Source organism: Lissotriton vulgaris, chromosome 9, assembly GCF_964263255.1.
Source record: "Lissotriton vulgaris chromosome 9, aLisVul1.2, whole genome shotgun sequence".
In the NCBI taxonomy this organism is placed as follows: Eukaryota; Metazoa; Chordata; class Amphibia; order Caudata; family Salamandridae; genus Lissotriton; species Lissotriton vulgaris.
This window is the reverse complement of record NC_141697.1, coordinates 681,612,850-681,901,207: the sequence shown is the minus strand read 5'-3', so window position 1 is coordinate 681,901,207 and position 288,358 is coordinate 681,612,850. Positions and strand designations below refer to the sequence as shown.

General features: G+C 44.0%; 1 protein-coding gene and 1 pseudogene across 1 annotated transcript; both read right to left on the bottom strand.

Moving 5' to 3' along the window:
• Window positions 1–29,253: 29,253 nt before the first annotated feature.
• Window positions 29,254–30,482, bottom strand: LOC147692102 (putative G protein-coupled receptor 132 pseudogene; annotated as a pseudogene).
• Window positions 30,483–130,004: 99,522 nt separating this feature from the next.
• On the bottom strand, window positions 130,005–288,043 carry LOC147692101 (putative G protein-coupled receptor 132). Its single transcript, XM_086938404.1, has 3 exons — window positions 287,664–288,043; window positions 211,859–211,952; window positions 130,005–132,369 (listed from the first exon to the last, which is right to left on the bottom strand). The coding sequence occupies exons 2-3, from the start codon at window positions 211,921–211,923 to the stop codon at window positions 131,256–131,258; spliced, it is 1,179 nt and encodes a 392-aa protein (XP_086794530.1). The 5' UTR covers window positions 211,924–211,952; window positions 287,664–288,043; the 3' UTR covers window positions 130,005–131,255.
• Window positions 288,044–288,358: the final 315 nt, after the last annotated feature.

Here is a 288,358-nt window from a genome sequence, read left to right as displayed (position 1 = left end):
AAAGTTACCAATGCAATTTTGCAAGCCAGCATCCTTGTCACCACACTGACCAGTTTGTTAAGCTACTTTTTCACCTTTGGAATGTAAATAGCTTTAATGTTTGTATATAAATGATTAGATGTTAGCAACACTTAGTGGAAATATATGTTAATTTTATTACTTTCTTCATAGGGGTCATCCACATTGCATTAAATTCACTGTCCTGATGATGGTCTTTGGATATTACCTGTGAGACCGAAACGTTGACATACCAGTCCAAGTCTACATTCCACTTTTTAACTTTCTATTTATTATTACTAAAAGAAGTCAATTTTATATATATTTTTGTTAGACTGCATTGTTTTCTTATGTACCAATGGATCGTTTTGTCACTTCCTTGTACCTAAGACTTATATGCAATTAGTTTTGATTATGTACCCTTGTAAATTTGACAAATTGAATGCAAAAATATAAATAATAATTTTCTCTGAAGAACATACTTGTCCGTGTTGCTTTACATCGTTTTTGAAAGTTCATTTGTTGAGCAAAACCACATTAAGTGTTGACAACTGTTTCAATTGTTTGACCTTCATAGGGCTAGTGTGGTAGTTTCTATGGAGTCTGGAAACAGACAATAACACAAAAAGCAGTGACTGCTTCATTCAGTTGCCAAGTCTTAATAATATAGACTGCATCACACTGCATAACTTTAGCTTTTGAACGAATCCCTTGCTGGCACTTTCCTCTTCAAGCACTACGATTGCCCAAGCCCGCAAGGGTTTTTTGGGTCACCCACCCCCACAACTAGTTTCATAAAAGGAAGCAACTTCCAGATGAAACCATTAAAGAATATGTCGCTGCACTTCGAGTTTTAGCTGCAAATTGTGAGTATGGAGCAACTGTTTACTATTTTAGAAGAGATCAATTTATCTTTAACTGTGTCAAAAAAAATACAAGAGAGACTTCTTGCCTGTCGCAATCCTACTTTAAGTGAAGTATTAGATCTTGCTAAGGGAATAGAGTGATCCATTATTTCTTCGAAGGTTATTTCTGCAGAACTCAAAAAACTTCATCTTCTCCTATTTGTGCTATACAGTCTTTCAATAAGGGTGTTGTCAAACAAAATAGCAAACTAAGTTGTTTCAGATGTGGTGCAAAAACACATTTGGGGAACTTTTTGGACTGTCCTGCTTTAAAGAGAAAATGCATAAAATGTGGAAAAGTTGGTCATTTTTCGGCGGTGTGTCAACTGTTAATAGTATATCTAATGTTGAACATGATGAGCAAAATGTATTACTTACTCTCTATGATGATGATGATTTTGTAAACAATGTGACCATTCCTTTTAAGGCACCTTTAGGTAAAGTATTAGTAGGCAATGTGGCATTCAAAGCAATGGCTGATTCAGGGTCACCTATTACCATCCTTTCTGATTTATTTTTTAAGGAAAACTGGAAGGAGGTTGAATTTAAGAAAACTGATGCGAACCCCAAGGCGTTTGGTAATTTTGATATTTCTGTTAGGATTCTTTGAAGACACGTTAGAATTTGAAGGGCGGAAAATGTTTACAAAAATATATGTGGCCATTGATGGCAAGAACATTGTAGGATGGTTTGATCTAGGAAGGTTGGGTATTAACTTATGTCCTGGTTCAGATCGTCCCATTGACTTAGATGTTAAAATGTATCCATGGATACATTTTATTTGGAAAGGATTCTGGAAAAACAGTAATGTTTTTCAAAAATGAGGTTGGACAAGTTAAAGGTTTCTTGAATAAAATCAAATTAAAAAAAGGAGCAGTGCCTATTCAGCACAAAGTATGTATGGTTCCTCTGGGCATACGACAAAAATTGAAATCTCATTTGGATACTTTGTGCTTGGAAGGTATTATTGAATCCACAGACAGTACAGAATGGGTTTCCGCAATTGTTATAGCACTAAAAATAAAAAAACAGGATTTGAGATTATGAGTGGATCTCTGGTCTCTTAATAAGAATATTGTTGTTGACACTTATCCGTTACCCCGTATTCAGGAAATGTTAGCAGTTATTAATGGGGCAAAAATGTTCTCGGTTATTGACCTTAAACCTGCGTACCATCAGGTACTTCTTGAGGAGTCTTCTAAAGACCTCAAAACCTTTATCGCTCCATTTGGTCTCTATAGATTTTTGAGGATGCCTTTCGGCTTGGCCTCAGCGGCCAGTGTTTTTCAAAAGCTTATAGAGAATTTATTTCAAGGAATAAATGGTGTACAGTCATTTCAGGATGACATTTGAATTTTTGCAGAAAATGGTGAGCACCACAATATGATCCTTGACAAAGTATTAACTATTTTAGGTAACAAAGGAATGACAGTAAGTAAAGAAAAGTGTAAGTTTCTTGTTGAGGGGATTAATTACTTGGGACACAAGATCACTCCTGATGGCATTTTTTCCAAAGAAAGTTCTTGTTAATACTTTGGAAAGGGCTAGTAGACCACTAGATAACGATTCTTTGCGTTCCTTTTTAGGGTTAGGAGAATACTATTCTAGATTGGGTAATGGTTATGCTTGTTGTTCAACCTCTCAGACAACTTTTGAAAAAAGGGTCTCAGTTCAATTGGACAAATATTCATGATGAGGCTTTTATTAATGTGAAGAAACTTATTGCTAAAGCGACAGGTCTGAATACGTTTGATCCTAAAGGGAAATCTTGTCACAGTGGATGTGAGTGCCATTGGGCTTGGTGCTGTGTTTACTCAAATTGTAGATGGCAAAGAAAGATTCATTTCAAGAGGGATTCGAGGAGCAAAGAGGCACTATAGCACCATCGAAAAAGAGGCTTTGGCTGTGAATGGGCAGAAGAAAAACTTGAACGTTTTTTGTGGGGAAGACCTTTTGTTCTGGTTACAGATCATAAGCCTCTGGTTTTTATGAAGGATGGTGTTAGACGTGGTAAGGCTTCTTTCAGACTTGTAAGGTTTATTGCAAGGTTGCAGGAGTTTAATTTTGAAATACAACATATCCCTGGAGGAAACATTTGTACTGCAGATTGCTTATCTAGACTTCCTCCTCTAGATAGGTTTGACAACGAAATGATTGATCAATATGAATGTTTTGTGGCATTGGTGGATTCAGTGGATTCATGTAATGATGCTGTTTCAGAGAAAGAATGGTTTGATGCCATGACAAATTATACTATTTTGACAAAAGTAAAGCATTTTGTTGATAATGGATGGCCACCTTGTAAAAGTTTGGATGTACATTGTAGAAGTATTGCTCAGATTGCGGAGGAGCTTAGTATTGAAAATGACATACTTTTAAGACAGGATTTGTTTGTTCCACCTGCAGGTGTCAGAAATAAACTTATTCAGTTGGCTCATTCAGGAGTATCTGGTACTAAAAAATTGCTTAAAGCACATTATTGGTGGCCTGGCATGGATGCCAGTGTAGAAAGAATGGTGGACAATTGTTCTGTGTCTGTTAAATCGGATAAGCATTGGAAAGTTTCTACACAACCTTTATCTATTCAAGAAGTTCCTGTTGGACCTTGGAAAATAAATTCTATTGATTTTTCTAGTCCGTATGAATGTTTAGGTGGGGAAAAGATTTTCTATTGTTGTAATTGATGATTTTTCAAAGTGGATTTATTACACTTTTGTAGAGCATCCAGTAACTGATGAAGTTATTGATTTTTTGGACAACATTTTTAGAATTGAAGGTGCACCTAATATCATTTTATCTGATAACGGGGTGCAATTTATCTCAAACAAAATGAAGTCATTTTTGAACAAATTTGGTGTGCTGTCTGAAAGAGCGACTTTATATTGTCCTTGTGCTAATGGTCAGGTTGAGAGGGCAAATAGATTTATAAAAGAAGGAATTCAAGCAGCATTAGAAAGTGATATAGATGTTTTTGAAAGAAAAGGTGTGGAGTTATCATTTGACTCCAAATGCTTGTACCAGAGTTTCTCCGTATTTTTTAATGAGGGGGCGACAAACAAAATCTTTGAGTACACCTTTGTTTGAAATAAAAAAAATCTAGAAAGGAAGATTTGGCATTATCCATCAACAGAGCCAGAAAGAATATTGCTGATTCTCGCATTTCTGGGAAAGGTTATCAGGATTCATTTCATAAAGGGAAATGTAAAAATATTGAAATTGGCGATTGGGTTTGATGATGCATACCCACATTGAACAGCAAGGGTTCTTCAAAGTTTACTAATCCTTTCAAGGTTGAAAGGGTGACGGATACCACTGTTTTACTAAAGGACAATGGTTGGTGGAGTAAGAGTTCTGTTGTGGTTCTTAAACCAGGGCAAGAACAATTTTTTGCTAAAGAAGGAGAAGGTGGCTTGGTATGGTTTAATGGTGAGGATAATGTGGGGGACGGTACCTGTGCTAATGTTCCTCGTTCTAATTTGTCTGAATTAAATGAAGTAGTAGTTATGGATTCAGGTTCTTCTGTTCAAGAAACTTCTGTGTTACAAAAGAGAAACTCTAGAATGCCCAAAAAGTTTGATGATTGTATTTTAGATGTTTGAGAAGAAAAAAAATTGACGATTATAGTTTAGATGTTTTAAAATATTCTTTATTGCAATCTTTTAGTTTTGATTTATTTTGTTTTGTTTAAAAATGATACATGTGGTAATTGTGTCTTCTTATTTTTATTATAGAATTTAGATTGGTACCTAGGTCATATAGAATGTATTGATGTAACTTTGGAATCTTTAGGAGTTGAGATTGTGGGGAGAAACGGTTGGAGATCTGATTAAACTGGATGTGTTTTCTATGCACCAGTGGGTCTTACTACAGCACTTAATAAATAATCCTATTTTATATCATTTGTGTCTCCCTCTCGTCTTTACAAGATGGTAGGGTTGTCCTTTCACTGTATTGTTGGCAAGTTTTGTAGAGAATTTCAGGATTTTCAGACCAGACTGTTCCACGCAGCCAGAAACTCCCTCATGTGTTAGCCTTCCCAGGCCAAACAGGAACTGAAAGGAAAACAATCCAATCTCTATGAAAATGCTTAAAAGTGTATCAACATTGTTAATATGGTATTGCTCCCTCTCTTTCACTCAAGCCTGCCTAGTGAAGTCACCTCACCCCATGTCGTCATGGACACCATGGTAACAGTTCTGGGCTATTCGTGTGACAACCTAAAACTTTCTGGGTGTTGTAGTCTTTGCTTTCTTCCACTGAACTAATTAGAAAGGTCCAAGGAGTCAGAGTATATCAATGCTTTGAGACAGCAGCAATTGATACAAGGGGAGAGACTATGAGTTTTCTAGCAGTACCAAGGTAGGCCATGGTGAATGGACATTTTCTAAGCGATAGTCCAGCTAAATCCAATAGGACAGGGATGAATACTCCTTCAGCAGCCACACTCTCCGGGTGAAAGTAAATCAGTGTGTGGGGTTTCCAGGATCTCAAAATTCCGATGGGTTTGGAAGCTACCAAACTAAACAGAATTAAATGGCTACTTGTAATGAGGGCCAAAGAGTCCATGACTGTTTACTCAAAACCGTGCCCATATAGTTGAACTTGGTTTAACCTTTAGATGCATGTAGAAAGAATTCTTATGTGATAACTTAAGATACCATGGCCGTAGCAGTGTGGTTAAGTCCGGTAATGCACTTGCAGATAGGCACATGGGGTTAAAGCAAGGCCACCCCATGGTGCCAACCCTGTTTAATTTGTTTATCACTAGGGCCCCTATGTGTCTTCAAATAATTACATTTACTTTTCCACCTATGATGGTGTCTAAGATATATATACAGTATAATATGAAGTTAATGCCGTCTTATTGGATAAAACCCAGGATTGTGTCTAGTGGCAATTCACTGGATTATGCAGTTTTATTAAATTAAATAATTTAGCATTAAAAAAACGAAGATACAAATAAGGTAATTGCTTTTAGAGAAATGAAATCAGTCTCTGTCTAAAGCAGGATTCCTTTTAATTGAAAGCGGTATCAGAAACTGTCTGATTATATTTCCAGCTACAATATTTCAGTAAGCCACAGTAGCAAGGTGAGTGACTCTGTCAATGTTCTGAGTGAAAGTGTTTTTAATGTTAAATTCAGGATCAAAAAATAATTAATAGTTGTTGCCTGGCACCCCTTCTTCAGCAATATAGTGATCTTCGTTTGCTTTCCGATAGGTATGAAAGCTGAATCGCATTAAATTTTATATTTCAATAAAGAAGGTGAATGGGCCATAATGTGAATCTGTCACTTTGTCTACAATGGAGAAGGGAGCTAGTTATCCAAAAACCAAGGGACATAACTTTGAAGCCCCTTAGACGATAATGACCAAAAACTACCTTGCTCAACCCAGGGATAGCATTGTGCAATATCGGAAAAAATCTGTAATAAAATAATATAGGGAAACTTATGGGTTCTCTTTTTTTTTTTTTAAATATATATTTTATTCAGTGCAAAGGGAAAAAGACAAGCATATGTCATACAAAGTCTTAATGCATTAAGGCTCAATAGTAAAAGAAATGCATACATGGATCGTGGAGCGGATCGCAAAGTACATTGCAGCAGTGCGTAGATAATATCAACATATAAACATTGCGTGATCATGCTGTCTCCGTTGTTGTAGCTTGTTTAGTGAGCAAAATCAATAAAAGCGTAAGGGGAAAAGGATATCAAACCTGGGGTCATATGGCGTGTGGTGTGACGGGCAGTGGGAACTGCAGTGGGGGGGGTGGGGGCAAGGAAGGGGAGGGGGGTCCAGTGGTAGTGCTTCGGTCGGTTCGTGTCTGCTCATACAAATTCGGGAGCTGTGATGGCGATGTGGGAGGGTGGCCGCGATCTTGGCGTGCTGGCGGGGCAGGGGGGGGAAGAGGGGGGATCTAGGTGTCAGGTGTGTGGGCGTTATGCCTGTTGTCTGCTGCGTCTGGAGTGTGGTGGCCATCTCTGTGTTCCCCGTCCGGAGGTGTCTGTCTCTCTGGAGTCTCTGGCGTCTGGATTCCACTATGGAAGGAACGGACCATGTCGTCCCAGAGTGTCGCTATGGGGTATTTACGCAGTCCCGCCGTCTCCTCAGTATGTAGGGATATACTCTCCGCTTTCGCCCAGTTGTCTAGTGAAGCGTGCCAGTGCTCCATCGCAGGCGGTGCCGCCCGCTTCCAGTGCTTTGTGATGAGTCTTTTTGCTGTGATGAGGCCAAGATCCCAGAAGCGGGAAGGCACCCTGTTTAGTTTGGTCCTATGGAAGAGGCCCAGCAGGCATGCTTCCCACGAGAATGGGATTGGCATCGCTGTACAGCGCTTCAGCAGAGTCAGTATCGATTGCCAGTATGCTTGAAGCCGGGGACATTGCCACAGCATATGGAGGAGGTCTGCTCCCTCCGTATCGCATCTCGGGCATTTGGCTTCTGTGCCCGGGAAATATGAGTTTATCTTGTCCGGGGAGAGATATGCGCGATGTAGGACATAAAATTGGATCTGTTTGAAGCGTGCATTAGGGGGAATGTTGCGGGGGCCTGAAAGTATCACCGCCCATTCCTTGTCCGTCCATGCCTTCCCTCTGTCTGCCGCCCATTTATCCCGTAGGGGTTGCAATGTGGCTTGTGTGTGCGAGAGCAGCGCCTGTGTCAGCCAGTGCACCACATGCGTCCCTTTGCCCATCACGTGCATGCACTGGACTAGCTGGTGCGTGGGCGGTTCGTCGGCGATGTTCCCCCATTTCTGCGTGAGTGTCCGCAGTATTGAGGCATGTTGCAGGAATTGTCCCGCGGGTAGCCCAGTGTCAGCAGTCAGCGTCTCGAAGGAGAGTAGAGCGCCATCTGCGTATAGATCCGTCATTGTTTCTATGCCTGCGCGATCCATTGCTCCAGTGCCGCCTCTGTCACGACTGACGTGGCCTTGGGGGTACCCAGGAGTGGCAACGCTGGTGCGTATGGTATGGTGGTTCTAGTGAGACGTAAGCATCTATCATAGCATTTTGCAGCCACAGTTTCATGCAGTTGCGAGTGTTTCCTAGGGCTCGTCAGTGGGTGGAAAAGGGTATGGATCTGCAGTGGGGAGAGGATGTCTGTGGCCGTAGCCGTGTCCTCGAGGTTCCTGCCTGAGATCCAGGCCACTGCCCATTGCACCTGTGCTGCAAGATAATAGAGCTCCAGGTTCGGGACTGCCAAGCCGCCTTCAGTGACCGGGTTGTATAGTTTCGTCAATGCTACCCTTGGCCTGCCTGTGTTCCAGATCAGATCTCTGAGCATGGACTCCAGTTCTCTGAATATACGGACAGGGATGTAAAGTGGGAGGTTGGCGAAGTAGTACAGGAGCCTGGGGAGTATTATCATTTTCGTTAAGGTCACTCTGCTTGGCACATTGATGGGGAGGGTTTTCCAGAAGGCGATCTGTGTTCTGACAGAGGTTATGGCCCGTGTCAGATTGCCGTCCAAGATATCTGGGGGGGTCCTATATACGTGTATACCCAGGTACTTGAACGTGGTTTGATACCACGGTAGTCGTTCATTATTGATGTAGAGTAAAGGGTCCGGGGCATCAGGAGTGAACGAGTATGCCCCCGATTTGGCCCAGTTGACTTTGAGGCCTGACATTAATTCGAACGTGCGGAATATGTCCAACAGTTCCAGCGGCACATTATCTAGGTCTTTGATGTACAAAAGCAAATCGTCCGCATATAGCGACACGACATGTGTGCCGTCTGCTAGCGGGATGCCCCAACGTGCTCCACTGATGCGCAGGCGTTCAGCCAGGGGTTCGATCGCCAGAGAAAACAATAATGGGGAAAGTGGGCAGCCTTGTCTGGTGCCTCTTCTGACAGAGATGGACTCGGATATCAGTTTCCCAGTGCGTACTCTTACCTCAGGCTTCCTATATAGCAAGCCCACCAGTTCTATAAAGTCATCGCCCAGGTCAAACTTACGCAGCACTGCCAATAGACAGGGCCATTCGACGGAGTCGAACGCCTTCTCCAGGTCCAGCACTAGGCAACCCGATCTTGGCCACGTCCGGACTGCAGACTCCTGCACTCGGAACAGCCTCCGAATATTGTGGGAGGTGCATCTCGTTGGGACAAACCCATTCTGGTCTTTGTGTACTAGGGCCGGCACCAGGGCTGCCAGTCTGCGGGCCAGTGTTGATGCCAGGATCTTGTAGTCCGTGTTGAGTAGGGCTAGCGGCCTATATGACCCGAGGAGCGTCTCTTCCCTACTTGGTTTGAGAAGCGATACCAACATTGCTTCGTTCATGGATGCCGGTAAGGATGAGCTGTATAGAGCTGCCGAATACGTTCTGAGCAGTTCAGGGATGAGGATGTCTGAGTATGCTTTGTAATATTCTGCGGGCAGCCCGTCCGGGCCAGGGGATTTCCCATTAGAGAGGGCAAATATGGCATCACGTAGTTCCTCCGCCACCAACGGTGATACGAGATCGTCTCGTTGGTTGTCGGTTGGGGTGGGGAGTGTGATTTCCTCTAGGTGTGCTTGAATGTCTGGCTGTGGGTTGCCCATTTGTGACCGGTATAATGTCTTATAGTGTGCCACGAAGGCAGCATGTATGCCCGCCTGGGTGTACACCACTGTGTCTGCAGTCGGGCTTATGGCCGTCACTGGGGTAGAGCGGTCATCTCGTCGTATCAGCCAGGCCAATAATTTTCCTGGCTTGTCGCCGTAGCGGTGTGTGCGTGCCGAGTGTGCAGTGAAGTTGACCTGTTTCAGTCTGCCTATCAGTCTGTCATGTTCCGTCCTCGCCTCAAGCAGCCCTGCGCTATCCCCTCCTGCCGCCTCTTGTTCTTTTTGCAGCAGATCCCCTTCCACCCGTTTCAGGTCTGCCTCCAGCTGTCGGCGGGTGTGTGCCTGGGTGCCGAGGCATAGCCCCCTTAGTACTACTTTGAACGCGTCCCACTCTAGCTGGGGTGTGGAAGCAGTGTTGTTGTTATCTTCGAAGTGCTGTGCTGTTTGCGCCCGCCCCTATCGAGTTTCTGAATGCGCCGTCAAGCAAGAGGTCTGGTTGTAGTCTCCAGGTGGGGATTGGCGGTCTCGGCTGCTCCCAGGCGATTGTCATGAGGTGTGGGTTATGGTCTGAATGTGTGCGGCCCATGTATTGTGTGTCTCTGATCGCCGGCAGTAGGTCTCTAGAGACCATGTACCTATCTAGGCGTACATGTAAGTTGTGTGCCCCTGAGTGGAAGGAGTAGGTCCTGGTGTCTGGGTTGTGGCTGCGCCACGCGTCTTGCAGGTCCCATTGCATGGACCAGTCCAGGAGGGCTCGCGCTGCGTGATGAGCAGGGGAATTGGGCAGTGGGGGACGGGAGCGATCCAGGGAAGGGTCCAGTGTGCAGTTATAGTCCCCGCCCAGTATCCACTGTATGCCATGCCATGGCGCCAGGGTGTTGGATAGCTGTGCTAAGAAATCCTGTGTCCCTGTATTGGGTGCATAGATCGAGGCTAACACTATTGGGTTCCCGTCGATCCTGCCTTTGACTGCTACATGCCTCCCCCCGGGGTCCACCAAGGTGTCCTGTGCTATCCATGGGGTGCCCGGCCGTATCCACACCAGTGCCCCCCTTGCATAGGGGGAGTGATGTGTGGCATAAAGGTGACCTCTCCATCTGCGGCGTAAGGTGGTGACTTCTGTTTCGCCGAGGTGCGTCTCCTGTAAGAGGGCAATCTGCACGTTGTGGCGCTTGAGGTATGAATATATTTGGTACCGTCTGGACGGTGTGTGCATCCCTCTCACATTCCAGGTGCATATATTGATCACAGACATTGCATTATATTAACGGTCTCCCCAGAGTGGCCCCCCCGCCCCACCCCCAGCCCGCCCACTGTTTGTAAGTAATATTGTCTGTCCCGTACGCCATTGCAATATTGTGAAGGGGGAAAATAGGCAATTAACATGGCCAATAAAACAGTTAGCCAATGAACACCGCAAACATGCGTAATACCAAAAGGTCGGTGGGCAAACGTGCTCCGGTCCATGCTCTCAAGGAGAGTAACAAAGTTTAGGAAACGATCTGGTCGGCGGAGTGGTGGCCGAACTCGCTAGGCTTATGTCCCGAGCCCACCTCGTCAGCAAAAAACTTGGGAGTCATGATCGACCCCACCCTTAGTATGTGCCAACAGGTCAACAGGACTGTTTCGACCTGCTGGGGGATTATCCACATTCTAAGGAAAATCAGGCACTTTTTGTCACCCCAGGCAAGAAAGCAACTTGCTGTCGCTCTCCTGGGCTCGCGATTGGACTATTGCAATGCGCTGTATGCAGGACTGAACAAGAGTCATCTACAGCGCTTGCAGGTGGTCCAGAACGCGGCAGCGAGATTTGCTCTTGACCTACCGAAACGTGCCTCTGCCACCGAAGCTCGAAAACAACTTCACTGGCTCCCCGTTGAGTACCGGATCCTTTTCAAATCTATGTGCCTGGTGTATAAAGCCCTAGCTAAATCCAGCCCTACAGGCATGGGATCCATTCTTTCTCAGCATAACCCCAGTAGGAATCTTCGCTCCAGTCACAAACTTCTTCTCTCTGTACCTCGTGTCAGAAAAGCAAGATGGGGAGGCAAGGCCTTTTCCTACCTGGCACCTAAATGGTGGAATGCCCTCCCTCTGGAAGTAAGATCCCGCCCCTCCCTGCAAACCTTTAGATCCGCGCTAAAGACCCACCTTTTTACACGTGCATACCCTTAGTGGTGCTCTGCAAACTTTGTTGATTTGTTTTGATAGGCGCCTTGACACCTTCGGGTTTAGTTTGCGTGTTATAAGTTGCATAATAATAATAATAATAATAATAGTTCAGTTCTGGGGGCAGCTGTGCAGTGCTAGCAGCAGCGGCTGGTTAAGTGTTTTTAGAGTCATCATATAGGGGCCGCTCCCCTTCCCGGGGGGTATATGGAAGCCTAAGCCAGCCTCAATCTTAAGAGTCATGGATACAAAACAGACATTTAATGCCATACATTACGTGTCTTGATCAGCATGCCACAACAGTGAGTGCATGAATACAATATTTACATTTATACACAACTACCACTATACATTGTTTACATTATTTACAGATTGAAAAGCACACAATTCAAATGAGCACAATTGTGAAAGACACACCAAGAAAAACAATAACATTAATCAAATAACCAAACATAGATTGTGTTTATATACAGTGAAAAAGTTCCTACAAACAAAAATACAACCAGTCCATAAAGGTATGAAACCAAGGGACAGGCGGGAAGAGATGGAATAGTACGCCTGCCTGCCTAACAACCCTGTGGTTGCGATTTAGATTGGGTTACACAGCTAGGGTTCCAGGTGGTTTTTTATTTTCACTTCCTAGGTGCACCCTTTTTGAATGGCCACAAGGTAGGTTATGTCGACGCGTTTCGAACCGGATTTGTTGACGGTTCTCTTCAGGACGGGGACTGGGAACAAAACGTCTGCACGAGGCAGTGAGTATGCCTTGGTGACGGTAATTCGCCGGTGTAGAAATAATTTCTGTAATTAGCCGGTTGTGGTTCTTACAAGTCTAGTTGTCCGCCAAACATAGTAGCAGTGTTTCAATTCAGGCTGAAGGGGTGACTTCTGTAGCGCGTAGCTATAAATCTCAAAAATCACTTCAGAATCGGTGAAGGGTACGCCTGTATCTTGACTGACAGACCGCGCGTGTTCCTGCCAGAGAGACCTCGAGTGATTGAATCCTCCCGTCAAGATACAGGCGTACCCTTCACCGATTCTGAAGTGATTTTTGAGATTTATAGCTACGCGCTACAGAAGTCACCCCTTCAGCCTGAATTGAAACACTGCTACTATGTGAATATTCCTAACCCCGTGTGTGCACCGCTTGGCGGACAACTAGACTTGTAAGAACCACAACCGGCTAATTACAGAAATTATTTCTACACCGGCGAATTACCGTCACCAAGGCATACTCACTGCCTCGTGCAGACGTTTTGTTCCCAGTCCCCGTCCTGAAGAGAACCGTCAACAAATCCGGTTCGAAACGCGTCGACATAACCTACCTTGTGGCCATTCAAAAAGGGTGCACCTAGGAAGTGAAAATAAAAAACCACCTGGAACCCTAGCTGTGTAACCCAATCTAAATCGCAACCACAGGGTTGTTAGGCAGGCAGGCGTACTATTCCATCTCTTCCCGCCTGTCCCTTGGTTTCATACCTTTATGGACTGGTTGTATTTTTGTTTGTAGGAACTTTTTCACTGTATATAAACACAATCTATGTTTGGTTATTTGATTAATGTTATTGTTTTTCTTGGTGTGTCTTTCACAATTGTGCTCATTTGAATTGTGTGCTTTTCAATCTGTAAATAATGTAAACAATGTATAGTGGTAGTTGTGTATAAATGTAAATATTGTATTCATGCACTCACTGTCGTGACAGTCTTTTGGTTCGCCCATATGTTTTGATGAATTTAAAAAACCAAAAATTAAATAAATTTGCTTTTGGTACAAAAGGCCTTGGTTACGTAGTACATTTTGACTACGTCACTGTCATTAATGAAAATAACTTTGCCTATCCAGCCATCTTTGTTCTGTTGATTATATTGTTGAGATCCGGGCTGGGTAGACGTAGGATCCACAGCCTTCGTTGTTCTACAGTTTGATCAGCATGCGGCAGGACAGGTGGCCACAGGAGTAGGGGGTCGGCTGGTCCGTGTCCGTTGGAGCACCATCAGGGCAAAACGTAGATCACAGTTTTCCAGGGGTCTCGCCGAGCCAGGTTGATCCAGTCTGGATCTGCGAACTCCCCGCTGATGGCTTTTCGAGCGCTCGTGTGGGATTCACGGTGGATACGTCTTAGGAGCCAGTTAGCTGATGTATTCTGATGTTTGGGGTGTGATGTCCGGTCCAGGATCCGTCACAAGAGAGTCCGACATTCCATATATTGCTTCGTCGTCGCTTGGGGGGGTCTTGTGTACCGCTGCCAGTTGGTTCGCTGGGCGCTGGGGAGTGACTGAGTTCCCGCACAAGTCGGAGGGCTTCTTGCTTTTCTTGCTGTGCATCGTTCGCAGGGGGAGGCGTCTTCTGTGGCCTGTTCACGTGCTCCTGCGCCCGCTGCCTTGGGCGGCGTCTTCTCCTGTTCCCGCCAAGTTGGCGTCCGCTTGTGCGGTCCGCTGGAGTCCTGGGGGCTGAGTCTGTTCCGCTGTCCAGCCATGCCTCCACTTCGTCTGGGTCTGTGAAGAAATGGGTCCTCTCTCCTGCTATCACTCTCAGTTTCGCAGGGAATAGCAAGGAGTACTGAAGGCCCTGTTGGCATAGGCGCCTTTTCGCCGCTAAAAAGGATTGTCTCTGCCTCTGTACTTGTATGGTGTAGTCCGGGAAGAACATTACCTTGGTGTTTTCGATTCTTACATCATCAAGTTTGCGCGCTTCTCTTAGTATGGAGTCCCTGTCTCTAATTCAGAATGCGGAGAAGCATGGGTCTTGGATTGGAGCCCGCCGCCAGGGGTTTGGTCGGGACTCTATGGGCGCGTTCCACCACGAAATGAGGCGAGAGTGAGCCCTCAGGCAGGATGGATGTCAGCCATCTTTCCATGTGTTCCTCTGGCTTTCTCCCTTCCCATTTCTCCGGAACGCCGACCAGGCGTACATTATTCCTCCGCGCCCTGCCTTCCGCATCCTCAGCCCTGTCCTCTAGGAACTCCACTCGGTTCAGCAAGTCCTGTATGTGGGTATGCGTCTGGCTGGCTTGGGGTTGGAGCTCCTTCACAGTTCCCTCCAGTGACGTGGTGCGGTCAGCAAGTTTTTTGTGGTCTGCGCGGAGGTGTGTGAGGTTTATGGCCACACTGTCGATCTTGGTGGCCAGGGAGGTGCGCGTGAGTTGAATTGATTCTTCCAGTCGCTCCATGGCTGCGAGCATGGTATCTAGTTTCGCTGCTGTTTGGTCCTGGTCTGTGGTCTTGCCGGGTTTGTCCATTCTGCCTTTAGTCATCACGCCCCCAGTGCCGGTCCGTGCCCTGGTCCCGCCAGACATCGGTGTCCAAGGTGAAGTCCGCTCTGCTTGTAGAGGTCCGTGTTGGGGGGATGTTGGGTGGGTGGGCTAGGTGCCACAGTCAATCAGGGGGTGTGCGCCCAGGCGCGCGGCGTCAAGTGTTGGGGGCCGGGTCGGGTAAGTGTCCCCGTCGGCCCGTTCCCAGGCGTTTCCTGACCGGGTCGGCCGTCAGTGTCGTGCGCCGTGCCGTGTCTTTCCTCACAGGTGTTCCTGGCCGTAGGGGGTGTGGGGTGTCTTTCAGGCATGGCTTGGCCTCGATTAGCCTAGCCGATGGCGGGTGGGTGACCGTGGGCAGTCAGCGTCTGGTGGGAACCTGGCAATTGACGTCAATAGGCTCTGCTTGTGTGGTGATTGCGTGGCTCTTGTTTTCTCCTAGAAGGTAGGCAATTGTTAGGCGTTGTTCTCCTCGGTGCAGCTCAGTATGTCTGGGCGTCGCTGAGCTCGCGGCGTGGTTCCGTGGTTTTACCGGCAGGTTGCAAGCCTGTTCGCGGTAAGGGACTCAGGCTCCGCGTACGTTCATGTGTGATGTGTGCTGCGCCGCGTGGCACAGTCCGGGTGCCCACTGCTGTCGGCCGGTAGTGGTCTCAGTTTGCGACCCAGCTTCCGCAGGTGCCGAGGGCCCAGTTGCTCACCGTTCCCCCCCTCCGTGTGTGTGGGCCTACACGATGTTCGTCGCAGGGGATTTGCGTACAGGTCCAGCGGTTGTTCCCAGCCTCGGGGCGTGCCCTTCAATCAGCTCCGGTGATTGCGTGGGGTTACCGGCTGAGCCGGTGTGGTCGAGTCACCTCAGTGTCCCATCAACGTGTGTTGCGGGCGATCTCTGGCACACCGACGCGTGGGTTGTAAGATGTTGGTGTGGGCTGCGTTTTTGGGCCTTCCGACCTGCACAAATCCTCAGCGTTTCCTGCATTTACGCCGGGACTGGAGGCAGTGCTCGCGGCTGTAGGCGGCGTTTCCCCTGGTCTGGTCCGGAGTGTCTGGGTATCGCCTCTCCTGCTGTGGATTTTTAATGTGAGTGCCGTCTGCAAGTTGGGGGTCGTATCACCGCGGGGAGTCAGGGCTCTGCGTGCAGCTGCGGGTATTCGGCTCTGTGTTGGTGTTGCTGGTGACCAGGGTTGCGCGTGTCCTGCTCGTCCGCCGCCTCCTGCCTGCGGTCGCCGTGCTGCGTGCCTCTACCGCCGCTGCCCGTTGGGCCCCCAGGAATCCAAGGTCGGACCGCTCACCTCTGTGTTCCGCTGTGCGGTTGATGCGTGTGCTGTCTGTCGCAGGAGGGTCGTGTCCAGTCCCGGCTGCTGCCTCCAGCCCCGGGGCCCGTCTGCCAGCACTATTCCGTTGTTGCAGGAGGGTTCCGGGTGGGCTGGTGTGGTCGTCTCTCCCCGGCGCTGTCTCGGCTTCAGTGATGGGCGACCGCCGGTGCGCCGACGCGCAGGCCGCACGGACTGAAGGTGGGCCTCGTGTTCGGGCCTTTCGCCTCGTCCGGATCCCCGGTGTTTCCTAGGTTCACGCCGGGACCAGAGGCAATGTTCGCGGCCGCGGGCATCCGGTGTTCCCCGGTGCAGCGTTGTGGGTCCGATCCGTGCCAAAGTCGGACAGGTGCCGCGTCGGGACTACCGGAGCAGTCGCCGGTGGTTTTCGGCTGGCTTTGCCGAGGATAATCCCGGATAAAAGCGTCGGGAAGGGGAGCTCGGCACGGAGCTCTACCCACAGGCGTCCATTCACTTCGCGTGCTAAGCCACGCCCCCCGAAACTTATGGGTTCTCTTAGTTACTCGTGATCAACAGGAGCATGAACTTTTTAATTGTGTAAAATAGGCTTGAGCAGAAGTTAGAGATCCAATCCTATATGCTCTCTAATTGGATGTTTGGGGTTAGGATATAAATTCTAGCTATATGTATTGGGTCAAGTTCTACTGTTTAGGCTTTAATGGGGTTAGAAGATAGTGGATGTAAAAGCAAGCCTCTGTGATTGTGGACTGTGCTTGAAAATATAATTCACCTCATATGCTCTTTTATTGTCAAAAAGTATAGAGATCTCGATTCTGATTGCTCAAACCTCTAATTCGGATGCAATAGGTACAAGGCAGTGATAATGCTGATGGTCCAGAACTAATATAGATATATGTAACATGGCTGTTTGGTCTTTACATAAATGAATTGGGTGTTGACAGGGCAAGAACGTCTGTGCATAATCACAGGGATCATAAAACCATCTCCTGCAATTTTCCTCACACATTTCAAGAATCATTATTTACTGTGTGCGGTAGTTATTCTGAGAGTTTCGCCATACTCAGAATCCGGGCCTTGGTCTTTTGAAATTGAGAGAGAGCCAAAGCAACTATAAGATGCTCATGTAGAATTCTAAAATCTTTATTTCAGTAAATCTCAAAAAGTACAGTGGTATCTCCAGATATGCTCCAGATCAAGCCTTTGTGAGTACAGTTTATGTTGGCCACACTCCGTCTCAGATGGTCAGGAACGTCTCCAACCAAATCTATATAAAGTGGTTTCTAGTTCTCTATTTCGCGCTCTCTTTGCATACGTCCTGTGAGCGGACATATTTGTGAGGCAATTTCAGGTGTAAGAAAAATTCTTCTGTAAAACACTGCTTCATTTTCTTTATTGGAGCATCGCAAATATCAGCTTTTGTCTCATACTCAATTGCCAGATGTTTCTTTCCTTTCATATATTTCTACAGTCCATAGCATCTGGCTACAACATAAGTGGACCATAAAGAACAGCTCTGAAACAGTTAGAAAGATCATATTTGTCCTGAAAGATGGTCTTGTGGCCTACAGCACCAATCTACCACAACTATGTGGCCTAAGTGATGTCAGTCCAGGACACCCGCATGGCGCATCATAAAAACAGTAGCGTGAAATTACAAAATGTGTGTACCTCAGAGATCGCTTTGCTGCCTGAGGCATTGCCCTGCAAGAGGCAAAACCTTAGTGTCCTGAAGGACGGCTCTACTGGGCAACTTTTACCCCATGACCTCTTAGTAGCCCCCTGAGGTGTTAGCACAAAGGATAAGCATAACCCGCGAAAGAGTTCTTGACTCCGATGCTTGTAACATGTGCATGTGTGTCTACTATGAGATAACCCAGCTAATGAATTCCTGTGCCTGTAACATTTGTAGCAAAGTAGGCAATCATATTGTTCTGTGGCTGAGGACATAACCCAGTATGGTTGGCCACCTGAACTTGTGCAAGCTGTGTAAGTAGAAATCACCCTAAAGTAGGGTTCCCAAGTCTAAAACTTTGAATTTCAAATAATACCGTTGCTGTCAAACGTGAGAGCCCAGCACCTCAGTGTAACACTTGCACTTTCCTGCACTCTGGTGTGTGTTTGTGCCTGTACAAGGTGTGAGCCTGCACAACCAGTGGCAGACCAGCAGCCACTCAGGTCTAGTCATGTTTGCTGTGTGTAGTCTGTTCTCTAAACTCCTACAAAATAGTGATGTGATCAGTAGGGATCCTATTTACACCCAGCTGAGAATAAATACACTCTACATGGACAGGCTGCATCAAAAGGAACCAGCATGTTTTGTCTGAGGCTACAGGTGGGACTTTTCCAACACTGAACGTCCATGTGGTGTCTTTTGGGAAGCAGCATATAGACACACAGCTGTCAATGTTTACAGTCCTCTGGTTACAAGCAAAAGAAATGGTGGCAGTGTTTCCCTAACAAGAGAGAAAACGTCCGCACATAAAGTAATATTCTTCACAGTGTAATTAAGATGTTTAATTCAAAATGAGATAACTATTGAGTTGTCCGCAAACGGGTGCTCTTGTGGCCTGATACACACCCACCACCAGGGATGTCAACAAGGCATAAATGCCTAAATAACAAGAGAAAAGATAACAAGCCACTTCAGCACTCCACTTTATGTTCAATTAGTATGTAACATAGAAAAACATCGGGCTATGTTTAAAGCTCAAACCCGTTGTACTGTCTAGCATTAGTCCATAATCATAGTTCATATAGTGTCCAGTATTTGTACAACTCCAAATTCAGAGATCCAAGTCAGGTTGTATTCCTCCAAAGAAACTTTTATTAAATATCAAATTGTTTTATAACAACTTCACAGCGCACACCGCCGACACGTGTTTCGTCACAGAGACTTTTTCAAGGCTGGAAGCATTAAACAAATCAGCAATGAATACTAAATTTAACATTCAATACCCATTATGTACATCTAAAATACAGAGCGCCTATTTAGAGCATTTAACTGATGGCATGTTTGAGGACAAAGAAAAAAAAAAAAGAAAAAAAAATACAATTCATATTGATTTAATTAAAAACGGAAAATCCACACGCAAACATTATTATATACAAATTAAAAACAACACACAAACACAATCATTTCATTGTTGGATATCCTATATGTATACCCATTGATTAGGAGGATCCTAGGATCACACCAATTTTTAGTGCTAACATTATTATTACAACCCAAGGTCCACGACACCCATTGTAAGCAGTAACAAAATTATTATTGAGCTTATGATGCTGGGAGAGGCATCTATTGAGCATTTAAGTGGCTAGGTAGATACCAGTGACTAAAGTAGTGGAGAGATAAGTAATAAAAACGATAAGATAACTTGTACCTACCAAAAAAGAGAGATATGTGGACGACTGATGTAAAACGACCAGGGTATTGCGGCGAGATTATATCACCCAGAAGTGTCTCCTCAATAATGGTAGGGGGTAGGTTAAGAAAACCTTCCTTCCTATAAGTAAATGGAAGAGATACTAAGGTTATTACTAATTGAGTTTTGTATTCCTATAAGTTGATCATAGCCATAAACGTCCTAAAGTGTGTTATCTTAACTGATCATACCCCTGGGTGGTAGCCTGCATAGGACTTCTATGGAGATAAAACTATACAGTCAACAAAACTCACCTATTAGTATACGTATGGCTGAATGTCAGTTCTTCTAATATTCAATAAAGTTGCCGTTGGCGCAAAAGATCTAAAGGAAGACAACACAACGCAATAGTTGATTTCAGGACATCATATTTATGTATGAAAAAATTTACTTTAGAGCATCATATGAAGTAGTGTGGCTCACTGGTTAGAGGCGGCAGACCCGAGAGCAGAGGACGGCCCGGGACCAGGGTTCGATTCCCGGCGTGGCAGGTTTCTGGACCAGGGTCAGCGGACTCGATAATTCTCTCGCCTCGGTGCCCACTCTGATCAGCGATCACACTCGGCAACTCTGGGCATTAGCTTGCCTCATCTTCACTAACGGCCCCACCAGACCGCCGGGGATGCCTGGTCTCACCCTGGAGATACCCATTAAGGGACCATCTCTCAGGGAAGCCAGGAAGGGTTTCGCAGCGGTCGAAGCGCCTTGGGACCCTACGGGTAAGTAGTGCGCTATATAAATGCCTATACATTTACATTTACATTTACATATTTGTATTTTAATTAATACCGCTGCACTTTCAGTATTAGTGCGTCTAACGTCCTTTAATACACCTAATGTAACCTCCTAACCACCGCGTCATTCCCGCTGGCAATAAAAGGCTTTAAACATTCTTACTGGGTTGTTTATTGTGCTGAACAGTAACACATGGGTATAATGGAGCACATATCTATTAGTCACATTACAACTTTTTCCAAAAGATATCAATATTCAGTAACATAAGCAAAGATCCCCTATATTTAGAAGGATAAATCAATCATAGATGATGGAAGATGTTATCCTAAGAAGTGCATGCGCAAGCAAAATCAAAAATATTGGGGAAATTATTTAAAGCTAACAGCCTCAGCATTAAAATAATCGCCTACTGTATTCTGGTATCCTGTCAAATAAAAGACCAAATTCTTTACAGTAAGTTGTCTAGGTCTTAACATCATATTAACTTACCAAAGTTCAGTGTAAAGTGTATTCTGTACCTAACCGCCAGTCTTACTCAAAATGTATGAGCCAGTATCTACAGATAAAATAAAATAAAGAGGCACATATTCAAAAATCGTCATTCACTTTCCTTCAACAGTATATCGCTCAAACACAGGCAAGATAATAAATCCTTATCCACTCACATGTTGTGCAGAAAAACAAAACTTGGCGGGTAGTCTATCCTGGTAGTTACAACGAATTTGTGGTGAACAAGACCATGATAAGTCTATAAAGTGACCAACAAAATGGAAAAGATTTTGTTTATTAGATGCCCATAATAGTGGAGTAGTCACGTATACATTCACATCATGAACATTTCAAGATCGCATCCACTACATATTTAGGCCTGAACACTAGTCCCTTCATAATATACTAATCTGATGAGCTATCTGATATTTTAAGTACTATAGATCTTAAATGTCAAACGCACAAGCAACTAAGATATAGCCTGAACATTGGTCTCCTCCTGATGCATTCATCTGGTGTATTACCCACTTACCTCTAGCGAGTCGATAGTCTGCAGACTCCGTAACAGTTGCCAAAACGCCAAACGCTCAGCCGTATTTCCCGCGTGTTTTAAAGGCATAGTTAGTAAACGCCCATTACGTGCGCAGTCTCCGCCCATGAATAACGTACAACCTAATTGAAATACAATGTAGCCATCTTAAAGTGGTTTCCGACTACATAGAGCATCGCGTATTGTCAACATGCCAACACCACGTTAGTCCCTTTACTCAGCTCATTCATAACAACAAATAAATGCAGTATGTATATACAAAATGTAACAAACCGTAGCCCACGCGCGCAATGACGTAGAAATGCAAGCTACTGAGTATATGTTGTTACGATCACTAGCGGGATCTCGGTATATGGTTCCCCGTATGGTAGTGAAACAAGGGGTAATCAAGGCAGGAACGTAAGTCACCACAAACAGAATTCATATTTGCCAAATGCGCATTACCTAGGGCGGGTACATACTCATAGTAAAGTATGCATTATTGTGTTCACTGTTAGAATCTTAATATCGGGTAAAGCGTATACTTAACGAACAAGTTGTCATCAGGGCAACAACGTATGCCACCAGAATGACAATCCTCATGTACATACAAATAACAATTAGGGCAAAGAAATGACCCAAGCAGGATATATTATCCAGCGCCCTCGTGATAAACCCCAAAGTGAAGGAATGGCCCGAACAGTATACATTATCCAAAGCCCTCGTGAAAAACCCCAAAATGAAGGTGTAACACGTCATGCACGTATCAGGATGATGAGTCTCATTGCATCATAAGCAGTTATCCTTACATACAGTAAACTGCCATGTAATCACAACAGAAGTGTATCAAGTGTAGATAAACATGGTACACACTGTATTGTTTCTTATTACAATTGCCAAACCAAACATTAAAAAAGTACATGACCAAATTTTTTTCTTCTCTTTATACTGCACGGATTGTGACGCACATAGCTCTCGTACTCATTTATCATGCCAAGACCAGCCGGTCTATAGTTCACATACAGTGCAATATAAATCAACATTGAGAAGTATAAAGTTAGAAAACAGGTCATCTAAAGACAGTTTGTAGAAAGTTTAGATGACCCCATTAGTCCCTAAGAAATACATGTAGCTCCCTGTCTGTATTAAGTCCAGAATCCACTGCTCTAAGCTTAATGAGCCACTTGGTCTCCAATTTACGCAATGCCATCACATTATCCCCTCCTCTAGTGTCTGGTTTAATCATATCTATACCATGGAATTGTATTTTCAGAATTTCCAGGTCTGGGTGTTCTCTATTGTAATGTATTGCCAGTGGGTAACTGGTATTATTGTTGCGAATGGCTCTCACATGTTCTTATAATCTTTCTTTAAGAGGTCGTATCGTACTACCGACATATATGAGCCCACAATGACAGATAATACAATATACAACTAACTTAGAGTTGCAATTTATAAAGTGGTTAATATGGTGGGTTTGTTGTTGTAACAAAACAACTTTTTTGTCCATTGCAAATTGACACATATTGCATTGCGTGCACTTATAGAAGCCACATGGTTTGAGGGGCAACCATATCTGAGTATTTTGACATGGTGGATTTTTGACAATGGAAGGGCTCAGTATGTTCAAGGTTCTTCCCCTTTTGTAAACAATACGTGGTCGTTCCCCGACATATTTCCCTAGATCTTGATCTAACCTGAGAAGATGCCACTGTTTTTTTAATGTACCAAAGATTTGAGAGCTGTTGGCATTATATTGTGTTATAAATGCCAATTTGTTATTGATTTGTCTTAGTGCCCTTGCTTCTCCTTTTTAGTGTGGATTCTCTAGGTACTTTCTGTATCTTATTATGAGCTTTATCAAGTAATGCCTTGTCATATCCCCTTGTAAGGGATCTTTGTTTTAAGTTCCCAATCTCTTGTGCAAAATGCTCTTCCGTGCTGCAGTTACGCCTTAGTCTCACCATTTCCCCATAAGGTATAGCTACTATTTGTGATGTTGGATGTGCACTGCTCGCGTGTAGAACTGCATTGCACGACATGCTTTTTCTATATAGTTTAGATTCTAATTTTCCATTAGCAATGAATAAGGTAACATCCAGAAAGGCAATATTGTCTTTGCTGGATTCAGATGTAAAGCTCAGGTTATATTCATTGTTATTAAGATAAAATAGGAAATTGTTCAATTGTTCCTCATCCTCTCTCCAGATCATAAAAACAGTCTATAAAACAACGCCAATAGACTATCTGTTCAGTAAGTGAAGGTGGACCCTTTTTCCAGATGTGCTGATCTTCAAAAAAAAAACATATATATTGGCAAAAGGGGATAATGTTTCTCCCATAGCTACACCGGAGCGTTGCTGATACCAGTCTTCCAGATGTTTAAAACAATTGTTTTTAAGGGCAAATCTTGTAAGTTCAATTATCATCGATGTATGTTCATACAAAGTGGCGTCTCTCTTAGAGAGGTAGTAAGTTAAGGGAGCCATTCCCTTATCTATAGGAATACTCATATATAACAAGCACACATCCAGGGTCACTAATCTGAATTCAGGTGTCCATTCCAAGTCTTCGAGTTTACATAATAAATCTTTGGTGTCCTCTAAGAAAGAGGGGATGTGTAGGAAGGTACCTCCTGACTATGGTTGCCCCCAACTTTTTGCCCTGTGTTTTAGCTGGTTTTGGACATAGTCGACCTGGGACCCTGCCAATCAGGACCCCAGGCCTACTGCTCTCTCCTTAAAATGGATTCCATGTACCCTAGGTACATTTCCAATTGGTACTGGGCCACCTTATCAGACCCTGTAACTCAGGGCATAGGTGTACCCAGGGCCGCCAGGGGCTGCAGCATGTATTATGCCACCCCTGGCTGGCCTCCTAAATCTGACAACTGGCTGCATGACAGCTGGGGCGAAGTCGTGTAATCACACTTTGCTTTAGATATAGTAGCCCTATATCTAACCATACAATGGACACCCGAGTTCCTATCAGTCACTCCTATGGCAGGCCTTGGCAATCCTGAAGGCAGAGTGCGTGGGCTCGTGTGAACTGTGTTCTGGCCCGAGCCGAGCCCGGTTGCAGCTTGCGGAATCAAGACCCAATGGCTGTTCCATGATAACGCGTCCCACATCGGTAACTTCGGTGTCGCGTTATCAAGACATGTCGAGTAAGGTGTCATACGAATCGGGATGCTGCCCTCTCACCAACTCTGGCGACGAGGTTAGCATTCCGCCCTTCTAGAGGGACACGACATGTACGCAACTGTGAACCCCGGTTAAAGTTAACTAAAGCCTCAGCTCCACAAAATGGATGCTGCCACCACAGACACGAGTCTGACCTCCTGCTGCTGGGAGTCCTTCCAGCGAGGAGAGCTTGGACAAAGGGTTTCCTGTCGAGGGCGGTGTTCGCACCGTCCCAGACAGGGTTTGTGTATTCTGGGTAGGTAGGGCTTTTGCGAGAAGGTGACTGCGGAGTGGCACCCCGGTGCTCACTACGCATCTGCCGGTTAGAACCAGTTCCAGGGGCACCGGCCCTGGCCTGGGGAAAGTCCGGCAGGGGAGAGGGGTGTAACTACCCCCCTTCCTGGTCCCACCCTTAGGGCAGGACCTAGTCATGTACCCACCCCTTTCTTTAGGATAAAGGCCGGAGCGGGGACCCTTCCAAATTAGATCATCTTTGAATCAAGAACTACTTTCTACGAAAGGACACTCAAGACTCTTCTCAAGATTTCTCCCTTGTGACTAAGGAGTAGTCACCCTGCATCAGCGGGCACCATCTAAGAACTCTGCGGTTTGCTGCAAGTCCTTCCTCAAGGATCCGACGGCCCAGCTCGACGAGAACCGGCTTCCCTGGCACCTCTGACCTCTACCCACGTCACCAGCTCAGCTGTGATCTGTGGGTGCGACGAGACCTCGAGGGACCGGCCATCATCAAAACCTGCACGCTTTCTTAACCAGCACGACCATCGAAGTAATTCTCTGGTGAGTGCTCTGGGGTCCGAGAAGCCCCGACTCTGAGCCACTCCAGCACCGAAGTGCAGTCTCCCAGCATCTCCACGATCTGCGTGGGGCCCTTCTGCTCGCTGCTCAGCACGTTGTCTGGTCACTAGCCGCTGGCTTGTGCCCTTCTGTGACGACATCCGACAATCAACTCTGCTGGTCTGGTTGCTCCAGACTGGCCCTTGCTTCCATCTTTGCGAGAAGCACCCCGGGCCCTCCTGGTCCACTCAAGACGCCATCTTAGGCCCACCACGTGGCCCTGAGATCTGCCAAGGCTTGTTGCCCCATCCTGGGCCCAGCGACGCCGACAGCATCATCCTTCGTGGGACAGCTCGCACCTCCACCGTGGTCGCCGACAACGCCTCCTGGTCCGTGAGACTACAGAGCCTAGCGTCGCCCACTCACCTGGTCGAGGTGACGGCCAACCGGTGCCCTCCTGGTACCCTCTGACTACTGGCTAGTAGTACGAACTTGGTCCCCTCTGCTTTCAGGTATCAACGATCTCTGATCCAGGCTTAGATCTCCACGAACTATTCATCACTGGTCGCCGGCCAGCAACTCTTTTCTTCCGGCTCCTGGCTCGTCAGCGAAGACCCCGACGCCTGTAAGACTTGTGCAGCCGCAGCCCTCGTGGCTAGGTAACTCGGCATTTCGGTGCCTGCATAGCCTCTTTACTCTAGGGTCCTGAGTCCCTCGCTTCCGACTTGCCTTATCGGGTCCGCCCGAACCCTTAAACTTTCCGTGTCCTCGGACACTTGTTTTAAATTGTGCACTTGAAGTATTTTCCTAAGAGATTTGGTTTGTGCTTAGTACCCTGTCCTCATAAAGAGTACAGGGCTGTTGTGATTCTTAATAAATATCCTGTTTATTTTCATAACACTTGTGTGGTGTCCTTTCACTTGGTGTTCAAGGGGTACATGTGTGGTAAACAGCTGGCTTAACACGCCCTCTCGAGTCTTTAGCCTTAGACTGCTCGTATCCACGCTACTAGGATAGCTGGTCTTTAGGTTGACTTACAACCAATCATCATAAGGGTCGTTTGGAACGATACATAGCGGTCGCTAGAATAGCGAACGCTGCATATCGGGCCAACTTCTCACAGGATGTTGCATACAATCAGTTGTATAGTGATATCAATATATTCAGATACCCTTTCTATGGGTCCCCCAATCCCGGAAATAATCGGTCTTCCAGGGGGTGCTACCATACACTTATGGACTTTGGGTAGTATGTATATATAAGCTGCTTTAGCATTGGGAACAGTCAAGTATTTTAACTCCATATCAGATAGTAGCCCCGAATTATGCCAATATTTTAAAATTCTGTCTAGATTCGAGATTATGGATGTCATTGGATTAGAGGTTAATTTGGTATATGAGTTAGTATCAGATAATTGGCGATCAATTTCTTTGATAGTCATCACTATTCAGTATGACTATATTTACGCCCTTATCTGCTTCTTTTAACACAACATTGCTCCTTGTTTTAAGTGTTGTTAAAGCATCCCTCTCATCCTTACTCAGATTATCCCTCTTTCCCAGTCTGGTACCTAAGGTTCTATCCTCCAATTTGTATAGCTCATGAGTGACAGTTTTATAGAAGCAGTTTATCAAAGTATCTGCTGTTGTGATTGGTAAAAATGTGGATTTCACTCTAAGACCACTATCCGTATAGATACTACTTTCAATGCCCAAGTCAGTCATAATATTGTCTATAGTAGGTGTTTGTTCTAAATCATCATCCATTTCAAGGAGCATTTGAACCCCCATTATATCCTGGATTGTTTTCCCACTATCATTGACATTATATATCATGGTTTCTTTCGGTTTTTTATTGTTCAAATCAAAAAACTTTAATATAAGCTTCCTTACAAATTTATATAAGTCAATATGAACAGATGTAAAGTCAGCCTTATTCATTGGGCAAAGGTTTAGACCCTTTTTAAGCAATGACAATTCACCTTCCGATAGTTCTGCTTCTGATAAATTTATCACAGATACATCATTAGCTTCTGGTAATTTTCTCTCAGATAAATCATTATCAACATTAGAAATCCTGGAACTGGTATCTTTAGAAGTATTTACAGCTTTATTTACAATTACTTTCTCTGTTGACGTGAGGCTGACCTGGTGACCCTCTGAGTTTGTTTTTCTCCTGTTCTTCCTGCCCCCCTCCTTGTTATTTTCCTGGCTGGGGGTTTGCGGTTGAACCCTGACTGTATTCCCTTCCTGTATCTTTCCAGTTCTGTTAAAAAAGATGAACCAGGGATCGGGCTTCTAGATGGTCCTGCCACCATGGATGTTTCACTTAGTCGGTCACTCACTTCACTAATCTCACTGGTCACACTAGATATTTCTGATTCACTAACAGAAACTGTTTTGTCTGTTCTCGCTTCTTTTAATGAAGAAGTTCCTGTTCTCGGTTTGATTTCATCAAATCTTTTAGCTAACGTAAAGACTCTACCATTCTTATAATCCAGTTCATCGGGATTCAACTTCCTGATTTTTTTTGTCTCTTAAATAGCTTTGGTGTGAAGTTAATACATCTCTTAGTATTTTAAAGTTCTTGTCTGCTATATCACCCATGTTAAGGGCATTTATTTCTCCCTCTATCTTTTCAATGTCTTTCAAGATTTTGTCCCTCTTTCTTTCTGTGTGACGGATCAGAAGGTCCATCATTCCAAATGATGACACAGCTATGAGTTTCTCCCATTCGCCAAAAAAATCTGGGTCCAAATACTCAAACGTGGGGAATATAATCACCCTCAATCCTCTAGGGATTGGTTTGATTTCAATATATTTTTTGAGGGTGGTTAGATCCCACCATCGTGACAACTCTGCTTTACGCAGACGTTCTAATTTAATGAATAGCTGTTTTAAACCTTATGGTCTTTCCTCTGTGGTTACTTTTGTTACAGTTTGGATCCCTTGATTGGAGAAAATGTCATTGAACATTTTGTCTCGGTCATCGTCAAACCTGGCTATGTCAACCTATACTAAATAACAGAAACTGGAGGGGGGTTCCTACCAGCTCACGCCTACAGAGAAGGTATTACAGAAGTGCAAGGACTCACTTAACAAGATACAAGCAAAAGAAATGGTGGTAGTGTTTCGTTCGCACATAAAGTAATATTCTTCACAGTGTAATTAGGACGTATAATTCAAAATGAGATAAGTATTGAGTTGTCCGCAAACGGGTGCTCTTGTGGCCCGATACACACCCACCACCACGGATGTCAACACGGCATAAATGCCTAAATAACAACAGAAAAGATAAGTTCAGCACTCCACTTTATGTTCAATTAGTATGCAACATAGAAAAAAAAAAAAAAAAAAAAAAAAAAAAAATCGGGCTATGTTTAAAGCTCAAACCCGTTGTACTGTCTAGCATTAGTCAATAATCATAGTTCATGTAGTGTCCAGTATTTGTACAACTCCAAATTCAGAAATCCAAGTCAGGTTGTATTCCTCCAAAGAAACTTTTATTAAATATCAAATTGTTTTATAACAACTTCACAGCTCACACCGCCGACACGCGTTTCGTCTCACAGAGACTTTTTCAAGGCTGGAAGCAATAAACAAAGCAGCAATGAATACTAAATATAAAACATTCAATACCTATTATGTACATCTAAAATACATTTCATGTTTATTTCATTAAAAACGGAAAAACCACACGCAAATATTACATACAAATTAAAAACACACAAACACAAAATCATTTCATTGTTGGATATCCTATATGTATACCCATTCATTATGAGGATCCTAGGATCACACCATTTTTAGTGCGAACATTATTATTACAACCTAAGGTCCACGACACACATTGTAAGCAGTAACAAATGTATTATTGAGCTTATGATGCTTGTTACTGCCTTTCTGACCAAGACTATCTCATAGATTATGTGCAACATTTCTTATTCTGCAACACTGAACAGCAGCGCTGGGATGCACCTGAGGACTATGTTGATGGGCGGTCACTTTATGTGATCTGTGTTCCAGCATCTCCGATGTCCAATCCAAGATCTCCAATCTCTTTCAGATGTCCCCTCTCTCCATCATAGACGCTATGTTGTCAGGGCTATACATTTTCTCTACAAGAGTACTCTCAATACCAGAAGTCATTGTTGGTGCCTGGCCACTCTGGCACAGGTTGGCTTGGCACTGAAAAGCACGCTTCAGATCCTTCTTCACACTGTCACTGACCAGAACATACAGGATGGGATCCAGGGCACTGTTGAGGCTGGACATGGCAAGTGCTACAGAGAAATAGACATGAACCTTCCGCTCAAAAACACAACTGGCGTCAGGGTCGGCATAGGAGGAAAACACCGCAGTCCGCAGGAGGAGAAGGAGGTGGTATGGGGCAAAGCACAGTAGAAATATGACAATCACCCCTACGGACAGGTGCTTGACCTTGGCTTTCTTCTCTTGGCTCAAGGAACTGCTCTGCCTTACTCCCTGAAAGATTTTCAGGTAGGAGGTTGCTAGGACTGCCAGGGGCAGTAGGAAGCCAGAAACAAAGCGGAAGTAGTTAAACATGGCCACGCCAGACTGCAAGGGATAAGAGTCATAACAGGAGACGCCATCATGCTCATCAGACCCAATCGTGACACCCAGGTGGAAGGCAAAAACTACAATAGTGACTACGAAGCACGTGGCCCCCGCTGCCCTCTGGCTGCGGAACGCCAGGGAGTGGATGGGATACACCACTGCAAAATATCGGTCCAAGGAAATGCAGCAAAGGAGGCAGATACTGATGTACATGTTGGAGTAGAAAACAAAGGCCACCAGAGCGCAGGCTTCCTTGCCAAGGGTCCAGACCCTTCCACCAAAAACGTAGAGGACCCAGAGGGGGAGGGTCAGGATGTAGAGTAGATCAGATGTGACCAGGGTTAAAAGGTAGATGCCAAGCACATTCTTCTGCTGTTGCACCTGCTGGATTATGGGCCATAGGGTCAACAAGTTGGTCGTCAAGCCGAGCAGGAAGCCAGAACTGTAGACAGTCACCACGATTACCCTGCCAGCCCAGACGTCAATGCCGCAGCGGTGGGAATCCTTAGAGGGGCAGCATGTACTGTTGTTCATGACATCTTCTACTTGACGATACAGCAAGGTCTCTCCGACGTCCATCTGACGGGACCCTTACGTGTCTGCAAAAAGGAGAAAGAAAGGTAAAAGGAATTTTAGGGAGATACCAAAGCTACCATCCTCAGCGCTGAGAACGATGTTTCTAAGACATTGGATCAATGCAAAATGTGCAGGTGACAAAAAGAATAACTTTTCATTAATAATTTGCATTTACTTTATTATGTGAATGCACCTAAGTTACAAGTGTCCCAGTTTAATAGCAAGATTACTTGGGTGTAAAATAAACCAGATTAACTTCTTTCAAAACAAAACACTTGGTTTAAATACATGCATTTTTAAAATCTTTAAGAAAACATCACAATCGATCTATGTATGCGGTGCTTTTTTTTTTTTATAAAACATTTTATCAGTCTCTTTTAATCATAGTCTGCCAAACCTAGGAGAACTGGTGCCAGAGGTTTAATTCGCAGTCTCTATGCCTTTAAGAAACAAACATGATGTGAGCAAGTGCTTCTATGCTCGAGGCACAAAATAACATTGTCTCTTGGTGAGAGGTATCCGACGCCAGCTACTCTTCATCTGTTGACTGGAAAAAGTTTGAACTTCACCTGCACCTTTTTATCTACCAGGTGTTTAAGCTGATCCTCCATTACAAGCGGATGTGCCTCTTCCAACCGCAGCAATAATTCTTATATAATCTTTTATAGGGTAAACAACCCACATCTGATTGGCGAGATAATGTTTTGATTTACTTTGTAATTCATTGCTCTAAAAACGACATTGACAGCATCTTTTAGTCAAAAATCTGTCTTATAGTATCTAAGTAATGTGCACATATCAGTATATTATTGTTGGCTGTAGATGGACACATGCAGGTTAATTCTTAAAAAATCCAATTCCCTAGTGTTTCAGTCGAGGAGTGATACTAGAAGACTGTCTGTATTATCCACACTTTTGTGAAAGTCAAATGTAATTGGGTGTTCGGATCCAAGACCTGTTTGTAGTAAAAAACAAGTGTACATGTTTATTTTGTCCACTGGACAAGTAGGTCCAATCCCTGCAGCACAAACCCTTTGGTTGCTAGTTTACAGCAATACATTATGGATTTGTGATGGTCTGCAACTAAGGCAAGATTTGTTATCGAAAAAGAGAGCAAGATCCAGGAATCCTGGGACTGGACACATATCCCAAATGCTTCGTGAAGGAAAAGTTTGCTCAAGGCTCTGGACCTCCGCAGCCTCTAGAGAACAATAGTCACGGAAAGGTTGTGAGCATGTATTCCTCCTATACCAATATTTTCAAATCGCTCCCATCAATGGGTGAGTCACGTTTGATTATGAAAGATATAGCAAAACAGGTTAGCTTGAGTGAACGAGATTCCTTTTATTGGTAGTTTTCCACTGAGTTTCATCCATTTTTCAGATATTATACAGGTTTTTCGAGGCAAAAAACAGAACAGCCGAAACGTGTTTCGCCCTGTGTGGCGAGTAGAGCCAGGGCTTTCTCAAGGCTATTTTCGGTGTTTCAGGCAGCAAGAGTATCACGATTAATTATTTCATTATCACATTGTGGCAGACATCAGCAGTGGAGCAAATTTGAGAGGCAGTCCCCATCATCCTGCATGTCCCCGGGTAAATCTGCAGCAAGGCAAGATTTGTATTCATGTGTCCAAGTTCTTTAGATTTGCCTATATTGTTCATGATGCAAAATGTTTACTATAAGGGTGAGCACAGAGCAAGACACGCCATTTGTTCCACTTGGCATTTGGAGGCCGGTTTTGAAAGTCCAAGGCCAATCCTACTGTCTGTCACTTTTCCCATCGCCTTTCATCAAATGTGGGGCGGCTTCAAAAGAGAGAGAAAGAGACTGCGGGGAGTTGGGGGGTGGAGAGACAAATGGATCACAGACGGAGAATATAGATAGTACGGTAGAAGAAGAAAGCGGGCTGGTCGGAGCATTTTTACTAGGGCCGCTTTTGGTTCCTCAGTCCAGCCCTAGGTGAGCGCCCTAAGGAAATGCAGTGAACTTTGTGCTCAACTTACGTTACAATTAGTAGTCCAGCATAAAATGTGTGCACAAGATTTAACAAGCATTTGCAATGCAATAGGTCTCGCATAGGACAGTTTGAGCTATTGGTATTGTAAATGACAAATTATTTATTTATGTGTTGGTTTTGAAAATAGCGATATTAATCGCTTTGTTATTTAAAATGCCAATAGTTGTAACTTTCGCAAATGTGACACCTATAGCATTTGTAATGCAATAGGTGTTCTATTTACGTGACTTAGATGTATTGATATTACAAATAACAATGGCTTTTAATTTTTTTATAATTAATACTTAAATAAAAGTTAATGTAATTTAGAATGGCAATAGCTTAAACTTTTGTAAATAACTTTTGTGAAGATTATGTTCAGTGCATTTTATTGTGACAAAAATCCAAGAACAGAAGTGAAATATTAACATCGTTTTGTGACATTTGTAATAAAGCTTGAAATATTGAGAGAACATATTTGAACTAGTTGTTGAATGGTTGCACAGATTGATGCTGTGGTGGCGACGAGTGAGATAGATAGATAGATAGATAGATAGATAGATAGATAGATAGAGTAAGGGGGGTAGATTTGGGTAGGTGGAGATTCTTATCCCGAATAACGCCTCTAACCTGAAAGGAATGTCTGACAACAGAGTGCGTGTCTTAATTCAGAACAGCACCCCAGGAGGGATGAGGGCTGTTTCACAAGCCTGATGAGATAAAGAAATAACATCTTTCCTCGGTTATCAAAGTGTGTTTCGCTGAGTACTGGTACTGTGAGAAGACACCTGGATGCCACGCAGGCCGTTTTAATACAGTACTGATAGTTCCTGTTAGACTTCTAGTCCTATAAAGAAGAGCCACGTGAATCAAGCAAGACAAGGTTTGTGTGGGAAGGATGGGGGGCGAAATACATTATTTGTGGATGTAAGCCATGGCAGGGGGTGTCTTTGTCCTGCTACCGCAAATAAGGACTATAAAAATCAAGGAACAGCGAAGGCCACCAGCACCGACCAATTACGAAAAAGAAAGAAAACATGGCAAGTCATAAAAGTCACATTTGAAACATGCATAATGAAAATTAAATCTCACTCCCACTGCATGACAGTCCTTAACGTCATGTTGCTGGGTTACCTCAAAATGTGAGGGACAGACTTCCCAAATAAATACACGGACGATAGTGACCATTTAAACAGCCTGCACTATTTATAAGCACATTCAAGCGGACTTAGAGATGTCAAATATACCAAGCCTTCAACAAAAAACAGTTTCCATGTTTCAGGGAAAGGCACATGCAGTGGGGAACTCGTCAACGGTTTCTCACTGACCAGAGGTCAACATTTTGCCAGACAAACACCCCCAAGAAGTCCATTCTTCTGTGGTCTCCTTTCTACACATCCATTCTTCTGTTGTCTCCTTTCTACACATTTTAGTACTTTCCACAAGGTGGCGTTACTTCCACGTTGTAAATGCAAGATATTAAAGCTGTGAAAGAAAGTTGCTACCCCTCGTGATCGGTTTATTCCTATTTGTATCTGATGTGTTGTAGTTACAGATTCAAACTTCATACATAGCTAAGAATTTTGCTAAGTAGGAAGTCTGCAGTGGCGTGCAGACAGCTTCTTCCTTACATGATTTACGAATATACTGAAGCGTCATGTTTTTCTGGTCACAATAATAGAACATGATTCTATTTTATTAGCTTATTCATTTTGTGTAGCGTGAATATACCCGAAGGGACTTGAGTGCTGCATCATGAAAGCAGGATAGACACAAAAGGAAACGAACGTACAGCGAGAAAAAAGTAAAAAAATATACTGCCTGGCACTTTACCTTTGTATCACAAAATATTTGGAAAGGTAAGCAATATTGTTCCAGGTGGCGGTGTAAAGGGGCCGCGACTCACCGGGACTTGGGGCCGAGGAGCAGCTCTCGGAATCAAAAAGCCGAAGCTCAGCCTGCGGGGGAGGTAAGCGACCATGGTCTGAAAGCGAAGGGGCAGAGCCGGCGGGACTTATCCTACTGCCTGATTGCCAGGTGGCAACAGTATGAGGGGGGTCCGAGGACATAAGGACTGGGGGCGCACAGTGAGGCGAAGGAGGTAGCAGTAGGCTGGGAGGCGTTAATAATGGGCGAGGGAGAAATAACGGGTTGGGGGAACAAAAGTCAGTAACCACGGGGCAGAATGCCCAAATACAGAAGAGGGTCTTTGAAGTACGTCTGGAGCAACATCAGCGATTACTAAAACGATGTGGTTGATGTGGACCAGGGGCAGAGTGTTTTAACAGCTACGGGTGAGGGAAAGGACATAACCGAAAGCGAAAGCGCTCGCACACATTCACAGCAAACAGCCAGCAGCAAAAGCGCGCTCACAAGGACAAATCTGACACTGAAAAAGCACACGTCAGACTCGTGTCCACATTCAAGTAAGTATATACGAAAGTATATACAAGAGGTCTCGAATGCTCGACCTAAAAATGGGCATCCGAGCGTATTGACCTTTCAAGCATAGGACAGAGGTGATGATCCATCATGGTGGGGGAAGAGGTAAAAGAGGCAGAGGAGGTAGCCTGCTACTCAGGACTGCAGTTATCATTAGTGCAGCAAGTATAGTTGCATTGGGGTCAAAGAGTGTGAGGGGCTCACAACACCCCAATTATGGTGAGCAGTTTGTTTGGGATATCTGTTTTTGTTTGATGCATTTGCTGTTTTATAAGTTTCATATTTGGTGTGGTTCATAAGCTATAGAAAAAGTATTCCTGAAATCATCTCATAAGCCCGGCTCCCTGCACGCAGCCATGTCCATCCCCCTCCCCGAATCCTTGCCATAAAGTTTTGGAGGGGGGCCCGACCTCAAAACATTTTGCTTAGGGGGGCTCAGAGTAAAAAAGTTTGAAGACCTCTGCCCTATCGGGTGATTAGCCGCGCTTTATAAATCCTGGTTAATTGAACATTTAGCACAAGTGATAAGTAATTGCCAAGGAGTCCTGGGCAACATTTGGCACATGGGATAAGTAGTCCTCAAGGATTCTGGTTAACATCTGGCACAAGTGATAAGTAGTTGCCAAGGAGTCCTTGCCAAAGTCTGGCACAAGTAATCGGCACTAAACTTCAGGAGTTGTTTCAAAACAAGACATGTCAAGATGCGTACAGGTGTCGTTTCCACAGTTTCGCTACCCAAGAGTATTTATGATGAGTGCAATGCAAGTTTCTGTGCAATAGATCAAGAGCAGGGTATTCGGTGTTTGCCTCATGTAGCTAGTACTGTACAGATGGACAGTAGATGTACTGAAGTTGAGTGAAAGCACCTTTTGTAGGGCTGTACTAACTGACAATGAGTTTCTTCTGTGGAGCTATACTGGTAGAGAGTAGATGTACTGCATGTAATCCGTACTGATGCTGTACCGTACTCACAAAGTTTACCACATGCAATACCATAGGAACAGAGAGTGGCTACTCTTCAAAGAGTATTGTACTGCTATCAGATGCACCTCATGTAGTACTGTACTCCTGGATAATAGTAGTACTGTACTTCTGGGAAGTGGATACACCTTATGTAGACTAGATGTGCTTTATTCACTGCTGTGCTGGCAGAGAGTGAATGCTTGTGTAGTAGAATCCTGATGGCGGGAATGTACCTCATGTAGTACTGTACACATGGATAATGGTTGTACCGCGAGTAGTACTGTACTTCTCGGAAGTGGATACACCTTATGTAGAGTAGATGTGCTTTATTAAATGCTGTGCTGGCGGAGAGTGAATGCGTGCGTAGTAGCATCCTGATGGAGGGAATGCACCTCATGTAGTACCGTACTGGTGGTGGCTAGATGTACTACAATAAGTATTACACTGGGGAGAGTGGCTGCACCTCAAGTAGCACCTTGCTGAAAATGGAGGCACCTCATGTGGTACTGTACTGATAAAGAGTAGATTACCTTATGCAGTATCACACTGGTGGAGAGGGAATGTCCTTGTGTAGAAGGAGATCAGACACTATCATAGGGAAATCAAGATAGCCCAAGCCAGATAGTTCCAGGAAAAAATAAAGTCAGCCATCAACTCGTCTAGTGAACTTTTTGAGGTGGTTAAATCGCTCACATCAATAGCACCCGATGCCTCTCCACAATCCTCCTCTAAGGAGAGATGCAACAAACTGGCAGCCTTTTTAAAAAATAAGGTCGAAAACATTTACAACTTCATGACTGAGAGTGGTTACAGTACAGACCCTCAAAGCAATAAGTTAGTTACGGAACACACAGCAAGACCAACACTAAAGACATTCCCGGCAATAAATAAAGACACTACGAATAAAATTCTACAAGGCATCAAATCAGGGTCCCCTTTAGATCCAATTCACCCCACCCCACATCTTGTTACAGGAAGGAGACGATATCCTGGCAACCGCCACAGAATTACTCACCTTATCCCTCAGACCAGGGAAAGTACAGAAATCCTGGAAACACGCCATAGTATGTCCTCTGCTAGAAAAGCCACACCTAGCCCCAAAAGACCTGCATAATTTTCACCCCATTTAATTCCTACCTATCTTAGGAAAGATGTTGGAAAAACATGTCAATCACACACTGTCCCAGTTTCTAGAGAATGAGATACTACAATGAACCCAAATGGGCTTCAGACCAGCACATAGCACCGAATGATAGTGGCTGCAGAAAAACTGAAGGGAATCCTTGATTGAGGGGGTGCTGTCGCCATCCTGCTACTCGATTTGAGAGCAGCCTTTGACACAGTGGATCACAAAACACCCACTCATAGGCTAGAGAGAGCAGGGATCCAAGACCACACGTTAAGGTGGATAGTGACTTTCTTGAAAGACAGATCCTTTTAAACCACAGAATGCTGACATTTCTCGGACAGTCTAGAGGTCGCATGTGCTGTGCCACCGAGCGCCTCCCTTAGCCCCACGCTGTTCAACCTGTACATGCAACCTCTGGCCGAAATTGTCCAGGGATTTGGGCTGTCAATTGTAACATACACAGACCACACCCAACTGATAGTCTCTGTTACAGGGGACCCAACTCAAAACACAACTTGGTGTCCCCCTGCATGGAAAAAGGTAGCCAACTGGATGACAAGCAGCAAGCTAAAACTAAACGGGGACAAAACAGAACTCATGTTCCTAGGGAACAAGATGGCACCTCATAGTACCATGAATTGGCCAAAAGAACTAGGACTTCCACCGGTGCATAACAACTCCATAAAGAACCTAGGCGTGTGGCTAGATCACAACCTCACTATGGAAACACAAGCTAGGAAACTGTCAGCCACCAGCTTCGGAATTGTGTGGATGCTCCGAAAAGGTCTGGACCTCATTCCAGAGGAGGCCAAGAGAACCGTGATACAGGCCTTGGTGGTCTCACGCCTCAACTACAGGAACTCTCTCTTACTGGGGTCACCTAAATACATGCTGAAAAGATTACAGGTGGTGCAAAATGCTGCAGCCAGGCTACTCAGAAACATACCAAGACATGAATCAGCGGAAAAGGCTTTGAAAACACTCCACTGGCTGCCAGTGCAAGCAGGGACCAAGTTTAAAGCACTGTGCATAGCACACAGGGCCCTAAACCAGAGCAAACTCTACTAAGGTCTCTGATCTTACCCTATGCATCACAAAGAGCCCTATGGTCTGCCTCAGATCGCCTAGGCCAAAACCTCTAGGATTAGGCGTTCCAGATGGGTAAGAAGATCGTTCACGCACTTAGTACCAAAACTTTGGAACTCCATGCCCACAGAGCTAAGTGTCCTTACAGACGAGATGGCATTCAGAAAAAAAATGAAGACATGGTTATTCCCAGGCTGAATCATTGGATCATGCTCTTCTGCACCGTAGCGCTGGGTAGCCCCTGGGCAGCTATGCGCTCTATAAAACTCCCAAACATCATCATAATAATAATAATAATAATAATAATAATAATAATAATAAATAATAAGGGGTAAATCTAACTGATGGATCACAGTATTAATGGAAAGTGGATGTACATCATGTCATATGGTACTGACGGAGAGTAGGAGTACAGTGTACATTCCTGTTACCTTATGTAGGTACTATACTTGTGGAGCGGGAATGTACACGTGTAGTAGTGCACTAATGAAGAGCGGACCCACCTTATGTAGCACTATGCTGGTGAAGCGTGAATGTATTTGTGTAGTAGGGTATCAATGAAGAGCGGGCCCACCTTATGTAGCACTATGCTGGTGAAGCGTGAATGTATTTGTGTAGTAGGGTATCAATGAAGAGCAGATCCACCTATGTAGCACTATACCAGTGAAGCGTGAATGTGCTCATTTTGTAGTGTACTAATGAAGAGCAGACCCACCTTAAGTAGTACTATACTGGTTGAGATTGAATACACATGTGTTGTATTGTTCCAATGAAGATGGAACCCACCTTATGTGGTATTATACCACTGGAGAGTAAATGCAAACATTTAGTAGTATACTGATGGAGAGCGGACCCACCTTATGTATTACTATACTGGTGGAGCGTGAATGGCCCCCAGCGCCGAGTTGTAATTGGTGTGCTATACAAGTACTGGATTTACATTTACATTTACTAATGTACCGATAAAGAGCAAATCCACGTTATGTAGTACGATACTGGTGGAGAGTGAATATACTTGTGTAGTAGTGTACTGTGTGGACTATTCGTGTGGAGAGTAGATGTTCCCATGCAGCAGTGCCCAAATGGAGTGGATGCACCTCATGCAGTATTGTACTGGTGGACAGTGGATGAACTCGTGAAGTAGTGTACTGAGGAAGAGTGGATGCAACTTATGCAGTACTATATTGGAAGAGAGTGAATTTACTTGTTAGTAGTGTACCGATTAAAACTGGTGGAGAATTGATGTACTCAGGTAGCAGTGCAACGATGGAGTAGATGCACCTAATGCAGTACTGTACTGGTGGACAGTTGATGAACTTGGGTAGTAGTGTACTGAGGGAGAGTGGATGCAACTCATGCAGAACTATCCTATTGAAGAGTGGATGTAGTTGTGCAGTTGAGGTCAATGAACCTTATACACTGATGGGGTCAATAAACCACATTTAAGACTTTTTTTAGAGAGCGAATGTACTTGTGTGGTAGTGTACTGATGGTGTCAATAAACCTCCTGTAGGAGGGTGAATGTACTCGTGTAGTAGTGTACTGATGAAGTCAATAAACCTTGTGTGGTGCTATTCTGGTGGAGAGTGGACTTACTTGTGTAGTAGTGTACTGATGGAGTCAATAAATCTTGTGTAGTACTAATGTGGTGTAGAGTGGATTTACTTGTGTATCATTGTACTGATGGAATAAAAAAAACACAATTAGTACTGTTCTGGTGGGGAGTGCATGTACTGGTGTAGAAGTCTACCAATGAAATCAATGTACCTTACGTAACTCATGTTGTAATGTATGGAGATGGATTCAATACATCTCATGCTGTACTATTCTGGGTACAGAGTGAATGAACTCGTGTAGTAGTGTACCAAAGGGGAGTGCATGCACTTCATTTAGGGCTGTACTTATGGAGAGCAAATGCACTTATGGAGTAGTGTACCAATGAAACCAATGTGTTTATGTAACTCATGTAGTAATTTACTGATGGAGTCAATACATCTCATGTAGGAGTATACTGGTGGAAAATGGGCGCACCTCCTATCGGACTATTCTGGTGGAGAGTGGATGTACTTGTGTAGTAGTGCACCAATGGACAGCGGCAGTACCTGTGTAGTAGTGTACTGATGGAGTGGATGCACCTCATTTAGGGATGTACTTAAGGAGAGTGAATGTACTCATGGAGTAGTGTACCAATTAAATCCATGTGTTTATGTTATTCATGTAGTAATTTACTGATGACTCAAACCTTATGTAGTACTGTGATGTACCTGTGTTGTAGCACACTGATGGAGACTAGATGTACCTGTGTTGTAGTGCACGGATGGAGAGAGGATGCACTTGTGTAGAAGTGTACCGAAGGAGAGTGGATGTACCTGTGTAGTAGTCTACTGATGGAGTGGATGTACCTGTGTAGTAGTGCACGGATGGCGAGATGTACCCGTGTAGTAGTCTACTGATGGACGTGTAGTAGTGTACTGATAGAGAGTGGAAGTACCTGTGTAGTTGTGAATGGATGGAGAGTGAATGTACCCATGTAGTAGTGTACTGATAAAGAGAGGATGCACGGATGGCAAGAGGATGTTGCAGGTGTAGTAGTGTACCGATGGAGAGTGGATGTACCTTTGTAGTAGTGAAGGGATGGAGAGTGGATGTACCTGTGTAGTAGTGCACGGATGGAGAGTGGATGTAACCGTGTAGTAGTGTACCAATGGAGAGTGGAAATACCTGTGAGGAGTGCATGGATGGAGAGTAGATGTACCCGTGTAGTAGTGTACTGATGCAGAGAGGAGGTACCCGTGTAGTAGTGCACGGATGGAGAGTGGATGTACCCGTGTAGTAGTGCACGGATGGAGAGTGGATGTACCAGTGTAGTAGTGGACAGATGAACAGTGGATGTACCTATGTAGTAGTGCATGGATGGAGAGTGGATGAACACATGTAGTAGTGTACTGATGCAGAGAGGATGTACCCATGTAGTAGTGTACCGATGGAGTGGATGTACCTTTGTAGTAGTGCACCGATGGAGAGTGGATGTACCCATGTAGTAGTGTACAGATGAAGAGTGGATGTACCTATGTAGTAGTGCACAGACGGAGAGTGCATGTACCTGTGTAGTCGTGCATGGATGGAGAGTAGATGTAGCCATGTAGTAGTGTACTGATGCAGAGAGGATGTACCCATGTTGTAGTGCATGGATGGAGAGGGGATGAACACATGTAGTAGTGTACTGATGCAGACAGGATGTACCCATGTAGTAGTGTACCGATGGAGTGGATGTACCCATGTAGTAGAGTACGGATGAAGAGTGGATGTACCTGTGTAGTAGTGTACGGATGAAGAGTGGATGTACCTGTGTAGTAGTGTACGGATGAAGAGGGGATGTGCCTGTGTAGTAGTGCACGGATGGAGAGTGGATGTACCTGTGTAGTAGTGCACAGATGGAGAGTGGATCCTGTGTAGTAGTGCACTGATGGAGAGTGGATGTACCCGTGTAGTGTGCAAGGATGGAGAGTGGAATTACCTGTGTAGTAGTGAACCGATGGAGAGTGGATGTACCCGTGTAGTAGTGTACTGATGCAGAGAGGATGCACCTGTGTAGTCGTGCACGGATGGAGAGTGCTGTACCTGTGTAGTAGTGTACTGATGCAGAGAGGATGTACCCGTGTAGAAGTGCACAGATGGAGAGTGGATGTACCTGTGTAGTAGTGCACGGATGGAGAGTGAATGTACCTGTGTAGTAGTGCACGGATGGAGAGTGGATGTACCCATGTAGTAGTGTACTGATAAAGAGAGGATGTACGGATGGCGAGAGGATGTTGCAGGTGTAGTAGTGTACCGATGGAGAGTGGATGTACCTTTGTTGTAGTGCACGGATGGAGAGTGGATGTACCTGTGTAGTAGTGCACAGATGGAGAGTGGATGTACCTGTGTAGTAGTGCACGGATGGAGAGTGGATGTACCTGTGTAGTAGTGCAAGGATGGAGAGTGGAATTACCTGTGTAGTAGTGAACCGATGGAGAGTGGATGTACCCGTGTAGTAGTGTACTGATGCAGAGAGGATGCACCTGTGTAGTCGTGCACGGATGGAGAGTGGTGTACCTGTGTAGTAGTGTACCGATGGAGAGTGGATGTACCTTTGTTGTAGTGCACGGATGGAGAGTGGATGTACCTGTGTAGTAGTGCACAGATGGAGAGTGGATGTACCTGTGTAGTAGTGCACGGATGGAGAGTGGATGTACCCGTGTAGTGTGCAAGGATGGAGAGTGGAATTACCTGTGTAGTAGTGAACCAATGGAGAGTGGATGTACCTGTGTAGTAGTGTACTGATGCAGAGAGGATGCACCTGTGTAGTCGTGCACGGATGGAGAGTGGTGTACCTGTGTAGTAGTGTACTGATGCAGAGAGGATGTACCTGTGTAGTAGTGCACGGATGGAGAGTGGATGTACCTGTGTAGTAGTGCACGGATGGAGAGTGAATGTACCTGTGTAGTAGTGCACGGATGGAGAGTGGATGTACCAGTGTAGTAGTGTACTAATGCAGATGATGTACCCGTGTAGTAGTGCACGGATGGAGAGTGGATGTACCCATGTAGTAGTGTACTGATAAAGAGAGGATGCACCTGTGTAGTCGTGCACGGATGGAGAGTGCTGTACCGGTGTAGTAGTGTACTGATGCAGAGAGGATGTACCTGTGTAGTAGTGCACGGATGGAGAGTGGATGTACCTGTGTAGTAGTGCACGGATGGAGAGTGAATGTACCTGTGTAGTAGTGCACAGATGGAGAGTGGATGTACCAGTGTAGTAGTGCACGGATGGAGAGTGGATGTGCCAGTGTAGTAGTGGACGGATGAACAGTGGATGTACCCATGTAATAGTGCATGGATGGAGAGTGGATGAACACATGTGGTAGTGTACTGATGCAGAGAGGATGTACCCATGTAGTAGTGTACCGATGGAGTGGATGTACCTTTGTAGTAGTGCACCGATGGAGTGGATGTACCCATGTAGTAGTGTACGGATGAAGAGTGGATGTACCCATGTAGTAGTGTACGGATGAAGAGTGGATGTACCTGTGTAGTAGTGCACGGATGGAGTGGATGTAACCGTGTAGTAGTGTACCAATGGCGAGTGGATCCTGTGTAGTAGTGCACGGATGGAGAGTGGATGTACCCGTGTAGTGTGCAAGGATGGAGAGTGGAATTACCTGTGTAGTAGTGCACGGATGGAGAGTGGATGTACCGGTGTAGTAGTGTACCGATGCAGAGAGGATGCACCTGTGTAGTCGTGCACGGATGGAGAGTGCTGTACCTGTGTAGCAGTGTACTAATGCAGAGGATGTACCTATGTAGTAGTGCACGGATGGAGAGTGGATGTACCTGTGTAGTAGTGCACGGATGGAGAGTGGATGTACCTGTGTAGTAGTGCACGGATGGAGAGTGGATGTACCTGTGTAGTAGTGCACGGATGGAGAGTGAATGTACCTGTGTAGTAGTGCACGGATGTAGAGTGGATGTACCGGTGTAGTAATGCACGGATGGAGAGTGGATGTACCGGTGTAGTAGTGTACGGATGAAGTGTGGATGTACCAGAGTCGTAGTGTACGGATGAAGTGTGTATGTACCTGTGTAATAGTGAACCGATGAAGGGGGGGGGGGGATGTACCCGCATAGTAGTGTACGGATGAAGTGTGTATGTACCCGTGTAGTAGTGCGCTGATGGAGTGGATGTACCCGTGTAGTAGTGTACAGATGAAGAGTGGATGTACCTGTGTAGTAGTGCACTAATGGACAGTGGAAGTACCCGTGTAGTAGTGCACCAATGGAGAGTTGATGTACCCGTGTAGTAGTGAACCGATGGAGTGGAGTACCCTTGTAGTAGTGAACCGATGTAGGGTGGATGTACCCACATAGTAGTGTACGGGTGAAGAGTGGAAGTACCAGTGTAGTAGTGTACGGATGAAGAGTGGATGTACCCGTGCAGTAGTGTACAAATGAAGAGTGGATGTACCTGTGCAGTAGTGTACCGATGGAGAGTAGATGTGTCTGTGTAGTAGGTTCCCTATGGAGAGGGGATGTACCCGTGTCGTAGTGCAAGGATGGAGAGTGGATGTACCCGTGCAGCAGTGTACTAATGCAGAGGATGTACCCGTGTAGTAGTGAACTGATGGAGTGGAGTACCCAAGTAGTAGTGCCCAGATGGAGTGGATGTACCTGCGTAGTAGTGTACGGATGAAGAGTGGATGTACCTGTGTAGTAGTGTACGGATGAAGAGTGGATGTACCCGTGTAGTAGTGCACAGATGAAGAGTGGATGCACCCCTGTAGTAGTACATCTCTGGAGGCACGCACTCCCACCCTCATCTCCACTGGTCCATTGTCCTCTGTGCCACCCTGGGGAAGGGTGGGGGGGGGGGGGGGGGGGGGAGGGAGTCACACCTCTGGATGCACGCGCTCCCACCTTCCCCTCCACCGATCCTTCACCCACCCTGCGGGTGGATCACGCCTCTGGATGCACGCGCTCCCACCCTCCCCTCCACCGATCCTTCACCCACCCTGTGGGTGGATCACGCCTCTGGAGGCACGCGCTCCCACACTTCCCTCCACTGGTCCTTCACCCCTCCGCCCCACCCCGGGGGCTCCTCTCCTTTCTTCTCCGGCGAGTAGTCATCCGGCAGCAGGGCGTCCTGCCAGATCCCCAGCACGAAGGCCAGCACGGACCGCACCAGCGCGTCCACCATGCCCAGGATTGCCAGCGTGAAGCCCCAGTGCACCTCGCAGCTGGTAGCTGTCCGCCCGGCGCCCGCACAGGGGGCGCTCCTCGGGTGCCCCCCAGCCGTCCGGGAAGATGAGGCAGCCCAGGGCCTGGCAGGTGGCTGCAGGGGGAGGACAAGCGGGGGGACAGCATTAAATCACAGAGACGACAAACCATGTGTGCTGCGAGGGGGCCCTGGAGAGCATGGGACGAATGAGAGAACGAGAAGCAAGAGTGAGGAGAGAAAGGTAAAGATGGAGGGGAAGGAGACAGGATAAAGAAGCAAGCGAGAACTGGAGGGTAGAAGAAGCAGGTGGAGAGGAGGGGTTGGGAAGTAGAAACAGGCGAAAGAGATAGATCTGGAGAACTAGAGGACAGAAGAGAATGAGAGAAACGGAGAGAAGGGAAGAGTACTGTAGAAGGAAACCGTGTCTGGCAGAAAATAAAAAGGGAGAAGAGAAACAAAAGGGGAGAAAGGCGTTTGGAGAGAAGAGGCACAGTGAGAGAACAAGAAAGAACCAGGGTGCGGTGGCCCAGCCCTAAAGGGGCCGCGACTCACCGGGACTTGGGGCCGAGGAGCAGCTCTCGGAACCGGAAAGCTGGAGCTCAGCCTGCGGGGGAGGTAAGCGACCATGATCTGAAAGCGAAGGGGCAGAGCCGGCGGGACTTATCCCACTGCCTGATTGTCAGGTGGCAACAGTATGAGGGGGGTCCGAGGACATAAGGACTGGGGGCGCACAGTGAGGCGAAGGAGGTAGCAGTAGGCTGGGAGGCGTTAATAATAATGGGCGAGGGAGAAATAACAGGTTGGGGGGGGGGGGGGGGGAGAACAAGAGTCGGTAACCACGGGGAAGAATGCCCAAATACAGAAGAGGGTCTTTGAAGTAAGTCTGGAACAACATCAGCGATTATTAAAACGATGTGGTTGATGTGGGCCAGGGGCAGAGTGTTTTAACAGCTACAGGTGAGGGAAAGGTCATACCGGAAAGCGAAAGCGCTCGCACACATTCACAGCAAACAGCCAGCAGCAAAAGCACGCTCCCAAGGACAAATCTGACACTGAAAAAGCGCGCGTCTGACTCGTGTCCACATTCAAGTAAGTATATACTAAAGTATATACAAGAGGTCTTGAATGCTCGACCTAAAAATGTAACAATTTAAGGTTACTTATAATGCTTCCAGAACACTTCCTCATCTGTCAATGCATGCCAGACCCTATAAGCAAGATTGGTGATTGCTTTCAAAGTAAAATGTACACCAAAATATATGCAATTTGGAAAAAAAAAAAAACGAGTTGCTAAACTGTGGTGCAATTTCAGCGATCATTTATTTGAGGCATCATTTAGCAAAACATGATTGATGTATACCAATTATAATTGTTTTTAAACTATTATAAGAAAAAAAATCAGCATAAAACCAATATGGGCGACATGAAAATAAAGTAGGGGCTTAAATCCTAAAGAAAGTCACAAAAGTACACACATATTTGCTCATGTGAAAATCTACTGAGCAATTGCAAATCCACTTTCCCATCACTCCCTATAAACTCCCCTGGAAAACATTTTACTTCTGTCTTTGTCAGGAGTAAATTTCAAACTTTTCAAGTGTGGGAGGGGATTGAAAAGGAGATGCTGAAACTGTAAGTTTGTCGGTTTGTGTGGCCTATTAGGGGATTCCAGTCCTGCAGTAAGGACTTCATGTATACTTACACCTTGCATCAATAGGCAGCTCTATTGATTCCCTTTTAGAGAACAGTTCTAGGTATGTAGATCCATTTCAGCAACCATATGTAACCAGCTTGCCATCCTGTCTAAGACTCCCCTGACTTTTTATAAAAAAAGAAGGATGGTATACTCTGTAAACCAGAATATATCATGGTCACACTTGACGTCACACCATTGTATTCCTCAAACAACCATGATGACGGATTGCAATTTTGCAAATATTTCTTGAGGGATAGGCTCATCTGGAGCAAACACAAATGATGGACATGCTGTACTTTTGTCTTACTCCCAACGTGTTCATCTTTACCAATAGGATCTCCCTACCACATTAGTGTACCGCGATGGGTACCTCTATCGGCCACACCTATGCAAACTTTTACATTACATTACATGAAGAATTTTGTGTTATGGACATGCTTCATTGAGGATTTGTTTATTTTATGGGAAGGAGAGGAACTGAATAACTTCATACAGGACAGGAATTGAATTTCAACAATTTTAACGTCCAGTTCACTACAATGTACCACAAAAAACACTACATTTTTGGATTTTGAGTTAAGTGTCATTGATGGCAAATAAACAAGCACGATCCACAGAGAAGTCACAGTCATGAATTCACTTTTGCATGCAAATTGCAGTCATTCTACTGTGTTGAAACGGACGATACCCTCGACCCCTCACAGTCCGGCTTCCGAGCCAAACACAGCACGGAGACCGCCCTCATCGCAGCAACAGACGACATTCGAACTCTACTGGACAATGGAGACACAGTCACCCTCATCCTACTTGACCTCTCCGCAGCCTTCGACACAGTCTGCCATAGCACCCTTCTACAGCGCCTCAGAAACATCGGAATCCAAGGAAAAGCACTGGATTGGATCACCTCGTTCCTCACCGGAAGAACCCAGAGAGTCCGCCTCCCACCATTCAAGTCAGAGGCCACTGAAGTCATCTGCGGCGTACCACAAGGATCCTCACTCAGCCCCACCCTCTTCAACGTATACATGAGCCCCCTCGCCGACATCGTGCGCCAACACAACCTCAACATCATCTCCTACGCTGACGAATCAACTGATCCTCTCACTCACTAAAGACCCTAACACCGCCAAAACCAACCTACATGAAGGAATGAAAGAAGTAGCCGAGTGGATGAAGTACAGCCGTCTGAAACTGAACTCAGACAAAACTGAAGTCCTTATCTTAGGTACCTACCCCTCCGCCTGGGATGACTCTTGGTGGCCAGAGGCCCACCCATCCCGACGGACCACGCACGGAACCTGGGCGTCATCCTGGACTCCTCACTCTCTATGAACAGACAGGTCAGCACCGTTTCATCATCTTGCTTCAACATTCTTCGCATGCTCAAAAAAACATTTCGCTGGATCCCCACCGAAACTAGAAAAACGGTCACCCATGCACTGGTTACAAGCCGCCTGGACTACGGAAACACCCTATACGCCGGTACCACCGCTAAACTCCAGAAAAAACTCCAACGCATCCAGAATGCATCAGCCAGACTCATACGAGACATCCCGCGTAAAGACCATATCTCCAGACACCTGAAAAACCTCCACTGGCTCCCCGTCAATAAGAGAATTACTTTCCGCCTCCTGACCCACGCTCACAAAGCACTTTACGACTTTGGACCCGAATGCCTCAACACACGACTCTCCTTCTACACCCCCCCGCCAGCTGCGATCTTCCAACCTAGCCCTTGCCATCGTACCTCGCATCAACAAAACCACCATGGGAGGTAGATCCTTCTCCTACCTGGCAGCTAAGACCTCGAACTCACTTCCCACTCACCTTCGTCTCACTCAGAACCACCTAGCATTCAGAAAACAACTTAAAACTTGGATATTCGACAAGTAGTTCCCCACCCTTCTTCAAGCGCCTGAGACCCTCTGGGTATATAGCGCGCTATATAAATATTTTGACTTGACTTGACTGACTAGTCAGATGTTGAGAGTGAGGAGAATATGCTCATTAGAGGATGAGTTTGAGAGAGAGGTGATCAAGATGATGAGGTTTGCTCAACATGGATATCAATCAAGTATTCTGAAGGACGCTAAGGAAATGGCCAGCAAAAAGCAAAGGAGCCTTTTACTATACTAACTAAGTAGGAAGTTTACCCAAAAAGATGAAAAAGGCACAGAGACCTTTCTTGGAGCTTAATCTGGCTCAATCAAGCACTGAAGGGATCCTAAAAAACAAATGGCATATACTAGACAAAGACTAACATCTGAAAGAACCCATTGGCTCCGGTCCTCATATAACTTCTTGGGAAACAAGGTCATTGGATGACACCCTAACACAAAGTTTATTTGATCCAGGAGGGAGAAAGATTACCTATCTGAAAATATGAAGGGTTTTATTAAATGCATATCTTGTAAGGCCTGTCAATATGTACTAAATCAAAAATCATATAAAACATTTGAGGACGGCAATGTTGTGATTCAGGAAATAATGAACTGTAATACAGATCATGCTGTGAATGTGATCGAATGTGTATGCAACAAACTATGTGGGGAGCACAGTTAAAAAACTAAATATCAGGTTCCTCCAACATATGCTGCCATTACGAATGGGAACAGGAGTTATACCACGGCCTGTCATTTTGAACACCACCATGGATGATCCCTAGCAGGATTTAAGTACTATGGGATCAAACACGTTAAAAATCGATCCACATGCAGGTAACAGAGAAGGAACTAAGGAGAGAGGAGACCAGACTGATTATTACATTGGGCACGGAAGGTCCTAGGGGACATAACACGGATGCAAAGCTTCATGTACATCTGGAGTTTAAACATGAACCATGAATTATCAATGCTAATAGATGCTTTGATAAGGGCCATAGAACTCCTCCCTCCATGTCCCTCCCAAATTGCTTGATATCTTGATGAATTGTAGGTATATATATATATATATATATATATTACCTACTGGCGGTCGTCAGTAGGTATATATAGTTAGGATTTTTTCCCTATGGGATTTCTGAAAATTCTATGTCTAATAACTTTGGCGTTTGTGGACGGAATTGGCTGAAATTTTCAGGAAAATGGCACATTTTGTTTCTGAGCAGCTCCTGGAAATTTGGGGGGGGGGTCGTCAAGGGGGGGCCGAGAAAAAAGGGGGGTCCCAAAACGCGTTTTTCCCATGTTAATTTCCATAGGGCGGTTGGACTCACTTTTAGCCCGAACGGCTGAATGGATTTCCACGAAACTTGGCAAAATTGTAGGGACTGTTAGCCCGATGTGCCTTTGCTAGGTCTCAATATATGTGCTTCAGTGGATTTTGAGAAATTAACGTTTAAATCAAGATATATATCTGTAACAGCGGTCCGGGCAGCGATCCGGTTCGCGTACTTTTCGCGTAACGGAACTTTGCGCACGGAAAGCTGATTGGCTCTTCGGTGTCTGTCAACATTCTAAACAGTCCGGTGCAGCCGCCATCTTGTCTCTCGGTAGGATCGATAGACAAGAGGAGGCCAAAACAAAGGGGGAAATTTCCATAAGGGGGCATAGTAGATCCTCCCTGACCCCCTAGATTTTATGTGGAGGTTTTAAAAGGGCCCAGCAGGGTCAAATTTTTTTTTTTTTTTTTTTTTCGCGATGAGCGCCTAGTACGCGAACCAGAAAGCGTTCTGGGCAGCGTACTATAAGGATAATAGAATGATACACTTTTCAAAGACTGTATGTTAATTGTTTGTTGTTTTTGTAGTTTTTTTTTGTTTTCTTTATTTTTAAAGTTTTTTTTATTTTGATTGTTTTTCATAATTTATTAAACTTTCTAACATTTCAGTGTCTGAAATGTCATTATTTTCTTGAAATATTGTTTGCAATCTGTGAGGTTGTAAAATGTCCTCATTTGCAAGGAGGGCATCTACTGCTTGGACACATTGCAGCAGTTCATTATCCAAGCTTTCATCCATAAATTCCATGTCAATTTGTTCAATCAATTCCTGGCTGCTCTCTTGCAGGTCCATTTCAAAAGAAACTTGGTTTTCGCCTTCCATTTTGCCTGAAATTTGGATTAAAAAAATATATATTAGTAGAGATAGGGCACTGTTGGGATTAATTTTAGATAGGCAGTTTTTATCAGTGAATTTATCTTTTGGCAGTGTATAGTATCAGAGTGGAAATAGGACTATAAAAAAGTGTATGTGATTTAACCAAGACAAGCCTAACTCCATTCATAACTATAACAGAGAAGTCTATCTAAATACATTACTACTACAGAGGGATAGTGTATATCTAGCAGAAAAATTCTATTATATTAAGTTATAGTGCACAATATATTTCGTTTTTAAAAATAATAACTTACCTTCACAAAGAAGTTGAAGTTTTTGGAAGCTATTGAAATGTGATGTACAACAAGAAGTAGTAGTCAAAATGGCTGTGTTTTCTTCTCTTCCTTTATATATATTCAAGTATATAACCAATCAAATGTCAGGTAATAAAAGTAGAAAATGAAAGTAACATTTTCATTGGTTGTCAATTCCAACAGTTCAGATGTGTTTTGTGAAGTAATTTACCTCATGGTACTTGGAGAGGTCTAAAGGCTAAATGGCTAAATGAAATTTCAATCAAATTTGTGAGAATGAAAGGGATTGTTATGTAGTATGAGGTAATTTATATTTGGTGAGAGTGTCTGTAGTCGTTTTTCTGTAAATTACTTTCCCACCTTTTTTTTGGACCGCTTCCCGGAAAGCGATCCGGTCCGCGAACTAGGAGCGTAACGGGAGTCCACCATTTTGTGTTTCGGTCGAATCAAGGTATAAAATGGAGGGTAAATAATGTTCTGAATGGGTAGAAGGGGGCATGGTACAAGTATTTTGCCCCCCTACGTTTTCTGAGGGTGGCTGAGGAGGACTATATGTGCGAAGAAAAAACTTTTTTTTTTTTAATTTTGCGCGGTTAGCTTTCAGTTCGCGTACCGGATAGCGCTCTTTGAGCGTAGTTTGTTGAAAATTACAGAAAAAAGTTAGAAAAAAAATAATAAAAGTGTGTGATCAGATGAAGGGTAGCTCTGAGAAGAGCTTTTGGGTTTATGATACATTTAGGTACTTATAAGTAGGTACCAATGCACAGTCTTAAATTCAGAATGAAAATTCTGTTGCCCTCATCTGAGAAGTGAACTCCATCTCCTCTGTAGATATCTTGCATGTAGTAACGCAAGTTATTGTTGTACAGAGAGCCCATTCCATGGTCTCTCATGAAAGCTGACACAGATTTGTTTACATGCTTCCTCGCTTTCTCAATTTGTGGACAAAATTGGTTGGACCACCTCCATTTCTGTCTTTGGCATATATTGGAATATACCAAGGCAGTTTGAGGAAAAAGTGCCATTAATTGCTCAAAGGTGTCCTTTAAAAGCATTTCCAGACCTACCCCAGTCGAAGTGCCCAAATCATTACCTCCACAGTGCACTATTAACAGGTCAGGTTTTGGCAAATGCATAAAGGTTTTCACCAATGGTATCAATTGGTGACATTTTAATCCTCTTTGGCCCAACCACTTAATTTCCACATCCTGTAAATTGAGGTTAGGTAAATTTCTGTTCTCAGCATACCTTTGAGCCCAGTGGATGTAACTATGTCCAACAATCCAGACCTTAAACATGGTGGGAGAAGGTTGTTCTGCAGTCAGATGAAGTGTGGTAATGAAAGGGCAGTTGAAACAGTAGGAGTTTGTAAAGAAAAAAAACTGGATTTCCAATGCTAATGAATCATTAGCAGTGATTGGTGCATTTCCATTTCTGAAAACAGAAAGTTAGGGTGCATGGATGTGTTCTTTGAAAGATGTAATTTGAATGGTCAAGGAAGAAACATTTCATGAAAGATTGCACTGGATACGCAGGTGCACTGAGAGTTCAGAGTTCAATTGAAACATTGTTGTGTGAATTTGCAAACATGAGAGGTCTTCCAGGAGGTGGTTGCTATGGAAAAAAGGCAGAGAGGGCAGAGGGGGGGGAAGGGTTTTGATTTGAAAAAAGTGAGGGAAGAGTTATGATTGGCTAATATGAGAGATATGTGAAATGAATATCTGTATTTCTGTGCTTTCAATAGCTGCAGCCTCTGGAGTGCATCCTTTTTCTTCTGCTGAAGACAATTTGGTGTATTTCTGAGACTGTTTTCAAAACTCAAAAAATATTTGCTAAGGTGAGAAAAGATTTATTTAATTTAGATAGAGAATAGTATGATTTAAGGAGAAAATGATGAAGAAAGCTGTGTTTTTAAAATGTGGTTTTGTCTCTAGTGATATACAAATAGAATTAGTTTCTTTGAGAAATTGTAATTGCATATTCGGTGTAGCATTCTGGCATGCAGTAACACAAGTTATTGTGGTACATGGAGCCCATTCCATGGTCTGTTATGTAAGCTGAAACAGATATGTTGTTTTTAAAAACGATTTTAGAAATCAATTACATTTCTGGATATGTACTGGTAGAGCTTCATAGGTTGTTTTGGGCCATATTTATAAGGCATTTGAGTGTCTTTGATGTTATGTGTTCCTTTTAAAATGGAAAGCGTTCCTCATGGGGCAAGTGTCTTGTAAATACGCTCCCACTTGCGCTTGGCAAATTTAGATTTTGATTATGGGAGTTACCTAGCCATGTTAATACTGTCCCAAAAATGGTGCTAGGGCATTCCAGAAAACACTTTCATGTGTCTCAAGGACATTTTCAGTCATTTCCTCTTGAATGCAGGTATACAATTGATTTATATGCTGTGTTTAAAAACGAATTTTGAAATCAATTAAATTTCTGGATATGTGCTGTTAGAGCTTCATAGGTTGTTTGGGGTCATATTTAGAAGGCATTTTAGTGTCTTTGATGTTATGTTTACCTTTTTAAATGGAAAGCCTTCCTCATGGGGCCCTGAGCAGTTCTTAGCCATGTTATTTAATGGGAAGTGGATAACATGGCTAAGAGCATTTGCTGGAAAATGCATGAATATCGCTGACTTTTCAGCGATATTCATGCATTGCGGCCGTTTTTTTTCGCATTTGCGAGCAGTTCTTAGCCATGTTATCCAATGGGAGGTGGATAACATGGCTAAGAGCATTTGCTGGATAATGCATGAATATCGCTGACTTTTCAGCGATATTCATGCATTGCGGCCGTTTTTTATCGCATTTGCGATAAATCTTGCTAAGGAGAAAATGATGAAGAAAGCTGTGTTTTTAAACTGTGGCTTTGTCTGTAGTGATATAGAAATAGATTTTGTTTCTTTGAGAAATTGTAATTGCATATTCGGTGTACCATTCTGGCATGCAGTAACACAAGTTATTGTTGTATATGAAGCCCATTCCATGGTTTCTTATGTAAGCTGAAACAGATATGTTGTTTTTAAAAACCATTTTTGAAATCAATTACATTTCTGGATATGTACTGCTAGAGCTTCATAGGTTGTTTTGGGTCATATTTATAAGGCATTTGAGTGTCTTTGATGTTATTTTTCCTTTTTAAATGGCAAGCATTCCTCATGGGGCAAGTGTCTTGCAAATACGCTCTCACCAGCGCTTGGCAAATTTAGATTTTGATTATGGGAGTTACATAGCCATGTTAATAATGTCCAAAAAATGGTGCTAGGGCATTCCAGAAAACTCTTTCATGTGTCTCAAGGACATTTTCAGTCATTTCCTCTTGAATGCAGGTATACAATTGATTTATATGCTGTGTTTAAAAACGAATTTTGAAATCAATTAAATTTCTGAATATGTACTACTAGAGCTTCATAGGTTGTTTGGGGTCATACACCATTTTTGGGAAATTATTAACATGCCTATGTAACTCCCATAATCAAAATCTAAATTTGCCAACCGCAGGTGGGAGCGTATTTACAAGACATTTGCACCATGAAGAACGTAAAATAGCATAATAGACACTCAAATGCCTTATAAATATGACCCAAAACAACTTATGAAGCACTAGCAGTGCATATTTCCAGAAATGTAATGGTTTTCAAATAATGACTTACTTCATTGGTAGGTCTTTACATGTATTTTCTCCTTGGTTTTTTTCAGTGAAAATCTTATCTGCAACCATGTGTTGGCCTCACCTCAAATAAACAAAACAGGTGATGGACCGAATGTGGATCAATGACACACATTCACCCCAGTCCAAAGATCTGGGCCTAAATAAACCTTTAGATAGGCTACATCTTATCGTCATCCTGAATTAATCATTTAAAATATTAGGGAGTGATTTATGATTGTTCTATGCCTGTTTTGTACCATTGAGTGTCATTTTTGTGATGCAGTGCTGGTGCAAAAGATTTGCTATGTTAAATAATTAGTAGGGCATTAAGTTTTAGATGACTGTTATTCATTTACTGTTTGGTAATAGTGGTTAATAACATTTTTTATTATATTTTTCCACAGATTCAACTGCAGATTCTTTCATAGTTTGGAAAATGCCTACAAAAAATAGAATTAGAAAGGCTACAAAACGTCAAAGACAGCAGGATGATGTTTTATTGCAACAGTCCTCTTCCCCAAATACTTGTCAAAACACCAAGAAAGGTCCGGGTAAGAGCACGAAATCATTCTTAAGAAATATTTGTAGTAAAAAAAGTATTTCTCCAAAAAATGTTTCAGTCCACAAAAAGAAAAGAAATTTAAATGGAAAGGAGAGACCCATCAAAAATGTTACTGGTAGAGGAAGAGATAACTCTGTGCATGATAGTAGAAGGAAACAACAGTTTAGGGACATTTGAAATCGAATGTTCCGTAACAGAATAATAGTTAATTTATTGAAAAATATTTAAAAAAAAGGCCAACAGAAAGCGGCATTTTATAAGAAGAAGAAAAATGTAGAGAAAATTATTTATCATGCTTTTGAAATTAAGCGAAAGTTATTTATTTTGGTAATCAATAGAATTAGGAAACTAAGCAAGGTAATTTCTGATTTCAAAACAAAAAGTAGATGGAAGAGAGTAGTAAATCGTACTAACTTTTGTGAAGTTTTTTCCGGAGAATGGATGCATAGTTCAAGTTGTGAGGCATTTTTTAATGAGGAGAGTTATTTTCAGGATAATGATTTGGTGTTTGCAGTTGACACCAGTGGTCGAGCTTATGAAGTGAAGGATGGTTGTCCAGTTGAAAAAGAACAACTTGTGACAGAGACAGAAGAGGCGCTAAGTGATGAGGTTTTAGGAAGACGTCCTAAGGGTCCTGTGTACATTTGGAAGTGTAGTTCTATTTGCAGTGTGCGACAGGTTTCCATCAATTTGCTTTGTGATTTTATACGGACATTTAATAAGAAACGTTTGAAGCAGAAAATAAAGTTGTTGCAAGATTTAGATCCTTGCAGAGTGAGACAAATGACAGGTTTGCGTGGTCATTCACTGGCTTGTCTTTCCAGGAGAGTATGCCAGAGTGTTTTTCATCATTTCAGGATGCTAGCAGTGCATCATAATAAAGTGAGAAAATTAGTGAGAATGTTGTATTATGCTAAGAGTCCAGCAATTATGCTTAAACAATTATGTGCTGCTCTTTTGCATGGTTCTGAAATAGATGTGAAGAATATTTGTGAAGAAATTGAGTTTTGTTACTTTGGTAGTAGAGATGAGAATGTTCAAATTGACCCAGAAGTAGAGGGTTATGTTGAAGATAATATACAGGTTTCTAGCTCAGATAATTTTCAGAAGGAAATTGCCACGTTTCAGATGAAATCAAGTGAGAGGCCTAATTTCACGTGTGTATGTTGTCGACGCACTTATTATAAGAATCAGACTAAGTTAGTGGATTTATATGCAAAAACTGAAAGGGAAAATAATAGTGAATGGAAGGATTTTGCCACATACTTGATGGTAGAAAATTGTTTTGATTTGGGAGTGGACCAACGTGTGTGTACTTATTGTTGTAATAAATTAAATCAAAACCAGATGCCTGCTAGGGCAGTTCATAATAATCTGGAATTGGTTGAGATTCCTTCAGAATTGAAGGATTTAAATACTTATGAATCTATTTTGATTCAAAGTATCCATCCCTTTCAGGCTATTGTAAGAATGGAGCCAAAGACAGGGAAGTTGCCTCCATCCGATTTACAGAGAGGATTAAAGGGAAGAGTTGTTTATTTGCCTCTAGATTTAAACAAAAACATTAACACAATTGGAGTTGAGAAAGTGGAAGAGGAACCTCTGGTTATCTTGGTTAATGGGGTTCCGACAAAGAATAAGAAAATATGGCAAGATTTAGTGGATGTTAGGAAAGTGAAAAATGCAACTTTGTATTTGAAGAAAAATAATAAGTACTATAAGAATGTATATGTAGCAGAAGAGGAACTAAGTGATGAAGAGGATAGCGTTTTGTGTGCTGGCCAAATTGAGAAAGTAGAGGTGTCTAATAGTGAAGAAATATATGAACATTATAGTGTTCATCCTTTGGATTCCAAGGAAGTCATGGGGAATGCTATTGAGTTGTTTCAAATGAAACAAGCCAAAGGGAGTCCCATTAGTGTTTGGGAGGAAAGTTTGGAAGCTCGGTGTTTCCCACAGCTATTTCCCACAGGTCAAGGAGGAAGATATGATGAGCGACCTCATCAAATTCCTGCGTCTGAATACCGGACTTTACGATTGTATGCAGAAGATCCTAGGTTTCGTCAATGCATTCCCTATTTGTTTCATCTCCTGTTTGAAAGCGATCTGTCAGGACTGTCATATGCAGTGAACCACATTTTAAAAAGTGGTATACAGATGCGAAACATCTCGGCAAGTGATTTTATGCATAAAATCAATGTCCAAGACAGTATTTTGGATTCTCACTTAATTAATCTCATGGCGTGTCAGCGTGGTACTAATGAGTACTGGTACCGTCGTCATGGTGATTTAAAATGTATGCTGAGGAACTTAGGAACTCCGACATGGTTCCTCACTCTGAGCTGTGCCGAGTATGGCTGGGAAGACTTACTTGAATTTCTACGAGAGGCAAATGGAAATATTGAAAACATTGAATTTAAGACACCTGGAGAACTGTGTTCTTTGGATCCAGTGAATGTATGCAGGTACTTCAATCATAGATTTGAAGCTATGATGTCTTTCATCACAAATAAGAAGAATCCACCTCTTGGAGAGGTGTTGGATTTCTTCTGGAGAAAGGAGTACCAAGCAAGAGGTGCCCCTCATATACATATGTTGTTGTGGATCAAGGATGCACCTAAATTTGGAACAGATCCGGATGACTTAGTGATGAATTTCATAGAACAGTATTCTACGTGTACTGTTCCAAACGCAATGGAGAAGAAAAGCCTAAGAGAACAAGTTCTACGTTTCCAAAGCCATCGTTGTGGAAAGTACTGTCGTCGTAAATTCAGAAACAAGGACAAGTTCTACACCAAATGTCGTTTCAACTTTTCACGACCGGTGATTTCTAAAGGAAGAGTGAACAGTTTGATGTCTTCGCTGCGACATAATGTGACGAGGAAATCACCCAAGAATACATACAATTTGAAAAGGAACGAAGAGTCCAAGTACATCAATGACTACAACCCAGTGATTTTGTCCATGTGGAATGCTAACATGGATATACAGTTTGTGGCTGACATCTGTATGGCTGTGGCTCGGTATGTGACATCTTACATCACCAAAAAAGAAAAGACAGAACTGAAGGATATGTGGGAGGACATTTCCCATGAAAAGAGCCTCAGCAAGAAGTTGTACAGTTTCAGTCTGAAGATGTTGTCGCATCGAGAAATCGGAGCTTACGAATGTTGTGACCGGTTGTCTTCAGCAAGTCTCTATGCCAAATCCAGGAGAATCGTTTGGGCGAGTCTTGGTCTTGCTGCAACGCAAAATCGAGTTCTAAAACCTGACCGGGAAATTGAGTATTTGGCAGAAAAGGAACCAAACAGTACCGACATTTTGAAGACCAACATGTTGGATACATATTATCCAAATCGAAGCAGTCACCTTGAGAATGTTTGTCTATATGAGGTTCTCCAAAATTATATATTCAAGAGGAACATCAAAGAAGATATTGAGAAAGGAGTGTATGCTGTAATTGGAAGTGAGGGATGCCTGGTCAAGCAAAGAAAATGCCAATTAGTAAACCATCGAAAATTGAGTGGTGAATCTCCAGAAAAAAAGGAGTTTTTCTATTTAGCACTTTTGCAACTTTTCAAGCCTTGGCGTGCAGAAGAGGAACTGCTTGGAGATTTCCTCTGTTACGAAGACTCTTTCAATGCAGCCAAGGAGTCCATAGAATGTCCTGCTTTTCCTAAATATCAAGAAATGCTAACTTTGGAAATTGAGCAGGAAGCAACGATTGCAGCCGAGATTGCCAGAGACAGTTCTCAGGACAGTCAGAGTTCTGTTTCATTGAGTCAAGATCCACTTGGAGGACCTATTATCGAAAATGAAGCTGCCACTGCTATGAATGAAGTGGAAAGAGCCATGGCACATGCTCAGGAGGATTCAGTTAACTTAGAAGACTTGGAAAAACAACTCAACGTTGAGCAGAGGAAAATATATGATGAAGTTACCAAGGAAATTGAGCACGGATTAAGTCATGAGAAGAAAGAGTGCTCATGTACATCGTTGAAGCCTGTCCGACTGTACGTGAGTGGAGAAGCGGGAACTGGAAAAAGTTTCCTCATTAAAGCAATTTCTTGTTATTTGCAGGAAAGGACTGAGTCATCGCTGTCTTGTGTTGTCACCGCTCCTACTGGACTGGCAGCACATAACATTAAAGGTATTACTTTGCATCGTCTACTGATGCTGCCAGTGGAGCATGACAACAAATTACAATACCACAAGTTATCTGGGGATGCTTGCTGTGAAGTTTCAAGAGTTTTGAGGAAAATGAAACTACTTATCATTGACGAAGTAAGCATGGTTTCCAATGTCATGCTTGCCTTTGTGCATTTGAGAATGCAAGAAGTACTTAAAACTGAATATGATGTGTTATTTGGTGGCAAACACATGATTGTTTTTGGAGATCTTCTGCAGCTGACACCAGTAAAAGGTCAACCTGTGTTCAAAATACTCACGCATGAAGATACCAGGAAGTGCCTAGGGAGCATTGGCAACGTCAATATATGGTTAAACTTCAATTATGCTGAACTGCATGAAAATATGCGTCAGGCAAAGGATGAAGATTACAAGAATATTCTACAAGATATTAGAATTGGAAAAGTGACCGAACATGGGAAAGAAGCTTTAAATGCACGATTACTGTCAAATTTATATCCCAAACAAGAGATTGTGCCTGAGAATATTTTTCAGAAAATTACTGAGAAGAAATCCGGGATATGTTTGATGCCAACTCTTGCAGAATGTGCCATCTTCAACAACAAAATGTTGAATTTAGAAAAGCAAGAGATTGTGAAACTTGAAGCTATCGACAAAATAGAGCATATGGGATCAACAATTATTTTGTCAGACAATTTGAAATCAAAATTGGATTCATTAGAGAAGACTATATCTAAAACAGCGGGTTTTGAAAAGACTTTGAATGTGTGTTTAAATTGCCGAATCATTTTGAGAAGGAATTTACATGTAGAAAGAGGTCTGGTGAATGGATCAATGGGTAATGTTGTTGATTTTGAGAAATACAGAAATAGAGATGGAATTGAATTTTTAAGAATTAAATTTGATGGCATTGAGGAAGTACAGCTAATTGGTCGTTGTTCTGCTAGGTTTTTGCTTGTTAAAGACTTATATGTTCGCCGTAAACAGTTTCCTGTTTGCTTGGCATATGCGGTGACAATCCATAAATCGCAAGGTTTAAGTGTAGACAGTGCATTGGTGAATATTGGCAGTTCTGTGTTCAAGGAGGGTATGGCATATGTGGCATTGTCACGAGTTAGAACTTTATCGGGATTGTACTTGATTGACTGTGATGTCACAAACATTTGTGCGGATCTAGATTGTGTTAAGGAATACAATAGGTTAAGAAGAGAGTATGCGCCACATTTGCCTCAATATCCTTTGTTTGAGAAACGTGTGGTAGGCCGGAAACGTAGAAATATCAGTAATAGTAGGGAGGTTGTTGCAAAAAGACTAAAAGTCAATGAACCGAAAATTGTTAGCAGAAAGAAAGTGGATTCTGTTGAAGATGTTGTCGGTTTTCAATTTGAAAACGGTTCTGGTGTCAACTGCTATGCAAAGGTAGTGGTTAATGTTCTCTTTTCACTAGAGAGTTTAAAAGAACAGATTCTGTTGAATTCAGAACAAATTTTATGCTGTTTGTTGAATTCTGTTTGAGAAGTGTAGCACTGATCGAACAAAAGTAGAAAGTGTGTCTGAAGTTCGTTATCTGTTAGATGAATGTTCAGGTCAAACAGACTTCTCTGAAAATAATCAGCAAGATTGTCAGGAGTTTTTAATGTATATGCTTGATGTATTGCAAGATGAGGGTGTAGATGTAGATCACCTGTTTGGGCTTTCTTATCTATGGCAGCATGACTGCGAGAACAGTATGGTATCAAGTACTACTAGTGTAGACTCAGAAAGATTTATATATTTAACTTTGCCAGACAGTAAATCAGTGTCCTTTAATAAGCTAGTAAATGCAGCGGATCACAACATGGAGTGTAGCCAATGTAAATGTGATATGATGTCAACATTATTTATACGTAGATATGGCCAGTATGTCATTTTAATGATCCAACGATGTAGGCCTGATGGATCAAAATTGTCAACTTTAATAAAAAATTTTGTGGCATCTCAGCTGTCAATATCAGGGAGGACTTTTGTAACTGTAGCAATTATCTATCACAATGGTCCTTCAACAACATCAGGACATTATACAGCTTACTTAAAGTCTCGAAACGGCTGGTCATTCTGCAATGATTCTGTTGTAACTTTAAAAAAAAAATTGCCGTTTGACCTTAAAAATTCTCACCTGGTGTTTTTAAAACCCAAATTTTAAAGAAAGAATTTTGGGATTTCCTGTGAGGAATTGGAAATTGTTCATCAAGTAGAGGGAATGTAAGTCTGCAATGTTGTCTAGATTATTGGTCCAAAACTTTTAACTATAATGTCAATTTAAAATCTAACTATATAAACCTGATGCAAGTAAGTCTGTTTCATAGTAAGCAGTATCAGTGTCATAAGAAAAGGAGAACATGAGTGACAAAGAAGAGTTAGATATTAGTAGTCCAGGATTGTGAAAATAATCTCAAATGTTTTCTTTTTGAAAGATGCGAAAATAGAAAATGACGGGATTTGATTGGAAGAATTACAAGAGTTGCGAATCGCTGCAACATGATTTGGCCTAGTGGAAACATGTGATAGAATGTGAGAAGTCTTTTCTTGTATGTAACATTTTTCGAAATGGAGGTTTTCTTTCAGAAAGTGGCGGGCTGAAAATATTTATAGCACAACAGAGTGGATGCTGTTCATAGGAGATCCTTTGACGTCATTGAAAGTAAGTTAATTTTAAGGAGTTTTGAATTCAGATTTCTTAGGTTGTATGGGTTTTTTAAACACAATCATTTTGATTGTGTTTTTTTTTCCCCGCTGTTACATGATGAATACCTTCAAATCACTGATTTAAGTGAAATTTGATACATTCTGAGAACAGCAAAAATAAACCATTTAACATGTATAATTAATGTTCTGCTTTTTGTACTTATGATATACATTTAGAAATGTGAGGTAGATATGGAAAAACTAAGTCTTCTGTAAGTGTCAATTCTAATGCTTACAGTGCTGTACTTCTGGATACTGTTTTTTTTGAAAAAAAAGAAATAGGCCTCACCTCAAAGAAAGCTCTTGAAAGCACACATCTTATTTGCATCCTGAAACAATCATTTAAAATGTTAGACACAATTTTATGATGGCTTTACATCTCTTTTGCGCTGCTATTGCATCACTATTGTGAGACATAAGCAATGCAAAAGAAGCATTATGTTTCAAAATAGGCCTCATTTCATCAGCATGAAGATACTGTTTGTTTAAAATAAATATCTTTAGGATTGTGTACGGGTCGTAGAGAAGTAGAGGTTTCTGTAAGTGTCAAAGTTTTTTAAAAACTGTTTCTTCTTGAACCTTTTCCCTTCTTTTTTCTAATTTTTAAATACTTGTTTTAATATTTTTGGAAATGTTTGTTCTCTCTTTTACAGATTGAATGTATGAAAATTTTTCTTTAAAAGTTAACAAGAATTATAAGGTAAATGTTTTCTACTTTTTTAACCCGCATTCCACTGCTGATGATGTCACTGACTATGTTATGGATGATGTAATAAGTGGGCATGTTTTACTACAATGGTAGGTCTTCACATCTATTATCTCCTCTGTATTCTTCAACAAGCATAAATTTGATATGCAACCCAGAGTACGGTTCACCTTAAACAAACTTTTAGAGAGGACACACCTTATCGTCACCCTCAATCAATCATTTAATCTATCACATTTAACATCTATTAGTTCTACTGCTTCATTTCTTTAATCTTTACTTTCCTGTGTTTGCTACTTCTCTCATTCCTTTCTCTATTACTTAATATGTCTACTCCTTCCAGTATTTTTCTCACTCCCTCTCTTCTCATACTTCATTATTATTCACTAATTCTGTCTCTATTAATGTTACTGTTTCTGAATGATATCCAAAAATTTTAAAACAAGAACAGTAAGTATAAGGATAGGAAAAGACATTTATGTTACAAGAAAGACAGCTATAGGAAGTAAACAAAAAAAACTGTTACTCGCAATCCACTGCTGATGATGTCACTGACCATGTCAAAAATTATGTAATATATGACATGATCAGAAGTGAATTGCGGGTAACAGTATCTTTTCTTTACTCCCTATAGCTGTCTTTTTTGTAACATAACTGGCTGTTTCCTTTCCTTATACTTACTGTTCTTTTTTTTTAAAAAAAATTTTTGGTTCGCTCAAAGTTCGCGTACCGGAGTGCGAACTGGGAGCGAACTAATAGAAATAGAGCTTGGCAGAGTTCAAAGAATTCTACCAATTTTTTTTAATAATGGGGAGGTAGTTCTGAAAAGAACTTTTTTTTTGTTTTTGTTGTTTTAAATTTTTTTATTAGTTTTCTGAACATTTTTTATATTTTTTTGTTTTTTTCTGAACATTTTGTATTTTTTTTATTTTTTGGGGGGAGGGGGGAAACAAAAATGATTCATCGAAGAGGGCTCAACAGGAGCAACAAAAAAAAGAAGAATTTATTTTTGGGGGCGTTTTGGACATACATGATTTTTGATGGCTCTAATTATAAGAGTTATGCTACTTTCGCGGTAGCATAATATTTGATTGCACCACACACAAACTTGTTTCACTTCCCCCATGTCCATTTGAATATTTGGGATCAGCTCCCTTGCTTCAGGTCCCGTAACTTCTGGCACAACCGATCTTCTGGCTATTGCTGGTGAATTCTGTTGTTCGTCTCGAAGCTGAGCTGCACTGTAGTTATTTGGGTGCCACCTGCTCATGTGTGTGCATAGTGAAATTCCCATAACTATATTTTTTGTCCGTGCCTCTAGATAGACGATCATCACAGATTCGGCAAAAGACATACCTGGCGTTCACTTTCTTTTGCCCTGGTGGAAATTAAAAAAATTGCCAAATGAAATTTTCCTTCCTGTTGTACCTCCTGGGCTCCTCAGGCAAATATTCAGGCTCTTCCTCCTCTTCCTGCTCTTCCTCTTCTTGAAAGATTAGTTGAGTTGGTGGTCCTTTCTTTCCATGAGGAGGTGGAGGTGGTGGTGGGGGAACACTACCAGAAGCAACAACAGAAGCCATTTCTCTGGATTGTACAAAGGTCTTTCTCTCACCAAGATGAAAGTCAGAGTGAGGAAAGAAGGAGGGGTTTTCATCATTTGGGAAAAGCCAAAGTTCTAAACCAATGAAAAGTGTTAATTTTAGATCACATGACCTAGTATTACATCATTAGGAAACCAAAAGTGAAATGAACCAATGAAAAGTGTTATTACCGAGTCACATGACCTGCTGTGTTTACGTTTCGCGCTTTGCGCCGCTTTCAGTCCGCTTCCGGGTCCGCTAACTTGGCGCGTCCGATGACTTATTACGCGACAACGCAAAACGTCATTCTAACGTAACAGTTACGCTGAAAGAACGTTTACCGGTTCGCGGACTAGGAGCGGCTTTAAAATGAGCTAACGGAAAGCTGACCGGTTCGCGAACTGGGAGCGGAACAAAAAAATATTTTTTAAAAACATGTATTAAAAACATGTAAAATATATTTAAAGATTTAAAAAAGAATAGATTTTACAGCTACAGATATTAGCTTTCAAAAAACCATTGAAATTCAATGAAAAAACCATAGGTTATAGTCCATATATAGTTAGGAATTTGCATTTACAAAACCTTGAAAATTCAATGAAAAAACCATTGGCTATAGAACATATATAGTTAGGAATTTGCATTTACAAAACCTTATTTTACTCGCATAAAACCATTGAAATTCCATATATAGTTAGATGCGCTAACTATATATCGCGCACCCGCAATCCACTGCTGATGATGTCACATATTACATCATTCATGACATGGTCAGTGACATCACTGATGACATCACTGATGACATCTCAAATGACATCACTGATGACAACATCCAGTGACTGTATGTTTCTGTAAAGTTAAAATATGTCTTACATATTGAAGAATGAGTGGATGTATAAGTGTCTGGATGAAGGATTTAGTAGGTGCATGACTGACTGTATGAGTGAGTGATTAAATGTGTCTCACTGAGTGCATGGGTTAGTGACTAAACTGTCTTAATTTGTGCATCATTATGTCTGTTGTTCTGTAAACTGTTGCATGTGTTGATAAGTAGCTATATGAGTAACTATATGGATTATTGATTGGTTGCCCAAGTATTTGTATGGGAGACTGGGTGTGTGTGTGGGTGGCTGGGAGGTGTATGACTCTGTGCATAGATGTGTGAGCAGTTGATTCACTAGATGTATGGTTTCAAAAGTGCATGTGGAAACAGCTGTATGGGCGGTTGACTGTGCATGAGAGTATTAGTGAGTGAATGGATATCTCAGTGCTACATGTCAAAGTAAGTACATATGTAAAACACAGTACATGTGAGAGTTGACATATATAAATAACTGTACATAAGAGCCAGTGAATGTGTGAGTGGCTGTATGGATAATTGTGAATAAGTATCAGGGATTGTATAAGAGAGTAAATATGTGTTATTATATGTTTGAATTAGTAAGGTGTGTATAACTGTATAGTTGAGAAAATGGAGGTGTGATTGATTTTTTGCATAACTGACTAGGTGTGTGAGTAACTCCATGGATGAGTGACAGTCTGTGACTGTCTGTTTACACTGATTGTATCTAAGGTTATATTAGAGTCTGAAGAGGTTCGTGGTATCACATGAATGATATCATCAGAGATATGATCAGTCATGTCAAATGAGATGAGTGATGTCATCAGTGATGTCACTGACCATGTCATGAATGATGTAATATGTGACATCATCAGCAGTGGATTGCGGGTGCGCGATATATAGTTAGCGCATCTAACTATATATGGAATTTCAATGGTTTTATGAGAGTAAATAAACTATATATGTTCTATAACCAATGGTTTTTTCATTGAATTTTCAAGGTTTTGTAAATGCAAATTCCTAACTATATATGGACTATAACCTATGGTTTTTTCATTGAATATATATATATGATTCTGGCCGATATGCACCATAATTGAGCATATTGCACTTTTACTTTGAATGAGGAAATGTCACCTTAGTGAGTGCCCATTTAGGTCCTTCTCTAAATGTTTAACATCTTATTTAATCGTTACTTTGGTAACAATTCTATCTTATATAGAATCCTTAGTGACTATCTACCCCTCCTCTTCTCTACATTACACTTTCCTTGAGAGGTCATCATGGGAACTAATTGTACCTCAGTGGGGTTGCACCTTAAATCTTGCACTTCTTACTGAAGAGAACAAGCCATCTGCACAAGTAAATCAATTCCCTAGAGGAACACGTAATAATTGGATCCCTAAATTTAAAGCACCTATTGATCTCAGATTCTGCACTGCCTCACAGAGCAGGTTTTAATACAACGTTGTCCTAACATGCCCATAGTCCCTCTAAGGGTGGGCATATGAGGCACAATGAAAATTCTCTTTGGAGCACAAACAACTTTTAGCTAGCATAAAATGTAAACATAATATATGTGAAAATGATCTAGTCGTGAATAAGTATAAACATTTAAGCATGTTTGTTGGGGGGGGGGGGTCATTCCAGTGGTTCATTTGGACATGTGCAACATAGACCCCAACTCAGAAAAACACACATTACGATTCATATTCGTCCCAATATATGCAGGTCATGTCGGTCATATAACCATCTCATGAATATGTAAAATGTCAGGTAAAAGGATCGATTGTCCCCCAAAGGGGATGGTTATATGACCGGGTTGACCTGCACATATTGGGACATTTAGTCTGTACTGAAATTTGCTAGGATGCAGGTCTAGGCAGGAGAATACCTGATTCACATGGTGGTACAGGTATTACACTTTTGGGATAATGAACAGAGTTTCTGCTGGCATGCTGTAATTGAACTTTATGTTTACACAACATCAGGATTCCAAGTATTTCACATCACATGTTTCCCTAACTGACTTTTGTAATAGACTTTTGGGACTATGTCATTTATGTGCTCAGTACATCGGTTACTCCAAGATGGATGACATGTATCTAGACACAGAATATAATGTGTGACACGAATACATAGGCATGTTTACCTGTATTTAGTATGCACAATTCATTTACATTTCGTGGAGATTCGGCATTCCTGGTGCATCATTGTACTTTTATATGAGTCACAATCATATGTCAGTATTACAGATACTATGGGCTGTATCAACACATGCAGCAGTTTACAGAACAACAGACATAATGATGCACAAATTAAGACAGTTTAGTCACTAACCCATGCACTCAGTGAGACACATTTAATCACTCACTCATACAGTCAGTCATGCACCTACTAAATCCTTCATCCAGACACTTATACATCCACTCATTCTTCAATATGTAAGACATATTTTAACTTTACAGAAACATACAGTCACTGGATGTTGTCATCAGTGATGTCATCAGTGATGTCATTTGAGATGTCATCAGTGATGTCACTGACCAGGTCATGAATGATATAATATGTGACATCATCAGCAGTGGATTGCGGGTGCGCGATATATAGTTAGTGCAACTAACTATATATGGAATTTCAATGGTTTTGTGTGAGTAAAATAAGGTTTTGTAAATGCGAATTCCTAACTATATATGGTCTATAACCTATGGTTTTTTCAGTGAATTTCAATGGTTTTTTAATAGCAAATTCCTAACTATATATGGTCTATAACCTATGGTTTTTTCATTGAATTTCAATGTTTTTTTTAAAAGCTAATATCTGTAGCTGTAAAATGTATTCTTCTTTAAATCTTAAAATATATTTTACATGTTTTTTAGACAATTTTTTTTAAAAAAAATTTTTTGTTTCGCTCCCAGTCCGCGAACCGGTCAGCTTCCCGTTAGCTCAATTTAAAGCCGCGGCTCGGTCCGCGAACCGGTAAACGTTCCTTTAGCGTAACTGTTACGTTAGCATGACGTTTTGCGTTGTCGCGTAATAAGTCATTTGACGCGCCAAGTTAGCGGACCCGGAAGCGGACCGGAAAGCGGCGCAAAGCGCGAAACGTAAACACAGCAGGTCATGTGACTCGGTAATAACACTTTTCATTGGTTCATTTCACTTTTGGTTTCCTATTGATGTAATACTAGGTCATGTGATCTAAAATTAACACTTTTCATTGGTTTAGAACTTTTGCTTTTCCCAAATGATGAAAACCCCTCCTTCTTTCCTCACTCTGACTTTCATCTTGGTGAGAGAAAGACCCTTTTTCATTGTTGAACAATGGCTTCAATAGTTGCTTCAGCTAGTGTTCCCCCCACCACCACCTCCACCTCCTCATGGGAAGAAAGGACCACCTGCTCAAGCAATCATAGAAGAAGAGGAAGATCAAGAAGAGGAGGAAGAGCCTGAGTTTTTGCCAGAGGAGCCCAGGAGGTACAATAGAAAAGAAAACTACATCTGGCAATTTTTTTAATTTCCAGCAGGGCAAAAAAAAGTCAATGCCAGATATGTGTTTTGCCGTATTTGCAACGATCGACTTTCAAGGGGGACTGACAAGAAATACAGCTTCGGAAATTACACGATGCACAGGCATATGAGTAGGTGGCACCCAAACAATTAAGTAGTGTGGCTCACTGGTTAGAGGCGGCAGACCCGAGAGCAGAGGACGGCCCGGGACCAGGGTTCGAATCCCGGCGCGGCAGGTTTCTGGACCAGGGTCAGCGGACTCGATAATTCTCTCGCCTCGGTGCCCACTCTGATCAGCGATCACACTCGGCAACGCTGGGCATTAGCTTGCCTCATCTTCACTAATGGCCCCACCAGACCGCCGGGGATGCCTGGTCTCACCCTGGAGATACCCATTAAGGGACCATCTCTCAGGGAAGCCAGGAAGGGTTTCGCAGCGGTCGAAGCGCCTTGGGACCCTCCGGGTAAGTAGTGCGCTATATAAATGCCTATACATTTACATTTACATAGTGCTGCCCAGCTTCGTGATGAACAGCAAAATCCCCCGGCAATGGCGAGAAGATCTGTTGTCCAAGAAGTATCGGGACCAGAGGCGAGGGAGGTGGTCCCGAACATTCAAATGGACATGGGGGAAGTATAGCAAGTGTGCGTGCGGTGTAACCAATTAATATGCTACCGAGAAAGTAGCATTACTCTTATAGTGAAAGCTATCAATAATCATGTTTGCCCGAAACGCCCCAAAAAATAAATTCTTCTTTTTTTCGTTGCTCCTGTTGAGCCCTTTTCAATGAATCATTTTTGTTTCCCCCCTGCCCCCAAAAAACAAAAAAATTACAAAATGTTCAGAAAAATAATTAAAAAAATTTAAAACAAAAACCAAAAAAAAAAGTTCTTTTCAGAACTACCTCCCCATTATAAAAAAATTGGTAGAATTTTTGAAACTCTGCCAACCTCTATTTCTTTTAGTTCGCTCCCAGTTCGCACTCCGGTACGCGAACCAGGAGCGAACCAAAAATTTTTTTTTTTTTTTTAAAAAGAACAGTAAGTATAAGGGAAGGAAACAGACAGTTATGTTACAAGAAATACAGCTATAGGTAGTAAAGAAAAGATACTGTTACCCGCAATCCACTTGTGATCATGTCACATATTACATCATTCTTGACATGGTCAGTGACATCATCAGCAGTGGTTTGCGAGTAACAGTATCTTTTGTTTACTTCATATAGCGGTCTTTCTTGTAACATAACTGTTTCCTACCCTTATACTTACTGTTCTTGTTTTAAAAATTTTTTTGAGATCATTCAGAAACAGTAACATTAATAGAGACAGAATGAGTGAATAAGAATGAAGTATGAGAAGAGAGGGACTGAGGAAAATACTGGAAGGAGTAGAATAATTAAGTAATAGAGAAAGGAATGAGGGAAGTAGCAAACGCAGGAAAGTAAGGATTAAAGAAATGAAGCAGTAGAACTAATAGATGTTAAATGTGATAGATTAAATGATTGATTCAGGATGACGATAAGGTGTGTCCTCTCCAAAAGTTTAAGGTGAGGCCTACTCAGGGTTGCATATCAAATTTATGCTTGTTGAAGAATACAGAGGAGATAATACATGTGAAGGCCTACCATTGAAGTAAAACATGTCCACTTCACTCTTGAACAACGGCCAGACCTCTTCTGTGTCCATAGACAGACCTAAACTTCATCTGCACAATGTCATTCGTAAACTTAGAAAACACAAGTAATGTAATTGAAAAACGTGGAGTTTCTTTTGCTCATTTCACAATCACATCACCTGTGTTGCCTTTGCTTAGGTATCTCATAGTGCAGATGTAGTCCAGCATATGAAACAGTACGCAGAAGTGCAGCAGTGTATGAATTAATACATGTGAAGGCCTACCAATGAAGTAAGTCATGTCCACTTATTACATCATTCATGACAGTCAGTGACATCATCAGCAGTGGATTGTGGGTAAAAAGAGTAGAAAACATTTACCTTATAATTCTTGTTAACTTTTTCAAATATTTTTTCATACTTTCAATCTGTAAAAGAGAGAACAAACATTTCAAAAATATTAAAACATGTATTTAAAAATTTGAAAAGACAAGGGAAAAGGTTCAAGAAAAAACAGTTTTTCAACAACTTTGACATTTACAGAAGCCTCTGCTGCTCTACGTCCCCTACACAATCCTAAAGATATATATTTTAAACAAACAGTATCTTGATGCTGATGAAGTGAGGCCTATTTTGGAACATGGTGCATCTTTTGCACTGCTGATGTCTCACAATAGTGATGCCATAGCAGCGCAAAAAAGATGTAAAGCCATCATAAAATTGTGTCTAACATTTTAAATGATTGTTTCAGGATGCAAATAAGATGTGTCCTTTCAAGAGGTTTCTTTAAGGTGAGGCCTATTCAGTTTTCAAAAAAAAACAGTACCCAGAAGTGCAGCACTGTAAGCATTAACTTTGACACTTACAGAAGCCTCAGTTTCTCCATATCTACCTCACATTTCTAAATGTATATCATAAGTACAAAAAGTAGAACATTAATTATACATGTTAAATGGTTTATTTTTGCTGTTCTCAGAATGTATCAAATTTCACTTAAATCAGTGTCTTGAAGGTATTCATCATGTAACAGCGGGGAAAAAAAAAACACAATCAAAATGATTGTGTTTAAAAAACCCATACAACCTAAGAAATCTGAATTCAAAACTCCTTAAAATTAACTTACTTTCCATAACGTCGAAGGATGTCCTATGAACAGCGTACACTCTGTTGTGCTATAAATATTTTCAGCCCGCCACTTTCTGAAAGAAAATCTCCATCGTTTTGAAAAATATGTTACATACAATAAAAGACTTCACATTCTACCACACGTTTCCACTTGGCCAAATCATGTTGCAGCGTTTTTCAACTCTTGTAATTCTTATAATGAAATCCCGTCATTTTCTATTTTTGCAACTTTCAAAAAGAAAACATTTAAGATTACTTTCACAATCCTGGACTACTAATATCTTACCCTTCTTTCTCACTCACGTTCTCCTTTTCCTATGACACTGATACTGCTTACTATGAAGCAGACTTCCTTGCATCAGGTTTATATAGTTGGATTTTTAAATTGACATTATAATTAAAAGTTTTGGACCAATAATCTAGACAGCATTGCAGACTTACATTCCCTCTACTTCATGAACCTTTTGCAATTCCTCAGAGGAAATCCCGAGATTCTTTCCTTAAAATTTTGGTTTTAAAAACACCAGGTAAGAATTTTTAAGGTCAAACGGCAATTTTTTTTTTAAAGTTACAACAGAATCGTTGCAGAATGACGAGCCGTTTCGAGACTTTAAATAAGCTGTGTAATGTCCTGATGTTGTTGAAGGACCATCGTGATAGATAATTGCTACAGTTACAAAAGTCCTTCCTGATATTGACAGCTGAGAAGCAACAACATTTTTTATTAAAGTTGACAATTTTGATCCATCAGGCCTACATCGTTGGATCATTAAAATGACATACTGGCCATATCTTCGTATAAATAATGTTGACATCATTTCAGATTTACATTGGCTACACTCCATGTTGTGATCAGCTGCATTTACTAGCTTATTAAAGGAGACTGATTTACTGTCTGGCAAAGTTAAATATATAAATCTTTCTGAGTCTACACTAGTAGTACTTGATACCATACAGTTCTCGCAGTCATGCTGCCATTGATAAGAAAGCCCAAACAGGTGATCTACATCTACACCCTCATTTTGCAATACATCAAGCATATACATTAAAAACTCCTGACAATCCTGCTGATTATTTTCAGAGAAGTCTGTTTGACCTAAACATTCATCTAACAGATAACGAACTTCAGACACACTTTCTACTTTTGTTCGATCAGTGCTACATTTCTCTAACACAGAATTCAACAAACAGCATAAACTTTGTTCCGAATTGAACACAATCTGTTCTTTTAAAGTCTCTAGTAAAAAGAGAACATTAACCACTACATTTGCATAGCAGTTGACACCAGAACTGTTTTCAAATTGAAAACCGACAACATCTTCAACAGAATCCACTTTCTTTCTGCTTACAATTTTCGGTTCATCGACTTTTGGGCTTTTTGCTACAACCTCCCTACTATTACTGATATTTCTTCGTTTCCGGCCTACCACACGTTTCTCAAACAAAGGATATTGAGGCAAATGTGGTGCATACTCTTTTCTTAACCTATTGTATTCCTTAACACAATCTAGATCCGCACAAATGTTTGTGACATCACAATCAAGTACAATCCCGATAAAGTTCTAACTCGTGACAATGCCACATATGCCATACCCTCCTTGAACACAGAACTGCCAATATTCACCAATGCACTATCTACACTTAAACCTTGCGATTTATGGATGGTCACCGCATATGCCAAGCAAACAGGAAACTGTTTACGGCGAACATATAAGTCTTTAACAAGCAAAAACCTAGCAGAACAACGACCAATTAGCTGTACTTCCTCAATGCCATCAAATTTAATTTTTAAAAATTCAATTCCATCTCTATTTCTGTATTTCTCAAAATCAACAACATTACCCATTGATCCATTTACCAGACCTCTTTCAACATGTAAATTCCTTCTCAAAATGATTCGGCAATTTAAACACACATTCAAAGTCTTTTCAAAACCCGCTGTTTTAGATATAGTCTTCTCTAATTATTCCAATTTTGATTTCAAATTCTCAGACAAAATAATTGTTGATCCCATATGCTCTATTCTGTCAATAGCTTCAAGTTTCACAATCTCTTGCTTTTCTAAATTCAACATTTTGTTGTTGAAGATGGCACATTCTGCAAGAGTTGGCATCAAACATATTCCGGATTTCTTCTCAGTAATTTTCTGAAAAATGTTCTCAGGCACAATGTCTTGTTCGGGATATAAATTTGACAGTAATCGTGCATTTAAAGCTTCTTTCCCATGCTCGGTCACTTTTCCAATTCTAATATCTTGTAGAATATTCTTGTAATCTTCATCCTTCGCCTGACACATATTTTCATGCAGTTCAGCATAATTGAAATTTAACCATATATTGACGTTGCCAATGCTCCCTAGGCACTTCCTGGTATCTTCATGCGTGAGTATTTTGAACACAGGTTGTCCTTTTACTGGTGTCAGCTGCAGAAGATCTCCGAAAACAATGATGTGTTTGCCACCAAATAACACATCATACTCAGTTTTAAGAACTTCTTGCATTCTCAAATGCACAAAGGCAAGCATGACATTGGAAACCATGCTTACTTCGTCAATGATAAGAAGTTTCATTTTCCTCAAGACTCTTGAAACTTCACAACAAGCATCCCCAGTTAACTTGTGGTATTGTAATTTGTCGTCATGCTCCACTGGCAGCATCAGTAGACGATGCAAAGTAATACCTTTAATGTTATGTGCTGCCAGTCCAGTAGGAGCGGTAACAACACAAGACAACGATGTCTCAGTCCTTTCCTGCAAATAACATGAAATTGCTTTAATGAGGAAACTTTTTCCAGTTCCCGCTTCTCCACTCACGTACAGTCGGACAGGCTTCAACGATGTACATGAGCACTCTTTCTTCTCATGACTTAATCCATGCTCAATTTGTTTGGTAACTTCATCATATATTTTCCTCTGCTCAACGTGGAGTTGTTTTTCCAAGTCTTCTAAGTTAACTGCATCCTCCTGAGCATGTGCCATGGCTCTTTCCACTTCATTCATAGCAGTGGCAGCTTCATTTTCGATAATAGGTCCTCCTAGTGGATCCTGACTCAATGAAACAGAACTCTGACTGTCCTGAGAACTGTCTCTGGCAATCTCGGCTGCAATCGTTGCTTCCTGCTCAATTTCCAAAGTCAACATTTCTTGATATTTGGGAAAAGCAGGACATTCTATGGTCTCCTTGGCTGCATTGAAAGAGTCTTCGTAACAGAGGAAATCTCCAAGCAGTTCCTCTTCTGCACGCCAAGGCTTGAAAAGTTGCAAAAGTGCTAAATAGAAAAACTCCTTTTTTTCTGGAGATTCGCCACTCAATTTTCGATGGTTTACTAATTGGCATTTTCTTTGCTTGACTAGACATCCCTCACTTCCAATTACAGCATACACTCCTTTCTCAATATCTTTTTTGATGTTCCTCTTGAAGATATAATTTTGTAGAACCTCATATAGACAAACATTCTCAAGGTGACTGCTTCGATTTGGATAATATGTATCCAACATGTTGGTCTTCAAAATGTCGGTACTGTTTGGTTCCTTTTCTGCCAAATACTCAATTTCCCGGACAGGTTTTAGAACTCGATTTCGCGTTGCAGCAAGACCAAGACTCGCCCAAACGATACTCCTGGATTTGGCATAGAGACTTGCTGAAGACAACCGGTCAGAACATTCGTAAGCTCCGATTTCTCGATGCGACAACATCTTCAGACTGAAACTGTACAACTTCTTGCTGAGGCTCTTTTCACGGGAAATGTCCTCCCACATATCCTTCAATTCTGTCTTTTCTTTTTTGGTGATGTAAAATGTCACATACCGAGCCACAGCCATACAGTTGTCAGCCACAAACTGTATATCCATGTTAGCATTCCACATGGACAAAATCACTGGGTTGTAGTCGTTGATGTACTTGGACTCTTCGTTCCTTTTCAAATTATATGTATTTTTGGGTGATTTCCTCGTCACATTATGTCGCAGCGAAGACATCAAACTGTTCACTCTTCCTTTAGAAATCACCGGTCGTGGAAAGTTGAAACGACATTTGGTGTAGAACTTGTCCTTGTTTCTGAATTTACGATGACAGTACTTTTCACAACGATGGCTTTGGAAACGTAGAACTTGTTCTCTTAGGCTTTTCTTCTCCATTGCATTTGGAACAGCACACGTAGAATACTGTTCTATGAAATTCATCACTAAGTCATCCGGATCTGTTCCAAATTTAGGTGCATCCTTGATCCACAACAACATATGTATATGAGGAGCACCTCTTGCTTGGTACTCCTTTCTCCAGAAGAAATCCAACACCTCTCCAAGAGGTGGATTCTTCTTATTTGTGATGAAAGACATCATAGCTTCAAATCTATGATTGAAGTACCTGCATACATTCACTGGATCCAAAGAACACAGTTCTCCAGGTGTCTTGAATTCAATGTTTTCAATATTTCCATTTGCCTCTCGTAGAAATTCAAGTAAGTCTTCCCAGCCATACTCGGCACAGCTCAGAGTAAGGAACCATGTTGGAGTTCCTAAGTTCCTCAGCATACATTTTAAATCACCATGACGACGGTACCAGTACTCATTAGTACCACGCTGACACGCCATGAGATTAATTAGGTGAGAATCCAAAATACTGTCTTGGACATTGACTTTATGCATAAAGTCACTTGCCGAGATGTTTCGCATCTGTATACCACTTTTTAAGATGTGGTTCACTGCATATGACAGTCCAGACAGATCGCTTTCAAACAGGAGATGAAACAAATAGGGAATGCATTGACGAAACCTAGGATCTTCTGCATACAATCGTAAAGTCCAGTATTCAGACGCAGGAATTTGATGAGGTCGCTCATCATATCTTCCTCCTTGACAAGTTGGAAATAGCTGTGGGAAACACCGAGCTTCCAAACTTTCCTCCCAAACACTAATGGGACTCCCTTTGGCTTGTTTCATTTGAAACCACTCAATTGCATTCCCCATGACTTCCTTGGAATGCGAAGGATGAACACTATAATGTTCATATATTTCTTCACTTTTAGAGGCCTCTACTTTCTCAATTTGGCCAGCACACAAATCGCTATCCTCTTCATCACTTACTTCCTCTTCTGCAACATATACATTTATATAGTACTTATTATTTTTCTTCAAATACAATGTTGCCTTTTTGACTTTCCTAACATCCACTAAATCTTGCCATATTTTCTTATTCTTTGTCGGAACCCCATTAACCAAGATAACCAGAGGTTCCTCTTCCACTTTTTCTACTCCAATTGTGTTAATGTTTTTGTTCAAATCTAGAGGCAAATAAACAACTCTTCCCTTTAATCCTCTCTGTAAATCGGATGGAGGCAACTTCCCTGTCTTTGGCTCCATTCTTACAATAGCCTGAAAGGGATGGATACTTTGAATCAAAATAGATTCATAAGTATTTAAATCCTTCAATTCAGAAGGAACCTCAACCAATTCCAGATTATTATGAACCGCCCTAGCAGGCATCTGGTTTTGGTTTAATTTGTTACAACAATAAGTACATACACGTTGATCCGATCCCAAATCAAAATAATTTTCTACCATCAAGTATGTGGCAAAATCCTTCCATTCACTATTATTTTCCCTTTCACTTTTTGCATATAAATCCACTAACTTAGTCTGATTCTTATAATAAGTGCGTCGACAACACACACAAGTGAAATTAGGCCTCTCACTTGATTTCATCTGAAACGTGGCAATTTCCTTCTGAAATTTATCTGTACTAGAAACCTGTACATTATCTTCAACATTACCCTCTACTTCTGGGTCAATTTGAACATTCTCATCTTTACTACCAAAGTAACAAAACTCAATTTCTTCACAAATATTCTTGACATCAATTTCAGAACCATGCAAAAGAGCAGCACATAATTGTTTAAGCATAATTGCTGGACTCTTAGCAGAATACAACATTCTCACTTTATTATGATGCACTGCTAGCATCCTGAAATGATGAAAAACACTCTGGCATACTCTCCTGGAAAGACAAGCCAGTGAATGACCACGCAAACCTGTCATTTGTCTCACTCTGCAAGGATCTAAATCTTGCAACAACTTCATTTTCTGCTTCAAACTTTTCTTATTAAATGTCCGTATAAAATCACAAAGCAAATTGATGGAAACCTGTCGCACACTGCAAATAGAACTACACTTCCAAATGTACACAGGACCCTTAGGACGTCTTCCTAAAACCTCATTACCTAACACCTTGTCTGTCTCTGTTGTCACAAGTTTTTCTTTTTCAACTGGACAACCATCCTTCCCTTCATAAGCTCAACCACTGGTGTCAACTGCAAACACCAAATCATTATCCTGAAAATAACTCTCCTCATTAAAAAATGCCTCACAACTTGAACTATGCATCCATTCTCCGGAAAAAACTTCACAAAAGTTACTACGATTTACTACTCTCTTCCATCTACTATTTGATTTGAAATCAGAAATTACCTTGCTTAGTTTCCTAATTCTATTGATTACCAAAATAAACAACTTTCGCTTAATTTCAAAAGCATGATCAATAATTTCTCGACATTTTTCTTCTTCTTATAAAATGCCACTTTCTGTTGGCCTTTCTTAATATTTTTTAATAAATTAACTATTATCCTGTTGCGGAACATTCGTTTTCGAATGTCCCTAAACTGTTGTTTCCTTCTACTATCATGCACAGAGTTATCTCTTGCTCTACCAGTAACATTTTTGATTGGTCTTTCCTTTCCATTTAAATTGCTTTTCTTTTTCTGGACTGAAACATTTTTTGGAGAAATACTTTTTTTACTACAAATATTTCTTAAGAATGATTTCGTGCTCTTACCCGGAGCTTTCTTGGTGATTTCACAAGTATTTTGGGGAGAGGACTGCTGCAATAATAGATGATCTTGCCGTCTTTGACGTTTTCTAGCCTTTCTAATTCGATTCTTAGTTGGCATTTTTCAAATTTTGTAATGATCTGCAGTTGAATCTGTGGAAAAATATAATAAAAAATGTTATTAACCACTATTACCAAACAGTAAATGAATAACAGTCATCAAAAACTTAACACCCTACTTATTATTTAACATAGCAAATCTTTTGCACCAGCACTGCGTCACAAAAATGACACACAGTGGTACAAAACAGGCAGACAACAATCATAAATCTCTCCCTAACATTTTACATGATTGATTCAGGTTGGCGATAAGGTGTGGCCTATCTAAAGGTTTGTTTGGGCCCAGATCTTTGGACTGGGGTGAATGTGTGTCATTGATCCACATTCGGTCCATCACCTGTTTTGTTTGTTTGAGGTGAGGCCAACACATGGTTGCAGATGAGATTTTCACTTGTTGAAGAAAACAAAGGAGATAATACATGTGAAGGCCTAGCAATGAAGTAAGTCATGTCCACTTCACTCTTGAACAAAGGGCAGACCTCTTTTGAATCTGTGGTCACACCTAAACTTCATCTGCACAATGTCATTCATAAACTTAGGAAACACTAGTGATGTAATTGAAAAATGTGAAGTTTCTTTTCCTCATTTCAGAATTACATCACCTGTGTTTCCTCATTGACTTAAAATGTCCTTAATGCACATGAAAGCGTTTTTTTAGATTGCCCTTGCACCATTTTTGGGTCATTTTGAACATGGCTATGTTACTCCCATAATCAAAATCTAAATTTGCCAAGCACAGGTGGGAGCGTATTTACAAGAAACTTGCCCCATGAAGAACGCTTTCCATTTAAAAAGGGAAAAATAATATCATAGACACTCAAATGCCTTATAAATATGGCACAAACAACCTATGAAGCTCTAGCAGTACATATCCAGAAATGTAATTGATTTCAAAAATCGTTTTTAAACACAACATATAAATCAATTGTATACCTACATTCAGTTGGAAATGACTGTAAATGTCCTTGAGACACATGAAAGCGTTTTTTTGAATGCCCTGGCACCATTTTTGGGACATTTTTAACATGACTATGTAACTCCCATAATCAAAATCTAAATTTGCCAAGCACAGGTGGGAGCGTATTTACAAGAAACTTGCCCCATGAGGAACGCTTTCCATTTAAAAAGGGAAAAATAGCATCATAGACACTCAAATGCCTTATAAATATGACCCAAAACAACCTATGAAGCTCTAGCAGTACATATCCAGAAATGAAATTGATTTCAAAAAATCGTTTTTAAACACAGCATATAAATCAATTGTATACCTACATTCAAGAGGAAATAACTGAAAATGTCCTTGAGACACATGAAAGCGTTTTTTTGAATGCCCTTGCACCATTTTTGGGACATTATTAACATGGCTATGTAACTCCCATAATCAAAATCTAAATTTGCCAAGCACAGGTGGGAGCGTATTTACAAGAAACTTGCCCCATGAAGAACGCTTTCCATTTAAAAAGGGAAAAACAACATCAGAGACACTCAAATGCCTTATAAATATGACCCAAACAACCTATGAAGCTCTAGCAGTACATATCCAGAAATGTAATTGTTTTCAAAAATCTTTTTTAAAAACAACATATCTGTTTCAGCTTACATGAGAGACCATGGAATGGGCTCCATGTACAACAATAACTTGTGTTACTGCATGCCAGAATGCTACACCGAATATGCAATTACAATTTCTCCAAAAAAACAAAATCTATTTGTATATCACTTGAGACAAAGCCACATTTTAAAAACACAGCTTTCTTCATCATTTTCTCCTTAAATCATACTATTCTCTATCTAAATTAAATAAATCTTTTCTCACATTAGCAAATACTTTTTGAGTTTCAAAACAGTCTCAGAAATACTCCAAATTGTCTTCAGCAGAACAAAGAGGATGCACTCCAGAGGCTGCAGCTATTGAAAGCACAGAAATACAGATATTCATTACACATCTCTCATATTAGCCAATCATAACTCTTCCCTCACTTTTTTCAAATCAAAACCCTTCCCCCCTCTGCCCTCTCTGCCTTTTTTGCTTAGCAACTACCTCCTGAAAGACCTCTCATGTTTGCAAATTCACACAACAATGTTTCAATTGAACTCTGAACTCTCAGTGCACCTGCGTATCCAGTGCAATCTTTCATTAAATGTTTCTTCCTTGACCATTCAAATTACATCTTTCAAAGAACACAACCATGCACCCTAACTTTCTGTTTTCAGAAATGAAAATACACCAATCACTGCTAATGAATCATTAGGACTGGAAATCCACAGTTTTTTTTCTTTACAAACTCCTACTGTTTCAACTGCCCTTTCATTACCACACTTCATCTGACTGCAGCCCAACCTTCTCTCACCATGTTTAATGTCTGGATTGTTGGACATAGTTACATCTACTGGGCTCAAAGGTATGCTGAGAACAGAAATTTACCTAACCTCAATTTACAAGATGTGGAAATTAAGTGGTTGGGCCAAAGAGGATTAAAATGTCACCAATTGATACCATTGGTGAAAACCTTTATGCATTTGCCAAAACCTTACCTGTTAATAGTGCACTGTGGAGGTAATGATTTGGGCACTTTGACTGGGGTAGGTCTGGAAATGCTTTTAAAGGACACCTTTGAGCAATTAATGGCACTTTTTCCTCAAACTGCCTTGGTATATTCCAATATATGCCAAAGACAGAAATGGAGGTGGTCCAACCAATTTTGTCCACAAATTGAGAAAGCGAGGAAGCATGTAAACAAATCTGTTTCAGCTTACATGAGAGACCATGGAATGGGCTCCTTGTACAACAACAACTTGCGTTACTACATGCAAGATATCTACAGAGGAGATGGAGTTCACTTCTCAGATGAGGGCAACATAATTTTCATTTTGAATTTAAGACGGTGCATTGGTACCTACTTATAAGTACCAAAATGTACCATAAACCCAAAAGCTCTTCTCAGAGCTACCCTACATCTGATCACTCACAATTATTATTTTTCTCTAACTTTTTTCTGTAATTTTCAACAAACTACGCTCAAAGAGCGCTACCCGGTACGCGAACTGGAAGCTAACCGCGCAAAATTTAAAAAAAAATGTTTTCCCCGCACATATGGTCCTCCTCAGCCACCCTCAGAAAACCTAGGGGGTCAAAATACTTGTACCGTGCCCCCTTCTACCCATTCTGAACATTATTTGCCCTCCATTTTATATCTTAATTCGACCGAAACACAAAATGGTGGACTCCCGTTACGCTCCTAGTTCGCGGACCGGACCGCTTCCCGGGAAGCGGTCCAAAAAAAAAGGTGGGAAAGTAATTCACAGAAAAACGACTGGAGACACTCTCACCAAATATAGATTAGCTCATACTACATAACAATCCCTTTCATTTTCACAAATTTGATTGAAATTCCATTTAGCCATTAAGCCTGTAGACCTCTCTAAATACCGTGAGGTAAATTACTTCACAAAACACATCTGAAGTGTTGGAATTGACAACCAATGAAAATGTTACTTTCATTTTCTACTTATATTACCTGACATTTGATTGGTTATATACCTGAATATATAACTAAAGGAAGAGAAGAAAACACAGCCATTTTAACTGCTACTTCTTGTTGTACATCACATTTGAATAGCTACTAAACACTTCAACTTGTTTGTGAAGGTAAGTTGTTATTTTTAAAACTGAAGTATATTGTGCACTATAACTTAATATGGTAGACTTTTTCTGATAGATATATACTATCCCTCTGTAGTAGTTATGAATTTAGATAGACTTCTCTGTTATAGTTATGAATGGAGTTAGGCTTGTCTTGGTTAAATCACATACACTTTTTTATAGTCCTATTTCCACTCTGATACTATACACTGCCAAAAGATAAATTCACTGATAAAAACTGCCTATCTAAAATTAATCCCAACAGTGCCCTATCTCTACTAATATATATTTTTTTAATTCAAATTTCAGGCAAAATGGAAGGCGAGCAGCAAGTTCAATTTAAAATTGTACTGGAAGAGAGCAGCCAAGGAAACATTGATGAATTTATGGATCAAAGTAGAGACCAGGAACTACTACAATGTGTTGAAGCAGTGGATAACCTGCTTAAAAATGAGGACATGTTACACCCTCATAGAATACAAAATATATTCAATTTTGAAATTTCTGACAATGAAATGTTAGAAAGTTTAATGAATTATGAAACACAATCAAAATAAAAAAAAATACTTTAAAAATAAAGAAAACAAAAAAAAATCAACAAAAACAACAAACAATTAACATACAGTATTAGAAAACTCTATCATTCTTTTATCCTTATAGTACGCTGCCCAGAACGCTTTCCGGTTCGCGTACTAGGCGCTCACCACGCAAAAAAAAAAATATTTTTTTTTTTTTGCCCTGCAGGGACCTTTTAAAACCTCCACATAAAACCTAGGGGGTCAACGAGGATCTACTATGCCCCCTTATGGTAATTTCCCCCTTTGTTTTGGCCTCCTCTTGTCTCTCGATCCTACCGAGAGACAAGATGGCGGCCGCTCCGGACTGTTTAGAATGTTGACAGACACAGGAGAGCCAATCAGCTTCGCATCGCAAAGTTCCGTTACGCGAAAAGTACGCGAACCGGATCGCTACCCGGAGCGCTGTTACAGATATATATCTTACTTTGAACGTTAATTTCTCAAAATCCACTGGAGCACATATATTGAGACCTAACAAAGGCACATCGGGCTAACAGTCCCTACAATTTTGACAAGTTTCGTGCAAATCCATTCAGCCGTTCGGGCTAAAAGTGAGGCCAACCGCCCTATGGAAATTAACATGGGAAAAACGCGTTTTGGGACCCCCCTTTTTTCTCGGCCCCCCCTTGCCGAACACCCCCCAAATTGTCAGAAACAAAATGTGCCATTTTCCTGAAAATTTCAGCCAATTCCGTCCACAAACGCCAAAGTTATTAGACATAGAATTTTCAGAAATCCCATAGGGAAAAAATCCTAACTATATATACCTACTGGCGACCGCCAGTAGGATATATATATATATATATATATATATATATATTACCTACTGGCGGTCGCCAGTAGGTAGTTATAGTTAGGATAATTTTCAATGTTAAATCTCAACATTCTATTTTGAATAACTTTGGCGCCGGTTGACGAATCTGCCTGAAATTTTCAGGAAAATGGTCTCATGGCGGTCCGGTCTTTCCCTGAAAGTTTGGGGGGGATTCGTCAAGCGGGGGCCGAGATAAAAGGGGGGTCCCAAAACGCGTTTTCCCCATGTTAATTTCCATAGGGCGGTCGATTTCACTTTTAGCTCGAACGGCTGAATGGATTTCCACCAAACTTGGCAAAATTGTAGGGACTGGTAGCCCGATGTGCCTTTGCTATGTCTCAAGATATGTGCTCCAGTGGATTTTGAGTAATTTAGGTTCAAAAAAATATATATATCTATAGCCGCGCTCCGGTGCGCGCACCGGAGAGCGCTCGAGGCGCGACACGCGACTTGCGCGCAGGAAGCTGATTGGATCTCAGTTGTCTGTAAACATTCTAAACAGTCTGGAGCGGCCGCCATCTTGTGTCTCGGTAAAATCGAGACACAAGAGGTGGCTAAAAGAAAGGGGGAAATGACAATAAGGGGGAAGAGTACACCCCCTCTGACCCCCTAGTTTTGATGTGGGGGCCATTAAAGGGCCCCGCGGGGCCTCAAAAAAAAATTATTTTTTTTCGATTTCCGCGGGGGGCGCACCCGGTACGCGTACCGGGGAGCTTACTGAGGAGCGTACTAAGGAGAAAAAAAATGACAGATTTTTTTCACAAAAAAATGCATTTTTTTATAAATTAGAGGTAGTTCTGAAAAGAACTTTTTTTTTTCTTCTTTTTGTTGTTTTATATTTTTTTGTGTTTTTGAACTTTTTGAACTTTTTTTGGCTTTTTAAAACAATTTTATAATTTTTTTGGATTTTTGTCAAGGGAAAAACAAAAAACAGGAATTCAAAAACGGCTCAACAGGAGCAAAAAAATGTGAAAATTTAGGGACTGTCAGGGCAGCGGTGTTGCTGTTTCTTTAGGGCAATAAGTTCAACACTCTGCTCCCCATAGCAGAGCAGTTCGTTACACTCCGTGCACAGAAATTTGATGCCTGCAAACTCTGGCTGTATGTTAGGGACCATTCTTCTACGGGATGGTCCCGAAGGTGTTGCTCCACCAGTGGAGGTGCTGCCGCCATCTGTGGGTAATTTCCGTGCCAGGTCTCTGACACTCTCCCTCGCAAAGTTGTTTGGGTGTCTTCTTTTGACATGCCTGATTAAATTGGCATTACCAAAACTATATTTTTTCAGAGGATTGCCTCTGGATAAAGTACTCCCACATATTTTGCAGGTTACTTTTGGAGCGTTGACTTTTTTTTCACCTTCAGGGATGTTATAAAATTTCCAGATGAAATGGATTTTTTTCTTCTCCGTAGGAGGGTCCTCATCTACAAATGCATCTGAATCACTGCTGGATGACTCTCTTGCAGCCATTGCTGTAGATCAGGAAAGTAGGAGATGAAGATAGTACACAGAACAGCTCTTGCTCTCTCCAAGTACAAAGCAATAGTGAAGGAAATGGGTGGGGATTTCATTCTTTGTAAAAAAAACTGTTAGCAACCAATGAAAAGTGTTATTTTAGGGTCACATGACCCGACGCGCTTACGCTGCGCGCTTCGGAGCACTTCCGGTGCGTTTACGCGGCGCGAGCGGAGGCGCTTCCGGGGCGCAAACGTGGCGCGATCGTAGGCGCTTCCGGGTGCGTTTACGCGGCGCGATTTGAGGCGCTTCCGGGGCGCACATATGACGCGACCGTAGGCGCTTCTGCGTGCGTTTACGAGGCGCGAGCGTAGGCGCTTCCGAGGGCACTTACGTTGCGCGCCGAAGTGATGTCATCAAACTTTTACAGAAATGCATAATCATTTTCCTTATTAAAAAAAACTGATTTTATTTGTATAGTACGAAAAGTTTTGCATTATTATTATCTTTTCATTCATATTTTTTTTCACGAGCGACAATAGCGCTCCGGGTGCGCTTTCTGCTAAGCTCACCGGAAAGCTTACGGGAGCGCTTAGCTGAAAGCTTCTCGGAGCGCGCACCAAGAGCGCAAAAAAAAAAAATATATAAAAAAAAGAATACTTACAAAAAAACAGCAAATTGTAAAAAAAAAAAAGGATACAAACTCGATATAGAAAGGAATTAGCATTTAAAAAACCTATGAAATTCACTGAAAAAACCATAGGTTTCACACCAGTTATAGTTAGGAATTAGCATTTAAAAAACCTATTAAATTCACTGAAAAAACCATAGGTTTGACCCCAGTTATAGTTAGCTGGAAATTTTACTGATATAAAACCATTGAAATTCACACGTTATAGTTAGTCGGACTCACTATAACTTGCGCGTGCAATGCACTGCTGATGACATCACATATTACATCACTCATGACATGGTCAGTGACATCACTCATGACATCACTGATGACACCATCCAGTGAATATGTGCCTTTCTGAAAAAGTAAATATTAGTGAGTAATGTTTAAATATTTAAATATATATATTAGTGTTTTACTTTGTGTATAAGTGGCTACATGTGTTGGTAAGTAGCTACATGCGTATGTATATGGGTTATTAGATGTTTCTCTTAGTATCAGTATGAGTGTCTATATGGTTTGGTGGGGGTATTACTTAGCACATAGATGCATGAGTGACTGACTCTCTGTTTCTATGTGTTTTGAAGACAGCATATGTACAGGACTGTATGGGTGGATGAGTGTCTATATGTGTTTGTTAGTGAGTGAATGACTGTCTCACTAGTGTCTTTATCAGTAACTACATATGTTTTAATCTAGTATATATGAATATTGATGTATATAAGTGAGTATATGTGAGAGTAAGAGATTGTAAGAGTTCCTGTTTAAATAAGTATGTGTTTCTATAAGTGATTGTTTAAGAGAATAAATATGTGTAATTTTAAATAGAAGTAAGGTGGAAGTGTGTGTATAACTCTATATTCAAATAAATGGATGTCCAATAGTTTATTTGCACGTGTGAATATGTGTGTGAGTAACTTTTGGATGAATGTCGGTGTGTAACAGGATGTATAGGTGTATCACTTCATATGATGAGTGAGTATATGTATGAGTGACTATATAAAACTATTGGTGAATGAGTGGATGTGTATATAGATAGTGGAATTACTGAATTGCTTGTTGTAACTGATATAGGTATCTCCATTTTTTTAAAAATTTCAGTTTCTATTTTTGAATATGTGTCTCAAGGGTTACATTATAGTGAAAGGAGGTCTGTCACTATGTCACAAGGATGGTGTCATGAGTGATGTCACTGACCATGTCATGAGTGATGTAATATGTGATGTCATCAGCAGTGCATTGCACGCGCAAGTTATAGTGAGTCCGACTAACTATAACGTGTGAATTTCAATGGTTTTATATCAGTAAAATTTCCAGCTAACTATAACTGGGGTCAAACCTATGGTTTTTTCAGTGAATTTAATAGGTTTTTTAAATGCTAATTCCTAACTATAACTGGTGTGAAACCTATGGTTTTTTCAGTGAATATATATATATATATATATATATATATATATATATATATATATATATATATATATATATTGTACTCGTACCACTGCAACGGAATTTCCTTCCAAAGAGACGAAGCGAACCCAAATCAGTGCTGAATATTCATTTATTTGTCGCCCAGCACCGCCGCCATGACACGTTTCGGTAATCACTGGACCTTGATCACATGACACGTGGAGGCAATTATGTGTCACATTAAAAATATATAGTACTCCAACAAAGTAGGATTATAAAACTTTATTAACTTTATAAATATATCGAACGCAACAAAAACTGTAAATACATTTAAACATTTTTTGGCAAAAAGAAGCAACAATGGTCAGTAGCTGTCTTTTGTGCGAATAGTCCCAAGGCAGCACAACGTGCTGAGTTCTGGACGGCACCCAGGTGATGTTACCTGGGTGCCGCACTTGTTTTTGGTTTCCTACAATGCAGCTCAGAAAAACAGCGTGGGGCGTCCCGGGTGGTGCGGGGGGAGGCCTCGTCAGTAGCGGTCTGTTGTGCGAATAGTCCCAAGGCAGCAGAACGCGCTGAGATGTGGATGGCACCCAGGTGATGTCCAGTAACTTGCCGCACTGGTTTTGGTATCCTACAATGCTGCTCCGAAAAACGGCGTGGGGCTCCCCGGGGGGGGGGGGGGGGGAGAGGCGGTGTGAACGGGCCTCCCCAGGTGGAGGCTCGTCTGCTGTACTGGGGCGCCCCTTTACCGTTTCAGTTGCCATTCCGCCCGCTTTTGCTACACTGTGCCTCATCCTCCATTCAGCTGTTTATCGCCCGCTCTTGCGGCTACAGTGTCTCGCTCACCATGTAGTTGAGTTGCGCCCACTCTTGCGGTGCAGCGATAGGTGGCTGCCATTGGATTCTTAAAATGGCGGACGGCTCTTCGGATTTGGGCCTGGTCCACTAAAATGGCCCTGGGACACCTTGGAACTCGGACGCTTGCCTGCTAGGGCTTGGGCTCCATTCTCGAAAGCGTTCCCTCAGCCGTGAAGATTCTACAAAAGTCTTGGGGGCCCTCGACTCCTGCAGGCTTCCGGTGGGGAGCGGCTGCCATGATTGCTCGCGGAATGACCACGACGGAGCCACGAGATGGTGGTGCTCTCATGCTGACGCCAGCTTCAGTCTGAAACATCCAGAAACAAGGTGGGGCTTTCATCGTTTGGGAAAAAAAAATGTTCTAAACCAATGAAAAGTGTTATATTTAGGTCATATGACCAAGCCTTCCATCATTAGGAAACCAAAAGTAAAATGAACCAATGAAAAGTTTTATAAACAAGTCACATGACCTGTTATGCGGCATAGGTCTACAAAAAGCGTAGAAAATCCGTTGGCACGTGAGGCGGCGTCAGTAGCGGACCGATGTGCGAATAGGCCGAAGGCAGCACAACGCGCCGAGATCCGGATGGCACCGAGTTGTTGTCCAGCAAGTTGCTGCACTGGTGTGGCTATCCTACAATGCTGCGCCGAAAGTCGGCGTGGGGTGCCCCGTTGGCCTGTAAGGTCGCGTCAGTCAGTGGGGGCTGTGCGTCTCCCCCAAGATGGAGGCTCCTCGGCTGCAGTGCGGCGCCCCTTATCTTTTCACTCGCCGTCCAACTGAGTTGCGTCCGCACTTGCGGCTACAGTAGGTCGAAGGCAGCACAGCGCGCCGAGATCCGGATGGCACCGAGGTGGTGTCCAGCAAGGTGCCACACTGGTGTGGCCATCCTACAATGCTGCGCCGAAAGACGGCGTGTCCAGCTGAGTTCCGGTCACTCTTGCGGTACAGTGACTCGAACGCGCCGAGATCCGGATGGCACCGAGGTGGTGTCCAGCAAATTGCCGCACTGGTGTGGCCATCCTACAATGCTGCGCCGAAAGTCGGCGTGGGGTGCCCCGTTGGCTTATGAGGTGATGTTAGTAGTGGACCGATGTGTGAATAGGTCGGAACCAGCACAAGGCGCCAAGATCCGGATGGCAAGTCCTGGATGTTGAGTGCCATAGTTGAGAGTTCTGAGCAGTGCTTGTAAGACTGTCTGAAGCTTATTTGCACCTGCTGCAGCTTCACTATTGCCCTGGTGTGGCCAAAGATCGCCCATGACATAGGCGGCCGGCTCCCGAGGTCCGGCGGAACTTTTTTCCTTTTCCTTTCTGCATCTTGTCCCACAATCCGTTTGACCTGAAGACACGACCAGGTCCCTGAATGTGTGCAGGGGGACGTTATTGATTGAATCAAAATGGCGGCTTCACACAAAGCTGACTCAAGCGTTGCTGTTGATGCTATACAGACAAAAATTGGTTTTCAGTTTGTACATTCTTCAGGATTTTTTTTCCATCCAAGGCTGATTGAGAGTTTGTAGAAAAATGGCTTCAGATTTTCAACATACTACTCTTCAACATTCTTCCTAAATGTAACAATGTGAGACTCACTAGGAGAACGGCTGTTTATCTTTCCTTTCAAAATGCTGCCAACAATATTTTCTGAATGGAAGACACCATCTTGTAGCATAAAGGGCCGAAAGGGGTTCTGGTCTGGCCGATGGTTGGTGGAGACATTTTGACTATATCTTGGACCTGCCCGGCCTCGCCCAAAATGGAGCCGGTATAAATGGGACTCGTAACTCCTTGTTGTGTACTGGTTGAACAACCTTGATATCACGAGATATGAATGCAGTTTTGATGCTCATGGCGGGCGGGGACGAGAATTGATTGAATATTTCGACATCCCTATTGATATTAAGTTCTGATGTGTTATTGATTACTGTACTATTGAAAGTTCGAATTAACGTCACCCATGGTACTTGCCCACAAATGTATATCTAGATGATTTTTTTGTAAGTGGCTTTGTCGTATTTTAATTACAAAATGTACGTCCACCGATTCCGCAACTGTTAGACACCTTAGTTCTTGCAACCTAATGGCCCGCTCGTTACGTTCCTCTACAGTGTAAATGTCTCCTCATCATATACGTTTCCAGTTTGCTCTGTGGCCGGCCCACGTGGTTATAGGCCCGTATTTGTATACTGACATTTTCACAATAAAGGTTTTTAAAACAAAACATGGTAGTAGTATTTACATTGGTAAAGTTTTTACTTTTAGTCACTGTTTTCGAATCAGTAAAAGGCAAGTGAAATAAAGCAGTCCAATTACATGACGGATAAAAGGTATAATACGTAGGAACGCAGTAAAGATAAATGGTCAAGGGCTGTTGTGTTTTTTACTCCTGCAACATAAAGTGATCGATAAGAATCTGATAATCAGGCGTATCGGCGAGTAAGACAGCAGGCCGAGCCTCTTTTACTCAACGGCCCCGTCATGGGACGAAGAAACGCCCTTTTTCTCGAAAAAGGAATATATTTTACTTGCAGGACAGTTGTAAATTTTCCGGGAAAGTACATTAGCCTGGAACATTATAACATATATGTTTAAAAAAAAAAAATGTTCGAAATCAATAAAAAGTGTATTTTTAGGTCATATGACCAAGCTTTTCATTATTAAAATAACAAAAGTAAAATGAACCAATAAAAAGTTTTATTAACAAGTCACATGACCTGTTATGCTTACGTTACGCGCTGCGCGCCGCGCCCCGGATCACTTCCGGGTGCGCTAACGCGGCGTGTCATAACGCATTACGCGACAACGTAGGTCAAGAATATAGTCAAAATGTCTCCACCAACCAGCGTTCGGAACACAACCCCTTTCAGCAGTCCAAAAAGTTCTGTTAAATGACAACAGAGGGGACAGGCAACAAGAACCATCAGTCAAAGAGGGGAGGGCAAGTTCTTCTCTACCGGGTCATGTTGGGGCGCTACCGGAACTGATCGAATTGGTAGTCTACAGTGTTTCTGGATGTTTCAGACTAAAGCTGGCGTCAGCATGAGAGCACCACCATCTCGTAGCTCCGTCGTGGCCATTCCACGAGCAAACATGGCAGCCGCTCCCCACCAGAAGCCTGCGGGAGTCGGGGGCCCCCCAAGACTTTTGTAGAATCTTCACGGCTGAGGGGACGCTTTCGAGAATGGGACCCAAGCCCTATCAGGGAAGCGTCCGAGTTCCAAGGTGTCCCAGGGCCATTTTAGTGGACCACGCCCAAATCTGAAGAGCCGGCCGCCATTTTGAGAGTCCTGTGGCAGTCGCTTATCGTTGCATCGCAAGAGCGGGAGCAACTCAACTACATGGTGAGCGAGACGCTGTAGTCGCAAGAGCAGGCGGTAAACAGCTGAATGGCGGAAGAGGCACAGTGTAGCAAAAGCGGGCGGAATGGCAACTAAAACGGTAAAGGGGCGCCCCACTACAGCGTGTCTTCAGGTCAAACGGATTGTGGGACAAGGTCCATAATAGAAGAGTCATCAAAAGGCAAAAAGTTCCGCCGGACCCCGGGAGCCGGCCGCCTATGTCGGGGGCGATCTCAGGCTACACCAGTGCTATAAGACTTGGGGAGGGGGTCGGAGCCAAGCGTCTTCTCCGAGTCCGTGCCATCACATCGCCCCTCGGGGGCCTCCGTCAAGCGGTTTAGGGAGGTACCATATCACATTGTTTTCAAATGCAGTCAGGTCCACAAACGACCCTCACTTACTTTGAGAATAGTGAAGCTGCAGTAGGTGGAAATAAGCTTCAGACAGTGTTACAAGCGCTGCTCAGAACTCTGAACTATGGCACCCAACATCCAGAACTTATGCCATTTGAGAATGGCAGTGACATCGAAGCAACTCAGGGACCAAAACCATTAACGTACTTTCACGTATGAAAATCCTACTTGGGGAGGGGGCAGGAGCGAAGCGACCCCTCCCAGCCCGCGCCACCACACCGTATGTGGAAAATCTGAAGCCATCGTTCTACAAACTCAACCAACCTCGGATGGAAAAATCTAGAAAAATGTACAAACTGAAAACCAGTTTTGGTCTGCATAGCATCAGTAGCAACGCTTGCTATCAGAGTGCATGAGTTTCATGCTCGATCGATTGAGCTAGCCGGATCGGGCAACAAAAAGTATAAAATAGTTATGTAAATAGTTATTTAATAAAATGTTTTACCCTGTTACTTTGCTGGTGTGTTGTATATATTTTTAATATTTGCATAGGGTTTGTCGTTATTTTGGGCGGGGTGGGTGACGGAGGCGAGCTGTCTTGCAGCCCTCATGGTGTGGAGCTCAGTTCATCTCACTATTTTCGTATTTCTCATGAAGGGTTGTTCCTAATATTTCTATTTTAGCGAGGTCAAAAAGAGATCCAATTAGTGGCCTACTGATTTTGCTCGATTACTTTTATTTTTTTTTACACGATTTTTCACTATCTGCAAAGACTAAACAGAGTATTGCGACTTTGTGCTTGTTTGTAAATAGAGAATGAACCAAAGAGAATCAATTGTAAAACAGTAAATGCTTGGATAACAATCAATCAAATGGAGAGACAAGCAGGCATGACGGATTACAACGGGGGTAAAGGCCTGCGTTAACTACCCTTCACTATCTGCAAAGAGAGAGTACTACTAAGAGAAAAGAGGGGAGGGGGGGGCAGCGTTCAAAGCACATCAGCGTGCATAAACACGAAAAAGTTTTTACCTATCACGTACTTGACATTTGACAGCTTTTGATATTTGCTATTAAAAAACCATTGAAATTCACAGAACAAACCATAGGTTTTAGGCCATATATAGTTAGGAATTTGCATTTACAAAACCTTGAAAATTCACTGAAAAAACCATTGGTTATAGACCATATATAGTTAGGGATTAGCCTTTTCAAAACCTTATTTTACTCACACAAAACCATTGAAATTTCATATATAGTTAGTTGCACTAACTATATATCGCGCACCCGCAATCCACTGCTGATGATGTCACATATTACATTATTCATGACATGGTTAGTGACATCACTGATGACATCTTAAATGACATCACTGATGACATCTCAAATGACATCACTGATAAAATCACTGATAACATCTCATTTGACATTACTGATTACATCACTGATGATATCATTCATGTGATAATACCATGAACCTCTTCAGACTCTAATATAACCTTAGATACAATCAGTGTAAACAGACAGTCACAGACTGTCACTCATCCATGGAGTTACTCACACACCTAGTCAGTTATGCAAAAAATCAATCACACCTCCATTTTCTCAACTATACAGTTATACACACCTTACTTATTCAAACATATACTAACACATATTTACTCTCTTATACAATCCCTGATACATGTTCACAATGATCCATACAGCCACTCACACATTCACTGGCTCTTATGCACAGTTATTTATATATGTCAACTCTCACATGTACTGTGTTTTACATATGTACTTACTTTGACATGTAGCACTGAGATATCCATTCACTCACCAATACACTCATGCACAGTCAACCGCCCATACAGCTGTTTCCACATGCACTTTTGAACCCATACATATAGTGAATCAACTACTCACACATCTATGTACAGAGTCACACACCTCCCAGCCACCCATACACACACACTCAGTCTCCCATACAAATACTTGGGCAACCAATCAATAACCCATATAGTTACTCATATAGCTACTGATCAACACATGCAACAGTTTACAGAACTACGGACATAATGATGCACAAATTAAGACAGTTTAGTCACTAGCCCATGCACTCAGTGAGACACATTTAATCACTCTCTCATACAGTCAGTCATGCACCTACTAAATCCTTCATCCAGACACTTATACATCCACTCATTCTTCAATATGTAAGACATATTTTAACTTTACAGAAACATACAGTCACTGGATGTTGTCATTTGAGATGTCATCAGTGATGTCATTTGAGATGTCATCAGTGATGTCATTTGAGATGTCATCAGTGATGTCATTTGAGATGTCATCAGTGATGTCATCAGTGATGTCACTAACCATGTCATGAATGATGTAATATGTGACATCATCAGCAGTGGATTGCGGGTGCGCGATATATAGTTAGTGCAACTAACTATATATGAAATTTCAATGGTTTTGTGTGAGTAAAATAAGGTTTTGAAAAGGCTAATCCCTAACTATATATGGTCTATAACCAATGGTTTTTTCAGTGAATTTTCAAGGTTTTGTAAATGCAAATTCCTAACTATATATGGCCTAAAACCTATGGTTTTTTCTGTGAATATATATATATATATATATATATATATATATATATATATATATATCTTGTACTCGTACCACTGCAACGGAATTTCCTTCCAAAGAGACGAAGCGAACCCAAATCAGTGCTGAATATTCATTTATTTGTCGCCCAGCACCGCCGCCATGACACGTTTCGGTAATCACTGGACCTTGATCACATGACACGTGGAGGCAAATCATTTAAAGTGACAGTGCAACTCTACAAAGTATAACCATGGACAACAGACAACGTTCTCTGCATACTCCGTTTTCTCGTATAGATGTAAAATACATATCATTGTGCAAAATAACGCCAGCAATTACATACAATTTATACCAGTTTATCGATAAATATTGTTAATAAATATCCTCCATGAAAAAAACCAATAATTTTCAGTAAATTTCAAAAGAAATATTTTAAACACGACTCAGTAAAATCTGTGCTAAAAATTCAGAGGATAAAAACCAATTGTACCTCATAAAATTAAATGAGATCAAAAGATTAAATACAATTGTTAATAAAGTCACCGCCTATTCAATAAAAGAAATGTAAAACGATGTCCAAAATTGAGACACCTCCCAATTTACATTTCATTCACCATGGCAGTAAGCGATTTATAATATATTGCACAAAATTCCAAACTCATAAGAGTAGCAGCAATGACAATTGGACGCTTGGCTATAGCCCAAGTGGGCAATTATATATATAGACCATGGTTAAAGTGCTATATGCTTTTAAATATGTGCCTCTCCTAAAACAAAAATGTGCAAAATTGAAGTTAAAATACAATTACATTCTTTAAGCAGCGACAAGAAATGTTCAGTAACAGACACTATGCGAAGATACATATCTAAAAAACAAACTTCTTATACTTTTCATAAGTATGTATAAAAATCTTCGCTGGAATTCAAGCCATTGGGGCTTTTAGTGTCCATTTCTAAAATATATTTAGTTTCCAACTTTCTTAATCTCATGTCACGATCACCACCTCGTCTTAACGGAGGGATACAATCAACCACAAAATAACGCAACTCATTTGATTTCTTGACATGGACTGCATCAAAGTGACGGGTAACTGGATAGGACTCATCTCCATTATTGATAGTGCGTTTGTGCTGGAGTATCCACTTGTGGACCTGTAGTCTAGTACTTCCCATGTACCGCAGGCCACAGGGACATTCCAGCACATACATCGCAAACTCAGTCTTACAGGTTAATTTTTTGTCGATCTTAGTAGGCCTGTTTTTAAAAGGGGTATGAAACTGTTTTGTTCATACCATGCTTACATGCCTTGCAGGAAGCACATTTAATGAAACCCTTACTGCCTATAATCCATGAGGAAGTTGTATTGACCTCCGGACTACTGGAGACCAGCGTGTTGCTCATAGAGCTGGCCTTCCTAAAAGTTAGATTTGGCGAGCAAGTCTTCTCCCAGTGTAGGGTCATTCCTAATAAGAGCCCAATTTTTGTTGATGATTTTTCTAATAGCATGTTGTTGATTGCTATATGTTAGAATAAGCCGCAATGGTTGCTCTGTTTTAGGAATGTTACTACCTGTGCTCCTGTTAACCATTGCTTGAGCTCTGCCCTGCGCATTAGCTCCGATTGTGGCTTTGTCAATGACACCAGGACTGTACCCCCCCCCCCCCCCCTCAATGAATCTGGAACAACATTCGGACTGAGCCTTAAAACAGTCTAAATCTAGGCTGCAAACCCTTCTAATCCGCAACATCTCCCCATAGGGGATGCTGCGGATTAGATGTGCTGGGTGATTACTTTCCACATGTAGCAAGGAATTTCCAGCTGTACTTTTCTATGCAGCCTAGTATTTAACTGGTAATCAGAGATAAAAATCTCATCAAGAAAGAAGACAGAGGACTTGCTGATGTGGCTGGTAAATTTTAAATTGAGGTTGTTGATGTTCAAAGAATCAATATAGACCTGGGCCACGCTCTCAGTTCCCTTCCAAATGATTAATACATCATCAATGTACCTATTCCGGTGAATTATATGATTGTCCACGGTCCCATTACACGCCCCCATAAGGACCTGCCTCTTCCACAGCCCCATATGCAAAAAAGCATAGCTAGGGGAGAAGCAGGCCCCCCCCCCCCCAATCGCCACGCCCCTGATTTGTTGGTACACCGGTTTTGAAAACAAAAAATAATTATTCTCTAGGCACATAGTGATGATCGCCATCAACATTTTGTTATGCTCAGAGTAACATATCGGACGTATTTTTAGAAAATATTCTGCTGCTTTTAATCCATCTCTATGATGGATGCTGGTATACAATGAAGAGACGTCCAACGATATGAGGATAAAGTCATCTTGCCAAACCACACTCTAGTTTTCGCAGCAAGTCCCCTGTGTTCTAAACAAAGGAAGGTAAAGTTCATAGATTATCTATTTCTGGTCTGGCAGGGAACTGAAGCGGAAAGATTCATTGAACAATTTAACATCAATCAGCTAAATTTAGGCTTTACTGCTTGTATTAGTAAAACTAGAATACATTTTCTTGATGTTGAGGTGTATACTAACTAGGATAGGCTAGAGATAAAACTATACAGAAAACCAATGGCTGGCAATGCAATTTTGCATGCCAGCAGCTCACAACCAAGCCACTTGGTCCAAAGCATTCCATATGGGGAGCTACTACGGTTAAAGTGGATTTGTAGCAACAGCAAAAACCTTTAAGTTGCACAATTGGAATGCATATCTAGGTTTAAAGAAAGGGGCTACAGTAACAAATGTCTAGCGACAGCCGAAACTAAATTTAATTTTTTTTAAAAAAACAGAGAAGCCCTACTCAAACAGAAACCCAGTAGGGCCACTGTAGCCGATACACCCAATAACTTCAGATTTATCTTTGATTTTAAATCGGCAGGAAGCAGCAGTGAGAAACATTATTAACAAAAATTGGTATTTCATTCACCAAGATCCTATCATAGGAAAATCAGTCCCCAAGCGACCATCCATTACCTACAGTAGGAATACGTCCATGAAAGACACCCAGGTGGACAATGATCCCAGTGGCCCTCCAGCCAAGACTACATGGTTGAATCAAAGCGTGGGGTTCTACAAATGTAAATCTTACAAAGCATGTCAGCATGGGGTGTCAACGACTAGCTACACAGCCCCCTTTGGCGGCCCAGATAGAAAAGTAAATAAGCCCCTCACTTGCAAAACGGATCATGTGGTGTATGTGCTGGAGCTCCCTTGCAAATTGAAATATATTGGAAGTACCATCTTGCAAAAGCACAAAAGGGTGCTCCAGCACATACAAGCTATAAAAAACAATGATCAAGCCTATCCAGTTGCACGCCATTTTAATGAGAGGCATGATAGCAATCCTAGGGATCTTTAATATCTTATAGATTCTATTCCGACTAATAAAAGAGGTGGAGACCGGGAAAAGGCACTCCGGGTATTAGAGATGCATTACATCTTAAATCTTGATACCAAGCATCCTAACGGTTTAAATAGTTTGGAAGAATTACATTCCAGCTTGCACTCATAATGGCAAACAGCTTTGCAAGGTCAGCACACTTATGTCGTCAGTCAAAGTAGAACAAATACCATCCGAAATGAGAATTAGAGCATATATCTTTTGAATGAAAACGTTATTAACTAAATTAAGGAAGGCCCCCCACTGTAATTTTTACTTAATATCAAATGCACATTTCCTTTGTTTTCTATTCGCCACACTTTATAATTTTTGCACTATTCACTTTTCTTCTTGCACATTTGTACATTGTTAATAAAAACAACCGACAACTATACAGGGGTATGACTAAGGTTTGGCAAACAGCAAAGTCTAAGAGGAAAAATCCAATATGCATTTAAAAGGATAGTATTTACATCAGGGCAGCAACAGATCAAAAAACAGACATTTATGCACGGATTGTAAATAGTCAAAAAATCTATTTTATGGTATTTAAAATATATATTTATGTAGGTAATTTTGTATGTATTGAAACAATTATTTATATATTTAGATAATGAATTTGATTGACAGATTACAATGATTGTAGATCAAATGATTGTTGTGGTGCTGGTGTGTATATATTTATTAATGTGCATAGTCAAATGTCATAAGGAACTATTGTTGCGGGCTACTTGTTTATTGCTTAGAAAAAACAGGGCGTATTGTTTCAATAATGATAATATACCCATAGTGAGAACAAATTAGGTTATTTTTTTAATGCATCTCTAAACTGCTGGTTATTGGTTTTGAGCACAAGTCACTTTAAAAACGTTGTCACATGGTATTGATGAAAAAACCGGAATGAGAAAAAAGGAAAAAAAGTGTAACCTATAAAAGTAAACTGCTAAGGTTTGAAGCGCGTCATGTGATCAAGTCCCCTAGGAGGGACGAAACGCGTAATGGTTGCCGCTGTTTGTTTGCGAGTTTAATAAACATTGTGGTCGGACAATGGATTTAGTGTGGTCCGTGCTCTTCGCGCACGCAGAAACAAGGCGCTGTCCTGAAAAAGTGCTCTCCGATATATATATATATATATATATATATATATATATATATAAAAATAACCTACTGGCAGTAGCCAGTAGGTAGTTATAGTTAGGACCTAGTTTCCATAGGAAATCCGCAACATTCTATTGGGAATAACTTTGGCGCCGGTTGATGAATCTCCGCAAATTTCTCAAAGAAGATGGCTCGCTCCGCTCCGCTCCTTCCCTGGAAATCTCGGGAAGATTCGTCAAGCGGGGGCCGAGAAAAAAGGGGGGTCCAAAACGTGTTTTCCCCATGTTAATTTCCATAGGACCTTTAGACACGGCTACAGCCCGAACCGCTGAACGGAATTACACCAAACTTGGGAAAATGGTAGGGTCTGGTACACAGATCACGCTTTTGTTTAAATGGTGTAAATCCCTCCAGTAGTTGCTGAGAAAATTAAAGTTGAAATCAATTATATATCTATAAGCGCGCACGGGTGCGCGCACCGTGCGCGCACCTTGCCGTGCACGAGCTTCATGCTGATTGGCTGCCACTGTCAACACTCTGAAACAGAAATTGTTGGCAGCCATCTTGTGCCTCGGTAGACTGAGGCACAGGAAAGCAGAAAAACCAAGGTGTAGAACTCGAAAAGGGGGCAGGGTAGAAGCACCCTGACCCCCTAGGCCTGCTCAAGGGGTCCCACAGGGACCCCCAAGGCAAAAAAAAAACTCGGGGTGATTGTCATGAGTGATGTCACTGACCGGGTCATGGGTGATGTAATATGTGAAGTCATCAGCAGTGCATTGCGGGCGCGCGAGTTATAGTTAGCTGAAGTAACTATAACGGGGGAATTTCATTGGTTTTATATGAGTAAAATATCCAGCTAACTATAACATGTGTCAAACCTATGGTTTTTTCAGTGAATATATATATATATATATATATATATATATATACACATACATATATATACACACACACATATATATTCACTAACAAAAATAAAAAATACAAAGGTTACAGGGACACTATAGTTATCAAATAGAATTTTACAAACCTTAGAAATGCTCTGAAAAAAACACAAAGGTTACAGGGACGTTATAGTTGGACTGACATTTCACTCGTACAAATCCAGAGAAATTCAGCCGTTATAGTTACCAGAGTAAACTATAACTTGTGCCCCTGCAATGCACTGCTTAGGACCACACATTACATTACTCATGACATGGTCAGTGACATCACTAATGACATCATCCAGTGACTGAGTGTTTTTGAAAAGTTTATGAGTGTTAAATTTATATATTTATGTGTATTGGTGAGTCAGTGGGTGTATGAGTGACTCTTTGGATTACTGACTGACTGCATAAGTGAGTGATTAGGTGTCTCAGTGAATGTATGGATGAGTGACTGATGGTGTGAATGTATCTGTCAGACAGTTGATGTCTAAGTGGGTGCATGAGTGTGTTAGTGGGTATGTGAATGGCTATATGGGTGATTGACTATCTCTATGGTTGGCTGTGTGGGTGAGGAGGTGTGTGACTACCTTTATGGATGAGTGAGTGGATGAGTCAGTATCTGTATGGGGTAGCAAGTGTGTGTGTGTGAGAAGCTGAATGGGTGAGTGAGCGACTGTATGCCTGTGTCTGTATAGGTGAATGAGTATGTGTTACTATTTTTATAAGCAAGTAAGTATATTTATGTAACTGTTTGGGTTAGTATGTACCTGTATGATTGACTGTATGGGTAAGTGTGTAAATGGGCGAGTAGTTCTATGGGTGATTCACTCACTATGTGAGTGCCTGTATGGGTATATGAGTGAATATGTCAATGGCTGTATTGCTGACTGAGCGGGTGTATCAGTTGCTGTATGGAAGAGCTAGTGGATATGTGTGTAGATCTATGAAATAATGAGTGGCTGTGTAAGTACTGGTATGGCTCAGTCAATCGATTTGTGAATGGTTGTGTGGGAGTGCCAGTGGGTGGGTGCCAACTATGTCCGAAGTTAAAGAAATCATAGGCAAAAGGCGGCCCTTGCTTATGATCAGATCCCCCTAGATTAGAGGGCCAATATTCCTATTTAGCACACACAACATAGTGCAGCATAGATATATACTACTGAGATTTCATCTGAACCTCTTCCCTTTGATGTTAGGATACCCTGAGAGAAAATGTAAACACTCACTCTTGATGCTGTGCCCTTGGACAATCACTCTCCTCAATCTGACCCACACATCATATTGTTTTGTGAATTTTACAAGACAGAAAGAGAAGCCTTTATTTTTCCAATTCTAAGGTGCAACAATTTCAGTCAATGCCTGGTGGCACTCGATTTTCTAAAATCCCTACCTGACCCGTTTGTCTGTTTTTCAGTAGCTATCTTACTGTGGGCCTGTATGAAAAAGAGAAAGGCGTGAGGCTGACAGATGGTATAATCATTTTAAACAATTTTATTTATAATTGGACCTGCTCTATTGGGGCACATAAAGCTCCACATGTTTTAAATGATTGTAAATGTTTTTCGAAAAACTTTTATATGCTTGGTTAAATACTGATTGAATCTGTGCTTTTATTATCTGTTCTTACGGAGATCGGATAAAGATTTTATTGAATTGAGTTTTGGGGTATATGAGTGACTGTATGGGTGAGTGAGTGATTGTGAGAGGTGCCCTATGGGTGAGTGTGTGTATCTGTATGAGTGAGTGGATGGGTGAGTAAGTCAATGTGTGATTGACTATATGGGTGAGTAGCTCCATGGGTGACTGACTGTGTGTGTGTGTGTGTGTGTGTGTGTGTGTGTGTGTGTGTGTGTGTGTGTGTGTGTGTGTGTGTGTGTGTGTGTGTGTGTGTGTGTGTGTGTGTGTGTGTGTGTGTGTGTGTGTGGCTGTACAGGTGTATGAGTGGATATGTTAGTGGCTGTATTAGTGAGTGTATGCGAGGCTGTATGGGTGAGTGAGTGGATGTGTGTGTAGTCCTAAGAATCAGGAAGTGCCTGTGTAAGCACTGGTATGGGTATATGAATAAGTTTGAGAATGGTAGTGTGGAAGTTGGAGTGGGTGTATGAAAGGTTATATGGGGTGTGAGCGGGTGTGTTAGAGTTTCTGTGGATGATGTCATCAGTGCTGTCATTTGAGATGTCATGAGTGATGTCACTGATCATGTCATGAGTGATGTGATTGAAATAAAGGAAGGGAGGCCTCGTAGCCTTCCTTCCCTGAGCCATGGGGTTCCCAGGGTCCGGCCTTTTCTCCTTTAAAAAAAATGTATAGTTAAAAGGAGGGGGGCTTCTTTTAAAATATATATATATTTAGAGGGGTTTTTGGCCCCAGGTACCCCGTCCCCCAGGTCCTGGCCTTTTTTATATTTTTTTCCTAAGGGTGTGACCCTCTCCTGGGCCCATTTCATGCCCAGGGACCACATTCCCTGGGGCCCAGCCTGTAGTGTGGGTGCCCTGGTCCCACCCCACCCTGGTACCACCCAGGGCAAGAACTTTTTAAACATTGAGGACTGGAACCATCATTGCTTTGATAACTAGAGATGTGCTAACATACAACTCCCAGGATCACAAAGTAAATTGTTTCCCTTCTCACTTGACAGGGGTCAGGGAAACAGACATGTTGCACTTTCAGCTTTAAATTGTTTGCATTTGCTCGGGGAAGTGCTCCCGTATTAATACTATATTTAGCCCGAGCAAAGCATTAGTCCCCGGAGCTACGGAGAGGCCGCATGGGTACACCCACATTACTAAAAGAAAAAAAAACTTTCCCTGGGGAGATTGCGATCCCCAGGACGCGGGGTTTGCTAGGTCAACCCCCCGCATAAATAATTTAACATGCCCTGGGGTGGTGGTGGTGGTCCCCGGGGCTTTAGGAAGGGGAACCTTGCACCTCTCTTACATATTTACACATGCCCCCAAACCTGGCCCTCCCAGGGGCCGACATTAAATGAAGCACGGAAGCCAGCGCTTAGTTTAAAAATAAATAAATACAATTTTAAAAAACAGCTTGATCTGCAGAGCCCAACACATTTAAAACATAATGCTTTTTTGCCCCTGGGTTGGGTCCTATTGGGACCCCCCCACCCCCAACCCCCAAGTTGCCTACGGCATTAGGGTGTTTCTACCCTGCCCCCCCCCCCCCCCCCCCCCACAAGATGGCTGCCAACACTTTCTGGTTGAAGTGTTGGCATGGCTGGGTCCAAACTGCAGTGGCGTGGTGAACAAAAGAACGATAGATTAAACCCAGATCCTTGAAACTGGGGGGGAATGTTTGCATTGGTAAGCATTCCGTCCATCATTTGTTCCTTTTGCTTTTGTCACCCTAAGTGGGAAGGGTATGCCCAGATGTGGGTTGTGTGCTCATTACAACACTGGATTCAAGCCAGGCGGGCAATTAGAGACAAATTTCAGGGGGGGGGGGGGGGGCTGAAAAACATTTTGGCGGGGGGCTGAAAAACATTTCGCTGGGGGGCTAATTCTTCCGAATTTAGACAGTGGCTGTAAGAAGGGGTGAACATACAACAAAAGCCTCATTTACAACTAAAAGCCTCGTTTACAACTAAATGGTCTTTTAAAGACCTGTTAAGTACTCGGGTGCCGCTGCAATTAGAGGCTCGCCGGCCCGCGAAGCTGTCTCCGCCCTGGCTAACACACACGACGGGGGGCTGAAGCCCCGTGAGCCCAATGGGTGTTGGGCGCCTGATTCAAGCTAACCTGCCTGATGTCCCGAAACCAGTCCCAGGATTCTGTTTCTGGTTCATGGAGGACCTGGCTTGTCAGTTTGGGCTGGAAATGTTCCCATGATGAACAAGGTCAAAACTAATTTGCATATGGCTTGGTCCAAACTGGGGTGGCGTGATGAGCAAAATAACAATGGATTAAACCCAGATCCTTGTGACTGGGGGTAAATGTTTCCATTGTTCAGCATTCCGTCCATCATGTATTCCTTTTGCTTTTCAACCTAGATCTGTGACAGGGGTGAGTGTCTGAAAAGTTTCAGCTCTCTGTCCATCATCTCCTTGTGTTTGCTTTATTCATCCTAAGTTGGCAGGGTATGGCCAGACATGGGTCCCTTGCTCACTTTACCACTGAATTCACGCTAGCCTGACTTGTGAGGGGTGTTACCCCGATTCCGGTCCCAGGATGCTGGTTTCCGGTCCATTAAGGACCTGGCTTGGCAGTTCGGGCTTGCCTGTTCCCATGGGGAACAGTGTTAAGACTGCTTTGCACATGGCTGGGTCTCAACTGGGGTGGTGAGGTTAGCTAAAGAACGATGATGGATTCAAGCCAAATCTGTGACGGGGTGAGTGTTTGAAAGGTTTCCGTGCTCCCTCCATCATCTCCTTGTGTTTGCAAAGTTGCCATTGGAGCATAAAGCTGAACTGGATGGGATATATTTATATATGTACTCAAAAATCTTTTGCACCTCTAACTGAATGTACCATTACACAAACAGCATTGGAAAAGAAAGCCTTGGCATTTTAGTCACAAATGTTGAAGCATGCAGGCTAATTCTAAGTATCAAAACAAAAACAGGCTGAAAAATTATACCCATTTCTACAAATAGAAAAACGAAATCCAGCCACTTCCTCTTGGTATCACTGCCACATTCGATACTGGTTTTGATACTGTACATGTATGTTCCACAAGATCATTATTAAATGTAGAATAACAAATGGAGGTTTGAACAATTTCCTATTTTTGAAATCGTGTGAACTAATTCCTTCTGTGATATTTAATATGCTCATTCTCCGTGGGTATTCAGGAAGTTTAGTTCAGGAACTTATTTATCAGAAGATTGCCAATTAATTATCTGTGTATTTCTGCTTGGTGAGTGGATGAATGAAGGCGATATGGTCAGTGCGGAGGATTGCTGGTGTGGCTGGATCCTGTGCGAGTTGGAAACTGCCACTACATGGCGGCAGTTTCCACGCAAACCTTTACCATGCATGCATTACAACACATGCGGGGTTACCACGAAAGCCTTTACCACGCATACCTTTACTACGAGATACGTAGTGAAAGCATATGTGGTCTCCCCACCCCAAAAAAACGCACCTGATGTGACGAAGCGGAGGCAAGTGGAGTCGTTTGAGAGGAAACAGGAAAGAAACTTCTGCTTCCTCTTTACGACGTAACCAAAGAAAAATGAAGAGGAGACGACGTGAAGAGGTAAGGGGAATTTTAGTTTCAAAAAACAAAAAAAACGGGTTAAGGGCAGGGGTAAATATAAGGAGTTGGGCTGGGGTCACATAACGGTACAGGGGAGGGGTATAACCTTTACCAAGATTATGCCCTTACCATGCATACATTTACAACGAAAATCGTTGTAAATCTATGCATGGTAAAGGAATATTCGTGGTTAAGGTTATGGTTGGAAAAAGCATTCCGTTGTAATGCATGGTGGTAAAGCCATGTGTTGAAACGGAATGCGTTGTAACGACATACAACCATGTGAGTTCAGGTTTCAGAGGTCACAATGAAGGAATCGAAAGTAGTGAAAGAGTTCAGGTTTCAGAGGTCACAATGAAGGAATCGAAAGTAGTGAAAGTTTAAAAAGTTGGAAATGTTAGTGATGTGGCATGTGGCTCAGGCAAGCCATACCCCACAACAAAAAGGCTCGCTCTTGAAGGCTTTGGGTCCGCTGGATGTCAAGGGTAGACCAAGGTGAAAGATCCTTTACCCCATCATAATCTCATGTGATTGCTGGCATTTCAATTTACGACTGTCAGGCAGAATACACCATATTCCGTAATTGAGGCTTTGTATGGTTAAAACTCCTATTGAAGTAACAGGAAGAACTGCAAATGAACCAAACACACGCTGCTGCTGTTTTGTGTCATGTGCAAATATATCAGACAACTTTTTGCAATTTTTTTTCTATCACGAAATGCACCTTCACACCAAAAATGGACGCGGGGATGGATTTCACACTGTTGTATCTCTGAAAATAGCTATGCTGACACTTTCAGTTTCTGTATTGTCATACCTATTATTGTAATATGTGTTGACTTCCTTTTTAGGTTTCGCCTGGCGTTCGCTGCACAGCAGCGTTCGCGCAGGTGAAATCTAATGTTAGAACAGTACGGGGGCTTTGTCCCGCCTGCTCTTCCATTGGCTAGCTCCATAAATGGAGGCTAGCCATTGGAAGACATGGTTGTCCATCACGGTTTCCCCCGTCACGACACGATTCGGGGACGTTCCTGTGTCTTTTTTTAAGTCCCGCCCCCCACACCCTCCCTCTCGCCGTCCCGTTGTCCGTGCCTTCTCGAAGTTCTCCCTCCCGCCTGCCCACTGTCTGTGCCTCCTTCCTCCCGCCCGCCCACTGTCCGTGTTTGATGCTGTCCAACCTATCTATGAACTCTTAAGTTCATCCGAGCCTACCTCATCTTGTTTATCCCCGGCCCTCCCTCCCGTTGCCCGTGCCTTCTCTCTCCGCCCGCCCGCCCACTGTTCGTGCCTCCTCCCTCCCACCTGCCCACTGTCTGTGCCTCCTCCCTCCCACCCGCCCACTGTCCGTGCCTCCTCCCTCCCGCCGCGGTCTCACCACCGTCCACTATTAGCCAGAGCCCTCAGGGTCATATGATAGCAAGCGCTCCTCTCCGTGCTCCTCAGCTGTTGTCTTGAGAAGTGTTATGTTATGTTATTTAATCTTTTCTATAGCGCTCGGCTACTCAAAAAGAGTGTCCCGGCGCTTTATAGAAGAAAGAGAGGAAACTGCGACATACTAACATAACACCAGATAAAAAAGAAGAAGAATCAGCCAGAAAAATTACAAAAGACAGGCTACTGAGTGAACAGCCAAGTTTTAAGGCCCTTCCTAAAAGCCAGCAGGCTAGTGGCTCCCCGCAGAGCCAGCGGCAGAGAGTTCCACAGCTGTGGTGCCAGCAGTCCAAAAGAGCGGCCACCGAGGCGCGCTTTCTTAACCCGTGGGACAGCAGCCAAGTACAGGGATTCCGACCTCAGAGACCTGGTCGGTTGATAAAAGACCAGTCTCTTTTGGAGGTACTTAGCTCCCCCCTTGTGAAGAGCTTTGTAGGCCAGGGTCAATGCCTTAAAGGCGATCCGCTTGCGGATAGGAAGCCAGTGCAAAGTTGCCAACAGGCCCGAGGCACTGGAACGCCTATTAAGACCAAAAATTGCCCTGGCAGCGGCGTTCTGCACTACTTGAAGCCGCTGTAGCAAGTACTCTGGAAGGCCCAGGTAAAGAATGTTGGAATAATCCAACCTGGACCCAATCAGAGCCTGGACTGTCAGCGTCCTATGTTCCTCGGATAGCAGGGGAAGAAACCTCTGCAGCATCCTAAGGATGCCAAAGCAGGTGCCCGACACCCCCAGGATCTGGGATTTCAAGGTTAGCCTGTTATCCATCTTAACCCCCAGATTTTTAGCAACCTGAGAGGAACAGGATGGAGGGAACATATTCATTGGCCACCAGGTCTGCCAGTCTGGCTCTGTGTCACACCCAAAGAAAAGCACCTCGGACTTGTCGGAATTGCACTTGAGGCTGTTCAGATGGAACCAATGAAACACAGCCCCAAGGCAATCCCGAATACTCTCCCCATCAAAGTCACCTCCTCCTTTACAAGAAAAGAGGAGCTGGGTGTCATCCGCGTAGGATACGATCTGGGCGCCATGCGACTCCACCAACGCCGCCAATGGGGTCATAATGATGTTGAAGAGGGTCGGGCTCAGGATAGAGCCCTGAGGGACCCTGACTCCCAGAGGCGGCCGACTCCACTCTTGGTTGCTAGTGCAATCATACATGCACCATCAATTGTTGCCCCATTTACCCTTCAGGGCATACGTTATGGCGGGCCCGGCTAACGAGTGAAAGGCAGCTTGGGCCGAGCAAGAACAGTTCTCGCATTACCTGGCCTAGTCGATTGTCAGGCGCTGCATGTCTCTGTACTGCACAGGCAGGTACTAGGCCTATCTTCACTGTTGGGGAGGGGTCCGGCAGTCACAGCCCGAGCACCTCAGAACCAGATGCTGAGGCCTATGGTTGCGGCGTTTCAAGCCCCCTGTTCACTCTCGTAGTGGCCCATCTCCCCGCAGTTTCCGTGCAGCACCGGCACTCGGGTCAGGGCTCTGCAGGGGGCAGGCTCGGGACCGTAGCGACAGCCTCCAGGACGCTCTGGTTGGTAGGTACTCCACCTGGCAGTCGCCACAGGTACCGTAAGGATCGGAACTCCGCACCCATGGCGCCAAAGACTTAAGCGAGACCCGATTGTCTCCCTCTGGGTCGTCATACAGTGCAGGGGAGGATGAAGGGGGCATATAGTTGGCATCAGCAGCCCCCCCCCCCCTCCCCCCACAAAGCCTCTGTGTCTGCAGGATGGCAGTGGATGGGTAAGCTCGAGGGGGAGCTCCGAGGGAGTGCGGCTTACTCCAATGCCGCTTGGCCATGCCCCCTTCTATAGGTCCTTTATTTACCTAAAGGAAAGTAGGGAAGTTAAAATTAGGAACAAGACAAACAGAAGGTCCTAATATGATTAGGGGGGAAATTTGACCATAATACCGTGTTTGCACAGGAAGGAGCTACAATGCAAAATGTTATGTAGACCTTGTTGGTCATTACGGACAATGTCATATGGAGAAGGCTTCAGACACCCTTAGTTAATTTTAGAAATCCTGGAGGTCTCAAATCTTTTATGGTGGGCTATGTTTACAAGTTTTAGAGACTGTGGTAAAGATGCTAGGTATTTGGGGGGTGGGGGAGCTGTGTGTGTGCGAGGGGGGGGGCTGTGTGTGTGAGGGTGAGCTCTGTGTGTAGGGGGGCTCTGTGTGTAGGGGGGCTCTGTGTGTGGGGGGGGCTCTGTGTGTGGGGGGGGGGCTCTGTGTGTGGGGGGGCTCTGTGTGTGGGGGGGGCTCTGTGTGTGGGGGGGGCTCTGTGTGTGGGGGGGGCTCTGTGTGTGTGGGGGGCTCTGTGTGTGTGGGGGGGGCTCTGTGTGTGTGGGGGGGCTCTGTGTGTGTGGGGGGGCTCTGTGTGTGTGGGGGGGGCTCTGTGTGTGTGGGGGGGGCTCATGCAATAGGTCTCGCATTTGCGAGAGATTAAGCTATTGACATTGTAAAATGACAAAGCCATTTATTTATCTGTTTTCAAAACCAAACACAAATAAAAATGTTGTCATTTACAATGCCAATAGCTCTAACTTTGGCAAAGGCGAGACTGTTGCATTGTAAATGCTTCTTTATGTTTTGTAGATGGTCAGGATTTGTTTTACTTTATGATTTGTTTTATGTTTCGTTCTCACCTTCTTTCCCTTATACTTCATTAAGCGTTTTTGTTTAAGTAATTAATTCACTTTAACTGCCTTTTCCAACATGTGTTCTGCATTGCTGTATACTAGCGACTTTTTTTATTTTATTTATAAAATCCAATAAAGCACTTTGAAAGAAAAAAAAGGGCAAAATTCCAAAGTTGGCATTTTGAGTACTAGTGCGTATGTTTCTGTTTTTTGTGTGTGCATTTTACACCATTTCTGGAAAAGGAAATTTCGCAGTCACCCAGGCTCAGTCAACGTGCATGGTATACAAAGTGTGAGGAATATATTTGTTGGAGGGTTTGTTAAGTTTAGTTGAGGGGAGAAAGAATAGCCATTGCCATCGATGTGCTTGGTAGAGAAATGGGAGGTATTGAGAAATGGAAATGGAGAGGCAGGGGAGAGTAAGTGTAGTTGTGAGGTCGAACATGGTAAAAATTGGCCTTTAATCGCACCTTTCCCAGATGCGCTGTGTGGAAACCAAGCAGACAAAGCACATATGCCGACCCGAGGGTTTTAGAGCGCTTTACATGAGAACCGGTTACGATCCACATTTTTTTTTCTAGGCACCGGAGATTAATAAATTTGCCCGGAATACCAGGTTGTTGAGTTCAGCTGATGCCGATACTCCAACCTCGTTCACCAGTTTCTAAGTCGTGAGCTTTGGCGGTTATGGCGCACCCTCTCTGTACAAAGGAAACTCGCCTCTGTGGGCACTCAGACTTCGAGGGTGAATATTGCACAGTTCGGTGGGTGCGCTGGGGGCAGTCAATTGGGTGTAATGCTTTGAGCGCTAAGGGGCACAGTACACATTGTGCTTTTGACATGTGCTTAATTTGTAATACAAAGTTAAGTGCCGGGGCAAACCGCTTAATCGGCCTGCGCCTACCACGGCTGTTCAGGCTACAATCACTCTCCCCGCTGGGGGCCATGGAAAGCTCACATCACAGAGCGCTCTGATAAAGGCATTTATTGACGTCGGGGTAATAATATAAATCCTTTAGTCTTTAATGGAAAGAAAACATCAATTGCGGAATTGTATAATATTTCCCACACATAGCGTGTGGCTGACAAACTAACTTGTTATTCTGGGTGCGGAAGAAAATACTTCATGGCCGTGCGGGGTAGGGCCTTTAATTTAACTCCGGCCAGGTCCTATGGTGATATAATGTGAACGGGCAGCAGTGCACCATCGAATCTTGTGGAGCCGGAGCTACCACTGTGACCGTCATACCACCACGCTCACAAAAAAAAGCAACATTGGTCTGGAAATGGGCATGGACTGGCTACTTACTTAGTACTGTTTTACTTACGGTTGCTCGCGGTGAGCTGGGCGGCCGGGGAACTGCTTTAATTAACTGATGTAGGCCTGGTTCTGATGCTGCTGCCTGTCCTCAACGTCATCGGGCTGGTTTGAAAACTGACGACTCGTGGTGTGCGTGCGTTGAAAATCTGAAATATCTGCGCACGCTGCCTGACGCACAGCAGAACCAAATCCAGCCCAAACAGTGTCCCGCCCACTGGGCCGGCAACACTGAACTGAGGGCCGCCATCAATTCAAATTAATCTTGGCTCAGAATCTCAAAGCCGCAACACTTTTCATTGGGACTGCAGACCAGACTAACACTCTGCACCGAGGTAAATATACCCATATCATCAATGCCATATGTGACGTGCAGCAAACGCTTGTAGACCCTGCCTTGATAATTAAGTGCCGGTGCTAAGCACCGGCACAAATTAATCAGCAGTCAGCGAGGCACCGAGTTCAAGGGATCACTGGGGTCACAGGGTGAAGAAGTGCAGTTTATAAAATTGCTTATTATAAAGCAAAACTCATTAAACTTTTCAAAAGAAAACTGCAATGCAATTTACTATTATAAACTTTCCGCTCACAGGTATTATTTTCCTGTTTTATTACCAAAGTTCCATGAGATTCTCATCCCACCCGCACAGTTTTTAAAAATAGGTCTTCAATTTATAAGGAAGGCCCTTAATTTGTATTTGTATTTGTATCTGGGTTTTATATCGTGCCAAATCACCGACAGGTCTCAAGGCGCTTCTGACCAAGTACAGCAACAAGAAGAAGGGTGGATAGGATGCGGATTGCCGGCCTATCTTACAGGGATGTAAACGCGTCCCTGAAGAGCAAAGTCTTCAGGGATTTCCTAAAGCGGAGAAGATTAGATTCTCTACGAAGCACCTCCGGTAGCTTATTCCAAATGGTGGGGGCTTGGACTGAAAAGGATCTGCCATCTTTAGTTGCCATTTTAAAACGTGGACAAGATAGCAGAAGGGAGTTGGAGGATCGTAGAACTCGCTTGGGTTTATACACTTCAAGCCTCTCCTTTATGTAGGCCGGCGCCTGCCCATAAATTGCTTTATGGGCAATGCACAGGCTCTTGAATTCAACCCTTTGCTTTATAGGGAGCCAGTGTAACCTATAAAGTAGAGGGGAGGCATGGGTCCGTTTAGGTAATCCGAAAATTAGCCGTGCTGCGTCGTTCAGGATGACTTGTAGACGATTGATTGAGTTTTTTGGAAGACCTAGGTATAGTGCGTTCCCGTAATCGATTCTGGAAACCATTGTAGCTGAAACTATGGTTCGAAGCATGTTCGTCGAAAGCAGAGGGACAAGCTTTCGCAGCTGCCTAATCAGGTTGGTACATGATAAACGCACTTCTTGAAAAAATAAACTCAGAATGGCTTTAAGGCTTACAGGGTATTGTAAAAAGAAATGTTATGTTCTGCCTATCCTAAGATAGCAAGAACATCTATAGCTCAATGTAACAGCTGTCTGTTTCTGGTGCTGTAACCGCACTCTCCTGGAGCTCAGAAGGGTTTTCTGTAAAATTGGACAAGTCAGATGACAGATTAAATGATCCACCTCAGTGGTGGAGGCCTGTGCTTTACCCTCACTATACTGCATACATCAAATCACATGACAACAATACTGAATTCACTGCCCCTTACCTGCCACAACTGCACATGGTAAGGGTAGCTAAGTAGATAATGAGCTAAAAACACTAAATAAAAACCAATCACCAGATGTGGTGTTTAAGGCGATAGAGGGGATGCAAAATTAATGTAGGGAGATTTTATTGAGCTCAACATATTGTCATAGCGCCGGGCTTTTAGGAAAAGACTGTGAACAAGTTGACTATCAAAAAGACTTTAAAGGAGATTTAAGATGTATGCATTGCAAGGCAATGTCTAGAGCTACAGTGTTCCTACTGAACACGTGAAGAAGCCCCATTCATCAACACTAATGAATAAGACCATTCATCAGGGGAGATCAAAATGAACTAGCACCTCAGTGGCACTACCAGTGATGCTGCTTACATCATGGTGGCCATGCTCAAATAATGTGCAGCAGGACTTCACGAGCCAGACCAGGTTCTCCACGTCCAGGTACCCTGGCAAGGGGGTTATGGGGTCCTATCGTGAAGTGTCTGAGACGAGCAGCAGCGATGGGGCTCAAGTAATCACAAAGGCAAGAGAAACGGATGTAAGAAATGAGCAACAGAGATAACAAAGGCTTATTTTAATTAATTTAATATATTATGGGAACAATTATAAAGCACCATACCAGTCCTCTGGACAGTGGTGCACTTTACACTGGAAAGAGAATTACATGATGTTCTGGTTACAGATGCACCAGGGGCATTTATGAAAGTGAGCAGATAAACCAATGTAATGTTATCATTAGTAGGGTAGTCAAACCTTTCACCCCTTCGCTGCGGGGGGGGGGGGGGCGCACAGCGCCCGCATGCTGGTGACGAGCTCAGCTCGTCATGGAGTGCAGCGGAGCTGTTCATGACGAGCTCAGCTCGTAACGGCCGCACCCGTTTTTGGAACGTTCAGCACAGCGGGGAAATTAGCCCCCATGAGGTTAAAGGAACCGTGAAGAATTATATTTTGAAAGGAGGGTTTGAGATTTTTTTCCCATTTGTCAATTTTATCTCTGCAGATTGGCCGGTGTGTGCTATTCAGGCTGTTGAGAGGTGCATGGTGACTAGGATGGTGTTATGTTCTGTCACAAATACTAGACGTGAAAGGACCAATGCAAGAGATCATTTGTTAATGTGGGGGTAAAACCCAGCCAAAAAAAACGCAAAGTAGACTCTACACCAAAAGTCCAACAAGACCTATGGTAGAACCTAGAGTTGGCAGACGACATCCACAGGCCCTTCATCACATCCACAGGCCCTTCATCACCTCTCCTAACTCCTCAATATTAGCTACACCCTTCTACTTGGACATCGAAGTGGTCATCCCTATACTCAGAAAAACATTAGCAGACCTTCACCCTAATAAACGATTACTAAATATTCCTTCGAGCATTTTTCTCCAAGAAACGTGAAATGGACATCTACAAGTTACAGGCCACCTACCTTCCTACCTGCAACTTAGTCAATCTCTTCAGTTTAAATACCACAGGAGGCATATCACTAATACTGCCCAAAAGCATATCTCCTCTTCCATCACCACAACTCTTCACAGACACCTTTTCTCTATACTAATAATACTAGATCTTTCCTCTGACTTGGACGGTACAGACCAGCAGGGGCGGCTGGTGACATTTGAAATTGGTGAGGCGTAAAAGTTGAGGATAAGTGTTATGTCGATAGCAAACGAGCCGACTATCATAGGAGGGACTCGAGGGGACATGGACTTGCAAAGTGTGTGCAAATGGAGCATTTTACAAATTTGAGAGGGCAAAAATGTTTATAAAGCAATTCTGAAGGTGTACACTTGAAATATGCAAATACATTACAAAATACCCCATATCTTACAGTACTAAACGAGCCTCCTCTGCTCGAAGTGCCTCTTCTACCCTCCGTACTTCCCCGGCCCTCCCCGCCTCCTCCGCTTTCCGTGCCTCTTCTACCCTCCATGCTTCCTCGGCCCTCCGTGCTTTCTCTGCTTTCCGTGCCTCTTCTACCCTCCGTGCTTCCTCTGTCTTACGTACCTCCTCAGTTTTAAGTACCTCCTCAGCCCTCTGTCCTCTCTTGCCTTATGCTCCTCTTCTACACTCTGATGCACTCAGTCTACGCTCTGCCCCCTTCTGCCCTGTGATCTTCATCTGCCCTCTTCACCTCTTCTACCTCTTTCCCATCCTCCTCTCCCTGTGCCTCTCCCGTGGCCGCTTGTCTCCTCTCCCTGCGCCTCTCCCGTGGCCGCTTCGTCTGTCTTCTTCTCCTCCTCTTAACCACATGGCTGCTGGGCGTTTCCCCCCCTGTGCTGGAAAATGCCATTTTAGTGGCACCATGACGAGCTCAGCTCGTCATCAGCACACGACACCCGTGGGTGATGACGAGCTGAGCTCGTCATCAGCATCGAAAGGGTTAAATCCCTCACACTAACACGTGAAGCCCTGCCAGTGCTGAGAGATGGATATCAGTTAGTGCCCAACCGCTGGCCAGGAGCTTTGCTGCGATAACCACCGGCACCTGGAAACGATTAACATTCAGCAAGATGTGGATCTTGCGGCTGGTGGAAAGTTTGTCAGCATTCACCTGTCAATCATCATTTGTTTAGCAATGATTTCAGAGTCCCTAAACTGAGCAATTAATATATGAATTAGAGGCCTGGGTGCAGCAGCCACATAACGAGTGAACACATTCATTGAGAACTTTACAGCTGGGATTGGGAAGAAAGAAGCAGAATTTAACACTCCCGATTATTATACCCGGAAGCGCAGTAAACTCTGCTGTTTTCTTTTAGCAACATATATTTAGTTCCTGGCGAGAGAATTCATGTTACCTTCCGGATTTGTGATAAATGTCAAAAACCTCAAATAAAAAATTCCGAAGAGGAGAAAACGTTGAACCTGGTGAAAAAGAACACAAAGGTTATTTATAAAAAGAACCCTCACTCACCAACCTAGTGGTGACATGCTTCATCACTGGGTTCCCACTGGAAGGACCGAGTGTCCTCCCAGTGTGCTTCTACCCTGTTTACAGCGGAGCTGGTTCTTTTGTGTATTGATACAGTGAAAAACCTAATTGTGTGAAGTGTGTGCTTTTTTTTAAATGCGTAGTTGTGACTGTCAACTACTTTATTAATAGTCCAACCTGCATTGGTTAAAAACAGGTGATGTTGGGACTTAATTTCCCCATAACATGGGCAGACACGGCAGGGGTTTTCCAACATGGGCAGACACGGCAGGGGTTTTCTTCACGTCGCTCAGTATGAAATATAAAACTTACCGACTGGTCTGCGCCACTTCTGCTCTTCTTGCCGCCTTCCTGGACGGGGCTGGTGGGGACTGGGAGCCCCTCTCAGCCAATCCTGGCGATGTACATTTCCTATACACTGATTTACACACATATGATTGTCTCTGTGCAATATGTGTGTGATGTAAAGTGTACCTTACACCGGTATGAGTGGTGCTACAGAACTAAATTAATCTGAGAGACAGTGGTTTAAGAGACTAGCGGGGCACTGTTAAAGGGGGGCTAGTGAGGGAATCCGTGGCAGAGGTGGCCATTGGGGGAAGCATACGAACATTGTCGCACAGGGCGCCACCAGTGTTAAAGCCGGCCCTGAATGGACATTTTCTAAGCGACAGTCCAGCTAAATCTAATAGGACAGGGATGAATACTCCTTCAGCAGCCAGATTCTCTGGGTGAAAGTAAATCGGGGTGTGGGGTTTCCAGGATCTCAAAATTCCGATGGGGTTGGAAGCTACCAAACTAAACGGAATTAAATAGCTACCTGTAATGAGGGCAGAAGAGTCAAGGATTGTTCTAAGGTAAGCGTCGACGTCTCTAGCCGAGAGGAGACACTTTGCTCCACACGCCTCTTCACGGATCGTCCCTGATATCACTGGACGGATACGATAAGCCACTTGGCAGCAACTCATCAGGCAGAATATCCTCTTGATCCACACTTTCCACCATTCCACACCTGTCTTGATAAAGACCCGCAGCGACCACCGACTGGGGCGCATTAGGGTCAAAACGTCAACGCTTACCTTAGGTCCAGAAACTCCAGGATCCCTCAAAAATCATTAGGACTCCTTGGAGACCAATCAATCCCTGGCCTTTCAATTACTTTTGTATTTAGCTGTATTTATTTATTTCACTGTATATATCTTCATGCACTGAGCACTTTTTTCACCAATTGTCACTGAATTTTACTTGTGTTTGACGGTCATATCATGTATCAATTGTTTATCACTGAATGAGGTAATTCAGTACAAACGTGATTGAATTCTGATATAAAGTTACATGAATTCACCATTTGGCTACATGAATATTTTCCTATTGCTTGAGCATTTATTTATCATTTGCATACATGTATCAGAGAGTTCTCATTGATATTTTAATTGCATGTGCTAGCATTGTTAATATTGTGTCTTACCGGACAGAACCACTTGTTTGTTTAACTATCTTCTTGCCAAAGGTTCTTCAACACCCGCTCGTCCACAGGCACGCCGTGGAACTCTGGAACCTCCTCGACACAACATCACAAGACGTCGCTTTCTTCACGGAAACCTGGATGAATGCCTCCTCAGCCTCCGACATCGCCATAGCCATCCCGGATGGCTACAAGATCATCCGGAGGGACCGCGTCAACCAAACCGGAGGAGGCATCGCCATCCCACAGAATCACCATCCGCATCACGACCAACTCCGACAACACCCTCACCGCCACCAAACACCTTCACTTCCAGATCCACACAGACCCAAGACCACCCTCAGAGGCACCCTCATCTACAGACCCCCAGTACCACGCACGCAATTCAGCGAAGCCATCGCAGACTTCGTCAGTCCACACGCCATCACCTCCACAGACTACATCCTCCTAGGGGACCTCAACTTCCACCTGGAGAACAACAAGGACTGCAACACCGCCACCCTGCTGGACAACTTCACCAACCTGGGACTCAAGCAACTGGTGAACACCCCCACCCGCTACGCCGGCCACACGCTTGACCCCGTCTTCTTTTCTCCTCCAGCAAGCACATCTCCTTCAGCCACTCAACCGGACTACACTGGACAGACCACAGCTGCGTCCACTTAAACTTCAGGAGAAGCACGACCCACCACCACCCGCAACAGGTTCCCCGCAGAAGCTGGAGCAAGATCACCTCCGACCAGCTCGCCTCCTCCCTTAGCCAGAATCCGCCCACCAACACGACGGACCCCGACGAAGCAGCCCGCAACCTCACAGAGTGGCTCACCGAAGAACCCTACCAACAGACCCGGCAGCAGGAAAGCCTCTTGGTTTACCAACAACCTCAAAAACTCCAAGAAAACCTGCTGCTTCCTCGAGAAAGCCTGGCGCCACGACCAGACAGCAGAACACATGACCGCCCTCAAGAACACCACCCGCAAACACCACCAGCTGATCCACACCACCAAGAAGACAGCATTCAAAGAACGACTGGACAACAACACCCACAACAGCAAGGAGATCTTCAGCATCGTTAAAGAGCTCTCCAACCCCAGCGCCTGCAACACCAACATCACTCCCTCGCAAGACCTCTGCAAGATCGCCGACATACACAACAGCTTCGGCGCACAAACCACGCACCCAACCACCGAACCAACGCCCCTCACCACCACCCTCCGCACCTGGACCCTGGTCAGCACTGAAGACACCACCCGCCTGATGAACACCATCTACTCCGGCTCCCCCACCGACCCCTGCCCACACCATATCTTCAACAAGGCCGACGCCATCATCGCACCCCAACTCCATGAATGTTATCAACAGCTTCTTCGCATCCGCCACCTTCCTGGAGAGCTGGAAACATGCCGAGCTGAGCGCCCTCCTGAAGAGGCCCACCGCGGACCCCACGGACCTCAAGAACTTCCGCCCCATCTCGCTCCTCCCGTTTCCAGCCAAAGTCATCAAGAAGACCGTCAACAGACAACTCTCCGCCTTCCTCGAGACCAACGGTTCCCTCGACCCCTCACAGTCCGGCTTCCGAGCAAACCACAGCACCGAGACCGCCCTCATCGCAGCCACCGACGACATCAGGTCCCTGCTCGACAACGGGGAAACAGCCGCCCTCATCCTCCTAGACCTCTCAGCAGCCTTCGACACCGTATGCCACCGCACCCTGATACAACGCCTCAGCAACACCGGAATCCAAGGAGCGGCCCTGCAGTGGATCATATCGTTCTTCGACGGAAGAACCCAGAGAGTCCGCCTCCCCCCCATTCCGCTCCACGGCCACAGAAGTCATCTGCAGCGTCCCGCAAGGATCCTCTCTCAGCCCCACCCTCTTCAACGTCTACATGAGCCCCCTCACAGCCATCGCCCGCCAACACAACCTCAACATCATCTCCTACGCCGACAACACCCAGCTGATCCTCTCCCTCACCACTGACCCCGCCACCGCCAAAGCCAACCTCCAGGAAGGAATGAAAGACGTCGCAGAGTGGATGAAGATCAGCCGTCTGAAACTGAACTCAGACAAGACGGAAGTCCTCATCCTCGGACCATCACCCTCTGCCTGGGACGACTCCTGGTGGCCCCCTGCCCTGGGCATCGCACCCAAACCAACAGACCACACACGCAATCTGGGCTTCATCCTGGACTCCTCCCTCGCAATGACCAAGCAAGTGAATGCCGTCTCGTCATCCTGCTTCAACACCCTGCGCATGTTCAGTAAGATCTTCCGCTGGATCCCCAACGAAACCAGGAAGACGGTCACCCAGGCCCTCGTCACCAGCCTTCTGGACTACAGGAACACCCTCTACGCTGGAACCACAGCCAAACTCCAGAAAAGACTCCAGCGCATCCAGAACGCCTCAGCAAGACTCATCCTGGACATCCCTCGCCGCAGCCACATCTCTCCCCACCTGAAAGACCTGCACTGGCTCCCCGTCAACAAGAGGATCACGTTCAGACTCCTCACCCATGCACACAAGGCTCTCCACGGCATGGGCCCGAAGTACCTCAACAGCCGCCTCACATTCTACACACCCACCCGCCAGCTCCGATCCGCCAGCCTCGCACTCGCCTCCGTCCCACGTTTTCGAAAATCCACCATCGGAGGAAGGTCCTTCTCCTACCTGGCAGCCAAGACATGGAACTCCCTCCCCACTCCCCTACGGCTGACCCTGGACCATCTCTCCTTCAGGAAGCAACTCAAGACCAGGCTGTTCGAGCAGTAGCGACCCCCCCCCAGCGCCTTGAGACCCTTACGGGTGAGTAGCGCGCTTTACAAATTCCGCTGATTGATTGATTGAAACTCAAAAATAGAAACTGATTTTCATATTCAGCCCCACCTGTGGGAGTAGTATTTTAAAGAGTTATATGCAGGACAGGGTGCTGCCACTGATCTGGGCTTGCAACTCGAATTACCAAACACAGTTTTAACTGCGGAGACAGTCATCACTGTAGAGGAAACCATCACAGCTATAAATGCATTACAGAGAGGGCAAGCCCCTGGCCTAGACAAGCTTCCGGGAGACCTGTACAAGGCCGAACCCTTAATCTGGGGCCTCCTATTACAAGCAGTTTTTAACGCCATCTTTTCAGGTGGTAAAATCCCGGCAACCTGGGGGGGTGCCGAGATTATTCCCATTCACGAAAAGGGAGATAAAGGGTTGTCCTGCAACTATAGGCCGATCAGCCTTATAGATGTCTCTCAAAAAATTTCTGCAAAATAATCTTGACTAGGACCCAAAATTGGATTGAGGATAATAACATCTTGTCAGACCTTCAAGCGGGATTCAGGGCCACCACAAGTACCACTGATCAAGTTTTCAGATTTCTCCTGCTAATCTGGAAAGAAGTGGCCATAAGAGGTGGCCACTTGTATGTTGTATTTGTCGATTTTAAAACGTCCATTGACTCGATAGACCGCAACCAACTATGGCTTGCTCTGAGCGAACTGCGTTTCCCACCCTATTTACTCAACATTTTGATTTGTTTACATCTTAATACTTATGCAAAGGTTAGGTGGAACACTGAAGGCAGCCTGACAATAGACATATTAGTACAGAAAGGTGTGCGCCAAGGTTGAGTCCTCGCGCCAAAACTTTTCACCCTCTATATTAATGGTCTTATTGAAGAACTATATAATTGTGGTGGTGATCCCCCAAGATTAGCAGGCAGTTCTGTACCCTGTCTACTCTTTGCTGATGACACCCTCTTAATCTCTAGGACATCTTGTGGGATCCGGAACCTTTTAAATAAATTTTACAAAGTATGCAAGAAGAAGGGGTTAGAAATAAACTGCTCCAAAACAAAAGACATGACCTTTAATCCCTATAAATTAAATAAGGGCAAACTCATGCTGGGCTCGCAACCACTGGAGCAGGTCAAATATTTTGACTATTTGGGGTTCGTATTAGCGATAGGTCGGCCTGGACGCCCCAAATAGAGAAGATCATTGTGACCCTCCAGCATGATGATTGCGCTATAGCCGGGAGGGCCAGGGCGTCTCCTTATCGCTCAGTGTCGCCTTTTTTAGAACTCCATAGAGCTAAAGGTCTAGGAGCAGCCCTTTATGGTGCTGAGCTATGGGGATTGGAAATTTTAATGATCTAACTCTAGCTGAAAATAAATTCATCAGGGCGATCCTGAACCTACCTGCGAGCACCCCTTTATTTTCGTTAAGACTTGGTCTTGGCCTTAAACCCATAGACCACTTTGCTATCCTCCGGGCACTCTTGTTTTGGATCAGAATCTGGACCAGCAAAGCAAAGGTCCCGTTGAAGGTGGCTCTGGAAGAACTAATTGTTTTCCATAAACAATCAGGCCTTATAAAATGGTTCAATAAAATGAAGGACTGGCTTCTGGCACTGGGGTTAGGGTGCACATGGGAGGTTCCAGGCTCCATAGCAAAGTCAATGGTTCCTCTGCTCAAAAGAAGGTTTTGGGAGTATATGGATCACCAACATATAGAAGGTATTGCACATGGCACTTTAACTACTAGTTTTTCAAATTTTAAAGGAGCCTTCGGCTTTCAAATATTTATGGACGATATTGAACAACCACAGGCAAAAGCTTTGTATATTCATTTCAGATTTGGGACCTTACCTTTGAATCACAGAAGTAGCACGTGGAGAAATGCAGTTGTAACACCTCTGTGCCCCACGTGCCACACCAGTGAGGAAACCACTGATCATCTTCTTTTTTTATTGCCCCACTCATGCTGATTATAGGAAAATCTGGATAATTCCAGTATGCCGCCTTCTGTCGTTCAGATCTCCTAGCTAAGCTCTACGCATCTTTAGATCTGATACAACATGGTGGCTCGTATTTGCAACATCAAGATTTTTTCTGTACGCTTGGTGGAGAAGGTCCAAACTCCATAAAAGTGCCTCTGTAAATTTGACCGGATAATACCTACTTTTATATGTTTTTTGTGATGAAATCTTGTTTTTATGTATTCCCTTTAGTGCTGTTATTGTCTCACCTGATATAAGATTTTTATGAAATATAGATTTTTAACCTTTTATTGTTTTACATTTATGAAATGTTTTTATTATTGTAAATTATCATATTTTTGATCGAATAAAGAATATATATTTTTACTTTTCCACTTATGATTGTGTCTAAGATATATATACACACTATAATATGCAGATAATGCGGTCTTGCTGGATAAAACACAGAATTGTCTCTATAGGCAATTCACTGTATTATGCAGTTTTATTAAAGTAAATAATTTGGCATTAAAAAACGAAAAAACTACAAACAAGGTAATTGCTTTTAAAGTTTAAAAAATCGGTCTCTGTCTGCAGCATGATTCATTCTAATTGCAAGAGGTATCAGAAACTGGCTACTTAGGTATGACTCTCTAAGCAAAAGGCATACGGATTACATTTTCAGCAACAATATTTCAGAAAACTGTGTGCCTTACAGAGCAGTGGAGTTTGCTACAGTAGCAATGTGAGTGACTGTCAATGTTGAGAGTGAAAGTTTTTTTTAATGTTAAATTATCGTAAAAAAATTATTCAGGGCCAAGATGGCGGCGGAGTGAGACGCGTTTTGCGGTCCCTCCGGCGCCAAACCTCGCTAAGCTTCTTATAGCACCCGCGGAGCCGTGCTTTGCCTGAGGTACCGCCTGCGGTGCTGAGCCTGCACCCGAGGAGAGCTTCTGGGCGGCTTGACCCGATCCCCGGGGCCGTCCGGAGAGAGCGGGCCGCAGCGGAGGCGGCGGCGTAGAAAGGCCTGGTTGTCCCCACCCTGGAGTGAGGAAGGTCGCTGGAACGGGAGGGCAGGCCGGCGGCCGGAGAGAGGAGGTGAAGGCCGGGCCCCGCCGGCAGCAGTGGAGCCTGGGGAGAGTCGGCGGCACTGTCGAGGGGCGGACCCCCCTCCTCCCAGTCTACGTGGCGGAGCCCGTGGCATCGGGGTTCCGCCGGAGAGGGGACCTGGTGAGGCAGTGCGGAGGAGTTGGAACGTCCGCATCGGTGAGCGGCCTGGAGGGGTCTGAAGCGCGACCAGGCCTCGGCCTGGAGAGAGTAGGCTGCCCCTGATATCGACGTCCAGGGCACGGAGCTGGGGCCCGCGTTGGACCGCCGCACAGGAGCGGAACCTTCCCCCCGGATCTGCGGCGCAGCACAAGGCAAGGGGGGGGGGGGCGGAAACGCCCGGCTCACCCAGCGGAGCGGACTGTGCTGAGCAGTCCGAGCGATCTTCGACCCCTTGAGGGATTAGTGCACTAGCGGCCGGTGGAAGCTGGAGTTGCAGCCTTGGAGGGGCCGCCACACCGCCCCCTGTTACAGCCATTGTGGCCTGGTGCTTTGAAGCACGTGTAGCTCGGGGTGTAGCGCGCAATTGGCGCCAGCAACTGGGACGGGCAGCAGAGACCCTGGTCTGCCCGAGCATTGGGGACGTCCTTTACATCTACGGTGCCATCTACACTTTGGAGGATCGGAGGCTGGGGGTGGCGGCCGGAGGGCCTTGGACTACCGCGGAGAGAGGGGGATGGTGGCGGAGAAGGTCTCTGGGATTCACAGCCGTGCACGGGGACATCGGCCGGAGGGAAGCACTGTCGGTGGTCCGGCCCAGGGGTGCCGTCTGGTGGCTCAACGGCTGGCTGTGTTGGTCCTGTTAGCAGTTGGGGAGCCCGCACACAATCACTAGGGGTGCTGATCAACGCCTTGGAGGCCCAAGATGGCGGGCAACCCGCGGAGAGGGAAGAATGGCAAGGATGGCCTAACTAAAGGGTCCCAGCTACCACCGTCGCCCGGGGCGCGTGCTTTGTCTGCAGCGAGGGACGATGAGGCTCCGGCCACCAAGGCGTTCATGACGGAGCTTTTTGCATCCATCAAAGAAGACATCTCCGAACTGCGGACTCAGCTAGCGTCGGACCTTCGAGAGGTGACGAGGGACCTGGACGGCATCGGTGAGAGGGTGGCCACTCTGGAGGACCACGATCTGAATGTGGCGAATGATGTGCACCAATTGCAACAAGACGTGCTCCGCCTCAGGGAACAAAATCTGGACTTGCAATCGCACGCGGAAGATTTGGAGAATCGCTCAAGGAGGAACAACATCCGCATTCGATCGGTGCCATGGGACGGGGAGTCTGGCGACCTGAGGGGTTATGTCCTGGCGCTGTTCTTACAGATCCTGGGCGATGAAGACATTAGCGAGATCAAGATGGACCGGGCGCACAGGGTTGGGCTGCCAAGGCGTGGAGGGGGCCCTCCGCCGGACATCCTGGTCTGTGTCCACGATTTTCAGTTAAAGGAGCACATTCTGCGGAAGGCACGGGAGACGCCGTCTTTGCAGTTTCGGGGCCATCATCCTCAACTATATCAGGACCTGGCAGCTTCCACCCTGCGGAAGCGACGAGAGTTTCGGCCTGTGACTGCATTCTTGAGGGAACAAAACATCGCTTACTCCTGGGGTCATCCGTTCCGCATCATTTTCCGATGGCAAAACAGACTTGCGCAGATCAGGTCCCTCCAGGTGGCAAAGGATCTCCTGGACATCGATGACGCGGAATCCCCGGCTGGCAGTGGGAGTCCTTCTACGAGGGGACGGCGGAGGTCCCCCTCCTGGCATAGAGTGGGCGGAGAGGAGGATGCCGGATAGGGCTACCAGTCTTCAAGAGAGGGGGGAGGCGGTGGCTTTGGTTGCTTCCGCCACCCTGGCAGCCTCACAGCTTGGCTCCGGGGCGGTATGATTTCTGGAATGTGCTCTGAAAGGCGCCAGAGGGACATGACCGTGCAGGTACCGTGGGTTCATTTGTACTTTGTGGGAAGACGGTATGTGGTCTTTGGGAGGCACCGGCAGGTGTTTTCCTCTTGGCTCCTAGAGGACTTCATGGACTTTTTGGACTGCCTTCTCCACAGGAGGTTGGGTCCTTCCAATTTGCTGGGTTTGTCTGGTTTGAGTTTGTGTGGGGGTTCTTTTGGGGGTGGGGGGACTCTGAGGGGAGGGTTTGGGGAGTTGATGGGGGTGGGGAAGGGGGGTTCAATGCTGGTGACGAGGGTGTTCTGTGGAGTGTGTGGCTAGGATGTGTGAGGATGGTTGTGGCGTGCGTGGGGCGGGAGACGTTCTTGCCAAAGTTATTGAAGGCTTATTGTCAGGTTGGTGGTGTCCGGGGGGGGGAGTCTTGGGTCGCCCTTCAGCATTGCCTTTGACTGATGGTCTCTCGGGTGCGGGAGGGGAGATTTATGAGGTGGCTGTAGAGAGTTCTGGTCAGTCACTCCATTATGCCTGTTAGTATAGGGACTTGGAACGTTAAGGGCCTGAATTCACCGCAGAAGCAACATAAGGTATGGAAATATGTGACTGATCACCAGTTGGATGTTGTGGGGCTCCAAGAGACTCATTTAGCGCGCAAGGACGAGCTGCGCCTTCGGCATAGGGCGTATCCCCTTATATACAGGTCTTCTGCATCCACGAAACATAGAGGGGTGGCTCTCCTCTTCCGCGCTGCGCTGCACTTCCAACCTGTAGAGGTGCGCAATGATAAGGATGGCCGCTGGCTGATGGTGAAGGGGCTTGTTCAAAGGAGGTTGTGTACCTTTGTAGTAGTGTATCTCCCCAATGCTGATCAAAATAAGTTTCTGCAAAGCTTGCTGCAGAGAGTGGAAGACTTTGCTGAAGGGCACTTGTTCCTTTTGGGGGACTTTAACTTGGTGTGGGATAGGACAGTGGATAGCTCTGGTGCCCACAGGGCTGACACGGGTGTGTTTTCTGCCTCATCACAGCAGTTGGTAGGGGAGCTGGGGCTGGTTGATGGTTGGCGTTTTTTTCATCCTACATCCCGGGATTACACATTTTTCTCTCATGTACACCACTCCTACTCATGGTTGGACCACATTTTCCTCAGCCAGGCTCTTAGAGGAGATGTCCTTGACTCCACCATTCTTCCGCTTTCGGTCTCTGACCACAGTTTGCTGGTGCTTAGCCTACGTTGGTCATCGACCGGCGAAGGGCAGCGGAAATGGTACTTCCCAGCCTCGGTGGTCAGGGATGATACCTCTAATAAGGCGCTGCGGGAAGCCATTAGGGAGTTCTTTGAGCTTAATCCCGCGTCTGATACCTCGGTCTCCAACACTTGGGACGCCTTTAAAGCGTCCGTCAGGGGCACGTGCCTGGGCCTCAATGCTCATCTCAATAGGTTGCGGTAAAGGGACCGGGAGGAACTGGAGGCTGAGTTGGCAAACCTCGAACAGGCTCACAAGCTCAACCCCTCGAGAGTGACCCTCCGACCTCTGACAGCGGTACGGGGGAAATTGAGAGCCCACTATAATAACAGGGCCGAATTTACGCTATTGAGGTTGGGACGACAATCTTACTCTTGTGGGAACAAGGTGGGTAGGCACCTGGCGCGTCAACTGCGTGACAGGAGGGAACTTGAATGTATCGGAGGGATTCGAGATGCGGCGGGCGTGTTGCAACATCGGGACGAAGCGAAAGCGGCCATTTTTGGCCGCTTCTATGCGGACCTCTATGCGGGGGACAGGCTCGACGCGGGAGCCCAGAGGGAGTATTTGCGGCGCCTGCCCCTCCCCCAGATATCTAAAGAGTGGAATGAGTTGTTGGAGGCCCCGATTACCAGGGAGGAGGTGCTTGAGGCCATCAAGAATTTAAAACTACACAAGGCACCTGGGCCTGATGGCTATACCGCTGTTTTTAACAAATCATACGCCACCGAACTCTGTGATTTCTTAGTATCCCTTTTTAATGACATGGCCGTGTCCGGCTCTTCAGCCGGCTCCTTGGCGGAGGCGGTGATAACGGTTTTGCCGAAGCCAGGGAAGGACCTCGCCCAGTGTGCTTCATTCCGCCCCATAGCGCTACTCAACATAGACGCTAAACTATACTCGGCGATCCTGGCGCATAGGTTACAGGACTTGATGCCAGCGATCATACACCCTGACCAATCCGGATTTATCAAGGGGCGCCAGACTCACGATAACACGCGAAGAGTGGTTCACTTAATTGAAAAAGCAGACAGGTTCCGCATTCCGGTGGTCCTTGTGGGTCTGGATGCCGAAAAAGCTTTCGATCGTGTGGATTGGGGCTTCTTGTTTAATACGATGTCGGCCTTCGGTTTTTCGGAGAAGTTTATCACCATGGTGAGGGCAAATCTTTGCAGCCCCAGGTCTCGGGTAGCGGTAAATGGCCATATGTCAGCGTTCTTTCCGCACTCCAGAGGCACTAGGCAGGGATGCCCCCTCTCCCCCCTCCTGTTCGCGCTGAGCATCGAGCCCTTGGCGATGGCGGTGCGAGAGCATGAGGGGATCCAGGGCCTTCCGTTCACAGGAGAGCAACATAAAATCACGCTCTTCGCGGACGATATTTTATTCTCTGCAGCGGACCCGGAACACTCGCTCCCATGTATCAGGGAGGTCCTGCTGCGATATGAAGAGGTGGCCGGCTTCAAGGTCAACTATAGCAAGTCGTATATCCTGAATCTTACTCTTTCGCAGGCAGAGGTGGAACGGGTAAGGCCCTTGACGCCTTTAGCCTGGGCCACTGGTTCAATTGTCTATCTGGGGGTCCATCTGACTCCGACAGTGGGCAGACTGTTCTCGGCCAACTTCCCGCCCTTGTTAGCGAAGACCCGAGCTGAATTGGATAGGTGGAAATCTAAATTTTTGTCATGGCTGGGCAGAATCCATGCTATCAAGATGGTTCTCCTACCTAAATTTCTGTACTTATTTCAAGCACTGCCTATTCCTCTAGACAGCGATTATTTTCGGCGTCTCAAGACTCAGATATTGAGGTTTGTATGGCAAGGGGGCCGGGTGCGTTTTTCCTTTGCGGTCTTGCGTCGGCCGAAATCCGAGGGCGGAGTAGGACTTCCTGACTTGCAGCTCTATTATAAAGCGGCGCAACTGAGGGTGCTGGTGGAGTGGTCGCAGCAAACGTCAGAAAAACATTGACTGCATATGGACCGGAGCGTGGCTGGCAGATCGGTCTGGGACTTGGCTTGGAAGCCAAAGAAGGACCGCCCTCTGAACGCTTATATTAGTACCCCTACGAGTACCACGCTGAAGGTCTGGGACACATTGGCCACGGATGAACGTTGGACTACGTTCCCCTCGCCGTTCACGCCCTTGCACTTCAACCCGGCCTTTCCGCCGGTGCTTCAAGAGGGGGCCCTTGATGCCTGGAGGGAGGGAGGCTGCAGAGCCCTGACCCATCTGTTTCATGGACAGGATCCCCTCACCTTTGCTAACTGTATGAGGGACTACGGGGTCCCCCAGTCCGAACAATATCGTCATGTTCAGCTGCTTCATTGGGCCACGTCGCCTGGGATAATGGAGGCAGCTACGAGACCTCCGTCGCCATTTGAGGCCTTCATGCTGCGGACATCTGCCATGAAGGGAGTCATCTCCTTTCTATACCAGCTCTTGCTTAAATCGGCGGTGACGCCTAGGCCTCGCTACATGGAGCAGTGGGAAGAGATATTAGGGAGAGATATCTCCGATATAGAATGGTCGGCGCTATGGCGGGACCTGACAGCGTTTAACCATTCGCTGCATTTGAGGGAAGCCCATCTCAAGACGCTCATGCAATGGTATCTATGCCCAACCAGGCTCCACCGCATCTACCCGGCCACCTCTGACAAATGTTGGAGGGGATGTGGGTTCCTCGGGGACTTCCGTCACATCTGGTGGGACTGCCCGGTGATTTGGCCATACTGGGAGGAAATTCTCTCGCACATCAGGGACGTCCTTCACTATCCCATAGAGGATTCTATGGCTTATGTCTTTTTGGGCCTGCGTGAACCCGGCCTTGAGTATCAGACCCGGGCAGACAAAAAGATTTTGCGGCTTTGTCTAGGAGCTGCCAAGCTTACGTTGGCCGCTGATTGGAAAAAGAAAGAAGCACCGGCAATCTATTTGTGGCACGCACGACTGTGGAGGCTTCTAAGCTTGGAAAGAATGGCGGACACCTTCCTCGGCAATTTCAAGAACTTTCAGTTCCAGTGGGGACCCTTGGTTGCCTTCCTTTCTAAGGGGTTACCATCGGCTGTATGTCCTGCATCCTTGAGGTCACTACATCTTTTTCAAGTCTAGTCTGGATGATAGAACGTGTGTTGGTATGTATGGAGTCGCCACCTTGGGGGGGGGGGGAGTTTTACTTTCCTGGTTCTTGGGTTTGTTGAGGTGCATGTGGATGGGTCCATTGCCTGTTCGACTTGGATATGAAGGATCATGGGCCAGGCAGTTCTCATATTTAGCTTCTAGATCGTACACTGCCCGTTGACAGGCTCACCGGAATTATTGCTTTACTGATTTATGACTCTGATTACGTGATTTCGGACTCGATATGCTTCTTTTACCATGAGATATCAATGCTTCTTGATTCCTGATTGTGCCCCCTGCGTGGGGAAATGTGCGGCACCTCAGCAGCCTCTCTTATGTTTTCTTGTTTCTACTCAAAATAAAAATTTTACAAAAAAAAAAATATATTCAGAGTTGTTGCCAAGGAACCCCTTCTTCAGCAATATCGTGATCTTTGTTTGCTTTCTGATAAGTATGAAGCTGAATCGCATTAAATGCCTTATTTCAATACAGAAGGTGAATGGGCCCTAAAGTGCATCTGTCACTTTGTCTACAATGGAGAAGGGAGCTAGTGTTCCAAAACCAAGGGACAAAACTTTGATGCCCCTTAGACGATAATGACCAAAAACTACCTTGCTCAATCTAGGGATAGCATTGTGCAATATGGGGAAAATCTTTAACCACATCCATCACGGACGCTCTGTGCTGGTGACGGAGTGATTCCATCACGGCCCAGGCGCCGCACGTGCGTTGCAGTGATTTTGCGCCTACGCGACGCGTTCTATTGAGCGGGCGGGGCCGTGACGGAACTACTCCGTCACAAGCACAGCACGCCCGTGGCTCGGGACGGAGTGGTTCCGTCACGAGCATGGTGGCGCTGCACGGCCCCCCTCCCCCCTAGCGTCGCGGCGGAATTACCTCCGCGGCCAAGGGGTTAATAAAATAATATTGCAAAAATTAGGGGTTCTCTCAGTTACTCGTGACCAACAGGAGCATGAACTTTTTAACTGTGTACAATAGGCTTGAGGAGAAGGTAGAGATCCAATCCTATATGTCCCCTAATTGGATGGTTGGGGTTAGGATATAAATGCTAGCTATATGCATTGGGTCAAGTTGTACTGTTTAGGCTTTAAGGGGGTTAGAAGATAGCAGATGAAAAAGCAAGCCTCTGTGATTGTGGCCTGTGCTTGAAAATATAATTCACCTTATATGCTCTTTTATTGTCAAAAGTATAGGGATCTCAATTATGATCACTCAAGCATTTAATACTGACGCAATAGGTACAATGCGGTGATAATGCGGATGGTCCATAACTAATATAGATATATGTAACATGGTCGTTTGGTCTTTACATAAATGTATTGGGTGTTGACAGGGCAAGAACGTCTGTGCATAATCAAAGGGATCATAAAACCATCTCCTGCAATTTCCCTCTCACACATTTCAAGAATCAGTATTTACTGTGTGCGGTAATTATCCTGAGAGTTTCACCATTCTCTGAATCAGGGCCTTGGTCTTTTGAAATTGAGAGAGAGCCAAAGCAACTATAAGATGCTCATGTAGAAATCTAAAATCTTTATTTCAGTAAATCTCAAAAAGTACCGCAATATCTCCAGATCTACTCCAGAGCAAGCTTTTGTGAGTATAGTTGAGTTTATGATGGCCATGCTGAGTCTCAGATGGTCATGACCGCCCGACCGTCTCCGACCAAATCTATACAAATTTGTTTCTAGTTTTCTCTTTCGCTCTCTCTTCGCATACATCCTGTGAGCTGACATATTTGTGAGGCAGTTTCAGATGTAAGAAAAATTCTTCTGTAAAACACGGCTTCATTCTCTTTATTGGAGCATCGCAAATATCAGCTTTTGTCTAATACTCAATTGCCAGATGTGTATTTCCTTTTACGTATCTCTACAGTCCACAGCATCTGGCTACAACATCAGTGGACCATAATAAATAGCTTTCAAACAGCTAGAAATATCCATTTCCGTCCTGAGAGATTGTCTTGTGGCCTACAGCACCAATCTACCACCTATGTGGCCTAAGTGATGTCATTCCAGTCTAAGGCAGCCACATGGTGCATCCTAAAAACAATAGCATGACATTACAAAATGTGTGTACCTCAGAGATCGCTCTGCTGCCTGAGGCATTACCCTGCAAGAGGCAAAATCTTTGTGCCTGAAGGACGGCTCCACTAGCCAAAGTTTACCCCATGCCCTCTGAGTAGCCTCCTGAGGTGTTAGCACAAAGGATGAGCATAACCAGCGAAAGAGTTCTTGACTCTGATGCTTGTAACATGTGTGTGTGTGTCTACCACAAGATAACCCAGCTCATGGATTCATGTGCCTGTAATATTTTTAGCAAAAAGTAGGCAATCATATTGTTCTGTGACTGAGGACATAAACCTGTACGGTTGGCCACCTGAACTTGCGCAAGTTCTGTAAGCAGAAATCACCCTGAAGTAGGGTTCCCAAGTCTAGAACTTTGAATCTAAAATAATACTGTTGCTGTCAAACGTGAGAGCCTGGCACCTCAGTGTAACACTTGCACTTTCCTGCACTCTGAAGTGTGTTTGTGCCTGAACAAGGTGTGAGCCTGCACAATCAGTGGCAGACCAGCAGCCACTCATGCTTAGTCATGTTTGTTGTGTCTAGTCTGATTCCTAGAAAAAAGAGATGTTTTCAGTAGGGATCCTATTTACATACAGCTGTGAATAAATACATGGTACATGGACAGGCTACAACAAAAGGAACCAGCATTTTCTGTCTGCGGCTACAGGTGGGACCTTTCCAACACTGAACGTCCATGTTGTGTCTTTTGGGAAGCAGCATATAGACAAAACACACAGCTCTCAATGTTTACAGTCTTCTGGTCACACCCTTTCTGACCAAAACTCTGTCTTTCTCATGGATTTATGTTCAACATTTCTTATTCTGCCATCCTGAACAGCAGCTCTCGCTTGCACCTGAGGACCATGTTGTTTGGCGGTCACTTTATGTGATCTATGTTCCCAGTTACTTAGATCTGTGGTAACCACATGTCTCAGATGTCCAATCCCAGATCTCCAATCTCTTTCAGATGTCCCCTCTCTCCATCATAGACGCTATGTTGTCAGGGGTGTGCATTTTCCCTTCAAGAGTTCTCTTAATACCAGGATTCATTGTTGGTGCCTGGCCACTCTTGCACAGGTTAGCTTGGCACCGAAAAGCACGTTTCAGATCCTCCTTCACACTGTCACTGACCAGAATGTACAGGATGGGATCCAGGGCACTGTTGAGGCTGGACATGGCAAGTGCTATGGAGAAATAGACATGAACCTTCCGCTCAAAAACACAACTAGCGTCAGGGTCGGCGTAGGAGGAGAACACCGCAGTCCGCAGTAGGAGAAGGAGGTGGTATGGGGCAAAGCACAGCAGAAATATGACAATCACCCCTATGGACAGGTGCTTGACCTTGGCTTTCTTCTCCTGGCTCAAGGAGCTGCTCTGCCTTACCCCCTGAAAGATTTTCAGGTAGGAGGTTGCTAGGACTGCCAGGGGCAGTAGGAAGCCAGCAACAAAGCGGAAGTAGTTAAACTTGGCAACGCCCTTCTGCAAGGGGTAAGTGTCATAACAGGAGACGCCATCATGCTCATCCGACCCAATCGTGACACCCAGGTGGAAGGCAAAAACTACGATAGTGACTACGAAGCACGTGACCCCCGCTGCCCTCCGGCTGCGGAACGCCAGGGAGCGAATGGGATACACCACGGCCAAATATCGGTCCAAGGAAATGCAGCAGAGGAGGCAGACACTGATGTACATATTGGAGTAGAAAACGAAGGCCACCAGAGCGCAGGCTTCATTGCCAAGGGTCCAGACACTTCCACCAAAGACGTAGAGGACCCAGAGGGGGAGGGTCAGGATGTAGAGTAGATCAGATGTGACCAGGGTTAAAAGGTAGATGCCAAGCACGTTCTTCTGCTGTCGCACCTGCTGGATTATGGGCCATAGGGTCAACAAGTTGGTTGTCAAACCGAGCAGGAAGACAGAACTGTATACAGTCACCACGATTACCCTGCCAGCCCAGAAGTCAATGCCGCAGCGGGGGGAGTCCGTGGAGGGGCAGCAAGTACTGTTGTTCATGGCCTTTCTACTTGGCGATACAGCAAGGTCTCTTCGACGTCCATCTGACGAGACCCTGACGTGGCTGCAAAAAGAAGAGAAAAAATTGGAAAAATATCATTTTTAGGGAAATACCAAAGCTACCATCATCAGCGCTGAGAACGGTCTTTCCAATACATTGGATCAAAGCAAAATGTACAGGTGACAAAAAGAGAATAACTTTTCATTAATAATTAGCATTTATTTTATTATGTAAATGCATATAAGTTACAAGTATCACAGTTTAATAGCAAGTTTATTTGGGTGTAAAATAAACCAGATGAACTGCTTTAAAAAAAACAAAAAAACTTGGTTTAAATAAGAAACATCACAATTGATCTATGTATGCGTAGCTTTTTGGGGATTAATAAAAAATGTTATCAGTCTCTTTTCATCATAGTCTGCCAAACCTAGGAGAACTGGTTCCAGAGGTTTAATTTGCAGTCCCTATGCCTTTAAAAACGAACATGATGGGTGCAAGTGTTTCTATGCTCGAGGCACAAAATAACATTGGGACATTTTATCAAGAACGGCGTTAAAAATTATTGCCAGTTTAGTGGCAGGAAACTGCCGCTAAAGCGGCGATAATTGTCTTGGTAATATGCCCTTGAGAATTCCAATAGAAGGCTATGTTCTGGTGTGAACATGGGCTTCTATTGGAATTGTCCAGGGCATATTATCAAGCCCATTATCTCCGCTTTAGCTGCAGTTTTCTGTCGCTAAACCAGCAATAATTGTAATGCCGTTCTTGACAATATGCCCCCTTGTCTCTTGGTGAGAGGTATTTGACGCCAGCTACTCCTTATCTGTTGAACTGGGAACTATCTACCAGGTGTTTAAGCTGATCATCCATTACAAGCAGATGTGCCTCTTCCAACCGCAGCAATAATTCTTATACAATCTTTTATAGGGTAAACAACCCACATCTGATTGGCGAGATCATGTTTTGATTCACTTTGCAATTCATTGCTCTAAAAACGACATTGACAGCATCTTTTAGACAAAAATCAGTTTTCAACTTATAGTATCTAAGTACTGTGCACATATCGGTATATAATTGTTGGATGTAGATGTACACATGCAGATTACTTCTTTGAAAATCCAATTCCCAAGTGTTTCAGTCGAGGAGTGATACCAGAAGACTGTCTGTATTATCCACACTTTTGTGAAAGTCAATTTTAATTGGGTTTTCGTATCCAAGACCTGTTGTTTGCAGTTTAAAATAAGTGTTCATGTTTATTTTGTCCACTGGACAAGTAGGTCCAATCCCTGCAGCACAAACCCTTTGGTTGCTAGTTTACAGTAATAAATGATGGATTTGTGAAAGAGGACGGTCTGCAACTAAGGCAAGATTTGTATTCATGTGTCCTTGGGGCATATCAAAAGCGGCAGCAATATTTATCGCTGACCGCTTTTAGCATGACAAATCCTAACGCCATCTATCGCCGGATTCTATCGCCTGGTCAGCGCACTATTAACAGCGCATCGTCGAGGCGATAGAAATCTGGTGATAAGGGGCAATATCACTGGAATTCCAGAGATAGGGAACAGCGTTAGGGAAGAAAATTGTAAATAGGGAGATGTGGACTCAGGATGATAATCCACCTCCAATTATAGATATGGCATAGTCGGGGAAAAAAGCAGGTGTAAGAAAACAGCGATAAACCTGGTTAGCGCAACTTTTTATGTCGCTTGTCAGGTTAACGATACCCTTGTAAATACGGAAAAGCTGTGTTAGCAGAGATTTTCACAGTATTTCAGGGGGGCACGCCTACCTCGCATCTCATTAGCGATGTGAGGCGCAAAGGAAATGGGCGAAGAAGCATGGATTCACGCGTTAGCTTGTCTTTGCTAATAGTGCATTAAAATTAATGCCGCTTTTCATCAGAGAATGGACACTAAAGCGGCGATAATTTTAACTCCTAGCCTTGTTGATATGCCCCTAAGTTCTTTAGATTTGCATATATTGTTCATGATGCAAAAGGTTTACTATTAGGGTGAGCGCAGAGCAAGGCACGCCTTTTGTTCCATCGGGCATTTGGAGGCCGGTTTTGAAAGCCCAAGGCTACTCCTGGTGTCTCTGTCACTTTTCCCATCTCCTTGCAGCAATCGTGGGGCGGCTTCAAAAGAGATAGAAAGAGACTGCGGGGTGGGGGTGCAGAGAGAGAAATGGATCACAGAGGGAGAAGATAGAAAGAGAGTATGGTAGAAGAGAAAGGAAGCGGGCTGGTCTGAGCATTTTTGCTAGGGCTGTTTTTGGTTCCTCAGTCCAGCCTGTAGGAAGGTGGAATCCGACTGCATGGGTACCCCCACTTTTTGCCAGTTGTTTTATTGGTTTTTGACTTAGTTGGCTGGGATTCTGCTATTCGGGGCCCCAGCCTTTCTGCTTTCCTCTCTAAATTCATTTCATGTACATTAGGTACACTCAAGCTTGGTTACTGGGTTACACTTGTGAGTCCCTAGTATATGGCACCTTAGGTACCAAGGGCATAGGTACCCCAGAGGCCTGTCAGGGGCTGAAGCATGTATTATGCCACCCCTGGGAAGACTTCCAAAATGGCACCACAGGTCTGCACTTACAGCCTGGGTAAGGTGGTGTAAGCACCTCTTACCTAGATATAGAATACCTATATCTACCTATATATATATAGACACATATAAGCCTATAAGTCTCTCCTATGGCAGGCCTTGACAATCCTGAAGGCAGAGTGCTTAGTTTTGTGTGAGAGGGTGCCCTAGCATGAGCTGGGCCCCTCTGCAGCTTTCGGAATCCCTTCCTTATAGCTGTTCTATGATATAGCCATACCATATACTCTTGAGTGCATTACAATCCTCGCGATTAATACTAACTTTGGAATGGCTTTATCAAAACATGTCGTGTTTGGTGTCAAACACTTTGGAATCCTACCCCCCTCCAGTTCTGGCGCCGGGGGGTAGCATTCCACCCTTCTAGAGGGAGAAGACAAGTACACACTGGTAAACCCAGTAGAAGTTAAACAAAGCCCCAGCATCACAAAATGGATGCTGCTGCCACAGACACAAGTCTGACCTCCTGCTGCTGGACGAAACTCCGGCAGGGGAGGCATGGACAATAGGTTTCCTGTTCAGGGAGGTACCAGCACCTCCCCAGACAGGCTTTAGTGTATTGGGGCAGGGCTGGTTGCATTCAGTGATTGCTTTTCAGACACTGCCTGGGGCACACAAGGTGTCCCATGCATTTTCCAGTTCAAACCGGTTTCTGGGGCACTCAGCCCCAGCTCTGGCGTGAAACTGGACAAAGGAGAAGGGGTGTAACCACCCCCTCCCCAGGTCCTCCCATAGGTGGGTCCCTAGAGTTAGTCCAACCCTTAAACTCAGTATAAGTATAGGAACCCAGCCCCTAGGACTTTAGATTACCCTGGACGAAACTCTGAAACATAAATCTTGGACCTTCGACATTCCATATCAACTGGAAGATGGAAGAAATCTCCCTTAGGGTCAAAGAGGGACTCCCGTGTTCAAACAGGCACCAAAGAAGCATCTTGCCAATCTGCATTTTCAAGGCTCCTGACGGACCCCGAAGAATCTGTGACACAGGATACGGACTTCCAGACATCTCCGAGGCTGACACGAGTCCCCAGCAAAGCTGAGACCTGTAGCTATCATGAGAGACGTGAGACCGGAACTCCTGGACATCCTGCACATTTGCTAGTGCATCAACTTCCCGAGCTTTCCCGAAGTTGTGCATTGGGCTACTTGTAGTCCAAGCCCTGACCACCTTTTGCATTGAAGATTGTGGGCCTACACTCCAAGAGTGTTCCATGGGCCCGCTTTCAGAATTTCCGTTTAAGGCCCCTTCACGATCCCTAGTCTGTTGGCTAGTGGGTCCCCACGAAGGGCATCCTTTGTTTGTTGGGCTTCCCTTGTTGCTCCAGATGTGCACCGGCACCCCTCAAAATTCTGAGTCCTTCAGACCTTGCTGGTCTGCACCAAAGCCAATCTTGTCATCTGGCGCGGGTTGCTGTTGCCAAGGCTTGTTGGGTCCAATCCTGATACTGATGCTGCAGCACTCGACATCCTTTGTGGGACAGCTTGAATCCAGCTCCTGGTCATCACCGACGCCTCCTGGTCCTCGTGGCTGAAGAGTCAAGCTTCACCTACTTCACTTGAAAGCACCCGACATCGGCTGACATCTTCTTGTCACCATCCTGGTCACTGGCTAGTGACCCAGAATCGGTCCCCTCTGCTTTCAGGTTCTTTAGATCTCCGATCCACCCTTGGATCCATCCAGACACTTTTCTCTTGGTCGCCTGCAGCACTTCTTTGCAGCTCTCCATTGGAAACGACGACAAAACCCAACACGAAAAGACACCTATGCACCTGGCTTCTCTGGGTGAGGTAACACAAGTACTTTGGTGCTCCCGGGGGTCTTGACTCTCAAAGTGTCCGTTACTGCAAGGGTTTCCCCGTAGTACACTCCTAAGTGTCCTTAAACTTTAAAACTGTAACTTTAACTTTCTCCATAGAAGTCATAGTGATTTGCGGCTGTGTTTAGACACTGCAAGCGTCCCCCGTGGGTCTCCTGTGTCCCTACCTTCGTTGGTTCATGGTTGACCCAGCGGTACTACAGGCCCTAGGCCTTGTCTCTATGCTCAGAGCGGTTTCTTATACCACTTTCTTAGTATATGGTTTGTGAGGCCCCTAGGGCAAAACGTATACTGTGCTAATTTACTGTGTGCTATTTAAGTTCTTGTATTGTACTTTTGCCTCTAGCCTCATAAAGAGACTAGAGGGGGTGTGTTTAGAACAAATACAAATATCTTATATATATATATATATATATATATATATATATATATATATATATATATACCTGGTGTGGTGCTCTTTTCATTTGGTCATTCAAGAGATTATAGACTGGTAAAACAAGCTGCTTTACATTTCTTCAAGACTTAGCCTGAAGGCTGCTCTCCAAGCTACCACTAGGATAGCTTTCTATAAAGGTTGTCTAAACCTACCATCAATAAGGGTCGTTTGGACTGGTGCAAGGTGCCCACTAGAATAGTGGACATCATATGCCAGGCCAAATTCTCAGACAGCCCTAGGTGAGCGCCCTAAGGAAATGCAGTGAACTGTGTGCTCAACTTGCGTTACAATTAGTAGTCCAGTATAAAATAAGTGCACATGGTTTAAAAATATAACAATTTAAGGTTACTCATAATGCTTCCAGAACACTTCCTCGTTATATGTTAATGCATGCCTGACCCTGTAAGGAAGATAGGTGATTGTTCGCTTTCAAAGTAAAATGTAGACAAAAACATATGCAATTTGACCCAAAAAAAACGTGTTGCTAAAAAAAACGTGTTGCTAAACTATCATGCAATTTCAGATATCATATATTTGAGGCATCATTTAGCAATACATGTTTGCTGTATACCAATTATATATATTTTGTTATACCATTAGAAGAGAACATCAGCATATAGGCAACAATATGGGTGTCATGAAAATAAAGTAGGGGCTTAATTCCTAAAGAAAGTCACAAAAGTACACGCACAACTATTTGCTCATGTGAAAATCTACTGAGCAATTGCATTTCCACTTTCCTTTCACTCCCTTTAAACTCCACCCGGATAACATTTTACTTCTATCTTTGAAAGGAGTACATTTCAAACTTTTCAAGTGTGGAAGGGGATTGAAAAGGAGATGCTGGAAATGTAGGTTTGTGTGTTTGCATGGACTCTTAGGGGATTCCAGTCCTGCAGTAAGAACTTCAAGGTTACTTGCACCTTGCATCAATAGTCAGCATTATTGATTCCCTTTTAGAGAACAGTTCTAGGTATCTAGATCTATTTCTGCAACCATCTTTCTGCAACCATCCTATCTAAGAGACGCCCCTGTCTTTTTACAAAAAGTGGATGGGATACCCTGGAAACCAGAATATATCATGGTCACACTTGACGTCACACCATTTTATTCCTCAAACAACCATGATGATGGATTGCAATTTTGCAAATATTTCTTGAGGGATAGACCCATTGAACATCTGGAGAAAACACAAATGATGATGGACATGCTGTACTTTTGTCTTACTCACAATGTGTTCATCTTTAACAATAGGATGTACCTACCACATAAGTCTACAGGGATGGGTATCTCTATCGGCAACACCTACGCAAACTTGTTCATGGGGTGGTGGTGGAGGTGGTAGCCTGGCCTAAGAAAATGACCATTACATGAAGAATTTTGTGTTATAGACATGCTTCATTGATGATTTGTTTATTTCATGGGAAGGAGAGGAACTGGAACTAATTAAACTTCATACCGGAAGTGAATTCCAACAACTTTAACTTCCAGTTCACTACCATGTACCACCGAAAGCACGATATTTTTGGATTTTGAGTTAAGTCTCATTGATGGAAATTAAAAAGCACGATTCACAGAAAAGTCACAGCCATGAATTCACTTTTGCAGGAAAATTGCGGTCATCCTACTGTGTTGAAATGGAGTAAACCCTATGGTCAGATGTTGAGAGTGAGGAGAATATGCTCATCAGAGGATGAGTTTGTGAGAGAGGTGACCAAGATGATGAGATGTTTGCTCAACATGGATATCAATCAAGTATTCTGAAGGACGCTACGGAAATGGCCAGAAAAATGCAAATTAACCTTTTACTATACTTACTAAGTAGGAATCTTATCCAAAAAGATGAAAAGGCACAGAGACCTTTCTTTGAGTTTAATCTGGCTTAATCAAGCACTGAAGGGATCCTAAAAAACAAGTGGCATATACTAGACAAAGACGAACATCTGAAAGAGGTCATTGGCTCCGGTCCTCATATGCCTTCTTGGGAAACAAGGTAATTGGATGACATTCTAACACAAAGTTTCTTTGATCACAGGAGGGAGAAAGATTACCTATCAGAAAATATGAAGCGTTTTATGAAATGCATATCCTGTAAGGCCTGTCAATATGTACTAAATCAAAAATCATAAAACATTTGAGGACCGCAATGTTGTGATTCAGGACAGAATGAACTGTAATACAGATCATGCTGTGCATGTGTTGGAATGTGTATGCAACAAACTCTATGTGAGGAGCACAACTGAAAAACTGAAATTCAGGATCCTCCGACATATGCTGCCTTCAGAATGGGACAGGAGTTACCCCATGGCTTGTCATTTTGAACAACACCATGGATGATCCCTAGCATGATTTAAGTACTATGGGATCAAACAAGTTAAAATCGATCCACATGCAAGTAACTGAGAGAAGGAACTAAGAAGAGAGGAGTTCAGATTGATTATGACATTGGGCACGGAAGGTCCTTGGGGACATAACACGGATGCAGAGCTTCATGTACATCTGGAGTTTAAACATGAACCATGAATGATCAATGCTAATATATCCTTTGATATGTGCAATAGAACTCCTCCCTCCATGTCCCTCCCAAAGTGCTTGATGTCTTGATTAATTGTAGGTTTATATATATGATTCTGGCTCATTTGCACCATAATTGAGCATACTGCACTTTTACTTTGAATGAGGAAGTGAGGAAATGTCTCCTTGGTGAGTGCCCATTTATGTCCTTCTCTAAATGTTTACCATCTCATTTAATTGTTACTTTGATAATGATTCTAGCTCATATACACTGTGAATGAGCACACTGCACTCTACTTTGAATGACGACTGGGCATCCTTAGTGACTATCTACCCCTCCTCTTCTCTACATTACACTTTCCTTGAGAGGTACTCGTGGGAACTAATTGTTCCTCGGTGGGGTTGCACCTTAAATCTTGCACTTCTTACTGAAGAGAACAAGCCATCTGCACAAGTAAATCAATTCACTAGAGTAACACGTAATAATTGGATCCCTAAACGTAAAGCACCTATTGATCTCAGATTTTGCACTGCCTCACAGAGTAGGTTTTAAGAAGATGTTGTCCTAGTATGCCCGTAGTCCCTATAAGGGTGGGCATATGAGACACAATGAAAACTTTCTTTGGAGCACATACTACTTTCAACTAGCATAAAATCTAAGCATAATACATGTGAAAATGATCTAGTCCTAAATAAGTATAAACATTTAAGCATGTTGCACTTTCCCATGGGGAATACATATGATAATGATCTGGTTTTGAATGAGCTGAAAACCTCTTTGGAGCATATGTCACTTTCGACTAGCGCAACATTTGAGCAGGCTGCACTTTCTCCCACAAAATATGTGTGAAAATAGTTTAATCTTAAATAAGTATAAACTGCCAAACGCGTAGCACTTTCACTAACGTTGCATCTTATCCCTAGGGACAGTTGTATGATCTGTTTGTCTTTAAGTCCCATTTCTCAATTTTACAATTGGGAGAATTCAAAATAATGTTATCTAGATGCTCATTCTCTCTTGAGCACATGCCATTTTATTGATATTTTATTAGTACTGTAATCTAATCAAATGTGGTACCTTCGTTATAGGGGAGTCATGCCAGTGGTACTTTTGGACATGTACAACATAGACCCCAACTCAGAAAAACATACATTTCCATTCACATTCGTCCCAATATGTGCAGGTTGTCTCTGCCATATAACCATCTCATGAATATGTAAAATGTTAGGCTAAAGTATTGATTATTCCCGAAAGGGGATGGTTATATGACCGGGTTGACCTGCACATATTGGGACATTTAAGTCAGTACTGAAATCTGCTACGATGCAGGTCTAGGCAGGAGAATACCTGATTCACATGGTGGGACATGTATTACACTTTTGGGAGAATGAACAGAGTTTCTGCTGGCATGCTGTAATTGATATTTTTTATGTTTACACAACATCAGGATCCCAAGCATTTCACATCACATGTGTGATCTCAGTGTGACATCAGTGATGTCATTTGAGATTTCATCAGTGATGTCACTGACCATATAATGAGTGATGTAATGTGTGCAATCATAAGCAGTGCATTGCGGTGGCGCAAGTTGTAGTTAACTCAGGTAACTATAATGGATTAATTTCGCTGGTTTTGTACAAGTGAAATATCAGTCTAACTATAACGTCCCAGTAACCTTTGTTTTTTTTAGTGAATTTCTACGTTTTTTCTATCAAGCAGTCGCATTTGCAGAGTGGTGAAGAAAGGGGATAGGCCTCCGACCAGCTCTCAAGAATTCGGCTGCGTAGGGCTTACAGGAGGTACCAGGAAGGCTTCTTGGCCCCCAAGGTCCCTCTGGAGCCAAGGGGACTTTATCCCCCAACTAGTAGTGCGCCAGGAGGCACGGCTGAGGAGTGGTGGAGAAAGGGAGAGTGGCCTATGACAACTTCTCAGCAATCCTGCTGTGTGGGACTTACTGGAGGTAACAGGAGGGGTAGTTGGCCCCCAAGGACGTCCTTGGGGGCCAACGACCCGTCCTATTGCTACCAGGAAGTCCCAAACAACAGGATTGCTGAATTCTGAGAGCAGGCCATGCCCCCTTTCTCCCCACTCTGCAATCCCGCCTCCTTTTGCGCTCTTGGTTGGGGGAGGAAGTCGCCTTCGCTGCTGAGGGTCCTTAGGGGCCAACTAGCTCACCTGTTACCTCCAGTAAGCCCCACACAGTGGGATTGTAAGAGCTGGTCGCAGACCATGCCCCTTTATACACCACTCTGCAAACGTGCCTCCTGATGGACTACTATTAGGAGGATGAAGTTCCCTTAACTCTTGAGGGTCCCTTGGGGCAAACTAGCCCCCCTGCTACCTCCAGTAAGCCCCACACAGCTGGATTGCTGCGAGGTGGTTGGAGGCCATGCTCCCTTTCTCCACCATATTGCAAACACACCGCCTGGTACACTGCTGCTTGGGGGATAAAGTCCACTTTAGTCCTGAGGCCCTCGGGACGCAAGGGAACCTTGTCGCCCCACCAGCAGCCTGCTCATATATATATATTATATATTATATATATACATATTTATTTATTTACTTTTACTGAAAAAAACAAAGGCTACAAAAACGTGATAGTTAAATATATATTGCAAAGTGTATTGGTGGATCAGTGGGTGTATGAGTGCCTTTATGGAGTACTAAGTGGGGGCGTGATTGACTGCATAAGTGAGAGATTAGGTGTCCGTGAATGTATGGTTGAGTGAGTGGTGTGTGAATGTCTGTATCAGTGTTTTAGTTGGTGTTTAAGTGGCTGTATGGGTGTGTGAGTGGCTGTATGGGTGAGTGATTGGTTGTCTGAGTACCTGTATGGGTGTCTGAAGGTCTGTGTGGGTGGGTGAGGGCGTTTGTGACTGCCTAAATGTATGAGTGAGTGGTTGAGTCAGTGGCTGTATGGGTTAGTGAGTGCATGTCTGATGGGCTGTATGGGTGGGTGAGTATGTGTTTGGCTGTGAGTGAGTGGATGTGCCAGTGATATAAGGGTGACTAACTGCATATGTGAAAGGCATTATAGGTGAGTGTTGAGGTAAATCATGGGTGTCCTTACCTCATTCTTTTTCAAATTATATGTCACACCTTGAATTAGTGTTCCCATACATGGCGGACCACCATTAGACTAGCGCCAATTCTTTTATGGTTCTCAATATGGCGCAGGACCACAGTCCATTTAACACATACTATAATTAGAGATTGTTTCAGATTGGAATAATATAATAAGATAAGATAGCTCAGTTATGTGGAGTCAGAATTAGGAGCGATTGGGCCGGGATAACTATTCAAGGATCAACCAGCATGCAGGAGGATGTCAAAACAGAAATTAATGTAGACATTTTTGAGGCAGGCATACTATGTCCGAAGTGAAAGACATCATAGGCAAAAGGCGGCCCTTGCTTATGATCAGATCCCCCTAGATTAGAGGGACGATATTCCTACTTAGGACGCACTACAATAGGGCAGCATAGATATATACTACTGAGATTTCGTCTGAACCTCTTCCTTGTGATGTTAGGGTACCCTGAGAGAAAATGTAAACACTCAGACTTGATGCTGTGCTCTTGTGACAATCACTCTCCTCAATCTGACCCACACCTCATACTGTTTTGTGAGTTTTACAAGACAGAAAGAGAAGCCTTTATTTTTCCAATTCTAAGGTGCCACAATTTTAGTCAATGCCGGGTGGCACTCTATTTTCTAAAACACCTACCTGACCCGTTTGTCTGTTTTTCTGTAGTTATCTTACTGTGGGCCTGTATGAAAAAGAGAAAGGTGCGAGTCTGACAGATGGTATAATCATTTTAAACAATAATTTTATGTATAATTCGACCTGCTCCATAGGGGCACGTAAAGCTCCACATGTTTTTAATTATTGTAAATGTTTTTCGAAAAACTTTTATATGATTGGTTAAATACTGATTGCATCTGTGCTTTTATTATCTTTTTTTTAAATTCTTTTTTATTAACAATCATCGACTTCAAACTTTATTATCTGTTCTTAAAGAGATCGGATAAAGATTTTATGGAATTGAATTGAGTGTTGGGGTATATGAGTGACTGTATGGGTGAGTGAGTGATTGTGATAGGTGCTCTATGGGTGAGTGTGTGTATCTGTATGAGTAAGTGAGTGGATGTATGTGTAAGTGTATGGGTGAGTAAATCACTGTGTGACTGACTATATGAGTGAGTAGCTCTATGGGTTACTGACTGTGTGTGGCCGTACGGGTGTATGAGTGGATATGTTAGTGGCTGTATTAGTTAGTGAGTGTATGCAAGGCTGTATGGGTGAGTGAGTTGATGTGTGTGTAGTCCTAAGAATCAGGAAGTGCCTGTGTAAGCACTGGTGTGGGTGTATGAATGGGTTTGAGAATGGTAGTGTGGAAGTTGGAGTGGGTGTATGAAAGGTTATATGCGGTGTGAGTGGGCGCATCAGAGATTCTGTGGATGTTGTCATCAGTGCTGTAATTTGAGATGTCATGAGTGATATCACTGATCATGTCATGAGTGATGTAATATGTGAGGTTATAAGCAGAGAATTGCGGGGGCAAAAGTTATAGTAAGCTCTGGCAACTATAACTGCTGAATTTCTCTGGTTTTATACGAGTGAAACCTGAGCCTAACTATAATGTCTCTGTAACCTTTTGAATTTCTAAATTTTTTTAAAGGTTAATTCCTAACTATACTGTTCCTGTAACATTTATTTTAGTTGTGTTTGCAGAGTGGTGGAGAAAGGAAGCTGGGCCTCCGATCAGCTCTCAGGAATCCCGTTGTGTAGGATTTACAGGCAGTACCAGGAAGGCTTCTTGGCTCCCTAGGTCCCTCAGGAGTAAAGTTGACTTCATCTCCCTACCAGAAGTGCACCACGAGCTGCGTTTGCAGAATGGTGGAGAAGCGGGTGGGTTATTTTTTTTTTCAGAGGGAAGGGGGGCTTATTTCGGCCCGAGGACCCCCATCCCCCAGGGTCAGTCATGTTTAGAATGGGGAGGGGAGCTGCATGGCCACCCTCCCTGGGTCGATTTAGGCACCTTTGTTTTTTTTGTATTTTCTTTTTTTTATAAGTAAAGGAAGGGAGGCCTCTTAGCTCTCCTTCCTTGGGCCATCAGTTCCCCAGGGACCGGCCTTTTCTCCTGAAAAAAAAATTATAGTTAAAAGGAGGGGGGCTTTTAAAAAAAATATATATATTTTGAGGGATTTTTGGCACCAAGGACGCCCCGTCCCCCAGGTCCTGGCCTTTTTTAATATTATTTTTTGTTTTTGTAAGCAAGGGGGGGCTGCGTGACCCTCTCCTGGGCCCATTTCATGCCTATGGACCCCATCCCCTGGAGCACAGCCTGTAGCGTGGGTGCTCTGGTCCCACCCCGGTACTACCAGGGCAACAACTTTTTTAAACATTGAGGACCGGAGCCATTATTGCTTTGATACGCAGAGATGTGCTGACATACAACTCCCAGGATCACAAATTAATTTGTTTGTTTCCCTTCTCACTTGACAGGGGTCAGGGAAACAGACAGGTTGCACTTTCAGCTTTAAATTGTTTGCATTTGCTCGGGGAAGAGCCCCCCGCATTAATACTATATTAGCCCGGGTGAGGTGGTAGTCCCCGGGGCTATGGGGAGGCCGCATGGGTATACCCACATTAAACAACTTTCCCTGGGGAGATGACGATACCCAGGACGCTGGGTTTCGCTAGGTCAACCCCTGCATAAATAATTAAACATGCCCCGGGGTAGTGCTGGTCCCTGGGGCTTTAGGGATTCTAGGAAGGGGAACCTTGCACCCCCTCTTACAAATTTACACATGCCCCAAGAACCTGGCCCACCCAGGGGCTGACAATAAATGAAGCACGGAAGCCTGCGCTTAGTCTAAAAAAAATCAGCTGGATCTGCAGAGCCCACCAAATAAATAAAAAATGCTTATTTTGCACCCCAACCTCCAAGTTGCCTACGGCATCAGGGTGTTTCTACCCTGCCCCCCCCCCCCCCGCATGGCTGGGTCCAAACTGCAGTGGTGTGGTGAGCAAAAGAATGATGGATTAAACCCAGATCCTTGTGTCTGGGGGTTAATGTTCGCATTGTTCAGCATTCTGTCCAATATTTGTTCCTTTTGCTTTTGTCACCATAACTGGGAAGGGTAGGCCCAGATGTGAATTGTGTGCTCACTACAACACTGGATTCAAGCTAACCTGGCTGATGTCCCGAAATCAGTCCCAGGATACTTGTTTCCGGTCCTTGGATGACCTGGCTTGTCAGTTTGTGCTGGAAATTTTCCCATGATGAACAAGGTCAAGACTAATTTGCATATGGTTTGGTTCAAACTGGGGTGGCATGATGAGCAAAAGAACAATGGATTAAACCCAGATCCTGTGGAGTGAATGTTTCCATTGTTCAGCATTCCGTCCATCATTTATTCCTTTTGCTTTTGTCACCCAAAGTGGGAGGAGTATACACAAGCTCTCCTCCCTTGCTCACTGTGCCACTGGATTCAAGCTAGCCTGGCTGATGAGGGGTGATATCCTGAAACCAGTCCCAGGATGCTTTGTTCCAGTGCAGGGAAAAACTGGTCTGGCAGTTTGAGCTGGTCGGATCCCATGGGGAGCAGGATCAAGACTGATTTGCATATGACTGGGTCTGAACTGGGGTGGCGAAGTGAGCTAAAGAACGATGATGAATTCAACCCAGATCTGTGACTGGGGGTGAGTGTCTGAAAAGTTTCAACACTCCATCCATCATCTCTTTGTGTTTGCTTTGTTTTCCCTAAATTGGCAGGATATGCCCAGACGTGGGTTCCTTGCTCACTTTGCCACTGAATTCAAGCTGGCCTGGCTGAAAATGGGTGTTACCCCGAAATGGTCCCAAGAAGCTTGTTTCCGGTCCAGGGAAGACCTGGCTTGGAAGTCAGGCTGGACTGTTCCCAAGTGGAACAGGGTCAAGACTGATTTGCATATGGCTGGGTCTGAACTGGGATGGCGAAGTGAGCTAAAGAACGATGATGGCTAGATCTGTGACAGGGGTGAGTGTCTGAAAAGTTTCAGCTCTCCGTCCATCATCTCCTTGTGTTTGCTTTGTTCATCCTAAGTTGGCAGGGTATGGCCAGACGTGGGTTCTTAGGAGTAACCTCCTCTGTGGACCTTAAATGTCTAAAAGTAAATGAAGTAACAATTTACAGTTGAAATAGGTTGGAATTAAAAATTCTTTGTTTCCAAGCATATTGTTCTTGGTTGTTGCACTTCTAGTTTAATGAATGTATTAATACAGTGAGCCACTAATGCCAAGGCTCTAATTAGCGTTCACAAATAATGATTGTATGTTTGCTTTAATCAATTTAAATCAAGGTCTAGGACCATTGTTTTACATAACGAGCTGTACCCAAGTCCAGGACCATTTTGGGTCACCCCATTTTTGATAATGTTTTCCAACATGTGTTCTGCATTGCTGTATACTAAGCAATTTTTTAATTTTTTTAATAAAATCCAATAAAGCACTTTGAAAGAAGAAAAAAAGGGCAAAATTCCAAAGTAGGCATTTCGAGTACTATTGCGTATGTTTGTGTTTTTTTGGGGGGGCATTTTACACCATTTCTGGAAAAGGAAATTTTGCAGTCACCCAGGCTCAGTCAAGGTGCATGGTATAAAAAGTGTGAGGAATAGATGTGTAGGAGGGTTTGTAAAGCTTACTTAAGGGGAGAAAGAATAGCCATTGCCATCGATGTATTTGGTAGAAAGGTGAGGTAAGCAGACAAAGCACATATGCCGACCAGAGGGTTTTAGAGCGCTTTACATGAGAACCTGTTACGTTTCACATTTTTTAGGTCGAGCTGATGTGGCATTCATGCGAAGCATGAATGCATCAGCTCGACAACTTATGTTGCCGGTATTTAGGAGAGTGGACAGCTACCAGACGCGCGCTTTGATGAGGTCGGATTTCACCTCGGGAGCGAGCGTCTGATAGCTACGCATGCGCGGTGCAAGCCCTGGCTCTCACACAGACACAGGCAGCCCCCACCCCTCTGCATGCACGCACGCACACACACACACAGGCGCGCGCATGCACACGCAGGCATACGGCACACATACAGGCACACATACAGGCACACTATCCCCTACCTCGCATTCTCTCTCAATCACACACAGTCACGCATGCACACACACATTCCCTCGCGCACACACGCATGCACACACTCCCACCCCCCCACCTCCCCAGGCATACACACAGGCACGCACACACTTCACATCAGCCCTGGGCCCCACTCACCGACTGCGCTCTTCCGGCGGGGCTCCTCACGGCGCGGCGCGTCTCATCCTCTAAATCGGGGCTCCCTCAGGTCAGAGGAGCCCCGCAACAGGTGCCACACTCCTCCTTCTCCCCGGCCCCCTCCTGGGGACCCGGGCTACCCCGGACGGCAGGGCGCTCCATGCGCCGGCAGCTCGCAGCTCGCGGACCTCAGGAGGCGGGTCTTCCGGTCGGCCGCGAGCGGATTGGCCGGCCGGGCAAGAGCTTCCGGGTCGCCGCAAGATCAGCTTTCAGCGGCGCCGGCACACGGAGCTCGCTTCTCCAGGCTCGGACTGCCCCTGTGACTTGGATTTTGCCCACCAGGACCGTCCGAGGGAAGGCGGTGAGGACTTGTTTTTAAAGGTAGTTCTATTTGTGATGAAATGCAGGCTGTGAAGACAAAAGTTCCACAATCGGGTGCCTGAATCTGAATGTCTCACTCCACATGTGCAAGTATTAAAGCAACCGGATAGCAAACACAATCACAATCATATGAAAACGAAGGAAGTACTTCAGAACATGGGTAACAAATATATCGTCTGAAAAAAGAATAGTTTCAGCCATTGCCGCCGCGTCATCAGAGGGCTGCGCCGGGATTGGCTGCAGCTCTCCAGGACTTCAGTGACATCAGCCTCTCCTCCAGAGATTAATGCAGTGCAGGCGTTCTGCTTGTTTTTGTTTAGTTTTCTTAATTGAAGAAAATGCCGAAATGTTTACTTTTGGGTCACTGTCTTAGTACATGACGAGGAAGCCTGCTTTCTTTTGTTTTTTTTCCTCTTTCATCTTGCCTGCATCGGTGGAGGAGGGGGAGGAAGTTCTCGGAGGAGGGCTTCATAAAGGGTTCAAATAACTGATCAATGCTGCTGAACGTCCTGTGATTTTTGGCCACCCTATTAATCTCCTGTAACTCCCACCCTCATCCCCCAAAAGAAATCAACCCAACCTTGTGTACTGTAACCGACAGGGTCCCAGTGTGAGGCGCTTTGAGTTTCTTGAAGCCACGTATGTACCGTAGGCGGCTGTGCCGCCTCCATGACAGGCCATCAACCGCTTGAGCAGGGCCGGAGCGAGGCCTGCCAGGCTCGTGTGGCATTTGGTGCGGGTGGCTCTTCAGTACAGATACATTGTGGTGTGTGTGTGGGAGAGAGGAAAGACTATTTGTTTTGCAGTAATAGTAATTGCATTAATATAGCGCTAACTAACTCTGACCAGGCGTCGAAGCGCTTTTTTCGGCGAGTAGCACGCAGCTGACTATTAGAATTTTTAGGAGTTTTGTAAACTGCTACATGTTACCTCGCCATTACTTCAGGGCCCCTGAGGAGATATCAATGTACATTTTTATAGAAAGGGGCAGCTAGAGTCCAGTCGGATGGGTGGGTGCCAGTGCCAGATATTCTTGGAGCCTGGAACCTGACCTATGAGGAGGCTGTAGATCTGACACTTATGTTGATCAAAATGTACCGATTATTATTTATTAGAGGCTGGCAGTCTGATGCTGTTATCTTCCTGGCTCCAAGGGGACCTTATTGGCATATGTGCACTTAAGGTTCCTGTAACATAACTAGAATCTCACCACACGCAAAGAACACTAATGGACAGGCTAGTCAGTCTTTCTGTCTGTCTCTTTCGGCCTGGATACTATCTTTCTTTCCCTGTTACCATAGCTTTCTTATAAAAAAGATGTTAATATTTCACTTCTGTTTTTGTATTTTCGTCACAATAAAATACACTGAACATAATCTTCACAAAAGTTATTTACAAAAGTTTAAGCTAGTGGCATTATAAATTACAATAACTTTTAAGTATTAATTATGTAAAAAAAATAAAAGCCATTGTTATTTGTAATAACGATACATCTAAGTCACGTACATAAAACACATATTGCATTACAAATTCTATAGGTGTCACATTTGCAAAAGTTAAAACTATTGGCATTGTAAATGACAAAGCTATTAATTTTGCTATTTTCAAAACCAACACATAAATAAAAAAATTGTCATTTACAATACCAATAGCTCAAACTTTCCTAATGCGAGACCTATTGCATTGCAAATGCTTGTTTTTCTAGGCACCGGAGATTAATACATTTGCCAGGAATCACAGGCTGCTGCGCTGGCGCCGAGACTTCAACCTTGTTCCCTAGTTTCTAAATCGTGAGCTTTGGCGGTTATGGCGCATCCTCTCTGTAAGAAGGAAACCCGCCTCCGTGGGCACTCAGACTTCGAGGGTGAATATTGCACAGTTCGGTGGGTGCGCTGTGGGCAGTTAATTGGGTGTGACGCATTGAGCGCTAAGGGGCAAAGCACACATGGCGCAGAGAATCACAGGGGCCACAAGGTGAAGGGGTGCACATTTTAAAATTCATTATAAAGCAAAACTCTTTAAACTGTTCAAAAGAAAACTGAAATGCAATTTACTATTATAAACTTTCCGCTCATAACATAGGCATTATTTTCCTGTTTTATTACCAAAGTTCCTTGAGATTCTCATTCCACCAGCAGTTTTTAAAAATAGGTCTTCAATTTATAAGGAAGGCCCTTTAAAAAAACGCACTTCTTGAAAAAATAAACTTAGAAGGGCTTTACCGCTTACAGGGTATTGTAACAAGACATTTAATGTTCTGCCTATCCTAAGATAGCAAGAACATCTATAGCTCAATGTAACAGCTGTCTGTTTCTGGTGCTGTAACCACACTCTCCTGGAGCTCAGAAGGGTTTTCTGTAAAATTGGACAAGTCAGATGACAGATTAAATGATCCACCTCAGTGGTGGAGGCCTGTGCTTTACCCTCACTATACTGCATACATTAAATCACATGACAACAATACTGAATTCACTGCACCTTACCTGCCACGACTGCACAGGGTAAGGGTAGCTAAGTAGATAATGAGCTAAAAACACTAAATAAAAACCAATCACCAGATGTGGTGTTTAAGGCGATAGAGGGGATGCAAAATTAATGTAGGGAGATTTTATTGAGCTCAACATATTGTCATAGCGCCGGGCTTTTAGGAAAAGACTGTGAACAAGTTGACTATCAAAAAGACTTTAAAGGAGATTTAAGATGCATGCATTGCAAGGCAATGGCTCAAGCTACAGTGTTCCTACTAAACACGCGAAGAAGCCCCATTCATCAACACTAATGAATGAGACCATTCATCAGGGGAGATCAAAATGAACTAGCACCTCAGTGGCACTACCAGTGATGCTGCCTACTTCATGGTGGCCATGCTCAAATAATGTGCAGCAGGACTTCACGAGCCAGACCAGGTTCTCCACGTCCAGGTACCCTGGCAAGGGGGTTATGGGGTCCTATCGTGAAGTGTCTGAGACGAGCAGCAGCGATGGGGCTCAAGTAATCACAAAGGCAAGAGAAACGGATGTAAGAAATGAGCAACAGAGATAACGAAGGCTTATTTTAATTACTTTAATATCTTATGGGCACAATTACAAAGCACCATACCACAGTGGTGCACTTTACACTTGGCAGAGAATTACATGATGTTCTGGTTACAGATGCATCAGGGGCATTTATGAAAGTGAGCAGATAGAATAATGTAATGTTATCATTCGTAAGGTACATTTAAAGAAACCGTGAAGAATTAAATGTTGAAAAGGCTGGGGGGGGGGGGGGGGGGGGTTGAGATTTATTATCCATTTGTCAATTTTATTTCTGCAGATTGGCCGGTGTGTGCTTTTCGGGCTGTTGAGAGGTGCATGGTGAAAAAGATGGTGTTATGTTCTGTCATGAATATTAGACATGAGAGGACAAATGAAAGGGAAAGGAGAGATCATTTGTTAATGTGGGTGCAAAACCCAGCCAAAGAAACCATCCACAGGCCCTTCATCACCCCTCCTGACTCCTCAATATAAACTACACTCCTCTTAATAAACATCGAAGTGGTCATTTCTATACTCACGAAAACATCAGCAGACCTTCACCCTACTAAACTATTACCAAATGTTCCTTCTACCATTCTTCTCCAAGAATCCATAAGTGTGTCTCTCTTCATTCATTGCTAGGATCACCTCAGCACCTTGCCTCAACCAGACAAACATCTGGAGGATCAGACTCAGACCTCACAGTCCACTCTATCATTACCATATTCAATGCTCAAGCCTTCAACATGCTTGACCACTGCTACAGCCTGGGTGCAGGCCTTCCCCTTTAACACTTTCAGTCTTGACTTATCTGCTCTACTTTGACACAAAACATACTCTCTGTCACACTCTGAACCACCATGCCTCCTAATAACAAGCAAATCAGGACCCTGTCCAACCCTCAACATTCAAAAATGTGTACATCCCAAGCTCCCATGCTCCCCAGAGGGGTTTCCATAATTTTAACAACTCATTCTTGAACATGGCCAGACTGAGAACGCAAACAAGCACTGGCAATTACGTTGGACTGCCCCTGGGGTGGGGGAGGGGGTTGCTGGTGGGAAACACTGCTGGTGCTTTTGTTACAGGAGGTCGATATCGCAGCACTGCTGCAAAACCGGTCGTCATAACAAAAAAGGCCCCCGCTGCTCTAAAACTGGCCCCCACCTTTCCGGCAGACCGGGAAAACACACAGTGCCCGCTACGGGCAGTCATGTTCTGCCCATGAACGCAGGGCCACACTGGCTACCGGGCTTTCCTTAGTAAACAGTGCAAAACAAACGTTTAAAAAAGTATGTTTTACAGCTATTTGTTTTGCATTGTTCATTTAAAAGTTCTGCCAGCTCCCCAGCAACAAAATCTGCCCCTCAGCAGAGAACCTGGACCATACGCTGCCACTCCAGCAAAAAAAACGCCCGGTAGCCAGTCCAGCATTGCTTGAATGTCGAACCCTTAAATTAAAAGTCCCCTCATCTGCTTTTGAAAAACAAGTTCGAAGGTGCCTTTTCACTTCATCCACTTGCTACGGCGAACAAGGCACTGTAACTCTCCTGGAAGGGCCACCTATCCACTCAGTAAGCTTGACTATATATAACTTCATATCCAACTTCCAACCCTAATATTTCACATGTGTATTTCTGTGTCAGGCATTATAGTTTTTCTGCCACATACTACAGTATTTCTGGTACAAATGTTAAAGCGAGTTATTTAAATAGAAATCATAAATACCATCAAGTGCAGATAGCTGCTACGATGGCAGGGCTGGGATCCAAAATGGACAGTAGTCCTATAGACAACATCCCTGCGCAGCCTCTGATAACATACTTCCTGATTCTGATAGGACTTCTGATAGGACAATGTTCATACTCCGTTAATGGCCTCCAGTAATTCATTTGTGAAAAAACATAAGTTCCAGGGCCCCCTTCGGGAGCCCATTGCAGCTTACACCACCCATGGTCCTTGCCAACATCGCCAATGAAAGAACCAACACAACCACTAACCATCACACCCACAAGTGTGGAAATTCAGCGTTTCCAAGTCCCCTAAAGCTATAAAAATGTCTTGGGCAGCAGAATTGAGTCATTTTAATGTATGTTGAATTATAAACAACTTTTGTTGTGTTGATCTGTAATTCAGACAAACAGCACCACCATGTGACAGACTGTCATGAGTTCCAGGGTTCACAATTAAGTGCTGGTGCTCAGCACTGAAAACCACAGCCCACATTAAGCACTGGGCTTGCCCAGCCTCTATTAACAGGCAGCATAAATGACCCTACACCCGAGAACAACAATTACTTTTACATATAGGTGTCCTAGTACATCATATTATAACAATAGCACAATATATTAATAAATAGCTTCCCAGATCAACATGTGTTTTGGATAGTGGAGGTCTGTACCCACTCTTTTGGGATGTATGTGGGTCACATCCTAGACTCAGTGCACCGAGGTTCAGTATGGACCTAATAGGCATTGACTGGAAGTGACGTTTGGTGCTGGATTTCTAAAGCTCTGACCCTTCTCTTTGTTTGCTTATTCTTTTAACAGGCTGACCAAACTCGAATAACTGATTTGATGGCTACTAAAAGCTGACTGCCCAGCCTTCAGTAACCGACTGACGGAAGGAAGTGGAAACAACATCCAGCCTATGATTACAGGCTGAAATTCTAGCAGCAGAGACGGTTCAGACCTTTATGTGAGACTGCCCAGTCTCTGAATACACACGCGGATATCTCGGACAAGAGACATCTGACAGCAAACTGTCTGCCTGCTGACAGTAGACTGTCAAGCAGTGCTTAATTTGTAAAACAATAAGTGCCAGGGCCCTCGCCTGGAGATCACTGCAGCTTGCACCACCCACTCTTACTGTTGGCACTGCCAATAACAGTACCCTCACAACTGTTAACCATCACTCTGCTACAACTGTGGCAATTCAGACTATAACTATATAGAATATAGCTATATGAATGCCTTGGGAGATAGGGATGAGTTATTTTACTGTATATTGCATTCATAAACAACTGTTGATCTCCTCATATCGAAATAACGCAAACATCGCCATCATGTGGCAGCTGTCATAAATGCCGGTGTTGTCAATTAAGTGCCGGTTCCAAGCACCGGAAACCACCGGCTCATGTTAAGCACTGCTGACGAGCCTTCATTTGCAGACTATCCCTCTTCTGGTAACATGTTTTCCAGACTCTTGTTCGTCTGAGGGCGGTTTTGTCCTTTAGTGCTGAAAAAGTGAGCTTGGATAAATGAAGCAGAACCTCCATACAGACATGGTATAGATGGAAACATCTTCAGTTACGCAAGGGCCTAATCAGGAACCAATAAAACACTTAAATAAAGAACATGAAGTCAGCATAATGCGAGCCGCTACTTGCACCGGGAAAGGAAGAGACCTGGGACTGAGCATAAGAGGTAAGAGAAGCAGGCAAAAACCAGAGACAGTACAAGGTGGTTCTCTCTCTCCTCCCAAGGGGCGTATATTGGTCAAAAACATTAGGGGGTGCAAGTCTGAGATTACCCAACTGGCAATAAGATGGACCCAAGTGAAAAGAGTAGGAAAGGTCTGGGGTCACTGAACAGAATTATAGACAAGCTTAGTTAGGGGCATTCGTTTTATGTTATTTAGTAAAGCAAGGACATTCTTGGTAGCAATAATATAGTCTTAAGTCACAACACAAACTAGCATAGAACCCAAAAGGTCTATTATGTATTTGCAAACTGCAGTATACTATAACTAATGTTTTTTAGCATCTGCTTAAAAGGCGCAATAGAACACTTAAGTTTCATCATACACCCAGGTCACTGCGTCACAAAAGAACAAAAATGCGAAATAAAAAATGAACACGTTAAAAGGGGTGATTCTCTATTTTTTTGTCTCTTGTTTATGTTACTTATTTTGATGTCAGCGCAGGCTTTAAAGCTGGTGGTGCCCGGTGTGACAATCATTTTCAGTACCCCCTCTTCCAATGGCATCCTTCTTCACAGATATTTTCACTACAATCATCCATAAATGCCCATCATCTCTCTATAGCCCCTCTTGAAAATGCATTTTCTTTATGTTATAATGCTATTCCTACCAGTGCAAGGTGTCAAACCACTGTACATCACACAAAAACTAAGCAGAGACTATGAGTCATACGTGTGCAAATCTTTCTGTAGGAAATGTTACATGAGACAATGAAGATTACAAGGTGTAGGAATCGCATGTTATCCATACTAGTACTCTGTATATTTTAAGAGTGACTGGTCTTCGGAAACACAAACTTAGGATTTAAAACATTCCGTTGGGGTTGGCTATACTAATGAGTCAGTATTTCTATCCAAACCAACCCTTTTTTTTTAGCAACATTAGGATAATGAATGACTGTGGAAAAAACATACCATTCTAACCAATACCATGCAGTTTGCATGCAGCTCTTTGATGACAGTTTATAGGCCACTCTGGTAAATTACTTAGGATTGGTATTAATGAACAGCGAGCAACAAAAGGACCGCTGTGACAAAAACAGAAACTCGCTGCGCTATCCACAAACATATAGTTCTATGATCTACACTAGGGTACATGTTCTTTGCAGAAGGCATCGTCCCCCACATGCATCAATCTAGGATTTTGCATTTCTTAAATAGCGAAAATTAAGGAATCGCTATTTAGGAAATGCAAAATGCTATGCATCAAGAAATCCTAAAAGTTTTTAGGATTTCTTAATTTTCGGAAATTGCGATTCCTTAATTGCGAAGTGCAATTAAGGAATGGCATTACATTGATTCCTATGGGCCTAGAGGCCCATAGGAATCAATGTAGTCAATTGGAAGGCAGTAGCAAATTGCGAGTGGCACTTAGAAAATTTCATGGGTGCAGGGGTGGGTCCAAAGGACCCCCCCCCTGCACCCCTGAAATGCATTTGAAAGTGCATGTTTCACACACACATGTCCTAAGGACATGTGTGTCTGTAACTGGACAGTTTAAAAAATGCATTTTTAAGCATTTTTAAACAATTTCGCAAATTACCACGAGGTTGAACCTCGTGGTAATTTGCACTTCCAATTTGAATAATCGCAATTTTTTTTTGAATGATGCATAGCTTTTAAGGAATCGCAAATTTGAATTCCTTAAAAGCAATCGCATTTTTGGAATTCGGTAAAAATACCGAATTACTCAAAAATGCTTGATGCATCCCAAACACATATTTAGGAAGTGCAAACGGCCGAATTTACCGATTCGCACCGTTTGCACTTCCTAAATAGGTTGATGCATGTGCCCCATTAACACTCTGCTCTACAGTCAAAACTCCAGTCTCTCTCCAGCAGTAACATAACTTTTAATCTCCAACATTATCTTGACATTTTTATTGTTGCAAAAATGCTGCTGAAACACACAAGGAACTCTGCTGCAGAAGTCTCTTTCAAATCAAGTTATTTTCAGCGCTCCAAACTCAGCGGCAGGAGCCCACCACCCTAAAAGCTGGCCCTGTCCGATGCCCAGCTGTTGGTTTCTCAAAACAACATGCCCAAGTTTTAAACTTCAAATGCACAGTCCCAGAATCATGTAGGAATTTCGTTTTTATTGTCAGACTTTCTTACAGTGATGCTGATAACTGACAGCCGTTTGAAAGCACTTGATGGCAGGACAGTACATACATACATGAAACTCATACATCAAAGTTTTCAAATAAGTTGAGTGAATATGCATAGCAAGTGCACATGCAGCTGTGGTGGACAAAAATATAAAAAAATACACACCTGAAGAACATCAGTCTCTCCCAATTGCCTGGTCCACCTGCCTTCTCTCAAGCACGCACAGCACTCGCAGAACACACTGAGTAAAACTCCATTTGTAAGTAAAATCAGGGGCAGACTGGCCGCAGCGGGCACCGGGTGTTTCCCCGGTAGGCCGCTAGGGTGGGGGCCGGTTTTTGTTACCAGGATTCGGAAATATCAGACCCCTGTAACAAAATCGTCCGAAACCGGCCCTCGCAAACAGCTCAGCTGCACTCCCACCTAGCCTTGCAGGTTGCCAGGGACAGTTTCGGTTCCCAGTCCAGCCCTGAGTACAATCACGGGCATACAGAGACAGCCTATGTTATGATGCTGATCACGCACTGGGCCCCGAATGCTGGACCACACTGTAGGATGGTGGATACCTGACTTTGGTTACCCCAGATTTTTTGCCTAGTGTTTAGCTGGTTTTCGACTTAGTTGGCCTGGGATCCTGCTAATCAGGGCCCCAGGCTATCTACACTCTCTTTAAAATGGACTCCATGTACCCTAGGTACATCTCCAATTGGATACTGGGTCACCTTATGAGCCCCTGTACAGTGTACTATAGGTACCCAGGGCATAGGTGCATCCAAGGCCTACCAGGGGCTGCAGCATGTATTATGCCACCCCTGGCTGGCCACCCAAATTTACACAACTGGCTGATCACTCAGCTGGGGCAAGGTGGTGTAATCACCCCTTGCTAAGATATAGTATACCTATATCTAACCCTATATCTGGACAAATATGCACCTATAAGTCACTCCTATGGCAGGCCTTAACAATCCTGGAGGCAGAGTGCTTGGTTTTATGTGAGATGGTGCTCTAGCATGAGCTGAGCCTGTCTGCAGCTTTCGGAACTTAGGGGCATATTATCAAGGGGGGTTATCTCCGCTTTTTTGGCTTTAAAAGCCAAGAAAGCGGAGATAAAATTATCTCCCTATTACCAAGCTGTCGCTAACACCAGTTAGTGACAGCTAATAGGAGATAGCAACCATCTTGGGCCCCGCTTTGCATGTCAGTGATATTTATCACTAATGACATGCAAAGTGGGCGTGCCAAGATGTTAGCGACTGGAAACAGTCCCTAACATCGCTATCTCCTATTACCAACTTTTGGAGATATTCGCGCTAAGCGCGAATATCTCCAAAAGCTAACACCTGCCCTGAGCAGTTCTTAGCCATGTTATCCAATGGGAGGTGAATAACATGACTAAGAGCATTTGCTCGATAATGCATGAATATCGCTGACTTTTCAGCGATATTCATGCATTGCGCCCGTTTTTTATCGCATTTGCGATAAACCTTGATAATAGCAAGGTTTATCTGCGATAAAAATCGCCGATGTGCGGCGATAATTTTTGTCTCTAAACAAGTTAGAGACAAAAATTATCGCTAGTTGTTGGTAATATGCCCCCATGTCCTTATAGCTGTTCTAGGATATTGCCATACCATATACTCTTAAGTGCATTATGAACCTTGCGGTTAAATGCTAACTCTGGTTTGGCTTTATCAAAACATGTTGTGTAAGGTGTCATACGCTTTGGAATACTACCTCCTCACCAGTCCTGGTGACGGAGGCAGGATTCCACCCCTCTAGAGGGAGAAGACATGCTACTTTCCTTAAACGTGGGTAAAATCAACCAGAGCCTCAGCATCACAAAATGGATGCTGCTGCCACAGACACAAGTCTGGCCTCCTGCTGCTGACCGAAACTCCAACAGGGGAGGCCTGGACAAAAGGTTTCCTGTCACAGGGATGTGCTAGCACCACCCAGACAGGAGATAGTGTATTGGGGCAGGGAGGGCTGAATGAAACTAGACACTGCCAGGGGCACACAAGGTGTCCCATGCATAGCCCAGTTCAAACCGGTGCTGGAGCACTCCAGCCCCAGCTCTGGCGCAAAACTGGACAAAGGGAAAGGGGTGTAACCACCCTTTTCCTGGGTCCCACCCATAGGAGGGACCTAGCAGGTGATCCAGCCCCTTGATTTGGAATAAAGGTAAGATCTGTGCCCTTAGACTTTAGATCATCCTGACTGAAACTTTGATATGAAACTCTGGACTCTTCGACATCCTACTCGACGTAGAAGACTGAAGAATCTTCCTTGTGGTCAAGGAGTGACCACCCTGCACAAGCAGGCACCATCAGCGCTCAAAGGTTTTCTTTGTTGTTGCTCCCGCCGGAGCTCAAACAACAGAGACCAACAAGAACCAAACTCCCAGACATCCAACAGCCCGATCCACAGCCCCAGCAAAGCTGAGACCCGTGGTGGCGATGTGAGACGTGGGACCGGCCATCTTGGAAAGCCAGCAAAGTGCTTCCTGTGCAGCTCCCGAGGCACCCTCGAAGCTGTGCATTGGGGATTGAGAAGCCCCAGCCCCGAGCAGCTCTTGCACCGAAGATCACCTCTCCACACTCACCGAGTGCTGCGTGGGGCCCTTTTGCATTTTCCTGCTCGTCTCGTCTGCCCGGTCACTTGCCCGTTGGCTAGTGGCCTCTGTGACGACGATCCTACAAATTTTCACTGCTGGTCTGGTTGCTCCAGACTGGCCCTTGCTCCCCTGAAAAGGAGCAGCCCACCAGACCTTGTGGTCTGATTCAAGAACCGACACAGCCGACAGCGAGAGCCTTTGTGGGACAGCCCGTGTCCACCTCCTGGTTGTCGTCGATACTTCCTGGTCCACGTGGCAGCGGAGACATACTTCACAACAGCACCTGATTGCAACCCGACAACGCCTGGTTCCTTCCTGGTCACTAGCTAGTGACCCAGACTCTGTCCACTCTGCTTTCAGGTACTCTACATCTTCGATCCACCCTTGGATCCAACCGGACTCTTCTCTCCTGGTCGCCTGCAGCATCTTTTCACCAAGGCTACATAGAACTCCACGACGAAACCCGACGCGCTTTGACACCTATACACCCGCTTCCTGTGGGAGAGGTAACAAGGGTACTCCAGTTCTCCTGTAGAGATTTACATCCCTAGTGTCCTAGTTTAAGTGGTTAAGTTGTAGTCCAGTCGGAAGACTTCCAAATCTGCAACTTTCTAACTTTAACGCACCATTGACTTCTATTGGTGCACGCGTGTGCCTATGGACACTGCACCCGCATCCTGTGGGCCTCCCCCGTCCTAACTTCTGTTAGTCCAGTGTAGCCCCAGCGATTCTCAAGGTCCTGGGCCTTACCATTGTTCGTGACGTGGCTCTTATACCACTATTTTAGTATATGGTTTGAGTGGCCACCAGGGCCTATCCATATTTGTGCAGCTTTTGTATGTTATATGAAGTTCTTTGTTTAACGCTTGTGCTTCTGCCCTCATAAAAAGTACAGAGGATTATTCTAGTAATAAATACATATATTTCATAATATATAACTTGTGTGGTGTCCTTTCATTTGGTAATAAAGGGATTGCATATGGTAAAACAGCTGGCTTCACATGCCCTCTTGAGTTTAGCATAAGACTGCTTTTGTCCACGCTACCAAAAGGATAGCGGGTCTATAAGGTTGACTTACAACCAATCACCATAGGGGTCGTTTGGACTGGTACAAGGTGCTCACTAGAATAGTGAACATCACATACCAGGCCAACTTCTCACACACACCCTGACAAAGGCGAGAAGGAATGAGTTATAGTAAGGTCACTGAGGGATCACACCAGCAGCACAGTGGAGTGAGTGACACGCAGAGAGAAGCCCATTGCTCTGGTGCAATTGTGACAATTTCATTCGGATATGTGCTTTGAACTCAGACCCCTGCCTGTAGTCTCACATACTTCCTCTTCCGGGTCCCAATAATGTTGATAAAATAAACACATGATTCCTGGCAGCAGAACCAATTATGCTGCCTCGTAACTGACAGAGCAATTATTTGGGTTGGTGTTCCACCCCATACTCCCCCTGCCTGAAGCTACACCCCTGCTCTCCTCCCTCAACAGTTCCACCAAGACTTTATAGAATCTCTGTTCAGAAAGCAGTATCCAGAGCAGGATGTAGGTTGATGGTTCGACACTCACCAAAGATTCCATAAGCAGGGCTGGACTGGGGGCCTAAAGCAGCCCTAGCAAAAAAGCTCAAACAAGCCACGCTACCTTCATCTCTTTGTGCAATCTCTCTTTCCATGCATTTATTCTATCTCTACGTCTACCCTCCCTCTCTATTCTGTTGCTGATCACTTTCTTTCTACCTTCCACCGCCCTATCTTTCTCTCATGAAGCCTCCCATTGTCTGCTGCAATTAAGCTCTGAGAGTGGGAGAGTGACAGAGGCACCAGGAGTGGTCCCTGTCCTAAAAGCCGGCAAGTAGGGCCTCCAGCCCATGATGGAGGGAAATGCCTGGTTGAATAAAAGGCTTATCTGACCCTGCCCATAAGAAGTCTGCAGAGTCAGGGACGGCTTTAAGGGAGTGCGACTGGTGCGGCCGCACTGGGCACTGACCTGTGGAAGGGGGCGCTGACCTTAGGTGGGGGGTGCTGTGTTTAGCAATAACTTATGATTGGAGAGATGAGGGGTACATTTGCCTGGTGGTAGTGAGAGAATCCAAGGAGGTGATCATGGTTTGGGGGCGCTAAAAATTATTGTCGCACCGGCCGCCACCAACGCTAAAGACGACCCTGTGCAGAGTACTCATAGCAACAGACTATTGAAAGCTGCTTGTGTTCTCTCTCTCTCTCTTTTTCCCTCCATCACAATATTAAGCGATGAGAGCAAGACAGGCTAAAAGCACTTCTCCGTTGGACAACGATGCAAAATATTATGGGGGCCTCCACCTAGAGGATCTTGAGTCTTGGTTATCTGACAATAACATCATGTGGATAAGCCACACATAAAATATATTCATAATAGAGCGAGATCCCTCAAATATGCCTTCAGAAAATGTGTAAAGCTCCTGCCTGGGCCCGTCTCAAAGTCCTTATTAGAGGTAATCAGGGCAAAACGGATACCAATGTTGTCATACGGCTCAGAAGCCCTGTATGTTAGGGATGTGCAGCTCCTTGACACTCTGGTCTTAACACCTTAGATGCTCGCAAATATCCCTCCCCAGTGCTGCGCTGTCCATTGGAACTAGTGCTGAATGGACGTCCAATGGACGTGCGCAGCACTGGGGAGGTAGTGCTGCCATCGGCCAACGCCCCGACGCAGCACTTAAGAGGCTATGTACATATCGGAAGATCTTTTTATCGACTCCGGGGCATCCCTGTCACAAATATGGCTGGAGTTTGGACCAAAAAGAAATACGCCAGTGGACATTTGTTAAATTCTGTCATAGACGACGTAGCTCAAAACCTAACACATTAAATTAACTCCTATGGACATAAATGCAGACCTAAGGAGCATCTCTGGCACCCAGGACATACAAGGATCAGGCAATCATAGATCTGCAACTAGGCGCTGTAAGAAACCAGGCGCCTACTTTCTCAGTCTTCTGACAAAAGCATGTTTGCAAGACAATCCCATGTTTATTTGGTTATAAACAGTTACAAGGTCCTGCATTTTCAACTCTATCTGGCAGCTGGCCTCTCTGAAATGGTGAAATGGCAGATCTTCAGGTATTGACTTGGAGACCTACCAGTCAATGGGATGTTAAAAATATTACTTTGAAGACCCACTATATCTGGCAGTACAGGAAAACAGGGGTGGTTTATCACTCATGCACTCAGGCATTGAAACTTCTTAGAGAGGCTCTGCATGGGTCTCCTAGGGATAGCTTAGCCATCAGTTCCCCATGCAAGACCTATAAGCAGGTTCTTGCAGCCAGGAAGATACAAGAGGAGGCTTGGATCCGTTTGGTCCAGGCCTCGGAGACTAAGGATTCAGCTTTATTTTAGCTTACAGTTATTGCTCCTTTTGTTTAAAAGCCAACACTCAGCCTGAATTCACCTCACTGGTATCTTTTGATACATGGGTGACCGACTTTATGGGCATTTTCAATTCACATTTGATAGAATATTTATCATTTGAGGACAAGGAGGCACTAAATAAGTCTCAGGCCCCATTGTACATTGCCTTGGAAAATGTTCTTCGTGCTTCAGTACGAGAGCCGGAGGGAAAGCGCCTGCGTCGAATGGGGTGCCAGTAGACACTTTTAAAGCTGAGGGGGAATTATGGTGTCCCATTTTGACAAGAGTACTCAATGCAGCTATAGAGGGCAGGATTCCTTCCACCTGAGCTAGTTCAACTATAATCCCCAAATTTAAAAAGGGAAATAAATCTGACCCGAAATGCTATTGGCCTATTTCCCTCCTCGATTCATCAGCTAAATCTATGAGCAAGATCCTCCTTCAAAGACTTAAGAACTGGGCTGAAGATAATTCCATCATATCTGAAATACAATATGGGTTCAGGAGAGGGCAGGGGACAGTAGAGCAGTTTGTAAATCTTGAATTACTTATAGGGAAGTACACAAATGCCAAATCAGGGTCTCTACCTATGGTTTGCTGACCTAAGCAGTGCCTTCGATCTAGTGGACCATTCAATACTCTGGTCTACTCTGATTTCCCTACGCGTTCCAAGGAATATCATTAGTTCCTAGGTAACTTATATGAAAATCTACTGGCTATGGTTCTGTATGGCCCTAATGGGGAATGTTCTCCTCATTTTAAGTTCAAGAGGGACATCAGATAGGTGTGTACTTGTGCCATTTCTGTTTGCATTCTTTATTAATGGGGTGGATGACACCCTACAGTCTTTGCAAGCCGATGCTCCCACTGTCATGGGTCATTCAGTACCAATATTATTGTATGCCGACGATACAGTACCGTTATTTAGGTTGCCAGTTGTCCCACAAAAATTAATTGATACCCTCGTATATTTCATGACATCTAGGTGAATGAAAATAAACAAGGAAAAAACATTCATGATAGCCTATGTGAAAAAGGTGCACAAGTGAAGGTCCATTTTTTATAGAAGATTCACTGATTGCTAGAGTAAACTCCTTTTGCTATCTAGGGATTTTATTCTCTAACACAGGCTCATGGGTGCAACAAGTCACAAACACTCAATTAAGATTGAATCGAATATGCAAAGGAGTATTTTGGTTCTCACATACAGTTGGTTGTCGGCCAATCAAGGCAATTGTCGATATATATAAAGCAAGAGGTGCATCAATTGCCACCTATGGGGGAGGACTATGGGCTTACACACCCAGTAAATCCCTCCAGATAGAAAAGACTTGTTTCCTCAAACGTTTGTTTGTTGGTTTGCATTTACTTTTACAGTTCTCAGGGAAACTGGTGTGTGTTACCTAGAGGACATTTTAGCGACTCCGAAAGTAGCCTTTCCAGTGAGAAGAGTGTAATCAAGGCCTCCTTTATGAATTATGTACAGGAGTGTAGGATGTAGGAAGAATCCAGGAGGCAAACAGATAAGATGTATTTATTGAGGACTATGCCAATTGGGTGCTAATCATATCTTATCTGGGTAATCACCGGGTAGCCCCATTTGTCCTAACCAGATTGCGGATGGGCACTGCTCATCACCTGGTTGCCTTTCCTGATATAAATAAATGCCCTACAAGCTTGACCCCCTGTCCCTGTGTTGGTGTATCGACACAAAGAATGCAGTTCTTAATTTTATTCTGCCGAAAGATATCAGGGATTTTAAAATTGTGGTGCATCATATATTTGCACTTAAGAACCCTTTTGTATGTTTTAGTACTGCACTTTATATTTGGAGCACTAAACATTTTAGGAAAAGCATTGTATTGAAACACACATTTTTAAAACTGATTTGACTGTTTTATTTCCACTATTTTTTAAATGTTATATTTGAATAAGATATATTTTCTGATCTTTTATGGAACTAGTATTTGTGCCAAGTAAAGAATTTTGGGGCATATTAACAAGGCCAGGCGATAATTATCGCTAAGCGCACTTAGCGCTAGGATATTTATCGCCGGCCAACTCTAAATTTTATTGCGGAGATAGCGTGCTATCAGCAACGCTTATCTCCAAAGCAATCAAATTCAGGGCGCAAGCTGCCAATTTTGAGATTGTCGCTGGAAATACAGCGATAATCCCACAAGGTTTGGCTATAGCTTGCTGATAGGGATATTATGAAAAATATGGCTGGTCAACAAACTGTTGAACACAGACTTAGCTGCGCACAACACTAATGAGATTTATTGATCAAACTTCAATTTATGCATTGTACTCATATTTTTAATTCATATGTATCTTAACATTCAATCAAATCTTTTCAAAGGCATTCTATACCCATTATTTAACATAACATTTACAAAACAATATACAACATTATGTGCAATGAAGAACATTAAATTCTCTTGTGTGTATCAAGGTTCGCCCAATGCATTTCGGGACAAAAGTAGGGTCCCTTCGTCAGGGGCAATGCTGCAAAATAACATGTACAGGCGCATAAATCCAGTTGTATATATATAGCAAGATCACATAATTCATAACATTACATAAAAACACCACCACCAGAAGTAATAACACCCAAGGTGTATAAACAAAAAGACCACCTAAGCCCTAAAATAGCCTGTAGGTGCTACTCACATATCCAAGAGTCAATAAATCTTCTCTTCTCTTTCTTCTGAGCTTCCTAGGTCCAACACAACTCTAGCAAAAAGTTGCATAAAAAAATCAAACTGTCACCTCCAACTATATACAGACAGACCCAAACAACAACTAGCTCTGTCGATATAAATGTGATTCAAATGCATACCTGCAGTTATTCCAGGATAATGCAAAGCGTGGACACACTCCCGTTCGAACGTGCAATCTATTTTCAAAACCTGTATACAAAGAAGAATGACCCGCTTAATGAGATGTCCATATGCGTAACCGCCCTTAGCAACAACGAAATGCATGTATCCAAATACCTGCTCTTACCGCTTTTCAAACAAGACGTGGCTCGTCAGTAATCCGCCGGGTAAACTTCCAACATGCAAGGAAACCGCGTTAGTGTAAGAAACAACGCTTCCTGGTATAACTACTCTAACGCCTCACCCGATTGGTGGATTGAGCGATCGAGTCATCCAATCAGTAACGGGATAACACGCCTTACTCCCTACGTCACAAATCACTACGGTTACCGTCCTCCTGTCTCTGCAGAGCTCGCCACCTCGAATACCGGCTCGTGCCAATCTATGATGTTTAAACATGGCAATCCAACTACAATGGCAATAACTCGTAGACACCGCGTTCTGCTGTTTAAAAAACCATTCCATATGTGTCAACACTGAATCAGCAAATAACTCGACTGTGCGTGAGTCTCTAAACCACGTGTTTCAACACTTCAAAAAAACTTTAATGAAAACAACTAACACTGGTTAGGCGCAACAATCACTCTATGTGATTAAATATAACAAGCACTGGCTACCACAAATTTAGAACACTTATGACAAAAAATAAAAACAAACAAAAAACGAGGAAAAGTGTGTTAGAAAAAGGAGTAAGGTCATGAACCTACATTACTCTTACATTTATGCTGGTAATAAACAAAACAATCAATAATTTACATTCCAAACAACAGATACTAGTTTTATCATTAAAGACACAGTAATGATATTTTTCACAGAAAACTACTTAATTCAATCCGGTCATTCAGTCCCCCGGGGGTCAGAGTACCCAACATTTTAATCCAAAATGATTCTCTCTGTAGTAATTTTTTATTCTTGTCAGTACCCTCTTTCAATAATACTATTTCAAGAATGGTGAATCTCAATTGGGCTATAGTGTGTTTATTTTCTAGCCAATGTGTTGCTAAGGGTGATGTCATTGTTTTATTTCGTATTCTGCTTTTGTGTTCTGAAATACGAATTTTGAGTTTACGCTCAGTTTTGCCAACATATAGGAGTCCACATGGACATTTGATGGTGTATATGACATGGTTATTGTTGCAATCTCCTTCAAATTTCAATTGAATAATTCTTCCTGAGTGAGGGTGGGTAATCATGTTCCCAACAATAACATTGTTGCAGTGCACACAGTTTGTGCATTTTCTCATTCCTTTGTAGTCCTTCTTTTTTGGGATCTCGGGATGTTTTAACAGTTCTTTCAAGTTTTTAGAACGAGTGTAGGCAAACAGGGGTTTGTCTTTAAAACTGTTTTGAAAATCATTTTTCTGTTGGAGAAGTTCCCATCTTTGGTGTATGATATTTTTAATCTTTTGTGAGTTCACTGAAAATTTTGAGACAAATTGAATGACCGGATTGAATTAAGTAGTTTTCTGTGAAAAATATCATTACTGTGTCTTTAATGATAAAACTAGTATCTGTTGTTTGGAATGTAAATTATTGATTGTTTTGTTTATTACCAGCATAAATGTAAGAGTAATGTAGGTTCATGACCTTACTCCTTTTTCTAACACACTTTTCCTCGTTTTTTGTTTGTTTTTATTTTTTGTCATAAGTGTTCTAAATTTGTGGTAGCCAGTGCTTGTTTTATTTAATCACATAGAGTGATTGTCGCGCCTAACCAGTGTTAGTTGTTTTCATTAAAGTTTTTTTGAAGTGTTGAAACACGTGGTTTAGAGACTCACGTACAGTCGAGTTATTTGCTGATTCAGTGTTGACACATATGGAATGGTTTTTTAAACAGCAGAACGCGGTGTCTACGAGTTATTGCCATTGTAGTTGGATTGCCATGTTTAAACATCATAGATTGGCACGAGCCGGTATTCGAGGTGGCGAGCTCTGCAGAGACAGGAGGACGGTAACCGTAGTGATTCGTGACGTAGGGAGTAAGGCGTGTTATCCCGTTACTGATTGGATGACTCGATCGCTCAATCCACCAATCGGGTGAGGCGTTAGAGTAGTTATACCAGGAAGCGTTGTTTCTTACACTAACGCGGTTTCCTTGCATGTTGGAAGTTTACCCGGCGGATTACTGACGAGCCACGTCTTGTTTGAAAAGCGGTAAGAGCAGGTATTTGGATACATGCATTTCGTTGTTGCTAAGGGCGGTTACGCATATGAACATCTCATTAAGCGGGTCATTCTTCTTTGTATACAGGTTTTGAAAATAGATTGCACGTTCGAACGGGAGTGTGTCCACGCTTTGCATTATCCTGGAATAACTGCAGGTATGCATTTGAATCACATTTATATCGACAGAGCTAGTTGTTGTTTGAGTCTGTCTGTATATAGTTTGAGGTGACAGTTTGATTTTTTTATGCAACTTTTTGCTAGAGTTGTGTTGGACCTAGGAAGCTCAGAAGAAAGAGAAGAGAAGATTTATTGACTCTTGGATATGTGAGTAGCACCTACAGGCTATTTTAGGGCTTAGTTGGTCTTTTTGTTTATACACCTTGGGTGTTATTACTTCTGGTGGTGGTGTTTTTATGTAATGTTATGAATTATGTGATCTTGCTATATATATACAACTGGACTTATGCGCCTGTACATGTTATTTTGCAGCATTGCCCCTGACGAAGGGACCCTACTTTTGTCCCGAAATGCATTGGGCGAACCTTGATACACACAAGAGAATTTAATGTTCTTCATTGCACATAATGTTGTATATTGTTTTGTAAATGTTATGTTAAATAATGGGTATAGAATGCCTTTGAAAAGATTTGATTGAATGTTAAGATACATATGAATTAAAAATATGAGTACAATGCATAAATTGAAGTTTGATCAATAAATCTCATTAGTGTTGTGCGCAGCTAAGTCTGTGTTCAACAGTTTGTTGACCAGCCATATTTTTCATGATATTAACAGAGTATTAGGGTATACTCTATTAGCTGCAGCACACAGATCAAAATAAAATGGTTTAGGTTTTGTTAAACTAACTGAGAAAAATAGGAGTGCTCGGTGAACAACAGTTTAGATTGCTGATAGGGATAGACATACTATGCATGATATCCACCTTACATTGGATATCATGACTAAGTCAGAAAAACACCAGACGTCAAAAAGCAGCATTAACCGCGGTTAGCGCTGTTTTTTTTTTATCCCTAACAGGGTTAGCGATATCCTTGATAATAGGAGAAATGTTGTTCAGAGACATTTCTCCTATTATTTTACTCTGGAACGCCCCCTTTGCATCTCATTAGAGATGCAAGGGGAAGTGTAGAGTAAAAGGGTGCTAACATGCAAATTTGCGTGTTAGCACCCTGTTGCTGATTGGCCGTTAGTTAAAGCCCTTCTTAAAAAGCCCCTGGATTGATTGAATTTGATGTAGTTTTAGGGCTGGGCCGAGGCACGCAACAACCATTGGACTGAGCAAGCTTTACCCTCTAGCTCTTCATTGATATTACTTACTGTGGGTGCAATGGGCATGTGCACACATTTTCTGAGCCCCAGGACCTGTTTTTATTACAGAAGAGCTCACACATGCATGTGTGTCTCTTCTGTTATATAGATAGTGCTGGCACAAACTCAAGGGATCATTGCCTCATTTACATGAGGATTTGGCCACATGCAAATGAGGGAAAAACATTGCCTCTACACCATCACCACATTATGTAAAAAAGCTATCAGGAGGAACACCTAATGTGCCCCACAAAAAGGTGGCACGCAGACAGTTTGCCCCCTGTGGGGAACCCTATGGAAGGGGAAAAAGAGTCTCATGGACACCCCAGTTATCCCCCTGTAGGAGGGTGTAGTCACTCTCTGCACCTTCCTGCATAGAAATGTGTCCCCCCCTCACCCTTTGAAGTGCAGATGGGTACTGGCTGTGCAGTGAAAGATAGTTTGGCTACCATAAGCTTCTGCTCCTTCTTTCAATAGTGCATTTTCCCCAGGACAGGGGAGAGTTCACATCTGCCCTGCTGTAAGGGTAGCATATTGATTGTAATAGGGTACACTGTCTCTATTTGCAAGGTGGCACACTTGTTTAAAGAGGTGGAGGGCACAAACCGAGAAGGCCTGCCTGTTCCATAATACGGGCCCTGATGTCTGCGGTTGCTGGGAGGATTGTGGTCATCCTCCATTATGTGCAACCTTCCTTTGTTATTTGAAATCAGTACTTAAAGTGCCACAGAGTGAAGATGTGCTGTCATTAAGCACAAGAGGCACATGATGTTAATCAGTGGTAAGGATGGTGGAAAATAACATATCAAACTTTACAAGATATTATCATATTGTAGTTTTGTCAATGAAGTCTATCTTGTGTCTAAGTTATCATATGTCAAATTATATGCACCCAAGTTATCACACTCATGTTAAAGTTGGCAATGATTACACCTGGTACTTCTCAGGTTTTGACTTGCTGTGATACAATTGAACTGTAGTCAGTTTGTAAACAGGTCACAACTTCCTATGTGTATGTGTAATACCCCAGTGTTCATACTATAGAGCATAGTCCCATCTCCCTCTGTTTCAAGTTGCATCACCTTATTGCCCCATGTACTGCACTAAATACCAGTAGTATTGTGGTCCTTTGTCATACCCGCTCTCACCTTTACTGAAAAGAACTAAGCTTGGCCCTCATGGTCGCACCTGTTCTGACCTCATTCAAAATTGCCCTCAACAAACACATACCGAAGGGTAAATGCTTCGGGTTCAGCACCCCCAGTGGTGTAAGATAGTAGCACTTCTATATTTACTACTGTTGACTTTTATAGTCTATTTACCGGGGAATGCTCAGCAAGTGCATAATACTGGGACGGCAGAAGAGAAAGATAAGAAAAGAAAATGGTGACAAAGGGAGAAAGCATGGATGGAAAATAACCTGCCTCAGAGATACAGCTGCATGAAGCGAAGGGGCGAAAGTAAACTACATTTAACGGAGTGAAGTCCAGGCAGGCGTGGTATTCAGGATGTCCAGCATCTGGCACCTACCAGCATCATCAATGGTGGGCTCCTGGGAGAAGCTTTATTGCCCAGCACCTATTTTTATTTATAATTTATTCCCAGCGTGCAGCGATGCACACCTCGATCTCAGGAGGGGCCCGTGCAGGTAATAGCTGTGAGGCCAGGTGGGGTGGGGTGGGGTGGGGTCGATTTCGACAGACAACGTCGGAGGAAATGTAATTATTTATTTAATTTCCCCTCGCGGTCGTCTGTCAACCCGCCCCCCCCCCTCCCAAACAGCCCCATCGCCTCACCATTCTTACCTGCACAGGCCGCACCTGTTCATTCTTCGCCAGTTTTTGTGCGTGATGTTCGTTACTACTTTGTTCCACTCGCTGTGGCCTTTCGGTACGTTTCCTTGCTAACAAATATTAAAACACATTTGGATCCAGTGGCCCAAAGAAAAGTTATTTTTAACAAACTCTTTTGAAACGAACTTTGAAAATGTTCCTTGGAGGGTTTATTGGATAGAGTTGCAAGCCTTGAGAGCTTGAGTCAGCTACATCACAGCAAGAGCTGGCACATTTAGAGAGCTGTGCTAAATCCCTGGCATGGAAATAACATTCCAGAAATAAGGGCTTGCAGCATTATTTATCATTTTCTAAAGGGAAATCGGGGAACATATTTCCACAAGTTTTCCCTCGTTTTTGGACACGTTCTTGAGAGATGACTGTCACACAACGGCCAAAATAAGCTGATGGCCATATATTTATTTTTTACCAAAGCTCCTTCAAATATATACATTTATTGCAATGATCAAACAATGATGATTAACCTGCCAATGTCAACATGATCACATGTACATCAATATATCACTGGATTGTGGTGCTTGAATATAATTGTTGTCTACCCCTAAAGCACCTTTAAAAGTAAATAAAACCTTGTTCACATTATTTCAACCCTGTTGTGCATGCATGACATCATTGAATTTAGCATGCTTTTTTTGACACAACAGCCTGTCTAAATCACACCCCCTACGTCCCATAATGCTCATCCAATGTATGGAGCTTTGAATACGTCACCAATGTTGTCCTACAATTGATTTTGCTTCGAGGCTGGTTGCACAAGTGCAGAGCAAGTCAAGCTACAAGGCACTTGCTATAATAGATCACATCAGTTGTTGTTGTTGCAATTAGAGAATGCACTTTGTGTCCCTTGTATATCATTATGTAAAAACATGATTACATTTGACCACTGTGAGCAAACAGAAATTCCATAAATCTGTTACATCTGCCCATAAACTCCTTTGTCTTCTAATGATTTGTTAGATCGTACATCCCATCTCCCAATGTAAATTGCAAACTGTGACTCTCCTACTATGTACTGGTTTTGGTAAGGCTTCATGCCCAAAAGAGGAAGTCCATTGTTAATCACAAACTGCATTTCTAAAGTTACTAAAGCCAAAAAGACTGAAACCAGCTGTAAATGTTCTCCTGCTCAGTACTGAAATAAGTCCAGCACTACACATGGCCAAACACTGAAACTAAAACACACTCCCATAGAAAATAATGGAGGTAGGGAGCTAAAATAAAAATCCATAGAAAAGAATGTTAACTTAAATGAAATTATTTAAACTAGTTAGCGTTATTAAATAAAAAATATTACAAAATCTAAAAATAAAAGTATCTATTATTTTATGTTAAAATATTTTAATAACTTTTTTTAATATAAAAAAAATCAAGCTAACATTCATTTGTATTATGGTGTAATTAAATTACTTTTAATTAATTCTTTTTTAAATTAGAAACATAATTTTAATTTAATGTAATAAATTCATAATAACACTTCAAATGTAAATTAATCAATTAAAATTAAGTTAGTGCTGCAGTCTTCCTTCATTTTGCCTGACATTTAAGAAAAATATATAAAATTAATTTCTACCAATATTTAATGTAAAAATAGTTTTAGAATTTCTTTCAAGTTTCTTCACGTTACTTTTTCCTTTACTTTACCATAGGGCGATCTCGGAGATCGCCCTATGGTAAAGTATAGGGAAAAGTAAAACGGTTTTTTTAAACTTGAAAAAAGTAGTCAAGTTTATGTTAACTATTGGCGTACATTAATGTTATGTATTTATTTCTAACATATAAAAAATAAAAAATGCTGCACACTACTAACTTAATTAAATGTTTAAATATTTAAAATAAATGAAATTATTTTTGTTCTAATATTTATTTGCAACATGTTTAGATGTATTTAAAATTACAATAATTTACATTAAGGATTCATCAGAAATAATTCTGTTTCTTTTTTAAAACGAAAGTTAGCTTTATTTTTAAAGTAAAAATGGTTATTAAAATATGTTGTCATAAAATAATATTCATTTTTTATTATATTTACATTTTGTTTGGATTAAATTAATTATACATACATTTTTAAGTCAAAATACATTAATTTCTTTAACATTATTTCCTAAGTCCCTGCCTCCATTATTTTCTATAGGGGAGGTGTTGCAGTGTCATTGGTTAGCCCTGTGTGATGCTGAACTTATAATTCTCTTTTTTGTAGGAGTGACGTACACTCGCAAATCTGGCTCCACCTCCTGCTTCAAGGGGTGGAGACATGGAAATCTAAAGTTTTGAGTGACTTAACACTCGTAAACCGTTAATAGCCAAAAGTAGCAAAGTTACTCAAAAGTGTAAGAGTAAACTTACAATTGTAACTTGCTCACAAGTGTGAGCTACAGTTGTGAATAGCCCTGTTGATGGTTTGGTATCACCCGTGGGGTTTGATGTCCTAAGAAAGACCCTTACCAAATTGCACATATTGGGTTGATAAGTACTGTTGCATCCATGTCTGACACATATATGGGCTTATCATTTAAATACCATTGTAATTGTATACAGTTATAGGAATTTAGGAAACTATAATTTTGTTAACCTATACATGTACCTAGATAGCTTACAGACAAGTGTAATATTTACGAGCCACAACCCAGTTGTATAAAAATGTATATTATATATGTTACAAGTATCTTACTCTTGCTGTGCCTGCTGTAATAAATCATAAAATCATACTAACCTTTGCCAAATTTCAGTAAATTAACTAAGTGTAAGAATATTATCCCGAGAGTGGGTAGGAGGTGGTTTCTGGATCAACATATGCTCACTTTATTGATTTAATATAAATTTTACACTTTGTATAGGGCAAACTATGCCAAAGGTCATATGAACACCTCACAGGAGGATGTGAAGAGCAAAGCATACATGCATACATACATGCATAGTTTCAGATTATGATAACACATACTAAGGAATAGAATCCGATTGCTTTACAGGAGAAGTCCAGGTTCAATGCAAAAAAACTTCTATGAAGGTCTGGAATGTCAACAGAATGCATAGAGTAGAAAATGTAACACAGGTCCTCAATTTAGCATATCGTGACACTTGGCTTAAAATTCTTAATCCTTACCACCTCAGATATGTTGGGGTACTCTTTACCTTAACCATAAGGGTGTAGTATTGTTGGATTACAAATGATTGCATCACTGGAACTCACAAGAACAGGTTTCAGCACATTTATTCCCTAAACACATCTTATTGCAGTAGTTTAAATGACCCCAGGACGGAGCTAAAGAGGTAGGAGATTAGAAGTAGAAAGGTCTGAAATTTAGCGCTACATACATGAAGCACTTTTGAGTTTGCAAATGGCCCGATTTGCAGAATCAGACTAATTGCAACAGCAAAAATGCTTTTTGGGATGTACAAAGCCCAAATTGTTATTCGGCAACTTGTTAACGGAACACAATTTGGGTTTTACGATTCGATGTTAGAAAGGGGCCTGTTGAGGGCCCCCATTCCCAATTCTGAATTGAAAAGGTATGTACGAATGTTTTGCAACCAAAAAACGGTCGCAAAACATTCGCAATTTACGGCCAATTGAAAGTTGTGGTAACCCCTTCAGAAATGGGAAGGGGTCCCAAGGGACCCTTCACCTTTAAGAATGGCTGAAAAAATATGTGTTAAGAGTAAGCAGTGGTCCCATTGACCACTGCCTACTCCTAAAAAATTAAACTTTCAAGTTACATGTTTTTCTTATTAGACGCATCCCATCTTCCTTTTAGGAAAACAGACTGCGTTTGACAAAAAGGATTGCTTTATTGAAAAGCAATCAAAGACGTGGTGGTCTGCTGACCTCAGCAGGACACCATCCCTGTGATGGCTGCGATTCCTGATAAGTCGCACATTGCAACCTACCTCATTAGTATTAGTGAGGTAGGTCTATTTGCGACCAACCATGAATCACAAATTAAACTCAAAAGAGTTTCATACATCAGAAATAGCGATCTTCTAATTGCGATTTGCATTGAATTGCAGATACGAAATCGCTATTCTGAACTTTCGTACATTTACTCCTAAATCTTTTGATGCCAGCATTTAGCAGCCTGTGATAATCATGAAAAAGTGACATTCTAACATGAATTTCTCTTCGTGATTCCTATTGGATTTTAGATTTTTTTGATCAAATCCGTTCGAAAAAAATACATTTGTTTCTTAGAAATACAAACAAACTTTATCCCGAAGTGGAGTCTAGAGTAGGATTTAGTAATGGCCTATTGTAGCAAAGAATGAAAAAGAATCATATTTATAAAGTGTGTGTCCAATGGACCAACACCAACCCATATGTCAATTCATTTATTACCCTCTAACATACATGTTTTATGTTGTCTTGCATTTGCTTTTTAGGCCCTGGCACTTTCAACTAACCATTTTCAAAACTTATAATGTGAGTTTCATTTTATAAATAGAAACTTTATGCCACTCGCAGAGAAAGCTCAACTACCACAGGACTCACCGCTTTAACCAGCTGCCGCGTTTCTGCTACGGGAGTAGCAACTGTCATCACCTGAAGCCCTGCACCGCGACTGGGAGAGGGAGCCGCAGAGGAGGACGAGGCGCCGGCCCCAGGACTGCGAGGACCAGCATTCACCATCTACAGCTGGTCCTCTTCCTGCGTGAGCCGCGCCCCCTTCCAGTGCCCCGCCCCAACGAAGTGCAATAACTTCTCGCGGCACCCGCTGCGCGGGTGCCACTCGCAGAGAAAGCTCAACTACCACAGGACTCACCGCTTTAACCAGCTGCCGCGTTTCTGCTACGGGAGTAGCAACTGTCATCACCTGAAGCCCTGCACCGCGACTGGGAGAGGGAGCCGCAGAGGAGGACGAGGCGCCGGCCCCAGGACTGCGAGGACCAGCATTCATCATCTACAGCTGGTCCTCTTCCTGCGTGAGCCGCGCCCCCTTCCAGTGCCCCGCCCCAACGAAGTGCAATAACTTCTCGCGGCACCCGCTGCGCGGGTGCCACTCGCAGAGAAAGCTCAACTACCACAGGACTCACCGCTTTAACCAGCTGCCGCGTTTCTGCTACGGGAGTAGCAACTGTCATCACCTGAAGCCCTGCACCGCGACTGGGAGAGGGAGCCGCAGAGGAGGACGAGGCGCCGGCCCCAGGACTGCGAGGACCAGCATTCATCATCTACAGCTGGTCCTCTTCCTGCGTGAGCCGCGCCCCCTTCCAGTGCCCCGCCCCAACGAAGTGCAATAACTTCTCGCGGCACCCGCTGCGCGGGTGCCACTCGCAGAGAAAGCTCAACTACCACAGGACTCACCGCTTTAACCAGCTGCCGCGTTTCTGCTACGGGAGTAGCAACTGTCATCACCTGAAGCCCTGCACCGCGACTGGGAGAGGGAGCCGCAGAGGAGGACGAGGCGCCGGCCCCAGGACTGCGAGGACCAGCATTCATCATCTACAGCTGGTCCTCTTCCTGCGTGAGCCGCGCCCCCTTCCAGTGCCCCGCCCCAACGAAGTGCAATAACTTCTCGCGGCACCCGCTGCGCGGGTGCCACTCGCAGAGAAAGCTCAACTACCACAGGACTCACCGCTTTAACCAGCTGCCGCGTTTCTGCTACGGGAGTAGCAACTGTCATCACCTGAAGCCCTGCACCGCGACTGGGAGAGGGAGCCGCAGAGGAGGACGAGGCGCCGGCCCCAGGACTGCGAGGACCAGCATTCATCATCTACAGCTGGTCCTCTTCCTGCGTGAGCCGCGCCCCCTTCCAGTGCCCCGCCCCAACGAAGTGCAATAACTTCTCGCGGCACCCGCTGCGCGGGTGCCACTCGCAGAGAAAGCTCAACTACCACAGGACTCACCGCTTTAACCAGCTGCCGCGTTTCTGCTACGGGAGTAGCAACTGTCATCACCTGAAGCCCTGCACCGCGACTGGGAGAGGGAGCCGCAGAGGAGGACGAGGCGCCGGCCCCAGGACTGCGAGGACCAGCATTCATCATCTACAGCTGGTCCTCTTCCTGCGTGAGCCGCGCCCCCTTCCAGTGCCCCGCCCCAACGAAGTGCAATAACTTCTCGCGGCACTCGCTGCGCGGGACGCGCGCGGGACGCAGCCCGGGGCGAAGCCCGGGCCAAGGGCGGGCCCGTTGTTGCCCGTTAGTGCCCGATAGAGACCGGACCGGGCCATTCCTCTTAGATCGACGACCCGGTAACAAACAAACAGCATGGCTCCCAAAACCAGAAGCACCTCTAAACCCAAAACGAAGTCGAAACACGCGCAGGAGGTAGCACAGGTAACAGGCCCCATTGACTTGTTTATATCGCGAGTAAACGAAACAATAAATCAAAGCATAGCCCTAATGGAAAAGAGGGTCTCTTTGGACCTCATGAGCGCAAACGCCAAACGCTCATCACTTGGCGCCATAGCGAATGTGGCTTCTCCAATCAATTTGACCTCTCTAAATAGTTCACTCCCAGTGCTCCCCCTAACTACAGAATTTAATACTGTCCCCTCAGTAGTCGACCTGTCAGTTACTCACTCCGAGCTGGAATCCTCTTCATTATCATTAGAAGACTTGGAAGCAACTCCAGACCTAGCTGGCTGTCAAACGCAAGGAGACATCCTAACCCAAGACATCTCACTCCAGCACGACGTAAGAGAAAAGGCAACATCACTAACCAGATTACCACGTAGCGAAAATACACAAAACCCACCTATAATTAACTCAAACTCCCCATGCTCTAACAGCATACTGCACATTCCTGACATCACCCTCCCGCACAAGCCAATATCCAATATCAATAACCAAACTGAGCAATGTAGGACCTGTAGTATTACAACCCAAGTGTTAACCACCACCAAAGACTTACTTTACCAGTATCTGAAACCCATCCAGCTGAGCATCAGAAATCTTGAGGCTCAATTAACGATAATATCAGCTACTCTCCTAGACACAAATACCAGGATAGATGTAAAAGGACAGCGAAGCACTACACACCCACCAAAAAAGCAACAGCAGAAACAAAACCAGAAAGTAGCAAATCCCTCAAATACAGCACATATAGTACAAACTAATCCCAATCCACCAACAAACACAACCAAACCAATAACAAATGTCTCCCATCCCCAGCAGGAGAAACCAACACAACAGAAGCCATTACAACAAAACAAAGGGCAACAGATAGATACTAGAAGTAAGGCCGAGACACTAACCACAAGCCCAGCACAAAATTTAGATTCTAGCATAATCCCTCAGGAGAAAGCTGGCTCTCAGCACAAGAACCCCCTACCCCCTCAAAAAACACCCAAAATCACATCGCAAACCACCCCGAAAAAGCATCCTGTAGTCAGACGTCCTGCCCACCTGCCCCCTGAAGCTACTCCCTACACAATAGTTTTAACAGGTGTACCCGAGTTAGTAGATGACACCCCGGAAACAGCATGGTCGCTTAAAAACAAGGCCATGCAGTGGCTCAGCATAAACAGACCCCTTGAATCCCATCTATCAGGAGGAATAATATCAGCACGTAGGGTAGCCTGGATAGGCAAAACCAAGAAATCAATACGCGGTGACTGCATTATAGTTACATGCAAAGATCCCGCAACGGTTGATCACATATGTGCCTGGCCACAACTCGAGAAAAAAGGAGGAGTAGACGCCTGCCACCTCTCTCTGTTCTATCCCCCAATCAAACAACAAATCACCCCCCCTCCCTGGGAATGGCACCATCTTCCCAAACCCCGACGAAACCAAGATCCATGGCGTCAAACACCATGGAATCGGCGGGACTTCCCGTGTGACTACCAAGATAGGGGAGGACCCAGAGAAAGGTATGGTGATATTCAAGCCCCATACTGGCAGGATAGACCATATCCCGCATATGAAGGCTGGCAGGGCTTCCCAACCTACAACCGCTATGAGGGTCTTGATATGATCGATTGACCGTTCGCGGTCGATCGGAATGAATCCATAGCTGTCTCCCATTACTTAGCTGAAGTTCCCTACCCCCTAGTCCTTGATAAGCACCAGAAAAATCCTCCTGAACAACTAGAACCAGCAGAGTCCTTCATGACTCAACAAAACAACCCCCCAATTCCCTGTCCCTTTGAGATCTCGGCTACGAGTATAAGATCACCCACTGAGCAATCTGTAACCACTGAAGTCACAACCAGTGGTAAAATCACTCTCCCCACCTCGACAATCAACGAGGCCACTGCCGTTGGTATAGCTTTTTGGAACGTTGCAGGCTTAGCCAGCAAAATAACATGCCCCCAATGGCTGGAAATAGCACGAAGCCATCCAATCTTGTGCTTACAAGAGACCTGGCGCTTATCCCCCCTCCATCTACCGGGATACAAGACTTTTTTCACAAAAGCGACGCCAGGCACAATGGGAAGACCCAAAGGCGGTCTCACGACCTATTTCTCTAACACTCTAGCATCCACGGTAAAACTAATAAAAGAAACGCCTGCCTTCCAGATCATTCAAATCACACATCATGCTACTGTATCAACGAACATTTACATACTTATCAACTACTATAACAACACAGGTACCCAAGACTGCTGCATAAACCTGGTTGAAATGGTGGATTATATATCCACACTGCAAAACTCAAATCCAAGTGCAACAATAAAATTTATTTGGGGTGGCGATTTTAACCACCCATTATGTCCAAATCACAAAACCGGAACCTGTGGCCTACTATCCGTAACCGGCAACCCAGTCCCTCATTTTGCACACTCACAAAGCGGAAACAAGCTGAACGAAATCATATTTACCCTGGATCTAGACTTTGTAAACGAGCTAGTGGACCCGGTACAGGAATTCCAACCCACCTTTCATGGGAGAGGTTGTGCATCCACCATCGATTTCATCCTAGCCTCTAACACGTTCAAGAATACGTTAATAAATTACAAAGTAGGGTCCAGCCCGATCAGCGACCATTATCCCCTAAGTGTGGAGATCGCAATGTGGAAAGCTGATCCTCCCATAACGAGAACTAGCTCTCTCGACCAGCAAACAATAACACTAAAGAAAAGGAACGGTTATGCAGTTAAATGGGCTAAAGTTGACCCCGAGACGACCACGCATAAGATTCTCGAAAAAACGCTCCCATGGCAAAGGGACTGTCTGTCCGCAGAAGCTTCTCCTGAACTAATCATCGCCTCCTTTCACAACATACAAGGGGCCATAAGAGATGAGCTAGTCAAATTCAGGACAAATAAACCAACATCTCAGACTAATAGATGGTTTAACTCGGACTGTAGAAAAGCCCTCTCAGCTTTAAAAGAAGCCCTTCGGCAGAAACCAAGAGACGCCCAACTAATCTCATCCCGGAGGAAACTGTATAATGAGACAAGGAAAAACCGAAGGCGTCAGATCAAGAGAGATCTGTGGTGCCAATTACACGAGAGCGCAAAAAAAAAAGATAGCACCACTTTTTGGCAGACTATTAGATCACCCTTCCTGGAAAACGACACCGATCCAAATCACCTCGATGTCGCAGTAACAGAAAATGAATGGGTTCTCCACTTTACAAAAATTTTCGGCTCGGCATCTGACACACTCCAAACAGAACGCGTGGCCGAGGTAGAAACCCATCTTCTTCCAATTAACTTACGCTTTACAGTGACCGAGGTTAGAAAAGCGATACAAGCGTCAAAAACTGGCAAGGCTCCCGGCCCAGACGGGGTACCCATGGACGTGTTCCTGCACAACAGCGACTACTGGTCTTTAATAATAACCAGGGTAATGACCGCAGTCGCCCAAGTGGGTCTCCTTCCCTCATGGTCTGCATCCACTCTTTTGCCAATATTTAAGAAAGGGGACCGAAACGACCCTGCGTGCTACCGGCCGATCTCCCTTCTGGATTCTACGGGTAAAATTGCAGGTCGACTACTTCTGGACCGCTTACAATCCTGGGCCAAGGCAAATAACATCTTTACCGATCTGCAATACGGCTTCCAGAAGGGACTCGGCACGGTGGAGCAAGCCCTAAACTTGACGCTTCTTGCTGGGAAGTACGCCCATGCAAAAGAAGGGAAGATTTATCTAGTTTACGTAGACTTAAGCGCGGCTTTTGACTGTGTCCAGCACTCCAAATTGTGGGAAATCATGTCAAAACTTGGAGTAGATCCAGAGATATTGGCTTTTCTCAGGGGCCTTTACACCAACGCAGAAGGGCGAGTGCGTTACGGCATTGGAGGCGACCTATCACGCCCTTTCAAAATCACGCGAGGAGTAAGGCAGGGGTGCGTATTGGCCCCCTTCCTATTCAATCTATATACCAACGGGATTGAAGAAGCAATGTTGGCAGGGAGCCAGGACCTCCCGCAAATAGCTCGCCGCCCCATACCCATCCTACTCTACGCCGACGACTCGGTCATCCTGGCCCGCACAGCCAACCAATTACAACGACAACTGGACAAATATGTGATGTTCATGGACTCACTGGGACTAAAAGTAAACACAAAAAAAACATTTACAATGTCCATAGGACCCAAACCAGGGAACTCAAAATCTATTTACATAAATAACACCAAGCTGGAAAAAACGTCAGTATATCCATACTTGGGCATACTTGTTGACGACTTAATGACCTGGCGAAAAGCCATAGAAGCCAGAAATCTTAATTTTCGTCGAGTAACATCCGCTCTTTGCGCTTTCTCCAGAAAACTAGGCAAACCTGCTCCATCAGAACTCATAACTCTATATTATGCAAAATGCCACAGTGTGGCGAGCTACGGAGCAGGCATCTGGGGTTATGGGTGCATCAAGCAACTACAGACTACGGAGAATGCCTTTATTAAATATGTACTGGCCCTCCCCCAAAGCTCTCCGATATTAGCATCCCATCGAGAGCTAGGGATGGATCTTGTGACAGACACCATACGCTGCCAACCTCTCATCCTATGGCATCGCATATGGTGCAACCCAGAAAGCCACGTAACACGTGCCCTCATCACAGACTGTCTTAGCCTAGCCCATTGGAGAAAAATCCCCTGGCTCAATTACGTTTTTAAATTCTTCCAAGACCTCAACCGGGAGCAATACTTTTCTGACCCAGCTTCGATTGAAGACATATCCAAGAAGCAGCTGAAAGAACTGTGTATAGGCCACCTGAGAGAACTTCGGAACCAAGTGGAGATAGTGAAAGTACAAAATGAAAAAATCTCCAAACTGCAACCAGGGAAACTGATACAGCCTTACCTTACGTTCTTTCTCTCCAACCATGAAAAGTTCTTATTGACTAGATTCCGGTTTGACCTCTTCTTTCGCCTGGTCTCATTTCCAGAACAGAATAACTGGTCACGGACCATGACCTGTTGTCCCTGTGACAGGGTTTCCAAGCAGTCAACGGTCCATGTCACACTATTCTGCAAATACTACAGTGTGGCCAGGAAAAAATGGATCCTCCCTCTCCTACGCCTAAGTGGCCATAGAAACACTTATCCAGCGCTTGCCCATCTACAGTCACCGGCAAACCCGCACGAAGCCAAAATGATAGCAACCTTTTTAAAAACAGTAACAAGAATCCGACAGAACATTGTTTTATAAGATGTAAATATGTAAACCTCAGTGCAAAAATGATGGCTTTTTTTTTGTGTACTTTTTATGATTATGTAAATTTTTTATAATCGAATAAAAGTTTATGAACTCTGAACTCTGAATAGAAACTTTATATTTTGTAGATAGTATTTGTAGAATTAATATTGGCTGAATATTATCTGCATGTGGATGCCCTTGTTAAAAGAGCCACAAAATGAGGAAAATCTACTAAACAATTGCCAAACTGAACAGTTACAAGGAAATATAATCTTATGGTTTTATTCACAATACCTAAAAACGGTTCAATTCAGTTAATGCTATGCAGTAATAAGCATGTGATCACATTTCTAAAAAGTATCAAATTTACAAAGACAATAAAGTGAAGAAAATAAAAGAAAAGCACAAATATACTCGACATATACCTAATAAAAAGCAAATCCAGATTCCTTCATAACAATTTTTATATAAACATTTATAACAGCCTATCAATAAAACTATTAGGAAAAGGGTAAACTAGACAATCATTGGTCACCAGCCATCACCAGCCATCGCACTCTAAAGACACGCCTCTTATAAGCCGGAATCCAAGAGAAGGCTCTTGACTGGACCACGTCCTTCCTCTCCGGCAGAACCCAGAGCGTCCGCCTCCCACCCTTCCAATCCGAAGCCACTGACATCATCTGCGACATCCCCGAGGGCTCATCACTCCGCCCAACGCTGTTCAACGTCTAAATGGCACCCTTGGCACAAGTGGCCAGCTATCACGACCTCAACATCATCTCCTACGACACCCAGCTCATCCTCTCCCTCACCAAGGACCCACACACCGCCAAAACCAGCCTCCACGAGGGAATGAAGGCCGTCGCCGATTGGATGAGGAGAAGCCGTCTGAAGCTGAACTCGACAAGACGGAGGTCCTCATCCTCGGACCCACCCCCTCAGCCTGGGATGACTCCTGGTGGCCGACCACACTGGGAACAGCACCAACACCCACCGACCATGCACGCAATCTAGGATTCATCCTCGACTCCTCCCTCTCCATGTCCAAGCAGGTCAATGTCGTCTCCTCCTCCTGCTACAACACCCTTCGCATGCTCCGCAGGATCTACAAGTGGATCCCAACCGAAACAAGAAGAACAGTGACACAGGCCCTCGTCAGCAGCAGACTGGACTACGGCAACGCACTCTACGCAGGAATCCCAGCCAAACACTTACGACGACTACAACGCATCCAAAACGCCTCCACCGAACTGATCGTCAAGGTCCCCCGCCGCAGCCACATCACCCCCCACCTGAGTGACCTACACTGGCTCCCCGTCGATAAGAGGATCACCTTCAAGCTCCTCACCCACGCACACAAAGCACTCCACAACGCCGGACCAGCCTACCTGAATAGCAGACTCCGCTTCCACACCGCACCCGCCAGCACCGCTCCACCAGCCTCGCCCTCGCCGCTGTCCCCCGCATCCAACAAACGACCTCCAGTGGCAGATCCTACTCCTACCTCGCCACCAAGACCTGGAACACCCTCCCTACCCACATACGGCAGACCCAAGACCTACTCGCCTTCAGAAGACTCCTCAAGACCTGGCTCTTCGAGCAGTAGCAGCACCCCCCCCCCTCCCTTCAGCACCTTGGGACCCTCACGGGTGAGTAGCGCGCTTTACAAGTACTCTGATTGAGTGATTGATTGGTGTTTCCGGACGTTTTTAGCAGAGCTGGGTGCTGCAAAGTCTTTTTTAAATGTATTTTCTGTAACATTTTTAAATATTGCTTCTTGACTGTAAGGTATTACAGTGCTTACATGTTACTCATCTTGAATGATGTTCAACCATAGAAACATAATCATTGAACTAGAAGATAATACAATATGTGAGAAATGCTAAGAAAGATAAATACAATGGGCCAAAATACGAGTCTGTTGGTCCTCAGACCGCCAGACTAGGGAGGCACAGCGGTGGCGGTAAAGCCCCTACCGCATCGAGTGTCCAGCCTGCCCATTACGAGTAGGGCGGTCGGACCGCAATTGCACTGTTGCAGATGCCAGCATGGCGGGCAGGGCCTCAGTAATATACTGGTGGTGATGCTGCAGCACCACTATGCATATTAAGGGTTTCAGGACCACCCACGGTGTCATGGAGGTCTTTCCTCCATGAAAAGGCTGGTGGTCCTAAAGCAATGGGGGCCCTATGTGGTTCCCTATTGCCCATACGCATGGGGATGCATGCAGGGGGGCACAACATGTACCCCCCCCCGTGTGCATGCACCCCAGTTCTTGAACAGCATGGACTTTACAGTCCATGCAATGCGGGAAATGTTTCTGGCATTCGCATTGCGATGCCCATTTTCAGAGGCACCGCTGAGGGATCGCCAAAAACAGCCCGCCAGACACAAGGAAACTCGTAATCTGACGGGAGGTGCTACCACACGTTTGGCGATGCAGGAGCAGACCACCATTGTGGCGGTCTGCTCACACACCACCAAACTCATAATTAGGCCCTATATGGATTTTTATATCAATTAAAGCTTAAGAACTGGAAAAGCAGATGGGGTATTACATGCCAAGTAGGTGTGAAGAGTGAGCTATATAAAAATGTTGAAAGGTAGATTTCCATGCGGTAGTAGCAATACCAATGAGGGGCGATTCTGCGCAAATGGAGGGGCATATTTTCAAAAAAGTAATGCAGTGCAACAAGTCACCTTGCTGCGCTGCACTGAGTTACAGGAAAAGGGCATGAATGCACCATATGTATTACAAATCAGAGCATTCCTGTCCTTTCACCCAGCTCTAGCACTTAATTGGCTGCCTAACCCTAACGCAGGCACTCCTATACCACGGTGCAAGGGTGCCTTCATTGCATGCAGGATTATTTTAGAGTAGGAAGGGGAACTTTCCTGCACAAAAACAAACCTGGGAGGTATTGTCCTCTTTCGATGTGTGCTGCAGAAGAAGAGGAAGTAATGAGGAAAAATAAAGATTTTTCTCCTCTTTACGCCTCCCCTGGGAGGGAGTAGCATTTTGGCACATTCCCAGGGCTACCACTTTTGGTAAATTTGGGAATGCCTCAAAATTCATGGCAGTTGCGTTGGAACACCCATTCAATACCCATAAAATGCCTTCCCAGCGTAGAGTAACGCAACGCAGAGATTTGCACTGCGCCACGTTACTACAGATTTATGAAGCCACTCGGGAAAAGCAAGGTGGCCTTGCGTGGCTTAATAAATCACATTTTGGGCTTGCGTCATGCTTGTACCATGCTGTAAGAGCAACACTGACCTCGTAAATATGCCCCACAGTTCTAAATTTAGATACCTCAAGACGAAGGGTATTTCTGCCTCTGCGACTTCTCAGGCCGCCTGACATAGAGAGCAATTCAGCAAGATGAAGGGGAAATATTCGTGGATGGCTTTGTATCTCAGGCGTAATTTGTTTATCTTTATTCCTAGGCATGAATGGTAACAAGATATTTCATATTAGAAGAAATATGATGAAATGTATTTTGGGTGGCGGTAAGTGGAATACAGCTTTAAGTAGTGCAATGGTTGATTGGGAGCACCTGCATTACATGTGATCTGTGAGGTAGTCCTGTTGCCTAGGACGTCCTAAATATCAATACTCAACAGTGCGTGTTCAAAACCCATTTTTATGAACCCACACTGATGTTCCATTTCATGTCTGTTCACATTATGCTGAACTGTTTTGCTGTGGCTGCTTGCCTTGGTTTCTACGCCACCTGAGCACTTTGCAAGTTTCACTTCCTGTATTTGATCGGAGAAGCATTTTAAAAATGTTGTGATGGGAAATTCTATCTTTGTGGTTGTCTTCACTTGGCTGTTTGGGGCCTAGTTATCTTTACAGTTCATTGTCATGTTTGACCTTAAAGGTTGTTTTGAAGGATACATTCTACTCAGGTCTAAGGCTGAAGCTATATTTTCGCTTCTATTTAGTCAAGAGTGTTTATGCATATATTTGTGCTCTATTTTTACAAGTGACTTAGATAAGACGTTTAATATAATCGATTCTTTCTCCATCACTTAACCCCTGTAAAAGGGAAACATCGATATCTTAAGTTAAAACAAAAAAAAAAATAGGAGAGGGGAAAAAAACAAGCACATGTTGCTTCACACCTCTAAATAAACCTGAATAGAAGCTGTAAGTATAACCTAAAACAACAATTTTAATATGTTCCTTCTGGCATCACGTTATATTAAAGAAAGCGGTGCAGTATCCAGATAAAGGGACATAAGCAATGGTGTGTTTCCAAGTGCGGCCGAACTCGCACCCACAGGCATAAACATGCAAATAACGGCGGCTACACCCTGTAGCCTCTCACCCGCCCTCATCTGAATCAGAATTTCCTTCTACATTTCAAACGTGAATATATTAACGGAGACGCAGCTCATGGAAAATTGGCTTCGGCCGACAGAACGTTTCACTCTATGTACCACAGACTCCGCGAATTTGAAGCCAGACTCTCCGGACTTTTGTACTTACTGTCCTTGAGTCTCAATCTTAATGTCATCAAAGCGTAAGTAAAATAGACTGTCTCAATCCAGCAAATATAGAAATTTGCATCAAAGCACAAAAACTGGGCAAATACAACTTGAACTATTTTGATGTTTGTAACACAGTCTTGGAACAAACCTATTTCGCTTCTTTCCATATTACCTAAATAATTTTGCGCAGGAGCTATTATGAAGGAATGGAAAATAGAACATTTGCTACATATGTCTAAGAAATGTATTGCTTTTAACCCATTTCAGGTTTGTAGTAGACATGTTAACAAGGAAATCCTATTCCAATAATAAAATCTTTAACCTTTAACCTTTAACTGCTGACATTTCTCCCCCCCCCCCCCCCCCCCCATTCCTGAGCCCTTTTTAGGTCTCGGCCTCCGTCACACTGCGTAAGCAGTGGGCAGAGTCCGGGATTTTTTGTTTTGGCTACAGTGGGGCTTGAACCCGCCCCTCTTCTCCATTGGCTGGCTTCGTAAATGGAGGCCAGCCATTGGAGGAGAGGGGCGTCACTCTGTTCAAGCCCCGTCTTTTTGCGATTCGGGGGCGTGTTTTTGCAGTTTATAAGCCGTGACGTAATCCGTCACTCAACTGCTAAAAACACGCCCCCGAATTGCAAAATGACTGTGTGTTTCTCCGAGGCATTTCTGCCTCGCCTCGGACAAATGTGGTCGTGTTCATGGCGATCCCCTTCTCCTATACTCCCCTCTCCTCAAGGAAGGAAAGGATGTCTAAGTGGATGTAAGCAAAATGTAGATGTTTAGAGTGCAAATGTGTCTGTAGGCCGTTTCAATTGAAGGAATCGCTCTGCAGTATATGGTGACATGTCTTTGAGATAAAGTATGGTGTTGGGGGGGTGATGTTAGCGGTAAGTGGAGAAGTGTGGCTCACTGGTTAGAGCAGGCAGACCCTGAAGCAGAGGTCAGACCCAGGACCAGGGTTCGATTCCCGACGCGGCAGGGTGTTGAGCTCATAAGTCCACGGACTCGATAATTCTCGCTTCGGTGCCTGACCTAATCATGGGTTCACACTCTGCAACTCTGGGCATTAAGCTTGCTTAATCTCCACAACGGCCCTCCCGCGGCGGGATGCCTGGCTTTCACCTTGGGGATGCCCTGTAGGGGCTATCTCACAGGGAAAAACCAGGACGGGTTCCCAAGGCAAGCGCGGAGATACCCCTTCGGGGGTCGATTCTGGCGCTATATAAGAAATACAATAACAAAATAATAATAATAATGCAACATCGAAGGTTTTGTGAGGTAAAAATGCCATTTTTAAAACATCCCTGTAATAAAGTTTATTATTAACGTTCTTCCTGCTGAAGACATCGACCCGAAGGTATTTGAGCGCTCTACACGAGCAGCAGTTTTGTTATACAGGGACACATTCATTTGTAGCAAGCAAGGGTGGGAGTAAGTGATTTGCCCTGAATCACGGGATGTTCAGCCTACGCCCAAGGTCCTGAGCCGGAAAATCTGTCCGTTAAGCCACATCCTATCTTGGTTCTGTAATGCCAGGCAGAGCAGAGAGCAATTATCAGAAATACTTTAATGTGATCGAAGTGTTTACCTATGAGTACGGGCACTTATGTAATTTTGCTTCCGCTGTGTCTTACACTTCAAAAGAACCGAAAGTGTGTTATTTTGCATAAACTTCTTGCTGCCGCGACTTTTTTCAGCAAAACTTTTTTCATGGCATTCGTTTGTAGCAAGCAAGGGGGAGAAAGTGATTTGCCCTGAATCACAGGATGTTCAGCCTACGCCCAAGGTTCGGAGCCGGCAAATATGGCCGTTAAGCCACATCCTATCTTAGTTCTGTAATGCCAGGCAGAGCAGAGAGCTAGAGAGGGGGCTTGTACCTTGCTTAGATGCTTGCTATGTTGGGCCGGTCAGTGTTTTAGGGTATAACTTACAGAGACACGTCCTTAGCCGTGGGCTGCATGCAGGATGCTGCTAAGCTACCAGCTCCTGTTTAACAGGTGCGCGCCCAAGCACTAGACCGCTGTTGGTGGTCGGAGGCAGTGTACTAGCTTAAATTAAGATATTTTGCTTAAACATGTGTGGGTCTCTGTGTGTGTGTGTTTGGGTCTGTGTGTGTGGGGGGGTCTGTGTGTGTGTGTGTGTGTGTGTATGTGTGTGTGTGTGTGTGTGTGTGTGGCTCTGTGTGTGTGTGTGGCTCTGTGTGGATAGCTTTTTTTGTAGGTAACTATGTGTGGGTGGCTCTGTCTGTGTGAGGGTGGCTCTGTGTAGGTGGCTCTGTGTGTGTGGGTGGCTCTATGTGAATGACTCTGTGTGGGTGGCTCTGTATGTGTGTGTGTGTGGCTCTGTGTGGGTGTAAATGCAATAGGTCATGCATAAGCGAGCGATTAAGCCATTGACATTGTAAATTACAATGCCATTTATTTAATGATTAAGCTATTGGCAATGTAAATGACAATGCTATTTATTTATGATTTAAGAAAAAAAAAGACAAAAAAAAATGTCATGAGCAATGCCAATAGCTCTACCTTTAATAATGTCGAGACCATTGCATTGTAAACGATTGTTTTGTTTGTTTGGGGTAGTATGCGCTTAAGGTTGGATATTTTTTTCACATAAGGCATCCACGACAGATGTGTGTACTTATTTCCAACATCCTAGGAATTCCAAAGGTACCTGGGGTTTGTGGATTCCTCTATAGAGGACCGGGAAAATAAGCAAAATAAAACTAAATTTTGAGTTTTGGGGGGAAAATGGGAAAAAAGAGCTTTGGATAAAAGTGTCTAGTTTTTTCCCTAAAAGTGGCATCAGCAAATGGTTTGCTGTGCTAACGTTACTATCTTCTCAGCTTTCAGACACATTCACAGCAAAATAAAAAAATATATATTATTACCACATTTTTTGCATTTTTCAAAAAGGTATCCTATTTTTCCAAATTGTGTGTGATCTGAACCCACTTCCAGTTTGTTGTGGAAACCAACGTGAAACCCATGGCTGATCTAGGAAAACTATAGATTTATGAAAAAAAGACAACATTCTAATTTCAGTAATGAGTCATATGTGTAGAACCCCTTAAGGTTTTCCAAAGAAACTAACAGTTGAAAATGACTGGGAAAAAACACCTATTTGTGAATATGGTTTTATCCATAAATTTTGGTCACAATGGTCAATTTACAAAATAAGTTTACCATTACTTTCACAAGACACTTCTGGTTGCAGGGATTTATAGGGGTTTGTAGGTTCTCCGAAAACCCAATGTACTAAGAGTCAACAACTGAACTGCACCGTACAATGGTTTTTCATTGTGTACAAATAATAGGTCAATTCACATGGTGAAATTTGTAAAGTGAAAATAGGTATGGAGAAAACATATGTATTTCTGAAATGGGCACAATAAATGAAGTTTAGAAGCAATGGTTATTTGTACATCTCTGAATGTGTGCATACACATACTTGCATATTATTTAGAAGGTATTTTTCAAAATGTCTTCAAACTTACACTAGCTTACATTTGGAAGCGATAAATGCAGCAAAGTCCAATTGGTAATAACAAATGTTCTAGTATTCTATGCTCCCACATGTCAGCTGATAAAAATGATACCTCACTTGTGTGGGTAGGCCTAGTTCCAGCAACAGGAAAAAGCCTGAAAAGCCACATGGATACATCACATTTTTCCACTCAGGCTGACCCTTTTTTTGGATAGTGGGTAGATTTGGATTTAGGGCTCTAGCACAGCCGTCACCTAGAAAAGCATAGCAAACAAGCAAATATTTAAATACTAGACACCTAAGGAAATCCAGGGTGAGGTGACTTGCATGGCTCTCACAAGTTTTTTTTTACCATAATCTCCATCAAACATTTACTAAAAAAGGTCTTCCTCACTTTTGGAAAGTCTGGAATCTGTGAGGAACCACAAACCTCTCTCCACCCAGCATTCCCCCAAGTCTCCCGATAAAGATGGTACTTCATTTGTGGTAGTGCCAGCGACAAGAAGCAGCCCAAAACACAACATGGATACATTATATATTTCTACTCAAACCTGAGTTTTTGTTTGCTGAGTAGTTAGCTGTAGATTTTGGGCCCTGGTTCAGTTGACACCTAAGGAAAAATTGCAAACCTGCACATTTTGGAAAACTAGGCAACCAGAGGAGCATATGGGGGTATGACTTGCGTGGCCTTCACAAGGTAATTTTAACCAGAAGCCCATTACAAATGTCAAACTTGGGTAAAAAAAAACAATTTTTTCTCACATTTCTGTGAGAGAAACTTCTGGAATCTGAAGGAATCCACAACATTCATACCACCCAGATTTATCCCACTTGTGCCAATAAAAACGCTGCCATATGTGTGGAGTAGACTAGTGCCTGTGACAGGAATGGATCAAACCTACGTCAATAGGAGCCCTTGCGAGGGGAATCTTATTGACCTTGGTTTGATCTGTTTCTGTCTCGGGCACTAGTACTAGTCACACAAGTGGCTTGGAGTTTTTATCAGCACAAGTGTGGTGATGCTGGGTGGTTACACTTTTGTGGATTCCTGCATATTCTGGCAGTTTCCATCACAGGTATGTAAGGAAAACGTGTGAATTCAGCCATAGTCCGAGATTTGCAGGGGACTGTGAGTAAGACAACCTCATCAAATCCACAAAAGGCACCCTACAGTGGAATCCTCTCGTTGTCTAGTTTTCAAAAATGTCTCTCGTTGATAGGTTTCCATGGATGGTGGCAGAACACAGCCCCAAATCCTGCAGTTATCTCTACCGCAAATCTCTCCACATTTTGTGTCAAGGTCTCTTGTCCCAACCACATAAGTGAGGTACCATTGTTATCATAATACTTTGGGGAATGCTGGGTGGTAGAACATGTGTGGCTACCTGCAGATTCCAAAAGTTTGCCTCCCAGACATGTGCGAAAAGTGTGTGCTTTTAGTCGAAGTTTGCAGTTGGCAGCGTATAGTGGATAAGAAAATGTTGTGGGATCCATGGCAGGCACATCACCTTGCTCTTCCCCTGGTGTCTAGTTTTCAGAACTATCTGGGTCTGGTAAGTTTTCCTAAGTGGTAGCCTACCCAAGCCTAAAAAGTGCAGCCATTATTGCAAGTGGGATGACATTGGGCGTTAGCCACACTCTCCTGGCACATGTATGAAAACAGTCCAAAAGGAATCGAATGTTCTCTTGCTTGCCATTGGGATGGGATTTTTTAGTCATCAGGGGAGCAAAAAGACTGAGGGGCATATTTACAAGAGGCTTGTGTTGCATTTGCACCACGCAATTTGGTACATGCATGACGCAAAGTCCTCTAAGTCAGATTTTTGAAGCCACGCAAAGCCACTTTGAGTGGCTCTGAGTAGCTCTAAAAATCTGGTGTAACGCAATTCAGTGCAAATTGCTTTGTTACATTACTCTGCCTTGGGAAGGTGTTTCATGGGCGTCGTGTAGGTGTCCCGGCCCAGCTCCTATGCTTTTTGACACGTTTCCAGATGTACAAGAACTTGTAAACCTGGCAATGTGCCAAAATCTTACCTCTTCCCTGGGAAGGCATAAGAGCAGAAATATCCCTATTTCTCCTGGATTATTCCTCGCTCTATGTGTGCTGCATTCTGCAGCAACACAAGAGAAATATGCCTCTCAGGGTTGTTTGTATACAGGAAGGTGCCCCTTCCAGCATAAAAGCAATCCAGTATGCAGCACAGGCACCCTTGTAGCATGGTGCAAGGGTGCATGCATTGGTGCTAGGCAGCCAAAATGGCGCAAGAGCAGGGGAAAGGAAAGCAATGTATTGCTTTAAATACAGCACATTCCTGCCCTTCCCTGTCATGCAGTGCAGCACCGCTAGTTGACTTTTTCATGAATGAGTCCATGAGGCTTTAGGGGTGAGTTGTGAGTTGTGGAGCAGATGTTACGATGGGCTAGACCGACTGCATTATTTTATTTTAAAAATATATATTCCTGTCATCAAGTGGGCTGTCTGGCACATATATATTATATATATAATACACACACAATAAAAACATGAAAATGTAAACAATTCCATAGAAAATGCATATAAATTAATTTAGACAATAAATTAAATATTATAAATTTAAAACCCCAAAAAATAAATGAACTGACAATACTGTAAGAACAGTGAAAGAGTTGGACTTCGGAGGGATTACATTTACTCTTCCTTCTCCAGTCTGTACAACAGTAGGAAAAGTGGTGGACTCAGGAGGGGTAAGATGTACTATTCCCACTCCAGTCTGTGGTTCAGTAGGAAAAGGTTTGGACTTCACGGGGGCTTAAATTTACTAGTTCCACTCCAGTGTGTGCAACAGTAGGAAAAGCGTTGGACTTCAGAGGAGAAACATTTACTATTCCCACTTCAGTCTGTGAAACAGTAGGGAAAGCATTGGAAGGGGTTACATTTACTATTCCCACTCCAGTGTGTACAACAGTAGGAAAAGCGTTGGACTTCGGAGGAGTTACATTTAGTATTCCCAATCCAGTCTGTACAACAGTAGGGAAAGCATTGGACTTCATGGAGAGGGGGGGACACTAAATTTACAATTTCCACTCCAGTGTGTGCAACAGTAGGAAAAGCATTGGACTTCAGAGGGGTAAAATGTACTATTCCCACTCCAGTCCGTGCTACACTCAGGAAACTGTTGCACTTTGAAACTGTTACATTTTTTTAAAGCGGAAGACTTCACCGATTCGGGTCTCAAGGTAATGACGCAAATTGACTTTACCACGCATATGCCCTTACAACCTTTACAATGCATATACATTTAACATACATGCCTTTACAACATAATTTGTTGTAAAGGCATGCATGGTAAACGTTATGTGTGGTGACAGTAGTCGGGTTGAAACAAACATGTGGTCAGTGGCGGCTCCTTTATAGGGGTGTTTGGGCACCGCCCCCCTGCTTTCTCACCGTGCGAGAAGGCAGAAACAAATGGTAGTTATTACTGTAATAACTACCATTTGTTTCTGCCTTCTCGCACGGCGAGAAAGCAGAAGTTTCTGGTTGGGGGTGGGTGGTCCTGCTCGATGGCAAGGGGGAGTGGCTTAGCCACTGTTGTTCATACTGACTGTTTGGGCAGCCTCAGGCCCCCCAAACAGGCAGTATGAATAACAGTGGCCACGCCACTTCCCCCTGCCCTCGAGCAACACTGCCCACTCTCCCTGTTAGAGAAAATGACCTGTGTGGGGCAGCGGCCTCACCAATCACAACGCTGCCATAGTGCCATGGCAGCTTTGTGATTGGTGGAGGGGAGGGATGCTGCCTTCCTGATGACGCACGCTGCAGCAAACGCAGGACGGCGGGAGTCTCGGGAAGGTAAGTTTTACTTTTATCTTTTTTTTCCCCATTAACTGTAAAGCTGAGTTTTCCTCAGGAAGGCTAATATTGGCATGATTTTTTTTTAAAACATGGCATTAGTGGGATAGAGTAGGTGCACTATATCCCACTTCGGTGTGTGCCTTTATTCTTAGAGGTGTGTTGGATTCCTTATGTACTATGATCAATTTGTTTATGCTGAATTCCCCCAATGCTCGAGATCTTTGTTCCAAATAGAATGAATGTTACCCGCATGGCTCTCCCTTTGTAAGCCAGAATGGCCATCATTTGGACCACACCTCCTGTTCCGGCTGTGCCCCGGTGATTACTGTTGATTCTGAATTATTTACTCCCGTCTACAGGCGGCTTCTCCCTCTTCAAGTTCCTCGGTACAGTTATTATCAGCAATCTTTATTTTTTGCAGCATTTTTACCGAATGCTGGTATAGCATGTGATGAGTGTGAATCATTGTGTTGAAGTTCTGACTCGTTTTTACTATGTTTTAGAATGCACGCGTATTTCCTGCACCCCGGGCATTTGGTGTTCATAGGGTACGATATATATTATGGCTTATGTGCCGAGAGTAATGCCCACAAGTTTCCTTTTCTGCCAGGACAGTTGCAGTTTTGACTCGGACCTGAGGATCTGGGTTCCAGCCTCGGTAAAGACTCCAAACATCCTGTGACTCTGGGCAAATCACTTAATAATCCCCGTGCTTAACAAAACTTAATGTGTGTCCTCTTGTAACCCTACGTAACTGGTGCTATGTAAAGCGCTCTAATACCTGATTCGGGTCAAGTTTGCGCTATATAATACTCTGCAAACAAAATAATAATAAGATTCGTGCAATTAGCAGGTAAATATATATGCTTTAACTGCTTCCAGGCCATTATCAGGGCTTGTATTCAGTATTCGCCTCCTCTAGTTTTTATGCACAGGCCACGTATGTGGTTGCCTTTGCCCTCCTCCGTTGGTCTGGTGCAGCATGCACAAAAAGGGGGACGAGGGGCACAAAATCTGTACCAACCCGGTAGCAGCAAAATACATTGAGGCATCCACTTTTCTTCCATCTCACAGGGAAGTTTGAGCTAAAAGTGAATCAACTCTATGTCTAAAGCGCTTGGCGACTTTGAAAATTATCCTGGAGCTATCAGCTAGGCAATTGGTACAAGAGCCTTTTAGACAAGATGAGAGAACTAGCTATGTTATAGGATCTTTAAAGAAATTCTGGTGATTATTAATACTATGGATGGTAAGAGCAAGAGCGTTCCATATCTTAAAAGTGTTAGTACTATTGTGTTCTGTGTGATTTCTTGTGTATTACGGTTGTGCTCTGTGTAAGGTCCCGTGTGTTACTGTTGTGTTCTGTGTGATGTCCTGTGTGTTACTGTTGTGTTCTGTGTGATATCCTGTGCGTTACTGTTTCAGGCTTTTACGCCTCACTACTTTCAGATCCCACCAGCCGCCACTGCATGTGGTAAAGGGCAGCCGCGGTCGGCAGTAGGAGTTACTGCAAGGCGGTGATGTGGGGAGGGTGAGGGGCAGGGTGGGAGTAGTAATGTATGGATTACGGAGTTTAACAGGTAAGTAAACATATAAATTAATAAAACAGATTTCGTTGCGCGCACTGTATCACCAAATGCGATGCAGCGCACGCAACAAAATTCATTTTATTTATGTATATGTTTACTTACCTGTTAAATTTATTAATCCATACATTACTACCCCCACCCTGCCCTTCCCCCTCCCCACGTCACCGCCCTGCAGGAACTCCTACTGCTGACCGCGGCTGGTAAAGGGTGTGTGTTGTAACAGCAGCGTTGTAATGGCTGTTTCCCCATGAGGAAACACATTTACTGAGAATACTATAAGAATTGGGAAAGCGGGGCGTGGCTTAGCAAAATGGCTGGCGAGTCGCATTTCAGCGCTGCTCCTGCCCCACTAATCATAATCCTGCAGCATGCTGGTGGAATGTGAGACCCCAAATGAACTGATAATCCATAGTGGACTCCTCCGACCCCGTGGGCCCTGCCTGGAACAAGAAAAAACGGCCTCTGGCGAGGGGAATTGACTTACGGATCCCGGAGCCCCGGTTGAATGCTGTGGCCTAAGATGGCGACCTCCGCCTGTCCCGAGGGGTAGGGATCGCCGTGGCCCGGCCAGTCTGTTTGTGCACTTTGATACCGCAGTCGGATCTTCGCGGGACCCCTTCGGCCACTGCGGTGCTGTCTGGAGACTGCCGACGGGGGTGTTGAGGAGGAGGGTTGGTTGAGGACCGACCAGCTGAGGTGCCGCCTGGGATAGGGAGGGCGTGAGGCGCGTGAGCCCGGTGCTTGGGGCCTGCGGTGATCGGCCCGGCCCGCTTCTCTGCTGGGCATGCCCACGCGGGCGTTGGAGACGGCCACGGAGCTAGTGATCAACTGCGACAACGGGGAGCTACTCTGGTCCTGAGACCCCTGTTAGGATTGTTCAGCAAAGAAGGACCCCCTGAGCCTCGTAGTACTGCTAAGCCTTGAGAGGGTGGCCCTGGGACATCCTGATAGGTAGGGATTGCTGGGGGCTGCTCGCCTCATAGTGTGCTGGTGACCTGGCGATGAAGACACCCCCCCTTGTCCGCTGCTGCACTGCCCGGGGACAGCTGGAGGGGGTGCTAAGGGGGACGGGTGAACGTGGCTCGTCTGGCGGCTGTGACTCCGGAACTGGGAGACGCAAGTCATGTGAGCCCAGTGCTTGGGGCCTGTGGAGTTTGGCGGGCCCGGGCTCTCGGAGTTGGCGGGCCTGAAGCAGGACAGTGCAGTTCCCCCTCTGGGGCAATCAGGACAGCAGTGCTGGGGGTGATTGACCTGAACAGAATGAGGGTCTGAATTAACCTGGAACCGCGGCCACAGGTACGCATAGGAAGCCTGAGAGGGCAAGAAGCGACCTCCGCCCATCTAATGGGGAAGTGAGGCGACCACCACGCAGAATGCCCTGAGGGTATCTGTGACCCCAGGTTGCACGTGAGGCCAGTCCTTGCACCAATAGACATCAGAGTTGCCCTGAGACACATGGGCCAGGCATGGGGAGAGACAGACCACCCAGAAACGCCCAATCTAACAAAATAATGCAGTACACAGTGCCAGGCCATGCAGCTGCAGACCGCCTCAGGAAGGAGCCAGATCAGGGCACTCACCAGGATTCGGCAGCTAAAGACAAATCCGGCGTACTGGAAGCCATACGTGAATCTTGGGTGGCGCTGGAATCCAAGATGGACGGTATGGCCATGGATACTAATCACTTGCGTCTGGATCTCAGAAAGTTGGCGGACCGGGTCACCACCACCGAAGGAGACCTACACGTGTTGCAAATAGAGATCCAACAGCTCCAGGAGACGGTATCTGCCCTACAAGAACACACAACCCGACTGGAGGATAGGGCAGAAGACACAGGGGGGCGGTCGAGGAGAAACAACCTCCGCTTTTTGGGATTTCCGGAAATTGCGGAGGGGCTGGCAGCGGACCTATTCCTGGATGATTGGATCAGCTCTCCATTCCCTACTCTCCGGCTCTCTAAGATCTTTGCTGTGGAAAGAGCCCACTGCTCCCTCGGCCCACCGCCGAAACCGGGGGCCCGCCTAGAGCTTTGATTGCTAGACTGTTTATCTTTAGGGACACGATCCTGCAGTATATCCACACCAATGGTCCGCCTAGGTTTGAGAACCACGATATTCACATCTACCCGGACTATACCGAAAAAGTACAAAAACTACGAAACAACTTTTTGGGGGTTAAGCGCCGCCTGCAGAACCTCAGCGTCAAATAGAGTTTAATGTTCCCGGCCAGACTCCGAGGGCAATATGGTGACAAGATACACTTCTTTGGTAATCCTTTGGCGGTATTGGATTGGATGGATGCGAGGGGACTGGATGGCCGAGACCAGAATCGGGGCTGGCAAGAACAGAGGAGGAGTGGTGGGCCAAGTCATCCTCAGCGGCACACAGGAGAGCAGAGGCCTGGGGTACGAGATTTGGCGGATGGCAGATGCATCAGGGTGGGCCCAGATGGCACCCTTCACGCCAAACTGGAAGCAATCCCGACACAGAACTAGTTCTCGCCCTTATGTTTGGTACAGGAACTGCAGTCAGACCTGGGGGACACCACCAGCCAGGTCGAGGGGGGTTCCTGAAGAACACTTGAGAGACGGACACCGGCTTACGACCCTGGGATTCTGGGTCATGGTAACTGTAAGTACAGGATGGGCCCGATTGACATTCATCTTCACTGTGGGGCTAGGACTTGGAGGACCCGGACCCAGAGGTACTGAGGGAAGGAGGGGAGGAAATGTTCTGATTAGGGGGTCTGTTTTCCGTCACTGACACTTTTCGATGTGCCGGCTGTGGTGTGCTGTGGCGGCCCGTTTAGACTTTTGGTTGAGCGGGGCCGCGCAGCGCCAGTCAGTTCGGCTGATTATTGGAGTCCAGAAGAGTGACTGAATCTGAGAAATTTGGATATCTTATAGTGGTTACTTCAAGTTGGGCGGGTATTCTGGGGGTGGGCGGAGCTTTGGGGCGGTGTCCTGAGTCCTCAGACCAGGGTTGGGTTATGAGACTGGGGTACTACTGCCTGTGGGAGGGGGAGTTGAGGTTGGGGGTTTGCACTGTTGCTTTGTTTTTTGGTTTTCTGATGGGTCTGGTCTATGCTGTGCTACTAGAGGTCAGGAGCGACTGTTACGCAATGGGACACACTACATCTTGGGTGGAGGTCCTGCAGGCAGAGGCTGTGGGCTTCCACACCATCGGAGAATAACTCATGCCAGTTGGCACACAGAAATATCAATTTATAATGTGGAATGTCCGGGGGCTTAATAATGTGATCAAAAGAATACGGGTGGCAACTTACCTCAGACGATATCGGATCAGTACAGCTCTGCTTCAAGAGACGCATTTGTGGGGAGACTGTATTAAGTACGTCCAGCGACGTTGGAGGGGCCAGTTTTTCATGATCTCCTATTCGGGGTTTCCGATGGGAGCGCTTATTTGGGTGTCCCCGGGAGTACCCTTCAAAGCCATACATGTTAGACAAGATCCAGAGGGGAGATATGTGATTGTGGTGGGGACGCTGGATGGCAGATGCATGTGCGTGGTGAATGTATACGCCCGAATAGTGATGATGGGGGTTTTTTGAGTCCGGTCTTGGGGCAGTTGGACCTAGATCCAGATACGTAATTGATAGTTGCAGGGGATTTTAACTGTGCCCTAATGGGGAGATATACAGGCACCCCCCTAAACCAGGGGCTAAACCTAAGGTGAGAGAGGCTATGGGTCAAATGCTTCAAAATTATCACTTACTGGATATATGGCGACACCGCTACCCTGGTCATCGGGTGTATTCATGCCACACACCTGCTGCCAATACTTATAGTAGACTAGACTATTTTTTTGTCCAAAAATCCACGGTCCATCAAATAGGGGAGACTCAGTATTTGGCCCGGTATTTATCCGATCACTCCCCCCCTATTGATAACATACTCTCTAGGCCGGCCAAGATCTAAGATACCGCTATGGAGGCTAAACGTTGAAGCCCTAGCTGACCCACTCTATAAAGACGCAAAAACTGGGGGCCTATTTTGTTGTCAACTAGGGCATGGCTAGCACAAGAGCATTCGAGTGGGATGCGATGAAGATGGTCTTGCGGGGGTTGGCATGTCAACAGAGGTGGGGGTGAAGAAAACGCGCGAGTGTGATCTGCGACAACAGGAAGAGTGTTTGGCAGCGCTGGAAAGAGAGCTCCCCACGGATAGGGAAGGGCCCGCTAAGTGGGCGGAACTGCGAGGCAGGTTAGGGGACATCTGGGGCTCATTGGGTAAGTTCAACGGAATGGCGAGTAGACGCCGTTGGTATACTGAGGGGGACAAAGCCGGGCACCTGCTGGCGCGCTTGATTAGACTGGAGGCGCAGCCCCACCCTATTTTAACCATCCAATCCAAACTGGGAGGTGTGGTTTACACTCAGCATGGGATTAACCAAGTGTTTGTGACCCATTTGCGCAAAATATATTCTGAGCCCCAGCCCCCCGTCGCGTGTTTGGCGGGTGTGGAACTGCCCTGCATTGACCCTGAGAGTCAGGAGTCCTTGGGGGCCCAGCTAAGGGGGGGGAAGTACAGGCAGCGATCACCCGTCTGCAGACGGCTAAATCCCCGGGGATGGATAGCCTAGTGGCCGAACTTTATAAAGAGTATGGGGGGTCTTGAGCTCCAAATTATTGGAAACCATGCCGGAAACCGACGAAAGCGGTATTCTCCCGTACTCCATGCGCGAGGCACTAATAGTGATGATTCCCAAACAAGGGAAGGACCCCCTGCTCCCCAATTTCAATGTGAAACGGGGATCTTAAAATCATTAGCCAAGTGTTGGTGAGCAGGCTCTACCCATACCTCCGTCAACTGGTACATGATGATCAGTCCGGTTTTATACCGGGCAAGAATACACCACGGAATATCCGCTGCCCGCGCATTTTATGCAATACTTAGATGGAAGCGCCCAGCAGTGCTCTCCAGCTTTCCTTGCTATCGAACAAGCATTCGAATCGATCCGGTGGGACTATTTGTGACAGGTGCTCCTGAAATTGGGTCTGGGGGAGGGATTTGTTAACTGAGTTAAACTACTATATGTGCGGCCGGTGGCGAGAGTTCGCACGGGTCAGTATGTATTGGACACACTGTCTATAGAGAGAGGGATGAGACAAGGGTGCCCATTCTCCCACCTGCTTTTCGCTGTGGCAATGGAGCCACAGGCCTGTTATCTTCTGCGTGCGCTCCAAGGTCAGGGAATCCGGGTGGGTGGTATAGAACACATTGTGTCTCTGTCTGCCGATGATGTCCTGATATACCTGCAGCGGCCGGCTTGGTCTTTACCGTCGCTAATGGAGGTGCTGACTCAATTTGCTGAAGCTTCTGGGCTATATATTAATAGAGCAAAATCGCAATTGTACACGATTGGGTCAGCTCCCGGACTTGGGACTTCCGTGGGTGACGGTTACGCTAGTTACCTGGGGTTCTCTCCAGAACTTAAAACCCTTAAACTCGACCTAAGGCGGTCGGAACGCCACTGGAGACGGAACTATTGCCCCTTGTTGCGCGCCAAATACAAATCACTCCTTGCTGAATATAAAAAAGCGATCCTGGCGGCTAAAACCGCCTATTTCTCTGAGAGAGTAGCTCTCGCGAATAACAAATCCCGTGAAATCTTCTCTCTGGTCTACAATCTTGCCACCTCTGATCGCTCCACCCCCAGTCCGGTTCCCTCACAGTCCCTCTGTTCTTCACTCAACGATTTTTTTATTGATAAGATTGTTAAGATCAAAGCCAACATTCCCACACTGCCACCACCCCGCCCCACCTGTCTTTCCATCTATCCTCCCTCCTCTTTTTCCTCCTTCCCTCCTCTCTCCACTGAACTATTTCTAAATCTACTGATCAAAATCAAGTCCGGTTCCCCCATGGATTGCGCGCCAGCACGCATTCTTAAAACCCTCTTCACCACTTGCTCTGGACCTCCTCTTGCTCTCCTTAACTCCTCTCTGGCTCTTGGATCTGTCCCCTCCTCTTTCAAATCTGCCATAGTCCTTCCGATTTTAAAAAAAACTGGCTTAGATCCCTCTCTTCCCTCCAATTTCCGTCCCATCTCTCTCCTTCCCTACCTTGGCAAGATCCTCGAGGCTCATGTCACTTCTTGCCTCTCCTCTTACATTGAGGAGAACAGCCTCCTTGCATCCCACCAGGCAGGATTTCGCCCGGGCCACTCCACGGAGATGGTGGTCCTCGCAGTCTTGGACGAGCTTAAGGGGAAGGCTGATTCCAATCTCCCCCAAGCTCTGGTCCTTCTCGACTTGTCTGCTGCGTTTGACACGGTCGACCATGCCATCCTTCTCGACCGTGTCAGCGCAGCGGGCATTCGGGGCGTGGCCTTTTCCTGGCTGGCGTCCTTCCTTCAGGATAGGTCCCAGGCAGTTCATCTTTCCGGTTTTTCCGCTCCTCCCCGTCCTGTCACTTGTGGAGTTCCCCAAGGCTCTTCTCTTTCCCCTCTCCTCTTCAATCTCTATATTCACCCCCTCATCACTTCTCTTCTTGAGCTGGGGGTCTCTGTGTGTAACTACGCAGATGACCTTCAGCTCGTTTTCGATCTTTCTTCCTCCCCTGACTCTCTTCCTAAGTTCTGTTCCACTTTAGTTTTCATTTCTGACTGGATGTGCGCTAACCAACTGAAGCTCAATCCAGATAAAACTGAACTTGTTCTCACCGGTGGCTCTTCCAACCCCTGGACTCCCGCACATTGGCCCCTCTCTTTTGGTCCCCCCCCTGTTCCCTCTTCTTCTGTCCGCACTCTTGGCATCAAAGTCAGTCATGACTTATCCATGCACAGTCAGATCAGCTCTGTTGTGTCCTCCTGCTTTCTTTCCCTCCGTTTAATCCGGAAAATCTCCCGCTTCTTCTCCTCTGATGCTCTCAAATCCATAGTCATGGCCCTCGTCATCTCTCGCCTTGACTATGGGAATGGCCTGTACGTGGGCATACCTGCTTACGAATCTCGCCGCCTACAGGCCATTCAAAACCAAGCTGCTCGTCTCATCCTTTCCCTCCCCAAATCCTCTCATATCACCCCGGCTCTTAAATCACTTCACTGGCTCCCTATCCGTCTCAGATCCTTTTTCAAACTGGCCTGTCTAGCTTTCTTGGCTCACTCTCGCTCCGCACCCCTGTTCATCAACACTCTTGTCTCTTCTCATGCCCCTGTCCGCACCCTCCGTTCTTCCTCTCTCTCTCTTCTTCACACCCCTCGTTTCCGCAAATCCAGAACCGGGGAACCCGATTCTCAGTCCTTGCCCCCCAGTTCTGGAATAGCCTTCCTCTCTCTATTCGCTCCATTCCCATCTACTCCCACTTTCGCAAAGCCCTTAAAACCTTCCTCTTCCTTCAGGCATTCCCCTCTTAATCTTCCCTGGGTCCCCTCTGCCGAGTTCTTGATCAGGTCCCCAGCGCCAGGAAGCCGCTCGGCCATCGCGCGCTTTATTAAATATTTTATTCATTCATTCATTCATTCATTCATTCATTCATATTGATAGGCAGGGATGAGACCACCTTTACCAACACAATATGGGGTGAATACTCCGGGCCTCCGGGGCAGTGTTGCCTTCTGGAACACACTCAAACTTTCTCTAATGGGGAAGATTGCCCTAATAAAGATGGTGGTCCTGCCTCAATGTCTATTCACGATGCAGGGTTCCTTCTGCGAACTGCCGCATCGGGTGTTTAAGGAGTTGGATGCACTAATTACTCTATTGCTGTGGAACGGTAAGCGGAGCCGGGTCAGCCTGGAGGTAATGAAACATCGGTGGGGCAGGGGAAGCTTGGAAATCCCAGATATGGAGCTCTATTACTTTGCCTCGCAACTCCAACACCCCATCGCCTGGCTGGATACAGACCCCTCCTGGGAGAGGTCCTTGATGGCCTTGATTTAATAAAGAAAGTTTTTTTTTTTAAAAGACTAAGGAAAGCGTTGGACTTCGGAGGTATTAAATTTACTCTTCCCACTCCAGTCTGTACAACAGTAGGGAAAGAGCAGGACTTTGGAGGAGTTGAATTTCGTATTCCCACTCTATTACGTACAACAGTAGGAAAAGCAGTGGACTCCGGAGGGGTAAGATTTACTATTTCCACTCCAGTCTGTGCTACAGTAGGGAAAGTGCTGGACTTCACGGGGGGCTAACTGTTACTAGTTCCACTACAGTGTGTGCAACAGTAGGAAAAGCGTTGAACTTCAGAGGGGAAATATTTGCTATTCCCACTTCAGTCTGTGAAACAGTAGGGAAAACTTTGGACTTCAGAGGAGTTAAATTTACTATTTCCAATCCAGTCTGTACAACAGTAGGGAAAGCGCTGGACTTCAGGGAGAGGCAATAGTAGGGAAAACTTTGGACTTCAGAGGAGTTAAATGTAATATTTCCACTCCAGTGTGTGCAACAGTAGGAAAAGCATTGGACTTCAGAGGGGTAAGATTCACTATTCTCACTCTAGTCTGTGCTACACTCGGGAATGTGTGGCACATTGGAACTGTAAAAAAATGTTTAAGCTGGAAGACTTTGCCGATTCAGGTCTCAAGGTAATGACACTGATTGGCTTTACCACGCATATGCCCTTACCACCTTTACCACGCATATACTCTTACCACCTTTACCACGCATATACCTTAAACATACATGCCTTTACAACATAATTTGTAAATTATTATATCAGTATTATAATTTGGTAAAGGTTATGCACGTTAACAGAGGTCACATTGTAACAAACATGTGGTAAAGGTTATGTGTGGTAACAGCTGCGTTGTAATGGCTGTTTACCGACAAGTTAACAGGGCTGGGGCAACTGTTTCTTAACTCTTTAGTGAATGTTTGTGTTTTTGCTTACTGGTGTGGTTTTGGGGATATCGCAGAAAAGTTTGTTTTTTACTGTTTGTTTCCTGTTCACCTTGAAGCACAGGAATCTTTGTCATTATCTTGTGCTTAACTCCTTCGCTGCGGCGGCTATTCCGCCGCAGCGCTAACGGTCGCGGGCGGGCGCGTAGCTCACCTGCGCTGGTGACAGAACCGTTCCGTCACGGCTCGCGGGTGAGCTGTGCTTGTGACGGAACGGTTCCGTCACGGCCCAGCCCGCTTAATGAAACCCGCCGCGCAGGCGTGAAATCAGCGCCGCGCAGGCGCGGCGGCCGGGCTGTGACGGAACCGTTCCGTCATGAGCACAGCCCACCCGAGGGGCGTGACGGAAGGGTTTCGTCAGTAGCGTCGAACGGGTAAATAGAAAGCAACGCTTTGAAGTGTAGTTGTGCGCAGGCTAAGGGACGGATATTTTGACAGTTACAGAAGGTTCCAAAAATGTTCATTTAAAGCATTTCATGACAGTCCTGCAAAAGCTAAATATTTGTCAAACATTGCTTCATAAATCTAGAAGGATATTAATACAGACGTTGTGTTTAATAATTGTTAGTAGCTTGTTGCTAATAATGCTCATAAATCACAAAAAACTTTCAGCTTTTTTCCCTATCTTTCTAAAACATAAACTGCAGAACGACAGGATGCAACGTGACAACTTAAAACACAATCATAGTTTCTTGCCAACATCCACGCGCCCGCAGTACACAGCTTAAAGAGAGAAATGGGCCATGAAAGTGTTAATCCAGCATCATGCGAGATTTACATCGTAACCGCATTTACTCACATTTCTTCTCTGTTTATAAAATGGCGGGTCACGCTACAGAACAAAGAACAAGCACACAGAAGGACTCCCTTATTAGAGATATGTAGAGTGCAACCTTTCAATCAGAACTAGAAATCGGGCTGTCTCTACGGTGCATTGCAAATAAGAACTTGAACACAGTTTCAAACAAATGTCGTTTTTTAAATCTTAATTCGCATTATTTCTGTAGTGTCTAAGGGCCAGATGCATCATTCATGCATTTTGATCTCGTAAACGTGCCGCTTCACCGAATCGGCCCGTTTGCGATTGCAAAAAATGCATTTCTGATGCAGTGAACCCCATTTTTTGAATCGGTAACCTGTTACTGAATCCCAAAATGAGTTTGCGATTCGCTATTTGGAAGGGGCGTGTTTAGGGTGTCCCTTCCAAATAGCGAATCCTAACGGTATGCATGAATGTTTTGTGACAATGAACACGGTCAAAAAACAGTCACATTTTACCACCTACTTCAAGTAGATGGAAACCCATTCGCACATAAAATGAAATGAATAAAATCCAGTATTTGTAAAGCGCAAACAATTACCCAAGGGTATCAAGGTGCTGAGTACCATCAGGGAAATTAAGCGAGCTATTGCCCGGAGTCACATGGTGCTGGGCAAACCTGCCGCTGGCAACGCAAATCAAACCTTGAGCCCCTGAGTTCCGGAGTCAGGCACCCTGGCCGCTGCGCCACACCTCTTCCCCTTTGTGAATGTTAGTAAAATCACTTTTTTAGGAGCAAGCAGTAGTCTGTTGACCACTGCCTGATCTTAATAAAATGAAAAGAAACTTTTCATTTTTTAAAAATTCATCGCGTTTTCCTTTAAGGAAAACGCCTGCATTTTTAAAAAAAAGTATTGCTTTATTTAAAAGCAGCAGGCTGCCATCCCTGTGATTTTTGCTATTCTTAGTGGGTCGCAAATTGCGACCTACCTCATCAATATTAATGAGGTAGGTCATTTGCAAATACCTAGGAATCGCTAACAGTGTTAAACACACTCTCATGCATTCCGATTTGTGATTTCCTAATTGCGAATCGCAAAGATTCGCAATTAGGAAAACGCAGCACGGGGCCTTCATACATCTGGCACTAAGTTCTGTAAATATAAGGTGTTTCTTTTAGCAGAGTTAGAGAGAATCAATTTACCGACTTCAGAAGGACAAAGGCTGGCATGGCCTTGGGGGTTCAAACATTTTAGTGGCTGTAGGTTAACTCTCTGCCTCATCTGTAACCTGAAAGGAACACATTGTGCCAAGATGTAACGAGGCAAAACATCGAAAAAGGACCAGCAGGAGTGTTGCTTTCAAGGCACCCTGGTGGTGCACATGTCGCATGCTCTTTCCAGCTGCAATTCGTCCATTGCACCAAAACATTAAAAAACATACCGCACTGTGAAGGGTGAATCCTTACAGGGTGAAACAAGCATCGGCAAAGCCAATAGCTCTCGCCAATGTGAGATCTATTGATTTTGCCAATGTTTCTTAGCCATGTTGCAACATGACAGAAAGTTAAGAAAAAAAGCTCTATTACACAGCTAACATTGACCGCTTCGTAGTGCTTTTTTTTGTTATTTTTGCTTTCAGCCATGCTGCACTGAAGCCATCGCTGTTGTACAATATGGCTAAAAACACATTGTCAAACCATATAGATCTCGCTTAGGCAAGACCAATTGGCTTTGCCAATGCTTACTACAAAGGGAGCTCACACTGCTTTCTTTTTATTTCGCAGTTAGTGGAATGGTGTTATTTCATTGCAACCTTTCCTCGTCCCGAATGCATATAGGAAAGTATAGAATTAGTATTCCTAACTCAACATCTACGTACATTGAAATTATATGTACCCCAAAGGTAGGTATATGTGGAGTTTAGTATAAAAAATCTAGACCTACTTTACTGTCGATATTTTATTTTCGATATTCTGTCCTCAATATTCTGTCCCATCAATATTATTGATTCGATATTCAGGGGTACACTATCCGTCCCTGGAAAGGGCTGTGCATTAGGCTGCTGGCTGTAGGTACTCATATTTTTGTATTTAACTGAATAAATGAGTGAGGTCAGAAGATGTGGGCTTTGTTCCTCACTCTCCACGTATCAGCAAATGTCTCTCGAGCTTCTGAAATTTTAGGCGGTGCAGGCACAGGTTGGTGATCGGAAGTATACCTCATCTGTTATTTGTGCATACACACAGCACTTCTTGGCTCCAAAACAGAACATCAATTTTTTACTGTACGGTTCTTTGCCTCAACAGAGCTGCTCCCCTGTGGCGCCCTTTAAAACCTGCATGGCCCATCACCAGAAGACCAACTACCGGGTGCACATATGCCAATTCAGGCAGGAGGCTTGCCTCTGCTTCAATATAAGTCAATGGGAAAAAACATTCCTAAGATTTTTTTCAAAATCTCCCACTTTTGAGTTTTAAAATGTAGGCACGTATGATGAAAGCGCTGCTGGGGTGAAGCAATTGCTGGCTTCAAACCTGGGTATGGATTATTCTCTCTGCTCCCTGGCAGCAGTTTATTTGAATCCTGCATTCAGGAATGCCGTTCTACACATGGAGTCCATATCAAGCATTATGAGAGAAAACAGCTTACTTTTTCATTAAAAAAATTGTGATGGAGAATTCATAGAGATGTTTGAGAGAGGAAGCTCAATCATGTAATGCGAATGCCACGATTGAACAGTTTTCCTTTGCCACAACACGACCCATAAAAGAAATCAATCAATTGGGGGAAAAGGTCTAGTAAGGTAAGTACTATTTGCTACTCTTCCAGCCTGTTGTAGTGGTGTTGGAGACCAGCATGTCACACAGAGTGTCCAACTGCACAGTACTGGTGCCTGCAGTTGTTGGCTGAGATGCGATATAGAATTCTCTTTGCTCTTCAGGAGGTTGAGATGAGCAAATAAACAGAAGGGTTGGGGCATAGGAAGTCTTCTGCTGGAAGGCTTTCATCCTCCTTTTTGGATTTTCTCTGAACGCTCATAGGGTGGGACATATAACTTTCAAAGCAAAATTGGATGACATAGCGTGGGAATTTGGTGGTGGTCCGTGGACAGCTGTACCCCAAAGTGTTAGGGTAACATTATTTAAATAACCTTGGTAGTGCCTCTTTCCCTGAGAAAGATCTTTAAATCTAGAAGCGTAAGGTGGAAACTCTACACTAAGAACTGGCTTTCAGGATTGCAACTAACCAAACATTCCCCCGATAGGTCTCATAGGAATGCCAGAGCTGCAGCGGCTTGAAGCACTTTGGCCTGTTTGAAGTGCTTACTGGCTGTAATGAGCTTATGGGGCTTTAAGAGTGGGCTGAACCATGGGTCCCTTCTATCTTGTTGGATGTCCTTGTTGAGGGTGTTAAAAGAATATGTTATTTGGGTGTTGTTGGGAGGCTACTGTAACTGTTTACAAAGTGCTCAGTAAATGCTAACCTGCATATTAGCAAGGACTTTAACCTTTTTAGAAATTTCCGTAAAGCTCATCCACTACATTGGAACCTGCCACTGTTGGATGGCTGCCTCAGACTGTCAGTCCTACTGGTACTCACCTTAATTGTTACAAACTTGGAACTGACACCTTGCCTCTACCTATTGTAGTCTTCACCACTAAAATGTTGAATCTTTTTCTCCCAGCTTGGGAAAGGCTTGCCAGGCACACCTCTCAATACCCACTAGTGTTTTTCAGTGATTCAAGGTCACACTGTTTGCTGTTTTCTAACCAGTTGCATCAGTTCCTTTTTACTGAATAATTTACTAGATGCATTGTTTTTAATATGAGTGTTTTTGATCATTCATAAGTCTAGATCCACCGATCAAATGATTTGCATGGTTTTTGCTGCATAATATTTATCTTCTTACATCAGCTTTGTTTGGCCCACAAAGTTCTTTATATCTTTTGACTATATTGCTTTTATAAATTGTGAAATTGTGCCTTCTCCCTGAAGTACAGCTTTGCTGCCCAAGCCACCTTTGAAAGACGAGTCAAGGATACCTTACAAGTAAGCTGGTTTCCCGGCACTTATTACATATGCATTTTTTTGTGATTTCTCTGGTCAATATTCCTACATTTATTCCCTTGTAGAAAAGCTGGTTTTTTTGTTCTAACTTCACCACCAATTTCTTCATCTGTGTCATGATTTTGTAGCTACTAAAACATTTTACAAATCATACATTTTGTATCTGTTATTTTTGTGGTTGAGTCTAAAGGAAAATATTGAGCAACATCACTGTATGGACACACCCTTCTCATCAGAGCACCCAGACACTTGTCTCTTACTGATGAAAGCTCCTCTGTACCCATTAGCCAGACTTGCCTTTGGTTCAAGCAATACGACTACCTTACTCCAGTATCAAGAGATATTCATAGGCTGCCTAGGGAGGAAAGAATAAGGTTGAAGCCTACTAGCCTCAAGTACAAGGGTGACATTCATAAACACCATCATTTGACTACTCTGCTCTAAACATATCTACAGATACAATTAATAAAGCAAAGAAGTTCTGAAAACTGGGATCAAATATATTCAAATTCCACTCAGCTGTGAAAAAGTATGTTCCCTGTGCTCACAGATGTGAACTCACTCCCAGAAGATCTGAGATGACAGGAACACATGTTTTCTTCTTTTGAAATAACCCACAGCACTTTTATTCAGTGCTCGCCACTACATTTAAATGATTTGCCACCTCCTCAACAGGTGAAGGACAAATTACTGCCCAGTTATATATATATATATACCCTACCTTCCATTATTTCTCTATTCACCGCTTCACCCTTTCTCTAAACCATTCTCTATTTTGGGTTTTTTTGGACTTTCTTGTGGTTTTTATGTTATAATGTTTTTGATGATCCCTACTTCATATCCTAAAGCTCTGGAGTAAGAGTGGCACTATATAAAAATCATAAATAAAAGCATTAATAAAGGAATGTGTTTGCAGCACATACATATGTTACAGATTAATTTACCCTGGCCATGCAGAAGTGATACCAGAATTTCGCCAACGCTGTGGCTCGTAGTGTCCATTGATTTTGCTATTAGGTTGAAACACTAGACAAAGGATGCTAAAAATCCTACATATGCTACCTTTTTTAAAAAAAAGAGCAGAATTATTGTCATTATTGTTACATTTATTTTTATTTGAGTGTATTATTCATCATCTATGACAGAGGGACAGATGTACGAAGCTATTTAGTAATTCCTAACAGGCCAAATCGCTAATTCGCCCCCCAAAGAAATGCTAAATCGCCTTTTGGCAGGTACACATGCCATCTGGAAATTGAAAAAGGCAAATTCTACCAAGTAGAAATTGCATTTTGCGACACCCAAATCGTAAATCTCAAATAGGGATTTGCTATTTGTGATTTTCTATCCACATGTATAAAGCATTTCCTAAATGCAAATTGGGCATTTAGAGAAAAATGTTATTACCATAGACTCAAAGTCGATGGTAACCAGGTGCAATTTCAAAAAAGCACTCCAAAATGCTTTTCAAAAGTGCAATAAAGCGTGCATATGCCCCAAAGGCATGTGTACGCTTTCCATGTGCACCACTTTTTTCGGGGTGCAACAAGGGAGGCCTCAGGCTGAAAATCACCCTTGCTTCAACATTTCCTAATTTACAATTTCTATTAGAAAATCACAAATTAGGAAATGTAAAACCATTTGTTCCTAGTGGCCTTTACTTAAATAGCGATTTCCTAATAGCGATTCCTAATCTGTAGGAAACGCTATTAGGGAATCTATTTTTGTACATGCCATTTTGCATTTCCTAAATAGCAATTTCTAAGGAGTCGCTATTTAGGAAATGCAAAATAAGTATTTCGTACATCTCCCCCTAAGTTTGCAATCACTGAATTTTTTCATTATCTTATCAGAAAAATATTTCTTTGCCGCTCTTCTTTGTGACACCAAAAAACAACCGAGGTAGTCAACCAAGCAACAAAACAGCATTTAAGTTATTACAACAGTTCCAAGATAACCGAGTGCCTTCTATACAGGGAGATACATACATTTGTTCTAATATAAGACAATAATTGATCAATTACTCATTACACTGTAGTTTCAATGGATTCCAGCCTTACCTTTTGCCCACCCATATCTTTCTGCCTGCACTGTCTGCAGCAGTAGAATCACTGCACCATCTCATAAGAAGGGCTTGCTCAGGTTGCGGCACAGCTGGAAACACAAAGGACAAATGTAAGCAAAATACTGCATCATTTACGAGGAGAGGTGTTACATTTATATTCCGTCTATCATGATATTACTTTTGCTCCCGCTGTTGTACCATGATATTGTGGTTGAAAAATTGAAGTGAATATACATACAGACCCTAATATCGACTGCCATAATTTTGTTTTGCCAGAGTTAATATTAGTACATTTACAATAACCTTGACAGTTTTTTAGCTCTCAATCTCATGGCAGTCATTCATCTGCATGTAGAACTTTTGGCGGCGACATTGTGACATACTACCAAGGTGTCTATTCGTTCGCTTCAGCTTTATGCAATCTTAATACACCACAAATGCAGTTGCAGCCCAGAACTAGCTAACAGGAACATGTGCACATTTATAAGACAGTCCATGTCTCACTAGAAAAGAAAGGATTACACCCCCCCTCGAAAAAGATATGAAAGTTAATGTCTATGTGTTGCATTTTATTAATGGAATATCTTAGGATGAATGTCCTGTTTTATGTATTTTGTTATGTTGCTTTAACTGCATGCGCATTGTATATTTTCATGTCTTCCATGTTCTTACTGGAATGCTAATGATGTATGGTTCCACTAGGATGGGTCAGTTGCTCCTGGACATCATCCCAGGCGGATGCCTTATTGCCGTGCTGAAAATAAATCTTCCAATTTTCTACTTGGACTTAAGCTATTCTTAATACTGTGCCACACTGCCTGTTCAACATTTGTGTCAATTATCCTACAGAATGGAAAAGTCACAGATATGAGAAGTGTTCCTGGAAGTCTGTCTGTTCAAATCACAATGTAAGTTCAGTTTGATCTTTTCATGATTGATTAATAGGCCAAGTATATCTTCAACCTATTGGCAGGGTCAAGAATAAAGGTAAGGCATTGAGGCACCAAACAGTTCTAAAATTCTGTTTTTTGATATGTGTGATTGGGATGGTGGTAGAGTGGGTTGGTGTGTGTTCAGAGCTGTGCAGCTCCTGGAGTCTGTGGCCAAAATAGAGTCAACTGTGATGGAACCTGCACCTGGAAACTTCTGCTGTCTTTAAAGACCTTACTGTCATGAACTTTAGATATTCAAAGAAGACTTGTTTTCTGAGAACCGTGCTACCTTGACCCTTACTGTCTCTGATCCTCTACTCCCTTAAGTCACCACCCTGCCTGAGAGCCTCTGCTGGCCTTTGTGAACTCTTAGCTTGTGAACCTCCCCTTTCTGCATGCCATCACACCCATTGGACCCTTGCTGATCTGTAGGGCTGAACCGTCTGGCAAAGAGGCCTCACTGTCTGGTAACCCCTACTGCCTGTGGAGCCTACTGTTCAAGGTCTTGGAATCTCTGGTGTCTGAGTTACATGCCTGTCACTGTCTAGGTACTTCTGCTCCCTGAGCTAGCCCACTACTTCAACTGTCCAAGAGACTTCATTTTCCCTGCCTAAGAAATGTTATGGCAAGACAGGTGGCTTGTAGTATGCATACATCTTTTATACCCCACTTCAGAGCAGCAGAATGTTTAAAAGTAGAACTCAAAACAACATCATAAATAAACAGGACACTCAAGTCCATATCGGTCCCTCAAGGTTCTATGTTCCTCCTCTTTTGTTTGCTGCTTTTGAGCAGATAAGTATTACTTAGGAGATACTTGCAATTTGGTATTAATTGAATATATCTTTTAAATTGTTTAGACTTGTAAGGTTTATAGGTTCTTTGATTGTATGTTATTGTATTGGTTTGTATAATACATGTGTTAAAACCCAATTAATATGTTGGAGATTTGTAAATATTAATTTGTGTTTTTTAAGTATGTTCTGCCTTTCTGGTTTTGATGATGCTTTTTGATAGTGAACAGTATTTTGGTTAAAGCGTACAGCATTAAGCCTCTGATTTACAAAAAAATATGATAAATTCCCATTTTGGTGAACTGCGCTGCGCATGGAGCATTCAGTCAACTTTAATTGAGGCATCTCTTCAGTTGTTGAGGCCGCGTGGTGGGAAGCGCATCTTATCTCGGTTCCCTCTACCCATTAGTCTTCGGATGTGCAGCCATATGGTATCAGGCCGGGGCATCGCGTAGGATCAATCGGCTTGATTTATCCAAGCGAGAGGATTGCGAGTGAGGTGCGCTTGCACTTCCCCTCACTCCTGACAGTCTTCGGATGTGCAGCCATATGGTATCAGGCCGGGGCATCGCATAGGACCAATCGGCTTGATTTATCCAAGCGAGAGGATTGCGAGTGAAGAGTGCTTGCGCTTCCCCTCACTCCTGACAGTTGCCTATCAACGGTTTGCGCCGATCTAACAGCAGTGTGAAGAGCGCATTTTGAAGATGGTTACCCTTGAGGCAAGATAGGATTGGAAAGAATATATATAGTTTAATGGTAAAAAGGTTAATTTTGGGCAGAACATTAATTGACGACTGGAAACAGTCTAGCTTTGTTACATGCCACCATAATAAAACAGTAATTGTTTGAAATCTGTCAGATTATATTCAGGTAACTGAGTGAATATGTCAGAGGTAGAGATTGAGCCATCTCAGGAGGAAATTATTAGGTAAAAAGTGACACAGGAACTGGAGCATGCAGTAGGAGATTTGATTAAAGAGGCTCTAAAGAGTAGAAAAAAGAGCCAAGATAAGTAAGAGTATTTCTCCATTTCTGATGGAGAAGAGGAGACTGTATTGGGCCCATGAGGTAAATGTGTGCACAGAAGAAATCACTCTACAGGTGAGAGAAGAGTCCCAAGTGGCTTAAAGAGATCTTTTGTCCAAAAAGACAAGCATGATGGGCAGTTTAACACAGCAATGGAAGGGGACAAGCTGGATGAGCTTGATCAAGAGCATAGACATCAAAGTTTTAACTAATATGTGCTAGACTTGGATTAGAAAAATGATCGAGATGATGACTGTGATGATGGCGTAAGAAAAAGAAAAATAATAGATCTAGGATTTTAGACCCTCTGGGCAAAGATTCATTGATGTAAGGGAGATTAAGCATCCCAGGAGCAAAGAGCGGTGGCCTCAGGACCATGTTGTGTAATATTTTAAAATGTGACTGTATAAGCCGGCAGAGAAGGAGTAAAGAAATGTACTAAGGACAGAGTGTTCACTCCCCATATCAATGAAAAAGTGACTTTGACCCCCATGTTGACCCTGAATTTTTAACTTATTTACTTGAGTTAGGCAAGGACTCAGGGGAAATCATTGAAATCTTGCCAAGCCAATGTTCTGGACATCCTTGATCCAGAGGCGAGAATGTTTGATCAGGTTGAAGAAGACTACATGAAGGGAACAAATGTTAATACACATTTTCTGCATGGCTGGTGCCAAAGGGCAATTTGCTTCACTAGAAATACTATTGCTGGTCTATTGGCCAAGAGGTGAAAGACCATTCTGAGGAGGATAAATCCGAATTTTGCAGATTTTAGTATCTAATATTCCTCAGATGATGCAAAAGTCTCCTGTTCGGAGATGGAATGGTAAAAAATATCGGGAAGGAAGCCCAGGCCTTCACAAGTCTGGACAAAGCACAGTCATGAATTAGAAGAGTGTTCTCAGGGAACAGTTTTTATGGAAAGGCTTGGCGGAGAGGCCAACCTCCCAGCTGAGGATTTTACAAGCCCCATTATTCCGGAGTACAAAGTGCTGGCTATCAAGAAGGCAGTTATTACAGACAACCTACTGGTTTCCATTCCAAGAAAGGTAGAGGACCTAGAAATAGATCGTCTTGAGCCAGAGGTCAAGGCTCAACATCAAATCAAGGTGAGTATGAGGATGAATATTGATTCTACGCACAGATGGATTGGAGGAAGGTTGAAACTATTCAGTGACCATTGATAAAAGTTAACAAAGGACCCATGCCATGAGTTATTTCTGTGGCACAAGGTTATTTTATTGCACTGAAGAAGGAGCTCATTCAGGTGAAAGAGCCAAGAGAGATGTATTTTCAAAAGGAGTTAGAGGAAGTGGTATCGCAAACAGGGCATCAGATATTAGAAAATAATTCAATAGTTGAAGTGAATGACAACATGAGAGGTTTTGTGAGTGCTGTATTTCTTTTGGAAAATAAAGATAAGGGGTGGAGACCTGTCATACATTTAAGGATGTTGAATCAGCTTGTCACTTGCAATCATTTCAAGATGGAGGCAATCCATATTTTTAGAGATATTGTCATGTATTTCCTATATAACCTACAGAGGATCAGCGCATTTGGATAACATAAAATTTGGGACTTGTGGCAGACTGATTCTGTGCACCCCCACCAGATACGTTAGCCTGTCTGTATCAGCTAGCACACAGTGTAACTATAATCTCCACTTACCAAGGAGAGAAAAGATTCTAGCAACCTCAGAGCATGACAACCGTGATCCCTCAGGATTGTGGAAACAATGTACTACTTTTAGCTCAATCACTCATGCTCACTTAGTTTATCCCAGAGAGATAAACAGAATAAACAGACTGGGCATTTTCAATAAGGATTTATTGAAAGTTGTTATTCTAGTGTAGAATAGATGAGCTGCAACAAGCATTAGACATTAGGAGTGATATAGGACTAGAAGCACTACGAAAGTAAAGGGATGGTAAAGCTCCACCATCTTACTAAAATCTTGAATACATTCATGTATATAAAACACATGATAAAAGAAATGTACTCCTAGGATGCCTCTCTAACTAGATGTACCTAAATGTACCTAGCATTTGTGTAGGTGTTATGCAAGAATCCCTCTAGGATCTAGTCAACCCCATTACCTGAGAATGAGAGAATATGGGACCCCGTCCTGGTCTCGAGTTGGCACCCAGAGAGGGATGATAGACCACTGCGAGCTGGTGGGTCTGCATGCAGGAACCTTAGCGTCTCTGGTCAGTTTGTCAGCCGGGAAGTCTCGGTCTCCTCTGTCCTTCTTAGCAAATTGTGATGTATATATACCCATAGGTCTCCCCAGGGGTCCTACCTTGCTGTGTTACTGTGTCGGCCTATAGGATGATGTTGGGCCTGAACTTTATACAGAGACATTAAACAGGAGATGTTAGTCCTGCTGTTAGCCCTGCTGTGCTTCCAAGAAGCCTCATGGATAATGTATGAGATTCGAACTAGGGAAAAACCTGCATTCTGAATGCAGTGTTGTATCTAGGTAAAAGGTCATTCCCTAAGAACCGTTATGTATGTAATGTAGGGAAGAATATAGGTAAAAGGTTGCAATGTTACCTGCACCTACATGGGGTACCTATATGGAATATAACAATAAGTTGCTAGAATGGGATTGGTTGAAGAAGTTAGATCTCAAGGACACTTTTTTTACAATCCCGAAATATCCGGAGAGTAAAAAACGATTGCAATATAGACAATATAGATGGAAAGGTCAGCTGTCCAGTTTCAATATTTACCATTCAGCCTCTCATCAGGCCCATGGTGTTTCAAAAAGGTGTTTGGTATAAGACTAATCTTATATCTGCCCGATTTTATTTACAATGAACTAAAGCAAGCAAGAGTTGAAGGACCATCTGACGTGTTGGTAAAAGGTCGTTTGGAGTCTCTCTGCTACATAGTCAATGCAGAGAAATCAATATTTACTCTAGGTCAGACCATGGAGTTTTTAAGTTTTGTGGTCAACACATTCAAGAGCCAACTGCAGTTACCAAAAAGAAAGATAAAGGAAATAAGGGAAAAGAAAAGAAAAGTTTTGAGGAAAGGGGTACAATTTTACAAGATTTGGCACACGTGTTAGGACTTCTTTCATCATCAGTTAAGGTGACATTTCTGGGTCCTTTAAATTACAGAGCTCAGCCAATGTTAAAGATAGCTGCCTTGGCACAAGCGTTATTGTATTGGAAGAGTGTGATACTGTCTATGGAAGCAAAGGCGTTAATTTGGGGGAAGGAGAATTTGAAGCATGGAATGGGCATGCAATTTTGGGGGTTTGACCAGATTTTGTACTGAAAACATTATTTTTAAATGACATTTATTATTACAATTTTAATTGATAAAATAATTATTTCATAATTAATTTCTATATACATATATGTCTATATATATATATGTATAATATATATATATATATATATATATAAATGTGTGTGTGTGTGTGTGTATATATATATATATTCCCTGGAAAAAACGAAGGTTACAGGGATGTTAAAGTAAGGTTCAAATTTCACACGTACAAAACCATAGAAATTCAGCAGTTCTAGTTACCTGAGCTAACTATAGCTTACGCCGTTGCAATGCACCGCTTATGATCTCACATATTACATCACTCATGACATGGTCAGTGACATCACTGATGACATCACTGATAATATCTAAAATGACATCACTGATGACATCCGACAGAAACACTCACACACACATATATATGTATACGAGTCTGTGTATATATATATATATAGATATAATAGATATATGCAAATCCAAGTTCCGGTAGTACACCAGTCACGTTCACGAGTGGGTCGGGGTAGGGCTCCCGGTCACCCATCCATTACAGCATTTTCCATTCTCTCGAACAGACGTACCCGGCTCTCAGAAGGTTGCTGTGCACGCAATTTTATTCAGCAGCAGGAAAACAACGCGTTTCGCTTTACAGCTTGATCACGTTTACAAATTGTTGCCAAACAAATTGTCCTTTTACTCTTTTTTCAGTAACAAAAAGAGACAACGGACCAACACCCATATATGTGAAAATAAATATAAAGTGTGTGGCGGACATATTGAGATGGTCAAATGTGCTTCACATAATTAAATTTGTACATATGAATAGTGAGTTAAGTAACATCTTTGTAACAATATATGTAACGTCAAGTTGGGGTGCTCAACAAAAAGCAATAATTACATCTCTTACATAATTGAGTGATTTTCGTAACGATTTGTTACTTAAAACCAGCTTAGCCCAAGTGGGCACAATTAATATCCGCATAGTGAGAGGATTGTTAAACACACAAGCGTTGATAGTGCACGGATTGACCAAGTCCTTGAATTGTTAAATCGTTTTTAAGTCCTAGCCCAAGTGGGCAAATTCACAATGTGGCATGTACCCTTGATGATTAAAATTGGAGTTCTGCTGATTATACCAAATCATAACAGGGAACAACAGATATGTACATGTTGTGGATTGTCTCATTCCGTACAAATCGATTAAATATATCGAATACATGTAGTTTTAGCCACATTATGAACAAAAGGTCAATCCAGTCCTTATGGGCAGTAGGTGCCCATAATTTGTTGAGTTTCAAATTTAGACCACCAACCATCAATGCCCCAGTGGGCAACTCACTGTCCATTAGATCTGAGATGTAATTCAGTCATTGAAAACCATGTGTTTTTTTCTTATTTCATTTATGTTGACCTCAAAGTTCCATAGCCACATCTATTCATCCAGTGCCTGTGAGAAATGAATACATAAAATCAAATGATGTACCTTGATTCTAGTTGGCGCAGGGCAAGTTTCCTGTTACCTCCTCTTATTCCCAGATTTACATTGTCAATGACTACCATTTTTAGTAAGTTTTCATTTTGGTAGTGTTGATCGTAAAAGTGACGAGCTACAGGATATTGCACATTATGATTTTTGATAGCTCTTAAATGCTGTAAGACTCTTTCTTTTGCTTTCAGCGTAGTGCTGCCGACATACCACTTATCACAAGGACATATCAGTACATATACACTGTACATGGTAAGGCAGGAAAGTGATTTCTTGATCTTAAACACTCTTTTTGAAGTCGGAATTATAAGTTCTTTACAGTTGCTACTGTTCCGACATGCCTTACAAGATCCACAACATTTAAAACCAGGAATATCTTTTGGGTCATTCTTACTTGCTACACTGTTGGGGCTCAAGTCATACCCTTCTTGCCCTGCCCCAACTAGAATCAAGGTACATCATTGATTTTGAATGTATGACGCCGAATGGTTTGAACATTAATGAGGAACTGACGGTACACTTGACATGAAGATGTAATTGATTTTTCTGAAATATAGTAGTAATCTGCAGTTAGATCTATATGGTCCTTTCTTTTAAAACGGTTTTATGTATTCATTTCTCACAGGCACTGGATGAATAGATGTGGCTATGGAACTTTGAGGTCAACATAAATGAAATAAGAAAAAACACATGGTTTTCAATGACTGAATTACATCTCAGATCTAATGGACAGTGAGTTTGCCCACTAGGGCATTGATGGTTGGTGGTCTAAATTTGAAACTCAACAAATTATGGGCACCTACTGCCCATAAGGACTGGATTGACCTTTTGTTCATAATGTGGCTAAAACAACATGTATTCGATATATTTAATCGATTTGTACGGAATGAGACAATCCACAACATGTACATATCTGTTGTTCCCTGTTACGATTTGGTATAATCACCAGAACTCCAATTTTAATCATCAAGGGTACATGCCACATTGTGAATTTGCCCACTTGGGCTAGGACTTAAAAACGATTTAACAATTCAAGGAATTGGTCAATCCGTGCACTATCAACGCTTGTGTGTTTAACAATCCTCTCACTATGCGGATATTAATTGTGCCCACTTGGGCTAAACTGGTTTTAAGTAACAAATCGTTACGAAAATCACTCAATTATGTACGAGATGTAATTATTGCTTTTTGTTGAGCACCCCCAACTTGACGTTACATATATTGTTACAAAGATGTTACTTAACTCACTATTCATATGTACAAATTTAATTATGTGAAGCACATTTGACCATCTCAATATGTCCGCCACACACTTTATATTTATTTTCACATATATGGGTGTTGGTCCGTTGTCTCTTTTTGTTACTGAAAAAAGAGTAAAAGGACAATTTGTTTGGCAACAATTTGTAAACGTGATCAAGCTGTAAAGCGAAACGCGTTGTTTTCCTGCTGCTGAATAAAATTGCGTGCACAGCAACCTTCTGAGAGTCGGGTACGTCTGTTTGAGAGAATGGAAAATGCTGTAATATATATATATATATATATATATATATTTATATATATATACATCCTGTGAACAAGCCTTATGTGAAGGTGAAACGCGTTCTGTCTAAAATAAAGACGCTGTAATTACCACGAAAACAAGTGAGTGCGTTCTTAATCTTTCCAAATGATCTTTGGGAAATTGTGGACTATATATCTATACTACTATTATAAAGAGAGAACACAATCCTTTTGGCAAGGTAAACTCGGGAACCACAGCGCCAATCCACACACCCAATACATTGTTGTAATCCTCAGGGTGTGCAGATGAACATAGGCTATAGAATTTTTTTTTAAAACGTACATTTACAAATATCACTTAAAAAAAAGTAGTGCCCTGAAAGTAGCGCCGGCCGCGACGCTGATGGCCACGACGTAGCGCTGGCCGCAACGTACGTGATGACGAGGAGGAGCGGCGGTGAAGTGAGGAGCTCGGGGAGGAGTGGCGGCTCAGGTAAGGCTCTGGGACACGGGACGGGAGGGAGCCGGTGCGGAGGTTGGCCCAGAACAACTGCGGTAAGGCTCAGGGTCTGGGGGCAGCATTTCAGGCTTGCGTGCACTCCCGCCCTGGCTCCCGCCCGCCACAACATTGTCCGGGACACAGACAATATATATATATATATATATATATATATATATATATATATATATATATATATATATATATATATATATATATAAATAAATATATATATATATATATATATATATATATATATATATATATATATATATATATATTACCTACTGGCGGTCGCCAGTAGGTATATATAGTTAGGACGGTTTCCCATAGGAAATCCCCAACATTCTATTGGGAATAACTTTGGCCCTGGTTGATGAATCTTCACAAATTTCTCAAAGAAGATGGCTCGCTCCGCTCCGCTCCTTCCCTGAAAGTTTGGGGGGGATTCGTCAAGTGGGGGCTGAGAAAAAAGGGGGGTCCCAAAACGCATTTCCCCATGTTAATTTCCATAGGACCTTTAGACTCAGCTACAGCTTGAACCGCTAAAGGGAATTACACCAAACTTGTCAAAATGGTAGTGTCTGGTATGCAGATCACGCTTTTGGTAAAATTGTGTAAATCCCTCCAGTGGTTCCTGAGAAAATTAGAAGAGAAATCAAAGAGTACTCAATTATATATCTATAAGCGTGAACGCGTGCGCGCACCCCGCGATTTTTCGCGATTTTTTTTTGGGGGGGGGGGTTGGGGGGCGGGGCTTCTCTCTTTCATTTTATTGTTTTAATGTAATTTCGAGGGTGCACACCCCTCGTTTTGCACCCTGAGGTCACCGCCGCCGCCCGAGCTGCCTTAAGATGGCCGCCGCCTAGTTGTGGGCGGGGCCGGGAGGACATGGTTTCCGCTTCCCCCTGCCTGGGGGAAGCCTTCGATGTCCGGACCGGTCTCCCGTGCCGAGGGGGAGACCGGGTGATGCTGGCCTGAGGTGAGTGTGGGCTGGTACGGGGCTCCCGTGTGCAGAGGGAGCCCCGGGAGAAGAGGAGACGCTTTGGGCTAGCAGTGGCGTAGGTAGGTTGGTGAGGTACTCGTAGTGACTTAATTATTCTCTTATACGACAGAGTGTAAAAAATGAAGGAATGTGTGAAGAAAAACTCGTTTTAAGTGAATTATGCGTTTTAAAGCTAATTTCGCTGGCGCATGAAAAGTTGTTTTCAGTCTCACCTTCTCGCATTGTGCAGCTGTCATTATTTATATACTGATTGCCGAACTTCGACACGATAAGTCTGTGATGTGTGATCCGCAAATGTGAAATAAAGTTCAGACAAGTGGTGGTGTGAGATGAGTGCCTTGCAAAAACCGAACTTTGCAAGCTGTGATTATATTTCTTTTTTTTACATGTGTGACCGAGAAGGCAGTTAGAGAAAAACAGAGCTTAGGCAGGATGGGGAGTAGAGGAGAAAGATAGGGAAAGAGACCGATGTATTGACAGACACGTTGAAGAGCTAATGTGGAAATGTATTCAACAAAGTGATGAACAATTTGAAGCACGTGTAAAACTTATGTACTATCTGCTCATCAGTCCTACTCTGACGATCAGTCATACCTTGAAATAGATATATACTCTCTGCGGATCAGTCATATCTTGAGATAGATATATTGTTAAAAAAAGATACATGTATTTTGAAAATACGTCGTGTTAGTGAATTTACTTACATCAAAATGTATTGAAAATTCTATGTGCACCTGGTGGCTACTGTATATGGAGAAGATGAAACTGTTTATTTCCTAAAAAGTTTTGTATGAAACTGTAAACGTTATTTTGTGGCCGCTTTGACCATATGATTGAATTAATTGTCTGGTGATCACAGTATAATAGTTGACTTTTGGTTTGTGCTTCATGTCATTATTGGCTGAATCGAGCAAGTGTGGAAGCGCAGGTGGCGGTGGTCACTCTCTTGCTTGGTTCAGTTTAGCCAGAGGTCTAAGGAACAGATTTTTTAAACCGATGGTTGTGCATTAGATTTACGCTTGTTGTCTATGTGGTTTCAGTACCACAGTCTGAGGTGTGGGGACTTTTAAGTAGTGTGGGCCTCATGTGTCTTCTTGAATACATTAAGAATTATTTTTCAAGTCTGTCCTTACTTTGCGGAAAATAAATTGGAACCACATTATTGGAGTTGAGTTCTGAATATTTTGATGATGCTGGACCCATGTTTAATTGCTCTCATTAATCCCATGCACATTAGCACATCATGGTGCGATCTCCTGTTTTTGGAAGGTACATATCACTGGGGAAGATATTGGAGGCGACATAAGCTTCTGTTCAAGATGGTATACAGAGAAAATGATCTTTAACTACATCTTCGGATGGACAATTAGTCAATAAACTAGTTTCAAAGCAGTGGAATAATTCTAGTTCATGCCAACAATTGGCCTTTTAGTTCTCAGCTCGCTTTAGTGCTAGAATGTATGTCTTGGTAAGCTTGGACCGAAGAGGGGATCTTGATAGGCCCATTATCAGTCTTTAAATACAAGAAGGAAGACCTTCTTCAGTATGAACATCTGGAAGCGTGTCTTCTTGACTGCTACCTTCACCTGGGAGTCAAAGGTCAGGTGTGAGAAAAATAAAACTACTATGGACTCACAAACCTGCTCACTACGAAAACCAAAATGCCATGTGCAGGGCAATCCCATAGGGTGGAACTATAACTGAGCGCTGCAAGTGTGGCGCAATAAATATATAAATAAATATTTATTTATATAAAATAGGCATTGCATAATATATAAGTCAAAATGCAAACAAGAATTAAAACCACAATTCTGGATAAAATGCATATTAAAAAGTTCATCTATAGTTAGGATTTTTGCACGTGTGGATTTTGTCTAATTAAGGTAAAAAAAATATATATATCTGTAAGCGTGCACCGGCGCGCTTACGTTACGGGTTTTGTTTGCGCTCCAGAGCTGATACGTCATGGTTATGCGACGCGTCATATAATAAAGAATATATTTTACAGCTATAGATATTAGCATTTAAAAAACCAATGAAATTCACTGAAAAAAACATAGGTTATACACTATATATAGTTAGGAATTAGCCTTTAAAAAACCAATGAAATTCACTAAAAAAAACATAGGTTTTAGGCCTTATATAGTTAGGAATTAACATATAAAAAAACCATTGAAATTCCTCCTATATAGTTAGCTGGACATTTTATTGACATAAAACCCAATGAAATTCCATATATAGTTAGTTGCAATAACTATATATCGCGCACCCGCAATCCACTGCTGATGATGTCACATATTACATCATTCATGACATGGTCAGTGACATCACTGATGACATCACTGATGACATCTCAAATGACATCACTGATGACATAACTGATGACATCTCAAATGACATCACTGATGACATCATGACACACCAATACCAGTTACTACATACGCACTCACTGATTCCTACGTCTACGCACACATTCACTCATTCACCCATACAATCACTCGTACATACAGTCACTCATTATTACAACACTGTCATATGCACTCATACACCTATGCAGACACTCACACACTGCCACTCATCCATGGAGTTACTCACACACCTAGTCAGTCCTGTAAAGAATCAATCACACTTCGATTTCCTCATCTATACAGTTAAACACAGAACACCTTACTTTTTCAAACATATACTAACACATACTTACTCTCTTATACAATTACTGATACAAGTACACATTGATCTGCACAGAGTCACTCGCCTCCCAGCCAGTTACACACACACTTAGTCTTCCATACAAATACTTGGGCAACCAATCAATAAGCTATATAGCCACTCATATAGCTACTGATCAACACATGCAGCAGCTTGCACAACAACAGACATATTGATGCACACTTTCAGACAGTTTAGTCATTAACCCATGCATTCAGTAAGACACATTCATTCACTCGCTCAGTCAGTCACGCACCTACTAAATCCTTCATCCAGACACTTATACATCCACTCATTCTTCAATATGTAAAACATTTTTAAACTTTACAGAAACACACCGTCACTGGATGATGTCATCAGTGATGTCATCAGTGATGTCACTGACCATGTCATGAATGATGTAATATGTGACATCATCAGCAGTGGATTGCGGGTGCGCGATATATAGTTATTGCAACTAACTATATATGGAATTTCATTGGGTTTTATGTCAATAAAATGTCCAGCTAACTATATAGGAGGAATTTCAATGGTTTTTTATATGTTAATTCCTAACTATATAAGGCCTAAAATCTATGGTTTTTTTAGTGAATTTCATTGGTTTTTTAAAGGCTAATTCCTAACTATATATAGTGTATAACCTATGGTTTTTTCAGTGAATATATATATATATATATATATATATATATGTTTATGTGTATACTATAAATACATACACATAAAAATATTATACATATAACTATTTATATAGATAGGAGTATGTGCGTGTGTATGTACATATATATATATATATATATATATATATATATATATATATATATATATATATATATATATATATGTGTGTGTGTGTGTGTGTGTGTATTTATAGTTATATGTATAATGTGTATGTAGTTATAGTTAGGATCTAGATACCATTGAAAATGGATTTTTGTGTTTTGCTAAGAACTTTTGTGCCATTAGAGGAGTTTTCACAAAACATTCCCCCCAAAATAATGTTATCCAACTGAGCTCCTTCCTCGAACGTTTTGTGGTGATTAGTCAAACAGGGGCAGAGAGAAAGGAGGAGAAAGGGAGTTTCCAAAATAGAATCTTCCCATGTAAATTGCATAGGGATTGTTGAACTGCGCTACAATCAAAATGGCACAGAATGTTACCACATTTGACAGAAAGCTAGATCTTTACCCAAAAAGTGTGCTTTTTGTGATGTGGTTAAATCCAATCAGTAGATTTTGAGTAATTTATTTTCCAAACTATAGCTATCTGGATGGTAAGGTCCACTGGTGCCCCGCAGGACTCCTGTGGGCATGCAACTTCAATATAATAGATCAATTAGATCGATCTGATTGGCTGAGGGGACTTTTTTCTGTCAGCAGCTTTTCTCCTGCTGATTGCTGGCCGCAACATTACCAGAAACATTGCAGCCACCATTACGCAACACTAGGTCTTGGTCCCCATGCCATGAAAATTAAATCAAAATATTATATGGGACAGAATAGGGGTACCCTGGCTACCCCTATACTCCTATAGGAGTCTAGGGGGATGGAAAAACTATTTTTTTAAAACAAGTGGATTATGTGTCCCATAAGGAAGGCTAAGCCCTGCGGCCAATCCCGTACTGCGCATGGCAGGTGGACTAAATTCAATAGACAATCTCCAATTCCAGATTCAGAAATGCTAAAGTAGTTTAAAACACTAAAAAATGACAAAACTTGAATGTAGTGCTTAATTTGTGCCAGTAGTTGCAGGTGGGGGCACTCATTTTTGGAGACCTAAGCTTATTTTTTATGTTGAGACTTGACTCAGATCCACACAGAGAGAAAGGCTGGGAAGGGGAAAAGTAGAAGGAAGCGAAAGAGAGGAAAAAATGACAAAGTGCAAAAACAGGGATGAAAAAGATGCAACAAGAGAAAAATAGAGAGGATGTTTAGGGTCGTAGAAGAAAGGGAGGGACATGAGGTGGAATCGAATGTAGGTAACTTGGATATTCTGCACCCCGGGTTTTGTCAGCCTTGGCTGCCAACTCCTAACAAAAACTTAAGGCCCCTGAATGCACTCTATGTGTTTTTTCCTGCAGTAAAGGCAATGCTGTTAGAGCAGAGTGTTAGAGAGCTGTTGGAGATTGTATGGGTTCTTTTGCACCAATGACCAATTTCAGTATGTATGCTGGAGAAATATGGAAATGACAAACTACTGTTGTAAATAGAGGTTAGTGGTAATATCACAGTGGCTCATGAGTGGAGTACTGCCGGGTAAATTGTATTTAATCCAGCAAAGTAGATACATTTTGCTCTTCGAAAATGCGGATCTCTGTACATGATTTTCTTTGATGTGGTGATCGTGTAATAAATGTAATAAGTCAGACAGTCGGTCAGTTTTGCATCTCCCTTCTTCAAACTAATACGCCTGATCACACCACATATGCAATCTACGTGTGTTGACATAAATGATGGAGTTGTGCCACTGGGACGTCTTGTTGTCAGGTCTGGATTTTCTTTAACAGACTATAAAGCATGCCTGGTTTTGCAGTCATGGTTAATTTCAAGAGATTAACTGGTTTATCAAAGCAAAGCCTGTGACTGGAGAAAAAAAAAACTAAGTTCTGCTGACCACAGTCCGCCTTTATTGCTTTTTCTGCTGACTTCATAGGGCAGCATGTGAGTGAGTATTTGATTCTGTGACTAGAATACACTGCTACACTCTAACTTTAACTTTAACTCCGGGCTGGGCTGGCATTTCCCCGGGCCGGCTGCTAGCTGAAAAGCGGCATTCAGGCTGGATGGGCTGACATGATCCAGGGATGAAAGACCTCTTTGTCCATCCTGGCTGCAGTCTTCCCCCCGGTTCCCGGACCTGGCTGAGTGGCCAACTTCTCCTCTGGCTAAAGCAATAGCCTTTTACAAGAAGCGTGTTCATTTCACTTGGCAAAACAACTGCCCAATAAAATGGTGCTGCCGTACGTGCGCATGTGCGTAGATTGCGTTTTGTTCAAGCAAACAGAGTTACACGGATGGTGCTGAGAAGGCTTCGTGCATCACCCTGCAGAGCAGAATACCGCAAATCCATCTATTTCGGCTGCAGTATGCAAAGCGGGTGGTATTTGGGTGAACAGCTCGTGCGCTCTCACACGCAGGAAACTCTAACTGGACAGCTTCTGGTAACAGTTGCAGACCAGGAGAAGTGAGGAGAGGGGAGTGAAGAGAGCTGGGATGGGAAGCACGTGATCACAGGATGTTTATAATGAAACATAGTGGCAGTTTGGTTTCTGGCAAGACAGTGGTGATGGTTCTACCTGGGCCATGTGGAATACAGTGACGCCCTATATATCTGTGCCGTTCGAATTGTGGTATGGAAGCTGTGATGATCATACCTGTGCCACGTGGATTTCAGAGGTGTGAGCAGGCGCCCACGCCCACGCGGTGCGGGGTGGGGGGCTCAGGCGCGCAACACCCATTTAGGGTGACCAACTGGCATTGGTGCAAATTCAGGACGGTGAGAGTAAAAATTCAGGACAAAGGTTCGAAATTCAGGACACAAATTCAGGACATGAGGTCAAAATTCAGGACAAAACTTCAGGACAATTGGATACGTTTTACAGACACATCAGAGGTCGCACAATAGTATAGATTAAGCCCAGCCATATCCAAACATATTCAACAATTTGCAAACCTATCCATCATGCATGCTTCCATCTATCATTTCACTCATCCATCCCTCCATCCACCCTTTCACTCATCAATCCATTATCCATCCATCCACGCTTTTACCCTATCCATCTGTACACTCATCCATCCACTCTTCCACCCATTTATCCATTCACTCATCCATCCAGCCATTTACCCTTTCACCCATCCAGCCATCCTTTCACTTACTCATCCATCCACTCACCCTTCCACCCATTCACCCTTTTAGTCATCCATCCATCCTCCCTTTCTCTCTCCATCAACCCTTTCACTTAGCCATCCTTCCTTCCATCCATCCACCCACTCATCCATCAACTAATCCACTCATGAATCCATCCATTGACCCTATCACTCATCCATCCTTTCTCTCATCCATTTATCCTTTCACTCCTTCACTTATCTATTTATCCTTTTGTCCATCTACCCTCCCATTCACTCACTCATCCATCTGTGCATCCACCCTTTCACTCATTCGTCCATCCATTCACCCTTGAATTTATCAATTCATCAACCCATCCATCATGTCACTCATCCATCCACCCACTCACTCATCATCCACCTTTTCATTCATCCATGCTTTCACTCACCCATCCACCCTTTTACCCATCCAGCTACCCTTCCACCCATACATCCAGCTATTTCCCTTTTCTCTCTTCCCTCCTTCCACTCACTCATCAATCCATCCATCCTCTCTCATTATCCATCTATTCAATCTTTCATTCATCCATTCACCCTTTCACTAATTCATCCAGCCATCCACCCATCCCTTCACTTACTCACTCGCCCACCTTTTCATATTAATTTTGAGCTGAGCCTTTTTGACATGAGGCCCCTCAAGAACTTCACCCTCGCTGCATGAGCCATTCCAGGACCGGGATAGAAGCCACCCAGGGCAGAGACAGGATCTACCACAGGGGGGGACAGGAGCCATCACAGGCGGCGGGGGGGGGGGGGGGGGGAGGGCTGGGAGGGGGTGGAGGGGGGCTGGTTGGGGGAAGCCATCACTGGGGCGGGGAAGGAGCCATCACAGGAGGGGGAACAGGATCCACCAGGGTGGGCATGCAGTATTCTAGTATAATCTTGGTCTCTTCCAGGGTGGGGTAGGGCTCTTTCCAAAATGTTAGTTTTGCCATCCCCCACTGTGATGTACAGTACTTACAGGAGATACTCCAGGAGACTGATTGTCCTCCATACTTTGTTAATCAGTGTGGGTGCGATTGTGCCATTTCTTTGATTTTATTGCATTAAGACTGCATGTTTGAAGGACCGAGGTTTGTTCACAATGTAGTGACAATATTTAATTAAGCTCTGTGAAGAGAACCAGTGCTGCGCCGCTGTGTAATCAGGGCCGGTGCTAGAATGTTTGGGGCCCTGGGCAGTAAGGAAATGTGTGAAGCCCTCCTAATTCGCAGAGACATGGCACATTCAGGGCTGTTTGCATCTGAATAGATGCCCCTGCTCCTGAAGCTGCAGCCCCTCCCTCTCAGTCACCTTCAAGCACCTCTTAATGGGTCATCAAGGGCTGAAGGTGTGAGGGTTGCCATCCCGCTGTGCCTCTACAGTGCTGCTGGTTTCTGAGCTTTGGAACAGAGTCAAGAAGGGAGGTGGGTGGAATCTGTGCCGGCTGTAGGGTAATGCGACCGGTGCCTGGGGTTAAAATTACGTCAAATGGCGTCCGTTAAAGAATCCTTCACGGACAAGGGACAGACGGCCGAAATTACGGACTGTCCGTGAAATTTACGGACGGTTGGTCACCCTACACCCATTGGACTCACCGAACTTCAGCCCCCCCCCCCCCCCACCCCGTCATGTGTGACAGCCCGGGATGAGACAGATCCCGGGCAAAACCCGAACGTTTCGCAGGTTTTTAAACGACCATTTGAATGTTAATTAGGCCTTGCAGTTGTTTCACCCCTTCTAAGAGCCCCTGCAGCTCCACTCTGCCTACTGATTAAAGATTCAGCACCCCCCCCCGAAATTTTTTCTTAGCCCCCCCCCCCCCGAAATTTAGCTCTAGTTGCGTCTCTGGGAGAGCCCCATGGTTTCTTGTTTTGGAGGGGCTTCCTCTTGAGCCATGCATGCCATTGCATCTCTGGCAAAATGTGTGCAATTTTATGGAATAAGAAACATATAAACCCTCGAGAAAGCCACTCTGCCTTCCCCTGCTGAAAAAAAAACAATAAAGCTACACTGTTTATGTAATATCCCTAGCTGACCGAGGCCCAGCAAAGGTACCCCAGGTGTCTATGGCAGGGCATAATGCAGGCCCCTGGGGAATGGAGGGCAATTCTTCATGGGACCCCCATTGATCACAAATCCAATGAATATCTGTGCAATCTGGGCTACATGGGGACCCTCATCACATTCTGCGGGTGTGGGCATCATTTTGCGATATGCCCAGGGCTTGAGTCTGGGTGCCACGCGGGTGGACGGCGTCCCCCCACTTATTTTACCAGGGGCTCGATTACTGGATCAAATGGAGACACACATTCACTCTTTGGCCTCTCTGGGGCGAGATCGAAGCCCATTCAGAATGCTGCCCACGCTCTGGCTTCTCTGATGCAATCGCATCTAAGGGGTGAGTGAGGGGAGGCAATGAGTCAGATGGTGCAAGCCACCTCTCCTGAGGTCAATTCCTGTCGTGATGTCAGCGTCTCCCCACTTCTTTTTTTAAGACTTGTGCCCTGGGTATGCCACTGGTGTTTGTGGCATGAAATTGTGCTGTATATGATTGTGGCACGATAGTGGTGATGATCATACCTGTGCAGTGTGGATTCTGGCATGAAAGTGGTGTACATGCTCTGGTAAAGTGGATTCTAGCAAGACTACTGGTTCATAGTGTTCCACACCTACTACACAGGGCCGGACAGGCCATTGATTTCAGAGGGCATTTTCACGGGGGCCTGGAGTCCTTGGAGGTGGCTTTTGAAAGCCCAGGGCCTGCTGCCTCTGTCACTTTCCCTAACTTCCAGAGATTAATTGCAACATGCACAGGAGGCTTCAAGAGAAAGAGAGGGAAGGAAGGGAAAAGTAAAGAGAAAGCGATCCGAGTGGGAGGAGAAAGAGAGAAAGACAATGGATGGATAGAAAGAGAGAGACTGCAACAAACAAGCGGAGTGGGCTGATTTAAGCACTTTTGTCAAGGCTGCTTTTGGTTTCCCAGTCCAGCTCTCATACCGCCATTTTTGGGAATAAGCCGTAGCTGCTAAATTTTCCATCCTGTGAGAGTTCAGTGAATAAGGAGAGAAACTTGTTTTTTAAATTGAAAAGCAAGAGAACCCATCAGAAACATCCTCCAGCAATCACAGGCTGACCCTGTGTCAGAGAAAGTACCTCAGGTTGAGGGTTCATAGAGGACTGTTGCTGCTCTATTACCCTGTACATTTTTGCTTACCCTCCTGTGAGAAGTTGGCCTGATATATGATGTCTCAAATTCTGGGGGCACCTTGTATCAGTCCAAACAATCCCTTATGGTGATGGTTGTAAGTCAACCTTATAGACAAGCTATCCTAAGGGTAGCATGGACTAAGCAGCCTTAAAGGCTTAACTCAAGAGGGCATGTGAAGCAAGCCGTTTTACCAATCACAACCCTCAAATGAAAGGACACCACACAAGTTATATATAATAAAAATATATGCATTTATTCTCAGAATAATTCTCTATACTCTTTATGAGTCTAGAAGCACAAGCTTTTAAACAAAAGTACAGTAAAACATATGAAAGTTGCACAATTATGGATGAGGCCCAGGGGCCACTCAAACCATATACTAATATAGAGGTATAAGTTAATTGTTAAATGTTGTATACTTGTAAAGCGCACAGCTGCCCCAGCAAAGGGGCGTCCCGGCGCAGTATACCACTGGGGAACCCATCCTGGCTTTCCCTGTGAGATGGTCCCTCCTGGGCATCTCCAAGGTGAAGACAAGCATCCCCGGCGCTGATGGGGCCGTTAGTAGAGATTAAGCAAGCTATTGCCCAGAGTTGCTGAGTGGGACCCATGGTTGGAGTAGGCACCGAGGCGAGAATTATCGAGTTCGCTGACCATGGCCCAAGACCCTGCCACGTCGGGAATCTAACCCTGGTCCCGAGCCGACCTCTGCTTCCGGGTCTGCCGCCTCTAACCAGTGAGCCACACCACTCCACCGAGTATCACTACTCGAACAGTGATAAGGCCTGAGGCCTTGGGAATCGCGGGGGCTATTCGGGACTAGCAGTGGTGAAGTCGGGAAAAGCCAGCGGGACTCGGGTGCAGCGCTAAAAGCACACGCATGCACTAATGCAAAGTCAATGGTGCGTAAAAGTTACAAAGTTACTGTTAAAGGAGTCTTCCAACTGGACTAGAATTACCAAACTTTAGACTTAGACACTAGAGGTGTATACCAATGCAGGAGCACCGGCGTTCACGAGTTACCTCACCCACAGGAAGCGGGTGCATAGGTGCCAAAGTGTGTTGGGTTTCGTCACGCAGTCTGATGGTGCCTGGAGATGAAGATGCTGCAAGCGTCCAGAAGAGAAGTGTCTGGTTGGATCCAAGGGTGGATCGAAGATGTAGAGTACCTGGCAGCAGAGGGGACAGAGTTTGGGTCACTCAGCAGTGACCAGGGTGGAACCAGGAAGGAACCAGGCAATGTCGGGCGCAATCAGGTGCTTGTCATGAAGCTTGTCTCCGCTGCCACGTGGACTCTGGGGCACCGAGGATGTCCAGGAGTGGATCACAAGCTGTCCCAAAAAGGCTCTCGCTGTCAGCGGTGTTGGCTTCCGGATTGGAGCAAACAAACCTTGGCAAGCGCAACCCGCACAGGATTCGAAGATCGCTTCTTACTCGGACCAGGAAGGTCAGAGCGGGTGCTCCTTTTCAGGGGAGCGAGGGCCAGTCCAGAGCAACCGGAGTGGCAGAGCAAATTCAAAGGTTCGTTGGTACTGGGGCCACTAGCCAACGGGCAAGCGACCGGACCAACGCATCGAGCAACAAAATGCAGAAGGACCCCACGCAGCACTCGGAAAATGTGAAGGGGGTACCTTTGGTGCAAAAGCTGCTCGGGGCTGGGGCTTCTCAAACCCCAATGCACAGCGTCGAGGAAGCCTCCGGAGCTGCGCGGTCAGCACTTTGTGGTTTTTCCAAGATGGCCAGCCCCACGCTTCAGGTCGCCTCAACGGGTCTCAGATTCGCTGGGACTGTGTATCGGGCTGTTGGAAAAAAGGAAAACTGGGTCTTGTTGATCTCTGTTGCTTAAATTCCAGCTGGAACTGCAAAAAGCAAATGGTGAGGCGCTGGATGGTGCCTGTTTGCACATGGTGGTGACTCCTTGACCACAAGGGAGACTCTTAAGTCTCCACGTCGAGTGGGATGTTGAAGGGTCCAGAAGTATGTATCAAAGTTTCGTTCAGGATAATCTGATGTGTGCTGGCACTGCTCCCACATTTATTCCAAACTAGTGGGCTGGATTACCTGCTAGGTCCCTACTATGGGTGGGACCAGGGAAGGGGGGGTGGTTACACCCCTTTCCCTTTGTCCAGTTTTGTGCCAGGACTGGGGCTGGTGAGCCCCAGAACTGGTTTGACTGGATTGTGTAAGGGGAAGCCTTGTGCTTCCCATGCAGTGTCTAGTTTCAGGCCTCCCTGCCCCAATCCACTATCTCCTGTCTGGGGAGGTGTAGCACCGCCCTGCGACAGGAAACCCTTTGTCCAGGCCTCCTCTGCCAAATTTCAGTCAGCAGTAGGATGTCAGACTCGTGTCGGTGGCAGCAGCATCCATTTTGTGATGCTGAGGCTCTGGTTAGGATTAACCTTGCTTCAGTGAAGTAACATGTTTTCTCCCTCTAGAAGGGTGGAATGCTACCCCCGTCACCAGGACTGGCGAGGGGGTAGTATTCCAAATCGTATGACACCTTACACGACATGTCTTGATAAAGCCAAACCAAAGTTAGCACATAACCGGGAGGATTATAATGCACTTAAGAGTATATGGTATGGCAATATCCCGGAACAGCTAAGGGAGTTGGTCCCGACAGCTGCAGACAGGCTCAGCTCATGCTAGAGCACCATCTCACATAAAACCAAGCACTCTGCCTCCAGGATTGTTAAGGCCTGCCATAGGAGTGACTTATAGGTATATATGTGTCCAGTTGTAGGTTTAGATATAGGTATACTATATCTAAGCAAGGGGTGATTACACCACCTTGACCCAGCTGAGTGATCAGCCAGTTGTCTCAATTTAAGGACCAGCCAGGGGTGGCAAAATATATGCTACAGCCCCTGGTAGGCCTTGGATGCACCTATGCCCTGGGCACCTATAGTGCACTGTACAGGGGCGGACAAGGTGTCCAGTGCCAAATTGGTTATGCACCTAGGGTGCATGGAGTCCATTTACAGAGAGAGCAGATAGCCTGGGGCCCTGATTAGCAGGATCCCAGGCCAACTAAGTCGAAACCCAGCTAAACACAAGGCAAAAAATCTGGTGTAACCATAGTCAGGTATCCACCCTCCTACACCTCCCCAGTGCAACTATTTTCATCTGGTGGTTAACCATTATGAGCTTATGGAGGTTTGGAAAAAATTGCCGCAAAGGGGTACCGCAATTGTACCCCTTGGTTGACCCATTTGCCTGCATCATGTGTGCATGTGATTAACTGGAGTCTCCTCCATGCCTAAAATTCAATTTCAAGTACATATTTCAGTTGCTTTATGTAACCGTCAGGAATAGTAGCATTGGACTGAGCTCCCCCTTCCGAATGGTCAATGCTCAGATTGTGCGTGCCCCTGTGGTGCCCATAGTTACCCATGACTCCCCCCAAGAAGGTCAGTGGCAAACATGGCTACCCTCAAATCCAAAGCAAGGTCTGTCTTTGTTGTCTATGGCCATGCTCTTCTCCTAAGTATATAATTGAGAAGAAATGTGTAAACATTAGGGTAGAGGGATGATGTTTCAGATCCTGAGTGCATGGCTTTTCTTTTTTACACTTCTTTGCCTGTAGTCTGATGGTGTCCTGGCTGTGGGTGTGCTGAGAACCACCAGAACTAGTGTGTTTGTCTGCAAGATAAGTGGAGGTGTAGGTCATCATGGCTCGGTGGGGAGCTAACAAGCTCGTTACTGACAAGGTTATGGTGTTGCTTCTTTCATTGTTCTATAATAATCTTAATTTATTCATTTTCTGTGTGACTTCAACACACGGTTTGATTTTTTTCTCATTTCCTTAGTTTCTCAGTATCTCTCTGCATGTCTCCTTAGTTCTGCTCGCAACTGCTTACACATCTGTATGAATACCCCCCGCCCCCCTTCTCGGTCCTCCTCCCTATTTCTCAGGAACCATGTAAAGGAAAGTCCTGGAATCAAGAAGAGATGCAACTGAAAAGGGGGACAGCTTCATCCTTGAAACTGGGAACATTGTCTCAGACAATAAAAGTTTCTTTCTGGAGACAATGCAACTCTTCACCTTGGTGATCCCGGCTCACAGCAACCTGGCAGTCCCATGCCTGCCCCATGTAGCACAGCACTGCCAGCTTCACGCTGGCCACCCTACCACCGAACCTTTCTCATTGTCATGGGACGGAATTGCCATCACTAACAAAAAACTGATGCCTTTTTGTTGGCAAGTAATGTCACCTTCCATTGTCCCAGGGTGGCTGTCTTCTGTCTGCCCATCATCACTAGAAGGACCAATATTCATGAGCTATTTTATCTCACTGTAATTATTACACCCTTATGCTCGAAGCTTGCCAATGAATTACTATTCAACCAAGGGACTACCAAGAAAAATAAAATACCCTCCACTTGAACCATACACTTAATGACTATGAGAGTTCTCTTCATCCATTAATCCGTCTTCCATTCACTTATCCATTCTTCCTTTCATTATATTGTCTATGCATGTATCCTATAGTGCTTAATTTGTAGACTAATAAGTGCTGGGGTTCAAAGTTTTGGTCAAAAGCTGCGCCAGCGCTGCAGAAGGTCGTGGTGCTGAATACGAAGGTTTGGTCATCTTGAGCACCCTTGCTGCATTTTTAACCCATCACCAGACATTCCCTGCCGCTGTATCTCACACCCGCACATTCTTTGTCATCTCTGCCTTCCTCCCTATGTCATTGTAATTCCATTTTTGTCTTCGTCCCCTTTTGTGTTTTCCTCTTTTGTTCTGGGTCAAAGTGTGATGAGGAAAAATAAGTGATAGTGATTTTGTTCTTGGTTAAAGTGTGATAAGGAAAAATACGTTCTAGTGCCCAAAAATAAGACATGGCGGCCCCACCTGCAACCACCGGCTCAAATTAAGCACTCATCTTACTTCATGGTTCATATCCAGAAGCGTAGCCTGTATTCTAAAAGCTCTGGTCCACCAAACAGAGAAAATGGGTCATCAGTACACTGGTTGGATAGTTAAATATAGATAAAATGTGGGTGCCTCGAGCGGCAAAACACTTTGCCTGTGGCGCCACTGCACTTACTACACTATTGATAGCTATACCCTGTCTCCCTCACCTTCCAGGTCCATTAGAGGTTGTGCTCTATGGCTTCCATTGGAAGTCGTGGACATTGTTATTCAATCGTTTGGCAGCCACTTGCGTTTTCAGCTGACGAGTGCTGGCTCACATCTCCAGAGTCGGAGAGGGCAGTGACTGTTAGTTTGCACCATGAGAAGTAGCTGAGTCGCTGCATGCTATCACTGAGAAGACGACAAGTGCTGTTTCCCCCTATCTACTACAAATCCTTTCACACCACCAGCAAGACTGAACCAAGCATGTTCACAGCAAGTCTCTGGCTTATCTCCTACGCATCAGCAATGAGGTGCAACAACATTCCACTGCAATAAAATTCCACTGCAAATGTTGGTGAGAAAGATTAATGGGCAGGTGGGGGTTGGGGGTCAGGGAGGGGATAGGGTACCACCGAAAGCATGGGACAGAAGCTTTGCCATGTTCTTCCTATTTAAATCTGCGAAACGATAGTCATGATGTCCGATGTCTAAATAAATTTTTCATCCAGGCTGTGCAGCCTTGTCAAGTGCCACACGCTGGTTACCTGACTTCACCTGCTCCAACATGGAGTGTTGTGATGATGGCTGATTTGATGGCTGGTCACAGCAGTCAGGTCACTGTCATGGTTGTCATGTTCGTGCTCTGCCTCTAATATTCTGTGTACAGGCCAGGAGAGCCATCTAAAGTTCAGCTTGACCTGCGTGCATGATGCCCAGTTGCTCTTTATAATGCTGCCACTTCCAGGCTCACACAGCACAACAATTAGGCTGTTGCTGCTGCGTACTGGCAGTTTTTAGATTTAGCTTGAAATCTATTGTATTCAATATAAATCTGAAAAGAGGCTTATATCGCAATCCCTTGCTTTCCTGGCTTTCCATTGGTTCCTGTGCTTGTCATTTACTTTTCCTCTATTTCTATTGGCTGTAGCATATTTTCCTGCATTTACCAATGCTTGTTCCTGGTCTGATTCTCTTATCAGTTTCCCGTAGCCAAAATACTGTTAACATCCGCTTTGGTGGAACTATTTTTTCATGACGTTTTGCCTCTTTTTGCTTGCTGTGATACTTCAATTGAAATTAGCAGATTAATTATAGTTGAATTACTTTCCAGCACTCTAGAAGTGTGCCTGTGTTTTCAGATGGTCTCCTCACTTTCTTTGCATTCCTTCTGCAAAGTCAGGGCCAGACTGGTCGTAGAGTGCACCGTTTGTTTCCCCAGTGGGCCGGAGGGGTGGGGGCCTTTTTTATGGCCATGGGGGCCGTTTTTGTCACTGGGGGCAGCATTACAGGGAGCAACTGGGCAGCAGGCACAGCAGGTAGAGCTGAACTTTAGATGCCTGCCTGGCCTGAACACAGAACATTAGAGGCAGAGCACAAACCCGACAAGCATACCAGTGACCTGACTGCTGCGACCAGCAGTGCTGCAATATCGCCCCCCTGAAACAAAAGCAGCAGCGGTGCTTCTTACTAACACACCCACCCCCTAGCCAGTGTGCACATACGGTCCTGCATACCTATGCCAATGTGAATAACAAATCTAGAATGCAATGCCTAGTATGTACATAAACTCTAATTTCACAAAATAAGACATCCAATACTATACTGTATTCACGCCTCTAGAATGTGCACAAGCTTGCCATTGCTCATTTACCATTGTCATGCCATTAAGTGCCCCATCTACAGTGTCTACTCGATGCAAATTTCATGTGTGGTTATGATTCCCAGAGTCACACCACAGGTGTGCTTGCAAATTTCAGAACCATGTTGCAAATGTCTCCTTTAAATGTGTCATCAACAAATGATGATTATGTATGGTAAATACATGGTTTCTCAGGGGACACCATGGTTTAACTGTATACCACTGTAGATTTGAGAGTGGTCACTAGTGTTCATATACGGGGTAAAATGATCACTGTGTAGATAGCCACCCATTACCAGACACCCGTCCCTTTCCCAGCGACAGTGTGCAAGGCTTCATCCCAAGTATACCCGTTACACTTAGTGCCCTGTTACCAGTGTAACGCCCAATTGCCACTCTGCATGTGATGTGTAAAGAGCCATTATAACTCAGTATGTACCATCGCTTGTCTCATGACCAGAATACTAATACTCATTAAGTGGCCCGCATACCTGCCCAGATACGTTCCTTAGCTCCATAACTGTTGTGTTTGTACCTTCCAATGCCTTTTAACTCGTGCACAAACATCATGCATGTGCTTTCCCAAATCTACTCTATCCACTGTCCCTACCTTTTCCATCTTTGCTTGTATATGAAACACTGTATTCTGATGTTACACGTAGTGCATGTGGCAAAGCTTTAATAAATGTCATCCCATCTTCTCGCCACCAAATGTGTACACCCTCCCTCTTCTATCTTTGCTCAGATCTGGAAACCAACAGCATTTTATTCTTACTGATCACCATTAAACTCAGAAAGCATTAGTAGTTTGTGTACCCACTATTTCCATTGGCTCTTTTTATATTTTCCAGGTTTAAACACAGGTGGCGTTGTGCCAACCCACCCTAACCCCCATCATACACACAACCGTGTCTGACCTAGCAAGATTCAAGCACTACTGTCCATTCTCTCCACTGTTGGCTCAGTCCAGGATCTAGACCCAGCTACAGGTGTGTCTATAACACCAACCCTTGATCTAAATGCAGATTCCTTTTGTGGCATGTATGAACCTGTGCATGTACTTCTTCCACTACTTAGATTCAAATACTTGCAGCTGTACAGCTCATGTTATTCCCACTTCCTCCAGCTCCTAGGTGTGCACCTTTCCTGAACCCTCCCGCTGTTACAAAGCGTGTCTGGCTCTTCCTCAAAATTGGTTTGGAAAACATTTGTGTCTGTACATCTACTGGGCCTAAAGCCTTGCGTGCTGGAAGAAAACATGCCTGCTACTAAGAAGTATGTTTTCAATTTATGTGGCACAATATAAAGCAAATAATGTAAAAGAAAACACCAATCCTCTCACTTGTATTCATTTATTCCCTTTGTTATTTTAAGGGTCGAGTTTACATGAAGTAACCTTTCATTAAGGAGGTTGCCTGGTTGCATTTACCTGGAATATTTAGCGTACAGAAGGTATCTTTGCAGTGGCGTAACAAGGGGCTTGGAGGCAGGGTCGGATTGGGATCACAATTTGGCCCGGGCACTGATGAAAAAAGTGGCCCACATTCAAGGGGCGTGGCCCACAATTAAGGGGCGTGGTCCACATTCAAGGGGCGTGCCCTTTCATGAAACACCATTTGGTTACACAAGTCAATGTCCTTGAATATTAGATGTAAATACATTAAGAATTTGGACAAGTATGGTAGTGCACTGTCCAGTGACCTGCTGAAAGAGGGCACCAAAGAGCAGAAATTGGATTATAAATTCAAATCTGTTCCGAACAGGGGCCCAAAAATATGTTTGGGCCAGGGCCCCCAAAATCCTTAAGTTTTTTGGCACAGACAAGGAATGAAAGTGAGAGGATACTGTTCTTGCACAGGACACAGGGCCAAGGTGACAATGGCGCCATGCTAAGCAACTTAAAAAAAGCAAGGCCCCTTTCTGTCACAAAATTATTTGAGCCCTCCAGGGAAGGAGCACCTAATAAGCAGGAAGCCCCTGTTATTACTAACCTACTCAGCCCTCACCAGACCTTCAGCTCAGGAGCACATGAATAGCAGTAAGGCCCCTGCAATTAGTAAATTAATCAGCCCTCCAGGCCTCAGGGAAATGTCCTGTCAGGGGAGCACAAAACACAACTGCTGGGTCATTGATGGTAGCCAGGGGGAGTCTGAGGTGAAGATGGTGCAAGTTGCAAAGATCACCTGGCCCCCACAGCAAGGCCCATTCTTCCTCGCCCACTATGCCCTGAATGTGAAGGGCTGTAGGCAAGGTGTTAAAACGAACACGGTTTATGTGCTGCATGGGCCCCACGGGGGCCGAGGTGAAAATGGCTCAAAGGCCTGCGCAACACCTGGCCCCCAGGGAGGCCGATTTTTCCAAACAAACACCCCCTCCCCAGCCACCCTCAGCGTGATTGCTTTGCTGGGCAAGGGGTGACTGCGGCCGCACAGTGAAGTTGCATTCATTTCTCTCTCTCTGTCTCCATGCCCTCTGTGGGCCGTTTTATTTCCTCCCCTTTCCTAGTCCACAGAGAGCACGGAGACAGAGACCGAGAAATGAAAGCAGCTTCACTGTGCGGCTGGGAAAGGGGAGAAAAAACACGACCCGCAGAGGGCATGGAGACACCGGCCGATGCCCGAATGCCCTCATTGCCAATCCGCCACTGCTTGGGGAGGTGGGAGGTGTTGGTCCGCCCTGCGCGTCACAAGTTTTGAGGGTGGCAGACTCCCCCCCAGCTCTCACCTGCCGTCTTGTGGCGGCAACTCCTCAACCCCACTCTTCAGGCCGCCGCAGGGCAGCGAGCGCAGGGACCACCCGGGCGGTCTAAGGTCTAGCTACACCACTGTATCTTTGGTAGAAATGCCCACATGTTCCCCAGATCCAGAAAAAGTCCTGCCCATTCGCAATGAAAACACGATCGGCCTGTCCTTGTAGAGGCATAAAAGTTAGATAGTTTTAAACACAGGATAGATAGTTGAAACCTGTTAAATGGTGAACACTCCTCTACCATCCATCATGTTTTCATATCCATCCTGATGTACAGGATATCACAGTATGTGTGTGGGCATTATGTGCCAGCAAGACTTTCTTCTTCACATAAAATAATTTTTTATGTCTCACTACAGAGGGAGAAAGTTGGTTCTCAGAGGCCCATCATCTACAAGCAGGCCCTTACTGCTCATGAAAGCATCTTAGACTTTTCATTAGTTAATTGCATCCTTTTTTTTCAGAGTTTTATATATTGCAAACTTGACTGGAAGGTATCAGAGCGATTTACCTGAGCACCAGTTGCGTTACATAAGGACACATTCATTTTTGTTAGGCACGGGTAGCTTAAGTATTTTGCTCAGAATCACAGGACGTTGAGCGTCGTTGCTGAAACTCGAACCCGGTTCCCCAGATTTGTGGTCGCCCGCCCTAGCCATTAGGCCGGATCGTCTCAACTGAATGGATCAACACTTTGTTGTAGTATAAAGCGATCACAGCTTGTGTGGTTCGTGCTAATTACCCATTGTGTAGCGCTTTTTATTACTCCCAGGCAAAAAGATGCATAACCTGTGCTTGTTATGCAGTGCTGCCAGTGCGGAGCAGCATGTGCACTGCACACTGATCAGACAGAGCCATGAGGTGTAAAAGGCAGAATACATTACAGTCTGGCCTGCTTCCGCTGGTTTCACTTTCAGGTCAGTGCGTGCAAGCTGTTAAAGTATGTTAGGCACTTTACATTTTTCCGACATGAAGTCTGTTCACGTCGGAGAAATTAAAAGTACCGCCCCTTTGCTAATTTCTATCATTCATCCATTCTCTCACCCTCGCTTAATTTCACCCTTCCATATGTTTTACAATTTCTTCCTTGCCTCCTCCCGACCTCCTCTTGTTATTTCCTTCCTCTTACTATTTACCCATCTTATTTCCTCTCATCCTAATGTTTTCTTTCTTACCTTTCTCTCAAACATTCAATCTTTCTCCATTTATCCACATTTTTTTCATGTTCAATCCTTACTGATCTTCACGGAATCACCTTCTTAGACATCTGACTTCACCTGCATTCTTTAGACAAAAAGAAATAGGTATGTGTGGCCCGCTCGATGTCTCTCTCTATTTCCCCAATTTTTATATTTTCCATTTCCTTTACAGTATAGTATATGTCAGCCCATTCAGCGTGTTTAGGTCTAGCTGAAAGCATTGCTTTAGCAAAGCTTGTTTGGTGAGATTATAGTAAGGCTTTCAAAAGTCTACCCAAACTTCTGCGGATTGGGTACAGTTCATGTGAGCCAGGCGCGTGCACATCCCAGCCACATCGCACACCATACCATTTTCTGAGCCTCGGCATCAGACTTCAAAGGAAGCCGCTCCCCGCCCCCCCATCAGACTTCAAAGGAATGAGTTCCCCGCCCCCGCCACGGCAATGCCAAGAGCTTGTTTAAGGGGGGGCTTCAGAGATACAAGCACTGCAGCTCGAGGCACTAGCAGACGCCGCCTTGCACCTCCACAGGCTCACACAAACACAGCAAAAGCACAGCCCCCATGCCACCAGCCCACTGGGCCTCTGTAATGACGTGAACATTGCAATGAACGTCGCAGTAGCAACAGGGCAGCCCCGCACTGAATTCAATGGCTGGGGCTGCCACAGTAACACAGGCCCGCCCCTCAATAGTGGGATTATTCAGGGGTGTCTCTCCTCGCTGTTCCCTATGATATTGTCCGCGGGCAAAGGGCAGGCCTCTGATACTGTCCTCTTCACCCGCGCCCGCCAGCTCACATTCTGGTATCCCCAGGGTGCAATTCACACAATTGTTGACCTCTCGTTGTGGGAGCACTTCCATTGCTTGTTATGTTTCAAAACAGTGTGCAAAAGGACCTCGTTCACTAATAAACAAGTGTCAACGTTCGGTAGTGAAGTGATTCATAATAGTTACTACAAACGGAGCAAATCCTATCTTTGCTTAAAATGCCCTCAATGACAGGCTCGCCATTTAAAGTTCTGTTTGAACGGGGGTATAGCGGGACGCACGCACACCTATGCGGTACTATAGCTCTTACCTGCCGTTTGCCAAGGCCTCAAATCGCGTTATTGTGCTGATGGTGTTTGTCGCACGTTGCCTACACCGTGGAAAGAATCACACTGTTAAAGAGCAGCGCTTTAACATTTCCAAGGTTCATGCATGAGTAAACTCATCAAGGTCAGTTTCTTGCTCGTCGGGGTCAGTTCTTTCTTCACATGCTGAGATGGGCAGGCCTATTTAGTCTATATAATATCGAAACTCACCAGATATCAGAATGCCGAAATAAATATACAAACTTTTTGCGCAGATCTGTGACACTTGAGAGGTCTTAATGCGCCTGTAATGTACCAGTAACCCCGCCCAGGATCAGTGTAGCAGCAACGTCCCCTATTCAACAACAATCAACCAAGAACTTTATGGCTAATGCAAGTAGACTGGTGCAGGGATTCCTACCCTGCCTTCCTAATTGCACACATGTCAACATGTTAGAACAGGAAACAAGGAGGTTTTGGGGAAAAATGGGGGGGTCGTATTTTCCCAATTGACTTCTATTAAAGCAGCTGCCATTTCAGGCGGAAAACAGCCCTGCAATGTGTTTAGTCTCTTCTTTATAGAAACATCACTGTAGCATCTGCCTTAATTTCTGCCGTCCTGCCTTCTCTGACATCCTGCCGCAGCTGCTCTAACTTTGCCTTTTACTGCCCCCTACCCACTTCCTGTTTCATCCCCTTCCTGGAAGTTCCTCTTCCAGACTAGAGCTAGACTGCTAACCTCCCCAGGGCACATAGTGTCGTTCATGGCTGACATTTCAACAAGTGCCAAGCGCATCTTGAGCCAGACTAAAGCATTTGCTGATTTTTGTTGTATCGGTGTTATGCCCCGAGATTGTCACGCAATAAAAATTAATTAAAGGCTGGCTGTCTCTCAGCGCCTCGCAGTAATGCCTGTACCAGCTCCGTTCGTCTTATTTGGCAGCTCACTGCTGCCTGCACCAACTATACAGTTGCTGATGATACCATGAGTAGTCTTTCAGTACTATTATCCCATCGTCGTGCAGTATGTGCTGCCTGTGCTGAGTCGATTGGCTTTGTAATTGGCTGGCTTGCACGCTTAACCCAGCCAAGCAATTACTGAGCTGCTTTATAAGTGATCCTTGCGCGTGATAAACACTAGTCAGTTCTGGGCCAACACAGCATCAGATAAAGAGCAGTGATGTAACAGTACACACACACACAACCACACACACACACAACCACGCACACACATAACCACACACACACAACCACACGCAACCATACACACAACCACACACACAACCACACACACACAACCACACACACACACACACCCACACACAACACAAAACCACATACACACAACCACAAACACAACCACACACACAACCACACACAACCACACACAACCATCTATCTATCTATCTATCTATCTATCTATCTATCTATCTATCTATCTATCGCCTTCACTCTATCCATCGCCCTCACTCTATCTATCGCCCTCTATCTATCGCCCTCTATCTATCTATCGCACTCACTCTATCTATCGCCATCACTCTGTCTATCTCTCTATCTATCTATCTATCTATCTATCTATCTATCTATCTATCTATCTATCTATCTATCTATGTATCTATCACCCTCACTCTATCACCCTCACTCTATCTATCGCCCTCACTCTATCTATCTATCGCCCTCACTCTATCTATCTAGCTCCCTCACTCTATCTATCTATCGCCCTCACTCTATCTATCTATCGCCCTCACTCTATCTATCTATCGCCCTCACTCTATCTATCTATCTATCTATCTATCTATCTATCTATCTATCTATCTATCTATCTATCTATCTATCTATCGCCCTCACTCTATCTATCACCCTCACTCTATCTATCGCCCTCACTCTATCTATCGCCCTCACTCTATCTATCTATCTATCGCCCTCACTCTATCTATCTATCTATCGCCCTCACTCTATCTATCTAGCTCCCTCACTCTATCTATCTATCCCCCTCACTCTATCTATCTATCGCCCTCACTCTATCTATCTATCTATCTATCTATCTATCTATCTATCTATCTATCTATCTATCTATCTATCTATCTATCTATCGCCCTCACTCTATCTATCTATCTATCTATCTATTGCCTCACTCTATCTTTTTATCTATTGCCCTCACTCTATCTTTCTATCTATCTATCTATCTATCTATCTATCTATCTATCTATCTATCTATCTATCTATCTATCTATCTATTGCCCTCTATCTATCTATCTATCGCCCTCACTCTATCTTTCTATCTATCTATCTATCTATTGCCCTCTATCTATCTATCGCCTCACTCTATCTATCGCCCTCACTCTACTTATCTATCGCCCTCACTCTATCTATCTATCGCCCTCACTCTATCTATCTATCACCCTCACTCTATCTATCTATCACCCTCACTCTATCTATCTATCTATCTATCTATCTATCACCCTCACTCTATCTATCTATCTATCTATCTATCTATCTATCTATCTATCTATCTATCGCTCTCACTCTGGCTCGCTATCTATCGCCCTCACTCTATCTATCTATCGCCCTCACTCTATCTATCTATCACCCTCACTCTATCTATCTATCTATCTATCGCCCTCTCTCTATCTATCGCCCTCACTCTATCTATCTATCTATCTATCTATCTATCTATCTATCTATCTATCTATCTATCTATCTATCTATCTATCTATCGCCCTCACTCTATCTATCGCCCTCACTCTATCTATCTATCGCCCTCACTCTATCTATCTATCTATCTATCTATCTATCTATCTATCTATCTATCTATCTATCTATCTATCTATCTATCTATCTATCTATCTATCTATCTATCTATCTATCTATCTCTCTATCTATCTAAATATCTATCTATTGCCTCACTCTATCTTTTTATCTATTGCCCTCACTCACTATCTTTCTATCTATCTATCTATCTATCTATTGCCCTCTATCTATCTATCGCCCTCACTCTATCGCTTCACTCTATCTATCGCCCTCACTCTATCTATCGCCCTCACTCTATCTATCTATCGCCCTCACTCTATCTGTCTATCTACTGCACTCACTCTATCTATCGCCATCACTCTGTCCGTCTATCTATCTATCTATCTATCTATCTATCTATCTATCTATCTATCTATCTATCTATCTATCTATCTATCTATCTATCTATCGCCCTCTATCTATCTATCGCCCTCCCTCTATCTATCTAGTGCCCTTACTCTATCTATCTATCGCACTCACTCTATCTATCTATCACACTCACTCTATCTATCTATCACACTCACTCTATCTATCGCACTCACTCTATCTATCACATCACCACATCATCACTCAGCACCACCACAGCATCACTCAGGGGCACCACAACATCACTATGCGCTACCACAACATAACTGAACGGTACAGCATCACTCGTCGCCGCCACAACATCACTCAGCGCCACCACAGCATTAATCTGTACAACCATTCAACAACAACTGGTTCAAATATGTTCTCTCAATGTTTCAAGCTTTATTACAAATGTCACAAAAAGATGTTAATATTTCACTTCTGTTCTTGGATTTTCGTCACAATAAAATGAACTGAACATAATCTTCACAAAAGTTATTTAAAAAAGTTGAAGCTATTGCCATTATAAATTACAATAACTTTTATTTAAGTATTAATTATGTTTAAAAAAAGTTAAAAGCCATTGTTATTTGTAATAGCAATACTTCTAAGTCACCTAAATAGAACACATATTGCATTACAAATGCTATAGGTGTCATATTTGCGAAAGTTATTACTATTGGCATTGTAAATGACAAAGCTATTAATTTCGCTATTTTCAAATCCAACACATAAATAAAAAATGTGTCATTTACAATACCAATAGCTCAAACTTTCCTAATGCGAGACCTATTGCATTGCAAATGCTTGTTTTTATCTGCAATCATTGCACAGAAGAGGCTCATAAACAAGCATTGGAAATGCAATAGGTCTCGCACCATTAGAGTTAGTGCTTTTAGAATTGTTTATGGGTTTTTTTTGTAAATGTTTAGCATTTTTGTTTCCTGTAGCCAATGCTAAAGAATTACAAATAAAAAAAGCCATAAACATTTCTAAAAGCTCTAACTGAAATGGTCTGAGACCTATTGCACTGTGTGAGGGTGAGGGGTTGAGGGTGAGTGAGGGTGAGGGTGAGTGTGGGTGAGGGTGAGTGAGGGTGAGGGGTTGAGGGTGAGTGAGGGTGAGTGAGGGTGAGTGAGGGTGAGTGTGGGTGAGGGTGAGTGAGGGTGAGTGTGGGTGAGGGTGAGTGAGGGTGAGTGAGGGTGAGGGGTTGAGGGTGAGTGAGGGTGAGGGTGAGTGAGGGTGTGTGAGGATGAGGGGGTGAGGGTGTGTGGGTGTGTGAGGATGAGGGGGTGAGGATGTGAAGGCGCGTTTGGCAGTGCGTTCTTCTCTTTCTTTATCTTTTGGTGTTCATTTAATTCTTTCACTTCGAGGCTTTATCGTGTGATTACCGAGTCGCTTTTGACTCTTTGAATATGGCGCCCGTAGTTTTGAGAGCTCCAGCTGGTCAGCCAAGTCCTTTGTTAGTGTTTATACCGCCAAGCCACCATGCTTTGTATTGAGGAAGAACGCGGTGTGTCCCACACAGCGAGTCGGTGTACCTAGCAGCAGTTGTAGCGCATATTCGAGTTGTGGAGCAGAAGTTTGAGGCATAGTTCTTCTGATTACGGTAAGGGGTCTCTAAACAATCCGTCTAGATTGACGCGATTTGGTAGTGAGGTTTTCCGAACCCAGAGTTGAGTGACCCGATTTGTTATTGCAGATCAGACAAGATCCTTGCAGGAGCAGAACTCCCCGTTTTTTTGCTTCGAGCGTTTACAATAAGGTAAGAGAGAACAGCACGAATGGCTAGTGAGTTCATTTGATAGTTGAGAGCAGCTTTCTCCATGGTTTTTTATACGTTTTTCATATGTTTTTATGATTTAGATTGAAGATATAGGTGACTACGATACCAGTAAGTTTGTTTCTCCGTGATTTTGGGTTATTTCTTGGCACATTGAGGTGCATTCACTGGGGTAATGGTTATGTGTGTCTTCACTCCGCTAGCATGTTTTCAATGACGTTTTGGACACCTTGTACATATTGATGATTTGTTTTCTGTCTCATCTATTACTGATAGAGTAACCATACACACAATTCATTCCACAGGCCCCTGAGGAAGAGCTCGTTTGAGCTTGAAATGCATTGGGCATCAAGATAAAGTCATCTATTGTCAATGTTTAAAATGCAATAATGTGAATTTTATTTCATTGTATAACTATGTTTTGAATGAAACTATTGTGTAACTGGGGAAAAGTTACCGAATCATTTTTTTTGATTATTTGTTGATAAACCATATATCTTGAAAACAAACGATTGTGTTTAATTGAGTAAAAATTAAGGCGGAGTGTTTGTACTACAACCGCACAGAGCGACAGTGCGCTAGGGTTAAGTGTCACAGACATTTAAGATAGGTTTTCAGTTGCAGGCACGGACAAGACAAACGTGCTACCTTAGCAGCACGCTGAGAAAAAAATATATAAAAAAATTTCAGTATAATTGGTTGAACCTTTGATACACCCCGAGTGCTCCTCCTACCCACCATTCATTTAGAGACGGCGTCGTGGACATGTGCCGAATGCAGAGTATAAGACCATTAGTACAGTTTACTTTATGCAACGTTAGACGAGTACAGTGAACTTCATTACACAGACACCTACTCTTCGTCGTCACAGTTGGGTGAGTAATTTCCAGGAAATAGGCAATCTCACTAGACACACACACCTGACCTTGTCAATGACGTGTCCTGTTTCAAAGCCTCAAGCAGTACCAATGTCAAAAGCAGACTGGTCAGGAGAGAGGGAGGATGTAAGGGAACCTAGCTCTGTGAGGACGATTACCTGTAAGTAGTTAAAACACTACTATATGATGACTACTTACCAAGCAGTGCCAAGTCATTGATTGACAACTTTTGGCGGTTTCGCACAAATCATGACCATCATAGGTGTAGGGATCCCATAACACCGCTTAGGAAGGAAAACAAAGGTCCCATGAACGATCGAATCAATGGTCATAAAAGACTGTAACTATAATATAATATAATATAATATAATATAATATAATATAATATAATATAATATAATATAATATAATATAATATAATATAATATAATAAAGGGAACTTAGCCAGATGGAGAGTCTCATCCAGTGTAGACTGTGCCTTGGGGAAAGAGACAATCCGAGCAACCAGCTAACAAAACTCCCATTTATAATCTCATGACATGGCGGAGGGTCTAATATTTCATTTGTTTAATTTAAAAGGGAAGCACAGTTGCCTGTTCACCAAAGACTTCCCTTCTAAAGTTAGGTTTCATAATTTTTACCTCAGCCAAAGGGAACTACAAGTCCCCCATTCTCTCAACTTGTCTAAGTGTCTCCTAACTGATTGACGTATACGTCCATGTTTAATGTTTGCACAAGTGCCCAGAATTGCAAACAGTAGGACGAGAGGAAGGCCAGTGACTCCAAAAGGCTGGAAGGGTTGAAAAAGCCAGTCACACGTAACATGTCCCGCCTATCATCTGCCGAACTCTGGTTGTAGTCTGGAACATCAAGAAGGGAATATCAAGATGCCAGAATATCTAGCCAAAATATTGAAGACCAAAATAACATGAAGGTAATCCTATAGATAAATATGGATTTACTATTTTTAACTTCACATTAACATACCTCCTCTAACTCCTTATTAGCTCTACAGGCCTTTCAGGGAAATCCCTTTGAAGCCCCTCTCTGGTATGTTTTTTTGCATAATAATTAATAAAAATACAGAATCGAATCACGCCAAAAATATGTAGCATAACTATTACCAAACCCCCATTAAATGCTCGCATCCTGCCTCCATTTTTATATCCTTCTCTGAACTGTCTGCAAATTTCACTCGTTTTTGGTAATATCCTTACTAGGCAGGAATAATGATATAAGCTTTTTTAGAACATTGGAATGTTGGGAGCTCCATTGAAGACAGTGTAGTAGCTCTGGGCTGATAATGGGTGGTATAAGCCCGGAGCTCCAACATTCCATTGTTTGTCTTCATGTTTTTCCCTTTTTTAATTTAGAACATTCTATCCTGAGTGAGTGGAATGTTCAAATAGCCTTTTAGCCGTTCTGCCTCAGACTATATCTGTTGTTAATGCCTTAACTGCGGCCGTTATTTTGGCGCAGTGCGGGCGTTCTGAATGGTGGGCGGGGCCGCGTCGGCCGTTGGCCGACGGCAGCACGTAACGGGTTAAAGGCCCTAACCTTTGTTATAGGGCCTCGCCTGCGAAGCAGATCTATAACTCTGTATCAGGGCCAATGCAGCCGTCTGCTTTGAGTAGACCATTGTTGGTAGTCTTCATATCCATCAATCGCATTTGAGATAAGAGGAGGTTAGTAAACACATCCTTAAGAGTTTGATGACTCACTCTGTTCCATTACCTATTGGAACGCCAGTTAGATCCCTTTTCCTGAGGTTAAAACTAAGCTTCAATTCACATGCCATTAAGACTGTCAATTTAAACAATGCCCATATATGGTCCAAAATGGGACCAGCTCTATATGTGTGAGTATTAATAATCTATTTCAGGTCAGAGTTGTTTAAATAGGTAAGACGTTACTTTGCCAAAGGTATCATCTACGTCACAAAAATGGATATTCAGATGCCCTAAAAACATATTTTGTGTCGGAGTTGAAGAAATCGAAGACTATGTCAATAAATTCAATCACGAGCTTTAAATCTGACCCCGGAGGTCGATATATCTTCATTACTGACAGATTTCTGTAGCTGTAGTGGTGAAAAGTTCTTGCTTTTGGCAAGCAGGCCATCCCTTTTAAGATTACCTCCTAATACAGGTTCAATTGGAAGCATGGCCAATCAAGACGCAGGAAGCTCCACTGTATTCTCCACTCTAATCCCTGAAGTATCTGATTAACAACCGGTATAGTAACCAGCCCCCAGTCCCAGAAGGACCAGACGGGCTCGCTTTGGCTTGCACAATCAATGTGGAGGACTTGCAAACATATTGCGTGAATCAAGCCAGACTCGCACTAGAATGCAGCATTGAGGAGTAAGATTGGGAGGAGCTCAGGTATAGCAAGTTTCAATTTTTGAGTTTGGATGCATATTTAAGAGTGGATGTTAGTGACAGGGAGGTGAGGTCTTCAGGGAAGAGACTTCAATGTTCGTTGGTGTCATCAGCATAGAGGTAGTAGATAATGTTAGGGAGTCTCAAGATGGCACCTAGTGGGTCAATACACAGGTTAAATAAAAGAGAAATATGGTAGAGCCTTATGGGACCCTCTCAAGAAAAGGTGAGAGGGAGAAAAAGTTGCCCATTTTTATTCATTCTGAGGGGTTGTTTTAAAAAAAAATCTTTTTCTAAAACCTCATACTACGGTTTGGGCATTTCGAAGTACATTACATAAAAAGTGCAACTAATAATCAGCATAAGGGTAGTTGATAAATTGATCTCAGAAGGGTGAAAGGAAGACATGGCCCTGATGGATTCAAACCCATAACCTGCAGATCACATCATATGGCAGCACCATAATCATCAAGCCATTTTACCTTGTAATTCTGAATTTGCAAGATTTAGCATTTATTTCTTTGGACTGTAGACTCACATTATGTTAACAGATTGTAGCAAAATCGGTAGCTCCCTGAACGCATAATTTTTCTCGCCTCAAACAATTGGTTTTAGCATGCTTATAGTGTGTCTTATTTATTCAAACCCTCTACCAGATACTCCCGGACTGCTGATATTTGACCAGGTGTACCTGGAATATAGGAATGCCCTGTTAAGTGGGAAATGACTGTAAACACAAATTATTTGAAAAGCAGAATATCAATGAGTTGTGTAAATAGCTACGCCGGTTATTTACAGTGTCACAAAAGGGCAGCTGTTTGATAGTAAGTATACATAAAAGCCTCTTATATTACTTTGTTATAAGGCCTTACCAAGGGAACATGTGATTCAATCTTTTTTTCACTATAGGAAATGAGTCAATAGCGCAATGCCCATGTTGCCCCAGACTATTTGTGAATATGGTACGCAGTCCCAGTGTTATCGATTCTTTAAATACAACTGCATACTCATGGCGGCCCCTTCTGGAGTGGCAGGCCGGATCATTACTGGATTCACCCCATATGCCTTTAGCTTAGTGCATATGGTTCCTCCATGGGTCAGAAGCACTGGCCAGTGAACGCGTTGAAGGAGTTGGGACTGTGGGAGACTTCTTTAGCGATGGTACCATGGATGGTTGGGAAGTAGTCTAGGAGCGTGCTGACAAACCCACTGTCCTCACTTAGTTCTACTACTACAGGACGCGACCCACACTGCAAGACTTGCTGGGCGAGGAAGTCCTGGAGCCAAATGCTGGCATTTCATTTGCTTCTCCAGACATCTGCCCCCTGCAGACTAGTGGCAAGGTTGTGCGCATACACACATGAGGCGTCAGACCCATGGTTTCCAAGGTTAGACTCGAGCTGCAGGGCTACTTTGGGTTATCTATCAGCGACAAGCAAGGGCGGTATTGCTGCTCCGTTACAAAGACTGTCTTATTGAACAGCAGACATAGGTTATTGCACTTTAAATATATCAACATGGTTTACTACACACCGGCTCAGTTGCACTTCTATTGTTTGAGTGACAGTGCTGGTTGCCCCCGCTGTAGGGAGGTATAAGAGGATTTTACGTCCCTCGCTTGGTATTGCCCTGGTGTACAGGAATTCTGGCAAGCCGTGTTCAGGGAATTCGAGTCTATCACTGGGGTAATACTGCAACCTTCCCCTCTTTTGGAGCTGCAGGGTTATGATGAAGAGGTGCAGAGCAGTGTTAGGTGGCTAGTAGCCATAGGCTTACTACTTGCAAGGCATCAGGTGGCAATGCGCTGGGCTTGCAGACTATTTCCGGTGCTGAGAGAGTGGCCCACAGACATGGACTCCTGAAGCACGCAGTCTGACACCTATCATGTGCTCCTCTTGCTCCAGAGATACCCTAAACAATCTGGGGTCCTCATCAGCCATACCAGGCTGGGACAGAGGGAGCAGAGAAAAAGAGGGAACTGAAGATGAGATGGCAGATGGTAACAATTGAGCAAGGTTTCATGTCTTCTTCTTCTTGAAGGCTGTGACCAATTTTCCCCTATATACCTATGCATATGTTATCTGTGCCTCTGACCTGTTGGAATGTCTCATTGCTGTGTAACTGGGCTTCTGTGGGTGGCTTGGCGGGCTTTGAGATACAATACTGATGCCCCTGATGCTATGTTACATAACATGGAAATGTGACTAATGTAGGAGATCCACCATAAATGTAGCTGTTGTTGCTTGGTCCACACACAAAGTATTACTGTACTTGTAGCCATGCCTATGTTTATGTGTTTCATTGCTTCACATATTTGATGCAAAATATATCAATAAAGTTAAACAAAAAAAAGGAAATGAGACAGTAGATGTGTCTTGATTGAATAGATGTGATTGGAGTCCTCTCTGGGCCACAAATATGGAACCCGTTGTCCGACTCGCTGAGAAGGTGCATTCCCTCAGCGTCTTTCAGAGACTCCTGAAAACATGGCTTTTCTTACTTTTCTGCTGGATCTTGGCCAAGATGCTTTACCTCATACGTTGAGCGCTGGGAAACCTTGCCGGATAGCTATGTGCATTATACAATTATACACTATTAATAATTGGATGTGGCTTGACTGTGGGAATGCTCAACTGGATACATTTTGCACACAGATACACTCTACTAGATGTGTCTTGACTGTTGCAATACTCTACTGGATGCATCTTACTGTGGGGAATTGAATAGTGATTGAGTCTTGGATATGGTAAGGCCGCACAAGATACCCCTGACTTCTGTAAGACCCCGCTACATACACCCTAACTATGGGACACATGTGAGGCCTGGAAGAGTTCTACATCTGAACTATGGGAACAACTGAATGTATACATATTGACCAAGGGAATGCAGTGCAGAGTGAGTTTTTACTATGGGAATAAATCATCAAATTCATCTAACTGTAGCAATTCCGCATCAGAAATGTCTTGACTATGTGACTACACCAGCAGGTATGTCTTGACTGAGGAATTGCAGCACTAAATGCATTTTGACTATAGGAGATTGCACCACCAGATGTGGCGAGACTATGTGTACATGCCACTGGATGTATCTTGACTAAGGGATTGCACCACCAAAAGCATGTTTACTCTAGGAATGCCCCACCAGATGCATCTAGACTTGGTGTAAGCATCATTGGATGTGTCTTGACTAAGGGAATACACCACCAAAACTCATTTTGACTATTGTTTTTTAAAATATATATTTTTTTTTTAATGCATGCACAGTTACTTAAGATCCATTACATACAGCAGAGATTTAAAAAGCGATATAAACGTTCATGTCAAAGTAGCTCATGAAGCCCCATGATTTTAAAAAAACATTTGGTAAAGCCAAGTCAGTACACATAAAAAATAAAATAGGTTAAAAGTGCAAGCAAAGAAATATAGCTAAGTACACTGTTGATAAAATCATTGAACACGAGTACTAAGGAATACTTTGATAATACATATGAAGGCTAAACCTGTGATGCTGCTTGTACAGGTGTAAGTTTGTAAAATCTAGTTGCTGTAGTAAAAGTGCGGCAAAAGGATGCTAAAAGACACCACATGGGTCCGAGAGTCAGTTATGTTTTGTTATGTTAGATGATTTTGTAAAGCACGTGTACACCGGGCTGGTTTCATGGCGCTCCTCTGAGAGATGCCTGACCCTAGGAAGTTACTCATAAGCTTGTCTAAATAGTCAGGTCTTGAGGAGCCTCCTGAAGCTTAGTAGGTTGTTGCATGATCAGATTTCGGGGAGGAGAGACTTCCACAGAATGGGAGCTAGAACAGCAAACCTGGCATCACCCAGGAGCTTTAGTTTGAAGTTGGGGAATGACAAGAGGTGCTTATGGGCCAAGCGCAAGTTGAGCGTGGTTATGTGTCTACGGATAACGCTGTCCAGGAATTTCGGGGTCCTCCCATTCAGGGATTTGAAGATTAGACAGTATACCTTGAAGGCACAGCGCTATCAGATGGGTAGCCAGTGCAGTTTCCTCATCAGGGGGGTGACATGATGATGTCGAGGCTGTTGAAAGATCAGTCTTGCTGCTTGGTTCTGAACCAGTTGCAAGTGTTTGATTAAATAAAGTGGGATACCAAAATATAGCGAGTCAGTGGCCAGGGTGATGTAGTAGTGGTCTTGTTCTCAAAGTTTTTGGGGGAACACTAGAACTCTACCATCTAGTTTTTTAGTCTCTTTACTAGACAAGACAAAAATGTGTCAAAGTGAGTGGTTAGCCTAAGATCAGTGGCTAGCAGAGACTCAATCACTTCTTTTCTACATGTTCGGAATCCTCTTGTTAGGAGATAGATTTAAGCCAGTATCTAGGCTCTGTCCAGAGAGTAGGATAAGTACATGTTATATGTTTGATGTATTCCCTGTGGTAGTTGCATAGCCGGCATTTGATCCTGCCGTCTGGGTTCAACCATCTCGGGCCATGTCGAGAGTCGGTAGGTCTCCAAGCCGACTTCTGATGATCTGCCATTTCACCACTGAAGAGAGTCCAGCTGCCAGATTGGGTTGGAAGTGCAGGGCCTTGTAACTGTTTTTAACCAGATAAGCGTGTGATCGCTTTCCCAGCATGATCTCATCCATAATAAAAGAGAGACAAAGCATAGCTTTGTTTCCTATTGTTTTGAAGGCCAGGAACAAGTTTGCCTTACTCCATTGTGCACCCAGTAGCAGATTTACAATAGCCTGATCCATGTATGCCCTGGGTGCAAAAGACGTTCCTTGGGCCTCCATGTTTTTCCATAGGAGTTGATTTAATGTGTCAGGTTTCGAGCTGCAAAGTCTGTGGCAACATTTTACAAAAGACCCTGACTGTGGGAGAATGCATCACCACATGTTTTGAGACCTAGAAAACACATCACTAAATGTGCCTTGACTAATGGACTGTACCACCCAAAATGTTCTCACTACAGGAATGCACTGCGGAATGTGTCTGGTGCATAGGAATACGCCACCATACAGTGTCGACTCCTCAGCTAAGGTGGAGGAGAATCGCCACACTGCTTTTAAGCAGTGTAACTAAAGGAAAACAAAATGATAACTAAATGTTATTAGCATTTTATTTGTTCCTGCTGCTTTGCGGCCGGGGCGGGCCGGGCTGCTCTGCTCTCAGAGCAGAGCAGGGCAGAGGAGGAGTGCTTTGCCCACTTCAAGTGCGCATGAATGCCTGGCGGGCCCTCTCAGACCGGCCAAACAATCATGCGCAGTTTTCATGTCATTCACGCAGGCCGCATTACAGCCTGCATGGAGAACATGCCCATGCATTACAGCGTTGTGATTGGTAAGGGGAGCCTGAGTGCTTCCTGACCCTAGTTGCTGTTCCGGACGAGTGCTGACGCGGAGGAGAGACTGGAGAGACGCAGCGCCGGTAAGGTAAGGTTCATTTTTATTTTTTTTTGCATTCCCCCGCAACCCCCAGTCGGTGCCAACCGCCACTGCCACCATATACTTCTTGAAAATAGAATGTTTCAACACAAGTGTTGTGGTTATACAGTAATGCACAAGTTGGTGCATCTTAGCACGGGAAATGCCATACGTACAGAGGTTTTTCCAGGACTGGTGCAGGTGCATGACCCCTACCCGTCACTTCCAGCATGTCACTCTTTCCTTCCTTGACTAACAATGCTTGCTGTTAGAGGGGTTCCATGCCCTACTTAAGCTCAGACATAGCCAAGGAATCTACATCTCATAAACTAAAAGATGCTTCTAGAAATCCTCAGGGAAGGACCGCCCCCCGGTGGGTGCATCCCTCCACTCTGATCAGTCTCCAGTGCCCTGTGACTGGAACTCTTGAGCATCCTGTGTACAACTCGCTTTTTCCATTAATCTTCCCCTGAGGTCCCTTCTCGTCAAATCTGTTAGTGGGGTTGCATTTATCTTATTGTATTATGCGTACACAAATCAAGTTATCGATATAATGAATGTTACATGTTTCCTGATTGAAATCTACTGTTTTGTTCTCCTCTGCACGTATTCACTTGGCCCTACAGCCATGCCTTTCATTTACAGTCTCCCTATCTCGGTGTGACAGGCTATACTCTCTTGCAGTCTGGCTCTATCTGCTTTCATGCATCTGGTCAGCTCTCCACCAGGTGCTGAGCTGTTGTTGTTGGTGCAGCAGCTGCAGTGACACCGGGGTCTAGAGCCCCTGATTATTGCTGCACTTACTACCCAAACACTTGACAAGGGGCGTGTTCCTTGCTTGCACTACGGCCCCTTCCACCCTGTTACGTCACTGCTCTGTCCCTTGTATATTTTAGTGCTATCTTTGGTTATATATTTCTTTTTCCTACAGTGTCCTTGCCGGTGGTTTGTGCTTCTCTGCCTCTTTCAGTCTGCCTTCTTGAGAGCTTAAATGACTTTCTCTTTCTCTCACTTCCATTTCTCTTTCACCAACCGCTTATCTCTGTGTGCGCTTGCGCTGCTTTTTCCATCTATGCGTGTCAGCGCTTGTGTCTCTCTCACATTCTATGTGCTTGCCTGCCATTTTATCTGTGTTACAGGGCTGCCCCCTTTCTCTCTCTCGTATATAATCTGTCTGTGTCCGTGACAGTGTGCACCTGATTAAGCAGGGTTTCGCAAAAATGAAACCTGCTCAAATGAATGCTCCCATAATATGTACTAACAGTAAGTAGATGTTGTAAAACTAACGTACACCAACATAAACATAAGGGAACTGCTTTGCGCATGCCTGAACTAACTGGTAATTACATAGTATTGTAATAACATTTGTGCTTTGGAAGAAACAAAGAAGTTGCACGGATAGGCTGCATGTGCTTAAGTATTTTGCATGTTGTATCCTGCTTTAAGGTAATAATTAACACCTTGGCTGCTAGGCGTTCCCCCCCCCCCCCCTGTGCTGGAAATTGCCATTTTGCTGGTGTCATGACGAGCTCAGCTCGTCATCAGCACAGCTCAACTGTGCATCATGACGAGCTGAGCTCGTCATGAGCATCGAAAGGGTTTTAAAGCTGCTTTGCACTAAACTTATGCAAGGTAACATTAACCCCTTCCATGCTGATGACAGAACGGTTCCGTCATCAGCTACGGGTGAGCTGTGCTGATGACGGAACCGTTCCGTCATGAGCCCGTTAGAACCTTAGAACCCTCAGCACAGCGCGAAAATTCGCGCCGCGCTGAAGGGGTTAATTGGGAATAGTGACAGGTGGGTGGTAAACAGTGATGGTTTCATTATCATATAATTAATACATTTTCATTTTCATTTACTTTAGTATGCTGAACAAAGCCGCCATCTTCTTAACTTGTCTAAGGTTGGAGGGGGGAAGATTCAATGAGTGATTCCGTTCTGTCACGAGGCAAGCAAGACATGCTGTGCACTGCAGATGACCTGAAAGAGTGAAGAAGGAAAGGACACTTGTAACAAATCATAACCATTGGTAAGATAGATGGAACATCCTCAAAAAACTCTATGTTGTTCGTATTAAGCGGTATATGTGTTTCATCCGCCCCACATTAGAGTTATGGCAGTTATCATAGGATGCTCCAACAAAGTGCTTTTTGCCTGCCTCATCCAGAGGCACCTCTGGTTAAGGGATGCAGTGTGCAGAGATTAAGAGGTTTCCCCCAAAGAAAAGAAAAATATAGTGAATTGAACTTGAAGTGAATTAAAAAAGAGAAAGTCACCTTAGTACTTTAATGTGAGGTGAATTTCTACTTTGTTAAAAATAGGTTGATACTACAAACAGATCGTGTTACTGGATCTAATAGTAATTATAACGTAGACATGTCGACATGTTTCAGCTCCCTATGGCCCTGCGGGGTCTGTAGAGCTTTCGTCAGGACTAACACACATTTTGTGTAGTGGTACTCGAGTACGTACTTTATGGTACTCTTTTGTAACTCTTCTCAATCTATAATGAAAAGGAGAGGAATATATAACAGTATACATGATTTATAAAACTGTTTCTGGGGGAGGCAAAGGAAAATAAGGGCATTTGTATCTTCCTATTAAAAGCGATATATTTAATCGCTTTTGTATTCATAGGGAAATGGGTAAATGGTTGGTAGGTTCAGAATCATAGGTTTTCTACACAATATGACCAGAATGTAGAATCACAACTCGCTAACGCTTTCTCCCAACTTCCTACCAACCATTTACCCATTTCCCTATGAATACAAAAGCGATTAAATATATCGCTTTTAATAGGAAGATACAAATGCCCTTATTTTCCTTTGCCTCCCCCAGAAACAGTTTTATAAATCATGTATACTGTTATATATTCCTCTCCCTTTCATTATAGATTGAGAAGAGTTACAAAAGAGTACCATAAAGTACGTACTCGAGTACCACTACACAAATTGTGTAAGTATCTGTTCAATGTGTGTTAGTCCTGACGAAAGCTCTAAGACCCCGCAGGGCCATAGGGAGCTGAAACATGTCGACAAGTCTACGTTATAATTACTATTAGATCCAGTAACACGATCTGTTTGTAGTATCAACCTATTTTTAACAAAGTAGAAATTCACCTCACATTAAAGTACTAACGTGACTTTCTCTTTTTTAATTCACTTCAAGTCCAATTCACTATATTTTTCTTTTCTTTGGGGGAAACCTCTTAATCTCTAGACACTGCATCCCCTTAACCAGAGGTGCCTCTGGATGAGGCAGACAAAAAGCACGTTGTTGGAGCATCCTATGATAACTGCCATAACTCTAATGTGGGGCGGATGAAACACATATACCGCTTAATACGAACAACATAGAGTTTTTTGAGGATGTTCCATCTATCTTACCAATGGTTATGATCTGTTACAAGTGTCCTTTCCTTTTTTTGATCAACTTCATACTCACCCGGGGAAATAGAAACGGACACTATAATTTCCTCTTCCCTCCTAATTGATAAAGCATGAAAGAGTGAAGGCCAGAGTGTCAGACAATTGCCAACTACTGTACCCAGGCGTGGGACCAGAGATGTACTCTGCAAATGATGCTAATATGTGAAAGGAGAATGTTATAAATTTGTATCTTGTATGGGGAATGTGAGAACATATCGAGATTCAGACCATGGGAACTCATTTTCACAATTAAGTTGTTGAATAAAGGGTGAAATCATGGTGGTGTGACAACGCCACCTCCCAAGCCCACCAATCCCTGTGCAAGTTCGATTGTAGTTTGTAACAATTGTGGGATGGACATGTCAATTTTAGAGTATATTTGAGGTGCTTTTAGGGGTGTGGTTTAGAGCTTAGGCTGGCAGGAGAGAAGAGGGGAAATGTGTCGCTGTCCTTCAGTTTGCAGAGAGGCCTAGCTGTTCCTGTCATGTTCCGTTCCTGTCATTATACCCTTTGTTCCCTCATTCTCTTTTGGGGAAACCCTATCATCTCCAGGGTCGAGGGTGTGGCTTTCCCTACAAACCGATAGGTTTGTATTTAGTCTATATCGTTCTCAGAATCTAAATATTAATGTATGATGTCCCTGAACCGTTTGTCTCTCCATCTATCCACTCCGTCAATAATATATTGATATGCATATCTTAGATGAATCTATTGTCTCTTCACCCATCCCTCCGTTAGGTATATTATGTTTGCCATAAATATTTGCTCAAACTTTTGTCTCTTACTCTATCAACTCCTTCATTGCATAATGTCATTGTTTAACTTGAATGAGTCTGTAATTTATTAATAATTTCTCCTTTCATGAGATTTGATGTTTCTAATTGTGACCAAATGCCATTGAGCATTGACCCTTTATATTTTGAGACAAAAAGTCATTATTTACCCTACAGCGAGTATGTGATTAATTGATTAAATGGTTGGTAAGTTAGTAATTATCATTGTCATCAACTATTTCACTAATTGGTCCACCGACCAAGTAGAAGGAAAGTGGATATCAGGGATTAGTTATTAAAAGATGTCCCAATGAAATCTACAGAAGGAAAATAATTGATTGAACAAATAAATTGACCCCAGCGCAGCAGGGATACTGGGTGAATGTGTATGGGCCACTGTAGTGTGATGTTCTTGAGTATTGATCCCTGATCAATTATTGGGAACAGCGCTGGATCACACCTCTCTCTCTCTTACAGCTTGTGACTCCCTTCAATCTCTCTTACAGTCGTCGGTCTTTGAACGTGTTTTTTATCTCTTCCTCTTTTTTCTTGTGCCTCAAACATGTGCACACAACAAACCACAATGAATTCTTTAAAGCCAAAAACATGTATTCTGAGGAAAAGTACTAGATGTTATTAACCCTTTTACACGAGAACTATTCACAGTAGTGTGACGATAAATCCCTCCACAATGTACAACCATTACCAGCCCCAAAACACAGTAACTGTGGGACTACTGGACAGCTTCTCATAGACCAGGGAAACACGACCAGAAATAGCCATAGCCACATCAACACTAACCCCTGCCCACCTTGATGAACACACTCCAAAAACCTCACCTGAAAGTTACACTTTCTCATCATTACTGCAGTATGGGTACTCCTCTGGAGAAAAGACCCTACAAGGTGCAAGCATGCTCGAGCCCCACCTGTGGTCATAAAAGCACCACTTCACTGAAGGAAACCAAACAGCCTCTTGTCAATCAAAAACTGACATCACACTCGAAAAATCTTGGAAAAGGTGGTAAATTCTGCTATTCAACTCCTTGTTTAGCTGCCTACATCTATGGGCACATAATCTCACTTCCACCGACGCCATACAATCAAAACAAACCTAGTTACATTTCAGACAGAGGAAAAGAAAGTGAGAAAAATGAGTGAGAGCATAGTGGAAAGAGAAATAGAGTGCGAATGAGTAAGACAGAAGGAGAGACTGAGCGGAAGGGTGTGAGAAGGGAAGGGTTTGAGCTGGAAAGAGGAAAGGAATAAGTAGAAAGTTAATTGACAAGAACAACTAAGGGAAGCCGAGTTGGGGGGAGTTTGCACTTCATGTATTTTCTTGAACATTTCAATCTTTATGTATTTGTTACAATTGATTATTCATTAATTCATTGATTACAGCATCAACATGTAAGTAAACAACCCAACATATTCTTATTATCTAAATTTAAAATATCAACAAATGTAAAATCCATATTTTTGTCTTTAAATATAGATGCCTAACAAAATAGTCTATTCCCAACTCTCAATTATTTATTTGCACTCTGTCAGTAGATTTCCCAGCAATTCAAGGATCCCACCACATAATCTGGACAGTCCTTTTGAGTGAGTGAGCCCTCGGCAGATCCCCTCTTCTTGAAGGACTGGCAGGTGGTTAAAACAAATTCTTGTTACGGGACATATTTTCAAAGGGAATTTTAACAGTTTGTAATGTTTTATATTGGAATGTCATTAACCCCTTGCGTGCTGATGACAGAACGGTTCCGTCATCAGCATCGGTTGAACTGTGCTGATGACGGAACCGTTCCGTCATGACTCCGCCCGCGCAAGGCGGAGTCAGCACAGGCAGAAAATATGCCCCGCACGCAAGGGGTTAAAATATCCTCGATTGTGTTTTTGAAAGACAATGCCCAAATATCCACTTCCATGGCTAAATTATATAAACAGAGATTACGTGACATCTTGAAAGCTTGCTTCTCAACACTGTCATTCATTAAAAAGATTCAACAAAGTGACTCACTCTAAATTAAATGAATAATGCTCATATGAGTCGCCACTCTTGGTCCTAGTTAATTTCTTATAAATGTAATACCCAATCAATCGGATTTAGTCTGATTGATTCCAAACTACCACATTGGGTTTAGAACTAATGCTTTAACTTACCTAAATCTCAGGCTACGTTATAAATTAGCCAAATGACATTAAAGGGTCATAGGACCATTGTATCCTAACCACCCCTTGCTATTACTCGTTTTGATATCCCGACCACTTCGCGAATAAAGGGATACATTTGAGCGATAGAGAGATTTTCAATCTATATTTACGCCCCCTAGTACTCTTCTTCTAAGAGCCCATGGGAGGGGGTTGAGCCCACCGTGACCTTTAGGAGTCGGGGTGAACCCGATGATAAAGTATGACACTACTGGCCTGTGAGAGGGTTATTTAAAGATAAGGAAGTCTTTCCTTTCCAGCACCCAGTGAAGCAGATGTCTAGCTAGGGCGAGCACTCCCCATCATGCTCCATTGATGTGACTTTAAGTGGGATACTTGTGATTTTTGTATGTATTTATACTGCTCCAGCATTAAAGGCCAGAGCCGAAGGGAGCAGGACTTTAATGCTGGTATAGCCCATCTATAGAGGGCTATAAGGATATTAGACGATTCAACCACCAGAGGGCAGAATGTTCTAACAAAGAAAACAAAGGCTTCAAGGAGCCTGCGGGGATTGAAATCCCCTTGGGCTTTGTGAGGCCTTTGTTCACAGCTACAGCTGTGAAAGACAACATTGGAATGTTGGAGCTCCGGGTTTCTACCAGCCACTAAAAGCCTGGAGCGCTCCATTGTTTTCAATGGAGCTCCCAATGTTCGAACAAGCATTGGCATAGACAATAGATCCCGCCTTTTGGACGTTATAAGTGTGTAGCCATACACTACATTATACTGGGTGCTGTGCCACCAGGGATTGAATAGCTATACAATTTATATACTTTTTACAGTGTGTGTGTGTGGGTTACAGTGCACTACTCCAGTGTGTTTGGCTTATGCCTGATTGCACTAAGAGCAGCTAATGAATAATGCATTGTTTACAGTCTGTGTCTGGCGGCAATGAGCTTATGATACACTATTTACAAAGTGTGTTTTGTGTATGCAGTGAGCACATGATACCAATTGTGCAGTACTAGGACGATAAACTTTCCACAGGCTTACAGTCTGCTAAATCTGATGGTAGCAGCAATATGACATATCATCTAAGATACCCACACTTATAATGGAAATACAAGTCACATAGACCACAACATGTACATAGCAAAACTAAAGAGTCTGTTTTGCGGAGACACCCTATGCACATCCCCAAAATATGAAGGGCTTACAGCGTCTTCCACTGAGGACACCTATACCGAGGTAAACACAGAAACACAATAAGTCTCAGAAAAAAACAGCCTATGGTTACATCTGCACAAACCAATTGCCAACCATAAAAAAAAGAAAAGAAAACAAATCTTGATACTGAATGCCAATTATAATTCTTTGAGTAAATCACTGAGAAAAAATAGAGGTATGCACTGTCTTGCCTACTGATCTGACCGATGGGGAGCAACAGAACCTTTTTAATGAGCCCACACGTTCACCTTGTTAAATGATGTTTGTTCAAGAAAAAGAATAACTCTGAAGTCCGTATATTAGTAAGTATTAAACCCGTTAGGTAAACGTGAGGCAGCTGGGGGATTTTGGGGGGGCACATGAGCAAGCAGAAAAAACACGCTGGAGGGGATCCTTAGAGGATAGCACGAGTGAAGTTGCGAGGAGTTATCAGCATCGCTCCGGCAAGACCCATACTGAAGTCCGCACTGGATGTCAGTTTTGCGATCCATTGAAGACAAACCCCTATGCACAACTATGCTCTCACCCAACTCCTACACCCAAAAGGAAAATATTTGATGTTACAACGCGTGGTGTTACCACGCTGTAGGTAACAACACGTTTTTTTACATCATTTGCGTTGTTACCAAGCATGGCATTACATCGCAAGTAGTTTCAACGACTTACGCTGGTGAAGTAGTGTGGCTCACTGGTTAGAGGCGGCAGACCCGAGAGCAGAGGACGGCCCGGGACCAGGGTTCGATTCCCGGCGCGGCAGGTTTCTGGACCAGGGTCTGCGGACTCGATAATTCTCTCGCCTCGGTGCCCACTCTGATCAGCGATCACACTCGGCAACTCTGGGCATTAGCTTGCCTCATCTTCACTAACGGCCCCACCAGACCGCCGGGGATGCCTGGTCTCACCCTGGAGATACCCATTAAGGGACCATCTCTCAGGGAAGCCAGGAAGGGTTTCGCAGCGGTCGAAGCGCCTTGGGACCCTACGGGTAAGTAGTGCGCTATATAAATGCCTATACATACATTTACATTTACGCTAGATGGCGTGCTGGACTTAAGAATAGTATAAATTACTATTCCTACTCCACTTTGCGCAACAGCAGGGAATGTGTTGGATTTAAAATCCAACACATTTCCTGGTGTTGCACGCCACCTAGCGCAAGTCGTTCAAATGACTTGCGATGTAATGCCATGTGTGGTAACAACGCGGACGATGTAAAATCTGCGTTGTTATCAACCTGCGTGGTATTACCGGCGTTGGTAAACGCTGTCTCCCCCAAAGGGATCAGAGTTATCCATCAAGTGAAGGTTTTAATGATGGATAGGAGGTGTTTTGGCTACATGAAATATACAGGTTGATGTCAAATAGCCTACCAATCCTTGGGATGACAAAGACCTTTAGCTCACACCTCAATCAGAAGAGCTATCTCACAGGTGTAGACTTTAGATGTTATGGTATGTTAATAAAGGTATAGAGCGCACATATACCCGGAGGTGTCTTGGTGCTTGCTCAGCATGGACAGGGATGGACTACATGTTAAAAAGCCATGACTTAAGAAGCATTCTGAATGTTAATAGAGTGGGGGCGGCTCGGATATTAGGAGGCTTGGACGCTCTTGCGGCGAAACTACTCCCGCCCCATTTTGCCTTTATGAATCTTGTTGTAAGGGACTTTCAAAGTTCCTTTTGAACCGAGACTCCTGCTAGGTCCGTACCAACTTAGCATTTGATTTAAATATTCAGGGCCCAGATTGTGTAAGGCTTTGTAGGTGATACAAAGTGCCCTCAACTAGCTACGGTTCCTAACGGTCAGTCAGTGGAGTTTTGATGGCTTGTGATGTGCAAGGTATAGTTCAGTTTAGATAGGTCAGATCGTCTGAAAGCCCCCAAACATCAGAAAGCCATCCTTTTCCCTACCCCAGTCAGCTGGCATTGGCTTTAGATAACAGAGTTATCTGTCAGGACTTTGCAGGGCTGGGCATCACAAGGTATAGCTGACTCAGTCAGTCAGACAACAACAGAGCCAACATAAGGGTATACAGATCCTGCAGACACCTGTTGTAAGCAGCACAGCTATCCATCAGGATTCTAAAAAACCTGTGGGCATTAGCTTTTAGAGTGCAGAGCGATATATCAGATTTCATAAACTTTACTGGCTCAGGTTTTCAAGTGAAACAGAACATAATGGCTTTAATAATCAATCGAAGAGCTTCTAAAGCTGTTTCCAATGTATAGATCTGGGCCTCTGACAGAAGAGCTATTCCCTCAGATTACAAAGGATATAAGTCAGTTCCTCAAATTCCAATACCAGGATGGGGGTGAAGCAAATGCATTTGAACAGACTCGTAAAAACATTTCTCTTCTAACCAGGTCTCCGGCCCTGCTTAGGTAATGGTGAGCTTTAAAACCTGCTTGTGGAATTGACCATTATCCACTACCTTTCAATTTGCGTGATATCCTGAATGTTAGCTTGTATACTACCATCTCAAAGACCTCCCAACTCATCAGTAGTTCCATCCGGACTCTCGCCAACTCCACAAGCAGGGAAGTCTGCACTGGAATTGTCAGCATGTGATCATAGAGCATGCGCAGTAACCGGCGTGTAGCAGACACAACTTGGGTCGCACATGTGTAAACGTGGGCACTATCTTTCAACAGCGGGTGGTCATATTCGTAAAGATAAAATCGTGCAAAATATACGATGGAGATTCATTGTCTTGTCAACCTATTTTTTATGAGGCATAGAAAATGTTTTGCATTCATTTGCCATCTGGTAAGTAGCTGACGTAATTAAGAATTGAGTATTGTTTCAAAAGTGTGACTTTCTGAGAAAGAAAATACTCTGCGTGGCTCTGGTATGTTTGTTTTTAACGTATCCTTGGCCACCACAGGCTTTGACAACTGCCATGCTTAAGCCTTCCTCTGTGTTGATAAAATCGACTAGGGTGTTCGGTTCACAGCAGAGGGGAGAGGCTGGTGTGCGACGGGAGATGAGCGAAACTTCTTTAAGCCTTTTCTGACTTTCCTGCACAGAGAGCAGCTCACCCGAGGTCGGACAGTGTGTGCTGGCAAAGCTGCACCTTCTCCCTCGCACACCTCCCATGCATTCTGTCTGCTGCCCAAGTAGACATGACCAATAAAATGTAGATATAGCAATGCCATGTTGAAGCTGTGTTCACAACACGGGACCAATGCAGTGAAAAAAGAGTGCACCAAACTGTAGAATTGCCTTCTGCAATAATTACACTGACCGCTTTAGGTGTAATTCCAATGTATTTATTTACACAAGTATGGCTTTACTGAAGAGCGCCGGCCGGCGCTGCCGTCTATCTTGGTCTCCGGCGCGCAAATGCAATGCGCGCGCACCGCCTCCAAAATGGCCGCCGCACGTCACATCTTACGTGACGTGCATAAACTAGTATGCTCACTACATATCTCCCCTTTTTACCAAACATAAAGAGTCACTTACAGTTCATTGTCCAATTCGAAATCTCGAAATCTGGAGGGCCTTACCACCAACCTTCCACTCCTGGTCATCCTGATGAGGTTCTCCGGGGCCCCTTGGCTCTGCGTCTCGGTGCCTTCCATTCCTTCCTTCGCAACCGCGTCATCATCCATACTTCTCCTCAGCACGTCCTTATCGGTTCCTTGACTCCCGCTCGCTCCTTCTTCGTCCTCTCGTCCCGTTCTAGCACTTACTCCGCTTTGCCGCTCACTTACACATTGTCCCTTCTCTGCCTTCGAATCCTCAGTGTCCTCCCATTCAGTTCCGGTTTGCTCCCATCGCAATACCTTATTGAACCTGGCCATGCGGTCACGTTTCCGTCACTCAGTAGGGCCGCTCGGTCGTACACCTCCTTAACTTGCATGGGTTTGCTATATTTACTGTCTCTTTTCTTCTGTAGGGTGGCTAATTTTACTCTTACCCACTCTCCCTTCTCCAGACCAGTTCCTTTCACATTCCTTCGTTTGTTGTAATGGTTGGTGTAAATCGTTTGTGCCCTTTCAAGGTTGGCCCGTACCACTGCGGGGACCATTCGCTGGTGATGACCTTCTCCTTCCAAATCCTGTTATCATGTGTGAAGGGTTCACGCCCTCTCAATATCTGGAACGGGCTGTACCCTGTACCAGTGGGAGTGATCCTGTAGGCCCACACCATATTCTCTAGTGCTTTCTCCCAGTCTTTGTTGCTGGAGATCGCGGCTTGTATGGCTCCCATCACTACCCTATTAAATCGCTCCACTTAACCATTACCGGCTGGATGGTAGATCGCCGTGTGTTTGATGGTGATGCCGTTCCTTTGCATACATTTGCTCCATTTTTCCGACGTGAACTGGGGGCCATTATCACTCAGAATGGACTTGGGGATTCCTTCCCTTGTAAAGGTCTCTGACAGAAACTTTAAGATGTTCTCTGTGTCCATGGTTTCGTCTACCCTTAACTCCGGCCATTTGGAGTAACGATCCATGAGGACACAAACATATTTCTGCGTACCCTGGTCATCTAGGACGGGTCCTAATATGTCTATAGATAGTTCTTCCCACGGGTTCTGTGGGGGGTCGAACTTTCCTAACGCTGGACGCAGGGGTTTGAGTGTCTTGTCCGCTCCTTGGCACTGTGGACACTCTCTGACGTGCCTCTCCGCCCTTATGTCCATGCCTGGCCACCAGTAGTTTTGTTTGGCCCTTAATTTCAGTTTTCCTATGCCTAAATGGCCCTCATGTAGCATGTCCAATAGCTTGGTGATGAGGTTCCTTGGGGGGATCACCTTGTCTCCTCTGTAAGTGAACACCCCCTTGTCTCCTACCGACAGTTCTTCCCTTACTTCATAGTATGGTTTCATACTTTCACTCACGTGTCTTTTGTCTGGCCAGCCTTGTACGATGTGCATCTTCACTTCCTTCATATTGCTGTCCTCCTCGTATGCCTCTGCCCACTCCTGGTGGCTGATTAGTTTCTCCTGGTCTTCTACTAGAGCTACCAATTCCCCTTTGCCTGCAGGGTCCTCCTCCCCTGGCTCCATGGCCGCTGCTCTGCTCAGGTAGTCGGCCACTGGGTTCCGATTCCCGGGGATGTACTCCACATCGTACCTGAACTCAAGTAATTTCAGAGTCATTTTGGATATCCTGGGAGTGGCACTGGCATGTCCACATGATGTTAACACTTTTACCAACGGCTTATGATCTGTCTTGAGTAGGAATCGGGTCCCCCATAGGAATTGCCGAAATCTCGTCATGGCCCATACCACAGCCAGCATCTCCTTTTCGATCACACTGTATTTGCTCTCGGTATCTGTCAATGCCCGGGATGCAAAGCTGATCGTCTCCATTTCTCCTCGTCCGCGATCCTGCATGAGCACTGCGCCCAGGCCCTTGTCACTGGCGTCAGTCGTGAGCACTGTGGCGCCCTGTGGGTCATATCCTTTGAGCGGTACAGCTCCCGTGACATCCTTCTTGATTGTCTCAAACTCGGTTTGAGTTTCTGGTGTCCACTGGAAAGCGGTGCTCTCCCTGGTCAGCATTCTCATATGATGAGTCTTCGAGGCGAAATGCACCACAAATTTGCTGTAGTACTCCACCATCCCCAAAAACAATCTGACCTCTTCCTTGTTCTTGGGGGGCGGCGCTTCTGCGATTGCTTTTACATTCTCTGCCTTAGGTGTGATGCCCTGCACTCCTATCTCATGGCCCAGATACGTTACTGACTCCAGACCCAATCGACACTTTGTCCACTCTGCTGTGAGGCCTTTGCTTTCCAAGGTCTCTAACACCCTTCCGAGCTTCTGATCGTGGTCTAGTTTGCCGCGCCCCATTACCAGAATGTCGTCCTGGAAATATTGGATACCTGTTATGTTTCTGAACAGCTGGTGCATCAGTTTCTGAAACACTGCGGCTGCCGAGGCCAGCCCAAACGGCATGCGGCAGAACTGGTAGCACCCGAACGGGGTGATGAAGGATGTAAGTTTTTTGCTGTCCGGATGCAGTACTATTTGGTGGTAGGCAGAGGTTAAGTCAATTGTGGAGTACCACCTTATCCCCCTGGTTTTTTGCCAGCATTTCCTCGATCCTTGGAAGGGGAAATTTCTCTACGACAATGTTCTTGTTCAGTTCTCTCAAATCCACACAGAGCCTGACCTTCCTGTTGGGTTTCATAACTACCACCAATGGTGCGAGCCCCTCGGTGCAGGTGATTGGTTCGATTATCCCTTTTCTCTCCAAATCTTGGAGTTCTGTCTGGACTGCCTCTCTTACCGCTATGGGTAAGTTCCTTACTTTGTGGGCTATGGGGATGGCGCCTTCCTTGATTACGATCTTGTGTTGGAATTTCTCCATTCTTCCCACTGTGCCCCCGAACACGTTTGGATAGTCTTCCTTCCATTTATTCCGATTGGGCCACACTTCCGGTTCCGTGAGTAGTATTTGTTCCTTCCCTCCTGGGTCTAATTTGATTCCTAGATCGCCCTGGTCTAGCCATCCCAAGACGGAGGGTCCCCTCTCTGCTATGTACAGCTTACAGGACGCTGAACGGCCTCTGAATTCAAACTTCAAGCGTCGGAATCCCACCATTGGGATGAGATCACCGTTGTACGTGACTGGTCGAATGACTAGTTTCTCCAACTCTGGGCCTAGCTTCGGTCTGAACATTTCGTCCCACACGGCTCGTTGAACTATTGTGTAGGGGGAACCTGTGTCCGCCACAACGCTGATGGTTATTCCGCCCATTGTCATTTCCAGTACGGGTTTGGTTGTCCTTTTTCCTTCCACGCATAATATCTGGTCATATATGCATAGGACGGTGACCACATCTTCCTCTACGGCCCCCTCCTGATCTTCTTCACCTTGGTCAATACATTTTACTATGCCTTCGGATAACTTCTTCCGGCACACTTTCTCATAGTGGCCTATGATGCCACAGTGCAGGCACTTGGCCCGGAACGCCGGACATCTTCTGTCATGTGCCTCGTGGGACCAACTCCTGCACCTATAGCACGTTTTCTTGTTGTCGCCGCTTGCTTGTTTCCCTTGTGGTCCGGCATTGCCTTGCCATCTGTTGGCTCCTTTGGGTACTGGGTTCTTGTAGCTCTGGTCTCTGCGATGTTCCTCCTCCTGTATCCTGTTCACCATGGTTGGGGTTGCCATGTCTTTCTTGGTCGCGTCGGTGCACCTCCGTGCGAGTTCTGCCCTTTTGACGATGACCATTACGTCCTTGAGTGTGGTGTCCCCACTTGCCCATAACTTGTCCTGCACGTTCGTGCTAGTAGTGTGCATTACTATCTGATCCTTGATAAACTCCTCCTCCCAAAGTGCATACCTGCACGTGGTCGCTAGCTTCCTCAGGGCCGCAACGTATTCTTCTATGGACTCTTCAGCCCGTTGTTTCCTCTGCTGGAAATTGAATCTGTCGACTGACACGCAGACCGTGGGCCGATAATGTTCATCCAGGTCTTCAACGGCGTGGGCATACACGTCAACGTCGGTACTTCCTCTCTGTTTGGGCACCAGGCTCTTGTAAATCCTGAGTCCCTCTGGTCCCAAGTTGAGTAACAGTATGCGCTTCTTCCTTTGTGGGGCGAATTTTTCCTCATTCTCATCCTCCAGGACCCCTATGAAGTTGTCGATATATTCCTTCCAATCCTCCCACTTCATCAGTGGATCCCCTGGTTTTGGTAGGAATTGTACTGGTGCAATTGCGTACCCTGCTGGTGTGCTCATTTTCTCTTCTTTGGTTACAGTTGCTTTCTCTTCTTTGCTGGTGGGACTACCTGGGGTGCTGTCCTTTACTGCTGTGCTGGTTTGCGCCTGGGGACTCTCAGTGCTAGTCCCCACCTCCTCCTCTTTGGTAGCCAGCTCTGCTCCTCCCTGACGCGATTACTTGGGAATTTGCGCGCTTAATCTGGCTGATTTTGGGTGTTTGTGCCACCTTCCTGGCCTTTTTGCCGCCTGTGTGGGTAGCTGTGGCTCTGCCACGCTCTTCAGGTTCGCCGTACCTTTTGTGTGTGTCCTGCCGTGTCCCGTGTGCTGTTCGGGGTAGCTGGGCTGCGCAGGGTAGATCTCCGCCAAGATCTGGGTGGACTGGGGTGCTGCCTTCTCTTCTGCTGTCCACGTGGAGGGTCCGTTTTTTTTTTCTTTTTTTTTTTTCAGTGTGGTCTTGCTGGGCACCTCCCGACCTCGTCGCCACTGTAGAATTGCCTTCTGCAATAATTACACTGACCGCTTTAGGTGTAATTCCAATGTATTTATTTATACAAGTATGGCTTTACTGAAGAGCGCCGGCCGGCGCTGCCGTCTATCTTGGTCTCCGGCGCGCAAATGCAATGCGCGCGCACCGCCTCCAAAATGGCCGCCGCACGTCACGTCTTACGTGACGTGCATAAACTAGTATGCTCACTACACAAACAAACGAAGAATACAATCAGAGTATATGGGGACATGTAATAGAGCCAGTTACTTCAAGTGAAAAACACACCCAAAGGCGAGCCAAAGACGAACGTTTTACCAATAGGAAGAAAGGACTTCAAAAAGGCACAAGAAGCAGGGCTCGAGTCAGGGTACCACGCGGGTGGACGGCATCCCCCCCAATTATTATACCGGGTGGACGCCGCCCCCCCTGCCAAACAGCTGGACTTCACTCTGGCCTCTCTGGGATGAGATCGGAGCGCACCATACGTGACGTCACTTCCGGTGACAGCGTTCCCCCACTTCTCCTTTTAGGACTCGTGCCCTGACAAGAAGGAACAAATGGAAAGTGGTGGGCATGGTCTTAGCACTCGGGCCAGATACAGCATGCCTCGCAGAGCAGGGCATGTGTGCTGCTAGTTTCGACCTAAAAAACATTAGTAACTTACATAGAAGAGGACTGTATATCTTATCAAGTGAGTACTCCAATGAAGTGAGTCATGCAGGAGCCCCATAACTTCATAAAGGTGGCATTTTAGTATGATAGACCTCAATAGATGGCTACACATTCTAGCCACCATATAGGTTGCGCTTGAACATGAAACTGAGCCAGGTTTATTTTAGACATAAATAAATCCTTTCATTGCAGGGATGTATCAAAGGGAATGCTTTGATATTTACAGAGATTCTCCTTCTCTAAAGAACAACCATCTAGATACCATTGTCTCCACAAAGTGGACATTCAAAATATTATAATCTAGCTTCAATTTGTATTCACTCTCTGAGCATTACGTCAAGACTGAAGAAAGGGTAAAGATGTATCCCAAAGAAAGAGAAAACGTAAAAAGACCCACATTATGGATAACAGAGAAACATATCAATAGGGAATTGACAAAAGAGATTGCAAAATAGAGAAGTCTCAAATAGAGACTCACTGTGTTACACAAAGAATGGTCTATAGAAAGAGAACACATACACGTGAGTTAAAGAGAAGGTAAAACAGAGACCTGAAGGAAGAGAAAGTACAACAATTAGACCATCAAAAACCATAAAAGAGAGTGCTGTAGAAAAGGAAAAGGTTTTCTGGGTGACCACATGTGAACTAAAGCACGAAAGTGTAATCTAAAATCTTAAACACCATGGTACTCCAAAGATCTTGTTGATAAAAAAACACTCTAGCCACAAGAAAAACGGAACCACCAATCAACTTACACTACTGATGTCTCTCAGTGCAACATGCAGTGCAGATAACACATCATATTAGCCAGAGCTGAGTACTAGCCACCAACAGAGGCAGAACACTTCAAGACAATCAACTCGAACATCAACCCTCTTTCTTACCCTTCTGACCCAAATGTCTCAGATAAATGTAGTTCTATCAATCTCTTTTTCAGTGGAAAAAGTACAGAAGAACTGGCAGCAAATCGACCACACCAAGTCTACTTATCTGTTTAGGACCCAGTCCTGCTTGTAGCATCCTGCAATGGTAAGCTTGTGGACATCGCAGATAATTGACTTAGCATGAGCTGAAGCCATTTTAGTTGTGGCATCAATTTTGTTAAGCCATGTGATTCTGCCGTCTTCACTGCTGCCTGCCTTTCTATTCTGCTTGAGTCATCAACTGTAGTTATTTCTTCAGTACTGGGCCAGAATACTGTGTAAGCTCAGAAAGGCCTGTAGTTGCTAGAATGTACCTGTTTTAGAATGTAACTGTCAGGCTGTTTCACCGGACATAAGCGGTTCCCCTCCCACTTTGCTGACCAAGTGATATCTATCTGCCCATGTTAGTCGATAGCTATTCCTGTGTATGCCTGTACCTTCTATTTGAGTCTCCATGCTTACTGTGCAACAAACCGGGTATAAAAGACCCTTGGATCTGTATTCCTTGTACTACCTCATACAGTGCCCGAGGGTGTTGTATTGATGTAGTCCCACTCATGAGTGATTAATAAACTTGTTATTTGATATTCCAGCTTCCGTGCCAATCTCTATTTCGTTGGTTTAAGGACCAGTGAACAGATATGAGTGAACCCCTGCACAGCTGGGTCTCTAAAAAGGCTCCTTTCCACAAGCTTTCAGAGCCCTATCTCTTGCAAAATTAATCCGCAAACTCAACTCCCTCAAGGCCACCTTATATGAAGATGATGTCCTAACCTCATTTTTCACAAAATATTACTCTGGAGAAGCTCTCTCACACATGCTCACCATTGTCAATGCTTCTCTCACTTAAGGCAACTACCAAGAATCTCTCAAGACAGGCCAGATCAGCTCAGTCCCTAAGAATCCCCCAAACACCCTGATGGGCTTGACAAATGAAGCCCATCACTCAGATTCCCTTTATCAACAAGATCATCAAAAAGCAGTCTAATCTCAACTCCAAACCATCCATTGTAAGACTGCCTATTTGGCTTCAGACCCCCGTTGTAGCCTGGAGAAAGTTAGCACATCATATGCAATGCCCTCCTGACCACGGTATAAAGTATAAATATGATCCCTGCCTACTGATATCGCTTCACCTCTCAACGACCTTTTTTACCATGAATCATCTCCCACTCATCCACATCCTAAAGTCTCAAATGTGAGTCACTGGCAAAATCCTTCAATGGTTTTCTTCCCCTTTATCCAACTGACACCAGTTTGTCCAAATAGGCACCTCCACATTTCAGAAGACCCCCACACCTTTGGCATCCTCCAGGTTCCTTGTTGTCCATTGTCATGGTACCCCTTAGGGCTTTACTCAAAAAGAACAGCATCAAAATTCAGCAATATGGGGATGCCACACAACTCTACTTGAAAGTCTTCTCCTCTCCACATCCTGTGCCTCAAATACTGCTTGCACCTCATCCAGACCTGATGTCCAGTGCCTACTTTAGCCTCTACCCACCAAGACTAAACTTGTGTTATTTGCCAAGAACAATAAGCAACAACTAGTCCATACCTGGCTGAATAATATCAACTTGGACAGATTCAAATTCCAATTTTCACATACCACATAGTCACTTGGAATCACCCTTGATGCCACTCTCATCCTCAATGAAGACATGGCAAATTAAAAAAACGATGGCCTTATCACAGACCTCTCTACAAAAGGAAGTTCAACCGTTTCTCCCAGAAAACAATTTTCGAACATCTGTTCAGGTCTTGTACCTTTGAATCTGGATGCTGGCAACACCCTGCTTCATGGCCTCCTCGATTGTGCACTGGCCCCCTTCTGGGCATTGTAGTTACTGCAGCATGTTTCATTCAGAGCCTGAAGAAATATGATCACATCACACCATTCCTGATGGAGCACAATTGAATACCCTTGTTTTCCCACACCATCTCCAAAACAATCAATATAAACAAAGCCATCAAAACCGGCACCCCCGCATATCTAACTGGCAAGCTCACCTTCTTCTGTGACTCTCAGCACACCTGCAGCCACAACACATGAGACTGGAGGCAAAGAAGTGCACAATACAAGGCAATAGGGTTTTCTCTCTGTGCCCCAGTATCCGAAACAACATCCCTGGTTCCTTGAGGGCCGCTGCAACCATGCTACAATTTAGAAAAGAGCTGAAGATGCACCTCAGTAAGAACACTACATTACAATGCATTAACAGTCCACTTCTGCTGCCAGAGCCCAGTAATCTTTCCCATTGCTTGTTGAATGTATCTTTGCTTTTACATTGTACTGTTCTCTGCGTCCTTTGGCTAGGTTTGTGCTACACTTCCAGACCGCGATCCTCGCAGCCACTGCACAAGCCTCTCATCCTTTGGATTTATTCCCTAACTTCTGTCTCCCCAAACGCTGAGCGTGCTATTACGCACTGCCAGTACCTATCCACACCCACTTACCGATCTAGTTGGGATTGAGACCTTGCTCTCCCCTATGACCTTATACCGTCAACCTGCAGCGCACACACTAGCTACCCTGGATGGGACATTGATCTTCTCCATGTGACTCTCAACTGTCAATCTACCAGGAACCTTGAAGTCCGCGCTGGATCTATCAACCTTGTTAGGACACCGTTCCTCGCCACTTGTATTGTGTCTCACTCACTGCATCTATAGCATCTTCTCAGGCATTTCTTGATTCATTATTCCTGATGATGATCCCATAACCTTTGTTGGGGATCAAAATGTTGTCGACAACCACGTCTTAACTCTTACCTTCATTTATGATTTATACGGAGTACAAGATGTTTTTTTAATGTGACTGTTGTTATTTCCTAGTTATTAAAGTTACTTTAAGTTACATGACAGAGGTAAGGAAATCTGTGTTTATTTTCTGAAACCCTGTCATGTCCAACTCACTTTATGTTAATGTATTGTTTTCATGTTTTATTTTTTGTTTAATAAATACTAATACCATCCATTTAGACAGGAATAGACCTTATCCTGCTTGTAGTTTCCTGGCTATGTGGATGTATTCTTCTTGAAAGGGACTGCTGTCTCTAATAACTTACTACTACCCATGGTCCCTTCTGACTATAAGGGTCCCCATGTTCTGTGTTTATATACAAAAATACCACATACATTCAAACAAATGGACACAGAAGTTAAAAGAGATGCCCACTTAGAGGGAAATGGTAAAATGACCTGTGAAAGCGTAAATGGCAAAAGAGTGGTCTACAAGAATGGTAAAAGCATTAGGGGTAAATATAGGGGTTCCCTGGCCTTAGAGCAGCTCCTAGGACTAGAATCCGAAAGGTCCCACGGTGATTTCACACATTTCTGGTTTCTGGGCTACAAATACATATTGAGCACAAACAGCGCCTTGCTAAAACAGGATTAACTGAAAACATGCCTGGTCTATGAACTGCCCAGCATCTATTTGAATCTACTTGGGGTGTCAGGTCTGGGAATTCTTGGTCTTCATCCCAAAGACCATTTTTTATTTCGATCACTGCCATATAGGAATCCCAGATATATGCCTACAAAGATCCTCAAAGTTCTGGTCGATTGGAGAGCTGGGAACTCACCTTGTCATTAGGCCTTAATTTACAGCCCAGCCTACCAAGCTTCCCAGAAGTACTGGCCATTTCGGAGCCATTTATTTATACTTGTTTTGGACCTTGGAAAACATCTCTGCAGCACCAACTCATAAAAGAAGTGGTGTTCCCTTGAGAGTAGTACTAAGCATTGGACCAAAGAAAATGGCTGAAAATTGATACCTCTCCTTCGACGAAAGGGAGCTGGACTGCCCGGTGTCGGAAGAAGCTGTCCAGACCTAGACAGATAAAGGAGAGGATGGGCTCGCTGACACTTGCAAGGATCAAGACAGTAATACCCTGCCCAGTGGCAACAAATATCTAAAGCCAGCAGCCGTTACCAAATATGACAACCAATATCATCAATTGCATCATGAAAGTGGCAAAGATTTGCAGTAGACAGCAAAGGACCATGTCTTCCAGTGAACCAGTATTGCCTGCTTTACCAGCTCACATGTACATCTCCCCTTCTATCAGGTAATGTGCCCCTGGGTATGTGGACCAGTTGTGGGCACTGAGTGTCACCTTTAGAGGTTTTACACAACTCGGTTTACTTAGGGTGGTGCCCCATCTCTTGATATGAGGTACAAAAGGGACTCTAGGGTCTTCATCTTTCAATAAGGAGCCATCAATGTGCTAACCAAATTGTTCTGAAATCAGAACTAGCAGAGCCATCCTTCTAGTTTTTCTAATTCCCGAGTTATCACAATGACATCTTGCTGTGTCCCCTCACCCTAAGCAAGGATGCCCCGCTCCCACTGGGTCCCACCTTTTCTGGTGGGTGCGCTAGGCCTTTTGGATACCCAGACACCACACAAAATTTTGACTGTAGCCAGTCATGTCAGAGAGAACAGTGCCTAAACTTCATGAACGGCCTTACAAGCCAACCCATGGCACAGGCCTGTTTCCCAGTACCCGCTGGCACCCTGAACTTCTGTGACACCGGTTGGTTTGAGTCACAGTTGATCTCCTGAAAGATATAGAGTAACCTCCCATTACACTTAAAGATAAATTACATACTTGCGCACCTGACTTTCTTTTGGCTATGTATGCTGTTTAGTTTTGAGTATACCACAATAACCCGCTTATCAGTGATTATGAGATCACCAGTTCACTTTAGGGTACTGGGGGCCTCATTTATGAAGGCCTTGCGCCACTGGTACGTCACTTTTTCCCATTTTAAAAGTGACGCACCGGCGGCGCAAGAACTTCATAAATAAGGCCCTGGGATTCTTGAGTATTGTGCCTACGACACATTATTTGTTCCATTGCCAGTATATTTGTCGTAGTCAGTGGCCATTAGAGATCTCTAGGGCACTGTAACTTCATTGGTCTGCATCTCAGAACAGCCAGAATCACTCCTCCTGCTGGCGCGTCTGCAAATTGTCTTCCTTTGCTCTGGACAGCTCGGCCTCTATTTCCCAGGGTGTCCTTGGCTTACCTCCATCTGGGAGCTGTACAGTCTATGGATGCGCGCGTACTGCTGGACTGGTGGCCATTTTTTCTGCAGGTGTGACTCCCAGTCAGCAAGTTACCACAGGTCAATGCTTCATCTTGGTAACTAATGCAAAAAGAACAATTGATGGACGGAATGCAGAACAATGCCATACATTCACCCCAGTACAGAGATCTGGGCCTAAATCCATCGTTTTTTGCTCACCATGCTATTCCAGTTTGGACCCAGCCATATGCAAATCAGTCTTGACCCTGAACCCAATGGGAACAGCCAGCCCGAACTGCCAGGCCAGTTCCTCCCTGGACTGGAAACAAGCATCCTAGGACCAGTTTTGGGCTTTCAGCCCTCATCAGCCAGGATAGCTTCTCTCCAGTGGCATGGAGAGCACGTGACCCACATCTGGGCATGCCCGTCCCACTCAGGGTGACAAATGCAAATAGAACAATTGATGGGCAGAATACAGAACAATATTATACATTCTCCCCAGTAGAGAGATCTGGGCCTAAATCCATAGTTTATTTTGCTCACCATGCCATTCCAGTTTCGACCCAGCCATATGCAAATCAGTCTTGACCCTGCGCCTAATGGGAACAGTCCAGCCCGAACTGCCAGGCCAGGTCCTCCCTGGACTGGAAAACAGCATCCTAGGACCGGTTTCGGGCTTTCAGCCCTCATCAGCCAGGATAGCTTGATTCCAGTGGCATGGAGAGCACGGGACTCATGTCTGAGCATACCCGTCCCACTCAGGGTGACAAATGCAAAAAGAACAATTGATGGACAGACTTCAGAACAATGTCATACATTCACCCCAGTACAGAGAACTGGGCCTAAATCCATCATTTTTTTGCTCACCATGCCATTCCAGTTTGGACCCAGCCATATGCAAATCAGTCTTGACCCTGCGCCAAATGGGAACAGTCCAGCCCGAACTGCCTGTCCAGGTCCTCCCTCGACTGGAAACAAGCATCCTAGGACCGGTTTCGGGCTTTCAGCCCTCATCAGCCAGGATAGCCTGACTCCAGTGGCATGGAGAGCACTGGACCCACATCTGGGCATACCAGACCCACTCGGGTGACAAATGCAAAAAGAACAATTGATGGACAGAATGCAGAACAATGTCATACATTCACCCCAGTACAGAGATCTGGGCCTAAATCCACTGTTTTTGCTCACCATTCCATTCCAGTTTGGACCCAGCCATATGCAAATCAGTCTGGACCCTGCGCCCAATGGAAACAGTCCAGCCCGAACTGCCAGGCAGTTCGGGCTGGACTGTTCCCATGAGGCACGGAGTCAAGACTGATTTGCATATGGCCAGGTCTAAACTGGGGTTGCATGGTGAGCAAAAGAATGATGGATTTAACCCAGATCGCTTGACTGGGGAGGAAAGTTTTGATTTGTTCTGCATTCCTCCATCAATTGTGTGTCTTTTGCTTTCTCACCCTAAGTGTGCCAGGAATGCCCAGACTTGGGTTCTGGGCTCACTGTGCCACTGGAAACAAGCTATCCTGGCTAAAAAGGGGTGAAACCCAGAAACCGGTCCAGGGAGGACCTGGCTTGGAAGCTCGGGCTAGACTGTTCCCATGAGGCACAGGGTCAAGACTGATTAACTGGGGTGTCATGGTGAGCAAAAAAATGATGCCTGTAAACCCAGATCTCTTGTCTGGGTGTGAATGTTTTGATTTGTTCTGCATTCCGTTGTTTGCCTCATCCTGGTAACTTCCATACATTGTGCCAGCCTTAAAGTAAAGGTGCAAGATTCCTGACCTTGAATGCAATTCCTTTTCAGTTGATCTCCTTCTTGAATTCAGAGCGATTGAACACATTGGCTGAAGAAGACCAGTTTATATGCCAGGGTCAGACAACTGGAAAACGAATCAGCTTGCAATGAAAAATGGAGTATGCTTCAAATTTGAATGGTCAGCAGTAAGATTTTCCTCAGGCGACATCACAGGGGTAGAGGTAAAATCTTTAGAAACTGTGAGTGTATTCAGAGCCCAAAGCCACCTGTACCACCACTGGAGGAGAGGAGAGGAAAGGGGATAAGCAAGCTAATGGCTTTCATGCTAGGGTTGCACTCACCACGACTGACCTAGAGTTGGGGAACCATTTGTCAATGCATATGAGCCCTTTAGATGGTCGCTGTCATGTTCCTGGCATTCACACTTATTCATCGGGCATTTTGCCATACCGCACTATGCTCACTACACTCTCAGTGGAAGTTAGGCTCCATTTATTAGGAACTGAATGTGGAAGTTAGTAGACCTCTCCCCTCTAACGGCAGAGTTATAGATGTGCCTCCTCCCTTAGAGGTTCCTTGGACACATCTTGGGCCACAACCCATTTAGTGCATCTCTGAACATTTATCATCTAACCTGAAGCACTGGCGTTCATTATAAAGGATCCACCAAAAGAGATAAGTAGAAGTTTGACAAATATTATGGGCAAATGTGAGACCAAGGTAATGGCTAAAGAGAGTCTATTAAAAAGGGTATGTATAAAAGTGATCTACAGAAATAGATAAGTTTGAAAGAAAGTTAGAAGAGATTGATATAAATAAGACAATCACAAAAGGAAAAGAGTAAAAGAAACACACAGATTTTAAAATGGTAAAAGAGGTCCAAAGAGAGGGAAATTGTAAAATAGACCCATTGATTATGAAATGGTAAATGATACATACAAAATAAAATGAGTTAAATAGGTGTAAACCACAAAGACAAAACGTAATTAAAACGACACTGAAAGTTTACTAGTGACCTCCAGAAGGGTCAAAATAGCAAAAGAGACCAACACTGAGGCCATCATTATGAAGAGGCCAGTATTTCATGGGGAAGATACGGCAGTAGGCTTTACACGACGGAATTCACAGCCAAAGGGGCATATCACAGCCCTCTGGTTCCTCGAAATATTATGGGTTCATTCTGGTCCATGACACAATAGGATGAACCTCTCAACCTAAATAGCAGTTTTCATATACAGAATCGATAAATAAGAAAAATACTTTTCTAATTGGATACTTCCTTTAGAGGCAATACTGGGCCATCTCTCATATAAACAAGCCGACCGAATTGCTAGGGCCACTATACGCTTATGTTGGATTTACAAATATCTAACCCACTTGAATTTGTGTGGTGCGCTTATCGCTTTGGATGACATCGACAAAGTCACTGAATAGGATTTAGTCAACCTCACAAGAATACTTTGGGTGTCTATGAAATTCGAGCGATCCTTATGGATTATTTCTAAGCCTTGAGTAAGTTACTTTGTATCGAAACACATGTCGGATGTCGTTCGGCGGCTCTACAGGAGGTTTACTGTATTACACCTTTCAGGCTTGTAATATCATGTCATTGCAAACAAATTTCCTTCTGAATCAAATGTATTGAGAATATTGCCCAATTTGTGTATCCTTTTTTTTTATTTCAAAATATTTTATTGAAAATAAATTTTACATATATAAAAACATTAAATTGAACTGCAAATTATTCATTGCTCCTTGCTTAAATTGAGTATCATTGCATTGGATAACTCTCCACGAATGAAGTATTGAACAGGTCAGATGCCGAGGTTTAACTTTGTATATAACAATTACACTGGGTTCAGTTGAACCATAGTGGGTTGACACCTGAGGGAGTGGGGTGCATGTTCTCCTTTGCACATTAAGAGTGGTGTGCTACCATTAAAACCACCACTACCTTTTGTTTGTTGATTATTGTAGAAACTGATTTAGGACGGGTGTGATTCAGGGCACCCATGTCAAGGGGGCGGGGCAAGTGCTAATCATGCTAAATAAACTGCAGCCTATAATCCCAACACAGCCCAGGCCTCATGTCTTCGTGATGAAAGAAGTATGTTTTTGAGGTTGTTGGAGGGGGGCAAGTGAGGGGGTTAATCTCTTCACCAACTCGTGAAGTACACCAGCGACCATCTTGTGGTTTCCCCTGAGGAGTTGCGGAGTCTGACAACCTTGTCTGAGTGTCACGAATGAGAAGCGTGTGTCTTGTAACAACGTTTCTCAGTCACCAGAGAGTTAGGACAAGATAAATAAATGATAATACTTTTGCTCAGCAGCAGAATGCCGTTCGGTGCAGCAGGTACAAAAGGGGGTGGTGATGGACGTCCATCACCACCCCCTTTTGTACCTCTTTTGGCTGCCATAAGTGTGGCAGGGTATGCTCAGACGTGAGTTCCTTGCTCACTTTGCCACTGGATTCAAGCAAGCCGGGCTGAAGACGGCTGGAATGCCAGAAACCGGTCCTCGAAGCTTGTTTCCGGTCCAGGGAAGACATGGCTCGGCAGTTCGGGCTGGACTGTTCCCATGAGACGATACTCAACTCTACCTCAAGGTTGCCTCCACTCATGATCTCTCCTTCCTAAGCTCTACTCTGGACTCCATCCAAAACTGGATGTCAACTCATCAACTGATTCTGAATCCCTCCAAAACTGAATTCCTCCTCTTCTCCTCCTCACTCTCTCCTCCCCCGGTCCAATCATGGATGGATCAGATGAATCTACTAAACAATAAACCCAGCATTGTCGACAGCGCCAAATCCCTTGGAGTCATTTTAGACAAAAAACTCAACCTAACTCCCCACATCAATTCTATTGCTAAATCTGCTCGTTACCAACTGCGCCTTCTTTGGGGAATCCGACGCTTCTTCCCGGAGCAGGACCTCATCACCCTGGTGCAATCGCTGGTCCTCTCCAGACTTGACTACTGCAATTCTCTTCTTACTGGCCTCCCCAAATCTCACCTGTCCCCACTTAAGTCTGTTTTCCATTCTGCAGCTCGCTTCATTTATGGGGCCAAAAGAAGCGATCACATCACACCAATGTTATCTACCCTCCGCTGGCTTCCCTTCGAGGCTAGAGCTATCTACAAGACCGCTTGTATCACCCACAAAGCCTTGCACTCCTCCTCTCCTCGCTACCTGGCGAATAAACTGAAACTCTCTGGAGGCTCTAGACCTTCACGCAATGCGGAGAATCTACTACTTGAACCTCCCACTTTCAAGAAGGAGAGAACAATGGCCCAATCCTTTTCAGGCAACGCAGTGAGAATCTGGAACTCCCTTCCGCCTCAGCTCCGGGCCACCGCCTCCTCCCAGGCCTTCAAAAGGGACCTCAAAGTTCTCCTCCTCCAGAGACACCTCCAAAAGTAATCCACGTCCTCTTGTTATTTGGAGGAAGGCTTCCCACTACTGATAATTTCCACGACCATGGAAGTGCCTTCCCAGTGTATCCCTGGGGTGGGAGTGTCTGCCTTTTTGGAGTATTTTCCATGTACCTGTGTTTTGTGCCCTTTTGTAACATGCACACACCACTTTGCCCTTGTAACACACGATTTGCGACCTTTCACATGTTTTTACCTTTGATACTGGCACAAGTGCCACCTCTGCCTACATAACACTTGTTCTTGTGCCGGAGTGTCTAGCACCTTTTGCAGTATTATACCCCAAATGATACTTTATCCTCTCTTGTAACTGCACACTTGTCACTTTTTCCTCCTGTGCACTTATTACTACCTCATGTATTTTTGGATGCGCACAATTTTTACTACCTCATGTATTTTGTTTGCTCACAATTGTCACTATTACCTTTACTACCTCATGTATTTTTGACTGCTCACAATTTTTACTACCTCATGTATTTTGTTTGCTCACAAATGTCACTATTACCTTATGTACTGTAACGTATGCGTTTGAAATCTGTTCTTTTGTAATGTTTCTCATTATGTTTCATTTCTGTTCCTTATGTGAAGCGCTCTGACACCTTCGGGTAAAGTCCGCGCTATATAAAAATGCATAAATAAATAAATAAATAAAATAAAAAGGGTCAGACTGATTTGCATATAGCCATGTCTGAACTGGGGTGGCAGAGTGGGCTAAAGAACGGTGATGGATTAAACCCAGATCTTTTGACTGGGTGTGAGTGTTTGATTGATTCAGATGCTCCGTCCATCACCACCCCCTTTTGTACCCCGTTTGGTGCAGCACGCGCGATGTGCGCTGGCGCCACTTAACAACACCACTTAAAACTGCAGCAAGCATCCCATGGTTGACGTTACCTCCGGACACAGCCTGGACGATTGATGGCCCAGAGCCCATTTATGGCATAAGAATAGCATCCGGAACCCATCAGATGCCCACTGAACAGCGCTGCTGCCAAAAAGCAATTCAATTCAGCGGCGCAGACACAAATCAATAAAAATGAACCGTCTTGTTTCCGTGCTTGTTTGCTTTTGTCTGTCTCTCGCTCTCTCTCTCTCTTTCACGCCTTGCCGTTCTTGGTGCTTGTTTGTGGCTGTCTTTTTTTTTTTTTTTTTACTGTTGCTCGTCCGCGTGCTTGTTCGAATCTCTCTCTCAGTCTTGATGCGATTGCGCCCCTCTCTTTCTCTCAGCTTGTCCCAATTTAATTGAGAAAAGCGCCTCTCTTTGTTGACGAGGCACAAAGACCGACAAAGCCAGACCGCGCTCAAAAGAAGCACGTGGAGCAGAGAAAGGCTGAAGAGGGAAGCGCCGATCCATCTGCGATAGCAGAGCCTGTCTCCAAATGTGTGTCTCTCACAGGTTATCGCTGTCACCTCTAACCAGCTGTCTCTGTGTGCCTCTCACAGCCTGTGACGTGCCTCGCTTGCTGTGCGTGTGCACCTCTCGACTCCCACAGCATGCCTTTGTTCCTCTCACACAGCCTGCCTCTGTTATGTTTCACAGACTGTCTCTGCACATGCTTAGTTCTTTAATATTCTCTCACTCTATGGGCATCTCTCAGCACGCCTCTGTGCCACCCCTTGCAGAGTTCCTCTTCGTGTGTGGCTTCCGCTGTCTGGCACCTCTGTGCCCATCGCACATTCTACTTCTGTTCAATCTTCTACAACAGTCAAAATCTAAATGCCTCGCACAGTCTGTCTCCGTGACCCTTTCTCACAGCCTGTCTCTCTGCGAGGGCTTTTCCCACAGTCCGTCTCATGGCATCTTTCTTCGTCGTTAGCTCCTCAAAAATTCCGTGGAGTGACAAATTGCTAAAAGCATGGCTTTATGACTCTCTCAGAACAGTCCCGCACCTACCAGGCAGACTGTGTCTTGCGTGTGACCTCCTCGCAACCTGTCGCTGCGCGTCCCAGCCTTGCAATCTGTTGCGAGAGCTTCACTTGCAATCTACCCATACGACACCTCTCGCTGTCTGCACCGCCCCTCTCATAGTCTGTGTGCCTCTCCCGCTGCCTGTCTTGCATGTGCGTCACTCTCACACCCTACCCATGGGTGCCTATGTCAGACCCTGCCTGTCCCTTTCTGTCTCAGTCCACTCGCAGCCCAGACAGAACACACGTGTTCCTGTTTTGCAGCCTGTCTCTCTGTCTCCCTCTTTCATTTTGCCCATGTGGGCCTCCCTCACAGCCTCTCTCTCGTTGTATCTCTCTCACATGCTCTCAAAGTGTGAATATCTGACAGTCAAAATCAAAAATAACTTCACTCGCACTTGAAAAATGCATAAAAGTTCACATAAGGAACACCAAAAGGACAATTTACTACTAATCGAGCACAGAACAATGCAAGAGAAACCACAAGACACCGACATAAGTGACACAGTGTGTTAGCAGCAAGATGCACGCCAAAGAACAGCTCATTTTCCACAATATCTGACAGTCGGTCGCACACCGTGCCTCTCTCTCCCAGCATGCCCCTTGCCTCTCGCAGAGTGTCTTTTTACACTGCTCCCACAGCATGTCTGGGGTCTGCTTGTCCACATGACGCGCTGAAGCAGACACCTTACCTCTGTATTCTGTCTTTGGGTTCCAGTGTCCACTCTTTGTGGCTGCACGCTCCCGCCTCTCGAAGCCCTACTTGTTCAGGGCAGCAGCAGGCAGAACACAGTCAGTGGCAGGATGTACTGAAGTGTCGGTGCAGGCATCAGACCCAGATACTGTCTAGTGTCTAGCCATCAAGTGACAGTCTAATGCAAGCTCGCGGTGCAGGCAGCGTGCACGCAGTGACCATTGGCGCTGACCTCATCGCTCAGATAGGAAACATCCAGTGAGAGTCAGTGCAGCGCTCTGGACAGCAGGCATTCAGTGAGAGTCGGGGTAGACCTTCTTGCGCAGTAGTGTACTCCTCTCTGGCACCCCTGACAGGTGCAGGGACGCGCAGCACAGCGCAGGCTGAGCTAAAGGCGGAGCAGTGACGGGTGAGAGGGGCTCCATCAGGCGGCACGCTCCCTCCCATCTGAAACCCTGCCTCTCACTGACGTCACAGGGGAACTCCCCCCTCGCCACTTCCAGCTCACTGAGGGTGAGACGAGGGCAGCGCTGTGGGGACAATAATGAATGGCGCGCGCCTGAGGTCACTGGGAGTACGGACACTTGCCGACCCACTGAAAGACTATATGGCCGTATGGAGTATATTACCAACAGAATCCTAACTGGTTCTCATTTGATTGCTCAGAAAGAAATCTTGATATATTTTGACCGG

Coding starts and splice junctions, on each gene's coding strand:
- LOC147692101 (XM_086938404.1), bottom strand. CDS start 211,923: ATGAGATGGTGCAGTGATTCTACTGCTGCAGACAGTGCAGGCAGAAAG. Junction 132,370..211,858: donor AAGATATGGGTGGGCAAAAG/GTAAGGCTGGAA, acceptor TTCTTTTTGCAG/CCACGTCAGGGTCTCGTCAG.